The 272,591-nt window shown below is 40.2% G+C and overlaps 2 protein-coding genes, 1 long non-coding RNA gene and 3 pseudogenes across 5 annotated transcripts; 5 read left to right on the forward strand and 1 right to left on the reverse strand.

Moving 5' to 3' along the window:
* The first annotated feature begins 944 nt into the window (after nucleotides 1-944).
* Nucleotides 945-95,952, forward strand: LOC130844375 (F-box/LRR-repeat protein 20-like). Its single transcript, XM_057720652.1, has 9 exons — nucleotides 945-1,029; nucleotides 32,072-32,241; nucleotides 50,091-50,245; nucleotides 53,520-53,597; nucleotides 75,455-75,644; nucleotides 79,592-79,719; nucleotides 82,854-82,970; nucleotides 92,211-92,321; nucleotides 95,643-95,952. The coding sequence occupies exons 1-9, from the start codon at nucleotides 945-947 to the stop codon at nucleotides 95,752-95,754; spliced, it is 1,146 nt and encodes a 381-aa protein (XP_057576635.1). The 3' UTR covers nucleotides 95,755-95,952.
* A 9,094-nt stretch (nucleotides 95,953-105,046) lies between these two features.
* RASEF (RAS and EF-hand domain containing) lies at nucleotides 105,047-176,912 on the forward strand. Of its 3 annotated transcripts, none has more exons than XM_057722355.1 (17): nucleotides 105,047-105,620; nucleotides 131,614-131,760; nucleotides 133,851-133,941; nucleotides 137,851-137,946; nucleotides 140,757-140,834; nucleotides 142,914-143,029; nucleotides 145,097-145,165; nucleotides 146,716-146,800; nucleotides 147,710-147,798; nucleotides 157,039-157,273; nucleotides 157,587-157,724; nucleotides 157,841-157,988; nucleotides 159,903-159,984; nucleotides 161,196-161,310; nucleotides 164,934-165,053; nucleotides 167,453-167,529; nucleotides 173,365-176,912. In XM_057722355.1, exons 1-17 carry the CDS (start codon nucleotides 105,190-105,192, stop codon nucleotides 173,468-173,470), a joined length of 2,223 nt encoding a protein of 740 aa, XP_057578338.1. In that variant the 5' UTR covers nucleotides 105,047-105,189; the 3' UTR covers nucleotides 173,471-176,912. The 3 variants fall into 3 exon arrangements, with proteins under 3 accessions (XP_057578338.1, XP_057578339.1, XP_057578341.1); XM_057722356.1 differs by lacking the exon at nucleotides 173,365-176,912 and adding an exon at nucleotides 172,170-172,298; XM_057722358.1 differs by lacking the exon at nucleotides 167,453-167,529.
* Nucleotides 115,615-178,503, reverse strand: LOC130845323 (uncharacterized). The gene is made up of 3 exons (XR_009051385.1): nucleotides 178,375-178,503; nucleotides 116,484-116,663; nucleotides 115,615-115,929 (listed from the first exon to the last, which is right to left on the reverse strand). It is a non-coding gene; the product is annotated as an uncharacterized LOC130845323 (long non-coding RNA).
* A 22,594-nt stretch (nucleotides 178,504-201,097) lies between these two features.
* Nucleotides 201,098-251,937, forward strand: LOC130844376 (protein SPATA31F1-like; annotated as a pseudogene).
* Nucleotides 251,938-268,431: 16,494 nt separating this feature from the next.
* On the forward strand, nucleotides 268,432-269,500 carry LOC130846420 (etoposide-induced protein 2.4 homolog; annotated as a pseudogene).
* Nucleotides 269,501-272,080: 2,580 nt separating this feature from the next.
* Nucleotides 272,081-272,591, forward strand: part of LOC130846317 (craniofacial development protein 1-like) — an 889-nt pseudogene continuing 378 nt past the window's right edge.

Consider the following 272,591-nt stretch of genomic DNA (forward strand, 5'->3'; position numbering starts at 1 on the left):
AAAGCACGAAGCCCCTGACGCACAACTGTAATTCAGTAAGAAGATAATGGTGGACCAAGGGTGTGCCCCAGAGCAAGCCTCTAGAGGAGGCCCGAGCCTGTCAGTTGCAGCGTAATCTCAAAGTGCAAAACCTATGGCAAAACCCCCAGTGCACAGATCTTGCTTTCTAGTACTATTCACTCATAAAAGGAAGCCAGTCTCCTTGGAGAAGTGGCAGATTCTAGGGCTGGTACAAGGATACAGGATGAACTGAGACTACCTTGTGGTATTGGAAATTAAGGAATTGCTCAAAAAAGCAAAAGGAATGGGACATGTCAAAGGGATGCAGGAGCCACCCTGGAAGAGCTGACCAAAGCTGGAATAATTTAAGCAGTAAAATAAGTAACATGGGGGACTTCCTAGGTGGCTCAGTGGTTAAGAATCTGCCTGCCAATGTAGAGGACACGGCCTGCCCCAGGAAGATTCCACATGCCACAGAGCAACTAAGCCCATATGCCACAACTATTGAGCCTGCGCCCTGGAGCCTGTGAGCCATAACTATTGAGCCCGCTGCTGCAACTACTGAAGCCCATGCACCTAGAGCCTGTGCTCCACAACAAGAGAAACCACCACAATGAGGAGCCTGCGCACCACAATGAAGAGTAGCCCCCACTCGCTGCAGCTAGAGAAAGCCCATGTGCAGCAAAGAAGACCCAACACAGCCAATAAAAATAAAATAAAATAAAAAATAACATGGTATTGGATTATAACTGAAAGTGTAAAATATCCATGAGTCCATGCTGATATATAAGTGAACGAATGAATAAATAAGTGGGGGAGAAGATATAAATCTTTCTTACTGAAGAATTCCAAATTATTTATTATTAATTTATATAATAAGGAGGTGGCGCTTAAGCCTCCCCTGATCATTATAGTATAGGCTATACTTAGTGACTTATTAGAGTATGGAAAGGGAAAAAAGTAATCTTACAGTGAAGAGACCTGACCAGCACTATCTTGGCCAGGTGGTCAAGGTCAACATCATCAGTGGTAAGTCATGTTGCTAGTATGTGGCCCATGATGTATAAGAAGGGCACGACGCCTCTGTAGTCTTCTTTCCCCAAGCCCATGAACCTAGTCTTACCGAGAGAAAAATGTCAGACGATACCAAATCAAAGAACGTTCTACAAAATACCTGACTAATACTCCTCAAAACAATCAAGGTCATGAAAAACAAGGAAAGTCTGAGAAAGGAGACATGATTACTAAATGTAATGTGGTGTCCTGAATGGGATCCTGGAAGAGAAGAAGGATGTTAGTGGAAAAACTATTATTAAAATCTGAATAGGGACTTCCCTGGTGGTGCAGTGGTTAAGAATCTGCCTGCCAATGCAGGAGACAGGGATTCGATCCCTGGTCAGGGAAGATCCCACATGCCGCAGAGCAACTTAGCCCGTGAACCACAACTACTGAGCCTGCACTCTAGAGGCTGCGAGCCACAACTACTGAAGCCTGCGTGCCTAGAGCCCGTGCTCCACAACAAGAGAAGCCACCACAATGAGAAGTCTGCGCACCACAATGAAGAGTAGCCCCTGCTTGCCACAACTAGAGAAAGCCCACGTGCAGCAATGAAGACCCAACACAGCCAAAAATAAATTCATTAAAAAAAAAAAAGTCTTCCTGAGAGGAGGAAACATTAAAAAAAAATCTGAATAAAGTGTGGAGTTTATTTAATAGTAATTTGCCCATGTTGGTTTCTTAGTAGTGACAAATATACCAAAAATATGTGTATATGGTAATGTAAGATGTTAACTGGCAAAATGGAATGAGAGGTATACAGGAATGCTCTGTATCACTTCTGCAGCTTTTCTGTATATCTAAAACTATTCTAAAATAAAAGGTTTATTTTAAAAAGTGGTGCAGAATTAGTAAGTACTTCCACTTACCGCCCACCTGAGCCCATGCAGCCAACAGCTTCAATGGCTGACCCTTCTTGATTCTTGGAGGAGCTTTGTTGGATATGACTGAACAGGCCTTAACTATAAAATGCCTTTTATGGCATCAGGCTTCAGTATACTTATTTCATCTGTTTATGCAAATGCTGTATCCCTTCACCTACTGGTTGGTCTTCAGCCATTTATTGCCTAATTGACACTATATTTTTTTAGACATATATGATTCACCTTGTCTCAGTTGTCACATTCACTATCATAAGGAAACATGTATTTAGCTTTTTAATATATAACTCCATATGTATGAGGCCATTTAGAAGGGAGGAAGCTACCATTTATTGGGTATCTCCTGCGTACCAAGCACTGTGTTCGGTGTGGTTTCATTCAATCCAAATAACACAGAGGGTTTGAATTTCGCCTACCTCAGGAATGGATTCTCTCTCTAGAGCTCATTGAAATGCTTAGAATTACTGACATACTAATCTTGTGTATAAAATTCCATTCCTCCTAGTCAGGGTGGAGAAAAGATAGTCTACAGGGTGAGTCTCCTCGGGTCTTAAATTTTCTTTTCTCTGATCTTGCATAATTTTAGGTAGTTATACCTTAGACAGGAGAGTAAACCCCCTCTTTGTTCTCTCTCATCTTTCACAACAGGAGTGGCTTCTGTATTGCCCTCGTGCAGGTCTGGCTGTGGAGTGTGATGCTGGTTGGGGCATATTGGGGCAGGCAGGGCAGGGGGCTGGGACCAGAGCTGTCTCCCGGAGTGTGGGAGCACAGTGTGATGGACAAGCACATGGATTTGGTGGTTCTTTTCTTCCCCACTTTCTGGTGTTGTCTATGACTCCTGCTGTACTTGGATCACAGAAGCAGAGAATACCAGCAGCTCTGCATAGCAAACACATTCCTTATTCTGTACCTGAACGCTCAGAAGGGCCTAGCAAAGGGGTGGATGTATTCATTTAACTTCTGGAGCTTATAACCTGTTCCTCGCTAGAATCCTGGGCACACTGTCCAGTGTACATTCTTATGTGTTCTCCACAGTGAAGTCATCTTTATAAGAGAGAGGAATAAAACAGTTTGCATGTCAGCGTGATGCTCCCATTCTCTCCTCCTCTGTGATGAAACTGCACTCTTCATTGCTTTAGTTAACCTGGAGCCGTTCACTTTACTTGCTCCTGATCCAGTCTTTATATCACCGTTGTCATTATCTAACTAGTTTGGTTTTTTTAAAACTTTATTTTGGAATACTTTTAGATTTACCGAAAAGTTGCAAAGATAGCACAGACAGTTCACGTAGCACTCATCCAGCTTTCCTTAACGTTAGAGTCTCTAAATAATGTTTTAATCCAAGTCATTGCCAAACAAAACATTTTTTGACAAGGATGAGGGTGAGGGAGGTGGGAGGAGGGGGATAGGAGTCTGATCCTTTGAAGTCAGCAATTCCTTAGAGGAAAACAATGATCACGCTTAAGCCCTTTTTTTAAAAATTTATTTAATTGGCCACATCAGGTCCTAGTTGCAGCATGCGGGATCTCGTTCCCTGACCAGGGATCAAACCCAGGCCCCCTGCGTTGGGAGTGCAGAGTCTTCGCCACTGGACCACCAGGGAAGTGTCCAGACTTAAGGCTTTTGAGCATCATGGGCTTGTATTTTCTCCAAAGGACCATGCATGTGGGCCTGATATAATCACAGGCCACATGTATTTTTTCCCCATAGATTCCAAGTGTTTAAAAAATGATGACTAAAAATTGTGACCAAGCTGTGCCTTGCAGGTGTTCAGATGAAATGAGTGAATCACTCAAAAGTGTATCTCTGCAGTTGTGCAAAGTGTCAGAGTCTACTATCTGTGGTTTTTGCTCGCCGGACAGGTTTTAAATTTTGTTTTTTGTTTTTTTTTGGACAAGTTTATATAATTTCTTGGAGATTGTTGTGAAAGGATTGAGAAATCAGGATAGCCATTTCCTTAATATCCATTTAAAATCTGTTCATTTCGTGTTAGTGGGACCATTAACTTGTCACCAAGCAGGACTCTATATAAAACAAAATTTAAAACTTAAAAAAAAAAAAAAGAAACGAGTGAATCTACCTGGTGGCTTTCCTGTTTATATCACCTGATATCTTTTATTTTCAGTCTGTCAAGAAGTAATAAAGGAATAGCTGTGAGGTAAAAGGGACTATTTCTGCAGGGAATTATATAACTGGTGCCTGCCAGTTCGTCACTCTGTCATAGGACAATATGATCAAACTAAGGTGCGCTCTGTGTGCAAAAGGGCCATCATCTTTTCCGGAGCCATTGTTAGTGAGTTGGGTTTCCTGGTGATTGAAAGTTCAATACCCACAGACTTGGCGCAGCTTCCAGGCTAGGCTTTCCTTTCTCTGAATTCTGTGGTTACTTGCCGCCTCCTTGAGGAGGGATATGTTGCTGTTTGGTTTCCTCTGATGGGTCTCATGTGCTATATTTCTTTTCTACTTCCAGAATTTGTTGAAAAATTCTTTTGCAAGAATGTGCCTCGAGATGTGGAGAGAGGAAATGAGGTACCCAGGCCACGCACTGTGTGAATAATCAAACTGCTAGTCTCAGTGTTTTTTAAATTTTGAAAAATCCCGGTGTTCCCAAATGGGAAAGACCTTGCTTGAGTAAGAAGGTCATTTGGTGATTAGATGGGCTTGGAATTTGGTGGATGGCAGAAGCTTTTCCGAAAGCCAGGTAAGGATTTCAGAGTTTTTCCCAACAATCATTGCTTTAGCAGAGTTGTGGCAATTGGAGTGAAAATGCCTTTAAAGTGGCTCGTGGGTAATTATGTGTATTAACAAATGATTCAACGCAGCTGGGAACCTTGGCAAACAGCCATGACTTCTCCAGGTGTTCCTATTCTCTTATTTAGGCACATTTTTTTCTCTAATATGCAAAGTTGCTGTCATTAAGCACCAAGATAAAACGTGCAGCATCACAGAATAAAGATATTGAGTGTTGTGAAATCCAGAATCATAAGTAAGGTAAAAGGCTGAGAGGGGAATAATAAAGTGTACTTTTCACACTGTTTTAAAGAGCATGTTTCTCTTGGAGCTTATATTGTTCGTATAGTTCAGATGCAAATACTTCATGTAGCAGGGACAACAAACTATAAGTACAGGACTATTTATAGCCTCTCTGGCTTCTTGGATCCTAGAAATTTGTGTCGATGATTGGAAACATTGTGGGAAAAGTGCTGCAGAATTGGAGGAAGCCAAATAGGCCCCTGAGATTTTGTACCAGAAAGGAATAAAACTAGTAAAAGGAGGAGGGACGGAAGTGAACTGGATGGGGAGGACAGTTTTGGGGGAGCTTAGAGAAAGAAGTACCGCCCCAGAGGGCACTCCAGAGTGTGAGAAGTTTGAAAGAGAAATAAACAGAGAAGCAGGAGTGTAAGACATTTTATGGGAATTGGGTCTCCTTTAATATTTTTAGAAAGACCCCAGTAAATATTTGAATTGCTGCTTAAATTATTTTTGATGGTTAAATTGATGTTTATTTGAATGAGACACAGAGACAGGCTCTAGAAGAGACATGTTACATTTTTGCTACATTGACATATAGGATTCTAGATTGGAGGTGAGTGTCTCAGATTTATTCAAGAATTGAGACAAGAGTACAAACTTATATCTGCCTTATCCATGGAATATATTAGGTTACTGAGTGAGCAACAATAAGACATGAAATATGATTATTCTTAGAGTTAGGCTGAAAGCCAGAAGGGTACTGGGTTGAAATTGGGATTACAACTTTCCAGAGAAAACATGGTTTGGGAATAGATATTCCAGATGGAGACCCAGTCTTGTGGGATATTATGAGAGATCTCCAAGATGAGGAAGTCTGAAACACTTCCTAATAAAATGTCATCTGGGAGTTAGGTTTTTATCCAACCTCAACAGTAATCCAATTTCTCAAGAAACTGGAGTCATCCATGGAAGAGGATGGAAGGCTGGTGATAGAGACACTTTGGTCAGTTCAAGGCTCCTTTCCAGCACCAGCAGCTGAGGCCTCACCCCCTAATGTGGACTGGGCCATGACTGTGGGGTTGCAGTCAAACAGGGAACCACAGAACCATGGCCAGGGCTCCTCCCTGCCAGCCACCAGTGATATTTGTGGACAGCTCCATGCCAGACACCACACAGAAGACCCTGCGCTGTGGTTAGCCAATGCCAATGAGACCCTGCATGGTAGTAAACCTAGAAGGGTTAAAAAGTCTTGGAACTTCCCTTGTGGTCCAGTGGTTAAGACTCTGCACTTCCACTACAGGGGGTGCGGATTTGATCCCTGGTCAGGAAACTAAGATCCCACATGTGGCACAGCCAAAAAAAAAAAAAAATTAAAAATTAAAGTCTTCTGTTGTGTTCCTCTATTGGTGTTTTCCATTTTGGTTTCCAAACTTTGGGATCTGGGCTCTGTGTTGTACATCGATGAGCTAGGATGAGGTAGGTAGAAGGAAAGAAAAGAGAAGAGATGCTTGGTCTCCACGCAGTATATGTCCTGTGTGCAAAGGTCATGCATTTAATTTCTTTTATTTTGAAGATGTGTGACCTTTCCTCTCTCTTCTAATGTATTAGTTACCCACTCTCTCCTGTTCCATTCCAGGAGCACAAAAGAGATGCTGATTTCTCACAGTGGCTACTGCTGCCTGAGGAAATATGGATTTGTATATTTTCCCTTCTGTCACACAAGGAGCTTGCTCGGGTTGCACAAGTGTGTCGCCACTTCCACTGGCTTGCAAGTGATGAAAGCCTCTGTAAGCAGACAAAACAATATTTCAAATGAATGGGCCATAATTGGGAAGAAAATTTCCATTTGACTTCATCAGTTTTGCTTTCTAATTTTTCAGTTGTGTGAGGGAAGTCCTTTGGAAAGTTCATTACACTTTTCTGGCTGTTGTCACGTTGGCTGGTCTGTACAGTACTGTCATTTATTAATTAAATTTTCATCCAACCTATAAAATAGGTGCTGTGGTGATAAAGAGGAGAGTGAGCCATTGGCTCCACCCTAAAAGTACTTTTGTGCTAGGGAGACAGATCTATAGACAATTAACTGAGACACAACAATAATGGCAATAATAATGATAATTAGTCATTTATTGAGTACTTACTATGTGTCAGGCATGGTATTTCATGTACTTTATCTCATTGATTTCTTCCAACAATAATATGACTCAGAATTTTCTCCATCCACATCTTCCAAATGAAGGAAGTCAGTCTTGGAGAGGTTAAATAATGTGCCTACATTCTCATGGCTAGTAGATGGCAGGGCCTATAGTTGAATTCCAGTACTGCTATTACTCAGATAAAAAGCAAAATGTTGGTTAGCTGTGGAAGGAAGGAGTAATCCAGGAGGAGATAGCATTTGTTCCAAATAATGAAGAATGAGAAATAGTTTGAAAGGTGGAGAAATGGAAGGTAGAGGGAAGAAGGTCATTCCAAAGAGGGTGAATAGCAAGATTAAAGCAAAGAGTCATTGCATCAGTTAGGGATTGCCTTTGGCTACTGGTTTCAGAGACATAAAGTAATAATGGCTTAAACTAGAAAGGATTTTTTTTTTCTCACATAACATGAAACCTATAGATAAGTTGCCCAGGACTGATTTAATAGCTCAGTGATATCACTGAGCCAGGTTCCTTCTCTATTTTTGTTCTGCTATCCTTAGGTCATGGCTTCTATCTTCAAAGTTACTTGATGGCCACAAAATGGCTGCTGGAGTTCCAACCATTGCATCAGAGTTCCAGAAAGGAAAAAAAAGGTAGAGAAGGGTAGAAAGGCAACTATCATCTACATAAACCCCCATTTAAATATTTCTTAAAACCCCTTCAATGATATTTTATATCTCATTGGTCACCTCTTTTTATTAGGTAGAAAAGGAAATTCAGGGTTTTTTATGTAGGTACGTCACTTTCCCCAATGTTACAGGGCTACTGTTAGGAAGAAGAGGAACACGGATATTGGAGAGGTAATTAGCTGCATTTGCTATAGACAAAAAGAGTGAGCACATGGCTCATGGAAAGTGGAGTTGAAAATATTGTGGAGGTCAAGCTGTGGAGAGAGTCCCTTAAATGCTGTATACTAGGATTATATTTTATCCTCTAGATAACAGGGAACATTTGAGGGTTTGAGCAGGGAGTGACAGTTGCAGAAAAATCAGTCTGGAAGCAATGAGAAACATGCATTAGGCAGAGAAAACTCTATAGATAGGAAGAAAATTCAATAAACTGGAGTCTGAAATGTATCTCGGGCAGAAGAAGGTATCAGGATGCTACTAGTGGGCACAAAGAGGAGGGGATGCATGCCCAAGACCCTCTGCCACTAGAATCAACAGGGTGGCGTAGCTGGTGATTGGTGGGGGATTGGTGTCCACAGCAACTGAGGTTTCTGGCCTGACGGACAGGGAGAATGCAGTGGCTTTCCTAACTGTCTTATCGTGGCTTCATTCCGTCATTAGAGAAACAGTGCTCAATAATACATTGAGAACAAATCCCAGCAGCCAAGCTCTGTTATTTCAAAGGCAGGGCTGAGTTTTTAACAAGGCACCAGGGGTTAGTGAAGAAGGAGTTGCCTAATTTGGGTCACTTGGCTTTTTTGGATAACTTGCTCCTGGGTGTTTGTGGTAATCTTTTCCCTAGGCAGCAGAAAGATCAAAGGATTCCAAAACCAGGGGTTTTAAACTTTGGCTCGAGGGGCCACATTTGCAAGCCACCTGTTTTTATAAATAAAAAAAATTTTGGAATGCAGCCGTGCTCATTTGTTGACATGCTTATGGCTGCTTTCTTGTTACAGTGGCAGAGTTGAGTATTTCGACAAAGACCATATGGCCTACAAAGCCTACTGTATATACTAAAGTTTCTTCAAAACTTTCACAGAAAAAAGTTTGCTGGCTTCTGCCTAAAGCATTAGACTGCCTGATTCCTTTTCTTCCAGGGTAATTTCTATGGAAGGAGAATACTATGGACTGTTTTGCTCCTGTGAGCTTTAGGGGCTTAATTAGTACTTTTTATAATGTTTAAGCTTTCTTGAAAAACAAAATTTAAAAACTAAACAATATCAAATAAAACAAAAATAAAATTTTGTTCTATTCGCCTATTGTCTTGGGTGTTTATATAAATTATGTGGCCGTAGAAACATATTAGAAATTAACTGCAAGCCCCAGACAGGGCTCTTTTTATGTTTCACATTTAATACATACTTGTTTTTGCCATCTCAAGTGTATATACTGAGTCCTCAAATTTAAATTTTCCTCTAGTGAAGCAAATAAGAAAAGCAAACCTCTTGTTTTGTGTCTAGCCTTAATTAAAGGTCATTTTAAGATTATGATTTTAGGCATCATGCGTTTCAACACTGGGACAAATGTTTGGAGGAGGGTGGAAACAGAATAACTCTTGCATGGAGTGAGAGGATTCTTTCAGGAGACCTTTACTCTGCAAACGGTTGCTAGGGCAGCCCCTCTAATTTCCACTGGAGCTTCACATTCACTAAAATGAGAGGGGGAAAAGTCAGGAATAAACAAGGCAGCTCCTGAGCTTTGGGGCCACGTGGCTGTGCAGGGGCAACCCTGTGTGGCTGCCGCAGTTCAGGGCCTGTCAGGAGTCCCGTTGAGGGAAAGCGGCTGAGGCCTCCAGTTCATCTGTTCTAGGCGCCCACAGTCTCCCTGGTTTAAGTTCAGACCTTCAAAAGCTGCTAGTCTCCCTGCTTTGCAATATCCCCTTAGTGGAATCTCATCTGGCCCATGGCCATTAGCAGCTCCAATTGAGAAACAGCCCTAGAGACTCATTATGCTTTCTGGAAGCTTGCTGTTGAGAACCTCACACTACATTATACAGCCTGTCTCTGTGGCACCTGTGGGTAGGTCTCAATAGCTGAAATAGTTGTACTTCTCCTAAGTGACTCTCTTTCAGCTCATGACACAGAATTGTGTAATTGTGCTGCTTTAGTTCTCTAACATGTATAAAGGACTTTGGGGGTATTTACTGTTGACCTGAAACAAACAGACCGCCAGATATTTCTCCAGGAAAGATACGTTTGTTTGGAATCATCAGCGAATGGCAGTCCGGGGTTTGCAACCATGGCAGCCATGTGTAAGTCCCCACACAGCAAGGGAAGGAGGCTGGGGGTGGGGGTGGGGGGGTGATGTAGTAAACAAAGAGTCCATGGCTTTTCATTGGCTGAGTCCTTGCCAGGAAAGAAGAAGAGTCTTTCTTGTGCTCGGCTACGCTGGCAGGGTGTGAGTGCTCCCCCTGCTGGTCTAGTGACTCTATTTAATTCAGGTTTCTGTTGGTTAATTTTTCACGTTGTTTTGTTGACCAAGCATGTTCCTGGCTCTGGTAAGTTTTCCTGTCCTTGTTTTCTCTTTATGTCATTTTTTGTTCTTATGTAAAATATTTTTATAATTTAAAATAATATTTAAAAATATATACTGTACTGTCTACAGGCCCTTATAAACAGCCTGCATTTGTTTTGGGACGCGGGCTCTGTAAAAAACAGTGGTCTTTAAACTTGATCGTGGGTCAGACTCACGTGGAAGCCTTGTCAGAACACAGATGACTGCCCTCCTCCACAGTCTGTGATTCCTGAGACTGGGACCCCAGAGAAGAGCTTCCCCCCGAGTTGGCACCACCCTTCAACCTCATCTTCCTGCTGCTTTCCATTTGATCAGATTCCTTGTTGTCCCCTGACAGCTTTCTCTACTTTCCAAGGCCTTTTCTGATCCTTTGCCCTGATACCTCTTTCACCTGACCTACACTTTTCCCCTTTCTCTACCAGACCATACCTGGTGCAGCTCAAATGCTACCAAGAACTTCATGAAAACATTCTGGTTCCTCCCTAAACCGTCCTTGAGTGATGAGTGAGTAGCTTACAATGAGGAGGATGTCATTCCTTCCCCCATTTACTTGTGTCCAAGTTGCACCCATCATCAGTAAATTGTAGGATCCCTGTTCTTCCCCTGTGGCAGCCCTTGTTCTCAAAGTATGGTCCAGCAATATCAATCAGCCTTACCTGGGGACTTGCTGGAAATGCAGATACTCCACGGACCCCACCCAGACCTGAACAAGGAACTCTGGGGCGGCGCCCAGCAAGCTGAGGCTTCACAAGCCCTCCAGGTGATTCTGATAAATAGAGGAAAGCTAATTATTGGCAAGTGGCCCCTGAATCCCTCCCAGAGGGTTGCCTCCTTTCAGATGAAATCCCTACTCTCTAATTACTAACAGGCTATTTTAAGAGTTGAGATTTTGCATTTCTTAGAAGATGAACAGGTTTAATTTCCTCAACAGTTTGCTTTAAAAACAAAGTGAGGATGTTTTCTCCATAAGTTTAACATTTCACTGACGTTATTACGTAGTACAAATGCCCTGACTGCTTTTTTAAATGATTATAATTCAACCATAGATATTGAGTACTTTGGAGTGCTATAACAAATTGGATAATAATAATTTAAAAGAAGTCAAGCTAGCTAACAAAAGGAAGAAAAACGCTGCTGATTAAATTCACTAAAATTAAAAAAAAAGTCCATTTAAAGTAAACTATTTTCATATCTAAAATTTTCTAATGCCTTAATTTTTGTCTAGTATATGTATACTTTCTCATAGGAAGAATTGAAAAAAATAATGAATTCAGTACAAAACTACAGTGTTCAAGGATTTGCAATGTATTGCTTATTGTCAAGTGAACTGGTAACTGCTTGACCATGTATACAGAGTAAGAATGTTTTTTCTACACAAACACAAAATTGTGTACATATAGACATAATTTGATGAGTTTTATTGGTTACACTCATGAAACCACCATCACAATCAAGATGTAGAGCACTTCTGTTTCCTTCCACAATTTCTTTGTGTACGCTTGCATAATACCCCACCTTGGACCCCTGGTCTCAGGCAACATTTTGTTACTATGGATAAATTAACATTCTATAAAAATAGACCCATACAGTATGTACTCTTTTGTGTCTGGCTTCTTGAAGTCAGCATGATGATTTTGTGATTCATCCATGTTGTTGCATATAGTAGTTATTCATTCCTTTTCATTGCTGAGTCATATTCTACAATATGGAGGTACCACATTTTGTTGATCCATTCGCTTGTTGATGGACATTTTGAGTTTTTGGCTGTGGGAAAATAGTGCTGCAGTGAACATTCATGTACAAGCCTTTGTGTGGACATGTTTTCATTGGGGTAAATGCCTAGTGAATGCTGGGTCATATGCTACACAGAAACATTACCATTTTTTAAAAATCTATCAAACCATTTTCATATGAGTTGTATGATTTTTACATTTCCACCATCATGTATAAGACTTCTGGTTGTTCTACCCTTGGTGTCATCTATCTTTTTATTTTTGGTCATTCTGATGTGTGTGTAGTGGTATCTCATTGTGTGTTTAATGTGCATTTCCCTGATGACTAGTGATATTGAGCAGCTTTTTACATGATTATTGGCCTTTTGTATATCCTCTTTTGTAAATTGTTCAAATAGCTTACCCCCTTTTTCTTTGAGTTGTTTTTCTTTTTATACTGTAAGAGTTCTTTATGTATTCTGGATGTAAGTCCTCTATCAGATACATGTATTACAAGTACTTTATCCCACTTTGTGGCTTGTCTTTTTGTTTTCTTAATCCATGTCTTTCAAACAGCAAAACTTTTTTTCACTTTGATAAAGTCCATCTTAATTTTTTTCTGTAGTATGTGCTTTTCATATCCTATCAAAAAAATCATTGCCTACCACTAGGTCACAAAAATTGTCTCCTATTTTTTTTATAGAATTTTTATTGGTTTAGCTTTTACATTTAGGTTATTTATTCATTTTGAGTTAATTTTTTAGTGATGTTCATTTTATTTCCATAATGATATGCAGTTCTTCCAGCACCATTTGTTGAAAAGACTGTCCTTTTGCCAAAGAATAGCCTCATTATCTTTTTCAAAAATCAACTGATCACGTTAAGCATGGATCTATTTCTGTAATCTCTATTCTGTTTCATTAATCTATATATTTATCCTAATGCTAATACTGTGCTATCTTCCAACTCATGAAATTGATCTACTTCTCCATTTATTTTACTTTTTAAAATAATATTTCTCAGCTATGTTTAGACATTTTATTGAGGAGGTTTGCATATCTTTTGTTAAATTTATTCCTAAATATTTAATGGTTTTTGATGCTACTGTAAATGAAATTTTTTTAAATTTTATTTTTCTAACATGTGCTGCTGGTAAAAAATATATATACAATTTTTTATAGTGACTGTATCCTGTTACCTTTTTAAGTTCACTTTTATATATATACATAATATTTGTTTTTAGATTTCTGAGGATATAAATAATGATGTTAACCTGTATATAGAGACAGTTTTACATCTTCCTTTCCAATATTTTTCCCTCTTATCTTTGATGCAATGTGTAGGACCTTCAGGACAACATTGAATAGCAATGGTGAGAGCGTTCATTCTTGCCTTTTTCCTAGTCTTAGGGGGAAATAGCTTAATATTTTACCATTAAGTATGATGTTGGTTGTTAATTTTTAATAGATGACATTTATCAAATTGAGGAAGTCTTCTTCCACCCCTAGTTTTATTAAGGGTTTTATCATAAATTGATATTGCATTTTATCAAATGCTTATTATGATTCTAGTGAAATGACACACTTTCCCTCTTTATTCTGTTAATATGATGAATTACATTGATTTTAGAATATTAAACCAATTCTTCATTTGAATATTAAACTCAAGCACATCATGGTACATGATCCTATCCATTGAGTTGTTTTTTTTTTAATTTAGATATAATTGATCTACAATACTATGCTAGTTTCAGGTGTACTACATAGTGATTTGTATAGATTATGAACTGATCACCACAATAACTCTAGTAACTATCTGTCCCCATATGAAGTTATTATAATATTATTGACCATATTCCTTATGCTGTATATTACATCCCTGTGGCTTATTTGTTTTATCACTGGAGGTTTGTACTTCTCAATCCCCTCCGTTCATCCACCCCCTCAACCTGTCCATTAAGTTCTTAATATTGTTTCTTCTTATCTTTCAGTTCTAGAATTTGTTTCTTTATCAAATCTGCTATACTGCTTTTAGAGCTTCTGGATTCATTTTAAGATTTTATTTTCTGGAATATAGTGACCATACTTATTTTATAGCCTGTGTCTGATAATTTGTAGCTCTTGGAGTCTCTTTATGTTTTCTCTTGTTTGTACAGGGTTTTGTTCATGTTCTCTCCTTATAAGATTTGTTTTCTTTGATTATATGTGGAATATTGTTTTTGGAAAGCTATCTGTGGGGAAATTTGAGACCAGTTATTTTTATTTGATTCTGCTTGGCCTCTGGACTCACTACTAACACAGTATCAACTTTATCTAATTTTAGTGCTTGAGATTTTCTTGGCCACCTAGAAGAGTCCAAGTCCCAAGGCTGGTTTACTTTCAGTTCACACTTAGTCCTAGAATTCAGATGAAACCCATGTGTGGTTACCTTGGAACTTTGTCCTGTCCTGGTCCTTGCAGGGTGGGTTCTTTCTTGTGATTCCCTCTGTCCCCAAGAGACTGAGAAAATCACTGCTTGGCCTCTCAGCTGCCTTTGCTGGATAGGCATATGCCTTAGGAAGGAGGAGTTTCAAATGCTAGACTCACCACACTGGGTTACAGCTTTTCCAGAATTTTAGCAGGTAGTTTCTCACCATCTAGTTAGCTTTTTAGCACTTTCAATGACTTTTTAAAAATGCTTTTTTATGTAGCTTTTTCAGTTGTCTTCAGTGGGAGATTTGGTTTGATTTACCCAAAGCTGATGCCCTGATGTTGCCTCCTTGATCCCTTTAAAAATAAGCCCTAGGTGATAGTCACACTGTGGATTCTGTATCTGCTCCCCAGAGCATATACTTTGACCTGCTCTTTGGAGGAGAGGAGTTCTTTCCCAAACATAGTTCTCTGGTTTGCTTGTACGTTTGCTTCAGCCTGCCTCTCCCTTTTGGGCATCTTATTATTTAGGGTTGAGTTGAGTCAATACTAGTCCATCCTGTCCTACACACTCCAGGAAGTGCATACCAAGCCCCAAGTGCATACCAAGCTCCTTGAAAAGTCTTCTTAAAATCTCTCTCTCTAGGCTTGAGAGGAGGATTGAGTACATGGTTGTTACCCACAGTACATCAACAACTCTTTCCAAAGAAATTCTCTCAATTCCGGCTTCTAGCCTCTTCAGCTCCAACCCTTTGATCCTCTCAGAGTAGGTGAGTGGCTAAATGTTGCAAAATTGGTTTTCAGAAACTCCCCTTAATAAACAATTTGAACCTGGGTAATTGGCACATATTGCCTTGATTGCTGAATTTGAAATATTTCAACGTCCTATTATGTATTTTACAAATTTTTCCCAGTTATGTGCCTTTTGATTTTCTATGATGTTGATTTGGTATAACAATGTTAAATTTTAATATAATGAAATCTTTTTATGGTTTCTGACTCTGTTCTTTTTACTAAAAAAAATACACGTTTTATACTTCTGAGGTTGTTAAAATATTTACCTATATTTTCTCCTGCTACTTTTATTAATTCCTTTTCTACATATTTAATCCATCTGGCATTTAGCAAGTTAGGGAATCTAACTTTTTTTCCAAATGGTAAGTCACCCAAATACGTGTATTTTTTTCTGAGTTCTTATATTCTGTTGCATTGGTCTGTCTGATCAGTCTGCTAATGGTAATATAATTGATTAATTGAAACCACAATGTGGATGCATTTGTCTAGGTGTTTACAGTAATCTGATGATGTAATTCTTTGTTAGACAATTGCTTTTTAATTAAATAGCCTTATTGAAGATGTTGCCATGAAATTATACTTAAAAATTAAATCACAGATTCCTTTTGATTTATAGTATATTTTTGGTCATCCAGTGATGGTATGTGTGCGGGAAACTCCCAGTTTTCGTGATCCAGTCAAAGAAAGCTTTAAGGCTGTAAACAAAACACGTTTGAGGTGGTGCCAACATCTGGTGACTAGTTTGAATTTCATCTGCTAGTAGTCAGAGATTCTGGCTTCTGTGACATTCTCACGGTGAAACTCAAAGCTAAAAATTAACTAGCTGTGTTAATAAAACTGAATGGCTGGAAGCAGCAGATTTTAGTGTCGCAGACACAATGCGTTAGTGTTTTAGACATCAGGCACATTGTTGTTTATAATGAGCGGAACTCCTGAGCTAGGATCCTGAAAATGAGGCTAAACGCTTTGAGCAGTTGCATGCTCAGGGCACCCAAGGGGACTGTGTGGTCACCTTTGGGCCACACCAGAACCTCCTTCAAATGAAATGGAATTCAACTTGCCATGAATGAGAGTAGATACTCCCTTTGGGGACTGATCTGAACTGGTTATGTTTCCCTGTTTCCAGGAGTAGATAAATATACAGAAAGGAGTTTGTACAATATTACCATGAATTTTCAGTTTTGTTTACTAAATTATGTAAGAAGGTAGTTTTGTAAATACTTAAAAACATTTTTATTGTTATTGTTTATTTATTCCCTACTTTTTTCCTAAAATGATTTGAGATATTTATAAAAGTAAGAAATATAATGTTTCCTCTTGTAAGATAATGATATTAAGGCAAAAGAAAAATAAGGATCTTATAGAAAAAGGCAAGGGGGGAATAAATACGTAGAAATGTATACTCTTTTTATCCTTCCATAATCATAAAGTCACTGCACAACAGACTCTGAATTTTATTGGGCCTCGAGAAAGAGGTGAACGTGCTGTATCACAAAATTCTCACAGTTCAGAAAAGGGAAACAAGCCAGTTACTCAGAGAAATGGCTTTTCACAGAAGTATATTCTTTGTTTTGGAGACACTTCTGCAATGTTTCATTTGATTGTTTGTTTTTAGGGCAGTGATGTTACTGTCTATGTTACTTTCTGTGATGCTGTTTAGGTTTTGTGTTTTATAAACAAATTTTATCTTATATGTGATGAATATATCCATAAGTCAATTTCACAGCACTGTCTCTAACTCATATGTGTTAATCAATTATTTAATAAGTACTTCTATGTGCACAGTATTGCCTAGTGCTAAGAGATACAAGGATAAAGAACACAAGTTATCACACTGCCTTTTGAAATAAATCTAGGTAGGCAAATAGTGATATTGGTGATGACAACGACGGTGGTTGTTATGCAGAACCATGAAGGCAGTGCTCAAATGACTGAAGTTGGAGAGCATGGTTGTAGATGGTTGATAGTGGTGCTAATGAAAAGGTTTTGGTAAGGGATTAAATAATCAGATTTGTGGTTTAGAAAGATTACTTTTGTTGCCATGTAGAGAATAGATCGGCAGTGCAGAAAGATGGAAGATTGGCAAGCAATAAAGGCTTGAATTAAGGCAAAGACATGATGGAAAAAGGCCACCTCTCCAGACAATTTAATGTGAATTGAGAAGGGAGGAAGACCTGAGGAAAGCTCCCAGATTGCTGGCTTGGGTGGCTAGGTATTTGGATATAACTAAGCAGAATGTGGAGTGTAACAAGAGAGACCAAAGAGCTTTGGAGAAAAAGAGAAGTTCAGTCTTAGATGTGTTTATTATTGTTATTGAGGTGTCTGTGAGTTATAACAGAAGTGCCCAGTAGGCATTTGGATTCATGGTACTAGAGCTCAGTGGGGGTAATTGAGGCATGAGATATAGAGCACAAGATATATAGAAAACAAAAAGTGAATGGATTAAACAACCCAATAAAAAGGCAGAGAGATGTGTTAGACCAAATTTAAAAAATATGACATAAAGGGATGAAAAATGTATATCATGCAAACCACAGCCAGAAGAAGGCAGGAGTGGCTTTGCTAATATTAGACAAAAAATATATTGAAAGTAAAAAATTACTAGAGATGAAAAGGGAAGTTTAATAATGATAAAAGAGTCAACCCATCAGGAAGATATAACAATTATAAACACATACACACAACAGAGCCCCAAATACATAAAGCAAAACCCTTTAGAAGCAAAGTGAGAGATAGTCAATTTTTTTTAATTTTTTTTATTTTTTGGGGGTACACCAGGTTCAATCATCTGTTTTTATACACATATCCCCGTATACCCTCCCTTCCTTGATGCCCCCCCCTCGAGTCCCCCCCACCCTCCCCGCCCCAGTCCTCTAAGGTATCTTCCATCCTCGAGTTGGACTCCCTTTGTTATACAACAACTTCCCACTGACTATCTATTTTACAGTTGGTAGTATATATATGTCTGTGCTACTCTCTTGCTTCGTCTCAGTTTCCCCTTAGAGAAATAGTCAATTTAACAATAAAAGTTGGGGACTTAAAAACTCCACTTTCAATAATAGATAGAATTACTAGCGAGAATATCAACAAGGAAATAGAGGAATCGAACAACACTTACACAAACTAGATTTCTGTAAAGCAGTCTATGCAACAAAAGCTGGATATACATTCTTTTCAAGCATACATATTAAATTCTGCAGGATATACCAGATGCTAGACCGATAACCAAGCCTGAGTACATTTAAAAGAATTGAAATAGTACAAAGAATGTTCTTTAACCACAATGAAATTAAGTGAATATAGACACAAAGCCTGCAACAAAAACTAGAAAACCAAATCCAGTAACATATAGCAAGGATTTTATACCATGACCAAGTAGGATTTACCAGGAATGCAAAGTTGGTTAGCATCAGAAAAAAAAAAAGTTAATGCTCTATATCAATAGGCTAAACTTCTTCTGTTGGCAATGACACAGTCCTCACAGTATCTAACTGCTGACACGACCCAGACTTGCGTATTATTTTACACTCTGGCTCCTGGGCTCCTGCGTCAGTGGGCAGCCCACAGCTAGTTCCTGGACTTGTCTTTCTGGTTGGTTGTTTAGAAAAGGCTTACAGGTGTAATAGTGCGTTTCCTGTGAACTTCAGTCTCTATTAGCAACTCTGTGTGTCAAGTGTAATTGAGAATTCTTACCAAGTCACACAGGCTGCACCCGGCTATCTTGGGGGAGGCCCATACAATCTTGTGTTTGCTTTGTGGACAAGGGCCAATTCGTTTTTTTCACAACATGTTGGGACACTCAAACAGTTAAACGTGCAGCTCCAGGCTTGGCGCAGAGGAACGTGCAGTTTCCTGGTGCCAACTTGGGAGAGCAGAGCTGCATTCACCTGCACTGGGAGCTGTCACGCTTCCTGCTTAGGTAGTGATTAAATCCAGGACTGTGCTCTTTATTGTTCAGGGGACACTGTGTAGCCTCAGTGAGGATTAGGAATGGCTGTGCCTTTAAGAGAATCCTTTTAGAGGCAAGCCTTTGTTTCTTTAAAATCTGGAGTTTCTGCAACTTATCCTCCCTTTAATATACCTGAATGTATCATCTCCTTGATGTCCTATTTACTCTTTATTTTATTTTCAATACAACTTAAATCTGAACTGTGATTTTGTTTTAGGAAAAAAACGTTTATAAATGCTTCTGTACTGAAAGTTGTAGAGTAGCTTAGAAACGGTAGGATAAAAGGACTATTCAGTTTTATATTACTTCTAGTGTATTTTGGTTTCTACTTTTTAGCTATTGCAACTTCCACTACCCCCTGAACCTTTCTCTGTCTTTCATTTAGCTCTTAGCTACGAGGAGCAGTAATAAGAGATAAAGTGACAGGTAGTGGAGCCAGTTTGTAAAGGTTTTATGATGCCATTGTGAGAGCTGTAGCTTTTACTTCGGAAGGAGATGAGAAGACATTGGAGATTATTGAGCAGACATCTTAAAAAACCTAATTGCAATGCCATTATCATACCTCATAAAATTAATAGTAAGCCATTAATATCATCACACACCCAACCAATATTTATACTTCTAATTATTCCATAAATGTCATACTTTGAGTTTTTTTTTAAATCAGTATTCAAATAAGGGACACACATTGCAATTGGTTGATATGTCTGTTTGTCCTTTTTAATCTATGGGCACTCGCTCGCTCTCTTCCTCCATCCCTCCCTCCCTCCCTCCCTCTCTCTCTGTCTCTGTGTGTGTGTGTGTCTTTCTCTCTTTCATTTTATATTTTTAACCTTTAATTTATTTGTGGAAAAGATGGAGACTGCTGTTGCTGGAGCTGTAGAGAGTCCGCATCCTGGACTTATGATAGGATGCACTCTAACATGTCTCTCTGCCCCCTGTATTTCCTATCAGTTGTTGGTTAGACTTAGAGGTCTGTCAGATTCAGGTTTGATTTTTTGTTCAGATAGCTTTTTAGATGATTGTGCTCTTCCACCAGGAAGTCCCCTGCATATGAACGAGTTCCGTTCTGAGAGTGCGTTTGTAAGTCCAATTTGTTCATGAGTCCAACAACGTTAGCCTTGGTACCTAACTAACACAATTGGCTATATACTGCTGCTTTTGCACTTGCTTCCAGACATCCTGGGCTCAAAATAAAGATACTGTACTACTGTACTCTATACAGTACTGTACAGTAAAATACACAAAAGCACAACCACTTGTAGAGGATGCACACATATGGCAGATGTACGCCAGACATGTGAACTAACTTACATGATTGAACATGCAAATGCACATTCTCATCTTTGAAAGTTCGCAATTTGAAGGTTTGTATGTAGGGAACTTACTGTAATTCTTTACTTTGATGGATTAAATTTGTTAATATTTCATTACAAAATTCTTAAATCTATATTCATGAGAGAAGTTGGTCTGTGGTTTTCTTTTCTTGTAATGTCTTTGTCTGATTTTGGTATTAAGCTCATGCTGTCCTCATAGAATAAGTTAAGTGTTCCCTCTGCTTTGTTCTTCTGAAAGAGAGTATAGAAGAATGTGATAATTTCTTTCTTAAATGTTTGGAAGAATTCACTAGTGAACCCATCTGTGCCTCATGCTCTCTGTTTTAGAAGGCAATTAATTATTTTTTATTGACATATAGTTGATTTACAATGTTAGTTTCTGCTGTACAGCAAAGTGTTATACGTATGTAACTTTCTTTTTTTATATTCTTTTCCATTATGGTTTATCCCAGGATATTGAATATACTGCCCTCTGCTCTACAGTAGGGCCTTATTTATCCTGTATATAATAGTTTGCATCTGCTAACCCCAAACTCCCAATTCACTCGTCCCCCATCACCCCCCACCCCTGGCAACCACAGGTCTGTTCTCCATGTCTGCAAATCTGTTTCTGTTTTTTAGATATGTTCATTTGTGTCATATTTTAGATTCCACATATAAGTGATATCATATGGTATTTGTCTTTCTCTTTCTGACTTATTCAGTTACGTTGATAATCTCTAAGTCCATCCATGTTGCCGCAAATGGCATTATTTTATTCTTTTTTTTGCGTAGTATTCCACTGTATATATATATATTACATCTTCTTTATCCATTCGTCTGTCGATGGACATTTAGGTTGTTTCCATGTCTTGGTGATTGTGAATAGTGCTGCTATGAATATAGGGGTGCATGTATCTTTTTGAATTATAGTTTTGTATGTATATGCCCAGGAGTGGGATTTCTGGATCATATGGTAGCTCTACTTTTAGTTTTTTGAGGAACCTCCATACTGTTCTCCATAGTGGCTGCACCAACTTACCATCCCACCAATAGTTCCTTTTCTCCACAGCCTCTCTAGCATTTGTTATTTGTAGATTTTTTAGTGATGGCCACTCTGACTGGTGTGAGGTGGTACCTCATTGTAATTTTGATTTGCACTTCTCTAATAATTAATGTCACTGAGCACCTTTTCATGTGCCTGTTGGCCATCTGTATGTTAGAAAGCAATTAATTATTGATTCAATCTCTTTAATAAATATAGGCCTTTACATTCATATGGTTTATTTCCTTTTCTGTGAGATTTGGTAGATTGTGTCTTTCAAGAAATTGGTCCATTTTATCTATATTATAAAATTTGCTGGCATAGAGTTGCTCATAGTATTCCTGTATTATCCTTTTAATATCCTTGGTATCTGTAGTACTGTCTTCTCTTCCTATACTGATATTAGTAATTTGTGTACTTGTTCTTTTTTCTTAGTTAGCCTGGCTAGAGGTGCGTGCACGCACACACACACACTCAAGTATATTGTTGCTCTTATTTTGAACAAAAGTTTTTATTTCACTTTCACTTATTCCTTCTCTGATGCTCTTTGTTTCTTTATGTAGATCTAAGTTTCTGACCTGTGTCATTTTTCTTCTCACTAAAGAACTTCTTTTAACATTTCTTACAATGCAAGTCTAAGTCTATTGACAATAAATTTCCTGGGTTTTTTTTGTCTGAGAAGGTAGTTGTATTTTATGGTTACAAATTTGAAACTGACACCTTCAATTGATTTTCCTCTGTAGACCATCATATTTTTAATTGATACACTACGCTTTTTATAAGTGCCGGAAACCTAGTAAGCTCACAGTAAATCCTACTAAGTGACTGATAGTCTCATTTCCAATTTTTCTGTATTGAAATTTGTAGATATAGCAGCCATAATGTTTTCATGAATTTTGTGTCTTTTAAACAGATATTTTTTCAAGGTAAAACTCATTAAATAAGTGGTCTATGACTATTTTGAATGTTTTTCCAAATAAAAAGGGCATACATTTGTATGTTTTCTCCATTTGATTCCATTTCAATTTAAAACATATAATTATCCAATTAAAAATAGGAGCTTCATCAAAAGAGTATTTTTGTAAATCAAGATATATAAAAACACAATTAGAAAATTTCAAAGCTAAATATTGTTTACTGTGTGACTTGGATTAATTTTTTAGTTCCTCCCTTGCTTTTATAGGAATATATTTCAGTAAATTTCTGCTTTTAAGCTTTGTTTTTATAATTGGGACTTTTTAAAGCAAATTGCAAAAGCTAAAATTTTTGGTATTCCATTCATTGACTATTTGACTAAAAATTTCCAAATGATGCTGAACAAAAGGTAACCAAAATTTAGAAAATTTATTTAGAAAATGTTCAATACAGTGTAGAACATTGTTAATTTACAAAGTATTTTTAAAGGCTCAAGCTTTCCTAAAATTTGATCAATGGTGCAAAAATAATGTTATCTTTAATATTAACTTTTTAAATTAATTTACAATGACATTTGCAAAATGTCAAATGTTTCACTTTAGGCAGAATACTCCCAGAAGCTCTATTTGGATTCCATTAGTTAGATAAAAAAAATCTAAGCCTTATTGAAATTACTTTAAATGATTGTCTACTTTTGTATATGATCATATTGAGATAAAAATGGCATCATTAACTGTTATTACTTCAATTCTCTTACACGTACAAGAAAATGAAATAAAAAATGAACTAAATTAATTTTAAAGAGCAGTTATTTAATTGATATGAAATTACATTTAAATGTACCTTATATAGTTGCATTTGCTGAATCATCTCTGTGCATAGCTTTCTTTCAATCACTATTAAGGCAACTTTGAATTAAGTGCTGAAGCTTCTTCAGTAGATCTGTGTCTGGTTTTCACGTGGTCACTGATATCACTACAGCCCCATGGTGGATGCTAAGTGTCAACATTTTGTGTAAGTTACACTTTGATTATCCTTTTTTTTTCCTTAGGCAGGTAAATTCAGTGCTTAATTTTTCATTAAACATGCACTTTTATTATTTTTTTAGCTCACTGATGCTGAAAAGATTTATTGCAAAAATAAAAACTGTATTATCAAACAAAATAAGTAGTTGTAGATTTATACCCTGCAATAAATGATGAGACCTCTGTAACAAGATCTACTAATCTACTAATCTAAGACTAATTTACTCATAGACCTGTGCTCAGTCTCTATGTCCTGTATATTTTTCATGTTCACCTGACATTATTCCCATGTTTCCTACTGACCTCACTCATTGACTAGCTGCTTGTATCTTCATGAATCTTGCAGGCCGCGGTGGTGTCCACAGCAAAACCAAGTGGCCAGCTCTAGCAATGGCTTCCAGTACTTTTCCTACCACTACCCTATACCAGGAGTTAGCCATCTCCTCTATCCAACACATTTTTTTAACAAGCAAGTATCCTGCATGTTGAAATGGAGGCACTAGTTATATTTCATCTGGAAAGGGTTTGAAAGAGGGAGATGGGTTACATACTTTAAAGTGAAAACTCTGTTTACTGTCTATGCGTCTTCCACATTACTAGACAAGACCATGGCAAGAGGAGCTGGAAGTACAAAGTGGAGATCTTGCAAACCCATCCTGGCTTATTGTAATTAAAATGATAATGATAATACATCATTAAAAATTAAAAATCCAGGACACGTGCTACATCAAATGTGATACTGCTGGGACCATAGCCACAATCCAGGATTGTCCTACCCAAACCAAGAAGGTTCTAGAGAAACAGACTTTTGATTACCCCACTATTAGATACTCAAGTAGAGATAGTCATGTAGGCAGTTAGATAAAAGAGCCTGGAGTTCCTGGGAAGCATCTGTTCTGGAACACATTTGGGAATCTGTGCATTTGGGAATTATCAGTATGTAGATCATATTTAACACCATGAGACTGGATGGCGTCATCTATGGAAATAAGTGCAATCAGGGAAGAGGAGAGGCCCAAGGACTACAAGCCAGGGACACTCCATCATGGGGAGGAGGGCGAAGATGAGGAATGAACAACAGAGACTGAAAACTGAAATAATCACAGGATGTCACTTATCAGATTGCAAAGAGTACTTGAATTTGAGAGAGCCAGAATATTCACTGAGTGCTTGCTATCTGCTTAGAGCTTTCACACCCTTGCAGGGTTGCTGAAGAAGAGGTTGAACTCAAAAATACCTACAGGCCTGGGCAAGAACACAAACCCCTGATGCAGCTCAGTATAAGAGCAGAGGGAGGAATGAAGTGTGTGCCAAACAAGAGAAGGCAGGCTTCTTCTAAAGGAATATATAACACTTTTCACAATTTTGTGAACAAGGAAATTATGTCTGTGGACCAGATAGGGCCCAAGGGCCCTAAGTTTGTTATACCTACTACATGTTAAAACTTTTCAAAAGATATTCCCATGTTTCCATGAAGGGTCAATGCATCCCAGGGCCACATAAATATTAAGTGGCAGATCCTGGGTTGGAAACTCAAGTCAGTGGACTGCAAAGCTGGAGTTCTTTTCACTGTACCAAACTGCTATCCTAGAATTTCTGAAACCAAACCTTGCTGGAAATTGGCTGATAAATCTAAGCATCAAGCTGGTTCTATCTGTATGTTGAGATGAATGTAAAAAGTGGAGAAAATTGTCTTATTTGTTCCAGAATATTCTCATTGATATTTTTAAGTATTTCCACTCCTACCCCATCCAAGTACTAGCAAATGGAGAAACACTTTTGTATTTTCATTAGAAGTCCCATATCTTGGAAGTCTAAAGGAAAGTTATGGAACCCAGGGCCACAGATGTAGGAAGAGGATCACAGAAGCATCCAGGAATCTTAAGGGCCTTACAGAGTATTAATGGCTCTTAACATGACTCTGAAAAGTTGAATGACCCCAAAATACTGCCCATTATACTTAAAGTCAATGACCTTTTTGTTTATTTCCTTTCTGCTTTACCTCTGGATTGAGGCTCTTTATAATAGAAGGCATGAGTATTTCCTCTTGACTGTGCCTCTTGTTTTTTCTGTGGAACCCACAAGGGGTAGTAGTTAGCATGTTGACTTTGAGTCAGCAGGCTGGTGTATGGGGCCAGGCTTGGCCACAACTATCAATGTGGCCTTCGGGCAAGTCACCCAGTCTTTACGGGCCTTATTTTTTTCTTCTTTGAATTCTAAAATAGGGATAAAAACACCTTTCCCCTTTATTTCCTTAGATGGTTGAGAACCTACAATATAATGTTTGTGATTTTGTCTATGTGAAAACATGCCATTAACTCTCTGAGCATGAGGATTCTTATTTTAAAAGCGAGTAGGGGGAAACGAGTTTGCCAGTTGTGCAGAGAGGAGATTTGTGAGCAAGGGAAGAAAGAGAGATGGCCAGCTTAGATCAAAAACCCACAGAGAGTTAACTCCAAACTTTCTGTGCTTTAAAAGTTCTTGAATTTTTAGTGTTTCGAAGGCGATCATGTGTACCCAGGGAGTGAGAACACAGTGTCAGGGCAGGGAAAGGGAGGAGATCGGTTTTCTGCCCAGCTGTGAATTTTCTCACTGTGACTCTAAAGCAGGAGGAGATCCAGTGTTCTGGAGTTCCTGGTCCTTCTGAAATTACATGACTGAAAGTATGATTGCAGGTGGTACTTTCAGTGCTGGGGGAAAAGGATTCTAGATAGGTTTGAACTTTTAAATGAGATTTTTTTTTTTGTCTTTTTCAAGATTGAAATATAGTTGATTTAGAGTGTTGTGTTATTTTCTGCCATACAGCAAAGTGATTCAGTTATACATGTATATACATTCTTTTTTATATTCTTTTCCATTATGGTTTATCACAGGATATTGAATATAGTTCCCTCTGCTATACAGTAGAACCTTGTTGTTTATCCATTCTATGTATAATAGTTTGCATCTGCTAATCCCAAACTCCCAATCCATCCCTCCTCCTCCCCCCCACCCCTTGGCAACCACAAGTCTGTCCTCTGTCTGTGACTCTGTTTCTGTTTCGTAGATAAGTTCATTTGTGTCATATTTTAGATTCCACATAAATGAGATCTTGATAGGCAAATGGATAAGGCATGGAGGCCCAAGGAGGCTGTCTCTGAAATCAATTTGCAGAAGACTGTAGTTCATGGGACTCTCCATATCCCGTCTCTTCTTTCCTCATAACAGCAACACTGTGCATACAGGGCAGATATTATTGTCCTTGTTTTACAACTAAGTCAGCTGAGGCCATATTGACTAAGAGCTGGTAAATGGTAGAAGGTGGACAAGAATGTGGGTCTGCTGTCTTACTCAGCTCTTTACCTACCAAGCCATCCGGCATCCATATTTGTTGATGCCTAGAGAGGTTAAGTGACTTTTGAAAGGTCACACAGCAATAAATAGCAGAGCCAGGACTTTAATCCAGGCATTCAGCCTCTATATCCCAGGCACTTTCCACTATTCCACTCAGCTTCCCTAAGGGGCAGTAGAAAAGTTATCTGACAACAGCTAGGTACTCAGCAGATGCCAGGGCAACACCGCAGCCTCAGTGAGATGGCATTCTATGACAGTGGGTGATACACCTGGGTCTACCATACCTGCCTGGAAACTTGCCACACAGCCTTCACCTGGTTAGGTGCTACTTTTGAAGTTTTATCTTTTTATGTTCCTTCTTAAGGACTCTGCTACTAAGGACCAGAAGAGAATATCAGAAGAAGATAAATCAAACAGGCTCATACAGTGGCTCTGTTATGAGAACACAATGGCATGGGGTGGAATTCAAGAGTTTTTGACAAGCAGCTGAATTACTGAGGTGGAGGAGAAAGGCCTCTGTCATGCGGGGGAAAGTATAGAACACAGCTCAGGGTCTCCATGATGGAGAAACAAAGAAGGGGCCCTGCTAACTTGCAATGGGTATAGACCTTCTCTGAGGTTTTGATAGCAGAGGTGGGGACAATTTCGTAGTGCCTTGGAAATTTTAAAGTAAATAGTGTGTTCCCTTGATGTGCAGGGAACAATAAATTTCTTACATGCAATAACATATTCAAATAAACAGGAAATGTCTCTAATGAGGTAGAGATCATTTAATAAATGCTTTGCCTTGGGGAGAGCAGTAGGTCTGAAGTAGAGAGGGGGTAAGTGGTGGTAAGGGAATGTCCAGGATATGTCAGGGAAGTGGTGATATTAGTGATAATATCAATATCTCACTGCAAGAGAGAGAATTGATTGAATTCATAGCAGTTTTAGAATTGATCAAACTTGCTTTTAATTTCCACTGTATTTTATATTGCAAAACAAGTTTTCTGAAGCTGTTTTTGTTTTTGTTTGTTTGTTGTAGCAAGATTAGGCAGCACAGAGTATTTGATTAAGCCACAGTAGAAAACATTGGTCTACCCGATTCTCCAGTGGTCTGTTTTATTTTGTTCTGGATGCAGCATCACTAACTGCCATGGAAGGGGTGCATGTGACTAGCACGGTTTAGTCTTGTCAACAGTGCTGGAGTTTTCTTATCTGTCTCTTTTTTACAGTTGACACTATCAGTATTGTGCAAGAGATTGGAAAGGTTGACAGGAAATAAATAAGCATGATTTCTGAGTTAGGCTTTAGTTACAGTTTCTTTTGTGGGTGTATGTGCATAGATATTCAGAGAGTCAAGTGGCCTTCACTGATAATTTTTATTTTGTTAGAACATGAATGTGGAATTCTCAGAAATGAACCACAATGACACTTTTAAAGAGAGAATATTGGGGGGGAAAATGCTATAAAACATTTCCATTTTAGTTCTATACATGAAGAAAAACAATGAACCTACAGGATGAACAGTGGCCTGGGAGGGAGAAGATGTGGATTCGAATCCTGGTTCACCTTTACCAAACTACAGGTTCATTCTTAACCTGGGCTTCCTTAGATCGAGGGGTGTAAAGAAGAGACATGGTGTGTAAGACCCCTCCCAGCTCTGATTTTTGAATCTGTGATTCATTCTGATGAATTGAGAGCAAAATGTTAATTATTCTGGAACTGATCATCCTTTCTGTAGAATTTTAGGGCTGAAAGAAAGCTTTTGGGCCGATCTCAGGTGAGTTAAATTATTTGAATGCGGCTGCGCGTTTAGTTTTTCCTAGAGCTGGTTCTAGATCCAGGTAATTGACTCCTAGCCTAGTGTTCCTTCTAGTCCATCTGATTTCCCATCATTTTGCAATTATTGAGCACCTACCACACATGAGACCCTGTGTCTAGGCACTGGGGATATTAGAAAATCCAGTCCTGTTCTCAAGGAGATCCTGGTCTAACTGGGGAGAAAAGCCTGGGGAGGGAGCCATAAACACAGCACCAGTGGCCTCTGTCTCATCTTGATTTTAGTGATGCTTTCCTGTCTTTCTTCTCCATCTCTGGCAGTTTTCCTGGACTTCATGAAACCATGTTTAAAATTTTTTAAAAATCTGTTTCTAGAGAAAAGAAAGTCTGCATTGTTCCCTTCACACCACTCTTTAGGTTTAAATTCCAGCTGTCCCAGAGACTGACGACATCTGTCGTCAGTCCTTCCCTGGCGTGGCAGAGTGACAAGCCCTGTGTTTCTCTCCACCATCTCCAAAGGATGTTCCTAAAATGCAGTTTGACTGAGTTGCTGCGTGCACATGATAAGCCAAAAATCAACCCTGGCTCTTCTCCTAACTTGCTTTTGGAAAAGTGATGGAACCCCTCGATGCCTTGGTTTTCCAGTTGCAAATGGGAAATAATACGTGCCAATGGATCCTCTTCTAAATGTGAGAGTTCATCAGGGTTAAGAACTATTATACAGTGCTCTTTCTGCAGGCAATTGCATCCATTCTTGTGGCGTCAGTCCCCTGCCACATACCAATGAGTCCACCATCCCTCTGGGTGCCCCACCCGGGATGCTGGGAGCTGGCACAGTCTTCTTCCTGCCCCCACCTGTGTATCCAATTAGTCACCAAGTCCTAACACCTAATGCCTACATTCCTCTCAAATCCACTTTCCCTCGTTAAGCCTCTATTTTCTCTCCATGGGCTTCCCTCCTAGTGGCCTCCTCCAAATCCCTGAATTCTCCTTCAATGCATTCTCCACACCAGCAGTGTCCCGTGGGCCAGGTAGAAGGAAAGATCTGCCCAGGTGCTGTCAGTATGGGAATGCACTGACTGTAAAGAATTTAAAAGCAATAATTATACCTATTAAAAGTCAATCTGTTTTTTTATTATCACCACACACTGGAAATTCTAAATAATTTTGGCAATAAAGTACTAATCCTTGAAAAAATCTTTTGATGGTTTAAGTTCTATATGATTGCTGTGTTTGCTGCTGAATTTTAATAATGAATATACAAGTTTAAACTAGCCATTTTAATACTAAAATTAACATGGAAGTTAACTCAGATCCCAGTTATATAGTGGGCTTCTGAACATAGCAGGCACTTCAACCCAACCTGCATTGGTTTGAAAGTTAAGTTCCTGATGGTTCAGGATCAGAGGTTGTGGATTAATTCTAGTTCATGTCTCCAATCCTTATGTAACTACACGTTCAAGCATTTAACCAGTAGATCGAAACTAAACAATAGCACAGCAATTATAAAGATAAGGAAACAGAACTTGAGTTACTTCAATTCTATTATTCTATGTGACCTCATAGAGACTTCATATGTTTAACATTTAAAACAGCAAAACTTTGGTACAGGTCCTTTTTTGTTCATATATGAAATGATTTACTGCATTTAAATAATGTCTTTAAAATGGAAAGTACTTTTTAAAAGCTGTTGCCCTGGGGCAGGGGATGAATTGGGAGATTGGGATTGCCATATATACATTACTAATAAGAAAAAAATATCAAATTGTACACTTTAAATATATGCAGTTTGTTGTATGTCAATTATACCTCAATAAAAATCTTTAAAAAAATAAATAAGTAAAAGCTATTGCCCTAAAGCTAAACAAGTCCAGAAAATGACTTACCTCACCTCCACGAGGTAGCCACAGTGACCTTTTTTTTAAAATTCTAGTCTGATCCTTGCTTAAAACCATTGGGTTCAACTTTCATTGTGCCCTGCAAGGCCACACACAGTGTGACCCCTGCCCGTCTTGCTGCCTTATCCTGGGTCACTCCTCCTCACTGTCTAATTGCCAGTCACACCAGCCTTTATTCATTTCCTCTATGCCAAGCTCCTGTGACCTCAGAACCTCTCCCACCTGCCACCCCCTCCCTTTGCCATGTGAATTCCCATCCTTCTTCACATCTGAGTGTAAATGTCTCTTCCTGGGAAACCCTTCTCTAACGCTCCAATGTGATATTGTGATTTATGAGAAATATGTATTTGGTCATTCAGATGGACAAAATATATTTTTTATGTATTTTTGGTTTTCAGCCACGGTTCCTGGCTCACAGCTCCCAAAACCCTTGGAATTTCCTGGGCGATAAGAACAATGGGAGCATCTTTTGTTATATTTGGCTCTTGTCTTTGGTTCCAGAAAATGCTTCAGAGCCATAAAGGTGGAACAGGTGTCTTGTTATTCATAACTTTTACATCACAACTGGTTTATGTTAATGAGTGACTTGTGGAGAGCATCTATAGATAGGGGCTGGTTACCAGGGGAGCCAACCATAGAACTTGGAGCTTCCAACCCCTAACCTCCAGAAAGGGAAGAAGGGCTAGAGGCTGAATCAATCACCAATGGCCAATGATTTAATCAACCATACCCATGTACACGTCGCCGTACACCTGAAACTAACACAATATTGTAAATCAGCTCTACTCCAATAAAACTAAAAAAAAATCATTCCTATGTAATGAAGCCTTCATAAAAATCCAAAAGATTTTCTCAGAGAGCTTGCAGGCTGGGGAACCAGAAGTCTTCCAAGTGCCACCTGCTGGGCTCAAACTGCCTGAGGACAGAGCTTCTTTGTTCAGGACTTTGCCCTACATATCACTTCATCTGGCTGTTGATTCGTATCCGTTGATATCCTTTGCAATAAACTGATAATCAAGTGAGTAAACTGGTTTTCTGAGTTCTGCGTGCTGCTCTAGAAAATTAATTGAACCCAAGGAGGGGGTCATGGGAACGTCTGGTTTATAGCCAGCTGCTCAGAAGCAGAGGTAACCCCCTGGGCTTGCAGTTATCATCTGAAGTGGGGGTGGAGGTGCACTCTTGTGGGGCCGAGCCCTTAACCTGTGGGATCTGACGCTGTCTCCAGAGTGGAACTGTAGGACGCCCAGCTGGTGTTGGAGCATTGCTTGGTGGTTTAGGAACCCTTCCCAAACACGTTGTAATTGGGTGCAGAACCCTGACACCCCTAATATAGTGGCCCAGCGTCTTGTACTTTAGCATTTATCAGGGTTGCTAGTTTGGGTTTGCACATGACCACCTGATTAACGTCAGCCTCCCCAGCTAGCCTCTGCGTGGTCCCAGGGCCTGCACCATATCTATGTGGTTACATCCTCCCTGTTGCCTGAGTTCCTGGCACATGTTGGCACTTGGGAACCTTTGTGGCACACCAGAGAACACCCTGGAACAGCCCTTTCCTGAAGGTGTTGTTGAAGAAGAAGGCTTTAAGTTCCCTGGTTTTATTTATTATTGTTTTTTTTAACTCCTCCAGGGAAGCAGATCCAGATCGCTGACTGCTGTGTGCTGGAGGATGACTGGCTGGTGGCTCTGGGCCGCCGCCAGCCCCGCTCTCTCACTCTGCACCGCTGCCGCCTCGGTGGCCAGGCTGTGACAGACCAGGGCCTGAAGCGACTTTTCCAGCACTGTGGGGATGTTCTTCAGGTATCAGCACTGGCTCACTTGTAGAACAATTTTTGCCCTGCAGGGAATTGTATGCATTGGATCCTAATGGCTTTCTACACACTTTCCCCTTTACTCCCCATTAAAGCAGTATCACTTTTACATGGAGTTATATAAAAAATGTAATATAGTGAATGAGCCACTACATTCACTTGGCTTAAAAAATGAACATGATATAAAAAGATATCCTTTGAGAAATTTCACTCTTACTCACGTTGTGTTAGTTTGCTTAGGGCTGTCTTAACAAAGGACTGTAATCCCAGTGGCTTAAGCCGCAGAAATTTATTGTCTCACAGTTCTGGAGGCTAAAAGTCTGAAGTCAAGGTAGTCAGCAGGGTTGGTTCCTTCTGAGGCTGTGAGGGAGAATCTGTTCCAGGCCTTTCTACTAGGTTCTGGTGCTTTGCTAGCGATCTTTGGTGTTCCTTGGCTTGTAAAGCATCACCCAAATCTCTCTTCATCTTCACATGGCATTCTCCCTGAGTGCATGTCTGTGTCCAAATTTCCCTCTTTTTATAAGGAAACCAATGATATTGGGTTAGGGGCCCACCATACTCCAGTTTGACCTCATCTAAACCTAACTAATTACATCTGTAATGAACCTGTCCCCAAATAAGTTCACATTATGAGGCCCTGGGGATAGCACTTCAATATATGAAACTCTAAGAATCATACTTCAACTCATATATCCCACATGATATTTTAATTTCTGATTGGACATCCATGCAGGTAACAAAATACTTTATAAATTTTTGAGCATAGAATGTAACACTGTTTTACACATACACTCAAAGTAATGTTTGTACAGTTTTAATATGCACTAATTTTCTCAGAAATGCAAGTACAGATTTATTGAAGAATGGGTGTGCTTTTTTTGTTTGGAAATTTACCAAAGGTTGTTCATGTCTTCAGAAAATCATGTCATTAAAAGCAACACTGTGCATAGTATTTGGGTCACCAAGACAACACACCTAAAGCACTTTTTATTTAGAGAAATTATCAGGCCCCTGCAACTATGAAAACGATGCAGAATGTGCTTTTTGTTGTTGTTCTTGTTACATAGTTTTCCTTCTTTCTGAGGTGGAAAGAATGGATTGCAAAATGTTCTAAGCCAGATTTATAGATATTTCCTCCTAAAATATTATGGAAAACACACACAGACACACACACACACTCATATATGTATATTGTTGGGGAGGAAGAAATTTTTCTCTACCTTTCTAGGTTCTTCTGGCTGCTCTAAGAATTAAATTGACATGAGACAGATTAACAGGAGAAAATCACACAAAATTATGATAACATGTATACGTGGGAAAGATCCAGAAAAACTGAGTAACTCACCAAAATAACTGAAAACCTCACCTTAAATACCATCTTCAGCTAAACATAAAATAGGATGTTGGGGGTAGTGGTTTGGGACTTCAAAGCTTTGGGACTTCCATGAAGATGGAAAATCAAATATTTATAAACAAATGTTTGCTGGGCCATGCAGAGACAATGGGACACAGGATGCACTCTGACGGCCAAGAGCTCCCCCACCATACCTAGCCCATATTCATTGTAGATATCTCTGGTAATAGCTCTATTCCTGTAACAGACCAGGGCTCTTTCTTTTCTTCAGGCAATTAGAGGGGAAGGTCTCTTCCTGAGATTTTTGGGCCCTGATTGTTTTCAACTCGAAATAATCCGCAAGCCAAAGAGAAATACTGGGGTGGCAAATTTTGTTTCCCTATAATATACACACCCATACAGATATATATATAGTACACATGTGATATACAAAGTTTTATATATATAGTACACGTGATATATATACTGTACACATGTGATATATATGGTGTACATGTGATATATATGTGTGTATATATATAGTACACGTGATATATGTATAGAGTTACATAACTGTGTCATCTGGGAAGTACTGAGTATAATGACATTGTAAAATAACTTGAAGATTCTACGAGCGTGAGTCACAAATTATCCACCCTCTGGCTGTAGAATTTATTTTAATTAACTTTTAGAAAAGACAAATACATCATTTTTCGACATAATCTCCTTGCTTTTCACTACACTTTGTCCATCTGTCAACGAGGTTTTGTGTGTGCCCTCATTAAAAAATGTTTTAGGCTGTGCTGCGAGCCACGAATGCACCACTAACTTCACTTCTTCAACAGAAGTGAATCTTCATCCTCGTAGGGCTGCTTTAAACAGGTGAAAGTCCATTGGGGCAAAATCAGGACTATAGGGAGGATGTTTTAACACCTCAAAGTGAAGTAATCCACAACAGGCTTAGGTTTCGAAAATTTTGTGCGAGATGGGTACCTAAACAACTCACGAAAGAGCATAAACAGAGGCATGTGGGTATTTGCAAACAAAATTTGGACCAACACTCTAAGGAAGGTGAAAGTTTCTTAAAGAGAATCATTACTGGTGACAAGACATGGATTCATCACTATGAGCCTGAGAGTAAACGGCAGAGTATGGAATGGAAACATCCTCAATCACTGACCAAGAAAAAGTTCCAAAGTCAACCATTGGCTGGAAAATTGATGCTTACAGATTTCTGGGATTTTAAAGGGCCAGTATTGGAACATTATCAGGAAGAAGGTTCAACCATCAACAGTGCATGTTACAGTGAGATGCTTATTGAAGAGCTGAAGCCTAAACTTCGAATTAAACGCAAAGAACTGCTATCCAAGGGGGTTGTGATCTTGCACGACAAGGCAGGTCCACACAATTCTGCCCACACTGTTGACACTGCAAAAACTTCGTTTTGAGGTGTTAAAGCATCCTCCCTATAGTCTTATCTTGCTCCACTGGACTTTCACCTGTTTGGTCCCCTGAAAGCAGCCCTACAAAGACGAAGATTCACTTCTGATGAAGAAGTAAAGACAGCAGTACATTCGTGGCTCGCAGCTCAGCCTAAAACATTTTTTAATGAGGGAATACGAAAGCTTGTTGACAGATGGACAAAGTGTAGTGAAAAGCAAGGAGATTATGTCGAAAAATGATGTATTTGTCTTTTCTAAAAGTTAATTAAAATAAATTCTACAGCCAGTGTGCAGATAATTTGTGACTCACCCTCATACTATTACCTTTTAAAATTCCTCTTAAGATCATTAATTTTTTGTTAGTCTCCCTTCCTTTATTCTCATCCAGTTGCTGGGGGCTCTGTCTTTTCTGCACAATTTTGTCCCCAAGTTTTCAAAAGCCCAACACATTTTAGTTGTGTCTTCAATTAAGGGTTTTTAATAGTGGAAAATATACCCGGGAGTTTGAACACGATAACACTTTAAAACAGTGGGGTCTTAAGTGCCTTGTTTAGCATGTGCGCCCATGCACATATTCCTTTGAAAATTTGTCTGACAGAAGCTGTCAACAAAGAGTTTTGAATATTCAGTGAGAGTTTTCAACCTTCGAGTTCAGAGATGAACAATTAGAAGACAGAGGGTGTCTGCTCTCTGTTGATATTCATGGATCAGTGGGTGTGCAAATATTGGACTCTTTCTAGCTATAATAACAGGCAAACACCGGCAAATCTACTCTCCAGAATAGCAAAATTATGAAATACTCAAAGGGGCATGTGTGTCTTTGTGTGTGTGTGTGTCTATCTGTGTTTAGAATTCTTTTTATCCAGGAAACAGCACATAGAGCACATAGTAGGAGCTCAGTAAGAATGTAATCAAGAATTACAAACATTTTTTCAGAGCTAGAAAGACCTTTAGAGACTGTCTAGGTTATTCTACCTGCCTGTCATCCCCCTTTTCAAAATGATGATGCTGAGGCCCTAAGAGATTAACTGAGTTGCTGGTGATTGCTCATACACTTGACCTATTTTGAGGGATCTTATGAAAAATAGTCTTGAATTTTTATACTCATGTCTTTGAGGACTCAACTTGTGAGCCACTGTATGGCTCCCCAAGAAGTGTCACCTTCAAGAACACTTTGCTTTCTGCTTTTTTAGCACTTTATGTGTCCACTTCAAATTTCATGGATTGTTAAACTTTAAGGTAAAACATTCTTTATAGCTACGTTATAAATTGTCCTCTTTATGAGGACCTGTGAAATAAATTTCTCAAAGAACTCACACTGAGGGATATTTGTCATTCTTCGGAGTAACTTGTTTGTGTTTACTTTATAGAAAGTAAGATCATGCTTTCTTCTTCAACTTTGCTGCTAGGATATCCAGACTCAGATTTGTGGATTAAACATCGTAATAAGACATAGCATGTTATGACTTATATTTTGTAAACTAACCTAAAACTTTGTCCTTATTTTATTTTTTCTGCATTTTTCCCCTGTTTATTATTTTCTCCCTTCCTTATTTTTATCTTATTGAACTGTGGGTATTTTGAAGTTATATGAGCTCCTTTTCAATATGATGCTTAACAAGCTTCTTCCATCTATTATTTATTGCACATCAGAGTATGTGAGGCACTGTCAACAGACCCACCTTAGAATTTGTGGTGAGACAGGCTTAAAAGATAGAGAATCCAATTAAGCTGTCTTCAGTATTGAAAAAAATTGGGGGCCCTAATAGGTAGGAAGAATATGAAAAGAATAGAGGATTCGTTCAAGTTCTAAGGGGAGCTAAATGGGAAAATAAATTGTTGTATTAAACATATATTTAAAAATACGGTATATCTTAAAAATATTCAATTGACTAATGAACAATACGGGGCAGTAGGGCAAGAAGCTGAAACACGGGACTTCTCCCTGGAGTGGTTCCTTACACCCTTTCCTGTTTTCTCCCTACTTTGACTAAGCTGTGTTGTGTGCTGATTGTATGCAATAAACCAAGTGATTCAGGGAGGGAAAAAAAGCTGAAATAGTTTGGATAGAATCAGGACTCAAACCCTAGTTCTTTTGATTCCACATATTGTGATCTCTAATCAAACATAGACTCCCTGCCACATTTAGTTAATCTAAAGATCTGTAAAATGAAAATACAAGTGCAATATTTATTGAAAGAAAATCCTCGTGTAAGTAGACCCATACAGTTCAAACCTGTGTTGTTCAAGGGTCAACCGTAATCTATTGAGTGAAATTAACCCAGAATTCTCTCCAGTGGTATAGTAGCCCTGGATGGCACTTACAGGCTCAAATCTGACTTGTAAATTACACGATGGTATGACTCAACCCCAGAGATGTAGAATGGTTGATTATCTCCTTCTACAAGTTTTATAGTCCTTGTTAAAGATATAAATAGGGCTCTGGCTCACCTGCTTTTTGAACAAGAAGTCAGCCTGCATTTCACCGAGTCACGCCAGTTGTTGGAGATTTTTAGCAAACTGTGGAGGCAGCTCCAAAAATTGCTTGGAAAAGCAGCCTCACAATTTTTAGGGATGATTTAAAGTGTTTTCTTTCTGAGTTAACAGATTTTAATTCTAAAAATTGAGACTAGAAATGTTGATGAGAATCAAGCCCATGATGTTTGGTGTAAAACTCTGTACATATTTATGCTGTTACGTATTTATAAAATTTAAGAGGATTTGGCTTATTAAAATAACGGATGATTCTTATGATTCTAACCTAAAGTGTATAACTGAATACATGCTTTATTCACGTAAGCTAGGATTTACATCCTCACGACTCTGAGGTCTATGCAAATACGGTAAGAAAATGATTGATTAGTGTAACTCAATTACTCTCCAGTAGGCAGGTTAATGCTTACTTTCTGCGTGCTGTTTCCTCTTGTTACCAGCTGTCTCCTTTTCCCTAGAAGTACTGTGTACCCTCACACCTGTGTGTGTTTCTTCAGGCCGTCCCGGACACCCACTGCCCTATTTCTGCCTGGAAAAACTTAACCCACCCTTTAAGGCACCGTGGAAAAGGCCCCTTGGCTGACATCTTTCCCCTCCTCCTCTACAATTAGGGTTTCTCCATCCTCTGTGTGTTCTGCTTTCCCTGCCCTGGAATAGGCACGTATGACTGTCAGTGGTGGGATCATGCATCTATAAAGGTGCAGTGTCTGGTGCATAATAATCACGTAACACGTGTTCAGTTGAGCTAACCTAACGAGTTAGGTTGGCATAAGTTAAATACGCTGACCAGCTAGATAACAGACCATTCAGTCCTCCGCCAGCTCTTACTTAGGATCCTATAGAATCATAGGTATTTGAAAGATAATCTAGTTCTAGCTCACATTTTGTGTTCTAGGGAGAATTTACTTTGAAGGAAGTCTTCTGTGGCATAAAACGGCATGAAACCACTTATTCTGGACAACCTCTTTATTGTCTGATGAGTAAACAGAAGTTTTTAAATATAAAATCTAGATAATCTGCTTTCTTTTGAAAAATTAAAAGACCCAGCAACATGATTTCAGTTTCTCATTCTTGAAAAGTGTCAATCTTCTGGAACCCTCTCCAGGTTGCCACAGTCCTCACCACTCCCTGATGCATAAGCTAACTACCAAGAGCAGCACTAAACCCCCGAAATGATGAGTCTGGCATACCATGGAAATATACCTGGCCTTCTCCTTCATTTGTGTTACCTGACTATCACTGAAGGCAGTTGAAGTTGAGGCTTCAGATTTGCAGTAGATGTGTTTATGAAATATTGGGGGAAAAATATTGCTTACAAATTAAACTCCATCTGAAATACATATAGTTTGCTATTCAGAAGAATCAACTGTAACTGTAAACTAACTCTTTTGTACATCAAATGAGCACACTTGATTAGATTTCTATTGCCTTGACAAGAGCTACAGCTCAGTTTGGCATATACTTCCAAGAGCTCAATTTGTCCTATTAAAATTCTATAAAAATTTCTCCCTTTTATTATTATGACATTTACTTTCGCACAGGGGAAGCTTGGTTTCAGTGTGATTGTTCTTCGTTTGCAAGTAACCTGTTTGTGTGCCTTTCTTTTTCTGCATGGATAAGATCAGAGTATACAGTTTTTGGCATGAAAATAAAACTGTTGCCAAGACAAGTTGAGGACTGAACAACAATAACTTTTGCCAGGGGCATAGTGAGCACATTAGAGTTGTAAATGCAGGCTTTTTTTTTTTTCACCGTAGCAAGTTTTCCTTTTTATATATAGTTTTTAAAAGCTTTTATTGATGTATCAATTTCACATAAAATTTACACATGCTAAGTGGTAAACGGTTCAATGATTTTTGGTTTCAGAACATTTTCATCATCCCCAAAAGTCCCTTTGTCCTGATTTGCAGTTAATCCCTCGCCCCACCCCACCCCCCAGCCCTTAGCAAAGCCTGAGCCAGGAATATACTTACCCCAGTCATGACCTCAACCTTGGGAGGTATTGGCCCTCCTTATTCACTCATCACTGAGGTCATCACTCCCACCAACAATGCCATTGGACATGGGTGTTGCCATCACTCCAAGTGGAGCCAACTCCCTTCGACCAAAGCATAGCCTGTCCCCTGCCCTGGCAGAACCCCTGTGCCTACTGAGCTGCAAGGGCTCCAGGCAAGAATGTTTCAGACTCCCACTGTTCCTACTTAAAGTTCAGCTGTTTATTAAACACAAATATTTCGCAGATTATTGTTTGAAATCGTTTGGGGCAAAAGGATTTGCTGATCTCCTTACTCAGCCATTAGCCAGAAGGCTCACTTTTATATGTTTTTTTTTCCTCAATGATATCAATGGCCAACTGATTGGAACTTTCTAATCTATTGCTATCTCTTTTTATCTTGCCATCTTCATCTGTTTCCTCTGCTCTGTACCGCCTTCCAGATTGGGGGGGGGGGGGGGGCGGGCAAAGGGGAAGCTGGGACGAAGTAAGAGAGTAGTACTGACATATATGTACTACCAAATATAAAATAGATGGCTAGTGTGAAATTCTTGCATAACATAGGGAGATCAACTCGATGATGGGTGATGACTTAGAGGACCAGGATAGGAAGGGTGGGAGGGAGTCATGGGAGGGAGGGGATGTGGGGATATATGTATAAATACAGCTGGTTCACTTTGGTGTACCTCAAAAATTGGCACAACAGTGTAAAGAAATTATATTCCAATAAAAAGCTTTAAAAAAAAAAGATGGGCTTTAGTTAGCTATTGCAGTGTTAGATTTATCCAAATTTATGTTGTTTCCTTGCTATCTACCTTTTTATATCAGCCTGGTATCTCTGTTCTGTTTTTATCAGGGGTTTTTTCCCCTTAATTTTATGGAGTTACTTTCTTCTGTGTTTTTGAAGATAGAAGTGCTTTTAAAATTTTTATCTGATTTTGTACTATTAATCATTTTTCTCTGTATTTTTGGAGCAAGAATATTCTTCTTTGATTTTCAAATGCTGCATGTTATGTAAATTTCCTAATTACTCAATTTGAATAAAGAAGATAGATTCCGGGGCTTCCTAGGTGGCGCAGTGGTTAAGAATCTGCCTGCCAATGCAGGGGACACAGGTTCGATCCCTGCTCCAGGAAGATCCCACATGCCGTGGAGCAACTAAGCCTGTGTGCCTTTAAAAAAAAAAAAGAGAGGAAAAAGAAAAAGAAGATAGATTCCGGTCTGATATTTTCCCACTGATAGGACCCATATTCTATTTCAATTCTCTCACCATCCACCAATGTACTATCAGAATTCTTATTCAGGAGATAAGCGAGAGGCCAAGCACACGTACACATCCCTAGCATTTAAGTTTTTAATGTCTAGAAGACATTTATCCTGTTCAACATTACCGTACTGAGGCATGACTGCTTTTGTTCCCATTACCTGGTTTTCTAACTATGAGCTAGTGTATTTATTACTGAAAACTTTTAATTAGCATGTAGCTCTTGCTCTGTTAGAAGTAGAGCATGGGTAATCCAGTCTCCAAAGTGGATTGCTTCCTCTTTCTGCCCTCACTTACTCATGCCTTGACACCACAGGGTACAATAGGGCCCTTGAGCTCATGGCCAAGTTCAGTTACTGGGTGTTATAACACTCCAAAGTGAATCTAGCAATGAAGCACTGAAGAATCCTCAGGAAAGAATTCCTTTAGGGAGGAAGATTCCCCTCAGGAACTAGGTCTCTAATATAATGGTTAATCTTTATGTCTGTGTTGCTGTCTTTCAGAGACCCTTATATGAGCTCACCGGCCATCATTTCTCAGCATGACCCACTTACATTACAGTTAGAACTAATTCCTCCCAATGATTAAAAAGCATCCTTGATATCATTGATTTTGTTTCTACTGCTATTGTATTTTCCTACCACATTGGTCAAAGGGGGGAATTAGCAACCTGCTACCAAATACTAAAAAGTTTTAATAGTGGCTAAACTAATGAAATGTTTTCATGTTCAGAGAGAATTTTTTTTCTATGACCTTAATATTTTTGGCGTAAGTCCCTAAAAAATACATTTGCTGCTCTACTTTATATACAAAGAAATATCTTGGAGGAGTGTGTGCTAGAGCAGCGAATCTCAAATTTTAATATACAGTGCTTCTAAAACTTTAATATACACACAAATTCCCTGGGGATGCTGTTAAAATGCAGACTCTGCACGTCTCACAAGCTCCCTGGTTATATGGGTACTGCTGTTCAGAGCAGTAAGGTCCTGGAAGAGCTGGCATGATTTGGAGCCAGCTTGGGTTTGGATTACCATTCAGGAAGATACAAGCAGGGAAAACTGCAACATCTCCATTTCCAGACTCACCGAGGGCCTAGTGTTCTGTCACCCCTGCCCCCAAAGCGGCGACTGTCACCAAATGAATACTCTGTCAATAATTGTGTGCCATTTCACATTCAAATACTCATGGCCTTTTTTATCTGGGAGGACATTGTTAGAGGAAGGAGGTGGCAGCCACAGATAAGACTTAATCATTTTCATGACACCAATCATATGTATTGTATGTATTTTTTAAAAGCTTCTAAGAGTTTGAGTTTGTTGTACAGCAGGTGATTTGTAAAAATTCAGACAGTCCTTTGGGGCCATAGATATAGACGCAAGAGAATACATAGCTCCACAAAAGTACTTCTGAAAAGAATAAAATCTTCCCAGGAAAATAGCCAAGGGTGTATTTGGAGTTATGGGAAAAGAAGCTATGGTTTAGAAGTTTGGCTCTGCTCTAGAAGAACTGAGTCGTGAATGTTTCAACAATCAATAAAAATAAATACTCTTACTGATTTGGAAGATTTAACAGTCAATAAAAATAAGTGCCCCTGTTGATTTGGATGGTATGTTGTAGAAGACCCCTCAAAACAGATCCCATTATAGTCTTTTGCTTGCCAATTTGGGCATTTTCATGGTGTCAACTTAAGTCAGAGTTAATTTTCAGGGTAAGACTGCTTTGATCCCCCTGCCTGCTTGTCACCTACTATTTTCTAGACCTCTCCTCCAGCATAATTACGAGGACTTCCTTATTTTAATATTTTCTTTAGAGAATCTTCTTCATGATTGACAGTTTCAGTTTACAGCTTATGTTGTGGCTAAGAATTACAAGGCAGTTATCTGGAAATGCCTAAAAAGTGTCTAGCTTCTTTCTTTCTTCTTCTTCTTCTTCTTCTTTTTTTTTTTTTTTTTTTGTTTTAGTTGATATATTTGGTTTGCAATGTTGTGTTAGTTTCAGGTGTACAGCAAAGTGGCTTCTTTCGCTTAGCATAATGTTTTTAAGCTTCATCCATGTTGTAACATGGATCAGTGTTTCATTCCTTTTTTTATGGATGAATAATTCCCTTGTTAATTGATGACACCATTCATCAATTGATGGACACTTGGATTGTTTCCACTTTTTGTCTAATATGGACAATGTTGCTATGAGCATTTACTTCTCAGTTTTTGTGTGGATATATGTTTGTTTTCAATTCTCTTGGCTATATACCTGGGAGTTTAATTGCTGAGTCATATGAGAACTCTATATTTGACATTTCTGGGGAACTGCTAGACTCTTTTCCAAAGCAGCTACATCATTTTACAATCCCATTGCAATTGGCTTTAATTTCTTCTTTCATTTAATTATTCTCCTATAATGGGCATATATTACTTTAATAACTAGGAAAAAAGAGTCATATAAAAATCTGTGAGCCCCAATCTGTGGGCCACAGGTCTGTTGCAAAGAGGTGTGGACTAAATGTTTTTCACAGGATTTCTCTGTGTGAGTTGTTGAGTTCCTATCCTGAGTGTTCATACCTGTGAAAGTACAGTAAAACCACACCTCTGCTGGTCAGGTGACTGAGAATAGGGAAGCGGAGAAGAGGGATGGGAAAATGAGTGAGTGGAAAAAATCCATTTCAGAACACTTGGGATATGTTGCTATGTCTATACAACTAACTTCTCTATATATCTATCTCTACATGCATATCTATGATTATAACTATATCTGTTGAAGTTGGCTATCAGAGTTTTGACTCATTCAGAGTCCTGAAGTGACTTGCTTAAATAAATAATATAACCGATATGTAAAAGAATGTTTCTAAGCAGCATGGAGGAACCTAAAACAATGTCAGCATCTACTTCTTGTCTGTTGCAGTTATCGTGTGTGATAAATTGGTGGAGTTCAATTTATGTGACTTTTAGGGCTCAGTAACAGTGCTATGCTGAGGTATATTGGAACCTGAGGCAAAAGAAAAAAATCAGGAATACTAATCCTTATTTTGTTGATAGTTTTGACATTTTGTTCATCATAGATTTTGTTTGCATTAATTTTGATTTTTTTAAAATATTGCACTAAATATTATATATCTTGATAATTGAGATTTTGGTACTCACTTAAATTGTGTGCCTAAGGGGAGTGCCTCATTGGCTACACCTTAGTCTCAGCTCTGACACTGACTGTTTTAGAGTTCCTTAGGTAAAGGATCTAGAAAACTGAGTGACAGTTTATTCATGGAGAAACTTGAGACATGGATTAGATCATTTGATATAGTCATAAAGTGACTAATTGGATATCAGAAGAGTAACTCCTTATTTCTATTCTTATGTCAAATTATGGGTGATACTCCCTTGTTATATATTTACTGAGGTTTGACCCCTTCACCTTAATTCCAATTTCACATATTTGATTAGACAAATGAAATATTTCTAACCTTTTCCAATATTGTCTCTAATTTTTTAATGCTTACAAAGTAGGTAAAAATCTTCCCAATCACTAGCAATTTAATCCTCATTCCTGACCTTTCAGAGTTTTCTATACAGAAGTACTCTATTTTAAAGCCAAGAAGGAAATTAGTATTACATTGGAGTGGAATTTGGAATTTTTTGCATAATTCCTTCATTCCTCTCAAAGAGATTAGGGACAAAAATCTCTGTGTCTCTCTTTTTAGAGCTTTTCAGTTGGAAAGCAAGATATAAGAGCCAAAGGGTTATGACAATTTAGTGCATCGAAATGGTTATCAAACCCATTGGAAGAAGAGCACATCCTGGAGCTATTATTGGCACAGCAAATAATGAGTGACATTCAGAGTTTATGCTGTTTGCTCTCTGATACTGCTGGAATGAGTTTACATCACACACAGGAGTTACCAAGTGGTGACTCTTCCTGGGCTGGCCAATAACTATTTGTTTTTCAGTTTATTATCACTGAAGCAAAATCTTCATTTTCTGTAATTTCAGATCACTGAGGAAGAGAGAAACTGACCAATGGGAAAAGAGCATCATTTTAGCCCAGCATTTCCCAAAGTTATCCCTTGAGGGTAGTTATAAAAATGGTTTCTTGGAGAAATGAATTGGAAGCTACTACATACTAAATACCAGTCTTGGAGATGTACATGCTCATTAGCATAGGAAGGCTCTGAGAAATCCTGAAGGGGAAAACAAAAACCCATAGAGTTGGTTTAACCCAGTTTTGCCCAATTTTTGTTATGGAAACTTTTTTGTGAAACAGATTTTCCCCAAATTCAGAGGTTTAAAACAATAATAATTTCATTATTTTTCATAGTTTCTATGGGTTAGGAATTTTAGAAGGACTCCCTTGGGTGGTTATGGCTTAAAATCTTTCATGTAGTCCAATCAGGTGGTGGCTGGTGCTAGAAGAATAGGTAGGAGCAGCTGGGGACTGGCTGGGCATCTCTGTTCATGTCACATTAGGGCTTCTCCTTGTGGTGTCCCCATGTACGCTACATTGGTTTTCCTTGCAGCATGGTTGCCTCAGGGCAGTAGGACTGTTTCATGGAAGCTCAGAGTTCCAATGAAAGTATTTCAACTCACCAGTTGAAAGTCACAGTGACTTTTATGATAAAACCTTGGAAATTATGCAGCATTACTTTCACTGCATTCTGTTGCTTGTAAGCGAGTCACCAGACGACAAGAGCAGGGGAATTCAATTCCACATCTTGTTGAGAAAGTGGCAAAGTTCCCTAAGAGCATGTAGACAGGAGATACTATTGCTATTATCTTTGGAAAATATAGTACCCTCTTTTTCCTATGGTATCTATTCAGTGTTGGTTCCAGGAAACATACTTTGTGAATTTTGCTTTAGGCAATTATCACCAGAGCAGCTTCTAAGTAGAAAGACAGACTGGTCAAAAAAGATCTGTCTTCACAAATTCTGGAGATAGCCAGATATACAATTCACAAAGGGATTATTTGGCATGACTGTACTAAGGGGTACCATTATTTAAAATCCTAAGTGAGTGTACCCATTTAGGTGTTTAGTTTTTATGACTCAAAAAGGGTTAATACTGTAACCTTCTTCATCAGGGCCAGTGACTGAACCAGGTTGTGTGGAGTCTCTTGGCACTTATATATCTAGACTGGAGTAGGTCCAGAAGTGATTTACTATAATCGTAATGGCCCTGAAAAATATTCTGCAAGTAAGACGGGTCCTTAACAAACTGAATGGCTCCCTGGTAGTATAGCCAAATTTTTAGAGACTTACCAATAAGTGTTTCTCGAACCTCCTAACCCTCAAATTCTTGTGCCAGGGTCTACTTCCGGGGCAACCCAAACTAAGACATGCCTTTCTTAGGAGTGGAAAAGTAGTTAAATATTTGAAATATTGTGTTTGGCATTGCACCAATGCCAACAGCACAGAGAAAATCAGTTGAATTTTGCATACAGAGAGGGGAGAAAGGTTACGAGATGCATTGTTAGAGAAAAGGAAGGGCCTTGTTAGGTTGATAAGCAATAATTTACCCACATGAGGACAGTGTCACCCAGCAGGAGGTGACTCCCAAAACACTGTGTAGTAGATTTTCAACACTGAAAGCTGGGGAATTAGATGAAAGCTCTCTCATCACACTGAAACCATCCCCTCAGAAATGGAGGGCTTGGTGATGTGTCTCCCAAAACTTGGCTACCCTGCCTCATAGATTTATTTTCCCATCCCAGATGTTCTTCGTACATGCTTACTTTCAGGCTGAGCCTGGTCTAAGGAAGAGCCACACATTCTGAAAATAATGAACAAGCTTTCATTTAATATCTCACTTGTGTGAATTGTAGGCTTAAATGAGAAAAGGGCACCTCTTTTAGGAATAAACACTCCAGAATAATAATAATATTTGAACTTAAAGCTGTAACTGTTAAATATTAATTGACTTTAAGTCAAGGTACTTAAAATTCATTCCCACACTAGTGATGAATTTTTATTGATTTTTATCCAGAGCCATCTTGGCCCCAAAGGCATTATTTGAAAGTCATCTGACAAAGGTTAAGAGTATGTAGTTTGTGAAATAGACAATAACTTGATTTTTCTCTTTGTTTTTACTTAAAGGTAACTGACCTGTACAGGGGTAAAACCCATTGATTTCGCTGATATTGTGATTAACAAATTCCTAGACTATGGGTTTAAAAGAATAAGATAATATGGAATAAAAACTATTATATTGAAGCAGTCATCATTATATAACAGTTTCAGAATTAAGATGCTTCATAATGAAAGTATTTTGTCTTTAAATAAATTACAGAGCATAGAAGTAGAAGTGTTGGATATAATTCCGTTAGTTTTTGCAAAAAAAAAAAAAAAAAACCCTTTTGTAGTAGTAGGCACTCTAGTTTTTGGCCCTGTGCCTTGAGTTTTGGATCAATGAATAGGAGCAAGTAGCAACTCATCTAAGAAATGTGGGAAATACTGTCCACCACAACCAGGTTTGGTTCCGGCTGAAATGTACAAAACATTAGGGAACTCATCCCTAAATTCGTCTTTGTGAGTCAGTGGCTCCCAGAGGCTTTGGGTTATGCATCTCAGTAGACTTGCCAGATTTCCCACATCCTTGCTGTTAGTATCCTGTTTCAGGGCTGCTCGCAGACAAAGGATCACCTGTAAAAGTGGTCACACCCCCGGATCAGGACACGCTGTAACTAACCCTCCCTGGCGGTGCCTCGGAAATGAAGCTTGCTTTTTTGTTCCAATCTTTCATTTCACTTTTGTTCCTGCCTTTTCTTTCTCCACTCTTACTGCCAGCACATTCACTACACTTCTATTCACGTTGCTAAAACTGTTCTGCCTTGGCCCTCAGTCTCCCAGTCTCATTATTCTCTCTCTAAGACTTTTTCTCTCCCAACGCCACCCCCACCCCACCCCCGCCACCCCTGCTTTTCCTTTCCCAGCTTGCTCTAACAGAAGGATAAAGTCTCAGCTGGGGGCTCTTAACCTGGGGCCCCTGGATAGAACTGCAGAGGTTTTTAAACTTGAATGGGGGAAAAAAATCACATTTATTTTCATTTCTATCCTACAGTAATTTAGCATCTCCTTTTACTATGACTCTGGGCAATTAATCACGTATTAGCAATACCTGTGACTTGGTCACCAGTAGAAATCATACTTATTTTTATTTCACATTAAAGTTGTCGCAGAATCTCAAAATGTACTTTATGTCTATCACTACTTCAAAACTATGGTAGTTACTATACCAGGTGGCTAGATCATATTATATACACTATTAATAAATAGGCAAATATGTTCTATCACAAAATTTTTCAAATTTTGATAACTGTATTTCAATACAATTGGCTTCCTTTGCAGTCCTACACATTGTTATTTTATTCATTTACAAACGTTATTCTGATATAGGTTCATATACGCTTCCCCAGTCTGCCAAAGGTGTGCAAGGGCTAAACCCTTCTGTGAACAAATAGGCAGGGCTGAAAATGCATGCATGTCCCAAGATAGCCCCAGTTATCATTTAAAAATAAAAACATAATATATCAAAACAAAATTAATTTTGATGATTGTTAATTAGAATACCATTGTGCATGACACTTTTGGTTCTGATGGTGAACAGGGAATGTCTGGCAATGTTGGTTATCTGAATTCTAGAAAGGAGAGTAGGCAGCCCCTGGGAGTCCTCCCAGGAAAATTGTGGAGTTACAGGCGTAATGCCCTAACTTCCAGGCTTTAGTGCTACTGAAGCAGGAATGGGAGTGGGAAATCAAGAGCTGAGGCAACTTCAGCTACTTCAAGGTCATTATTATTTCAGATAATTCAGTTTTAACTTAGCCTCTCAAAACTTTTAAGTTCCACTGGTAGAAAATTCCTATTGTCTGAGATGATAAGCCTAGAAGAATTGATTTCTTTGTTCTTTTTTTTACATCAAACGACAGTAGCTCCTGTTATGTGTGGAAACAATAAAAACAAGTGTGGACTGGGGTATCAGTAAGGCCAACATTATGCAGAATGATGTCCAAAATGGTCTAGATTCTAAGGGTTCAATGAATCTAGTTCAGCTCAGAAAAAAAGTAATAGAGTGACATATCCAACTGGTAACATCATCTGGCTATTTATTTCAAATGAATAACCGTTTAATAAAAATAAAAGAGCACTTACATCCAAGTATCTATTTTAGAATTCTTAGTTTTCACCAGTTGGGTTTGTCAAAGGTGGGCAAGCTAGCATCTCCCACCTCCATCACTCTGTATTGCTAATGCTGTTCTAAAGTGCTCTCGGCTACAGTACAAAGCTCTGGTATGGATTGAAGGACAGACCAGACTTAGGTCTTGGCTGGATTTTCCCATCATTTGTAATGAAAAGTTTAAAATATACTTAAAAATTGAAGGCATTGTACAGTTAACACACGTATTCACCACCTTGGCTTTACAATTAGATGATACTACATTTACTTTATCACATATCTATCTGTTCCTTTACCTGACCATCAACTCATCTTCATTTTCTTTGAGTTCATTTCAAAGTTATGGGCATCTGGTATACTTTCCTCTTAAACATTTCAACATGTATATCATGACAATTCCTTTTTTTTCTTTTTAGGTAAAATTTATATAATGAAATGCACATATTGTGAGTGTACCATTTATGGAGTTTTGACAAACGCACACACCTATGTAGCCCACCCCATCCAGATACAGAACATTCCCACCACCCAGAAAGTTGCCTCATGCCCCTTCCCATTCAGTCCCCACACCACCATCCCCCAGAGCTAATCACTCTTCTGGATTTTTCCACCATCAATTGGCTTTGCCTTGCTGGCAAATAACATTTTTTAGGCAACAAATTAACACATATTTATTAAAGAGCATTTTAACACATTTAAAGAATATAATTGGAGATTATAAAATGTAAAAAACATCTTGTAGTCATTTTCATTGAAGTATTTTCTCAATTAAAAGCTCTTCATAAAAATAATTTTTAATGGCTACATAATCATTGGCTGTTTGTATGCTCTCCGTGGTAATCCTATCATGGCTCTGGAGTTACTTCTCTCCCCTAGTGTACTCCCCTGCCATCAGAAGGAGGGTGTGGCGGATTCAGTAAACAGCCCTGAAGGAAGATGGGTTGCTTGAACAGAAATGTACTGTGTAGTTTTAATTACTCTCATCATGTTTTTCCTCCTCCTTTGCTGAGCTGTTTACATCTCAGCTGTTGTCCTCAGTGTTGATTTCTCTTACTCCCTAATACTCTTAGTTACTAAAATCTCCTTCTGATCATGCCCTATTCTAAAGGGATTCGGAAGCATTTCTAACTAATGCTCACCTGGTTTTAATCCACCCAGGAGCTGAATGTGACCAGCTGCAGTGGCCCTGGGCTTGCAGGAGACAAGATCCTGCTCCATGCAGGGGCCCTCTGCAGCAGATTGACAGCAGTGGATCTAAGTTGGTCGGGGGCCACAGATGTGGGCGTGCTGGCTCTCATACAAGGAGTTTCAGGGTAATGCATTAAAAATTGCATTAATTGTTATTTATTAACTTAATAATTATTAACTTAATTGATAATTATTGATAATAAGTTTTTAAAAATAAAACTTTCTTGTTCCTATTATATGCAAGCCACTGTTCTAAATGCTCTGTCTGCATTATCTTAATCCCTAGAACAACTCTATGAGGTAGGTATTCTTATTATTTTCCTCATTTTGCCTCATTTTGCCTAGACACGGTGAGGTTCAGTAACTCGCCTAACTTCACACATGTAGTAAGCAGTAGCGTCTGTATCAGAACCCAGACAATGGGATTTCAGATTCTGATTGCCTTCTGCCTCATGTCTGTTTCCTACAGAAAGAAAACAGTGAGAATGTTTTCTTCTGGATTTAATGTTTGGCTCTAACTATGCCATGATTTCTGTAGAGTCGGTCCTGGTAGTCTCAGTTCACAACTAGGAACGCCAGGTTTCCAGATGGACCAGAGTCCAGAGCAGGGATCGAACGCTTTATCTCTAAAGTGCCAGGTAGTTTATATTTCAGGCTTTGCAGGCCATGCAGTCTGCCATAACTCATCTCTGCCTTTGTAGCAGCCATAGATGGTATGTAAATAAATGAACATAGTCATGTTCCAGTAAAACTTTGTTTACAAAGTCAGATGGCAGGCTGCATTTGGCCCATGGGCCATAGTTTGCTAACTCCTAGTCTAGAGAAGTGCTTAAAATATTATGGGTAACAACTTCTTTGAGAAACAGATGAAAGCAATGGATTCCCTACCCATAAACACATGCATAAAAGCTTTTGCATATATTGATATATGTCAGTGTTTACAAATACATATATGTACATATTGTATATGAATATTATATATCAATTGTTACACATATGCGTATATTAAATGGTATGACATTTATATATATCGATATGCTGCCTTGAAAATTTATTCTCTTCAGAAAAATCAGAATATAAAATAATCTTTACAAGTCCTATATCTTGTAAATATTTTTCATGCAAAAATTAATCCCATCCCCAACAAACTGAAATAATTCCGAATCGTATAGTTAAAGCATAAAGCAAAAATTAAATCTTCTCCAAAGCAACTCTAATATAAAGGCTGTTCCTGAATGCAGATATCATAGGTAACATCCTAATGGTTGTGACTTTTTGTTCTGATGGAAACAGAAGCTGAGAGCTGAGAGCCTTGACTTATAGAAGAAACAGAATCAGAACTCTAGTAGTTCTCTTTACTAGGTAATGGTTGACATGTATCAAGGCATTCTGGATTCCTCAGAGACTTAAATTGAGCTGATACTGTATCACTTTCTTGGTTCCTAAAGTAATGAGGTCATCCTGGCAAAGTTTTCATCACTGGTGGTATTTATGTCAAGAAAAGGATTACAGATCTACAGTTCAATTTTAAGGGTGGAGTCGAAGAAACTTGTGAAAGAGTTTTGCACTACTTCTGATTATTTACAGGGTACTATTTGCAGAAGCATTTTCTCTAGTGATAGAAGGCTGGTGTAGGCCTTGTATCAGTGAGGACAACCTAGATTATATTGTGGTAACAAATAACCTTCAAGTCTCAGTAGCTTAAAGCAGTAAAGGTTTATTTCCTGCTCACGTCCATCTTGGATGGGTTGGAGGCTCGGTCCGGGGCCCAGGCTAGGACAGCAGGCACTGGCTGGTCACAGAAGAAGGGAAAGAGGATGTGGTGAAGCATGCACTGGATCCTAAAGCAGCTGATTACATCTCACAGTCAGAGCAGCGAGCTCTGTGGAATGGGGAATTGCAATCCTACCACATTCCTGGAAGGAAAGAGAAAACCAGACATCTGTGAACAGCCATCCTGATATCACAGTTGATCTTCACTAATCTCTTAAAATAGAATTGTGACCAAAGTAGTTTTAGTTTTCCATGTGCCTCTCTAACCATCTAATTCCCAGCTCTGATGAAGTTGATGATAACTCTTCTGGCAGGAGGCAAGGCCTCTTTCAGATATTTAAATAGAATCTTTGCTGTCAGTATATATCAGATACCGAAGGCAATGAGTCCTTATGGCTTTCTAGCCAAAGCAGCAAATTCAAATGTGCTGTCAAGCATCACAAATATACTTTCTGCACACAGGGTCCATGAGAACTGTTTGGGAAATACGTTTAGTATAATTTTACAGATATCGTTGTCTTTACCAGTTTCCTAAAAGGTGAAAGTGAAGCAGGAATTCATTATTGAGGGTGTCTACATGTATATAAGCGATGAAAACGAGGAAATGGCTGGGCTGAGAGATAGCAATAACTTTTTCCAGTTACCTGTGTCATGAAAAAGGTGTAACTGGCAGCTCCCCCACGGCCTACTTCAAAATGGCATATGGCATGCCTGATGGGGCAGGAAGTCTGCATCACCCGGGCTATTGCTTTGGTTTTCTTCCTTGGTTCCAAGCCATAATATAGAATAACCATTTCTATGACATGTGACTTTAGCAAGGGTCCTCCCATCATTCTTCTCAATGTAAAAAGTTTCCTTGAAGGATGTTTTAAGATAATGACTTTATATTAAATCAGCTCCAAGGGTTAGTAAAGTTCCAACTTTTTAAAATTGAACCTTGTTTTCACAAAGAATCCATACTGCTGATGTGATTTTGTGAGTGCCAGGTAAGAAGTTTTTTCAGCTTTTCTGATTTTGTGTGTCCAGTAGGAAGAAATGTGTCTTATAAAAAACACTGTCACTTTTATGTCCCATTATATTTGGTTATAAATCTAAAAAAAAAGCTATGTAAGACTCACTATACTTCATTCTTTTTCAGTTTCTGATTGAAGCTTGGCCTGGTGGTGGGCAAACAGAATAAGTGGAATGATCATGATGTCACTGTATGTTTCCCTTCATTTATCTCTGTAGGAAACTATTCTTGGCTGAGTAACATGGTGGTAATGATGGAAACTACACTTAAAGTGACCACACCCAGGAGCATTCCATATCCCTTACACAACCATATTCTTTGGTCACAATCAAAGCCTTGATAAAATAATTTGAAATGAAAATGTTCCCTACAAAGATAAAAATCAAAGCAACAGAAAAGAAATCCAAGAAATAAAGATATATATTTGTGCCTGACTTATTGAGCCCTCCAAAGTTGACAGACCAAAATTAAGGTGTATTGTTTACCAAAACAAAATCCTCTTTAGGTATTTTTGAGGTTATTTGAATAGCTAGTGAACTTCAAGCTTCTGGTATGAAATCCTTTTTAAATAAAGACATTATTGAGATATAATTTATCTTTCGGTAAACTTTCAGCCTTCAAGGACTCTCCGTTAATGGATGCCAGGTTACAGACAAAGCCATTGAAGCTTTAGTTAAAAAGCATGGAAACAGGTAAATAATGATAAATTTCTCATTTACATATACCTTAATTTATGTATCACCTATCAGCTTACACAGTACATTCTGTTGTCATATTTGCATTGCATTATTTGATGTTTTTATCAAGCACTCGTTGAGGTAGGCATTTATCCACATTTGTCTGTCAAGTAAACTGAGGCCCAGAGATATTAAGCAACCTGCTAACTGGCACATAGTAAGTTACCTAAGTTAGACCTTCCAGTCTCAAGCATAATATTCTTTGTGTTATAGCACAACTCAAGGAAACATCTTGAAAACATTTTCCATCTCTCCTCTTATTCAAAACTTATTCAAAGCTAATCATAAAAAACTATAGATTTTCCCGTCATGATTTGATTTCCACTGTCTTAGGCTGAAAGAGTTGATACCATGCATTTACCCCACCATTCTGGAAAGATTGTCATATGACTATATTTTCAGTAGCTATCATTCCCCCACACTTTGGGGGAAGGAGTTGTCTACCCACTACAGTAAGATGACCAGTAGCTGATGGCACCTGCAGGGAGGCCCTCCAGACTTAAGGACTCCTGAGGGTCTGAGGAAGTTTGACTTTGGTACCCTGAAGGCTCACCAGGCAAGAGTGTCAGGAGTCCTCAGATACACTGGCTTTAGAGCTCAGTGTCTGGTCTTTCAAGGCAGTCATCGCTGCTCCCAAATCTGCAGACATCATTTAGAAAGAAGCTTCATGGACAGCAGTGTGGGTGTCTTCCATATTTCTGAGGGGAAATGGTTTGGAGGATGACAGATTTTATTCCTCTAATTTGAGTCTGCTTCTCCTTTGCTCCAAAGGAGTCTGGTGAGTTTTGCCCTGTGTGAAAACCACAATGTAGTGTCTGTGCATAAACAACCCCAGAAAAACAGAACTTTTCTTTTGGTCCCTCCTCTAGAGAGAGGGTGCTGCCTTCTTTTCAACTTTTTGTTTGTTTTTTAAAAAATAAATTTTCCTAATGCCATCAGCCTGGGAAGGTCTAATTGGATAGTACATTAGATGTGACGATGTGTTAAAAACATGGCGCATGATGACCAACGTAAATTACGAGTCTGATATATTCTCAAGACGCTTTGTGTAACATCCTCACTTTGATCAATTCTCTTCCTTATTATTTTATAAATCAGTTTATATTGTGCTTTTGGAAAGAGTAACTGAGAGACTCTAAATATTTGCTTAAGTCTGTGGTTATTTTGATGCCTTAGAATTTCTACTTTACAAGCAGAACAAATATTCTACTAAACTGATCTAAGTAATTGGCCAACTTATTATGAGGAGAAAGTATTGGACACGTTATAATTTGTTTGCAGATTACATATCCTTCTACCTATTAATATATCATTCATTTTCTCCTCTCCAGTTCTTACTATTCTTTGAAGCCTTCTTTGAGTAGTAAGTGAAAAAAAGTGGAAATCATATAGACCTGTTCATTACTTATGTGAATTTGAGAAAGTTTATATACTTTCTGAGCCCTAATTACCTTATTTATAAAATGTGGGTCATAATAATCATCAGGGAGAGCTCTTGTGAAAATTGAGAGATAACATACATAAAACTCTTAGTGACTAGTACTTAGTATGTGCTCAATAAATGCTACTTTATTTTATTCCAGCCAACATTGATTATCCCCCTCTCTGAATGCCTGCAGCACACACTGTTCATTCCCTACTATTTCTATAATTATAACGTTAAAAAACTTTTTTTTTTTTTGGCCACGCTGCACAGCTTGTGGGATTGAACCCAGGCCCTCAGCAGTGAGAGCACAGAGTCCTAACCACAGGACCACCAGGTGGTTAAAGCAAGAATACTTTAAAAAAAAAAAAAATTTCTCCTAAATTAATTAATTGATTATTTACTGGATGTGTTAGGTCTTTGTTGCTGCACACGGGCTTTCTTTAGTTGCAGCAAGCAGGGGCTACTCTTCATTTTGGTGTGCAGGTTCCTCATTGCAGTGGCTTCTCTTGTTGCAGAGCACGGGCTCTAGGTGCATGGGCTTCAGTAGTTGCGGCATACGGGCTCAGTAGTTGTGGCTCATGGGCTCTAGAGCACAGGCTCAGTAGTTGTGGCGCACGGGCTTAGTTGCTCTGCAGCATGTGGGATCTTCCTGGAGCAGGGATGGAACCTGTGTCCCCTGCATTGGCAGGCGGATTCTTAACCACTGAGCCACCTAGGAAGTTCCAAGAATACTTTTTATACCTGCAGGATCTGGCAGAATGCAGGAGATGATTGGGGGAAATACCATGAATCCTCCCAAGGTCAACAGCATGTGTATTGTGTAATAGCTTACTTGGTAGAAAAACACACCAAGGAGCATGGCCCCCATGATAAAAAAGGCTGGAGCTGGCCAATAAAAACCACATCAAATTGAATTCTGGCTGGCCAAGTATACAAGTAAATTAAGAAGGCCAACATTTCTTACTTTAGTTGGCAGCAGGTTGTGGTTTCTCTGAATTATCTCAAGTCTTTTGAATCCTAGTCCTTGAACAATTTTGACACAGTCAACACTAAATGGAAAGATTAAACAAGAAATAAAGTCTTGGCAGTAAATTCCAAAATGGTCTCTGTTGCCACAGTTTCAAATCTCACCGTCACTCACTTTGGAATATTAATACCAATGCTTTGGTTCAGGAAATTTCCAGTGTACTTTTTCTCATTTCTTTGTTAAAACTATTTGGATATATTTGCTTCTAATTGTTTCTAATAAATAGGCTTTTTAAAAAAATAGTTGTACCTTTGTCTTTAGCACTTTAGCAAATATTTTCCTACATTATTGAAAACATGCCATTAGCATCATTCTAACATTTTCAAAATGCCATCTCTTAAGGTTTGAGCAGTTAGAATGTTTCTAATATTTTGAAGTAAAAGCTGCCCCAGTGATACATCTTTTTGCATGGAGATTCCCATCTCCCCTTTAGTGACTATTTAGACTAGATTCTCCAAAGTAGAATTTCTGGATCTAACCACATGGGGGGAAAAAAAACCCCTTAAATCTCAATTTACATTTCCAGATGTTCTCAAGGATTGGATTAACGTGTACTCCATCAAGAGTGGAAGAGAATGCTTGTTTCATCATACCCTTGCCAGTCACTGTTCTTTGGGGCAGGGTGGGGAGTTGAGGGGTAGGAACAAAGTGAACTTCACTGATTTGATGGGGGGAAAACGTTTTTTTCTTTTGTAAGCTTGCTTTAGTACTCTTGTCTTTGATTACTTGGTTTTATCTTTATCCATTTGCTATTTGCATTTCATCAGTTGTAAATTTTCTGTTCAAGTCCTGATGAAGGCACAGTGGTTTTGTAACAAATACATTTCATTCATCACTTTTAAGATGGCACAGTACTTTTCTAACTAGGTATCAGATTGTTATTTCCATATTTTATTTTACTTATTATATATTTGTTGAAAATTGACTCTTCTCAGCATTTTATTTGACAGCATGAATTCTGGGTGTGTGAATGGGGTAGGAACTAAGTCATACAAATCCTTTTCTGATCCAGAATCTGTTTCTTTCCTTTAAAAAGCGTTTGAAATTTATTGCATTCAATGACCTGTGTCTTTTTTTGGTTGCTCTTGAAGAGTTTTAGATGTTTTCACTTTTTTCATGTTTTTCTTGTTCACTCATTGGCTATTGGGGAAAAGAGATTCAATGTTATAGATACAACCCAGAAAGTCTCTTCTCACTCTTATTTTTGTCACCAGGGTAAGGTGAGGATTTGGCATAACTTCTGTGAGATGGGCCAATTTTCCACTGCTGCCTGCTAGATAGTATTAGAAATGTTTCTAAATAGTATCCTGTTGGTTTGAAATGCTTTCTTTAACATATGGTAAATTTTCCTCCTTATCAGAAAATATTTAATGGCTATCCGTTCTATTACATTAATTCGTCTGTCAATTCTTGTGTTAATATCCCATTTTTTCTATTATATTTTATTAAATATTCTGAAATATGAAAGGAGAAGCTCCTAACTTCATTTGTAAACATTTTACTCTCCATTTGTCCCTGATTGATTTTCTAGACAACATTTAGAATTGTTTTCTCAATTTCCTTCAAAAATTCTCTTTGAAATTTTCTCATTAAATTTTTTGTAAAGCTTTAATTATTTTGGAAGAATTGTCAGCATTTGTAAACATTTGCATTCTGTATATTAGTCTTCAGATCTTTTTCTGGTTCATTAATTCTCCCACTGCATGCCATTTGCCATTTAACCCATCAGTTGATTTAAATTTTAAATATTACATTTTCATTCTTAGAAGTTTCCTTTTTTTTCAAATCTGCTTGAACAATTTTGATTGTTTCTTGTTATTTGCTCATACTTTCAATACTATCTATTACTTCTTTAGGGATATTATGCATTCTTATTTTATATTTTGCACCCCAGAATTCCAGTATCTGCAGACTTTTCATGTCTGACTTAGCTACTTGTTTCTGGAAATTCTTGCTCATAGTGCCTTGTTTCCTTATGTGGTTTATGATTTTTTTAAATATATTTATTTAATTTTTGTCTGCGTTGAGTCCCCGTTGCTGCGCATGGGCTTTCTCTAGTTGCGGTGAGCAGGGGCTACTCTTTGTTGTGGTGCTCGGGCTTCTCATTGTGGTGGCTTCTCTTGTTTCAGAGCACAGGCTCTAGGCATGCGGGCTTCAGTAGTTGCAGCACGAGGGCTCAGTAGTTGTGGCTTGGGGGCTCTAGAGCACAGGCTCAGTAGTTGTGGCACACGGGCTTAGTTGCTTTGTGGCATGTGGGATATTCCCGGTCCAGGGCTCTAATCCGTGTTCCCTGCATTGGCAGGCGGATTCTTAACCACTGCACCACCAGGGAAGTCCCTATGATTTTTTTTTTAATGTCAGCTCATGTTTCCAATTCCCCTGGCACCCCTAGAGGACTGGGTGAACATATATTTCTCCAGTACGGATTTGCTTTTTCTTCTTCCTGGTTCCTGGAACACTGCTAACCCAGAATCGCTTTAAAAGAAATTCTGGACTTCGAGCTTTTCAGACCAAACAGGTGGTATAAATTTAGGCCACAAAGCAGTGTGAGAGTCAACTTGTGATTATCATAAATACTCAAGGGAGTTGGGCGATTTCCGTGGTGTCTCCTTTTAGGGCTAGCATAATTTTTTTCACTGAAAGTGGAGACATTTAAGGTCCTGACTCTGTGAGCATATTTCTCCTCTGACTTCCCTCTTTGTAAACACCCTAGACTTTAGAACTCATCTTCTGTGGTGCCCTCAAAATATAAGGTTTGAGACAAGTACCTCTATCCTCATTCTAAATCAAGATGCTAGGCCACCCATATAGGACATGCTAAGAGAGTATAATATTAGTTTTGCAGGATGGCAAACACCTACCCTCACTGTATGGGAAGTGGAGGTTGAAGAGTTGGGGGAGGGATTTGGGGGGAATGAGTCATTGGTATACCTTTATGGGGAAGGGAAGTGCCCCTTGACCTCAAGTCAAGAGGGGATGGGTGGTGAGAACCACCAGGAGAGTTTGACCCATGTCCCCTGTGGTTTAAGAGCCACAGGGCCTAGTGTCTGCTTTGTGTTCTTTGAGGCCATTCTGGCTTCTAAATATGGTTGTTCTGAGAGTTGTCATCTGTCCACACTGAGATGACCACTTTGCACAGGCTGATGTGTGCCAATTGCTCTGAGACCTTAATAATGCTAACTACTAGAAAGGAATACAAACATTGCATTTTCTTTAAAACTATAATTAATAAAATGCTTTTCTGATAAACTTATGAGTTCAGTGTTCACACAGATCTGTGGATTCTTATCAACCTGACACAAAAAGTAGCAAATATGGACAGAATATGTTCCCTCCACTTTGGGAGTTGATTCATTGGAATTAGATTTAGCCTCTTAATGAACCCATAAAAACTTTTTATTGTTAGGGAAAAAGCATTCAATCTTATTGAAAGGAGAATATATACCATTGCATCTGGGAAGAAAATGAGATGGGCTAAAGCTGGTAAGGTGGTGGAAATGATCATTTTTTTATTAACAAATTGTCAGCATGGGGCACATTCCTTCAATTTTCAGCAATTTGAAATCCCAGCATTAATCAGCTTTTGTAAAATGCCACGCACTGTTCATATAGCAGCAAGGAAGGCCGTAATGAAAAACTGAAGAACTAGCATTAGATCAGAGATCATGTGGCTGCAGTATCTTTGTTTTGTATGAAGACTTTTTTTACTTTTCTGGAATTGGTCAAAACATGCCACATCCTCATCAAATGACCTCTGTGAGTGCTTTCTTTCAGAACAATAAATGGTGTTAATAAGTTGGCCAGCCTCCCACCAACTAGACCTTTGATATATGTTGTATGAGCACATTAATAACAAATCAGAATTAGAGAAACGTAGGGAGTGTTCCCCACTCATAATTGTCTTTTTCTGTAAGACAAAATAAATCAAACTATTACATTGCTCCCAGGAAGCCTAAACCATTTATAAAATGACTGTTTTTATAAATTGGTTTACTTTATCCATTTTTAATTGCTTATTAGGGTCCTAGAATGTGCAAGGTGCTGCAGGGACTAAATAGATGCATAAAAATGGTTCTGCTGTGAAAGAGCTCACAGTATCCACATACACTCTACTGTTTGGTCCACAAGTTTAACTTCCTCTATATTTTTGGTCTACTGAATAAACATGCCACTGTTCTTCGTGTGTGAATATGACATTGCTTACTTTTTTGTCTGTAAGCTATTGCTTTGTGTTTTTTCTGGAATTAAGGCTAGGGACTGCCAATTCATCACTTCTAGTGTTCTTGGTCTCCCTTGGTACCAAGCAACATACATTTTCAGAAAGACTTCTCAAGGCTAAGTAGTATATAGACTGTCACCTAGAGGGAAAACAAAATAGATTGATAAGTACCCAATATTGTGACCTGGACCACTTTGTTTTTGGCTATAACCATGAGTAGTTCCATGGAGCAAACAAGAATGTGAAATAGAAGTTCATCATTTGTGGTTCAAAGAAAAGAGAGCCAACCTGTGGACTGTGCTCAGTAGAGTGGTTTAGTAATTTGTGACAAAACCCTCAACAGGAAGTCTTAAGTTGGGGTTGATGGCTGCTTCAGAGAATCTATGAACTTCCTGAAACTATAAATTAACATTTTATACTTAAGAAGCTGTGTGTTTTCTTTTTCTTTTTTTTTTTTTAAGCTCTTTATTGGAATATAATTGCTTTACTGTGTGTTTTCTTGAGAGAATCCATAGCTTTCACTGGGTTCTCCAAGATAGTCACGAATCTCTAAAATAGTTATGAACTATGAGTCTAGGTCAGGGGTTGGTGAATTTTTTCTAAAAAGCAAGAGACAGTGAATATTTTAGGCTTCGAAGAACTTACAATCTCCATAAAGAAGTAAGTGTGGCTGTATTCCAGTGCAACTTTATTTTCAAAAACAAGATGGCCCAAAAGGGCCACAGTTCACCCGCCTCTGGCTTAGGCTATGATTTGGTAAGAGAGAACTTTCAAAATACTGTGCTGAGGTATATCCAAGTTTTCCCTTTTATATAAATCATATTTCACATATGGACTTTATTTGATTTTGTTTTTTCTTTCTTATCGAAGTATAATTTACATGGGGTAAAACGAACAAATCTTAAGCCAACTCGATGAATTTTTGCATATGTTTACACCCATGTAACCACCACCCACATCAAGATATAGAATATGTCCATCACCCCAGAGGGTCCCTCATGTTCCTCTTTAATCATAATCTTCTCCCTCCCCCGGAAGTAACCACTCTTCTCTTCTATCATCATAGCTTGGTTTTACCTTTTCTTGAACTTCATTTAAATGAGACTGTAGAGCAGCGTGCAGTTTTTTGTGTGTGCTTGGCTTCTTTCACTCAACATAATGTTTTCAGATTCACCTGTGTTTTTGAACACACAGACTTTTAATATAGATAGCCTGGTTGGTTTATCATACTGTTGTTCCTAAAGACCCTTCTTTATTAATTAGCAAGAATTTCCTGGTCCTTTTGGTGTTTGTAGTGCCAGACTAGAGGCCACAAGAAGATGCATAATTCCTGTTTCCACCTTCCCACCATTTGAAGTTAAACCACAAATACAGAAATTGCAATTCAAGAACTCCTAGTTACAAATAACATCAACAAATTGCAGCATGAGCTCTGAGTACTCTTTCTCATTGGAGAAAGTAAAGGTCTAAACCTTTAATGAGTTTAATGAGTAAGGACTCTTGTTTCTCTTCACCCTTAGACCAGTAGTATATATTAAAAACCAATTGAAGTTGTATAACAAGGGGAGTCCAGCTCAAGGATGGAAGATGCCTTGGAGGACTGGGGTGGGGATGGTGGGGGGGGACTCGGGGCGGGGGGAGTCAAGGAAAGGAGGGAATACGGGGATATGTGTAAAAAAACAGATGATTGAACTTGGTGTACCCCCAAAAAAATAATAAAAACAAAAACAAAAACAAAAAACCAATTGGTGTTATACTATCATTAGTCCATAGAATCCTGAGGAAGTTTCTGTTGTCCTTTAATCCAGTGCTTCTCAGACTTTTATGTGCATACAGATCCCCTGGGGGTCTGTTAAAATGCAGATTATGATTCAGTTGGTCTGGGGTGTGGCCTGAGAAGCTGCATATCTGGCCAGTTCCCACAGAGCGCTGATGTTGCTCCTTGCTTGTAAAACATGCTTTGATACAATGAAGAATCACCTCACACTGGTCAGAATGGCCATCATCAAAAAAACTACAAACAATACATGCTGGAGAGGGTGTGGAGAAAAGGGAACCATCCTACGCTGTTGATGCGAATGTAAACTGGTACAACCACTATGGACAACAGTATGGAGGTTCCTTAAAAATCTAAAAATAGACCTACCATATCACCCTGCAGTCCCACTCCTGGGCATGTATCTGGAGAAAAACATGGTTCAAAAGGATACATGCACCTAATGTTCATTGCATCACTGTTTACAATAGCCAAGATATGGAAGCAACCTAAATATTCATCGACAGATGAATGGATAAAGAAGATGTGGTACACATATACAATGGAATGTTACTTAGCCATTAAAAAGAATGAAATAATGCCATTTGCAGCAACATGGATGGACCTAGAGATTGTCATACTGAGTGAAATAACTCAGACACAGAAAGACAAATATTATATGATATTGCTTATATGTAAAATCTAGAAAAAGGGGGTACAAATGAACTTATTTACAAAATAGAAGTAGAGTCATGGACATAGAAAACAAACATGTTTACCAGGGGATAAGGGAGGGGAGGGATAAATTGGGAGATTGGGACTGACATACACACACTATTGTATATAAAATAGACAACTAATAAGAACCTGCTGCAGAGCACAGGGAACTCTACTCAATACAATGGCCTATGTGGGAACAGAATCTTAAAAAGAGTAGATATATGTATATGTATAACTGATCCACTTTGCTGTATGCCTGAAACTAACACAGCATTGTAAATCGACTATACTCCAATAAGAAATTTTAAAAATGAAATAATAAAATAGATCCATATGAACTGAGTTAGAAAACTGTCTGGGATGTATCATAAATTGAAAAAGCAAAATGCAGAACAATATGGAATGTATGATTCCATTAAAACAAAAAATAACTACAAAAACAAAAACAAAAACATGCTTTGAGTAGCAGGACTCTCATCTAGTAATCATTACTGATGTGGTTTAGACCAGAGACAATGGTATTCAAGGACGATGATGGTGCAAACTCATAGAGAAATGAGATATTTATGAATGAAAATGGATAGAAGTTGCTGAGAAACTGACATAGTACATGAGGAACAAAAGATACTAAGGATGATTCCTAGGGGTCCGCCTTATGAAATTAGATAAGTGATGGTATCTCTGGATATCTATTCAGATTATTATCCAGTTCTGGATTGCTTCTGGGCCTGAGTCTTTCACAACCATGGAAACTTAAGAATTTTGGTTCCTGCTGGAGCAACATATATTTTCCACCATTCTTATGTCTAAACCTTCAAGGTCTGAACAATCTTCGTCTTCCTCTATTGGGGTCATTGTGGATTTTTTCTCAATAAAGGCCTGCACTCTCTGTATCGTAATATTTACCTAGTTAGTTCTCATGATGTTACCTAACCACTTCTACTTTTTTTTAATTGAAGTAGAGTTGATTTACAATGTTGTGTTAGTTTCTGCTGTATAGCAGAGTGATTCAGTTATACATATATATACATATTCTTTCTCATAGTCTCTTCCATTATGGTTTATTACAGGATATTGAATATAGTTCCCAGTAGGACCTATATTTTGTATACAGTAGTTTGTATCTGCTAATCCCAAACTCCTAATTTATCCCTCTCCCAACCCCTTTCCCCTTTAATAACCATAAATTTGTTTTCCATGTCTGTGAGTCTGTTTCTGTTTCATAAATAAGTTCATTTGTGTCATATTTTAGATTCCACATATAAGTAATATCATATGGTATTTTTCTTTCTCTTTCTTACTTACTTCAGTTAGTATGATAATCTCTAGGTCCATTCACATTGCTGCAAATTGGCATTGTCATTCTTTTTATGGCTGAATAGTAGTCCCTATAACCATCTCTACTTTTATGTAATAAATATTGGCATAACATTTGCTTTTAGATTGTTAACACATTTTAGGGCTCATGACCTTCAATGGACTCATGTCCATCACATTCTCCACTGCTGTTTTGTTAAGTAGATATTACTTCATTGCAACATGATCCTTCTACAACAGGCAGATATTTTTACAAAAACATGTGATTTTGCTGGTTTTCGTCTGTTGCTTCAGCTTACCCACAATCATCTCCAAGAACTATTGTTCACAACAGCTCATGTTCATGCATGGGTTACTTCTTCACTGAGCCCAATCACACACACTATTACTTATTTAGGGACTTCATTTACACAATGATTATGCTTACTCATCCCATATTTTATAACAAGTCCAGCCTAAATTAGTAGTAGCAGCTTATACAGCACTTTTGCCTATGATAGCCTTCCTACCCCTCTCTATAATTCCAAAGCCCTGTTTTCAGATGTTTACATAAATAATATATCCAGTATAAAGTCTTTCTTAGTACTATCTTTTTTAAAAATATGTGTATTTGAAAAATTCCCTGCATATTGAATGATACTTGTAACCTACAGTCAACTTAAAAGATAATTATAAAGACTAATCGGAAATCACTCGTATATCTACCAGCTATCTCAAGAAACAGAATGTTATCCATTGCATATAAACCTTCTGTGCACATCACCCTGCCTCTGTAATAGAGACCATCAACAGCCTGACCTTTGTGAGCACCAGTATCCTGTTTTTATTTATAGTTTTACCACATTTTTAAGGATGTATGCATCCTTAAAAAATAGCTTAATTTTTCCTCTTAGAAAAATTTATAACTGGAGTCAATCTGTACATATTATTTTGTGATTTGCTTCTCTTGTTTAATATTGTTTGTAAGATGCAGTGGTGTTAAAGCATATGGTTATGGTGCATTCATTTCAATTAACATATAGTATCCCACTGCATTAATACATCATTTTGCAAATAATGCTTCTGTGAACTGGTAGAGAAAACTTGGAAGTGAACATTATTTGGGGAGGAAAAAAATATATATATATATTCTTGGCTATATTGAGTTTGAAGTGCTTTGGGATATATAACTGGAGATGCTGAGTATGTATAAGGATAGAGGACTCTGGAGCTCAGAGAGGATCTACTTGGAGATAGAAGTCAGAGAAGCTATGGCCATGGTTGACATCCAGAGAGAGGGGAGAAGAGGATCTTGCCTTTAGCCTTGAGAAGCCCCAGTAGTTAATGATCTGATCGAGGAAGCTGAGTCTACAAAAAAGAATGAGTAGGAATAGCCAAAGAGATATGAGGAAAACCAGAAGAATGTGGGTTATTTTTTAAGAAATTAAAAAAAAATTTTTTTAAGAAAAAGGCAGCAGGGGCTCCCCTGGTGGCGCAGTGGTTAAGAATCTGCCTGCCAATGCAGGGGATACGGGTTCAAGCCCTGGACGGGAAGATCCCACATGCCTCAGAGCTACTAAGCCCGTGAGCCACAACTACTGAGCCTGCGCTCTAGAGCCCACAAGCCACAACTATTGAGCCCACGTGCTGCAACTACTGAAGCCTGTGCTCCTTGAGCCTATACTCCACAACAAAAGAAGCCACCACAATGAGAAGCCCATGCACCTCAATAAAGAATAGCCCCTGCTCGCTGCAACTAGAGAAAACCCGCACACAGCAAGGAAGACCCAACACAGCCAATAAATAAATTAATTAATTAAATTTAATTTAAAAAAAAAGAAAAGAAACAGGCAGCGGGGCTTCCCTGGTAGCACAGTGGTTAAGAATCCACCTACCACGTAGAGAACAAACATATGGACACCATGGGGGGAAAGCTGGGGGGATGAATTGGGAGATTGGGATTACCATATATACGTTACTAATAAGAAAAAAAAATCATATTGTACACTTTAAATATATGCAGTTCATTGTATGTCAATTATATCTCAATAAAAGTTCTTAAAAAAAAAGAAAAGAATCTGCCTGCCAATGCAGGGGACATGAGTTCGATCCCTGGTCAGGGAAGATCCTACATGCTACGGAGCAGCTAAGCCTGTATGCCACAACTACTGAGCCTGTGCTCTAGAGCCCTCGAGCCACAACTAATGAGCCCACGCTCCACAGCTACTGTAGCCCACGCACCTAGAGCCCATGCTCTGCAACAAGAGAGGCCACTGCAATGAGAAGCCTGCGTACCACAACAAAGAGTAGCCCCCGCTCTCCGCAACTATAGAAAGCCCTCGCGCAGCAACAAAGACCCAATGCAGCCAATAAAAATTAATTAATTAATTTTTTAAAAAAGACACAGGCAGTGGTTAACAGTGTCCAGCGCTGCTTAATATATATATAAAATAGGGATTTGAGCATGTTTGTTGGATTTAGCTACTAGCAATCATTAGTGACCTTCATGAGAATTGTCTTGGGGGAGTGACAGTAAAAAATCACATTGGCATAAAATGATAAATGAGTGGAAAATAAGAAAATCGAGATAGAAAATAGAAATTTTGTCTAGGAGGGCAGGAAAGAAAGATAAAGTGATCACTGGATGGGAGCATGAGGTCAAAGGAGCCTTTTGGTTTTTCATCGATGAGACTTGAACGTGTTCAAATTCCTGTGAGAAGGATCCAGTTGAGACAGAATAATTGGATATATAAGATGGGAAAAGTACAGGTGACAGCATATGGTTCTGGAAAAGGCTGGAGTTGATGAGGTCCAAAGATGTGTAACTGGCTTTTGAAAGGAAGAGACATGCTAAACCAGTGTAGGAAGAGTGGAGAAAGACGAAAAAATACGTGAAAGGACACGGCAGAGGAGTGTTGAGCGTGAGGTAAGAGGTGAGAGCATTGGCTTTGAGGAAAAGGGAAGCTGGAGCTACAAGGTCATGTCTAGAGAAGAGTGGCATGGGTTTGAAAGCCGTTCCAGAGAGTGTAGGATGTTGGCCATACAGATGTAACAGGCTGCTGCTGATTTGTTTAAAATGTCATTGTACTGTGTGCCTTGCTCCAGGGCAGGGCCAGAGAACGTGGGTAGCAGTTTATGTGGATTCTGAATATGATAGACAAGTGAGACAGGACTTTGGGATAGTGGCTAGATTATCAGTGAAATGGCAGATCATGGGATTTAAGCAATAAGAGAATAAAGGGAGTCTTTTGTGTATATGTAGATACTTGCATGATATACTATAGTCAACACGGATTCCCCAAAAGGTCTTGCTGCTAGCAGGAGTTATGCACTACATCCATCATAACGGTGCTAAACACAGTTCATATGTCAATAAACATGGGACATCTGGCCCTTGGGTAAAAAACATGAATAAAATGAAGAAATTAGAAGACTGGTGGTAGGAGTGAAAGTAAGGCAGGTATTTGGAAGCCCTGATGAGGTGGAAGAATGGTCACGGTCAGAGTAGTTAGAAAAGTAGTTATAAGGTGGGAGGAAAAGAAGTTGCGGTCTAAATGAGGGGTGCCCTAGTCAGTAATTTCAGGGTATGACAAGGTCCAAGGCTATCCTATTGGAGTAGGTGGCTGATGGGGTGCAGAGGAGAAGATTACAAGTTATAAGGTCAAGAACCCAAGGTCAAGGTGTTAGAAGGGTCATTGACTCAACTACTGAAGTCATTCAGGATATTGGCAGGACTTAGGGTGAAGAAGAAGACTATGATTGTGTACTAAGTCTTTCATGAATGTGGTGATTGAGGGACAAGGGAAGTTAATGTGTTAACAGCAACGGTGGTAAATGACAACTAAGAGGAAGGAGAGAGGCCATCATGTGTGATGTGAAGGGAGGTGATAATTGTTGGCAAATGATGATGGGGAGCACAGAGGACAAAAAAATCTCTGTCCTGATTTTGAGCTACATGACAGTAGAACGAACAGTCTCCACTTCTGAGGGATGTGGGAAAGTATTTGCAGCAGGGATCTCCCTTAAGGCAAGGTAGAGGGATTAAGCAGAGAATATATACATTCATAGAGGATTTAGTTTTTGGAGCAGTATTTTCATAGAGCTCAGCTCGTGGGTTTAGATGGGGTAGGGCAGGGATGGGCTGAGTCCAGGGCCCAGAAGTATCAAGCACAAGGGATGAGGGTGAAGGAGAGAATAGATGGCCAGAGATGCATTCTTTGGGTATTCCTGGTGAAAATGCAAGGTGAGTTTTCAATTAATTGCTTTGAAAAGAGGGAGCAATAGGCAATGGACTAAAAGAAATCACGTCCAGATGACTTCTCTTAGATGATGTTGGTCCAGGAAGCTGCAATTTCCGTCGTCACTTGGCTTTGGGTGGTGTTCTTCTAGGCTGCAATACTGCAGCCAGCGTGGGATGGTGTAAAACCCTTACTGTTATTCAGCTTTATAACCAAAATTCCTGGCTATGATTGGTTTCAGCTTTTATATTCTACCATCCGACTTGCTCGTCATGAGTTGGCTGGGATCTATTTATATAATAATGCAGCTATACACTTCCATAGTGTTTACAGACTTTAGAACAATTTTAAGGTACTTTCAGTCAAGCACACAATCCCATATAATGCTGTCCATTTTACTTTTATAAAAACAATTTTCTCTTATGGTTTCTTCACAATTAACACTGAGAATTTTTTTTTTAGATTTTTTTTTTTTGGTGTGGACCATTTTTAAAGTCTTTATTGAATTTGTTACAATATTGCTTCTGTTTTACGTTTTGATTTTGTGGCCGCGAGGCATGTGGGACCTTAGCTCTCTGACCAGGGATTGAACCTGCAACCCCTGCATTGGAAGGCGAAGTCTTAACTACTAGACCACCAGGGAAGTCCCAACACTAAGAGAATTTTATTGTGGGTTAATAATTTCTATTAGATCAATTGGTTTAGCGAGTGGAAACAAAAAAACACATTGAGGGGGGTTAAGATGTAAAAAGTAAGCTTGAGGAGTGAGGGGCAAGGTGTACCTTTTGTCAGTTTTCAGTGATCCTGAATGGGTGAAGCTGAAACTAATTTCAGCAGGTGGGTCTTCATGCTTCCTTCTTCATTCTCTAGACTTGATGATGGCTTCCCTCCATTCTTTTTTTTTTTAATTTATTCATTTATTTTTATTGGCTGTGTTGGGTCTTCGTTGTTGTACACAGGCTTTCTCTAGTTGCAGCGAGCGAGAGCTACTCTTCACTTTGGTGCTCCCTCTTCTCACTGGAGTGTCTTCTCTTGTTGTGGAGCACGGGCTCTAGGCATGCGGGCTTCAGTAGTTGTGGCTCGTGGGCTCTAGAGCATAGGCTCAGTAGTTGTACCACAGGTACTTAGTTTCTCCACGGCATGTGGGATCTTCCCAGACCAGGGCGAATCCGTGTCCCCTGCATTGGCAGGTGAGTTCTTAACCACTGTGCCACCAGGCAAGTCATCCCTCCATTCTTTATTTCTCCAGTTTCAACATAGTGTTCCTCAGTGCAGGAGTCGATATTCTCACATTTAGCTTTGCGACTCTTCAAGATTGGGTAGAAGCGGCAGATATTGTGAACAGTTGGCTGGTAATCTGAAGCTCAATTTGGCCTTGGAAGCAGCAAAAGGAGGTAGGAATAGCATGAAGTGTTGATACTTAGCATCTTACAGATGCTCAAGCTTGAGTGAGCTATGTAACAGCTCCTGAACCCCATTTTCCTCCCTATTAGCAATTAAAGTTATAATACCCATTTACTTGGAACAAGATAGATATTCAATAAGTATGAGGCGTTCATTTCTTCCTCTTAGCTGCACTATTGTTTACACTTGGCCCTCAACTGAATTTTGAAAGTATAGGAAGGATATAAAGAGGTCTTTTGTCCCAGGCAAACTAGCTTTGGTAGTGGGCAAGTCTTAAAGAATGTGATGTGTTTTATTTTACACTTTCTGGATATCCTGATACTAGCTTAGGCAAATAAATGTTTTTAGAGAGCTGACAACATTTTAATATCATTGTAACTATATAATAGTATACAAAATTAAATAAGGTGGTTTGAAAGTTGATGCCATATACCAATAAATTAATTGCTTGGGAAACGCAGAATTGTTTGGTCAGATGAAGCACAGAATTTTTCAGGATTTGTCACTGAGGTTTTCTTTTTATGGGGAAAAAAGGAAATAATTCTATGTAGTTTTAACGAACTGATACTACCAAGTATATTTGTGTAGATGCAACCTCTCTCCTTTCCTTTAGCAGACATACTGATTATCAGGTGCTCTGTCGCTGTATATAGCATTTTGATTAAAGGATCTTTAATATTGTTCATCCCCTTTTATTGCACAGACTAGCTCAATGTTTCTTGCAATCTCTTTCAGGGACTTTACAGATGGTATGAAAAAAAGACTCTCAGAGAATTGCTTCTTTTTAAATTTCCTCTGTTGATTGTTTTATAGTTATGGAGTTATGGTTCACTGTTTTTTAAAGGATTCTTGTTTCCTTAAACAAGAATAATGAATTTGGGGAAAGGGTTTTCTCAAGCAAAAAGTTGGTCACTTTATGGAAACTTTAAGGAAATACTTACATAAATCTAATACCTACAGTGTGCCTAAAGAAAAATCCATTGATACCATTAAGATCAATACATTTCCTTTTCCTTCTGTTGATAAGTTTTATAGGAATTTTCACACCAAGATCTGAGTGCTGTGTTTGGAGGATTGTTTCATCAAATCGACAGAGAGAGAAATGTCATCTTGCCCTTATTTCTGAAGGATATTTGAACTTCACTAATTAAGCAACCTCCATCATTATTCAGTGAAGCTCTCTTGAGGGTGAAGAGGCTTTGATCAGGGAGACTCTCTAATTGGATAGGACCTCTCATCATAAAACAGTTAAAATATGTTGATTATAGTTTTACCATTAGGAATTCCATTGCTTAAAACAAATGGCTTATAACAAGAATTAGATTAACCTAAGTCAATTTTAGCCTGAAGATATTTGGAACCATTAAAAAAAAAAGATCAAGTAATCGTAGCATTCCAGGAGTCTATGAAAAGAAGGTGGGCTTTTGATTCATGATAGCAAAAATATATGTTGTACAGTAGATTTTAGGTTTCAACATAATAGCAATCCTCCAATGATTACTAATGTCTAATACTTCTTTATGTCTCTCAACTTACATTTAAAATTTTTTATTATGAAAATATGCACAAAAGAACTGTATAATGAATTCCCATGTACATCACCAAGCTTCAATAATTACCAATATTTTTAAAATCTTATGTCATCAATCTCCTCTACTTTTTTGTTTGCTTGCTGGAATAATTTAAAGCAAATCCCCCATATATCATTTCACCCATAAACACTTTAGTATTCACCTCTGTCAGTCTATTTTTATGCTGTTAAAATAACTAAATGTTAAAACTTACACAGTGCTTTATAGTTCTAGACTGCCTTATATCATTAGGTTATCACAAAAATTTGATAGGTATCATTACCACTATTTAGCAGAGTTTTTTTTCTTCAGATCTTTATTGGAGTATAATTGCTTTATACTGTTGTGCCAGTTTCCGCTGTACAACAAAGTGAATCAGCTGTATTTATACACATATCCCCATATCCCCTCCCTCCTGCCTTCCCTATCCCACCCCTCTAGGTCATCACCAAGCATCGAGTTGATTTCCCTGTGCTCTGCAGCAACTTCCCACTAGCTATCTATTTTACACTTGATAGTGTATATATGTCAATAGCAGATTTTTAAAAAGAGGTTTTGAGTGGTTAATTGACATCAGGGGCTACTAAATAGTGACAATGAGTTTCAATCCTGGGTCTCATAAATGTTTAAGTCAATTTTACACTCTGTAGCAGATATGACCATACCAAGTAAAAGTCTATTCCTTGGATATTGGACTTCAGCTTCTCTGGGCAGAGGCTCCCTTCTTTTGGTCTTGTGATACCTGCGGATCAACTAAAGAGTGAGCATAGCCAGAAGGAAGTGACCATTAGAGATGTGTATCAAGCATGTCTTTTTATTCTGATGTTTTGACATCTGGGGCTTTGCTGACCCTTGGAGACACTGCCCTTCTCAGGGCTCCAATTCCTAGAGATAGTAAAGGACTCGCTTGCAAGTGTTGCTTTCATATGCAAACTGACCAATCCAAAACCCATATTCCCCAACCATCTCCTTTACGTAACTTTTACACTCCAGACCACTATCTGCCAATCCTAATAACCCAGGGCCAGGTACCCAGCAACTAGGGATAGGCCCTGTGCCCTAGAGTCCACCAAAATTATTCAATCCACCTCATCCTAAACCTGCTTACTCTGCCACCCATTCCTTCCAGTAGAAACCACAATAAAAGCTCGTGCCCACATTTTCTCCTCATTCCTTTGCTTTCACGACCTGGTGCCAGTGTGGTGTGGTATGCCCCCTCCTCTTGGGAAATGTGAATGTAACAAAGTGTTTTCAATGGCAATCATCTGCTGATCTGCTGGCCTTGCCAAACCTGGATAATAATAAAACCTACATTTTAAAATAAGATGGTAAAGGCTGCGTAAAAACTCTGGGACTTAATATAAAGAATATCTGACAAGCTTAGTTGGAACAGGTGACAGTCCTAGGTCAGGTAATTGGGTTGGAAATCAAACTCTAAACGAATAGCAGAAGGGGACAGGCAGTGAGGTCAACAGCACATGAAAGGCATCATAATTGAATGGCAACAGCCAATCATTCAGTTATCTTGCTGGCTTCCCAAGGTGGACTGAATGTCAGGGGTGTTATATTTTTTCTTACATATGACTGTCATCTCAAATACATTCCCCTAGGACTGTAGGAAGGCAGTGTTCCCTCACACCCTGATGTTGATACCTCCCCAGTGTTTATTCCCTTAGGCCACCATTCCTGCATATCCTATCCAATATTGCAATAGTCAACAGTGAAGGGTTATATCTGAAGTGTTCAGTACCTGACTCTACCTCAAGTGTTTCCTCTTCTCTGAGGCTCTAGTTTTCAAGCCAACTCTGGGCATTTCCAGCTCAGTTTCCATCTCAGGTAGAATTTTAAGTCAGACACCACAGACCCTTATAAATCCAACATCTTTATTTTACATATGAGGAAACTGAGCTTCAGAGAGGTAAAGGACTAGTCCTGAGAGCATCGGTTGCAGAAGGTGTAGGCCTTTTGACACTAAGGTACACATTCTTTTACTACACTGATAATTTTTAGTAAAATCTGACTTTATTCAATATAGATCCTATTTCACAATAACAAGTTCTAGTGGACTATGAGTAACATGGCTGTAGCAGTATCATTATAACAAATATTTATTTAAATAACTGAGAAATTAATTACTCCCTTATGAAAAAATGTTCTTATAATGTTTTATGTCATATTTCATTATAATACTTAAACTCTATAATATGCTATGTTCTTTCTGATTTTTGCTTACATACACACAAATGTAGTCACAAACACCCATAAACACACAACATACACACACCCTACACCTAGACTCACTCTCCTATTTCCTTTAAAAAACAAACAAAACTCCTTAACCTATCTAGATGGATGGGGCAATAAATTAATAGTTCATGTGATAAAATACTTAGCAATAACTCATTCGTTTTAATATGAATTGATTTTGAAATAATGTCCTAAAAGTATGCTGTCAGTTTAAAGAGGTATTTTATTATTTTGTACTGGTTCTGGGAAATATATGACTAAAGCTTCATTATTCAGTAGTGAATTCAGTTATCCAAGATGTAATCATGGAATCAGGACCCCATGTGCCTGTGCTAATTAATAAAGTGAGCTGGGCATGATTAGGAAGATTCCGGCGGTCAGTGATTCTCAAACCAAAGAGGCATGAGAATCACCTGGGGGGCTTGTTAAACCACAGATCTCCTGGCCCCACCCTCAGAGGTTGTGAGGTGGGCCCCAGGTATTTGTATTTCTAACAAGTTATTGCTGGTTCAAGAACCACATTTGGAGAGCTGCTGCCTTAGGTAATCATTCAACTGAAAAGCATACAAACAGAGGAGCTTGTGGGAGTTTCCTGATTCCTTCAGAACCAACTCATGGGCTTGCAGTCTTATACCAAGCAGACAGTGTTATTTCTTACTATCTTCCCTGTGCTCTTATTGTGACCTGAAATTTTCTAGTTCATGGTAGTAACTCAAGTCAAATGAATATGTGTGAAAAATACACCAATAGCACCAGCTGCTAGAATAGAGACACTAATACCTGCGAGCCTTCATGCTTTAAAACAATCAGGTTTTACATGTTTACAGTTTGAGGGTGATGGGTGGTTCCATATTCTTTTGTACTATCAATTTGTAAGAAATGTGAAAATATTTGTTATAAACCTACAGGCTATCCTGTAATTTAGGTGTTACTAGCACAAACTAAGGTAGTGCTGCTTCTACTGGAAGCTGCCTTTGACCGTATATACTATTGCTGATTTTAGTGTGTTGATATTGTAGATCCTCATTATATGTGGATTCCATGTAAAATGGAATTTGAGAATATGCCAACTTGCTAAAATGTATTTGTAACCCCAAAATCAATACTGTGGTGCTTTCCTGGCATTTATGGACATTTGCAGAGTGGTGACAAATTTGAGTCGTACAAGGTGCATGTTCTCAGCTGAGATCCAATAGAGTGAGGTTCTGCCCTCTTGTTTCAGCCCTCGTGCTGTAAGGAAGCATCCTTTTCACGGTTGATTTAGTGCCACATTTTTCACATTTTTGTGCTCTTTATTACTGATCTTGCTATTTAAAATGGCCTCCAAACATACTACTAAAGTGCTGTCCAATATTGCTGAGGGTGAGAGGGCTGTGATGTGCCTTGTGAGAAAATATATGTCAAGCTAGCTTTGTTCAGGCATGAGTTATAGTCCTGTTGGCCATGAGTTCAGTGTTAATGAATCAATAATATATGCTAAGCAAGGTGTCTTTAAGCAAAAGCACACATAAAACAAGGTTATGTATTAATCAGTTGACAAAAATATTATGACCAGATGCTCGCAGGAATCTAACCCTGTATTTCCCTGGGAGCAATGATTGAGTATTTGCTAATCCAGTGTTTGCAGCAGCTTCATAGAACATAACCACCACGAATAAGGAGAATCAACATGGCTTGGATTTGCTGAGGGTACCACGTTTAGTGGATCATGTTCATCCGTTGATTAAATTTACCAATTCATTTCATGTTATTAGCACTAGTTGTTCACTTCTCAAGCATAGTATTAAAATGCAGACTTTCCACCATAAGAAATTAAAAATGTCACTCAGGTGACTTCAGGGATCTGCTCAAGTATGTGGATCAGAGAGCACAGTATGATATTTCCCTGATTTTTTTTTCTCTCCTTAGTCTCCACAAAATAGAAGTATTTGGCTGCCTTGCTCTTACCACCAGGAGTGTGGGCTCCCTGGCCCTACAATGTCCACACCTTCGGACCTTGAACATTGGAAGAGTCCCCAAGGTTTCTGAGGCCTGCCTGGTCAGGAGCCTGGAGAACTTACGAGAAGGGACTGCGCTTAATGTTGCTGGCCTCAAAATGGTGAGACTTCTTGGACTCAGACTGACTTTTTCATTGGGTTCCATGTCCCTAAGTTTTCAGAACATAGAATGAATAATGCTTCCATGTCTTTCCCACCTCATATGAAGCAGTGCTCTGAACTGTGCACTTTAGAGGGTAAAGAATCTCAGAGTACCTGTGTGATAGAAAGGGTTTGGACACTGGACCATTTCTTCTATTCAAGAGAAGAAATATTTGAAACTGTTTTCCTGAGGAAACACTGCTGTTCGGTTATGGAACAGGAATATAAAAGCTGACCCATTAACTGGATCTTTTGCCACTTTTCTAACTGAACTAGTATTTACAATAATTCAATAAAACTGTTAAACAAATAAGAGATAATGATAAGAGCTATTATTTACTGAGCCCCTTCCATGTTCCAGGAGCCATATAAGGCACTTGTTACACACATTATTTCATCAGCTTCTCATCTTCCCTGTGTAAGAAGTAGCACGGTCTCCAATTTTACAGGTAGAGTCATTGAGGTTCTGGGAGTTGAGAGAGAAATGGTACAGGACCCAGGTTTGCTGGTTCCCCCCAAGCCCACTATGTTCACTTGGCTTCTGTCTGTGTGGAAGGAGAAGGGAGTCCCTCTTCTCCCTCAGGTATGATTAGCCAAAAGGTGATGTGACAATGGGACAGGCTGATTTTCACAAATTAAATGTTGATTGCAATTCTGTGAATTCGGAGTGGACAGAACTTCTGGCCGAGAACAGACTGTTATCGTGCTTTTTGATACGGGCTGATTAGCAGCCATTGAAAAGATGTTCTGACATAAGCAGTTGAATTAAAATTTTTATGTTCTCAGTTTTCTCTTTTACTAGGTTCATCTTGGGCCCTGAAGTGTTTGCTTTAAACACTGAATGAATGAATTAATGAGAGAAGAACAATACTACCTTTCTTCTTTCTAATCAAAATGTCACATCTTTGAAAGGAATTCTTTAAAAGTTGATAATCCGCTCTTAGCTTGCTTGACGATGCGTTTAGATATGTTTGGGGAAGTCTTTCACAAACTCACAATTCTGGGAAGAATGGAAAGAATGAAATTCTTTCATTCTTTGTTTCTTTTCACTCAAAACAGAAAACTCACAAAACAACAATAGCTTAATCTTACTCAGTTTCTAGGCATTTACTTCTAATCTATGAAGAACTCCTAAATTAGTGTTATGTGTGCCATGTTGGATTACTTGGTATCCTAAATAAGATGATAGATGCCATACAAGGACAGATCTATTGCTTAAATTATTTGAGTCTAGTTTAATAAATGCCGTATTACTATCCTATTTGAGTTTCCTTAATCTAAGCACAATATGGGATAAGCACTTCCACGACTCTCTGATTTATATATTCAAATGGGGATTCTGTAGATTTTGGCACTGAAACAGACATGCAAGAGCACAGATTTGGAGCCCAGCCCCAAAAGGTCTTTGGGGCTCTAAGTGTTGATCATGAAGCAAAGCACAGTTCCTGGTATGTGGTCAGTGCTCTGTGGATTTTTGTTAACCTAATGACTGGGAGAAAGCCAGGCTATAAAGGCTATATCACAGTAAATTATGTATCAACGGAAATTGTGTGAATCAATTCTCATTTTGAATGCATAGTAAGAGCTTGTTACATTTAGGAACTTTGCCTGGAATATCTGTAAAATGAATAGCTACTTCCCAATTTGCCTACTCTGTTAAATTTTACTTTTTTAAAAAACAATTATTGACTATATTCCACACACTGTGCATTTCATACCTGTGATTCACTTAATTTGCAGTCTGGAGTTTGTATCTATTAACCTCCCTCAGCTATTTCTCTCCTCCTCCCACCCTCCCACCTCTGGCAGCTTCCCGTTTGTTCTCTGTATCTATTACTCTGTTCCTGTTCTGTTCTATTGTTCACTTGCTTTGTTTTTTAGATTTCCCGTATAAGTGAAATCATATAGTATTTGTCTTTCTCTAACTTATTTCACTTAGCATAATACCCTCTAGGTCCATCCATGTTGTCACAGATGGCAAGATTTCATTCTTTTTTATAGCTGGATAATATTCCATTGTGTATACACGCACACACACACACACATCTTTTTTTATCCATTCATCTATTGATGGGACTTAGGTTGTTCCATAGCTTGCTACTTTAAATAATGCTGCAATGAACATAGGGGTGCATATCTCTTCTAATTAGTGTTTTCAGTTTCTTTGGATAAATATTCAGGAATGAGATTTCTGGATCATATGGTAGTTCTATTTTTAATTTTTTGAGGAATCTCCATACTGTTTTCCATCGTGGCTGCACCAATTTACATTCCCACCAACAGTGCATGAGGATCCCCTTTTCTCCACACTCTCGCCAGTACTTATTTGTTGTCTTTTTGATAATAGCCATTTTCACAGGTGTGAATGATATCTCATTGTGGTTTTGATTTGCATTTCCCTGATGATTAATGGTGTTGAGCATCTTTCATGTGTCTGTTGGCCATCTGTATGTCTTCTTTGGAAAAGTGTCTATTCAGATTTTGAAAAAGTTTGACATTTTCTTCACATGCAATTTCCTTAAAGTGTGGATCACCTGAGTGAAAAAATAACTTAGTATAACATGGTATCCTAGACAGGGTCTCTCCTATGGTTTTCCATCTTTTTATGTCCTCGAAAGTCAAAGACCCTTTATTCCCTGAATGTAAGACTCACCGTGGATGAAGGGCATGCTCTCTTTGCTCCTGAGAATGTAGCCTTTGTGGTCTAGATGGAGTCCAAGGTTTGAAAAATGAGCTTTTGTACTCCCTTATATAGATAGTATAAGTGTATATGTGCACTTAAATCAGATTTTAATGGGTAAAGGGGATAAATATTACAGCTAATTATAATGCATAATATATCCATAGATGGATAGATGATGGAACATAGATATAGAAAATGTAATGACCTAGAGGTAGACAGAGATATAAGGGTGGGCGAAGGACGTAGAGGACTTGATTTTTCCTTCTTTGTGGGTGTATACATGCACGTGTATATAGAGAGAAATAGGGCTTCCAAGAACCTGCTCTATTATAAATGATGAGAGGAAATATTTGGGTCTGTGTTCAATGCCTAGCACCATCCTAATTACAATTAGGTGCTTATTAGTGATTTTTTTATATAATGATGATATTAGGGAGATAAATAAAATCTTTTTGTTAATAGAGTCCTATGTAGTTATTAACATGATGGTCAAAAATAAAAACCTAATGAGCAGTGGTTAAAATATGCAGAAAAATCATATAAAATCTTGGGGTTAACCATAGGTTAGAGTTGATTTTCCTACATTTATTAGGTTCCAGTTTGGTACATTTTGATCCTTTATAACATATCAATTTCTTAGTGTTTCATAACTCATTTCATTCTAATAATAACTTAAAACTCAGCCTATAAGGCCTAAACTTTTCATTCATTTTAGAATCTTACAGATAATTCCATTTTATATCATTAGTTTACCAAGGTCTCTTTTACTTGCTGATTTTATTAATAAAGAACCTGGGTGCTTGCATCAGATGACTAAATCTTACCAATTTATTTCTCAACTGAAAATGCTTTGGAAAAGGTATGGGTTTTTGAACCATCACCTCTAGATTTGACTGTTAGCTTTGCTTTTTACATAGGGGCAGCCTCAATAAGACATTTAATTCCCAGACCCACAATTTCCTTATTTGTAAAGTGGGCATATTAACATCTATTTTGTAGGACTACTGCAAGATTTAGAGCTAACACATATAAAATGCCTAGCTCAGAATCGTGCACACCTTAGGCAGTCCTCAAATGAAAACTATTAATATTGTGATGATGATGATTCTAACACAGCTGGGAAAAAATCAGCATTTTAATCTGTACCACTCTCAATCCACAGCCCCATCTTCTCTGTGCAGAGACCTGTGCTTGAAAATAAATTCTGTTTGCTTCCTCCTGTAGGTGAGGGATCAGATCGTCCATCTCATTGTCACACAATGTCCTAAACTGGACAGCCTGGTCCTCAGCTCTTGCTTTCAGGTAACAGACCTGAGCTTGGTGGAAATCAGCACCCATCTGCGAACCCTCAGGTACTTCCTCCTCTGTGGGATCCTAATCAGACCCCAGAGAAGTAGTTACATAACTCTTTAGGCCTGTGGCTTTGGTCTTTTGACTTTTCTTTATTTAAACCACTGGAATAACCAATACACAGTAGGCAATGGATGAATGAATTAGAAGCCAGGATTCTGCCTGATACATTTTTGTGTCTCGGCAGAGCAGCCAACATCATTCTGTTGGGTGACCTGACCCATCATCACTGACTGGAATAGAATCAAACAAAAAGGAATGGATACATGATTTGGGGATGTGTGAAATTTTGTTTCACCAAAGATTTTTTTGAAGGACCAATTTAGGATATGATTTCAACAACAGAACTGTGACCGTTCTGAATTCCTAACGGGCCTATCTCAAAATATCAATAAACGGTTCTACCACTTCTTTCTTTCACCATCAAATATAAGCAAGAGCTGGGACAGTGTGAAGAGGGAAGGGAAGGCAGAGTGGTCTCAGAGGAAATGCACTCCATGACAGGAGCCCACTTACCCATGAGCATTCACCAGAAAAAGACGTAGCATGAAAGGTGGTGTTCTAAGCCACAGCACTATTTGCTTAATTAATTCCCACTTCATGACACTTTTCCCCCAATATGGTGTTTTAGTTGCTGTTGCTGCATACAGAAACCATCCTGGAATTCAGTGGTGTGAAATAACCATTTCATTAGACAGATTCTGTGCTTTGTGAATTTGGACAGTGCATAGGAAGGATAGCTTGTCTCTGTTCCACAATGTCTGGGGCTTCAGCTGGGAAGACTCAAAGGCTGGGTCTAGAATCATCTGGAGGCTCCTTGACTCACAGGTCTGGCATCTGGACAGGGATAACTTGAGCTCTGGACTCAGCTGATAGTATCAACTGAAGAACCTGCACATGACCTTTCCTTATGGTTTGGGCTTCCTCACAACATGGAGGCCTCAGGATAATAAAACTTCTTGCGTGGCAGCTCAGGGCTCCAGCATGAGTATCCCCAGGAAACAAGGAGGAAGCTACATCATGCTGTATAAATTAGCTTCAGAATTCATGTAGTTTCATTTCCTCTGAACTGTATTGACTGAAGAAGTAACAAGTGTGCCCAGTTTCATAGGGGAGGGCACATAAATCTCAACTCTCAATGGGAAGAAGATCAAAAAGTTTTGTGGCCATTAAAAAAAAAAAGTCATTGCCCATTCTATAGTTGAGGCATCTAAAAGTCAAAAAGTATCCATAACTTACCATATAAAGTCTAAATTAATTATATACTTGGAATTTTTGAGCTGAAGAAAACCTTAAAGATGCCCTAATCCAAACACTCGTTTAAATAATGAATATGTTATCAAGAACCAGAGAGATGCTATGATGTTCCCAAGCGCACACAGCTGTGTAACGGCAGGGCTGGGATTAGATCCCAGGTCATCTGACTAACAAGTGCTCTCCCCACCACACAGAATGAGTATTAGCAACTGCGCAACACCCACTCCAAACAAGTCTCTCCTCGCTCGTGGAAGAGAACTTTGGAAAGGCAAATGACACCAGCAGTAGCATCAAAGACTGCAGACAATAGTGACCGCCACCACTCCTAAAAACATGGGGGATAGACTCAGAGCTGGGAAATCCATCAGTATTCCACCTCTCGAATAATACTGCCTTCTACTTGATTAGCACTTTCACAGAGACATGTATTTAATCACAATAATAACTCTAAATGTTAAGCAGCTGTTCCCATTTTTTTCCCAAGAGAAACGGGGGCTCAAAGGAATTCAGTAACTTGTCCAAATGTGCCTAATTAGTAAACGGTAGTGTAGACCTCCTCATCAAGTCATCTGGCTGCACATCCTATGCTATTTTTTCCTAAATAGGAAAACTGTTTTAATATTTAATTGCAACATACATAGTTAGGGGTATCCTGGTTCTATGAAAGTTTGTATTCTAAGAGGGAAGGAGGTGAAGGTCATGAAGGCATCATAGAACAAAGCCAGCACTTTTGACTCCAGCACCTCAACTCATCTAGTGAACTTTCCACTTCCCAAAACGTCCTTTTTCCTTTAGAAGAAGGGAAAAGGAGTAAAAGGCAAGCAATGCTATTCCTGCTACCAGCAGTGCACCCCTTGTTACAGGCTCCCAGCCAAGCCAAGCAGAGGCTTTCGGAGATGGGTATTTGCTTCCCTGGAGAAGCAAGACAAGTAAGGTGTGGCGGTTTCTGGAAATAAGACCTTAGAAGAGAAGACCCTGGAGGTGATGTTTGTCTCATAAGCTTGAAGGGTTGTAAACTGACTCCACAAGGTGGCTTTAGAGCTGGAAGAAGAAAGGGGATTGACAATATAAAATATAAATAATAGAAACAATAAAAAGTTAATAATATAGATATTATTTTTATTATTGGGTTGGCCAAAATTTATTTGAGTTTTCTGTAACATCTTACAGAAAAACCTGAACGAACTTTTTGGCCAACCCAATATATCTGTGTAGATGTTTATGTACAAGTTATCCTCTTTTCTGAAAGCTGAAGCTATTTTTGCTCTTGCAAAGATTTGACAATGATTTCGCAAATAGCTTTTCATTTAGAACAGTCTTTATTCTTTCTTGATTTTCATACTTAAAAATACTTAAATGAAAGCAGCAAAAACACTTGAGCTTTATCTGAACTCTGATCATAGAAATCTTGTTTATATTGGGTTGGCCAAAAAGTTCGTTCAGGTTTTTCCCTAACATTCTACGGAAAAACTGAAACAAACTTTTTGGCCAACCCAATATTATCTTTAACACCTTTTCAAAATAACTCTTATGATCAGAACATTCTATGAAAATCCAGCTAGATAAGGCTCAACTTGTTTAGATGCTTAGAGCTCATGGTACTTAACTAAGTAGATGTGGGTAGCATAGACGACAGAGCCCTTTCTCTACTTAGGAAACTGAGACTTGGGGCAATGCACAATGTGATTTGAAACATATGTCTTCTTTATAGCGGCAAATTCCATTGAAATGGCCTCTCCTCTCAGCTAGTTAAATATGAAGCTAATGTTTCTCCACACAGATGCACACCAACCCTTGTCCTGCTAGCTGAAAGAGGGGAAACTGAGTGTGCCAATTTGTGAAAAGCCCCTACTAAATCCTTTTCAATGAAACTCTACAGGTATCTTGATGTGAGTGGATGCCGACAGGTAACCAATGCAGGAATCCATGCATTGGCAAGAAGGTGCCACCAGCTCAAGTATCTGGACCTAAGCTCTACAGGGATAAGCAAAAGAGGGTAGGAATTTTGAAGATTATTCTTTTCATCCGGTTTAAGAACATGAGTCATGAGTTTATCCATTTCAGTTCATTTTAAGGGCAGCTGTGAGTCTATAATGTCTATTATGATATGTTGGGCCAAAAGGAATCTTGGGCCAAAATGAAAATATAAATGGAGATTTATCCAATCAACTGAGAGGAAAGTTGTCTGCCAAGAGGGATACATACAAATAATATATTGTATATAGTCTGGTATGAACTACTACACAAACTTGGAATTAAAATATGGTAATAATTTATTTTAAGTATACTTTATGTATTATATTATAAGTAAACTTTTCTAATTAATTGCTGTTTAAGCAATTCCTGCCTCATTTACAGGAAATCTACTTTCTTCCTCTTCGGTCTGCCTCTTCACTAAATTATACTGGAACCCTGGAAGCTTACACAGTCAAAAGAGGAGGGAAGGTGTATCTAGCTTCACCCAAGTGAGGAGACTAGAAGCTGATGGGTCCACTACTGCCCTTACTTCCTGCTGCCACAAGGGGAGATGCTGAAGACTCCTTCGTGGTTCAGTAGATTACAGGGTCCCTGCTGCAGTGATACTTAGGGAACCAGATCTCCAGTGAAGCCAACTGGGTTCTTTGAGGAAGAATGCTCTCAATATCTCAGTTCAATGCAGCATGCCCCAAGACTGGGATCTCAAGATTGTACCTATTGGTGTTTAGTTCCTTCAGTTCCCTTACACAGCTACCTCACAGGGTAAAAGCTGACAGATTACAGCTCGTTCTGACACCTGCCAACTCGTGGTTCCTGAACCATCATCTTCCTTTCCCTGCAAGTCAGCATTTCCTTCTAAACTCTCAAATCATAATCTCCCTTCCCCAGGGTAATGGAACTAATAGACCACTCTCCCGATGAAGGTTTCAGTCATTTCAAAGGTCCCTACATTTATCCATCTGAGGGAGATTCTCACTTTTGCTTGGGCACGGGGCTACCTCCACTAATGTTAAGTAAAGTCAAATGTGCAATGTAAGAAACAAGCAATTGTGAGTATCATTTTCAGGATGCATGTCATTCTTGCAAGTAATGTTTATTAGCCAAAACCCTTGTCCAAACAGCAATGTATAGTCAGGTATAATTGACCCATTTCATGTTTAGAAGTGCCAGCCCCAGATGGGAGGTATACACTAGCCAAACTCTCCTTTTTAAATACTTTCACTATGTTTTGGTCACATTTGTTACTTACCAGGAGTCTTTAAAAAGAAATCTCAGTATTAAGGAAATATAATGACTTACTATGTTTCTTTTATACTATGTCTCTTTTATACTAAGTCCATACTCAACTTTAAGAGCTAAAATAAACCTGTAACTTCCCAGAGTTAATAAACAAGGGTTTATAAACTCGTTTCAGATAATGACAGGATATTTCTAATAAGGGTCTGGACGAGTGCTTTCCAACAGATTTAGAATCCAATCCACATGTATAATTTTTAATTTTCTAGTAGCTACATTAAAAAAGTAAAAAGAAATAGGTGAAAATAATTTTAATACTAGTGTTATTTAAAGTAAATATGTTCAAAATATATATCAGCATGTAATCAATTAAAATATATTTTTTATTGTCTTCAAAATCCAGTGTGTATTTTATATTTACAGCACATCTTAATTCAGATCAGCCACATTTCAAGTGATCAGGAACCATATGTGGCTAATGCCTGTGGTATAGACGGTACAAATCTTAGAGAGCAGGAATGACATCTTAGACAATGTGTTTCAATTTGTCAGTGGTCACCTTGAAAATAACAACCCACATTCCTGGTACTAGAAGGAGCAGAGACAGGACCTCATTCCCAGAGAATTGTCATTATTTCACCTGTCCAGTGGTTCCCTGGAAAACCTCACTCAAAAGGTTTGTCTTCATTTGACCTCACTCAAACTTGGTTGCTAAAAGCGTCCCCTCAGGGAGCATTTGGTAAACATTTTAACAGTACAGCTGCTTGAGGCAGTGGAGAACAGCTGACACAAATCATACGCTAACCAAAAAGCTCAAAAGGAAAGGCTGAGGAATGAGATGTACATAGATGCTTTTAAAAGCTCCAACATATTCCTGGAAATATAAAAAGCCAAGTTCATGTGTAAAGCTATGTGCATACTTAGAAAATACCTGAGAAGACCCATAATACCCACCACTGGCTGACCTTGAGGTTCTGTGAGAATAAGAAGTAAAAGCTAAGGCGGAGTTGGAAACGGCCTGGCTGAGTGTTGAGGGCATGCTCCAACACACACAAGGGAGCCCCTTGGAGAATGTAGTGGTTCTCATATCCGAGATTAGATAATAAAAGAATGGTGGCTTCCATCTAGGGCAGCTCTTTCTGTCTAACAATGTCTAGTAATGAAATAAGAAACATAGAGGGGGTATTGGTTTGGAATGCGTGCTGTGTGAAGGGTCACATGCACATTATTAAGTACTATTTGAAGTTTTGCAGCTTCTTTTTAATGATACTTAAAATGATTTCATCTCATTAAAATTGAGATTTTATATCTGTAAATAATAATAGTTTAGAATAATTGAATATATAGACAATCAACTCCCTATAATTATAAGAAATCAATGGACTCCCCAGCTTCCAGGTATTATTACTGTTTTCAGTTTTGAGTAAAGTGGGAGGGCATGGTGGTAGCTGTAGTTTACTGGAAGCAATTTTGCTTTCCTGGAAAGTTAAATCATGTTCTTGTACCTATTTGTTGTTGTTGTTGTTGATGTTGTTGTTTTTGAGGTACACCAAGTTCAATCATCTGTATTTATACACATATTCCCGTATTCCCTCCCTCCCTCGAGTCCCCCCCACCCTCCCCGTCCCAGTCCTCTAAGGCATCTTCCATCCTCGAGTTGAACTCCCTTTATTATACAGCAACTTCCCACTGGCTATCTATTTTACAGTTGGTAGTATATATATGTCTGTGCTACTCTCTCACTTCGTCTCAGCTTCCCCTTCACCCCCCGCCCCCCCAAACCCTATTTGTTGTTATTGGTATACATCTTTTAAAAATTTCAAATAAAAGACTGTTTTGTTATTAAGTCTTTATTCCCCGGAATCACAGGGCTGAATATTCCTGGAAAAGATGTAACAGTACAGTTCCTGTCATTTAATTTATATATTTTAAATATATAATAAATTCAAAATAATTATGATGAGCTCTTTGTAGTGAGGGATAGAAAACAATGTCCAAGACAAGTTCTTCCCTCAAGGTGCTTATCTAATCTGCAAAAAAATATCATACATACATGCAGCAGCCTAAATGGCATGCACATCCTTTGAAGAAAAAAGAGATTGCTGGAGCTTTAGGAATGGGAGTGGCCTCTTGGAAAAGGGTTTAACCTCAGATAGTCCTTGAAGGACTGGCAGGATTTAGGTAGCCAGAAAAAGGAAAAGGGACTCTGGGCGAGAGCAAATTCTTCCACATTGTGATTGATATATATATATCTATGTAACTATAGTATATAGGGTTTTTTTTACAGTTTACATTTGCCAGAAGTTTGCCTACACATCAGATTCTTGGCACAACCCTGCGAGGTGCCTAGGGCAGGTATTAATATTCCCACATACTGAATAAGACATTTTAAACCAGAAAGCAGCTTGAGAACTTACAATTTAGTTAATATAGGATGGGGATTGGAAAATTGTAGTCAGCTGCCTGTTATTTTAAATGGCCCACAAGCTAAAAATGGTTTTTACAACTTTAAATGATTGTAATTTAAATGGTTATATAAAAACCTCTACTATACCTTTGATTTTTCCTCTTAGCCTGTGAACAAATACAAATTAAACTCTGTAAAGCCTAAACTATATACAGTCTGGCCCTTTAAGAAAAAGTGTGTTGACCACTGATTTAGGATCTCCATTATCAAATAAAACATTTTTAGGTTATTATAATGCAATTAAGCTATGGAACTATTACAATACACTTAAATATGGATCATCCTGTAAATATAGCTTTGTATCTGTCCCTTTTCCATCAAAACTTGAACCATGTTCTTATTATCCATCATTTTTTTCAAAAACATTGTTTTGATGCTTGCTTGCTATTCCATTCTAGAAATGTGACATGATTTATTTAAATATTATCCTATTGTTGAACATATAGGACATACAGATCGCTTCTAATTTCACTCATGAAAAATACAGCAGTAAAAAAAATCCTTGCACATATATATTTACTTTTCTATTTAATTGGTATAAAGCCCTAGAAATAGAATTAACTAGTTCAAAAGTTACAAAATGAACAGTTTAAAGGATTTCAAATGAGTACTGCTAAATCGCCCTTAGAAAGGCTGTACACTTTATTCTCCCAGTAATAATGTATGGAAGTGTCTCTTTTGCCACACCTTTGGAAACTTCAGCGCTCGCTTAAATATTTAGCCAACATTATGTAGAGGGTGTCATGTTAATTTGTTTTGCTGATGATTCTTGCCATTAATTTTTTTAATATTCTTAATGGCATTTTGCATTTCTTGATTTATTTTTTATCTTGTGTGTGTGTGTGTATGGATGGATTTTTTTGCCCCTTTTACTATTCAAACATACGCCTTATTTCATAGATTTGTACATATTCTTTAAAAATGTTAGGGTATTAATGCTTGGTCTTTAAAATATTTTGTAAGTATCTGTCCAAGTATATCATCTTATGAAAAGTTTTTCAGTTAATTCTCTTGGGTTTTCTTGATATACTGAGTATATTTTAATGTAGAATATATGATTATGTACAAAATATACATGCGTTTTATCACAGTGATAAAAACAAAGTTCTTAAATTTGAAAATCTCTAATTAAAGATAATATGTGAGACAATCATTTATCAATTCAGGAGAGTCACACACAAAGCTCTTTATGGAACCCATCTGCTCTAAGGTGGCATTTAAGTTGTGACCCACTGATATTCTGGGAGAAAGAAAATGACTGTACTAAGTTTCTCCTGTGGAACTGTGTGTTTATTAGATACAGGGTCCAGGAATGGATCTGAATGGAAAAAAAATCAGGCCATATTGAAGATGCATGAAATCAAACTACTCAGGTGTTTTTCACTCATTTACCATTGATGTATTTACTGCAGATACATAGCACTATACTTGCAGTACCTGCAGAGCACTGGGCTCACGAAATTCTATTGGGTTTACAAAATTGGCATGCTTCCTGTTTGCTGCTTCACAGATGTCATCCCTCTTTCTAATTACACTTCCATCCATGATCGCCATCATTTATGCAGCAGGTGGTAGACTGAATAAACTTCTGAATCCTACAGACTTTTATATGAGAAAAATCAAAGTAAATAGAAGGAAGACATAATAAATTTACTTCGTCATAGCCTTAAAGTCTCATTTTAATTTAGGCCCAATTTGTTATTTAAGCCCTATTACAGATGGAAAGTCTCCCTCTCTCTCCCTCTGCCTTTCTTTTTGTCTTTCATCTGTGAATATCTGGATAAAAATTGTGCTTATGGTCCTTTTGATCAGCTTGCTGTACATATTTGAATTTCACTTATAAATGTCATACTAAAATATAATGAAGAAAAAAGTGAATATGGGGTATTCTGGGGCTAATGATAAGCCACTGATAGATTTTTACTACTGATTTTGTCTCTGAGATAGAAGTAGCTTCCTTGGGTGATGCAGAACTGACAAAAGGGTGATTCAGCTAGAACCATAGTTTTCCTGGGTTGCTGATGGTGCTGGGCTTCCATGAATGATAGACAGGTCAGGTCAGTTCCCTAATTAGGAGATCATCTTCATTTTAGAAGGAGGCTGTGTCTCTAATTACACTGATATGCAAGAGAGGCTCCAGAGAGAGAGCTTCATAAGGATAGAACATTGCTAACAGGCAGAACTGAAGACCCTTTTTTTTTCATTCTGGCTTGTTTCGAAAGGCCAAGATCACACTAATTAAAGCGCAGAGGAGAGAATGACCCAACTTAAAAGTTTATTTTGCCCAATTTTGAATTTCCTTCTGAAGTTGAGATTCTAGGCTGTGTGTGTGTTTCCTGGTAACTATGGCAACATCCCCATTTGTTGTTGTTGTTGGCTCTCCTGGTACTCTCTTAGTGGATTACCTGCTTCAGGCCTCCTCGGCATCATCCATTTATATCTTACGCCCATGTCTTAAATATCAATAAAACATTCAGTCGATTCAAACGTGAATTCAATTCAGTTGCACTGCATTGTTTACTGCACCCAAGCCAGTACTTCAATAGTTTAATTTATAGAGGGGTGGTTGAGTAGGTAAATATAAGACAGATACTTTGACACACTGGTGTCTCGTTGTTTTACTACAACTCTTGGAGCAGTGGTACCTCTTGAGCAGAGCCTGGCTAATTTTAGCAGGATTTACTCAATGATGAGAGAAAAGAATGTTCTATTCTAAAGGTGATAGTGAGGAGAACTTCCAACGGTGGTTGAAAAATTTGAGAGAAACATATTACGGCATTATAAAACCTGTCCTTACATAGCATTTCTCATCAGTGAATTTGTTTTTCTAGAAGAAAACATGAAACACCTGTCTTGTGCTCATGAAAACACTCATGAGAAATCTGTCTGTATCCTGTGGGACAATCATGAAGTTTTTATTTTAATCTAGGTTCGGCCCAGAAATGAATAAGAACAATTATAGAAAAACAGAGTCATGTCTATTCATTTACTGACAGACTATCAGGAATGAGAGGCAGATTACTTTTTTGTGTGAAGCAATACATTTTTTAACTAAAATTTTTAAGAAAATACTCATTTCATTCTTGTGCAAGTAATATGAATCATTTGAGGCAGGAATGGTTTAGAGTTCAATTCCCTGGTCCAAACCCAAACTCTTTTGTTTGCTGTGTGACCTTGGGTAAATCACTTAAATCTCTCTGTGCTTTAGTTTATTGCAGCTACCTTAGGATCATTATAGAGGTTGAGTTAACACAGGAAGAGACTTAGGGTCCTGGCACAAAGGCGGCAGTCCATGTTAGACATTATTATTTGTTTATAATAGTATTAAGTTTTTCTTTACTCCAAATAATAAGTATTACTCATTGTACATAAAAGTTCATGCTACTGCTTTAAGGAAAGGTGGTTATTTCTTCTTTTAATAAGCGTTTTTTTGAAAAGAAAGAAAAAAATTAGTATTACTCAACTTGAGTAAACGCATTATGAAGAATTCTGAATTTTCATTTTTAGTACAGGGAAGACTTACGTCTTCCATAGCACCAGTTTAATCACTCACTGGAACCCAATGAGACCCCAGAATTTCAGTATTTATGGATATTACCATGAAATTTAAGGAAGTCCAATTTTTCTGTTATTAACTTGAAACTAGAGAAAATCTGCATTTTAAAGACGACAGAAATGAGAGTTTTATGTATGTATTATGTATCATAACATTGAAAGGCACAGATTTCTTGCTAGATACATGTCCTCTCACTATTACGGGAACTTGGAGAATTATTTTAGGGAACATCTGTGGAAGCTTTCCCTTGCCTTTGTGGACCTTAAGACGCACCCTCCATGGTATGCTATGGGAAATGTTCAAGAATCTCTAACCTGGGTCATCTCTGATAGTGCGCACAGGCCACACATACTGTCTGGGGAGCAAAGATAATACTTAGGATTTAAATTTGAAAGTTACTTTGCTTTTAATGTTTAATATCTGCATGGGACTATCCTCTGTTTATGCTCTCCTGAGATTGATGACTGTCCCATTTATGCAGCAGTTCTGGGGAGGTGGAAAGGTTTGCTGCAAACCTGTTTCCTCTAATTTCCTTCACTTTCTTGCTACTCTCCCCTCTCACCTGTCTTCCTACAGTCCCCCAGCTTTTGTATCGAAACCTAGTAATCAGCCTAACAGAAGAGTTTGAAATGGACAGAAGAATTACGGTAATGCTTTTGGCAGGCATATATATAATATTGAACACAGATTTTATTGTCAGAATTATTATGTTTAGGAAATCAACCAGAAGGCCAATTAAAAATGTCGCTTAATAGAGAGTCTTGACACTTCTGCCGATAGACTTATTTTCAAGAATCTGTTTCTGAGAAATATAATTTGTTTATATTGGTGGAATCATGGGGAATGATTCTCTGGCATTAGCAGTTTTTAATCATCATGTCACAGGTGAAACTAATACGTGGCCAAGCTGTGAACCATGTTTCCTGGTCAGTGGCTCTCATCAGGTTCACCCGGAAGACTTGTTCCGTTGGTGAAGCCCATCCCTGCAGCTGCTTGATTCATGGGTCGAGGGTGAAGGTCTAACAATTTCCCAGGTGATGCTGATGCTGCTGGTCTAGGAGCCATCCTTTGAGAACGAGTGATTTAGGTTATGCAGAGATCCCTTGTCCTGGAAGAGGGTCTTTGACTCCCAAGATCTAGGTAAACATTTGCTTAAAGTTGTCAAAATTCCAATTTTGACAAATTCTGGGGTGGGACTTACACTCTCGTGTTCCCTACTGTCTTCTCTTGCCTCTTGGGCTCCTGCTGCCCCTCACATGGTCAGTGTTAACTCAGCCTCCTCTTCTAGTTGGTTTGTGAGCAAAATAAACTTCAGTATGAAATGTTTTGGGGAACCCTAGGCAGGGCTTACAACACTTGCACAAGGCCTTCCACTGGCTCCCCAAGAGCCGTCACCTCGCTGGCTCCAGCCTCTCTCCGTTTTTCTGTCTCCTCTCTGTCCTCTCCACTGTCTTCCTTAACACCCCCTCTGTCAGGAGGAAGGAAAACCCATCCTTGTCTATGAAAAGTGGCAGAGCTATCACGTTATTCCACAGATTCTTTTCTCCTGCCAGGGTCTATCAAGGTATTATCCCAAACAAAGATGGTTCCCTTCTGGGGGTAATTCTGGTGCCAGATGTTAAGACAATGATTACTTTTACCTCATTATTATTAAATACACATCAAAACGATAACACTGTAACAATTATCTGGATTTTTTTTTTACCATTTCTCAAAGAATCTCAAAATGAAACTTCGGCATCTTTAGGTCTTTGCCCTGACATCTTTACTTTTTTGCTTGATTTTTATGGTCTGGAAATTTTATTCTGTGTGTTTCAGGAAGTTCCATTTGTAGCCTCAGCCTGGTTGGGAGGCAGGACCAGTAGGTGAGGAGGGGTGGGGTGGAGTTAGTGGATATGCAGGGCCAAGGTAAATCTGAAGGTTGAATTTTTGAAAACTTTATAAAAAGTACATTTTCACAACCTAGTCTAATAACTTTTTGTCCTCTTTCTCCTTTCCAGGGTTTGTTCATTGGCTAATTATTGTCATATTAGTTTGGAATGTGTGAAACTCAGTTTCTGCAAGAATGTCACTCTGGATGTGGTTAAAAAGCTTTGTAAAAACTGTAGACGGTAAGAGAATGTTGCCCACGTGTGTCTCTTTCAGTCTTAAATGCCATCATGAAGTGAAGAGGAAAGCTGATATTAGCTGTGCATTGGTTTGTGCTTCTTTATTAATCCTCATAGTTGTTTTCATTTTATTAAGAGTGTTCTAGCAATCACTCCACATTTCCCAGAAAATAGCTTCTGGTAACTTCATTTAAGACTAAACCAAGGTGGGACTTCCTAGGTGGCACAGTGGTTGGGAATCCGCCTGCCAATGCAGGGGACCCAGGTTCGAGCCCTGCTCCAGGAGGATTCCACATGCCGCGGAGCAACTAAGCCCGTGAGCCACAACTATTGAGCCCATGTGCTGCAACTACTGAAGCTCATGTGCCTGGAGCTCATGCTCTGCAACAGGAGAAGCCGCAGCAATGAGGAGCCCACGCACCACAACCAAGAGTGGCCCCCGCTCACTGCAACTAGAGAAAGTCTGTGTGCAGCAGCAAAGACCCAACACAGCCAATAAATAAATAAATTAATAAATTAAAAAAAAAAAAGACTAAACCAAGGTGACTCTCACTGACCACTGTGTCCCAGCTCCCACTCGCCTCCTTCCTGGGCTGCTCATGTTGTATGAGGCACCCAGGCCCAGCTGCTGTCCTGCAGGAACCCAGTGCCTGGAGTGGGGTTAAACTCAGTAAATTTTGTAAATAAACAAATAAATTTACCCAGGCCCTGAAAAAAAGAAAAGAAAAAAAAAAAAGAGAGAGACCTCTCAAATAGCAGAAAATATATTAGTTCCTTTGTACTTTGGAATTCATTAAAAAGTTCAGAAAAAATATTTGGAAAAACTTAAATGAAATACCTTTCAGTTATTTTGGCCGCTGTCCTTGGAACATCATTTACTAGAATTATACAAGCTAAGGAAATAAAAACATTTCAAAAACGAATAGAGTTGAAGTTACCATTTCAGGTGTTCCATATTTCAAGAATTATTTTATTAGTCCTAGTGAAATCTGAGCTCTTTGAATGAAATCTAAGATTTTTGTAATAATCTTTCATGAAATGGGGAATCCATAGAACAAATGGGGAATACAAATACTTCTCTATGGAGCCCTGGAACTTTTTAGGTTTCAAAACAAAATATTGGAATAGTCTGCAGAAATTCCTTTTGCCAATTGTAAATATCTTATAAAAATTAATAATTTGTTTATTACTGGAAGACATGAATTGAGAGCTTAAAAGAAATAATGAAATCAAAATTGTTTTTAAAAATAATCTCTAAAGGTATCGCATTGTCAACAAATGTGTTGGTGGGCAAGAATTTTCTCTCATTGTATGACCTCTTACTTTTTTTTTAAGCTGACTTTTCACTGTATTCACTCATCTTCTAGAACATTAAAAACCTGCAAATTAAGGAACACATGTAACAACATAAGAAATCCTGATTCTGTATATCCAATTACTATATGAGTAAAAAATGAGTGTCGGGAATTCCCTGGATGTCCAGTGGTTGAAACTTCCGCCTTCCAATGCAGGGGGTGCGGGTTCAATCCCTGGTGGGGGAGCTAAGATCCCACATGCTTTGCAGCCAAAAAACCAAAACATAAAACAGAAGCAATATTGTAACAAATTCAATAAAGACTTTAAAAATGGTCCACATCAAAAAAAAATGAAAAAAAAAATGAGTGTCCTAGTTCATTGCTAAGCTGAGGCTCTTGGGTATGGGTGAAAAGAGCCTTATTTGAATATCTCATCCTTTAAATTCTGAATTATATAATGCTTTCCAGAGGAATAGGAATGGTTTTAGAATTTTATAGATCTCTTTCTGACTGATCTAGTTTGTCTCATTTTGTACATCTGGGAATAGGAGCTTTAATCCTTTTTGGTCTTAAAAAAGATATTAATATTTTAATATCTCCTCATATTACAGAATTGCAACGACTTTCATGCCACACAGAGATGTACATTTCTCCATTATTTTGGATGCATATAAATGTATCTCTGATCTAACAATGCACACATTGCAATCCCTAGAGCTAAAAGTAATTTTTGAGTACTTGAGACAAAATTCATAGGCTTCCCTAGGAAAAAATCCATTGTGGTCTTAGAACATGATCTGTGTATTGTTAGAATACAGATTTGGGGGAAAGTTAAGTGTGTCCTGAGCAGCTCTAAAATAAGTAGTAAATTGATAACAAGGAAATATTGACATAATTACCATTCCAATATTACCAACATTAAAATGAACATAGCTACCTAATAGTTATTTATAATGAATTATAATTTATAAATCCTGCCTACTTTCAAAAAGGCTTTGGGACTTTTTATGGCTACACGCACACGCATGCACACACACACACACACAGCCAAGCAATTCAAAATTATACTAAAAATTTTTTTGATCAGAAACCAGCTAGAGAAAGAGCAGAAATGGAACTGAGGTCATGCTGAGTACCGCAGTTTAACACTAAATGTAAGTTGCAATCGCTGTCAGGGAAGTAAGATAGAAAACATCATGAAACCATGGTCCTTTTTGCCTTTCAAAAGAAGACCTGGCAATTTGTCATTAAAGGCAAAATTAATACATTCTTAGCAGAATTTATCATAGGATTCTTCTAAATTACTGAGGAACCAAAAAACTTAACAACCAGACAAAATTGCACAAGATTGTGGTTGGTCAGTATTTTCTTATTTTAAAAAAATGTTTAATAAGTTACCATTAATAGAGTTTCTGCATTCTTCCTTCATCCTGTCACCATTCCATGTGCTAACTTTAACTCTCCCCCTGTAAGTTGAATTATTATGTTTTCACTGGGTTTGAAGAATTTTTAGAAGCACTGAAGCTACCTTCAGGGTAGAAGAATGGTTTGAAAATAAGGAGATTCTTTGCCAATGCGTTACCTTCCTTCACTTCTTAACATAGAGCAGGGTTAGCAAACTTTTTCTGTAAAGGGCCAGAGAATAAATATTTTAGGCTTTGCAAGTCATGTGTCTACTGCAACTACTCAGCTCTGCTTCTGTAGCATGAAAGTGAATGCGCATGACTATTCCAATAAAACTTTATTTTATTTTATATGGACAGTGAGTCTCTCTCACAGCAGGGCTTAACACCCTTTCCTTTGGAACGCAGCTGGTCTTTTAACTTCAGACATTCCCACTACTCCTTTACTTATGTGACAGATTTTTTAAATATATCTATTATTCTCAAGTTTGATGGTATCTCTCTCCTTTGAAAAATATAAAGTACAAGTCAAGGTTACTTTAAAGACTTTTCATGCATTTATCATACTTAGAATCTAGGCTCAACTGAATCCATTCCACATAATCTGTGGCCTTTTCTTTCTTTAGGTTGAAGATTCTCCATCTTTACGGCTGCACCATCACTTCTGACCTGTGTAAAATAAAAGAAGCTTATGGAAGAGTCCAAGTATTTCATGATATGTCTGCCCTTACCTGCTAATGTTTTCAGGAAAATAGAACTTCTAGCAACAAAGACTTTGAAAATACACATAGTTAAATATGCCCAGAAATTTCCCCAATTAAAGTAAGATATAAATTATTTTTAATCTAGATGAAGATAAGGGGTAATTGCACATGAAATTTTGGCATCTCATACAAAAATAATGCATTTTTGTATGCCAAGCAGCTCTCCCCCCTCCATCCCCCTAAATAATGATAAAGTTAAAAAGTACAAAATTTTAAATATTTGTATTTTCTTGCTTGTTTGTACTATTTGTAAGGCATTAAAACTTTTACCTGAGTAGAAGTTTTACTAATTGGTACATGACAATCTACTTTCCTTCAGTCACTCAATGTATTATGAGAGAAGAATAAGTTGGATATCTCTGGAAGGAATATTTTCTCTTTTATAACTCACAGATATTTAATTGTATACACCATGGTTTTATATGTACCACAGCAATGTCAGCTATGTTGATTTCTGCAGGACATGTGTCATGGCATTGCAGTGGCTTCTAAGGAGCCCATGTATTCCATAGGGTCCTTTCACAAACTACAGACAATGCCCCACCCTTAGACTTGTGCCTCTGTAGAGAATATTTCATGCCAAGGAAACAGTTGTGCAGTGCCTCTGGCTGGGCTACCCAGACACTGAGATGAGGATGCATGTGGATGTGGAAGGTTAGGGGAGCAGGGGAGGCAGAACTAGGAGGGGAAAGAGGATATGCTACAGAGCAACACTGACCTCATGCAGCATCACCCAGAGGGTGACTGCCTCAGTCCCATTGCTGAAGATTGTGCAGGTCAACTCAGAGTTGTTCTACATAGAGGTCAAGAGAATCTGAACACCATTCAGTGTTCAAGGTCTGCTTCCAGAGGAGATACAAATTACAGATACCCAAGACTCTCTCGACACACAGAAAAAGCAAACTCTAGCAGCCTGAAGGCAGTTCTCCAGCAAGTGACACAGGGGCCAACTGTTGGGTGGAAATGCACAGGAGATCTGAGGGGATGGGCAGAGCAAAATAGCATTTGACACATGCACTGTGGATGGAAACATGCAGCAAACTTGAATCGGGTGAAATGACTTTGAATCCTAGTTCTACTAGCTGTGTGATTTTAGTCATATCACTCAATCTAAGATTTAGTTTCCTTGTCTCTAAAATTTGGAAACCTACCTCACGAAGAATGTTTAAAGGATTAAATATGATTGCATGGTGGCAAAATAGGGAAAGGATCCTGGGCAAAGGGAACAGCATAGAGGAAGTATGGAGTCTTAAATGTTTGAGAAACAGTATAGCTGGAGGCGGGGCACACATGCAGCAGGTATGGGGATAGAAATAGGGTTCTATGGAGACACTTAAAAGGGAGGCCTAATCTCTTTTTGGAAGGTCAAGGAAATGATATCTAAGCTGAGGTCTAAAGCAGAGAAGGAGGATATCTGGTCAATATGGCAGACTGAGCTGAAGTGACAAATGTCCCATCCCACTTCAAACATATAGAGATGTAGAAAGGAAGAAAAAAAACAACAAAACAAACACAACAACAACAACAAGGATGTGATATGAAGCCAGACTCAAAGCAAGGAAGCTGTGGTAGATTCAAGATGGCCACAAATTCTTTACAACCCTTCTTGTTGAGAGGCAGTGACTGTTTATTCTCCTGTTGAGCTGGGTTGTCTTGATGACTAGCTTGACCAATAGAAGGTGGCTGAACTAACAGTCTGTGACTTCTGAAGCTGAGTTGTAAGAAGTCTTGTAGCTTTGGCCCAAGACTCTTTGAACACTCATTCTTGGAGTCTGAGGCACCATGTAAGAAGTCCAACTATCTTGAGGGAGAGACCACATGAAGAAACTCTCAGACTCCATGGAAAGTGATAGATGGATTAAAATTTGAAAATTCATCAATATAATTTGCCACATGAACAGAATGCGGGGGGGGAGGGGAGCAATGATCATCTAAATAAATGCTGGAAGCATCTAACAAGTTGCAAAATCTACCGATGATAAAATTCTCAGCAATGTAGGAATAGAGGAGAACTTCCTTTAGGCTTCTACAAAAAAACCCTATAGTTAGCATCCCAATTAATGGAGAAAGACTGAAGGATTTCCCTCTGTGATTAGAAACAAAGCAGGCAATCTGTTCTTATCACTGTAATTCTATATTGTACTAGAAGTCCAAACCAGTACAATAAAGCAAGAAAAAGAAAAGACATATAGATTGGAGATGAAGAAGTAAAAATATCCTTTTTTCCCCACAGATGACATGACTGTGTATGGAGAAAATCCTAAGAATTACACCAGTCACTAGACCTAACAAGTGAGTTTAGCAAGGTCTCAGGATATAAGTTCATCATAAGACCAAAATTAATTGAATTCTTATATGTTGGCAACAAAAAAACAAAATATATCATGTTCACTGATAGGCAGACTTAACATTAAGATAACAATTCTGCCAAAATTGATCTATAAAATTCAACACAATCACAGTGCCAGAATATATTTTTGTATAAATTGAAAAACTGATCCTAAAATTTATATGGAAATACCTAGGACCAGGAATATCCAAAACAATTTTGAAAAAGAATAACAAAGTTGGAGGACTTATACTACAGTGCTTGATTTTGAGACATTATTAAGCAATGTAACCAAGACCCCGTGGTGTTGGTGAAAGGAGAGATATACAAAACAATAGGACAGAATAGAGAGTCCAGAAATAGACCCACACGCTTGATTTCTGACAAAGGCCGTTCAATGGGAGAGGATAGTTGTTTTTTTTTAAGTAGTGCTAGAAGAACTGGCTATCCATATAGAACAAAATAAACTTCAACTTTTAACTCACCCAATATGCAAAATTAACTCAAAATGGATTATAGATGCAACAATGATAAATCTATATTTCTAAAAAACATAAAGAATATCTTTGCAACTCTGGGTAGATGAAGACTTCCTAGATGGTCACAAAAGTATAAACCGTAAAATAAAACACTGATAAGTTGGATTTCATCAAAACTAAAGCCATCTGTTCTTCAAAAGACACCATTGAGAAAATGAAAGGGCAAAGCAGAGAATGGGAGAAAAATTTCAAAGTATATAAAGATGACAGAGGACTTGTTTCCAGAATAGATGAAGAATGCTTACAACTTAATAAGATGGCAACCCAATAAATAATGGGCACATGATTTGAATAGACATTTCCTTAAAGAAGATACAAGAATGGCTGATAAGCATATGAAAAGTTGTACATCATTAGTCATCAGAGAAATGCAAATTAAACCACAATGGGATATGAGTACATATCCATTAGAATTGCTAAAATTAAAAAGACTGATACTGGGACTTCCGTGGTGGTGCAGTGGGTAAGAACCTGCCTGCCAATGCAGGGGACACAGGTTCGATCCCTGGTCTAGGAAGATCCCATATGCTGAGGAGCAACTAGTCCTGCACGCCACATCTACAGAGGCTGCACTACAGAAGCCTGTGCACCCTAGAGCCCACGTGCCACAACTACTGAGCCCATGTGCTGCAACTACTGAAGCCCATGTGCCTAGAGCCGAGGCTCCGCAACAATATAAGGCACTGCAATGAGAAGCCCGCGCACTGCAAGGAAGAGTAGCCCCTGCTTGCCACAGCTAGAGAAAGCCCATGCGCAGCAATGAAGACCCAAGGCAGCCAAAAAGAAAAAAAAAAAGACTGATACTACCAAGGTTGGCAAGAATAGGAAGCAACTAAGTAACTATAACTCTCTTATATTGCTGAGAGAATGTAAAATCCCAATCACCTTGAAAAGCATTTAGTTGCTTGTAAAGCTAAACATCTACCTACCAGGTGATCCAACAATCTCACTACTAGGAAATTTACCCAGGAGAAATGGACATGTGTTCCTTCACACAAAGACTTGTACAAGAATAGTTATAGCAACGTTATTCACAATAGCCAAAGTCTGGAAATACCCCAAAAGCCAATCAACAAAGTAACGGATAAGCACACTGTGGTATATATATATAATGTACTCCTATTCATTACTAGAAAGGAATGAATTACTGAGATATACAACAATACGAATTAATCTAAAAATTGTCATACTGAGCAAAAGAAGCCATGCATGTTAGAGTGCGTGCTGTATGATTCTATTTATATGAAACTCTAGAAAAGACACAATCACATTAAATCTAACCCCTCAGTGCTAGCCATTGGGCCCTCTCACAATATGGCAGCAACTTCTTCAAGGCCAGCAGGAGAATCTCACTCCAGGCTGCTCAGAGTCTTATATAACACAGTGTAATCACAGGAGTGACTATCCCATCCAGGCCTGGTCACTTTGAAAAGGTAGGGATTATACAGAGCATGTACACCAAGGAGTGGGAATATGGGGGCCACTGTAGAATTCTGCTTACCACAGTTGGCCTTGTCCTACCGTCCAAAAGTTGAGATGGATATCTTTGCACTGGACTCAGTTTCTCTCTCTCTCTCTCTATTTCCTGCATATATAATATGAAATGCAAACTTCTGTCTCGAATGAGAGGCGCAAGATGTATAAGACATATGGTTTACCAATGTAGGGAAATGACATGAGCTTTGCTTGGTCATCACATGATGGGATCAGAAGTTTGAAACTCAACACTTCTCACTCAGTTCTAGTACTGGACGCCGACTCTGCTCTGGTTTGTAAAATGGTGTTTGATACTGTTTGGAGCATTACAGAGATATTTAATTTTTTACAATGAAAGATTTACCAAAGTCTGACTGCCAGCACATACATACATACAACAGTGCTATATACTGATTACAGAAACAACATGCAATCAAAGAGGAAGTTCAACTGGGTCCATAATTCTTTATTTTCTAAAAAAAAAAAGATCTGATGCAAATATGAAAAAATTTTCATATTTGTACTTTCTTTCATGGATGTTATTCTTTTCTTTTTTCATATTTAAATAAAAAGTAAATCACTATGATGTAAATTTGCTGACACATTCTTCTTTGTAAAATTTTCAAAATTTTCCTACAACTTCCTTAGGAATAGTAAGCCTTGAGTGGATACTCATGAGAAAACTAAGACACAAGCTCTTGCAGGGCTGTGTTTGTTTGAGAGAGTTCCTGAACCTACTAATTGATTCCTCAGTGGTATACCATTACTTGGATATCTAGTTCCATCTTAACAGGCTTATCAGATCTTTCTGGGGCAGAGTAACTTCAGTGTTAAGTCAGGCTCCGAGGAAGGCTCTTGTACTTGTAGGGACTCCTATAGGGTAGATTACAGTAGGCTTCCATTAAAAGCCTCTCCCATTTACTGGGTGAAGAGGAGGTTAAGGGGTGGTGCTCATTCCTGGTTATAGAAAGTTGAATCAATTTATGATGTAGTGGCAAAGGATAATTTCTCATGACTCATCATCGTAGTCGTCTATCACGAGATTTCCCAAAGTATGTTTTCAAGAGCCCTAACTCTGTGGACAAGCCCACAGAAATTGAAACGAAAACAAAACAAAACCCAACACTAAAAGCTTCCATAGTCAAATACATTTAAGAACTATTAAATAAGTATAAACAGCTCTCTTTATCTCATCCAAGAAGGGATATAGTAGGATTCTTTTCCAAATGTATTTGTGTTTTAGAAATGTTTTTGATCATAATAGTATCTTTTCACTCTTTTGAGAAACACGCTCTAACAAGATTATCTCTGATTTTTAAAATCCTTGAGCAGCCACAAAGCAAGCTGATCTTTCTAAAAAGTCATGCTGATAACTACAAGCGAGCTCTCCTTACCTACCAATTCACTGGCTCTCAAAGGCTGCTCTGTTATCTCCAGTTCCTCACTAGCTGTTTCTGAATGCTAAAACAGAAAAGAAATGCCTCCTATTTCTTCCTTCTCTCTTTCCTCTAATTCTTCATAAAATTAGAGACAGATTATATAACCTTGGCCTTCCCCCGAGTATATTCCTGAGAATATTCAAGCATTCCTTAATACCTTGTGAGGTACTTTAAACACTTAAAAATACAAAAGGTAACTCAATAGAACTCCTTTAGGAATCTTTTTATAAGCTCAAGATGTGAAAGACTGCTTGATAGAACAGACTAGACAGTCCAGAAATAAACTCCAATATGTACAAGAATTTAGTATATGCTAAAGGTGGTATTTAAATCCACGGAGAAGAGATTGTTGAATAAACGGTGTTGAGGCAGCTAGGTAGAAAGCCAGAAAAAAATAAAGTTGAATCTACAACTCACACCTGATCCAAAATAAATTCCAGATGAATCAGAGTTTTAACATAAAAAATAAAACTGTGAAAAAGACTAAGAAAGAAAAGAAAAAGCATTCCTATGGCCTGAGCTGACATAATACATGCTCAGCACTGTCCTTGTGACAGACCACAATGAAATTGTAGAAACTTTGCTGGAAAAAGCAGGATCCAACCCTTCCCCTGAGGCTGGGAAATGGTTTGATTAAGCAGAAGAGAAAAAAGCTAAGAATGTTTGATATTTACATTTTGTCATGACAATGAGGAGTTATTAAGTTAATCATGTAATCAAGTATGCTATATCTGGAGGACAGCAGGAGCCCTGATGGAGATTAAAAGAAGAGATGTTTGGCTATATAAGACGGGTCCAGACTGTAGAGGATTTGGGATGCCCAGATGAAGAGTTTAGCCTTGATTCTCTTTCTTTGGTGCACCTCTGGGGGTTGAGGAGCTAGGGTGCAGGCTTTCTCAATCTCAGGATGATTGACATTTTCAACCAGATAATTTTTTGTTATGGGCAGCTGGGCCTATGCATCATAGGATGTTTAGCAGCATCCCTACTAGATAATAGTAGCATCTCCCCCTTTACGAATTACGACAACCAAAAATGTCTCCAGATATTGCCAAATGTTTCCTGGGGAGCAAAGTTACCACTGATTCAGAACCACTGAGCTCCAGAATGACAGAATAATTGGTGTTTAAGAAGGACTGTCCATATGTGGTTGCAGAATGAACAGGAGATCAGCAGGACAGGAGCCTGAGAGAATGTGTTAGAGGCCAGGCATGGTATATTGTTATAGTCAGGGACCCCGATAAAGTACCTCTCCCTGTATCCGTGACCTTGTGTAATCCCCTCTCCCACTAACTTAGGGCTTGGCCATGTGATTTGCTTTGATCAGTGGAATATCAACAAATATGACAAGCTGAGGCTCAAAAAGCATTTGTGCATTGGGACTTACCCTCTTGGGACACTGCCACCACAATGTGACAGAGCCGGTGCTAGCCTCCTGAAGACACATGTCCAGCTAACAGCCAGCACCCAATTCAGACATATGAGTTAGGCACTCTAAGACCATGCAGCCGCAATAAAGCTATCATGACTACATGAGCCTAGGCAGGCCAGCAGAAAAACCACCTACTGGAGCCCTGCCCAAGGTGATGGCAATGAAATTATGAACAAATAAAATGGTTAACATTTTAAATCACAAGGTGTTTGTTGTGTTGTCGCATCAGTGGAAATGAGAAGACAGGTACACAAGACATTTGGAATAATCTATGTTTCTTGATGACTCTTCAATGAAGGGGCTTACAAAGCAGGTCAAAGAAAATGAGAATTTACAATTTGAGTGCAAAGGTCAGAGTGAGTTAATGAAGGAAGTTGCATGAGCAGTCTTCAAGAAATCACTTCCGCCTAAGCAGTTAAAAATATATTAACTCATCCATTTTGAAAAATACAGCTATTTATTAACTGCTAACAGAACAATGATAACAATATTTCAAAGATTCAGTTTAATAAGTATATTTGTAAAGCTTTAAAGGCATTACCAAGCTAGCCATTTTTTCTTTACATGGAAAAAGCAACTTTTAGAATAAACAGGAAAGCACATAAATTCAAAATTAATAATTTATATTGCACTAATAATAAAATTCATTTCAATGTGTTAACTACCTACTTGTATGGAACTATATTCACTTAGCAATTAGATTGCTAAGACCAGGGCTTCTAATGGAACGCCTCTCATAATTTACCAGTTAAATTTACAGACGGCAATTATCAATGGTATTTACAGCTTGACAGATGCTGTGTTTATTGTACTAATCAGGAAGAAACAGTTCCTCAGATGTTTAGCACTTAGCTTTCTGTTTAAGAACATCAGCTTGAGGAAATATGTCAGTCAAATCCCCTATTTGTATTATATTGAAAATAATCAAAGTAAGCAATAAAGAGAATCCAGAATGAGAATAAATGAAATGCAGAACCATAACTAAAAGAAATGAAAATAAATGTTTAAAAAGTGGATGGAATTGTTGTGAATAAAGTAAAAATGACCCAAATGCATTTTCATAGTCTATGAGAATCACCAAAGGGAACATATACAGAAGTCGTATGACAGAGTGAGGGTCTCTTGGAAAGAAAAGGTTTTTTTTAAAGGATTAAAATAGATGAATGTTAAAGATCTTATACCCATGAAGCAGCCAATATTAAAGAAACAACAGCAATTGCTGAAATAAATGTTTAAGATCAAAGGGTAAGAGATACCTGCATAATTTCCAGAAGCTTTGTTTAAAGAAAAAAAAACTACCTTAGTCCTTGTTTAAATATTGTTGCCTGCCAAGGATTTTGGTTATTAATTTTCTCTCTCTCAGGTTGAGGAGATAAGGCCTGAGAAAAATTAATTGGGTTTCAGGATGTGGAAGATCTATGTATTCCAACTGTGCATTAACTATTTGGATCTTAACGCTGGCCGGACATGCATTAAAGAAAGCCAGTAAAATTAGAGAATGAGGTCTTCCGGTAAATCTCATACTTTGCTTTGTGAGAAAACTTGTATACACAGAAGTTTACCAATTTTCCGGAATCAGAAAATAATAAAATACACATGACGTTAACCAATTTGGAATCCTACCCCTACCTTCCTTTTCCCTTTCTACCCAGTTAGCTCCTCATACCAGCTCTCGATTTACCCGAGCAAACACTGTTTACGCGCAAGGGCCTTGCAACACTGTTGCCTCACCCCCAGTTCCTGCCGGGCCCCCCAACTCCGGGAGCCCCAAACCGCGGCTCCAGAGCCCCGCACGGAAAGTACAGCCGGCCTCCCGAAGGCGTGGGAACCGGAGCGGGGCGCCCCTCCTCCCAGGCTGGGCGGAGCCGGGCCTTGCCCGGCAAGTGCGCGCCGGACGCTCAGTCGCGGCGGGCACCACCGCGCGGGACGCGGGGCCAGGGGCGCGCTCGCACCGCTCTGGGGCTGGCAGAGTCCGGCCGGAGGTCTGCGCGCGGAGCCACGTCGGAGCGCGCCGTTCCGACCCACTCGGGCGCTTCGCCCCGCCCCGACGTTCCCGCCAGCGGCCTAACCTGCCCGACTCGCCGAACTCGCCGCAGCTCCCGGCGGCAGCAGGTGGCCCCGGACTCCCCGCCGTCGCCGCAGCCGGGGCGGGCCGCGCGCCCCGGAGCCTCCTCGGTCGCCCCGGACAGGCAGGATGGAGGCGGACGGGGACCTGGAGGAGCTGGCCCGGCTGCGCTCCGTCTTCGCCGACTGCGACGCGAACCGCTCGGGACGCCTGGAGCGTGAGGAGTTCAGCGCGCTGTGCGCGGAGCTGCGCGTGCGGCCGGCCGACGCCGAGGCGGTGTTCCAGCGGCTGGACGCCGACCGCGACGGCGCCATCACCTTCCAGGAGTTTGCGCGCGGCTTCCGCGGGGCCCTCCGCGGGGGACGGCGCCGGGGCTGGGGGCCGCGGGAGCCCGCGTTCGCCGCTGCCCAGGCGGGGTCCGACCCTGGGGACGGCGAGGAGGACGAGGGCGACGAGGACGCGGCGGCGGCGCTGGCTGCCCCCTGGGACCCGGGGAGCCCGGGCCAGGCTTGGCAGGACTTCCAGTCGCGACTCGGGGACGAGGTCAAGTTCATCCCCAGGTGCGTGTGTGGTTTGCAGGGCGGGAGGTGGTGGTGGTGTTTCCTGTCCTCCTTGGGACGCTGCCATCTCTCCCCCTTACACTCGAAGTGTGCAGACCCAGTGGACCCTACTCTGTCTCTCTCTCTGAGTTGCTTTTCTCCATTTACCGACTCACTGTAACTTTTCCAAGAAGAGATACTCCTAGATTAAGCAAAAGGAATGCGTTCAGAGTCAGAGTTCGGGGAGAAAGTTTCACTTGCTCATTTCTGAGCCCTGCAAAGGGCAGTTTGTTAGTTACATACGCGAGCGTGAAACCCGCAGCGCCCGGAGATTCTTTCAGGACACCGGTTTAGGAGCGCTCCCCGAACCTCAGAGACTTGATTACATCACCTCCTCCTCCTGGCCTCCAGGCTGTACCCGGAGCGGCAGCCCTCCGTGACCCGGGCCGCTAGCCAATTTGGCGGTAGTTTTGTATTTGTTGTTTTCCTCCTACTAAGTAAGAAACGAGACATTGCTGCGCATTTATATTGCTGCACACAAGTATTCACCGATGCCTACTAGGTGCTAGGCATTTTACAAGTTTATTCGTTTAGTATTCAGAATAACCTTGGGGGTGGACTTTCTCATCTTTGATTGATGGAGAAATTTAGACCAGAAGACGTTAAGGGACTTGCCCAGTCATTAAAAGAGCAGCATTTGATCCCAGATGTTGTAAATTTTAAAACTCTCATTTTTTATACCACAGAAAAAAATGATAAAATCATACAATAAACTTTCTACTCTTGTGGCTCTGACAGAAATAACATAGTATCACGTTACTTAATTCTCTGGGGAAGAGGGGATGCCTGCAAGTTCAGGGCACGGTGGCAAAGATACTCAGGTTTTATTGAGATTAACTTGCACGGGTCTCTGCCTGGAGTCATGGTATGTTCTGAGCTAGTTTCACTTCTTTCTCAGGTGCTACAAACATCTTAATGCTATAAAGTGTTTTTCTGCTCTCTGGATTTTCATTGAAGTGTTATGGATTTCTGGCTGTCATTATTAGGAAGATCTGAAAGGCATCGTTTTGGTTGGCAGTTCACATAGCTGAGACACGAGACTCAGAAAAGGAAATAGCCCCGGAAGGCAGCAGTGGCCTGGCTCACCCATTCACCATTTAGCCCTGCAGGGCTGCGAGTCCTCACTTCCTCCTGCGCCCAGCTTCTCCCTCCAGTTTGGAAAGTTCAGGGAATACTGGGCATGGACGGTGACTCACTGCAGTATAAGAGGGATTGTGTAGAGAAAGTGGGTGTGATACCTACCTTTTCTATTATTTACAAATGAGTGAAAATGCAGCGTCTCCACCAGGGAAGTAGAAAAATTTAAATTTTGCTCCAAGCATTATACTTTGAATCATCTTTCATTGGTAACTTGGTTTGGGTTCAGCTAGTTTAAAAAAGTAACAATATTAAGAATAAGAAAAGGTAAGCCCACACCATATTTTATTCACACACACACAGACACACACACACTGAACTACTTTTCAGAGTTGTCAGGTCACACCAGGAAATATTTGACACTTAACCTTTAAATGGTCAAAATGACCTTCTTAGGATCAGCATACAACCAGGACTTAATATTATTGGTGACATTATTATCACGATACCTTTCAAACTCTTGAGAAGTTATTAAATTTTATGGTACCAGTATCACCTGGTAGACTTGTGTCCTAAGCCCCACCCCCGTCTTCTGCGAGATTAACAAGTACAATATTTGCCTTCCTGTACTTGTTCAAGTGGAAAAGAACTAAACTGAGTTGCTTCATCTGATTGTTACCATGGCAGCCATTAGCTGTTTTGGTAAATTGGGTTGCTTTCTATTCCACGTCCTCATTCAGATGTTCACCTTCCCTTCCTCCCATTCAAATGTGATAAAAATCTTTTATTATTGACAATGCCATTGCCATTATTTCAGCCAAATTAATTCTGCAAACATTACTGAGTGCCTGTTTCGTGCCACACACTGTCCTAGGTACTGTCCTAGGTCCCTGGAGACAAAGAGAAGGAGGAGACATGGTTCATGCCCTCAAGAAGTGCATAATGTGGGTGAAATATTTCTCAGAACTTTCCTCAGAGAACAGGTAAAAGCAGGAGAGTTATTTGCAGGAAGCTCCATGTATTGTGGACAGAGTCCGAAGGACTGCCCACAAGCAGGAACATTCTTTGAAGTCTTGCATTTTTATCTTTAAAAAAAAGAAGTCATGTCTTTGTTCACTTTACTTTATAATATATTGGAGCTTGGTTTAACATAAAGTATTGTATTTTATTCCAGTAGAGAAGTTGTCTCTCTGGGAAAGTGTGCCATTTCATCTGGTGCCTTAGTTTCCCACCTGGCACTCCGTCTTCCCCCAGGGCTCAGTCTGTCCCATGCCTGTCCTAGGGGGGATATTTGAGAACAGTTTGCAGAGAACAGATAACAGATATAGGAATGTTTGGTTCCTGTAGAGGCAAAATGTGGTAGTGATTTCCATTTCAAAGATCATTCAAGCTCTTAGATCAAAATAGTAAACAAATTTGGGTTAACCTCCTCAGTCATTGGTAATTGTGATATTAGAGAGAATAATATTGCACTGTGAAAGAATGAAAATGGTCTCTGGGATGTGTGTTGACAAATACTCAAGTTGGTTTTCTCTTAGAAATGGAGGGACTCCTTTCCTTCAAGGTTGGGGAGTAGAGTGTCCCGAGCAGCCATGGGGCCTGTTCACCTGAGCTGGGCAGGTGTAAATGGTCCAGAGGGTCGGGATGGGCCATTACCACTAGTTCCAGTAAGCTGGAGCTAGGTCGGCCAGCAGGTGAAACCAGAATGGGCAATGTAGTTATGTAAGAGAATTCCAGGAGGAGGGTTGTATCAGGCCAAGAAAAATCCATGAAGTGGGGAGAGAATATCTGGGGAGAAACAGAGCAGAGTTGTGGATACCTAGTGGATGCAGTTTCTGGTGCCAGGGGCATTATCTTGGTGAAAGGGAGGTTTGTACACAGTAGGTACTCAATAGATATACTCAATAAATATTTGCTGAATGTTCTTTGATTCCCTGCTTCATATCCTGAGAATGCAGTTCGTTCATGCTGCATGCATTCTCTTCATTTCTTTCGTTGGTTCCCCCCTAAATTTTCACGTCCCTGGTGAGAGCTGGTGTGTTCTAAGATTGGCAAGGAGAGAAGGATATAGGGTGTGCGTGTCTTTGTGTGTGCGCATTGACATTTGACTGAGGTGGGGGCATGACAGGAATTTCTCTCTCTCCTCTAGTCAGAGCAGAAGCTTTTCAGAGTGTTCTCAGTTCCATTCATAGCGATTTTGAGTGTCATTTGTGGGATGATTTACTTTGATAAATTAACTTAGAACCCCACATTCTCACAAACAGAAACACGAGGGCCCAGCTGGCACCAAAACCACAGTGGACTTGTGAATGGGCACCAGTTTTGCCACAACAGCCAGATCAGACCCAGGGTGGGTTCCTTTAGTATAACAGGGTTAGCGCAGTTGGTGACCCGCCAGACAGGGTTGGGGTGGAAAGATTTGTTCAGGAGCCAAAATCAGACCTGTGTGGTCTGCTGTTACACATGGTTTGTGCCCTTTCTACACGCACAGTGTTGAAGAAGAGTCTTCTGTTGAGTAACTCAGAAACAAATTCAATTGAGAACAAAAACTACCCACGTGTGAACTGTTACATGAATTGTCGAAACGGTTTACTTCAAGCACTTCGGTATAACTATGAAGATGGTGGCTAAAAGGGAGAGGAAGAGCAACAGTTGAACACCAATCCCATGTAACTAGGATGTTTTAGAAAACACATAGTTACAAGTAGGCAGAGGCATAGTTTTAGTTTCATGGTCAGGATTTCCTTTACATTTCTCTTTCTTGGGGTCCACCTTAGGGCTTTTCCCTCTGATCGTCTTTTGTAATAGTGCGGTTGCTTCATGCGCCCCCTTCACCTTCATGATATGGTGCTTGGCAAGGTGGGAAAGGGAGAGGAGAGATGGAGGCAGAGAGAGGTAAACACAAGAGACGGCTGGAGACACGGATTGAGAGGAGGACAGGGTGAGAGGAGGCAGAAGACCAGCAGACAGATGGACAGACACGGATTGATTCAGTAGTGCCTCAGTTTCCCCTCTCGTCCCATCAGTGAGGTTCTGGCCCTGAACCAGCTTGTGATGCGAGAGTTAAATCAGCTCTTCTCTGCTCTCAGCTCTTGAGTATCTTCCAAATGTGAACATCTGGCTGCTTTGGACTGTGTTTACAGTGTTCGAAAATAAATATATATTTTTCACTCATGTGGCCAGTAATATCTGGTGCTCATTCCAGGAGATAAAGATTTGTTGCAGCCTTGAGGCATCACAGTGGGTTGGACCTCAGTCCTGGAAGAGGTTTGAAGATGTTTTTGACTGTGTGTGATGCTTTCCTTTGGCACTGGCTTTGGGACCTATCAGTGTGCTAGCCATAGGCTTTCCAGAGATTCTCTGCCTTTTCTGCATTCAGAACTGAGGATATATGTGTGTGTGTGTATCTTTATATGTCTATATGTCTCTGTGTATATAGATGTGTGTGTGTATATATATATCTTTATTTTCTAACTGTTGCTGGTCTGTTGCTTTTTGTTTTTTTCTCTTCAGTATATCCTCTATCACAATTACGTGTGTCACTACCCTACTCCTGAGTGGGAGAAACCACAACTCTTCCTAGAACCTTCCAAACCTTGCTCCTGGGCCCAGCAGAAGTCTGTATGGCTTACTTTTTATGAGCTTTGCTTACTGGGGGTGGCCCCTTCTGGTTCTGATATTTAAGTTTCATCTCAAGGTAGTAATTTCTTTTTGGCTTCCTGGCCCCAGAAAGGTATTCTGGCCTTCCCATCCTTAGAGGACTGCCAGTTGTAGCCATATGGACAGTGGCCTGCTCTAACCCTCAGATCTCACTGATTGTTCAGAGTGCTGCTATCAGGTTTTGATGAGAGATTGTTTACTCTGCCCTAATGGTGTGGGTAGAAAGAAAAAGGCTTAAGGTGGGGTGTCATTGAAAGACTACCCTCCAAGGACCACAGACTCTTCTTTAGCTTGTCTTTTAGCCTGAAATTTTCATTTACTCTTCTCCAAAATCACTGTTCAAATATACAGTCATACTACTCCTGTTACTTCAAGCTTATAAAACCTGTTTCTTGATTTCTTCCCAGGTTACATGATTTTATTTCATTTGTAAAATAGAAGTAGCTGAATCAGGCGGATCTGCCTTAAATGGAAGCTTGGAGGCTGATGGTGGAGAAGAGAGCTTTTAAATGATGGGGGAGGTTAGAATGCCGAGGTGATTCAAATGTCTGCTTTTTTCTCCTGAGAGGACAGACATAATATACTTTCTTGCTTCATGTGTAGCTTGTTAAAGCTTAGTTGCACTTGACTGCAGTATATCGTTGGAGGGAAGAAATGGGAAGAGATTATTTATGGTGGGTATTTGGTCTGCTCCTGTCTGACTCTCTTAGTCTCGTATCACATTATAAAATGGAAAGTAAACACTCTTTCCCAGAGGAAAGTTGTAATGATGGAATGACATGTATGATGTCTTTGATATTAGTTCCTCAAAAAAACAGTTTCATTGCTTCAACAGATAAATGTTTGGGGTCTTCCAAATTATAATTGCTTTTGTCAGAGTAATTACAAAAAGAAAACAGTGAATTTTAACCCTTAAGGCCTTAGTCTATATGGCTTATAAAAACAAGACATACAGATGCAGTAGCTCAGACATGCAAGACATATAGATGCAGTAGCTCAGACATGTTTCTTTCATTCTTTATCTAATTCCTTTGGTATTCATGTGCTGCCAGTGTCCCAGGCACTAGAGAGACCCCTCCGTAGACCTGACCCTGACTTTCAAGGAGCTTATTGTCTCACCCTTTTAAATACCTAGGAGTTTCTGACATCTGAAGGACCTGAAATGCAATATAACAAATGCAGAAAAATACCTCTGGGCACATCTCCAGACTATGGACATTTCACGTCAAGAGTGTTTCTCAAATTGGGGGTCCTTTGGGTCTTTACGTGCATGCTTGGGAATCTTAGAAGACTAATAATATAAAACAAATCAATTTGAGCACATTTCGAATCACCTGGATGACTCTTACATTTCAGATTTGGCCACACCGTTTCAAAACCTGCCTCTATGTTTAGTATCCTGTGGCACCCGCAGCACTTTGTTCCTTGTTGTCGGCTGGTGAGGAAGGCACAGTGGTGGACGTGGTGTAGATGATGTGTCCACCTAAATTCAAAGTGACCAGCAACACAGAGGGTGGGGTTGTCTGTGTTCTCAATGGAAGAGTGATCAGGGAATGGGGTTTTGATAGTATAAGTGTGGCTGGAAAGCGCAGCACACAAGCTGCCAGGACCATACTGACATTGGCTGTGGGGGTGTAGTTTCCGTAGAAATGCGTCCCTTGTCAGATTAAATGAATGTTGCTAATTCTTATTCCATTGATTTTGCAAATGTGTTGGTCACAAAAGTGTTCGGGAGCTATAAGTATGAGGAGTTTATATCTGGTTTATGTTTGTTCATAGTTAAGTAACATGATATAAACAGTATTTACGTCAACTCCAGAATCCATAGGAGGTATTTTCTTTAATAAGGTCTACATGTTTATCAAGTGTGAGACATACTGTTCTAAAAGGATTTGAAATCCTCAAGAACTACGTAAGATTGAAAACATTAGTTTCTCTGTTTTTCATTACTTATCCGTCTTGTCCATCATTTAAATTGAGGGCATGATATTGTGGAAGAAGTTCATCTTAAACTGTTCCTAGTCTTAACGATCATTGTTGTCAGTTGCCCACAGAAGAAACTCTTCTTGCCTTTTTCCTATGTCATTCATTCACTCTTTCATTTAAGAAATTTTTTTATCCGTGCGTGCCTGGGACTGCACTAGGAACGGGGTGCTTTAAAATCCGGTCAGAAATCGAAGTTTCTTGTCCCGTTGCTCTCTCTTCAGAGGGGATGGCACCAGTGAGCATATTGAACAGGAAGGAATCACAAGGTGGGTAGCCTGGGCCCAGCTCTGACTAGGGGTCAGAAATCAAGCAGAGCAACTAAATCCAGGGAGTTTCTTCCTCTCTTCAGTAGAGCCGTTGTCTCCATTCATCTTGCGTGGTGGTATTACAGTTCCAACAAGAGAGACTGTAGGCCCTGGTCAGATTATCTCCATGTTCCCTTCTCTTACCATCCCGCAGGCTGTGACAGGGAACGGAGGGGGACTCACAAACTCCGAGGCCAAGCCGGTAACGTTGACCTGGTGGAGTGGCGTTGGGGCCCAGTACCAGCCTCTGCTTCATCTGCTGGGGGGCCGGACAGATGCTGCCCTGCAGGATGTAGGCCCAGTGTTGCCAGCTATGCCAGTTTATAAAGATGGTGAAAAATGCAGATGTTAAGTAGGAGTTTCCAATTTTGCATACTCCATGAAGGACAGAGCACGGATGTGGGAAGGATAATTTTTCCAGTTTGCAACCCCTGTTTCCTACCTGAGAATTCAGGTGTAAATGTGCCCTGGTAAATTCAAGTTGTCAGGTGTGATCTTGCTTTGAAGACCCTTGTTGATGTGAACATGTGGGTGCATGGCGCCCTGACTTAGAACGTCAATCACGCTGCTTCTTGCCCTTCCAAGTTTGTGGGATAGTATTTTGACCAACAGATAATCTATCTTTACTCCCTTTTTTGCTCTTGTGTGTTTGTATACTTTCCTGAGTTACCTTGTTCAGGCTCAACAGATGTTGCTGTACAGTATTTTCTACCTCCAGGTTTGCTGCCCTGATAGGTGTGTCCTTGGGAGAGGAGGGCTGAACTCTGAAAGAAAGCATTGTGATCTCCAGAACACCTTTAACCCTGATGTCTGTCTTTCTCTTCATTTGAAGCTGAAAGTATTTGTCACAGTTTTAAGATACGTAAAAAAAAATCCATTGGAATGAAATAAAAATAAGGGAATTTAGTGATGAGAGGTTATATTTTCTGATACCACAGTGGTATTTCCTTGTGTTATTGGAACATTTTTGTCCTTCAAAAAAATCTTTATGGGGATGAAAAATGCTCATCACTAATCATCAGAGAAATGCAGCTCAAAACCACAGTGGAATATTGCCTCATGCCTGTTAGGATGGCTGTTATCAAAAACACAGGAAGTAATAAGTGCTAGTTAGAATGCAGAGAAATTGGGACCCTTGTACACACTGTTGGTGGGAATGTAAATTAGTACAGCCATGGTGGAAAACAGTATGGAGGTTCCTCAAAAAATTAAAAATAAAATTATCGTATGATCCAGCAATCCCACTTCTGCATGTATATCCAAAAAAATGAAATCAGGATCTTGAAGACCTATCTGCATTCCTGTGATCACTGTAGCACTAGTCACAATAGCTAAGAGGTGGAAACAGCTCAAGTGTCCATTGAGAGATGAATGAATAAAGAAAATGTGGTATATACATACAGTGAAATATTACTCAGCTATACAAAAAGAAGGAATTTCTGCAGTATGTGACAACACAGCTGGACCTGAGGACATTTTGCTAAGTGAAATAAGCCAGTCGCAGAAGGACAAATAATGTATAATTCCACTTACATGTGATACCTAAAGTAGTCAACTCTTAGAAAGTAGAATGGTGGTTGCCAGGGGCTGGGGAATTGGGAAATGAAGAATTGCTGTTCAGCGGGTTATAGAGCTTCAGTCGTTCAATGTGAAAAAACCCTGGAGATCTGCACAATAATGTGCACACAGGCAACAATACCGTACACGTAAAGGTCTGTTATGAATATAGATTTCATGTTGTATGCTTCTTAACCATAAGAAAAGCAAACATATGGAATATGAAATTTCTCTTTTACAGAGGTAAGAACTTTGGATAGCTATGAAAGCTCTGTGTCTCATATCTTTTTGGATCATTCCCAAATACAGGCTGTTTCAAGGGTTGCCCATTAAATGTACTCACACCTGTCATTTTTAGGTGACCAGACAGAAACAGTCAAGGTAATGACACATTTTGAGAGCTCCCTCCCACCACACACACACAGAGGGCAACCACTCTCTCCAATTTCAATTTTTTGGGACATTTCCTGGGAATGTTTGGCTGTGATACCCCCTTGTAATCATTATAATTATGGAGCATGTTCAAGTGGCCATTTTGCTGTAATGGTATCTCTGACCTAGAGTGGTATTTTTGTAATGTCTGGATAGAAAACAAACAAGTGCAGAGGAGTTATTCATTCTGAAATCTGGATGCAGCGGTGGAAGTCCCACCTGCTGTGAGTCTCTTGTGGCTGCCTGGTCCAGAGGTAGAAGGGTGGTGGGAGGTTGTGGCAGCAGGTGCTGGCCTGTTGCCCGTCTCCTTAGGCAGGGTGGGTGCACAGTTTCATCCCCTGGTGTGACAAAGTCACCTCATAATTCATGCTCCTATGGAACAGAGTTACAGTCTGCTCTGGCTGAGGTAGAAGAATTCCTGAGGAGTCAATCGACATTTGCTTAGAAAATCCATGTGTTAGGATGTTAATATCTCATGTTTTCTAATGGACATGCCATAAATTAGTGTTCATGTTTGTGATGCAAATACGTTTTCTTTTCTTCTTTGGGGATCTGTTGGCATAGCATGTACTTCAGTCTGGCAGAGATGGTTAGCTTGGGGATGCATTTCTGCTCTAACACAGCATATGTAGTCCAGAAAAACCTAATGTTCCACAAACACACAAAGGACGTAAGGGGGCAAAAGGTAGGGATGGAGCCGATCTCTCCTTATCTGTACAGTTTTACAACCAGAATATTCAGAAAACCCAGTAACAATCCAAGTAAGATGTTAGCACAATTTAAAAAAAATCACATTAGATGCTTAATAGATAAAAACATACAACAGTCCAGAATACCAGTACAGAAAAACTATAAATGTTTTAAACAATGAAAGTACAGGACTTTGCAGTTTGTTTTTTTTAAGGTGAAGGTAGCTTGATGGATGGAGGTATGTGGGTTGTGGCTGCTGAGTTATGGGGACAAGGACCAAATGCACAAACACAAAGCATGTGGACAGCCTGTGCTAAGAGAAAGACCTGGAGTGTGGGCATTGTGTCCAGCACTGTGTTCAGCTTGCAGCCTGCTGCCTTCAGCTGCAGTAATGGGCTTGCATTTGGTGGCTGTTACTTGGGCGCAGAGCATCAACATGCTGGGAAATGCAGCTTCCACTTCAGCATCATTCACCTGTTGACCTAGGGGACGAGCTAATTGATGCTATGGGAACATGCCTTGTGGCAGAGCCATCCTCGTCTTGAGTACAAATTCATGGGAGGCTAAATCAAGGCATAAAGACAGAAGTAAGGGTCAGGTTGATTCTGTGTGTACAGGTCCAAAGGTTTTATATTGGTCTAAAAGGGTAATGCATTGCCTCTCTCCTAAAAGATTGCAGTGAATAAGCTGTCTTCAGGCTAATAAATATCTGTTCACAAAAGTCCGCAGTTCTACTAGATAGGCTGTTAGAATCCTAATGAACCCTGGTGAAAATTATAATGTTATGTTGTAAGTGAGCATTTGGGCCATTAAAAAGTGATCTATTCTGTTGAATAATATTTAAAATTAAAGTTCTTATTCAGCAACTGAATAAGTTGAATTCAAGTTATTCAACTAAGTAAGCCAAATAATCTTATTCAGCTGTTTTAAGCAGTGCTAGCAGATATTAACTGTGAAGCTGGTACATTTGTGTGATTAACCCCAAGGAAAGTACAGTGATGTAAACCACTGTGTTAGGGTTCTCCAGAGAAATAGAGCCAATAAGATGCTAGCGAGTGTGTGTGTGTGCAGAGGCAGGGGGCAGGGGTGCTGGAATTATTTTAAGCAATAGGCTCACCTGATTGTGGAGGCTGGCAAGCCTGTCATCTGCAGGGTAGGCCAGCAGGCTGGAGCCCCAGGGAAATGTTGATATAGCAGTTTGAGCCCAAAGGCAGTGGGCTGACAGAATTCCCTCTTCCTTGGGGGTGCTCAGTCTTCATTTAAAGGTCTTCAACTCATTGGATGAGGCCTCCACATCCTGGGGGGTAATCTGCTTTACTCAAGGTCTGATTTAAATGTTAATCTCATGTACAAAAGACCTTCATAGCAACATCCAGACATATATGACCAAATATTTGAGCACTGCAGCCTAGCCAAGTTGACACATAAAATTAACCTTCCTAGCTACTAAAAAAAGTTTTTCAGATACTCTGTTTTTGAGGTTCCATATGTTACGGGAATTGGTTCTGGAGAGATCAGAGAGCATTTTTTATTGCTTCCAGCTTATAAAATATGCACCAGAAAATTTTCAAATATTTATTTGAATCTGGAAAAAAATCCCTATACATATATTATATTCCCCTTGTACCCCTTCCAAATGCCTAAACACTTCAAAACCACATGCCAGATTTAAAATGTTATTGACATTTTTCTATCTGCCAAGAAGAGGCTTGCCCCCGCTGTGTTCGTGGCTCTGAGATGCTCCACTGGGAGAAGAGGGATTATTCACCCTGGTGTGTCTACCCCTCCATTCTCGCCTTACAGCCTCACTCCTTCAGAATATCCATAACTCCGCACTGAGCCCCTGATGGAAGAGACATCTTGGATTTAAGCAGCCTCAGCCATCTGGCAGTCTCGCCAGCACTTTACGTTGCTGCACTTTCCGAGGCAGTCTAGCTGCCTGCTTGCTTACTTCCTTTCTTCCTTTCCCTCCGCAACCCCCCCCCCCCCCAATGCTGTGGGGAAAGCATTATGCTAAGAAGTCCAAAGGTGAAGTTTTAATGAGCAACAGTACAAAACTCCCTAGAGTAGGAACAGGTTCTTACTTTACTGTCCCCAACTACTAGTTTTTATCCCTGAGTTGGCAGAGCTGACAGGGATGCAATTTGAGAGACATAGGGAAGCCCAGAATGCTCCACCAGATATGGGTCCTAAACCTCAGCCGTAAGGAAGCCAGGAGTTCCACGCTCAAGATTCCCAAGATGAGGCATTCTTCAGCTCGCAGGAACTCAGCAGACACTGGTTTTAAATCACGTCTCTTCTCAGGCTCTGCAGCTCAAGGCCTCAGACCAGCAGCACTGGCCACACCTGAGAGGTCTTCCAGCAATGCAAACTCTAGGTCCCACCACAGACCTACTGAAGCGTCTTCATTTTAACAAGATCCCTGGAGATTTCCGTGTCTTAAACTGCTGAAGAAATGAGAATTGAGGGTGTGGAATGCAGCCACGTTTGATCGGGAGTTGCTGTTAAAAAGGTAGAAAAGCCCCAGAAAGAGAATGTGGAACTGAGGTAGAAAAGATAAACATCATGTGCTTCAAATTTTGCCTTGGGTTGCCTCTGAACTTGAAATCTGAATGGCGAAGTGTTCGTGATTGAAATTCCCATGAAGACAAGAAATATATACTTCATCAAGTATATTGTGTAATACTTTGTGAATGTGTTCTTCAGAGACAAGTACATCTACAGAAAAGTGCAAGGAGCGTGGTGTACAGCTTGCTGACTCTTCACAGATGGAACGCTCTCGTATTGTGCATCCAGCTCTAGAAACAGCATGTACCTAGAAGCCCCAGTGCTCCCTTCCAATCGCTACAGCCCCTCCCTGACCCCCCAGGGATGATTTCTTGCGTATTTTTTTCCTTACGACATAGGTTTGGCTTCTTGAACTCAACATTATGCTTGTGGTCTTGTGATTGTAGATCTGTCATTTTTTCTGTCATTTCTCATTTATAGAGTATTCATTGTGTGAAGATACCACAATTTATCCATTTTACTACTCATGGCCATTTGGGTCATTTCTACTTTGTGGCTGTTACATATCGTGCTGTGATGGGCAGTCCGTCTTTTGGTAAGCATATGGATTCACACAATGCCTTGCTTTTATTTTATTTATAAATTTATTTATTTATTTTTGGCTGCACTGCATCTTTGTTGCTGCACACAGGCTTTCTCTAGTTGTGAGCAGGGGCTACTCTTTGTTGTGGTGCGCAGGCTTCTCATTGCGGTGGCTTCTCTTGTTGCAGAGCACGGGCTTGTAGGCATGTGGGCTTCAGTAGTTGCAGCACACAGGCTCAATAGTTGTGGCTCATGGGTTCTAGAGCGCAGGCTCAATAGTTGTGGCACATGGGCTTAGTTGCTCCACGGCATGTGGGATCTTCCTGGAGCAGGGATCAAACCTTCATCCCCTGCATTGGCAGGCGGATTCTTAACCACTGCGCCACCTAAGAAGCCCTGCCTTGCTTTTAATAACTGTTTTCATAGTAACTTCAGCTTTCCTTGCTAACTCATGTTCATCATTATGAAGTTGAGTTTCATCCCGGGCTGTGGTGTAACGTATCCCCAGGATTTGTGGGGATGGTAGTTCAGCTTGGCTTTTTGAGTTCTTGTGTGCACTTTCTGTTCTTGCTGTCAGGCTGCCAGGTTACAGTTTACTGTTGTCAGTTCTTCCCTCCTTCCTGGGTACCTTCGTTTGCTGAAGACGCAGAAAGCAAAATGATCAGATATACTAGAATTGCATTTTAAAATCCCCTTTTGAATGCAAGCTATTCCTGTGCCAAGGAGGGATGTTCCACAGGCTGCTCTTCGTTCTTGACCTTGTCTTTTGTATTCTTCATGGTGCCAGATACCTGAATTTCAGATGGCTGAAGTGCTGCTGTCATTTTGAAATTATTATTACTTTTTGCAGTTTTATTCCTTTTCCATTTTTATTTATATTTTAACTCCTTGCCCCCTTTTGTTCATTTTGAAAGTTCCCCAAAGTAGACACTGTAGTTCTAATTGTCTTTGTAGAAATTGTCATTTAGAAAAGTAAGCACAAAACATGGATTTATATTATTATAAACACATGTGAGAAGTACACATCTAGCCAAGAGTAGGCATGGTGTTATGCTGAGATGAATCCGCAGATGTCTGGCAAGATGTGGGCTTGCACCTGGGTCTTGGGCCCCAGACCAATAGTTGATTATTGAAATTATTTTTAATGCTCTTTTCTTTGAGTCTTGGGGAAATGCTACAAAAATTGTACGCGGAGGTAAACAGATGCTACTGCTTTGAGGGTTCTTGTCCATTCAGGCAGCTTATTGTAATAACTTATTACAGCTCTTTCTTCAATACCACTTGTATTTAAAGCAACCATTCAGCTTCTATTTCCATTTTGTTTGGTAGCTTTTAGGCCAGGTGTACTGCCCAGAAGGGATGTTATCCACATTAGGTGAGAGAGGGCAGCTCATACCTCAGGGAACCAGAACTGGATACCAAGGAAAAATAAAGGTTTGGGATGAAAAATGTAAACTGAAATAAATATAGATGCACAGCTGACTGAAATTGCTTTTTCGTTACCTGATGAACCAGTAAATTAAGATGATGACTCAAGAGAAGATGGTTTTTCTTTTCTTGGCTCTCCAGAGAGTTTGAGGTCAGATTCCTTCAGAAGATAGTTTGCAAATCTGAAGGTTGTTTGCTCTTTTAGTGATCTGTGGCTATGGGAGCACAAAAGTGGACTAGTTTTCAGGGCAACTGATCCTGGTATAATGTGAAAAAGTCAGATTTTAATAGGATTTTTGGCTACCTTCTTTTTTTAATCACATTCCAGAAAATCACCCTTTGATTCTTCAGAAAATCGAATGAAAAACTAATTAAACTTGCCTTCAGGTTGCTAGGGAAGCAATGAAGTGCAGAGTTGATGAGCAGTGGAGTGTATCTCAGGAAACTTCTACCTTGTGGAAAATACACCCCAGGCAATGAGACTAAGAACCTCTCAAAGGGTTTTAACTGTTGAAATGTCGAAATTGAAGATGTCAACATTTTATTTTAAAGTGGAAGTATGTTCAAAAAAATTTTGTAAGAAAATCTCTACAACTAGTTTTGTTTGATATATTTTGGTCCATCTCTGCATAAACAGAGACTGGAAAACCATTACTGGTTTATCTTTGTGTTTAATGGTTAGGTACCAAGGTAGGTGGGTAAAAGTCAATGATTCTTAAAAGTAGATTAAAATTTTTTTCTATGATATTTTTGTATAGTAACTAAACAAAAAACTTCTCATTTAATTACATGATTTTCAGAGAAAACTCTTGTAACCTTTAAGAAAGACTTTTAAGGAGGCCAAAGCAGGTTGTGTACAATCTCCAACAGATTTTCTTGTCAGTGTCATGTATACTCAAGCACAAGGTGGAGATTTACCTGTCAAAGAAAATGTGACTATAGGTCATGCACTTAACAGTCACTTCCAACGATATCAATTATAATTTAGAATCGAATGCCAGTCATTCAGTAGTTAGTAGTAGGTATGCAATATACATTAAATATGAGTTCAAGAAATACATTTACTGCTGAGTGAGCAGATAGAATGCACATATATCCCGGAATATGCTAATTTTAGGAGAGAAAATGAGTTCTTTATTGGTACTCATGATTCTGTAGCATGTTAAGAAGTCTTTGGGAGATTTTAGATAAGCAAATCCTTATCTTCTGTAGAAGCTGGTGACAGGTTATCTATGTAATGCAATATTTTAAGTCCATGTTGATCTTCATAAAATCATGTGATTTAATTGTGGTTTTGGAACTTATATATAAAATAATATTTATAAACTTAAACATAAATATTATTTTGTTTAAAATGCATCCTAATTTATTAGTGAAATATATTTAGGATTCACAACATTGTTTTAGCCATTCAGCTTGGATGGAGTTCTGATTTCAGCATCCTCAACCCACAAAAACACAAATGAAGGGGCCTCTGTGTATCAGAAGTATTAGTTAGAAATCCCTGCAGAGCATTTTCTCCAGCTGAGAATTTTTAAATGTCTTCAGCTTTCTTAGTGTATGTTATATAGCAAATATTGGGTGCGACCCCTGTTGGAAACAATGTGAAAGGAGAAAGGGGAAAATAAAATCAAGGCAGAAGGCAGCCAGCAGGTTGAAGAGGAGTGTAAGCTCTTGCCTGTAGATTTTAGATGCAGTCTGGTGTGCTTCTAGAACCTCTCCTTTCTCACTGTGTTCAGAAGGGGATTGACCCTTTTCAGCTTGGCAGTCAGATTTACCATAGATTTGTCTCCTTCCTGACCCCATGCCTGGAAAGGCTGATCTGCTCCCTCCTCACCACTTTCTCTACCCTCCATGAGGCAGAGTCCTTAGCGTGCCTCAGATCCAGTACAAAACTCCACCTTCTCCATTCATGCCCCACTGTGTCCTCCTTCCCCAGGCTCTGGCCTCTTTCATTCATTAATGCTGGATCTGTTGCTGGTCAGATCTCTGGGTGCTGCGAGGGATGTGGAGACTGATAGGGTAACTGGGAAGATAAAACATCCACAAAAACTCAGTACACAGAGCTTCAGATAAAATGTGGCAGGGGAAGGATTTCTTGTGGTTGTATCAGTCAAAGCAGGCTTCATGGAAGAAGCAAATTTTGAGAGAGCCTTGACTGACATGCAGGGTTTGATTTCTAGATAGGAATTACAGAAAGTTTTAGTTTTGATCAGAGAGTAAGATTAAAATATACTTTGACTAGGGAGAGATAAAGCTATTTCTCAACTCTTTTCATTCTCAAAAATTGAAAAAAAAATAGTTAAGGAATGGGATGATGTGAAGTCAACCAAGATAACATATTTGTCTCCTTTTTTGAAAATTTATGTATTATATGTTAGGTACTATGCAAAATATTTGAGGACAGTGATCACCTAAGAGTGTTTAGAAGATGGGAAGTTTGAAGGAATGAGATAGGCAAGTAGAGTGGCTGTAAAATTGATTCTCCAAACCAGAATCTTCCTATGAATAAAGTGAGATGTAATATACTTAAATCTAATATTATTGAAATCTTATTTTATTGTCTGACAAATTGCTTTTATTATATATGTGGTCCTATACAACAGTTCTATATAAAATTTTTTAATAAAAAAGTTATTTCTAAAATATATAAAAATTTTAGGCACATTAGTGCAAAGAGAATCTTTTAATAAATATGTGAACATTTAGTAATTGCATAAGCAAAATAGTTTTGGAAAATATTTAAGTATTTTAATCTGTTGCTTATGCATGTCTATCTGTAATACTTTTCTGAAGAATATACATATTTTTAATGTGGTCTTATGATTTTCCCCCATAAAATTGTTTGTAATCTTCTTTAGATTTACATTTTGTGATTATTAAATTTGAAATTGTTGACAGCAAATGACTCTTCTCTGTAGGTCATGTTTTTAATTAAGAAAATTATTCTGTGTACAGGGGTTTAAGAGCACTTCAAGAGCAAATTCTGGGATAAGCTTAGAGCAAATTCTCCTAAATGGAGGGTAGTCTCAATTCTTTAGTTTTCTGGTATTGACATGTATGAATATGGACTTTTGCAAATAATTCAGCCCTTGATTGTCACAAGTTCTGTTTTTGCCTCTCTTCAAAGTACTTTCTGAGACAAATACTTTGATGAGTTTCTTACCTTTTATAAAATAAAATAAATTGTCTCCATTTATGACTCAGATGTTCTCCCATGCTTAGATGCTTCAGAATTATAGGCCTGTAGGATTACATTTTATTTTGGTACAGTATATAAATTTAAAAGATGTAGATGATGCTTCTTTAGGAGATTTGTGTCTTCTGGTTCATGTGGGTAATTGATATCACTCTAATTCACTATGGTGGAGGATTAATGTTGAGAAACTTTTTTTTTATAAATTTTTTTAAGGCATGTTTTCAGGTTTCCAGAAAAAATTTTAAAGATAGTACAGAGAGTTCCCACATAATCTGCACCCACTTTCCCTCATTTTTAACATCTTACATTGGTGTAATACATTTGTTAAAATTAATGAAATGATATTGATACATTATTAGTAATTCTATGCTTTATTCAGATCTCCTCAGTTTTTCTCTGATGTCCTTTTTTGGTTCCATCATTCCATCCAGGACACCACATTATACTTAGTTCTGTTTCCTGAGGCTCCTCTTGACTGTGACAGTTAAATATTTCAAGCAAGTTACATGTTTCTCACCGTCATTCTTGAGGAAAGGAAATTTGGTACTGAACTTTTTGTTAAGCATGCATCTTTGTTTTGTGAGGTCATTGCTGCTAAAGGGATTTATTGCAAAATATAAAAGCACTACCATCCAATAAAATAACTGGCTCTACATTTGAACTACACTAAAAATGGCTAAATCACAGTAGCGAGAACACTTCTAGTTACTTACTTTCTATTCCTCTGTGGTGGGACTCTCCAACTTGTGTTTTCTGTACTATTTCCTGTACACTGTGCCTGTAATTTCCTAATTTACCACTGATGTGGGCAGATGGCTGCCCGACAGCACTGTGCACCTGCAGGTAGCGGCACAACTGGCTCGTTCTTCAGGTAGCCCACAGGGCAGCCCCCTCCATCTCTCTCCATCACCATCAAGACCTGTAGGAGTTATCTGTCTCCAGCTTCTCTTGTCCAAGCTTAATTTGTTTTATCAGTGAGTATTCCTGTTTCCTACTCCTGAAAGGAAAGGCTTAGTTACATTGTGTCTGGGGTGAGTCAGGAAAGGAGAGATGGGTTTATCACTGTTCCGCTTCTGATTTAGCCTCTCGTTAGTGAGAAGTCTTTTCACTGCACAAATGTCACACACACTACCAGGTAAATGCTGAAGGTAAAAAGTACACACCCATCAACTCACCCTGGCTTATTTTAATGCAGCTGTTAATAACTTTAATGCTTAAAAATAACTGTAATGCATAGTTAGTACACAGTTTAGTAACAGTTACTGTTAATGCAACTTTTTGATTACGGAAAAGGGGGAGATCTGGATAAATGCTAAAGTGGACAGAATACAGGACAACAGGCTTAAATTGGAATTGTTCCTGACAAACCCAGGAAGGTGATAGATGTCATCTAAAGGGAAAATTTAGCATAGAAATTGATATGGCGCTCTTTATTTTCTCCCAACCCCTATCTTTCTTACAAAAATAGAAATGAATATTCAGTGAAAAATAACTATAACACACCCAGTTGCACTAACATTACTAGATTATGCCTACATTTACCTTGAGTCAAGGTAAATTTATAGAAGAAACATTGGGAGAGTGAATGTGCATTTATAAGGTAAGAACTCTGAAATAGATGCATATTCCCACATATACCTGTCTACTGTCTACGTATATAAGCACGTTGATACTGTGATGTACATACATGAAAAAACTTTACATGGACCGAGAGGCAGGACATGAGCAAAGAAAGGCCTGTTTTCCTGGGGACAGAAGGGTCAGGTCTGCATTGCCCATCCCCATGCCTGTGCTCAGGGCCTTATGTTCACAGACTATAACAGGGGTCAAAGTAAGGCCCATTTGGCTCTCTGCCTGTTTGTGTAAATAAAGTTTTATTGGAGCACAACCAAGCTCATTCATTGATTGTTGTCTATGGCTGCTTTCATGCTACGGTGGCCACAGAGATGGTAAATATTTTATATCTGGTGCTTTAAAAAAAAGGTTTACGGACCTCTGGACTATATAAGCTTTGCAGGCTGACCCAACTCTCATTTTTCAGTTTCCCCTGCACTGGCCCCATAAAGACAACATTTCTGTGCAAGGGGCTTCCACACCACATGGCTTTTTTCCTTACAGCCCTTTTCCAAAACTCAACATAGAAGCAGACAGCAGATGACCACCTACTTCTCTCCAACTCATTTGGGTAGAGGAGTCAAGAGGAAATGTAACAATGGCTAATGTTTTTCAATTACCTACAGCATGGGCCGTGCTCCAGTAGAGTTAATCCTCACGTTACCTGGTGGGTTCCAGTATTATACCCACTTTATAACTGAGGAAACTGGAGCTCAAGAGGTTAAGTGTTTCACCCTGGGTCATGAAGCTGAGTGTGCCGAGGAAGCCTGTGAATTTAGCCAGGCCGTTGGCACTTACCCCGTGCACTCGTCCTTCCTGACTTCAGGAGCCCTCAGCTGTTTCGAGTGTGTGCCTTCTTAAACCTTCGGCACAGACCCTCTTGCTGGCTCTGTCTTCCTCCCTCTGTTGGCAAACTCCCATAACTAAATTTCAGTGATTTTAAATAGGAAGCAATTTGCAATTCAAAATGTTTCTATACTTTGAATAAATCTAGTTAACAAGCTCACCTTCCAGGAAGTTTCCTTTTTAAAACCTTTGGGGGAATGTTACCCAAATAAGTACTTAGGCAAGTAAAATATTTTTTCAGGGTGACGTGAATCCAGGAGGAATTTTACCTGCAGGAGAGGTACTCGGGCTGGGGGTCCTGGATGAGGCAACAGTGGTTGCATACCTGGACTAGATCATGCTCTGGCTCAGCAGCAGCAACACAGCTGAGAAAAGCCGAGGCCACTGGACCAGTTATCTTTCCCCGCCTGTGGGATAGTGGGACCAGGTTGAATAGACCATTGTTTGTTTTCTCTAGAAGGGAGAGCCAGATCACCATTCTGTAACTGAGTTAATGAAGAGCAAAACCTATTGTGAGAACACAGACTGGAATCACTTCCAGTTACAGGCGGCCGGCGCAAGGCTGTTCGTGGGCAGAGGCACGTCCTGCCTGGAAGGCAAGACTTGAACTTCCGAAAGAGGACGGATGCTGCCCTGTTCTAGCAGCACAGCTGGATTTTGGCTGTTGGCATTTATTTTCCAGTTGGTTGGGGTTTATTCTGAAAGTATGTGTACTAGGTAATAAAAGTACCTTTTGAAATCATTCCTTTTCACTTGTGTGGGAAAAAAAGGCTGAGCCTTTCCCCCTCAACTGACTAAATGACAGTATAGTTTGTTCAGGGCAGCTAAAAAGGTCAGCTGGAGTCACCTGAAGAGGAATATACTCATTATTCTTACTCCCAAATTGAAATAAACTATCAGGTTAAAAAAAGACTATATTTTTTTAGAGCAGTTTGAAGTTCACAGCAAAATTAAGAGGAAGATACAGAGATTTCCCACACACCCGTGCCCCCACACATGCACAGCCTCTCCTGTTATCAACAACTCCCCACCACAATGGTACATTTGCTACAACTGATGAACCTATACATCATTATCACCCCAATTCCGTATTTTACATTAGGGTTCACTCCTGCTGATGGACATCCTGTGAATCTGGACAAGTGTACAAGGATATGTAGCCATCATTATAGTATCAGACAAAATATTTTCACTGCCTTAAAGATCCTCTGTGCTCCGCCTTTTTATCCGCCTATCCCTCCCCTCCAACCGCTGGCAACCACTGATATTGTTACTGTCTCTGAGTGTTGCCTTTTCCAGAATGTCTTGTAGTTGGAATGGTCATGTCTGGCCTGCTCATGTTCACCTGCTCTATGCTATCAGAGCATCTTGTACTTAATCTTCATGGTGAGCCTAATGAGGGAAGGTGCTCAGTCTGTTTCTTAGCATTTTATTTCCAGGATCTAACATAGTGCCCTTTGGATTGCATGGATATTTAATTTCCCGTGCTCAGATGTTACGGTCATAGCGTCAGTTTTCTTCTCGCCATCCCTAGTGTAGAATGATGTAGACACTGGCATCGAATACTGTTTGCTTTTGTCCACAGAAAACCATTCAGTGTTTTAAATCTATATAACTTATAGTTCGAATAAATAGGTTAGCTCTCTATTTCAATGCTTAACGCAGCAAGACTTTGAATCTAAGGGCCAGTTTTTCTACCAACCTTACTGGTCACCGTGTTCTTTAGCCTGGAGTGGTGTTATCTGCACTTGACTATTTCCCAGGGATGTCCTGAGACCAGAGGTGTCCAGGCATTCTAAATACTGGCCTTACTACATTACAAATACATAAACATAGATAAATATGTGCTCTGCTAAGTAAAATGTGAATCCTATGGAAGTGTGTAAGCTTTAAAATGTTTTACCCATCTTAACTATACCTGCTTTTTTTCTCCTAAATTCAGATAATTTCCCTCTCAGCTTCAATGGGAATATTTGCGATTTACAATGCTTATTTCCCAGGGATCATTTTAAAATTTTAAGTTGTGAATTTTTCATTAGCAGTTTGCCATTATCACTGTCTTTCATACAAATCGTCTTGTAATTTATCGAACAAGAAGATGAAAAGGCTCAGATTTTAAACATCTAAAACCAGTTGGTAATCCAGGGTGTGTTTTTCTCATTTCATTTGATCTCTTTCCTTAAGATATAAATTAGATTATTTTTAGTGTGAGTGGCTCTCTCTGAACAGAAACAGAGACTGTTTTTCATCTTGGCTGTGTAACGCATATGACCTGACCCTTAATCTTTACCCAGGATTTGTCCAGTACACCTGTAAACAGGTCTGCATGGTATTTGTGAATCCAAGCATAGTTGCCTATATGAGGCCTTGGACTTAATGAATTAAAAATGCTTGGAGCCTTGTCACTACCGGGCCCCCTTCTCAGCATCCTGAGGCGCCACTCTGGGCCAGGGCCAGGAGAAAACAGAGCTGTGTGTGCAGTGTTGTGCAGTCTGCTTGTTTAACCTTTGATGTCAGGAGTGAGGACACTGGGGGAGGCCGGTGACTCCTGCACTCCCGAGAACAGAACAAAAGACTGTCTTGGCACCAAGTAATGGCACCTAGTTTGTTGAGCTGAAGATTTCATAGGTGTTTAGCTGCCTGTACACAGCACAGCATTTAAATCTTACACAGAGGGACTAGGTATTATCTTTTGTTAGGAGACAGTATTTCTTGTTTTTGTTTTGTTTTTTGCATCTCGTGTGTGAAAATCGCCAGGTGCACTGCATTGCAATCTCTCGCATAACCCAGGTGGTTCTCTAGTTTCACAGATATGGACCAAATGAACCAAGCAAAAGGAGGGGGAGATGGGAGTGTGCCTCATAGTGTACAGCAGTGCTTTCCCCAGATAGCTTTAGGTAAATAAGAATTGATAAGATTATCTCAACTTGGTCATGCCTTCATTCTTTAAAGGAGTCCCTTTGTAATGTAAATGGTTCTTGTAGTAGTAATACCTATACTCCTCTAAAATAATTTTCAAAATCTCAGCACATCAAATTCTTTTTAAATGGAGCATGCACTCAGGACCCTTGAAAAGCAGATTAGCGCTTATTTTTGGCGTGAAGAGCTAATTCCTCTCTGAGAACTAGACTCTGGAGCCAGATGGGCTGAATTGGAATCTTGGCTCCGATACCAGGACGATACTAGCTCTCTTAACCTTAGTTTCCTCTGGTAAATAGGATACTAGTGATAACTTCTTCATAGGGTTTTCATCAGGATTAAGTGAATATTACATGTAAATGCTGAGATCACTGCTGGGACTGCATATGTAAGGTGCTTAATAAATGTCTGCTTCACTATATGAATGCTTTGGAATACTCTTTTATTCCCTTGAAAGAGAGTGGATGGTGCAGACTTACCCTGGTCATAGAAGTTTTATTACTTAGTTAATATGAAGCTATCAAGGAAGGAGGTAAGAAATTAATTTAATCTGGAAGATGATTAAAAAAACAAAATAGGAAAGAATGACATCAACTTTTTAAGTTCAAGTTGACTTTTACAAAGAGCTTCCAAGTCTTAGGCTCTACAAAATACAAACTTATTTCTCTCTCTCATATTGGGAAGATTGATGTGGTCAGGCAACCTTCCCGAGCAGTTTCCCTCAGGGTGGTAATCCAAACACATTTCATCACGTGGTTTTGCCGTGTTGGAGTTTTTCACTTCAGCCATAAGGAGGAGGAAATGAGGAGGGAGGCAGAGAAGGAGAGGGGTGGGGAGAGGGAGAGAGAGAAAAAGAGAGAGACACAGATATGAGAAAGGGATAGTGAGAATGAATATGAGTGGAGGATCTTACAAAGGATTTTAGGGGCCAAGCATGGAAGTGGCAAACACATCAGTTCTGCTCCCATTCCATTGTCCACAACTAGTCACATGGCTTCAGCCTACCTGCCTAGGGTTCTGAGGAGTCGGTTCTCCCCTGTGTGCCCTATGAAAAGAAGCGGGGTAGATGAGTATCCAACTAGTCTCTGACACAGCAGTTAACCATGTAACTTATTTCCTGCTAGTGGCAGACATTTTCTGTAATTAATCTATTTGTATACCTCACTGTAAACTATTCCTAACATTCTATATGTTACCAGGACCAGCAGAGGATCCAAGAGAATTTGTAATCATTATGTTTCTTTCTCATTTTAGAAATTTTCAGAAATTAAGGGAATCTTCTGAGACCTCCACTCTGAACATTTTATTGCTGTGCAGTTAGCCAGGAAACGTGGACTCCTGTTGACAGTATCTTAATGGCCATCCTTGACAGGCAGGTCCCTATCAACGAGAGGGTTTCTGTGCTTCGTATACCACTGGTGTCAGTGTATGACGGAAGGCAAAGAAGTTAATGATCCTGTTGTGCACTGAAATTACATGGGGCAGTCTAAGAGTACAGATTTTTTTTTGCTGCTCTTTAATAAATATGGCTCACTGCTGTGGCCAGTAATTGTACTAAGCTCTGATAGGAGGGATGATGGCAGCTTTCTATGTCTTCTTCTTTTTTTTTTTTGGAGTATAGTTGCTTTACAGTGTTGCATTACTTTCTTGCTGTACAGCAAAGTGAATCAGCTATATGTACACATATATCCCCTCTTTTTTCGATTTCCTTCCCATTCAGGTCACCACAGAGCATTGAGTAGAATTGTCTGTGCTATGCAGCAGGTTCTCATTAATTGTCTATTTTATACATAGTAGTGTATATATGTCAGCCCCAATCTCCCAATTTATCCTACACCCCCCCCCCCCGCCCGCGTGTCTTATATCACCAAACAAAGTGACTTACTCTTGCAGGTTTATTAATAACACTTCACTTGACCAGTTCCTTTGAATCATGACTGGCCTCTGCACACATCAAGCAGTTTATTTTTAAAAGCACACCTGGGAGAGTTTACAGCTACTTGGACACACCTCAGGGGCATGCTTAACTAAGTTTCGGGTTAATATATACCTTACACTTTGCAATGTTTCATAGTTCTGTGGAATGATTTTGAATCCCATTTCTTCTGCCAAGGTTCAGATGTTGAACACTGGGAAGCAATATAACGTAATGGTTGACCATGTGGTCTGTAGTATCAGACTGAGTTTGAATCCTACCTCTGTCACTCTGTGACCTTGAAAACTTTCATGCTTTCCAAGGTTACCTAGTATTTCTGATAACAGATATCAGACGGGGTGGCTTAAACAACAGAGATTTATTTTCTCACAGTTCTGGAGGCTGGACATTCAGGGTGTTGGCGAGCTTGGAGGCGAGAGACCTCTCTCCCTGGCTTGTGGGTGGGCCATCTTCCTGTGTCTTCACATGGTCTTCCCTCTGTTTCACCCAGCACGTCAGCTCCCAGACTTGAGCCAAGGACACCGCTCGCCTCACTGACTCACTCCTTCACCCTCTGGCAGATCAGCTGCCCAGTCTTACCAGTGTTTCTTTTGAAATGACTCTGAAATGTTTGTCTTTTACAGACGTTAATAACAAGTATGAGGACTGTCACGTAAAAATATATGAAATAATTTTTCACGAAATAGTAGGTATACACTCTTTTACGATCCTAAGTCTGAAATATATCTTATTAGGGATTGGTGGAACATGTTATTAAGTAATTAGTTTGTTACCTTTTTTTCTCTACATCTATTTACCTTTATATGAAAGAGAAAAACCCCAGCAGTGATTAAAAAAAAAATCCTTCCCTATCAGTCCTTCCCTATGCGTGTCCACTGCCTTCACAGGCCATCATCTTCTAACATTAAATCATCACATTGTACACCTTAAAAAATCACAGTGTACAACCTAAATATATAAAAATTTTTCTCTGTCAGTCATATCTCAATAAAGCTGGGGAAAAAAGTGAAGTTGCTGTTCTTCTGTTATGATAATAATATGAAGAATAGTACAATAGCATCTCTGACTGATATCTTCCCTCCATTCCGGTCACTCTATTGTTGCACTTTTCTTCCTCGGTTCTTATGTCTCACTTTCCTAAGAGTATTCTGAAATTTTGACTTCCTATTTTTTTACCTGGTTTTATTTAATTTTTAATTTATTTTTCTTTGGCAGAAAAGAGCAAGTTAGCACCTTGTATCAAAACATCAACCTCGTGGAGCCAAGACTAATTCAGCCATATGAACATGTTATAAAGAACTTTATCCGAGAGATCAAACTTCAAAGCACAGAAATGGAAAACCTGGCCGTTGCAGTGAAGAGGTATTGAAGTCTCTCTTGTCTAAGTGGCAGAAAGCGTCCTTTAACTGGCTCTCTGACCGAGTGGCACATAGATGGAACTACATTATCACATTATGATGTGGGGGCACTGCCTGAACCTGAGGAATCTGAAGCATCCTTAACTAAGCCAGCACCGGGGAAGTTAAGTCAGGCAGTACTCTGTAGGGCCAGCCAGCAGTGCATCAGCAGGTCCCCATGATCCTATCATATAAACCCCTCAAGGCCTGTGACTCCATACAGAACAGTTTGAAGAGATTCGTCCTGTTATATCCAGCCGCTTGAAACGTACAGGAAACTTTTCATCCAGAGAGGCAGGCAGACTCCATTTGAAGCCTGGCCTTGTTACTGACAAGGAAGTGACTTTGGGCAGGTTACATAATCTCCCTGAGTCTCAGCTTATGCATCTGCAAAATGAGGCTGTAAATATTCACATCCTCGGGGTGTGGAGACTTCATAGTGAGTCATGGGTGAAGGCCTTGGCACTGGGCCTACCACAGTCTTTTCACTCTGTACTTGCACTGGAAGAAGGGGTTCTTAGTATCCTGGTAGGAGCCCTGGACTAAGGTTAAAGTGGACATTCCCAACATGGTAGACACTTTACTGGGAATTACTGGGGCAAACAATGTGTCATTATAGACTACCCTGATTTACCTCGTCCGCCACCCCCCCCCCAAAAAAAAAGAGGGAAAGAAAGAAAAAAGAGTTGTTCAGAAGTGAAAAAGGCAGAAGGAACACATTCGGGAGCAGTCCCAGATGCCCAGATGTTTGGAACTGGACCTCTAGAAGGAATGGCTAGAAAAAATGGTCAAAGGGAGAAATGGATGTTTGGCTTAGCCATTCCCAGTCCCAGAGTTGACCCCCCAAAAAACCCCGAAAGTTGCTGTGGAGGTACATAATGCCTAGACTTCAAATAGCAAATGTTGGTAAACAAAGTAGAACTAGCTGACTGTCCAAACCTGGTTAACATAACCTCGGGCAGGCTGTAAGGTAGGAGGAAGTTAACGGGAGCAGAAAATAGTGATAAGTCGCTCAGGATTACACTTCAGGGTCTTCCCTCCAGGCATCAATGCTTGTTTGGAAGCTTATATAGAAATTAAATTAGTGCATAAACAAACCGTGTTGGGAGGAAGTAAATAAGTTGAAAGCAGATCGGATGGTGATGGTGTGGTGGAAGCCATCGGACTGCAAGGCGGAGGCCTTCTACTGAAGTCCTGTTTCTGCTTTTATTAACACCATGTCATTGGGCCAAGTAAATTGACTCTAAATCTTATGATGGCTGCTTTCAAGTCACTTACAATCTAGTTGAGTAGGCAAGACATATGCATGTGAAAATTTAGATAACTGGACACAGAGCTGAGAGAGAACAGAAAATTTTTAGGGCTTAATGTGAAGCTTCAATCATTGTAAGGTGACAAGTGTCTCCATACTAGACAACTGCTAAATAAAACTGTCTGTATATCGTCTCAATGATATTTTCCCATTTCTAACTTTTTGGCAAATCAGTATGCTCTGCTGCCATAGAAATATGATTTATTGATTATATTAATAAAAGAAACAGGAATTTTCTAAAGGGCAACTATGTCTACATTCTAGAACTTCAGGGAATTGATTAGAAATAATTTTTGAGATCTCTTTTTTTCGCTTCTAACTATAGCATATAGCATTGTGTTTCATATAATACAATTTCAAAGTTATATCTAATCATCTCTTTGCCATGGAGTTATTTTTTGTCTAGGGTTGTAGCTCAGTCAAAGCAGGAAAAAAAGATTTTCAGAATTTATTGAGAGGCTCTCAGCAATTTGGTATCTTTCACTGTTCCTCACTATAATCTAGTTTAATATCATTTAATCTACTCTGTTGCATTTATTTAGTATCTAGTTTTAATGTCCCTTTACACCCAACTGGTGGAACTGCCAGTCTCATTTCATTATGTGGAAGGAATGGGGAATATTATCTTAAATGGTATGTTTCTCCTCATCTGTAAAATAGAGAGCTTGAAATAGCTGAGGTCAGAGTTTTCGTGTTACAAAGCCAAGAGTATAATGAAAAGTGTGCGTCCTCTTAAATTTCAGAGCCCAAGACAAGGCAGCCATGCAGTTGAGTGAGTTGGAAGAGGAAATGGATCAGAGGATTCAGGCTGCAGAACACAAGACACGGAAAGACGTGAGTTTGTGGAATCGGCCCGTTCATGCGACAAATCCTCAGAGCACCTTTTATGGACAGAGCACCGGGCATCCTTTGGGTGCAGCAAGTCCAGGCTGCCACAGGCGCTCTAAACAAGGGCACTGTTAGTGCTGATGGCTTTTGGGGGGCAGAGTAAGGAGAAAGGGAGAGACAGTAAGTTAGTAATCATATAAAGTGGCTAGTTTCAGATGGCAACAAGCGTAGTAAAGCAACGGCACGTGTGATAGACAGGCTGCTTCAGGTTGGGAGGTTTGGGGCCTCTTTGAAGAGGGGAAAGGAGAGCTGAGGCCTGAAGGAGAAGGTGGAGCCCGCTGTCGTAGAGGAGTGTGGCTCCACCCTTAATATCACTGTCTTGGTGCCCATGTTCACTGCTACTTTTTTTTTTTTTTTTTTTATAAATTTATTTATTTATTTATTGGTTGTGTTGGGTCTTCATTGCTGCACATGGGCTTTCTCTGATAGTGGCGAGCTGGGGTTACTCTTCTTTGTGTTGCACGGGCTTCTCATTGCTGTGGCTTCTCTTGTTGTGGAGCACGGGCTCTAGGCACATGGGCTTCAGTAGTTGCGGCACATGGGCTCAGTAGTTACGGCTCGCAGGCTCTAGAGCGCAGGCTCAGTAGTTACGGCACACAGGCTTAGTTGCTCCGCGGCATGTAGGATCTTCCTGGAGCAGGGATTGAACCTGTGTCCCCTGCATTGGCAGGCAGATTCTTAACCACTGCGCCACCTAGGAAGCCCCACTGCTACTTTAAATCTAGTTTACGACGAAGTTAAAATGCTCTCTGCAAACTTTGGTGTTTTACAGTGGAATATACTTTTCTCATCAGTATAGGAACTCTTAGAATTGAAAATTGGGTGCTACCTTCAGTGATTTCCATAGGAGAAATAATTATCTTTTTTCCTTATAAAATACATTTGGGTGATTAATGTTTACTGAAAACAGAAAACAGACATATTTCTTTGCGTAGATAACATTAGGTTGAACATTCCCTTTTTTTCTATTGATTTTCCCCATTAACTCTGAGAGGCAGAAAATTAAGTGAGAAGGGCCTGGGTGTTGGCATCCGATAGACCTTAGTTTGCCTCCTGGCTCTGCCTCATCTCGGTTAAGTGGCACTGGAAAAATAACCTAACCTCTGAGCCTTTGTTGTTCTGACTTTAGATGGGATAAGGCCACCTACATGCTTTAAGGAGGGTCACACCTGGTGATCTGTGCATGTCTAGCACAGTGCCTGAGCTGTGGTGGGGGCACCACTCTTTTCTGTTTCTCTGTGTACCTTGTGCCCTTACAGATTCTTCACCTTGAATTGCTTTACCACATATATGCCTTCGGGTCTCTCTGTCGTCTCATCTCTTAATAACATGTTTAATAACTGTTTGGATGTCATGTTCAACAGAGTGAATGGCTCAGAGTCCACAGTCCAGCTTTATTGCAATGATTATCCTACTCTTTTGTTAGTGCTTTATTTTTTCTAGTCTAGAAATACTAACATGCAATTTTTTTGCCTTTTCCCCTCTCCATCCATTGAATTTGTGTACTCATTCATTCATCACACACTTATCAAGCACAGGTTTTATTCTGTCATCACATCTCTGCCTCTTCCAGCTAAGCACGTCACAGATTGGTTGTTGGTAATGGATACCTGACCGTGGTCCCACCCCTTATAACTTCATGTGTGTTAATTATGACATCTTCCTCAGTTGCCTTGGCTCTGGCACAGGGGTGGTGAATACACAGCATCTTTCTCTGTTCCACAGCAATGGCATAAGTGGCTGGTAAGTCGCTGCACGGACGTGGTCTCTGAAACCTCAGCGCACTGCTGCCGGTGGAGCGGCTTTGGCCCTGGGATGACACCTGTCTGCCAGTCTGTCCCGGTCTCCTAGTCTCTCTGGAACACCACAGCCAAGGCTGACTGAAGACTTTCCCTAACTTACTCACACTACACGTGGCTCCCCTTGGCTCCCCACACACAGTTGTTCACCGCACAGCTCTGGCCCAGCTCACTGCTCTGCTTCCACTCCAGCTGTTTTCTTTGCCTTGATAACTCCTCTCCACTTTTCTGAAGTTTACAAAGGTCAGAGAACGTCTCCCCTTCTCCTCAGTGCTCTCCCCTAGTCCTCTAGCCACCGTTCACCTTTTCCTGACCTTGACTCCTCTTGCACATGTAGTTTTTATCTCATTGTTTCAGTTAGGGTTTTATTGAGCTATACTGGGCATGCAATAAACTGTACCTAATCAAAGTGTAGAATATGATAAGATTGGATATATGTATATATCGAGAAACCATCATCACGATCAAGATAACGGGTACATTCACATACTGTTGGTTTCCATGCCCCTGTGTCATGCTTTCCTTCTTTGCCTCTCCTGGTCAGGTAACCATTTTACATATTCTTCATTGAAGCATCTATTAAAATCTTTTGCTCATTTTTAAAACTAGGTTGTTGTTGTTTTTTCTCTTATAATTGAGGTTTGGTAGTTATTTATATATTCTGATCTATAAATATTTCCTCCCAGACTGTGACTTGACTTTTCATTCTCCTGACAGTATCTTTTGAAGCATAGAAATTTTTTATTTTTATGAAGTCCAATTTGTCATTTTTTTGTTTCATGGATCATGTTTTTCGTATTTAAGAAATTTTTGCGTAACCCAAGGTTGCAAAGATTTTCTCCTGTGTTTCTTCTATAAGTTTTATTGTTTTAGATTTCATATTTAGGATCTATTTTGCAACATATGGATCAAAGTTCATATTTTTTGCATGTGCATGTCTAATTGTTCCAGCCCATTTGTTGAAAATACTGTCTGTTCTCTGTTGAATTGCCTTTGCACTTTGTCCAAAATCTGTTTTCTGTACTTGTGTTGGGTTTACTTCTGGGCTGTCCATTCTGTTCCATGAATTGAATTATCTATCTTTATGCCGATATTACATTGTCTTGATGACTGTTGCTTTATAAGTCTTGAATTAGTTCCATAGTGGGTCTAGAATTAGTTCTTCAACTTTGTTCTTTTTTAAAGTTGTATTGGCTGTATTTTAGGTCCTCACTTTCCATAGAATCAGCTTATCAATTTCTATAACAAAAACAACAACAACAACCCAAAACCTGCCAGGGGTTTGACTGGACTTTATTGCATCTATAGATCAATTGGGGGAGATTTAGCATCTTGTTAATAATGAATAATCCACAAATGTGATATATTCTCCATTTATTTAGGTCTTATTACACTCAACTCCACTGGTTATAAACTTAAAACTTTTTTTGAGTATGGAACATAGGATATAAAATTCCATAATGTGTTAAAAGAAAAAAGAAACTAAAAGATATTTGGGCTCATGAGAGCTGAAGCCCTTGACCTTCTGGGGTGCCCTTTTGCTGTTCTCTGCACCAGGGGTGACACATTTGAGAAGTACCAGCCTTTGGGGCAGCACTTTGCATAGAAATTTGCAGGTGGTGTGATTTGAATTTAGATAAGGTGTAAGCTCTTGGAAAAACAGTAAGTCAGGCCTTCCTGAGTCCTGAGGACATGATAGGATTCAGGCAAGCACTGGGGCCCTTGATTGTGCCAGAGCTTTTAATTAAACACAGCAGTAATTAATTAACTAGCTAATTAATTACTGCAGCCCTCTGTCACAATTGAGTAGTGGTCTTAGAGGTGTCACCCCAGATGATGTGTGTATGTAGGTTGTGGGATTCTGCAGTTCTTTCAGTCTTGTCGGTTTCCATTCCTGAATTGCTGGGCATCTAAAGTTTGGTTACTTCTGTTATACGTTCTCACCATCTCCATGTAGGAGACTTGGGATCAACCTTAGTTTGACACAAAATGTTTCTCACCTACAGGATTTTGAAGAACCCATTTAAATCAACAAAATCTTTTTTTTTTCTTTCAGGAAAAACGCAAAGCTGAGGAAGCCCTCAGTGACCTCAGGCGTCAATATGAAACAGAAGTGGGAGATCTACAGGTGACAATAAAGAAACTCAAAAAGGTTGGTATGTGACAGCTGGACTTTGAGGGATAACTTCAGTATCTCAATGTGTCTACATTTTTAGCAACTAAAAACATATGGAATCATATTGAAGCAGCAGCTAGATCAGATTTCAGAATCAATTTGGACTCCTTGGCAAGACTATTTTTTAAAGGCCCCTAATTTCTTTTTCTATTTCTAAGGGCAGCCTACCTTCTGCATAGATCTAATAAATATTTCTGATCCCTTGAACAGTTGTCCATCAAACCTCAGTTTTCTTTTCTTGGTCTTTACCAAGTGCCCTCAACTCCCACGTGTCCAGTGGACTCCCTGCTCATGAGAGCAGGGACATTGTCTTTCCTGGTCATGTAGTCCTATACTCAGCTTACTGCAAGGTATCAGTACATGTATTCAGTGAATATTTATTAAATAAAATGAACCTTTCTCTTCTCTGGGGAAAGTTCCAGATCTAGAGGACCCCTGATCAGCAAGAAATGAGAGAGAACCTGTTGACATGAAAGCAAAGGTGTGATTGGTTTTGGCCTTTGCTGTATTTGGTTTCTAATGATTAGAGTCATTTCACTCAGTGGTGTGCTGGTAGAGGTTTAACAGCAGGTTCTGGAGAGGGGAGGAAGGGAGGAGACATTTGTAGCATTTGCCGATTTCCACAGTATAAATATTCCCACCATTACTGATTTCAGGCTACCAAGTTGATATCACTGAGTGCAGAGTTTGGGAAGAAATGCTTAAAATAAATAGGCTCTCACTTGCTGGTACACATTGGCTCCAGCACAGTACGGGATTCCCTTCCTGCATGTGGACAGTCTCAATGACTAATGGAAATATCTTAGCTAAAATGAAAATGGGTACTTAAAAGATAATTGTCTCAAAAACAAAATAATAATAATAATTGTCTCTTTTAAAGTAGCATTGTGAATTCAGGCACATCACTTGGCTTCTCTGGTTGTCCATATGATAACCTTTAATGCTCCTTCCATTGTTTATACTGAATGAGATAAAGTGACAATTAACTGCGTTTTGTGGGTTACCGCAATTTAAACCTCTGGAATTATTAAGAATTCTCCCCAGTATCCTTCATGGAAAAGTATCATCAACGTCAACCTTATATCTGATTTCCAGAGGTCGTTAGACGGTAATACTCTGCTTGTATTACAGAATTTGAATGGACCAATCCTTTGCTCTATGCTAGAGTCACAGATTCTCCTAGTCACTGTCCGTCATGCCTATATGATGAAACCAAATAGGCACTGAACGGTGAGCATCAGGAGTGACGAGATCTGAGTCCTTATCAAGACTATGCAATTTCTTCTGTACCACCTGGGACAATTGGCTTCACCGTTCTGATCATTAGCATCTCATCTGTAAAGTGGGATTAATAATAAACTGTCCTGTCTAACCATAATAACTGACATTTTATTGACTTTGTAGCTTATTAAGCTCTTCTTCATAATTTAAAAAAATCAAATTCTCAAACTTTTGCTGAGGAAAATGCAAATTTCCCACTTTTACAGATGAAAACACTGAGTTTCAGGTTAAATAACTTGTACAAAGTCACTCGGCTAATAAGCAACGAGTTGTCTTTCTGCCTTTACACAGCTGGTGTTTTCTCACTTATGCCAGACGTCCTGCCTGCTTGATAGGGTTGTTCTGCAAGACAGTAAGAGATGATTTATGGGAGAGCATGTTAAAGGCTCTGAAATTGGTATGATCTTAAAATCAGTGTCTCTCTTGGCTTCAGCCACTTGAAAATTTTCCATTGATGCCATCTGGCAAGATGAAGAAAGTCTAGTTCAGAGTACTTAGATATTGATGAAATATGGCATTCATTTTGATCAATGCATGCATATTCTATTAATGGACACCCACAAATCCCCACATCTCCCAGAGATGTAAGTTATGTGTAGGAAAGACATTTTTGTTGTCCATGTTAGGGATGCGTCTCAGCCAGTTTAGTCTGGTAATACTAACTAATCAACCAGGAAGTAAAGCTCATGTGTGTATTTATATAATTGTGTGTGTGTGTCTCTCTAACTTCATATCATACTTAAATTTTATTGACTTAAATCATTACATAAGCATTTTTTGACATCACCGTGAAGAAAACATAGTTGATTTTGACACTAATTCTGCTCTTAAAAATCTTGGACTCTAGTAAGAGAGGTAAAACATAAATAATTATGATATAGAATAGAAAGTGCTAAATGCAGATAAAGTTTAGGAGAATATAAAGGTCCAGACTTAAATGCAGCATAACTGAAAAAGGGAGGATTGGGCTGCTTAATAGTTGACTTTTCCCCAAAATGGCTTTTCAATTGTTTCAAAGAAAAATATACACACTGCTATATATAAAATAGATAACCAACATGGACCTATTGTATAGCACAGGGAACTACTCAATATCTTATAATAACCTATAATGGAAGAGAATGTTAAAAAAGAATATAATGTGTGTATAATTATACGTAAGTAATTGTACAAAAGTACATATGTATGATACATACTTTACACCTGAAACTAGCACAACATTGTAAATCAACTATATTTCAATAAAAAAAAAAAAAGAAATATACCTTGGCTAAAAAAAAAAAAAATTCATGAAATAATAAAACCCCCTTTTTAAATGTTTAAATTATTTAAAGCAAATTTTCAAATCCTTCTGATCATGTGCAGTTTAATGATTTATAAGTTTGTATAATGTTGAAAACTGGAGATGTCAGAATTCCTATATCTATATGCAAATGTATTCCTAAACTTAACCAAATCATTTCAAAGTGACTTTGTAAACGCACAGCTTCTATTTGCTTTTTCAGCTAGAAGAACAGTCAAAACACATAAGTCAAAAAGAAGATGTGGCTGCATTAAAAAAACAAATTTATGACTTATCTATGGTAAGAATTACCTTTCCACTTACAGTAATATATTTCCTGTTAGACTACTGTTTCTTAAATAAAATCATGCTATGATTTCAATGTTCCAGGTATAAAAACTGAAAGAGAAACTAATACTACAGTTAGAGAAAGTCTTTTGAAATATCTCTGACTAAAGGTGTTATATTTATGTAGGCTTTTTCCCTCAATGATATCTACTGTAAATGCTTTTATTTTTTTTATTCAAAGCAACAATGGCATGGCCTTTAAACTTTAAATAGTTAATTGCTGCATTCTTATAACATCAACTTTTATCTATTTCCCTGGCTTTGTAAGATGAGGTATTATTGCCCTGCCCTTCCTCCAACTTTACTGTCTGTCCCTTTCCCATCTTCTGCTGACCAAATACGAATTTCTGTTGCCAAAACTGATAACATCTACATCAGTTATATTATCGTCATTTTCTTTATTTTGTTTTCAGGTTGACTCTAAAAGTTGAAAGCCAATAACGAACATTTCCTTTATTGTGACTCTAAATCTTCTCCCTGCAAAGCCAAGAAGTGAGCTAGAATTGCATTTCTTTCTCTCCAGTCGTTATCCCTGCGCCACTCAAAAGAGACGGTCCCCCAGCTTTGTGGTCAGATAAATCCCCTTACTGCACTACCAGTTCCAGATTTTGCAACCGCTTAGTTGGTTTTGTGTTTGGATCACAACGTTCTTATAGAGTTGCTTACTTCTCTTGGATTCTCTGGTGTTTTTGGTTTCTTATGAAAAAAAAAAACTGCCATCTTCATGATATTACTGATACTTTGCAAAGTCTTATTTATTCTTTCCAGTACATGGAATTTGTTTTTTTCTCATTGAAAATATTAATTTTGGAGTCCAGGAAATTTCAATTCTTATTGGACTGGTTGCTTTTTAAACTTGCTACCCAGATGTCATCTTGGAATTCTAATCATTTTAGGTAGCCGATGTAGGATTCCTGTACAGCTAGGCAAGTAGATCTGTTTACCTCAAGGCCTCTCCCCTGAAAGACAGTCTTCCTCAGAGCTCTGCGTGTGAAGCTGGCTGTCAGAAATAGGACCCCAATTACCAGATGCATGGGGCCTTACTTTCCTTTTGGGAATCGTTCAGTTATTTTTAAAAAGACAAGCCCTGTCTTGTTGACTTTGGAATCAACTCTGGCATATCTGCTCTTCTTTCCTAGCATAAGAGGAGGTATGGGCTTGAAAGGCAGCATGCCTTAATATACAATTTTAATCTCTGTTTCCAGCCCCTCTTCTCACTCTCTGGGGTTCTGCCTGAACAGCTGTCTCTTCTTTGTTTTACACCAGAACCTTCAACATATATCTTCTAGACCTCCTTTTCCCCTACTTTCTTCCCTTGGTCAGTACACTGCCATCCAGTTTCCTTTTTACAGCAGTGTATTTTAAATCACTTGACTGCTAATGGGCCCCTCTGCCATTCTTTTATCGGTTTTTTCCTTTGATATTTCATGTGAATCGGATCTCAAAAGGGAAAGAAGACAAATTCATAGGCCCAGTCCACCATATTGAACTGGAAGCCTCCAATGATTTTTTTTTCTTCTGTTTTTGTTTGTTTGTTTGTTTTTAAGAAAAATATAGAAATTTCCTAAATCACACTGGCTTATTTTTAAGTGCAAACCTTAAAAATGTTAGGTGATAGGATTTATTGTGAAAAGTAGCTAGTCTACCTGGTAAAAGGTACTACTAATTCCACAGAATATCTATCAGTAGTTCCACAGCTCTCATTAAGTAAAAGAGATAAGTTTAAATGTTTGGTCTCTTAATTTGCCAATAACATTTTAAAGTACATCATGATAAACCCTTGACTGTTGTAGTTTCACACCAAATGTCAAGTACTAAAAAAGAAGAACTTTTAGGATTTAATTTTTGACACTTTAATATTTTATTAAAATTTCAGATTACCTTGAATTGATAATTAGTTCTTTGAACACCAAGATTTGAAGACTTGTGGAGGGGTGAGAGTGATGTGCAGGAAAGTTACACTACACTTGACTTCAGTTCTCCCAGGTAGAAGAAACTGAGTCTAATGACCTGCACTGTTCCTTTCCTCTAGGAAAATCAGAAAGTTAAGAAAGATCTTTTAGAAGCACAGACAAACATAGCCTTTCTTCAGAGTGAATTAGATTCTTTGAAAAGTGATTATGCTGATCAGAGTCTGAATTCTGAAAGGTATGAAACTTTACATTTTACTCTTTAGTTCTAGTGGAATGTTTATTTAGGTAACCATCCATGTGAATGAAGCTCAGCTATGTAGTAACAAAGGGTTATGTATTAACTTTAATAATATGTTCTTTGCTTTCTAAAGATTTTACTTTTAGTGTCAGATTTCCTAGTGATTTTTGTGTTTTTTTAATGAACTGATTAATTAGTTTAATTATTGGCTGCTCAGGACAGTGCAGGACTTAGTAATGTTTGAATTAACTGGAAGCAGAAGAATATACCTAAAGTATTGAGAGGCACTACTAACTGAAGTGTTTGAAGGTAGAAATTCTGGCCCTACAACATAAAAAAAATGGAAAACTGCCTTAGGCAAGCCATTTTATCATGCTATGTTTTAGTTTTGCAGTATGGTGTTAATAACATATGACCTAACACATACATGTACACACAAAGGCGTGTAATTATATATAAGGAAGATACACATGGATATTTATATAGGGGTATTTTAAATAGAAAATGCATCTATATGCATTAGTATATGTGTGTATCCCTTAGTACATGTACACTTGAGAAAAAGACCTTGGTTTTGTTTGTTGGTTTGCAAACTTTAATCAAAATTAAGGTCTGGTAATGGAAAGCAGTGAAACATTTATTAAGTGCTTACTATATACAGGTCCCTGAGCTAGATAAAGGAGTTATGAGTGTAGAGTATATTAAAAAAGAAAAGATGTGGTCTCTGCTCTTTGAGAACTTCAAATTTAGTTGGGAAAAATCAAAAGCTAAAAGGGTTACGGAGTTAAACAGCATAAGAACTCAACAGTGTCAGAAACAATACTACCACAGGGTCAGAGGCTGGGTTCATTGCCGTGAGACGGTAGACAGAGTGCTCTTTTAATTCAGAAAAGGTGGAGACTTTATTAAAGAAGAGACACTTGAGATAAGCTTGTCAACAAGCAACACAGGTCACACTGACAGTTGCCCAGCACTGTCTTTAGTGCTTTACTAGCTTTAACTCACCCACGGTTTCCTGTGAGATAGGGACTTTCCTTATCCCTGTTTCATAGATGGGAAAAGAGTCTCTAAGATGTTGCAGGTGGGGCAAAACCCAAAACAGGGACAAGGACATAGAGAAGGATAAGACTGGTTTGGGGAACAGTGGTCAGACCAGTGGACAGAAAAAGATATTCTGAATGGAAAGGCAGAAGTTTTAAAAAATTAAAAAGTTTAAAAGCTAGTTTATGGCTATAATGTAAGGCCCCAGAATTTCTGGCTAAGGAACTTAAATTCCTACAGACAATAGGGAAACTTTTAGCCTTATCAAGAGAGCAAATGGACAGGTTATTATGGACAAAATTGGACAGCCTGAGGGTTTTTGGAAGCTAGTGATAGCATCTGTCTGCTTAGAAATGGGGCTGGGGTGGGGTAGGGGCTGGGGGTAAGTGGCTAATGTTCCCAGTGGACATTTTAAGGAAGAGGCCAGGGCTGCTTCATAATAAAGCAACAGAGGAATCGCTGAGCATGAGTTTATAGTGAATGGAGAAAGCCTGGTCCTGTGGCTTCCTCTGTGGTTTAGGGGGAGGAGAGGAGGGCGAGCAGGACTGGGAGCACAGAGACGAGAAGGAATCACAAGAAAGGAGAATACAGCTGGGGTTGGGGTTGGATAAAGCTCGGACTGAGCAAAGAAGAGTCAGCGGTGAGAGAGTGGATTGGGCTGAAGGGACTGGTCATGTGAGTGCCCGGGGAGAGGGGACTTAGCGGAACATCAAGGGGTTCAGTCCCAGTGAGGAACAGAGCCAGGTCTGTGGGCTGAGGTGGAGGAGCTGGTGGGTGGTGTGGGGGGGGTGGGGGGGCAGAGCCTTGCACGAGGAAGCAGAGGTGTGGGTGTGCTTCTGGGTCACAGGAGGAGAGGAGGCTGCTGATGACCCAGAGGAACCGAGCAGGAACATGGAGGGATAGAAGACCATGGTCAAGGACACAGGACTTTGGAAAAGGTGGAAAGGGGTCTGGGAGGGTAGGTATAGGTAAGGCAGGAGTGAACACCTAATCCTCATTCAAACATAAAATATAATTTTACAGGGATCTGGAAATAATCCGAGAGTACACGGAAGATCGAAATAGTCTTGAGAGGCAAATTGAAATACTCCAGTAAGTTCTGATGTAAAGTGTTCATCACATTTACATTTAACTTTTATTCTGTTAGTAAAACAGGTGCCACGTATAACACGAGTTGCTGTATATCAGAGGCTGGGTTCACAGATCCACCCGTATTCCTTCTCTGTGTGGTGCGTTTGGCACATCAACTTAGCTTTCTGATGCTTCTAATCCTACATAAACTATTCAAATCCAGGGACTAGAGTATAATTCTCTAAAAGTCCTCACAAGTCAGGTGATATCTCCGGCACATTTTTATAACACCTTTATTATACTGTAAAGAATGGCCTTGACCTCATCAGCTTTCTCTGCAGCTCAGCACACTGAGAGGTTTCAGGCGTCTCACATGGTACATGTCACATCACTAGGCATACGTGATCATTCTTTGGCAATTTATTGTGCCTGGTTAGCAGTATATTTTTCTTTCTTTTTTTTACCCTCTTGGAAATATTATACCCGCTTTGTCAAATTTGCAGCTAAATTGCAGGAATTCCATCCTCTGAGAACCTTCCCCACAAAACCTCCCCCTTTCTCTCTCTTTTTTTACCCAGGCAGTATTTTCTTCTGATTTTAGTTCTCCCAAATGATGTCAGGTCAGGCTTGACAATTTTTTTTTCATCATTATGAATGCTTATTAAGTCTCATCTGTGGCAATGACAGAGTTGATATATTACAAGAATCCTCTTCATTCATTTATTCATTCATTCAGCAGGTTTTCACTTGGCACCTTTCATGGTTCAAGTATGCCAGGAGCTGAGGATAGAGTGGCAAGTAGGAGAAAGAAACCTCTCTCTGTATGGGACTAGTCTAGCAGAAGATGGAACCTGATCAATACTTATAAGATGCCAAGGAGAGAGGGGGGCTGAGGGGAGCCATGTGTCTTGTAAGGGCATCCTCCTAACCAGGCAGGTCCAAGTGTTCCTGGAGGAAGTGACAGTTGAGTTCTGAAGGATGAATAAGCCTGAAGCAGGGAAAGGGTAGCCAGTCTCTAAGGCAGAGACTTCAATTGATAGAAGAGGTTGGTCAGGCTCTGACAGCTTAAATGACTTCCATATGGAAAGTAAGTGCCTGAGCTGGGATTTGAACCCTGAGTTAACATTGGAGCCTTTAACTGATACATAACAGTGCCTGGTGATACAGCACCATGCCACAAGTAGGATGCAGGAGTAGCCAGGAGAAAGAAGTGTGACATAACACAGCACATCCATGCAAGGGTGAGGCCGGCTGGCTTCGGGCCTTTAGGGAACAGAGACCTGCACCAAACCTATCCAAACAATGGAGCTACCTGACAGAGAATTGGGTTCCACAGCATAGCTGACCCACTCCTAAAATGCCTTGAGGTCTTTAAAGAGAGGTGATACATTGTTAAGTTGCACTTCTAGTAATGAATTATGATCTCAGTTTATGAGGTTTGAAGGGAAGTGGTAGAAAGTTACAAGAGGTGGTAATTCCAAGTTCTGAACATTCACAGCCTGAAAAGAAGTGGTGACTTTCACCCCCACTAATACCTTCCTTATCTATTTCTTTATTTATTTACTCTGTAGAACAGCTAACAGGAAACTGCATGACAGTAACGATGGCCTACGGAGTGCCCTCGAAAACAGTTACAGCAAGTTCAACAGATCCTTGGTATGTGATAGAATTTTATAATGCATTTCATTCTTTCTTGTGATAGAGTATTTGATAAAAATCATGTATTTTCTTAGAGAAGAAAACTTATAATAATGAGAAACTATTTCATATAATAAAAGGAGACATTTTCCCAAATTAAAAAATATGCCACTCCTCTGCATAAATGAGTGTCTAGATGTTAGGCAGCTCTTTGTTCAGTGTTGCAGAAAACCAGAGAAAGATGTATAAGGTGTGACCTGGGAACCAGAGGAGTTTATAGTATAGTGGGAAGTTAAGATGTGCACAGATAGTAATAATAGAAGAAAAAGTGAGATGTCTCATGGAGGTACAGATAAATATTGCCCAGTTGACAGGAGAGACATAGTGCTTCTGGCTGAGGAGTTTATTTAGATCCATTCGTGGTTCTCTGTGGCAGTGAGATCATCAGAGTGGACACCTTGGGCTTTAAACCCTCCTACAGAAACAAGCTAAGGCCCCTTTGGAATTTTGAGGGCCTTCCCCAGACTACATGTGCCGGAAAGCCTCTTGCCCTGCTTTTGGAGGTCTGCTTCAAGGTTGGGGTTCCAGTGCCACAGCTTTGGGTATGGATGAGTCAGTCACTAAGCCAAATGATGGTTTGAGAAGAGACAAATCCAAAGTCAATATTGCAGGGTCCTGGCAAATCTGGGGAACCAGGATTCCCCTTTATGGCTTATATGGTAGGGTTTTGACTTCAGACATGATGAGGAAAGAGTACTATGGGCAGTCGTTGCAGTTTTCCCCTTGATTTCTGTGCTTACATTTTCTCATGGAAAATACCAAACTTATAATTACATTAGTAGACTAGTGTGCTACAGTTTTTAAAAATGTACAGAAACTTTTTACATGGAATAACAAAATATTACTTATGTATTTTATGTATTACAGCGCATAAATAATATATCACCAGGGAATACAATTTCTAGAAGCAGTCCTAAATTTAATGCTCATTCTCTTCAACCTCTGGGCTATGACAGGTATGTTAACACCTACTTGCTTTTTATTTAAATTCTGGATCAGAGTTAAAAGGAAAGAACATTTCCTTATGGATGAATTAAAATAACAGAATATATTTGGAGCACTAATTTCTGTTTTCTACTATCTTACTTTAAATTTCTGAAACATGAAACATGTAAAGACTAAAGTAAAAATGTTTGAGAGAGGGAAAAGTGATTTCCTTAAGATGTTATCATGATTTGGTTTTATGTATGCGCATCCTTTCCTCATCCCTATTATGTCTTGTTTCTTAGAAGTGCCCTTGCTAAGAGGTGTTTCAGGGAAGCCAGTACCATATGTGATGTTGTGATATACGCAGTATATGATGTTGAGACTCTTGGACAATCTGTAAATGTTTAACAGCTCAGCATAATATTATGCAAGCTATGTTCAAGGAAAGGGAAACTTTCAAAACAAACACAAATGTGGCAAGTACATGTTTGTGAGCTAATGTATTAAAGGAGTCACAGAGACTTCCTGGAAGTGAGAATTTAGCTCTATTTTTAATCAAATGAAATGAAATATTACTTCATTTGCTATAACTTGAGATCAAGCAATAAAAACTGAAAGATTACATTTGTGTACACGTGTGTACATATACATGTCCAGTGTGGCTAGTTAAAGGGCTAATTTTAGAGTATGTCAAAGTTTGATGGTAGAAGTGAATGCATAAACTGGAGGTCTCTGGCTCTCCATTTCTGATGACACTTTCATAATTTATGTTCCTTCCCTTTTCACTTGAGGACTTTTGGTCTAAAGAATAATATACTTAATATCTTGGCATAGCAAAATAGTTTCAGGAAAGTCTGTTGCCAGGGTTTACTGGTAATCACTTTTAAGAAAATTCTATCCAAGTATCAGATGTTTTTATTATTCACTGATTTGTGAAATAAAAAATTTTAATGGTTTATCTATTTGTAGGCAACTGGCTTCTCTGTTTTTGAGAAATAGATATTACTTTTTAAAATATGTGGATGTGATGCCATTTTTCTGGACTGATACTTAAGGTCAGTTCCAAGCAAATAAGGGAAAAGATAGATAACTGAAAATTACTTCAGAAAACTCACCATGATTCGTTTTTGAAAAGAGTAGACACCATGAATAAGGCTGGTAGTCCTGGACAAATAGCTCCTTGACAGTAGGACTGAGGGACAAAGTCATCACATCCCACTGCCTCAGAGTGACAGGAACGTAGCACTTGTGTGCTCATAAACTTGAACAGTCACTAGAGGGCCACCGTGGTCCAGACTGATGTTCGTTTTGGAGGGACTCACTAGTTTCATATAGGAAGTTAATATTTTCTTTTCTTTTTGATGCTAATGTAAAAACTTAATAGTCATCAGATCACAAGAGAAAAGAACAAGAGAAGAAGAAAGGAAAAAAAGACCTATAAAAACAAGCCCAAAACAATTTTTTAAAATGGCAGTAAGAACATACACATTGATAATTACCTTAAGTGGAAATGAACCAAATACTTCAATTAAGATATAGAATGGGCTTCCTAGGTGGTGCAGTGGTTAAGAATCTGACTGCCAATGCAGGAGACACGGGTTCGATCCCTGCTCCAGGAAGATCCCACATGCCATGGAACAGCTAAGCCCATGCACCACAACTATTGAGCCTGTGCTTTAGAGCCCATGAGCCACAACTACTGAGCCCATGGGCTGCAACTACTGAAGCCCATGAAGCCCATGCGCCTAGAGCCCATGCTCCACAACAAGAGAAGCCACGGCAGTGAGGAGCCTGCACACCACAACAAAGAGTAGCCCCGACTCACCACAACTAAAGAAAGCCCACACACAGCAAAAAAGATGCAACACAGCCAATAAAATAAATAATTTTTTTAAAAAAAGACATAGAATGACTGAATGGATATAAAAACAAGACCTGTATATATGTTGCCTACAAGAGTTTCACTTCAGATCTAGAGACACACAGATTGAAAGTGAGGGGATGGAAAAAGGTATTCTATGCAAATGAAAATCAAAAGAAAGCTGGAACAGCAATACTTATATCAGACAAAATGGACTTTAAAATAAAGACTGTTACAAGAGACAAAAAAAAGGACACTACATAATGATCAAGGGATGAATCCAAGGTGAAGATATAACGATTGTAAATATGTATAAACCCAACATAGGCGCACCTAAATATATAAGGCAAATATTAATGGACATAAAAGGAGAAATCAACAGTAACACAATAATAATGGGGGACTTAAAACTCACATCAATGGACAGATCATCCAGGTAGAAACTCAATAAGGAAACATAGGCCTTAAATGACACATTACACCAGATGGACTTAATTAATACAGAGACAGCATTCCATCCAAAAGTAGCAGAATACACATTCTTTTCAAGTGTACATGGAACATTCACCAAGGATAGATCATATGCTAGGCCACAAAACAAGCTTCAGTAAATTTAAGAAAACTGAAATCATATCAAGCATCTTTTCCAACCACAACACTATGAGACTAGAAATCAACTACAAGAAAAACACTGCTAAAAACACAAACTCATGGGAGACTAAACAATATGCTATGAAACAACCAACAGATCACTGAGGAAATCAAAAAATTTCTAGAGGCAAATGAAAGCTAAAAGACAACAATCCAAAATCTTTGGGACAGAGCAGAAGTGGTTCTAAGAGGGAAGTTTATAGCAATACAAGCTTGCCTCAGGAAACAAGAAAAATCGCAAATAAACAACCCAGCCTTACACCTAAAGCAACAAGAAAGAAGAACAGACAAAACCCAGTGTTAGTAGAAGGAAAGAGATCACAAAGACCAGAGCAGAAATAAATGAAATAGAGACCAAAAAAACAAACAAACGATAGAAAGGTCAGTGATAATAAAAGATGGTTCTTTGAAAAGATAAGCAAAATTGATAACTCTTTAGCCAGACTCATCAAGAAGAAAAGGGAGAGGGCCCAAATCAATAAAATCAGAAATGAAAAAGGAAAAGTTATGCCAATACCACAGAAATACAGAGGATTATAAGAGACTACTACAAACAACTATATCCAATAAAATGGACAGCCTAGAAGAAACGAACAAATTCTTAGAAAGGTATGATCTCCCAAGAGTGAACCAGGAAGAAGTAGAAACTATGAACAGACCAATTACCAGTAATGAAATTGAATCAGTAATTTTAAAACTCCCAACAAACAAGAGTCCAGGACCAGATGGCTTCACGGGTGAATTCTGCCAAGCATTTAGAGATGAGTTAACACTTATCCTTCTCAAACTAATCTAAAAAATTGCAGTGGAAGGAACACTCCTGAACTCATTCTCTGAGGCCTGCATCACTCTGATGCCAAAACCAGACAAAGATATCACAAAAAAGAAAATTACAGGTCCATATCACTTATGAACATAGATGCAGAAATCCTCAATGAAATATTAGCAAACCAAATCCAATAATATATTAAAGGGATCATATACCAAAATCAAGTGAGATTTATCCCAGGATGCAAGGATTCTTCAATATATGCAAATCAATCAGTGTGATACACCATATTAACAAACTGAAGACTAAAAAACATATGATCATCTCAATAGATGCAGAAAAAGCTTTTGACAAAATTCAACACACATTTATGATAAAAACTCTCCAGAAAGTGGGCATAGAGGGAACCTACCTCAACATAATAAAGGCCACATACAACAAACCTACAGCAAACATCATTCTCAATGGTGAAATACTGAAAGCATTTCCTCTAAGATCAGGAACAAGACAAGGGTGTCCAGTCTCGCCACTATTATTCAACATAGTTTTGGAAGTCCTAGCCACGGCAATCAGAGAAGAAAAAGAAATAAAAAGAATCCAAATTGGAAAAGAGAAGTAAAACTGTCACTGTTTGGAGATGACATGATACTAAACATAGAAAATCCTAAAGATGCCACCAGAAAACTACTAGAGCTAAACAATGTATTTGGCAAAGTTGCAGGATACAAAATTAATATACAGAATCTTGCATTTTTATACAGTGACAGAGAACTATCAGAAAGAGAAATTAAGGAAACATTCCCATTTACCATCTCATCAAAAAGAATGAAATACCTAGGAATAAACCTACCTGAGGAGATAAAAGACCTGTTCTTGGAAAACTATAAGATACTGATGAAAGAAATTGAAGATGACACAAACAGATGGAAAGATATACCATGTTCTTGGATTGGAACAATTAATTTTGTTAAAATGACCATACTACCCAAGGTAAATCTGCAGAGTCGGTGCAATCCCTAACAATGTAGTCCCTAACAAAATACCAAAGGCATTTTTCACAGAACTAGAACAAATAATTTTAAAATTTGTATGGAAACACAAAGGACCCTGAATAGCCAAAATAATCTTGAGAAAGAAGAACAGAGCTGGAGGAATCATGCTCCCTGACTTCAGACTATGTTATGAAACTATAATCATCAAAACAGTATGGTACTAGCACAAAAACAGCCACATAGATCAGTGGAATAGGATAGAGAGTCCAGAAATAAACCCACACACTTATGGTCAATAAATCTATTTCAAGGAGCCAAGAATATACAATGGAGAAAAGACATTCTCTTCAGTAGCTAGTCCTGGGAAAACTAGACAGCTACATGTAAAAGAATGAAATTAGAACATTCTCTAACACTATGTACAAAAATAAACTAAAAATGGATCAAAGACCTAAGTGTAAGATTGGATACCATCATACTCATAGAGGAAAATGTAGGCAGAACACTCTTTAATACAAATCATAAGAATCTTTTTTGGATCTATCTCCTATAACAAAGGAAATAAAAGCAAAAATAAACTTATGGGACCTAATTAAACTTATGAGGTTTTGCACAGCAAAGGAAATAATGAACAAATCAAAAAGACAACCCACTGAATGGCAGAAAATATTTGCAAATGATATGACTGACAAGGGGTTAATATCCAACATATATAAACAGCTTATATAACTCAACATCCAAAAAAACAACTGAATTAAAAAATAGGTAGAAGAACTGAACAGACATTTTTCTAAAGAGGTTGCTGATGGCCAACAGGCACATGAGAAGATGCTCAACATCGCTTATCATCAGGGAAATGCAAATCAAAACCACAATAAGGCATCACCTCACACCTGTCAGAATGGCTATCATAAAAAAAGAACACAAATCACAAATGTTGGCGAGGGTGTGGAAAAAGGAACCCTCATATACTGTTAGTGGGAATGTAAATTGGTGCAGCCACTGTGGAAAACAGTGTGGAGGTTTCTCAAAAAACTAAAAATGGAACTACCATATTATCCAGCAATTCCACTTTTGGGTATATAGCTGAACAAAACAAAAACACGAATTCAAAAGATGCATGCAGCCCAATGTTCATAGCAGCATTACAATAGCCAAGATATGGACGCAACCTAAGTGTCCATCAACAGATGAATGGATAAAGATGTTGTGTGCATGTGTGTGTATATATGTATGTACATATACTAATAAATATATATATATATATATATACACACACACACTATGAAACACAACTCAGCCATACAAAAGAATGAAATTTTGCCATTTGCAGCAACATGGATGGACCTGGAGGGCACTGTGCTAAGTGAAATAAGTCAGACAGACAAAGACAAATACTCTATGATATCTCTTACATGTGGACTCTAAAAAATATAACAAACTACTGAATATAATGAAAAAGAAGCAAACTCACAGATATAGAGAACTAGTAGTTACCAGTGGGGAGGGGAGGAAGGGGCAATATAGTGGTAAGGCAGTAAGAGGTACAAACTATTAGGTATAAAATAAGCTACAAGGATATATTGTACAATGCAGGGAATATAAACAATAGTTTATAATAACTATAAATGGAATATAAGCTTTAAAAATTGTGGATCACTATAATGTATACCTATAACTTATATAATAGTGTACATCAACTATACTTCAATTAAATTTTTTTTAATTAAAAGCATCTTGTAAATTTAATTTTATTGCTTTTGTGGCCTTATTGGATTTTTTTTACATCTTTATTGGATTATAATTGCTTTACACTCTTGTGTTAGTTTCTGCTTCACAACAAAATGAATCAGCTATATGTATATATATATCCCCACCCTCCCCATCCCACCCCTCTAGGTCATCACAAAGCACTGAGCTGATCTCCCTATGCTATAAAGCAGCTTCCCACTAGTTGTCTGTTTTACACATGCTGGTGTATATATGTCAACGCTATTCTCTCAATTTGTCCCAGCCTCCCCTCTGTGTCCACAAGTCCATTCTCTACATCTGTGTCTCTATTCCTGCCTTGCCACTAGGTTCATCAGTACCATTTTTATAGATTCCATATATATGCATTAATATATGGTATCTGTTTTTCTCTTTCTGACTTACTTCACTCTGTATGACAGACTCTAGGTCCATCCACCTCACTACAAATGACTCAGTTTTGTTCCTTTTGATGGCTGAGTAGAATTCCATTGTATATATGTACCACATCTTCTTTATCCATTCCTCTGTCGATGGACATTTAGGTTGCTTCCATGTCCTGGCCATTGTAAGTAGTGCTTCAGTGAACATTGTGGTACATGTATCTTTTTGAATTATGGTTTTCTCAGGGCATATGCCCAGTAGTTGGATTGCTGGGTCATATGGTAATTCTATTTTTAGTTTTTTACGGAACCTCCACAAACTGTTGTCCATAGTGGCTGTACCAATTTACATTCCCACCAACAGGGCAAGAGGATTCTCTTTTCTCTACACCCTTTTCTCCACACCCTCGCCAGCATTTATTGTTTCCAGATTTTTGATGATGGCCATTCTGACTGGTGTGAGGTGATACGTCATTGTGGTTTTGATTTGCATTTCTCTAATGATTACTGATGTTGAACATCTTTTCATGTGTTCATTGGCCATCTGTATGTCTTCTTTGGAGAAATGTCTGTTTAGGTCTTCCACCAATTTTTGGATTGGGTTGTTTGGTTCTTTTGGTATTGAGCTGCATGAGCTGTTTGTATATTTTAGAGATTAATCCCTCGTCAGTTGCTTCATTTGCAAATATTTTCTCCCATTCTGAGGGTTGTCTTTTCGTCTTGTTTATGGTTTCCTTTGCTGTGCAAAAGCTTTTAAATTTAATTAGGTCCCATTTATTTATTGTTGTTTTTATTTTCATTACTCTAGGAGGTGGGTCAAAAAGGATCTTGCTGTGATTTATGTCATAGAGTGTTCTGCCTCTAAGACCTTATTGGATTTTAGGTTGTATATCTGTTTTAGTTTTGTGTTTTTTCTAAGAACTCTAACAAAAATATAACTCGTTTTATATTTTTACATATCTAATTGTAATGAAAATATTCTTCAGGCAGATAAGAATAGTTTACTTTTAAAAGGGTATATATATAAGTTGAGCTTGAGAAAGTCTGATCTACATACCTATATTTTTAATTTAGATTCTGTATTTTCATGGAGGTGATTTTTCAATCAGGATTTTTTTCTCCTTCATTCCTTATCAAAAAATATGAATAGGTTAAAAAATAAAGTTCTGAGTAATCACGACATGGAGCTATATTAAAATGAGAATGGTTTCTTTAGGTTCCTTACAGATTGACCTAAAATCATTGTCAGAAGGAGAGTTTCATAAATGATGACACAAACAAAAAACTGTACACAAAAATTCACATACAGCCAGCTAGGTAGATTGAGATGTGGTATGAAATTCCTGTCCCATTTGTAGAGACATGGATGGACCTAGAGACTGTCATACAGAGTGAAGTGAGTCAGAAAGAGAAAAACAAATATCGTGTATTAACACATATATGCAGAATATAGATAAATGGTACAAATCAACTGGTTTGCAAGGCAGAAATAGAGACACAGATATAGAGAACAAACATATGGACACCAAGTGGGGAAAGTGGGGAGGGTTGAGGGGGAATGAATTGGGAGATTGAGATACCAAATAGTACACTCTAAATATATGCAGTTTATTGTATGTTAAATGTATCTCAATAAAAGTTCTTAAAAAAAAAAAAAAAAAGTCCTGTCCCATGAGAAAGACTTTATAATTGAGCAACATATTTAGAAAGAGGTGATTTAAAATTACCTTTTTAGTTAATTTTAAACATTTGCTAATGACACCAAAGTATTTTTGACTTCTCAGATTTATGTGGCTTATATTTTGACTTCTCAGATTTATGTGGCTTATATTTATGTGGCAGATTACCCTCTCATTTCTAAGAACATCTATTTCTTATTATTCTCATATCAGGAGACCTAAGTACCCTGCCCACTTCCTCTTTCTGATGACATCATGTATGCCAAGTGGCTAGGATAATGCCCAATGTGTAGTAGGGTCTAAATAAGTTGTAACCCTTGTTTTATTTCAATATAAACTTAGATACTTATGGGAATCAAATGGAAAAGCAAAAGTAAATGGGGTAATGAACATTTATGAAATGTTGGAGTTTCCTAAGTGGAAAGATCCATAGAAGTCAGTAGTTCTATCCTGTGTATGAGACATCTGCCTATGAAACCTCTCCCATAGAAGTCTTTCCAGACATATCCACATTTAGTGGCAGAAAACTCATCTCATATGCCAAACCATTCCAGGGCCACGCATTTCTAATTGCCTGTCATTTTTTACCATGTTGATTAAAGATGTGACTCCCAGAAAAGTGTATCAGTTGGCCCTTATTTTGTCTTGTGCAACCTGAGAGAATACAGTCTTCCAGTGTCAGCTCTTCAAGTATTTGAGGAGAGGAAACCATTACAACTTAAGCCGAGCACACTGAACCATTTCTCAGACCAGAGGGTTTTAAGTCTCAGGTCATAACAGAGATAGTATCCAGAAATGGACGTGCTTTTTAGAATATGGTCTGACCACATTAGAATAAAAAGGTTCACATGTTCTGTATACATTTTTCTTAACACAACTTGAGATTGCATTTATATTCTGGGCATTCTAATTCTTCTTATATCAGGAAATGAAGGTGATTCTCTAAAATAGCTTTCTTTATTAAATGTTTGATTTAAATGTCTTTATATTAATTGACTGTTGCATAGCATGAACTATTGCTCTGAGCATTTTATTTCCCTTGATGCTTAATCATGGAATATGTTGCGGCTCTTGGCAAGAACGAGAATATCCGTCTTCTTGATTCCATTGCTGTCTGATTCCATTGCTGTGTCATCTTGAGCATCACCAGCCCTCAGGTACAGCCGTCCTCTCCTTTGTCACCAGGTCATCCCGCTCTTCCTGCATGGATGAGGACTGTGACTCTCTGGCCCTCTGTGATCCCATGCAGAGGATGAATTGTGACGTTGACAGCCTGCCGGAGAGCTGCTTTGACAGCGGCTTGTCTACCCTGAGAGATTCCAACGAGTATGACTCGGAGGTGGAGTACAAGCACCAGAGGGGATTCCAGAGGTCACACGGCACGCAGGAGAGCTTTGGGGGTGATGCTTCAGACACAGACGTAAGCCCCAAAGTCACTGCTCTCCTAGGGCTGATCTTCCATAGAAATACGTATCTCACCCCATTCAACCTTTACCTGTCATGGGCATTGTTTTAAAGGTTAGACATATGAGCATAGTTGGGAGAATGTTTTTCCCTACCAAGTTAGGGGAAACTCTTACAGATTTCCTTTTGCAGCCACTCTGTTCTATAACAGCACTGACTGTTGATTCAGCAGCATATTTTTCTTCTTTTTATTTTGATGTATATGTGTAATGAAAGACTTTGTTTTTTAATGGCTGACTTTAAAAAAAACCAAAACAAAAAAAAAACAGGTTCCTGATATAAGGGATGAAGAGACGTATGGCTCAGAAGGCGTGGCTTCCGTCCTGGACTGGAAGCCCCAGGGGTCTGCTAGCGAAGGCAGCGTCATTAGCTCCTCGAGAAGGCCCATCTCAGCGCTTTCACCACAGGTAGGTGGTTTCAGAGACACTTTTATTCATGAACACTGTTCATTTTCGTGCCATATAACTGACTAAGAAGAAAGCTAGCACTACCTTTGTCACCCACTGTGGCTTACTTCCTGTAGACAGACATGGTGGATGACAGCCATAAATCTTCCAGCTCGCAGAAGGCTTACAAGATTGTGCTGGCCGGGGACGCTGCAGTGGGGAAGTCGAGTTTCCTCACGAGACTTTGCAAGAATGAATTTCGAGGAAACACAGGTGCCACCCTGGGTACGGTCCTGTTTCAGTGGATAATGGAAAAATGACCTTCTTTAGGTTCATTCCATTTTCCTTAGGGGTTGTATACATAGACACACAGATCTCTCCCTCTCTCTCCCTGTATAATACATATGTATATAGGTAGGGGCGTGTGTGTGTGTGTGTGTGCATGCACGTGCACGTATGTGTCCTTGTCTGTAGAATAGTCCTCTGTTTTGGCTAAGGCCTAAATTTGGGAAAGGAAGACAAAGGACTGAGGTATCTGCTTACCCAATGAGATCAACCAAACCAGGTTTAGAGCCAGAGACAGCAGATTCATTTATTCAGCAAGCATTTCCTGAGTCCTACTGTGAGGCACATACAGTTGTAGGCACTACAGATGCGTATCTGTAAATAAACAAGTTGACTAAATCCCAGCCCACAAGGAACTTACATCTCAAAGGAGGGAAATGGATGAAAAACACATTTTAAAAAATGAGGTTTGGGAGAGGTGCACTTTTATATAGGGTGCCCAGGGAAAGCCTTATCTGATCAGATGTCATTTGACATTGATAAAGTTATATTACTGATGGCCAGTTTGTCATTATGGTCAAAATCATAGCCAGGTATATGTTCCTTCTCCTCCTTCACAACGGAATACATGAGTAATATCTCTCAGAACAAGAAAAAAGTAGTGTTCTCATTTCCCAAATTTGCATAATAATCAGTAAAAGGAGTTGAAGATATGTAAATTATCATTTATTTTTCTTCTTTATCTAAAGAGTTCTTATTTTGATAGCCAGAAATGTTAGAACAGATTGATTACCCTCTTCACAATGGATATCTTTCTAAATTTATGGTTCTCTGTTACACCCTTCAAGATAACAAAGCTGAAAGTTTACTTCAATTTGATTCATAAAAAGCCTACAAAATTTGATTCAGTTGCCAGAGAGCCTGGCATGTATACATATCACATACGTGTCCTTATATACATATACATAAAGACATATATATACCTGCATATATATGAGGGTGAGTCAAAAATTATCCGCACTCCAGTTATATTAAAGCTTCTGTTGGCCACACTGTCTTAGCGCTTTCTGTTCAAGGCAACTGTCTCCCCAGTCACTGTTGTGCAGGTGTGAACATGTTACATCAGTTCGTTTGTAACTGCAGTGCAAGCAAAAATGGATGCCCCACTTGTGATTTGCCCAAAAGGAGAACAGTGTGCAGTGATTCGTTTTTTGTGACCTGACAGTGTGCACATCTGCACACCTCTGTCCACACTGTCAGCACTCAGCAAAAACTTCGTTTTGAGGTGTTAAAGCATTTTCCTTATAGTCCTGATCTTGCTCCATTGGACTTTCATCTGTTTGGTCCCCTGAAAGCAGCCCTACGAGGACGAAGATTCACTTCTGATGAAGAAGTGAAGACAGTAGTGCATTTTTGGCTTGCAGCTCAGGTTAAAACATTCTTTATTGAGGGAATACAAAAGCTTGTTGACAGATGGACAAAGTGTATTGAAAAGCAAGGAACTTATGTCCAAAAATGATGTATTTGTCTTTTCTAAAAGTTAATTAAATTCTACAGCCAGAGTGCAGATAATTTTTGACTCACCCTCGTACATAGGCATATTGATGTGCAGGCACACACACAGATATAACTGAGTCCATCTAATTATGTGGACAAACAAAATGAAGATTTTCCTTTTGTCCACAGACAAACTCCTTCCCCAAGCCAGGCCACCTGTGATGTGCATCCGCACACATATGTGTGGTGTGATGTATAATTAGTATATGAAGATCACTCTCCTTGAAGGCCAGGTTCATTCCTCTCTATCTCACTGAACTTTGGCTTATTGGCTTTTGTCTCATCTAAAGAGGACTTGAAAGTAAAAGTGAAATTGTTTACATCATGCTGTCCATGTTCTTTTATATTCTTTTTCAGGAGTTGATTTTCAAATGAAAACTCTCATCATAGATGGAGAGCGAACAGTATTGCAACTCTGGGATACAGCTGGCCAGGAGAGGCAAGTGCTTTCCATAATGCTTTGGATTCTGCTGAGGTCTGTACAAACAAGCCTTGTAGGATGCTCAGTGGTTTTTGTGCTCATAATTATACAATTCTGATACAAAAATGTTAGAATTTCAAGAATGCTCACTTTTTTCCTTTCCTCTTTCACTGATCTGTCGGTCATGTGAGAAGAGGATCTTTAAGCTTCCTTTGAACTGGTGACCCATTGGGGAAAAGAGTGCCCTTTCCTAGCAAGAGAATTTCAGTGAGGCAGCACTCCTGAACGTGGCTACATGTGAGGAGCCGTGTAGCTGGCAGCCTAGAAGATGAAAAGGAGGACCCGTCAGCTCCCCGGTTCAAGGGCAGAGACCAGAAACTAAATAGCAGACTCACATCTGGCAAAAGACAGTATCCTCTCTCTCTTTCATTACTGATGGCCAGAAGCATCAAGCATAGGTTTTAATCTCTCTTTGGGAATAGACTGTATCCAATTGTACAGCAAACAAGTATGGAGGTACCTGCCAACCTCTGTAACCAGGCACCATTCAGGGTGTTCAGATTCAACAGTGAAGACACAGACATAGAAACCTGCCCACATGGAGCTTTTACTCTCTAGCAGCATTTAAAAAATACTTGTGGTTGACATGGCCCTATTTAAGATCCTGTAAAATACTGCACTTGGTTTAGCGTTAGGACGTATAGGTTGAGATGTGCTCTTCCCCTGGTGAGCCCCCCACACACCATGTGTATGCCTTGTGGTGTTCCACATGGTTAGTTCTTCCACCCACCCACAGTACTCCCTGCCCACCACCCAAAATAATTTTTCTCTGATGTGCCTCTCCTTCCATCCTTCTCAGTGTCCCACACCTGGGTTCTGGTAGCTTATTGCTGAGGCTGGAATTTTTAGAAATTATGCTCTCAACCTTGTCCTGGCTATGCTCTGGGGTTTGCAGACTTTCTTGGGATTGTTTGATGGAGAAAATGATTGGCTTTTCTGAATCACTAGCCCAGATTCTTATCCTGTTACCTTTCACCAGGTCATTCTAGGTTTCGGGGATGGCTATTTCACAGTTACAGGTTGCCATTAGATTCTTCTCAATTGGGGCTGTTTTAAAAGATGATGGGAAAAACATGAGCATAAAAGAGATTGGAAAAAAGAGATGAAGAATGAGGCAGCACCAAACTGACTGATTAGAACCGTTGCTTACATGCTTTTTTCTTTTCCAGATTCAGAAGTATTGCCAAGTCTTATTTTAGAAGAGCAGATGGTGTTTTGCTGCTGTATGATGTTATGTGTGAGAAAAGTTTTCTTAATGTACGAGAATGGGTAGACATGATTGAGGTAAGAAATCAGAGAACAAAAAAAGAGGACAAAAAAATTACACAGGAGAGCTACAGGCTGTCTCAGGAAATTCTGTTTCTCTTCTTGGTCAAAGTAAACTCAGTCAGAAGCCACTGATCCCAGCTCTCAGGAAGAACTGGATGTTAGAGGCGGGGTTCCCAATGGCACTTGGCAGTACTGGTCTCTTGCTCAGTAGCTGGGCAAATTCCCACAGAGCCAAGGACACTACTAACGTGAGCTTCTGGGGTGGGGGGTGGGGAGCTCTTGGGTTTTCTTATAGATATAATCAGAACCCGATTGGCAGCAAGTGAAAATGCAGGCAACCCAAGGAGGAGAGGCAGCTCTTACAAACAAGGGGATGATGGGGCTGAGTATGTAATGTGTCTGGAGGTGTAACAGGAGCGTCCATGTGTGCTAGAAGTATAGGTGAAACACCGCCTGGGTGTGAGCTTGTGCCAGGTCCAAATCCTACAGGAAATATGTTCTCAACCTTATTCTGGTAGTGATTTGGGTCTTTACACAGCCCAAGGTACTACTAAAATACAAATTGGTATTTTAAACGTGTGGTAACTATCTATGCTTTCTTTTGGTCAAATGAGATGGTGTCTTTCACCTGAGGAGTTTTCATAACCTTTGTTTCATGGTAAATAATTTATTAAAGTAGGAAATGGTTTTGACCATAGTTAGTATGCTACCAACAGTTATTTACCACCATAAAACTACAGTTCAAGCCATGGTTCCGCATACTCTCTTGGAAAAAAAAATCTAGTGGCTAATACAATTTTTCAAGTACATCTATGATCTATAATTTTTAATAGGTATTAAGTGCAGTGGTGGTTGAACAGAACTGATTGCTGTCTGATCTCAAGTTAGATGCTTCAGTTGGGCCTATTTCATATGCTGTAAAACACCAGAATGTTCTCTTTCTAACTAAAGAAGTGATGTAAGAAATGACTGATTGAAATTAACAATGACTCAGTCAGTGATAAATAAATGTGCATTTTGTTCAACTGAAATATCATGACTTAAAATTATTATAAATACATTGAAAGTGTGCTGACATTTATGTAGTATTTTTATTTCACAAAATTTTTCATGTTATATTCACCTCTGTAACATACCCGAAAAAGGAAGTAAGAAATGTAATGTTATTCTCACTTTTTATGAGAAACCTGAGGCATAGAAAGTGTATGACACTGGCTTTTAGTTATTTGGAGGTTAGGGGTGGAGGGGGGAATTGGACCTCCTGATTCAACACTGGTTGCTCCTTTGATTAAGCTCCAGAGTGAGCAGCAGGTTAAGAAAAATCCTTTGATGTCAGGAAAGGATCTCTGAGGTAATTAGTGCATAGAGGAGAGACATATACTTAAGGGAACAGGTGAACCTGCACTGGAATAGACTAGTGAGTTCCGCGAAGAACAGATAATCCCAACTAACTCATACCCCCAGATATTTAAGATCTACAGCAAAACCTTTTATTGTTGAAACTGCTGGACTTGGTCTTCATTTTAAGACTTTGGATTACACTCAAGAAAAGGAGGCACAAAAAAGCAGAGTCAGCCATAGGGTTGAAACAGCCCATAGTGACCAGCTGTGGCCTGTGTCCGGGGCCCTACTGCCATAATTTGCTAAATAAATAAGTACCTACACGTGGTAAGTGACCTTTTTAGCTATTCGTGTTCCCTTTCATAGAGTCTAAAAAGGAGGAAAACTGTATTCAAGATGAATTCTTGAATTTGTTATTGGAGGAAAAATTAGATGCCGCTGGCATTTGACTTTCATTTATCACAGTGAATCTTCGGCATGGCTCATCTTTTCTAATTTGAGGAAATTCTTTTGGGACAGTTTATATGGCCACTATAATATGGGTCAAAACTAATGGTGAGACCGTTGGGATGGGTGAGAGGATTGAGAAGCAGTAGAGTGTCAGTGGTTAATGGACCTCTGAGTTAATAATTAATATACTTCGATTGAAGACCAGTGGGTTACAAAATCTTATAAAATTATGGTCATTTAACCACCATAAATAATTTATTGATTGAATATTTGGGTAAAAGTTGAATGGAGACACTTGAGACATGAGATCTCTTCCCGACTTATACACATTCAAAAATATTTTGGGCATCCTTGCTTTGTGCATGTACTGTGCTAGTGCTTGCAGTGTATCCATTAATAAAACAGAGCCCTACCCTATGGAGCTTGGACTCTAGTGGGGGAGACATAACATGCAACAAAAATAAATAAATAAAATGATAGGAAGTGCTAGATGTAGAAACAAAACTAGGCCAGGATAAAGGACCTTATGTGAGGCAGTGCACTACAGGTAGTGTGGTCAGGTTAGTCACACCAGAAGGTGATATTTGAGTCAAGACTTAAAGGAGGTGCCAGTATTTACCTGTTTGACTTTGAGAAGTCATTTAGACGCTCAGATTTGTGGCTTACTTAAGTGAATATTTGATAAATGGCTTCCATATAATGCCCGCTTGGATCCTGAGCAGTTCCCCACCAAACGCAATTACTTAACACATTAATGGGTGGGGCGTCTAGTTTTAGGGAGGGCATTTCATTTCCTTCTCCCCTTCGCTTTTACTTCACTCTGATTTCATTCAGTTGGAGGAAAGTGGTCTGAAGAGAAAGGAAGTCGAATATAATTTCATTGTTTTTGAGGCTCATTTCTTGATGCTGTATCAGGTGTGGTACCAAAGTGGATGAACATCTGGATGTTTTTAGGCACTGCAGAGAGTCATTTCCCCATGTCTCAGGGATGCAGCTTCACTTGTTTCGGAACCAGAAACCTGTTTTTCTACTCAGGTTGTCTTCTCTCCTCATCATAGCCTGCTCAGGGGGGATGTGCCCTTACTGACCCCTTCATTTTACAGATAGGGAAAAGGCTGCAGAAACAGGAAGAAACTTGCCAGATTTCACAGAGCGGGTGAACGGCCAGGTGGTGGGAGGGGCGGAGTCCCAAACTTAACTCTGCCTCTCACATCTTACATTCTGCCGGCCAGCTCCTCCAAGGAATGCAGGACAGTGCGGCAGAGTGCATATGCTGATTTGAGCATCATCCTGAAAATCTGTTACTTTGAATGATTGCTCATTGACTCCTCACAAGAAAAATGTTGACCTGTAGGGCCTACGTGTTTTGCTTTTGTTATAAACCAGATAGCAGCGAGTGTGGAACTTTCAGACTCCATTTTTGTCCCATTGTAGCTGAGGAAGTATCTGTGTGTTTTGTACCTGGGATAATGAAGTTGACTTATAATCACCACTGTCTGGAGTGAAAATTGCAGAAAATTATGTGGGCACCACAGCCAAATGTAATTCTGTGGTCATGCCTCTTGAATTTGTATTGCTTTGTATATACAGTGGAAAGGGTGATGGAGTCAGTTTGGACCCTGGCCCTGGCCCTTACAACATCTTATTTAACCTCTCTTAATTTCAGTGTTCTGATCTGGAAATGGGAAAAAGTTTGGCTCCTTTTAGAGGTATTTTGCAGTTTAAAGAGATTGTCTGTATATCATGTGGCATGTAAGGGGCGTTTGGAAATAGCTTTTGTCGTTACCATCCTCATAATTTGTCCAGTGTTTCATGTATGCACAATTTTTTTCTTTTCTTCATGGTAGGATGCAGCCCATGAGAGCATTCCTATCATGTTAGTAGGAAACAAGGCTGATCTCCGTGACAGTGCTGAAGCAGAGGGACAAAAGTGTGTTCCAGGGTACTTTGGAGAAAAACTGGCCATGGTAAGAGTAAGAATGGGTCCAAATTGGAAGGGGTCTTTCACTTTTGACTGCCTTTGCTGAAGAGGTTGTTTGACAAACCTCCACTCTGATGAGTCTTCTGTCCTTGTGGGCAGAACTCCCAGTGCTCCCCATCCTCCCCATGAATGTAAATAATTGCACCAAGAATTAAATCTCTTATGGAGGTAAAACAATCATGTGATCATTTTCCCGCATTGAGTATCAATGACAAAGAGGAGGCAAAATTATCCCATCTTCCTCCTCACTCTTCCCCAGTTCCTGGAATCCTTCTCTAGTCCTGGAATCCAAGTAAAGGAAAAAGAATGGGTGTCCTGTTTTGAAAAGAAGGTTTTGGTTCCAGAGCGCCGCTGTGCCAAGGGCAGCAGATGGTGTAGTGTGTCACCTGGGTAAAGGGGTGAAGAGAATTGGAAGACTCATTCTTTTCTCCAAGATTCGAACTCAGTTGGAATAGTATAAAATTATTTTTGGCTATGCATTTGTATAAAGGATGGACCTTATTTCTGTCCAGATTATTACTGTGGGCAGTGTTTATTCTCTCATTATCATTGTGTCAGAATGCTACATGGCCCTCTTATGACTTGTCTTACCCAAACAAGGAATCCGACGTTCCTTGCGTTAAAATAGGAAGTTCTTACCATAACCATCTGATTGAACATTGCTATCACTGTTGTCTGTCATCAGCATGAAAGGACTGCTCTGTAACATATACATGTGAATTTAAAGAAGTTTCAATTTCACTCTTTTAGTTGGAATTGTCTCTTGTTTTAAATTTTAGAACTGTGAGCCAAATATGATAAACATCAAAACTAGGCAATGAAACACAGAAGAGACCCATTCAACACATATTTAATTGTATCTACCATGTGAAAAGTACTTCACTGTGAGCTGAGCAAAGGGTAGAGAGCAAAAGAGACCATCCTTGCCCTCATGTAGTTTACTGTCTGGGGGAGACAGACATAAAACCTGTGTAATTCACACATCCCCCTAGAGATCTCATACTTCCTGGCTGCATGCCAGTTGTAATCCCTCCCCACAACTTCTCAGATTCTCAAGGTTTGCTTACTTACTATGCATCTCATGTCCTCCACCCTCTGGCATCTTCAAAGACCATCTCTATTCCACCCCATAGCATCCTGGCTATGAAACTCAGCAGCAGCACTATCCATTTCTACTAGAAGTACATTCATTTGGGGTATTTTTTAGATTTTCTATGGATTTGGGGGCTCATGGGTAAAGATTTCATAGTAATCTTTCCCCACTGTTTGGGTCTTCCTTCTTTCCCTGCTCTAGAGCACCCATCACATCCTCCCCGTATCCCACACAGGACTGTGTCACCCACACCCAGCCCCACAGCACACACAATTCTCCTTTCCTGAAGGAAATTGTCTCCAGCTTGTTAGACAAAGACACACAAAAATAACTTCATCAGTTATAGCTGTGCCAGGTGCTATGCTGGAAAAATACATATGTCGAGGTTTTATAGGATGACCTAATACCAACTTTTCAGAGTTAGAAAACACTTAATCTTAACTTCAAGGGAGGATTACCTAAAAATCTAGAAGGTAGGTAAAAGTCAGTGTGGTGAAGGGGGTTACTGGGGGTACGGGATAACCTAGGTAGTGGTAACAGCAGGTGCAAAGGTCCTGAAGTGGGAGGGAATTTGGAGCATTGGGGAAATAGAGCGACAGTCAGGGTAACTTGAGCATTGTGAGTGAGGGAGAGTGGTGGCAGGTGAAACTGGGAGGTTGGCTGGGGCCATGTACAAGCTAGGCCTTGTTGGCCAGGTAAGCATTTCAACATTGCTTGAAAGGGATGGGAAGCATCGAAAGGTTTGAAGCAGGAGAGTGATATGATCAGTGATTGTATGTATAACCACTGGGAAGTTAAATAATAGACTAGAAAATGTCCATTGGTTTCAGCAACACAGAGGCTACTGAATCTTGATAGGAAAAGATGACAGGGTGAAGGGAGGGATGTGTATTAGCTGCCAGCCAAAAGGAGACCCGTTTTTGATGGACACTTAATTCCTGAGTGATTACCTTAAGCTACCATTTTTCTCTCTCTCAAATTATTTGATAGAAAACATTGGGTAGTATGTGTGCCACTTGGATATAAGATCCTTAAACCATGAAATTCTGATTGTGGGGGTTTTTTTTTTTTTTTTGGATGCAAAATAAAAATCCTCTGACTAGGAACTGTTCCTGGAATAACTAGGCTCAGACCTGGTTTTTTTAAAGTCTTGAAACTTTGAATCCAATTTCTTAACTATTAGTTTTAGCATACTCAACAGGGCAATATTTTTATATTATTGATTTTAAAAGCAAACACTCCAGGAAGCCTAATCAAAACCTTCATTTAATGGTGTATATATGTTTTCACAGACCTATGGGGCATTATTTTGTGAAACAAGCGCCAAAGATGGTTCGAATATAGTGGAAGCTGTTCTACATCTTGCTCGGTAAAGTTTTGCCTTATATTTGGAAAACTGGATGTAGGTTTGAATTTTCACTCAAGTGTCGCACGTCAAATTTCTTGGCCATAAAGTGAATCTACATTGGAAAACACTGTCTTGTCTTTCAGTAGTGGTTGGAGAAACAAACATAGTTTTTATGAAAACTGGTATGCTGCTTGCTCACTGTGAACACTGGCAAAATACCTCTACTGCCAAACAAAGCAGGTGCATCTGAGGTGTCGTGACATTTCTGCAAAACGTCACCACAAAGCTAATAGTTGACGTGTGTGAATCACTTCCAGGAACCAGATTTTAAGCACAAGAGACTATTATGAATATAACTATCTATTATAGTACGACATTTTCCAAGGTAAAAAAAAACTCAACAAAGCAAGTTGTATATCATGCCAGTTGGAAGCACTTTGTTTACATTATTACACAGGTAATTATTAAACTAAGGCACTGGTGTTAATGATAAGTAACATTTTGAGATGTGGATTAGAATGAAAATTGCATCACTGAGGAGCTTGGATTTAACTATTTTAATCCTTGCAGTTTCTTAGCAAATATTCTGTCACAAATTAAAAGATGATTTCTTTGCTGGTCTAAAGGGATTAAATAATAATTTTCCCCCCAAAAAAAGAAAGAAAAAATATAAAAATGTGCATTAACAAAATGCAGCCAGTGATCTTTAATTGCTGACAAAGCAAAAACATAATTTTAGGCATGTAGTTCTTTTCCTGATCATTTGTGAGATTCTGGTTTTATAAGACTCTTAACTTCAGTACAATAAGGGGCTCGGTGCCACCGTGGCCTCAGGCAGGGGGTGCTGAATTGCTGCCCAGGCTGAGCAGGAAAGGATGCTGCAGGTCAGGGCTTCTTTGAGGCTGTTGGCTTCTGCCCAGCATGTTGGAGGAGTGTAGTGTCAGGAGGCTCAAAATCCAATTTTAAATCTACCCCAAATAGCTGTGGAGTCTTGACTAAGTCCCTACTTCCTTGAAGCATCTCTAATCTGTACAATGAGGGAGGGGGCTAAAGAAAATGATCCCTAAGGCCCCTTCTAGTTCTGACAGTCTATGATTCCATATATAACAGCCTGGACTCCAATGAATAACATAATCACTGTTTAACTCGGAATTGTCTTGCAGGGTCATGTTACAGTTAAATGACTCCAAATTGCCTCAATCACACCCAGAGTGCAGAATTGATTCTGTTTATTGTATTATAAATATAGGAGAGCTGGAGGCCTTTTCCCTTGCTTCTCCTGCTGGCGTGTTGGGTCAGCCCAGCAGGCACCCCATTTACAGTGTAGCTTCTTTACTTAAAACACCTGTGTGCAGAAGCATTTTGATAACAAGGTCACTTCTTGTGAGTCACTTATCAAAGAGCTTTTTAAATTGTTGCTATTGCATGATGGCCTGGTTTGAGGACTCTAGGTTAATTATGTTAACAATGTGTTAAAATAGGAAAATTATAAATAAAGCAAGGGACTTTAATTTGCTTTATATTGTGTCATCAGATTGCTTGTCAAAGTACCCAAGTGTTAAATGAAAATGGTATAGTTTCCACAAGTAAAATTACCACTTACAACAGTTTTATAGCCTTCAGAATGTTTTGTATAATGCAAAACATGTAAGTTCTTGATTTAGATCTCATAAAATAATTCCCCTTCATACCATGTCATGTCATAAATCTTAAACTAGAAAAAGTTTATGGATTTGCACTGTCTAAAACAGTATTCATTTTCGAAGGGAGGCCATAAATGTTTGGTTAACAACCTGAACTCCTCTGCTTTTTCTTGGAAAATCTCTCCATCCCAGGAAAAGTTTCTCCTTAGAAATGCAGTTTCCCTGTAGGGCTGATAGACATTTATTCCAACCATTGTCCATTAGTAAGTAAATCTGCCATCACTAGAGCCACAGGCTTTAAACATTTTGCAATAGATTCAAGTACAACAGGCATTAAATTGGTCAGTGGCCTGAAATTTGAGAAAAACACAAAAACTCCGGCTGATGTATCAATTCAGTGCCATTGCTGAGCCCACTGGGTGTAAATCTGTCCATAAGATTGAATCATTTAAAATACAGTTGTTAAGTATATGGCAGTTTGGGGTGAGGTAATTTAATTTTCCCAGCCTTAAACCTGTTTTAGATGTTTGGAATTATATCTCCTGATTTCCTTAAAGTGGGACATGCCTGCATTTTTTGGCAGATTAAAGAAACTGAAGACAGGTGAACAATATGGGTACCTATTTTTCTCCCTTAATATCTGCTTTCAATGTTCAGTCATGTCTGCATTATTATTATTTCTGCTCATCGTGAAAGCCCTGTAGAGATATCAGGGTATGTAAGATAGGCTGTGCAATTTAACATTAGAGGGAAAAAAAAGAAAACAAAATATATGACCAGGCAGCCATATGATATGTCACTGACAGAGGCCTGTTGGACCTTCTGGAAGGGAGAGATGTGAGTTGTCTTGTGAAGATGCTGTGTTTACTATACCCACTGCAGACAAGAAAATTGAGAATTAGAATGCTTCATCAGCTTGCTCAAAGTGACATAGCTACTAAGTAGCAAAACTGAGACTTTTCACTACTCCGAATCTCTCTGGCTTGCCTTTTTTAAATATTGGTAATCTCAGGATTCTGTTCTGCATTCTCTTCCTCTTCCTCTCTCTGCCTGTCTTCCACCCACGTGGTTTCTAGAACTATGTCTAGAAGGTGACTTCCCATTTCTGTATTTTTAACTCCCATCTTTTTTAAAAATTCCACAGCCATATTCCCACCAACAAATGGAAATTCCATAGGCATGACTGACCAACAATTCTAAATCCTAATGTGTTAATTTTTCTTTAAAATTGTTCCTCAGTCCTGTACTGCCTTTCTCAGGAAATGACTAAACTCATAATTAAAAAAAGAGTAACCTAGGATCAGTCTTGACTCCTTCCTCCTTATTCATCATCCACCTCTAGTGGGTTCTGGGGCCCTGTTGATTCAGTAACCTCTCTGCAAGCTTCCTTCAGTCCCTCCCCTCCCCTCCCCTGCCCCCTCTTCTGTTTTCTTTTCTTTCTTTCCCTCTCTTCCCCCCACCACCCTCTGCATCAGACTTCAGAATTTTCTACCCTGTTTAGTGCAGGAGGCACCTAAGTTTCTGCCTCAGAGTTTCTCCAACATCAGTTCACCCTCCACCCTGTAATCAGGCAGTCTTTGTAAATAAAAATCCAATTAAAACTTTCTTGCTTGCATCCCACACTGGTGCCCTAGCTACAGCAGAGAGTCCACACTCCTTAGCAAGCGGCTAATAGTCCCCCAGAGCCCAGCTCACCCACTTTTCTGTTTGCATCTCTTATCTTGCTTCCCAAAAGAATGATCATCTACAGACACAGCAAACTTTGCTTCCAGTCATGCCCAAGTTCTTTTATGCCCTTTTCCCTCTATGCATGCTATTCCCTGCACCTGGAATCTCCTGTCCTCATTAAATGAAAGTGAATTCCTGTCCTGCCAAGAGGTTGGCTCTTGTGTGTTAGCAGCTTTCAGGACCTGGTGACGATTTATTTAGAAGACATCTGACTCTCAAAGCTCACTAGCTTAGGGGGACTTCCCTGGTGGTCCAGTGGTTAAGACTCTGCGCTCCCAATGCAAGGGCCTGGGTTTGATCCCTGGTCAGGGAACTAGATCCCACATGCCGCAACTAAAGATCCCCCATGCTGCAACAAAGATCCCACATGTAGCAGGGAAGATCCCGCATGCCGCAACTAAGACCTGGCGCAACCAAATTAAAAAAAAAAAAAAAGTACAATTAAACAAAACAAAAGCAAAAAAACTCACTAGTTGAGGATCCAAGAGCTTGGCATAAATCGTACATCTGTCGAATGACCAAATAGTCAAGATTTTGCATTTGGAAGTTGTTTTAATTTCCTATTGTCACTGTAACAAATTCCCACTAGCCTGGTGGTTTAAGCAATAAAAATATATAACAGTTCTGGAGGTCAGAAGTCTGAACCAAGTCTTATAGGGTGTTATGGGTTGAACTGTGTATCCTCCTTTTCCTGAGTCGTTGCACATCTGTGAAGACAGCAATGCTCACTTGTCACCTGTCAGCATGTGTGTGTGTTGTGTGTATTAAATAAGAACTATGTGAAAACATGTAGCATTTATTAACTGGTCTTCAGCAAGAACTAGTTTCCCTTTTGTTTCCTACTCACAATGCAGTGGTTTTCAAAGGTTAGCACATACCAGCTCTTTCTGGGACTGCGCTGACCAGTTTAGCAGCCACTAGCTGCCTGAAGTGTGGCTAATCCAAGCTGAGGTGTGCTGGGTGTAGTCAATAAATACTGAGTTTTGAAGATAGTAAAAATATATATATAAAATACCTCATTAATATTTTTATTGATAACATGCTAAAATGATATTTTTGTAATACTGAGTTAAATAAGATATATTAGTAAAATTAATTTCACCTATTTCTCTTTACATTTTTTTTTTACTGTGGCTGCTAAAATATTTTAAACTACATATATGGATTACATTCAATTTCTGTTGAACAGCTTGCTGGGAATATGTCAATTCCCAGGATCTACTGCTCTGTAACAAACCACCCAAAATGCAATCACCTAGAACACTGCTTTTTCTTTTTTGAAATTACCAGAAGTGACTGGATCTCACTGGAGGGTCCTTGACTGCTCTCCCTCGGGTGTCTCATGCATTTGCAGTCACAGACACATGCTGATGGTTCAGTGCAATGTCTGCTGCCAGGGTTGCTCTTCCCTGTGGCATCTCAGCCCCCAGGACCTCTCTGCTGCCCTCTTTCTGGTGAGGAACACTGGGCTTCTCAATGGCAACTCAGAATGGTCAGGACTTATTAACGCCTGGCTGGGAAGTTTAAGCACACTATTTCCTCACCATTCTATTGGTCTGAGCAATCACAGAGCCAGTGCTGACCACAGGGGAGTGGCACAAGCTTCACCACTTAACGGGGGAGCACTAGACACTGACAGGGGAGGCAGAACTCTTTAGGGCCATCTTGGGGACAAGCTGTCACACTCTCCTCAGCCACAGAGACTGCCATTCAGCTTGTGTAAAGGTGGGACTTCAGGATGCATGTATTTCACAAGCATCCCCGGGGTAGGAGACTTCCCTAGGGGGCTTTTATAAGATCATGGAGATCTTTGATCCAGTGTTACCTCTAGCAGTTAATTCTAAAAGAAATTTAGGAAGAGGCAAAAGGAAGGCCTTTTTTCTGGATTTTAACCATCTGTTGTTATCACCATGATCGTGTATAATCACAGAATGGTTATAAAGTCATCACTGCTTTTGTTACTGTTAAGCATTAGCTAGGGGCTGGAGCCAGGTTCCCGAGTCCTAAGGAGTGAGCTGTGCGTGTGGCAGACTATAAGCCATGTGAAACCACAGGAGAGAGCAGGAGTAGTCTGTGTGTGTGCATATGAGTGTGTGCACATATGTGTATGCACCTGGGCATGTGTGTCTGTGTGTACATGCAGGAGTGTGTGGCCTGGTGCTCAGAATGCAAGTGCTGGAGCCCACCTGCATGGTTGGAATCCCAGCTCTGCCACTTCTCCAGCTGGGTGACCTAAGGGAAATTCCTTAACTTTTTTTTGCCTTTGTTTCCTCACATATAAAATGGGGCACAACAAAATCATATAGTTGTGAGGATTAAATAGGTCAGCACCTACAAAACATTTAGAACACTGTCTGGATGGCACACAGCAAGTGCTCAGCAGTGCTGTTTTATTTCTACAGAGTTGTTTATGGTTCAGTTTTAAACCTCAGTAATCTCCTTTTTCTCTCTGTTTGTATGACTCTCTCTCTCTCTCTCTCTCCAGAGAAGTGAAAAAAAGAACTGATGAGGATGACAGCAAATCCATTACCAATCTGAGTGGGACCAATTCTAGAAAGTCAACCCAGATGAAGAATTGTTGCAACGGTTAAATCCAGAACATCCTTGACCCACAAAGCCTTCATTCCCAGAGTACTGAATGAACGTGACTTATTTGCTTCCTACATGGAGTGGTACATCCTACGGACTTGTCATAGGGAGAGTTATTACAGTGTGGGGAATCCGAACTGTGCTCTCAGGTCCCTCCAAAACCTCGGCTCTTTTTTTGCTATGTTTCAATGAATGATTTGGGCCCTCTGGTTAAACATACCTGTCTTATCTTTACAAATCTTCAGATGACATGTAAATGTTTTTAAAGTGGTTAAAAAAAAAAGCACATGCTCAGATCAAACCTATACAAGACATTCCCTGACATAATTAGATTCATGTGGTAGATAACCTATGACATTTATTTCCAATATTCAATACTAGAAAACTGATAAAAAGGGGTTACCATCCTAGCTTTGCTGTAAACTAGCCTTGTGGTCTCAGACATGTCGCCAACCCACATTAGATCCATTTCCTCATCTGCAGCTTGGCCTTTCGGGCCTTGGTCCTCTCAGCTCTGTAGCTCTTTAAGGAGTGAGAGGGGAGCACGATGGTTCATAGTTAATAAAGACTCTCGTCGTTCGTACTTTTTAAATACTGGAGTATTGATTTTTCTCACTTCTTGTACAAGAACAGAATTTAATTGAGAAAAAGTGGTAATGTTTTAAGCTCCAGCAGAGACAGAAAAATCTATTTTTTATGTATAAAGAAAGAAAACATTTGGGGGACAAAAATACTTTGTATATAAAAGAGGGTATTTTATAATCTCAGAATACTTATAAAGTCCATGGTTTGAATTCACTGTTAAAAATTCTAATGAAAAAATATAAAGCCACATGCTAGTGAAAATACAATGCCCAGGAAAGTTGTCACACTTCACTTAAAAAAAAAAAAAAAAAACACCAGCAAGAGACTGCCAGGGGCTGGTAAAAAGGAGGAATCGAGAGTGACTACTAATGGGTCTGTGGTTTCTTTGGGGAATGATGAGAATGTTCTGGAGTTATATTGTGGTAATGTTGCACAACTTTGTGAATATACTGAAACCCACTATATTGTGTATTTTAAATGGTGAATTTTATGGTATGTGAATTATATCTCATTTTAAAAATACACTAGTATCGATTTAACATTTTACCAAATGAAAAGATGCATACTCAAGCCTCCCCATGGTTTAAGAGCATGATCTCCAGTATAACGCAAATCCCCTAACTCCCTGGTTGCCAGCATTCACTTCCTTAAATAATGAACAGTGAAAGAAACGTTATGTGTAGTTTTGGAAAATCATCTCTTTTGGAGAGGAATTGTAGTTAGGGTATAGGTAAGTCAGAGTCCTTTGTCTGAGGTGACTAGGGACTCATCCTCAGCAACAGCCTGAGGGAGTCTTGCTCTCCTAGAAGCTGTGCTGCCTCCCAAACTTCCCCACTGAAATGTCTTCCAGAGCCAAAGGAGTCAATACCTGACCCCAGGGTGGGTCAGCGAGGTATGGCTTTGGTTTTTGGTTCTAGTTTTCAGTGGCCTGAACCAACTAAGTTATTCCCAACCAAACTTGAATTTATCTTGGTTCATAGGTCCAGGCCCCAAGTAGCCTGCTGAAAAAAACATAAATAATAGCTCTTATTTATTGTACTACATAAGCTAAAAACATACCTCTTGTAGAATTAAAACAATTCTATTTATGATCTTTATGATCAGACCTTAAATTCTCCAAGCTTTTTTTTTTAACAAAAATTGGCCAGTATATTAACACACAGAGATTATAAAATAGCCACAATGTCCATTTAGCTTCTCAAATGGACAAATCTCATCTCTCTACTGATGAGATCTAGTTGGGTGTTTTTTTTCTTTTTTACTGAAAAGCTGGTTCTGTCCTCAACAACTCTAACATTCTTTCCTGTTTTCTGTTTTTTGGTCCCAGGAGAAAAAAAAAGTTTACATTTTTTTACCAAAAAGAATGCCTTGCTGGTCGGGAACTGTCAGACTGAACCAGGGAGAGATGGTTATTTTTGTGCCATGGTGCAGTGAAAGTTTTGCCACTGCTGTTTGCCTAGGTGCCTCTGTGGAGCCCAGGTTAGAACAGACCTGACACCTATGTGTTGATATATGGTATTCAAGTTTAGGTGTTTGGTGCAATTGCACAAAACTGTGTTAGTATACATGTTACTGTGTTGTCTTTATTTATTTTCCCCCAAAGTGTCTATATTTGTCTTACAATCTGTATATAATAGTATACCTTTGATACAGAAGTATTATCTTGGTCTTTGCTTCTGGATTGTACAGCCAGTTCACCCAAATCGATTAGATTACATAGGTGCCGGTGATAAACAAAGCAATCATCTTTGTGATTGATGTGAACCTGGATAAATATTTTTGCCACAAAATCCAAATTAGAGACTTATACCTCTGGTTAGCAATCTTGTTTAAAGAAGAGCTACTTGTAGCTCTTTCAGTTGCCTTGCTAGGAAACCAAGATTATTACCAACCTTTGATTTCATGAAGGTTCTCATGAACACCTGTAAATTTAGAGGATATTTTTGGTAAGAACAAAAATAGCTGATGTTTTTAACTTGAACTTAATCTGCTACACTTGCATAGTTCTATGCAAGGAACTCATCTTGTCTCAATTTTTCCTTGGAGAGCTTTTAAAATCACAATTATACTATACTCTTTTTCATGTATCCTGACACATTGGCTAATACTTTAGTTTCATCATGGGAAAGAACATTGGCTCTGGAGACATTTTTTCACTGTTAACTTTAGCCTCATGCATTTTCATAATTTATGTTTTTCCACTTGCTGCTTTATATGACATATATGACATTTGATTATTTAATACTAAATGTGATTTGCATACAGCCAAACCCACACAACCGTCCTGCTGAAGATTAAATTGAGTTTAAAGATAAAGATTTATTTTCATATTTGTACAGTGATTAGCTTCAGTCATGGTTTTTGTGAGATTTTATTGTATATGTGTGTAAGAAATTTCATATGTATATATTAAGAAAAGAAAGCCTCTGAGTACTGAATAATTATGATTTTGATTTACACAGTTTACATTTTCATAATATCAGCTATATTTTGTTTATACTGTTTATTTCTCATCAAACCATTAATAATTATCCCATAAAGTGTAATTTTTATAGCAATGCAAATGTCTAAGAAACTACAGATATTTTCTGCATCATAAATTCAGTAAAGCACGCTTGCTTTGGCTTTCTGGTGTTTCCTTCAGCTTTGCCGCAGGCATTGCTAATGTAATTTTAGTTCTAGGATGTGCCTACATGAAACCGTACCTCTAAAACACTGGCCTGGGCAGCCAGCTGGGGGAGAAAAGGATCAACACATGGTGTGTTGTACCGTGGCACATCACGTCATCTCGGCCAGCGGGGCCACAGGTCAACCAGCTTGGGGTGTGACGGCCAGGAATAGTGAGGCTTTCATAGAAGAATTTCAGGATGTGCTCTGGCCATCCTCATGACCTCAGGGGTTAGGCCCCTCCTCTGACACCTCTCCGTGCGCCACCCCCCACCCTGCCTAGCTAACTCCTGCTCATCCTTCTGCTTTAGCTTAAACATCACTTCCTTCAGGAAGTTCCCCTTCTCAACCCCAAACCAGGATGAGGCTGCCTGCTCTCACTTGTACAGCACCCTTTCTCCCTTAACTGGTCAGCATCCTTACTGCCCTCATACTTGTTTAACTAGACATATCCTCTGAGCTTTATCCCTAACGTCTGCTGCTATCTCTTCTCTGCTATACACAGTGCTTGAACGGGTGATCAAAGAATTAACTGTTAGAATGAGGCAGGCTTTGCAGAGTTCCCGCAGATACATATACACAGAGACGTACATACACGATAGACAAGGACACTATAAAGAAGAGGCAGCATATTTTAGTGGCCACAGGTCTGAGCTCTGCAGCCAGCCTGCCTGGGTTTGAATCTGGCCTCATATACCTGCTAGTCAGTAACTGGGAATAAGGGGCTTAACCTTTGTGTACCCCAGCTTCTTCATTGGTAATATAGGGGTGATAACACTACCTTCCTCATGGAGTGGTTATGAGGATTAAATGAGTGTATGTATGGAAAGGGCTCAGAACAGACCTGGCGCTCGGATCACCTTCAACTAAAAAATAAAAATTTCTGAAGCACCATTGATCACACTGGTCTTGTTCAGGGCCCTGGGTGTCACCATCAACATGTGACAGAACTCCTGAAATTTACCAGATTATTTGGGAGATGAAGCATTGTAGAGGATTCACTTTGACATAAGTTCATTGACCTCCCACTTATAGTCTTGGTATTTCAATAGACACAAAGTTGGGGTATCATATAGGATAGAATATTCTGTAGAGTGCAGTAAAAGAGAAGGAAATCATTGAGAGAAAAATGAGGGCCTGAAAGTTGTGAATGGAGTCCTTATAAGTGTAGGCTCTCCATTTATTAAGGGGTGATTGGATGAAGTTGAAAGGATGAAGAATGTAACAGAGCTCTGACTGGGATTTCAATAAATGACATTAAAAATGGTGATGGGGGCTTCCCTGGTGGCACAGTGGGTAAGAATCCACCTGCCAATGCAGGGGACACGGGTTCAAGTCCTAGTCTGGGAAGATTCCACATGCCGAGGAGCAACTAAGCCCATGCGCCACAACTACTGAGCCTGCGCTCTAGAGTCCACAAGTCACAACTACTGCGCCCACGTGCCACAACTACTGAAGCCCACGCACCCAGAGCCTGTGCTCTGGAACAAGAGAAGCCACCACAATAAGAAGCCCTCGCACCGCAATGAAGAATAGCCTCCAGTCACTGCAACTAGAGAAAGCCCGTGCACCGCAACAAAGACTCAATGCATAAATAAATAATAAATAAATAATACATAAGGGGGGTATTGGGGTTATTTAAATGGAAACTAACCTTTATGTTTATACTATGACAAGTAGCCTGTTGACAAGGATTTCCAGTGTATATATCGAAAAGTCCACAGGATGGGAATGGATCTCCAACAAAGCCTATTGTTTTGCAAGCCTTAAGGTAAAAAGTAACATCTTTTCTTTCCAGATCTAGACGTTAAGTTTTCATAGCTGAAAATGGAAAACAGGCACAAATGCTTCAACTTAAAATTACAGGGTAAGATAAATTTTCAAGTGCAAAATTCAAGTGATAATTACCCAGTTTTAAATTTTTTTCTGCATTTGTTTATCAGGTTTATTTGTGAATTTATATTTCTTAAATTTCCACAGAGTGGGAATTTAGTTGTAAGGCTCTTTAACTTGTGGCCTCTCGGGCTGGCAGTTCAGGAACTATGTTTCATGGCATTTGACATACATTTGTATAGAGTCCCTCGCTGTCCTTAAGATTTTGGCTTTCTGAAAATTTTTCTATCCCAGTTTTCAGGAACATGTTCCCATTGCTGTGCAGCAGGGTAGAACTCCAGAGCTGGATAAAGATCTCTTCAGAGGAATTTTTATGAGTTTCAGTGTAATTTTAGGAGTAAAATTAATGCTCTTTAATTCGCCACAAGTATCTTCTCTTCTTGATCAGTCATTTCAGAAACAGATATATTTACTTTTAGATAAAAATCCAAAAATTTCTTAACATGACCTCTCAGGCCCTCTGTGATCTGGCTCCTAACTGTTCCCTCTCTAATTCAGTCGTGTTTGTTGAGCCTGACTGTGTCACGGGTGCAATTCTAGACCCAGGGGATGCAGAGTGAGTAAGACAGATCTCAAGCAGATTATGTTCTGGTGGGGGCTGACAACAAACTTGTAAATAAAGAAGATCCACATTCTGCCTCCTCCCCACCTTTCTCCACCCCACAGTCCCCGGTCGGGCACAGGAAACCGTTCCTCTGTCAAGCCTTGCTCTTTCTCTTCAGCCCTTTACTCAGCTCCACTTTCTGCCTGGAACACCACTCTGTCTGCTCTCGGCATCTACCGGCCCAAATCCTGTCTGTCCTGCACGTCTCGATTCAGAGACTGCTTCCTCCCAGCCGCTCTACCCAACCCTGGGGTCTGAGCTAGAGCCTCTCCCCCATGATTTCTACCCCAGTACCCATCGTAGCACTTGGTCACACTGCATCTGATGAGCAGGTGACTTGTGTGCCTGGCGTGCCAGATGATTCCTGTCTCCTGCAGCCCTTTCGACTTGTCCTGAGTGGGGGTAAACTCTCCCCACTCTCAGTGCGCACTTCAGCAGCCTCACGACTTCAGATTCCTCTAAATCAGGGTTTCAAGGTATTTTTTATGTCACAGCCTCCTCTGAAGCTCAGGAGCCCCTTGGAATAACTTTTTAAATGAATAAAATACATAGATTAAGGAAACCAATGATATTGAAAGACTGTTCCCAAGATATTTAAAATTTTGTGGGGAATTCACTGGTGGTCCAGTGCTTAGGACCCTATGCTCTCACTGCTGAGGACCTGGGTTCAATCCCTGGTCAGGGAACTAAAATCCCACGAGCCACACAGTGCAGCCAAAAAAAGGGAAAAAAAGAAACAAGTTCAAAGAAATAAATATTTTTTAAAAAATAAAATAAAATTTTGTGATATGTGACAGTATTGTTGCTGCTTCATTGGCACATTAAACTACAAGATCTGATGGTAGGTCTGTTAACAACAATCATGACATCATGATGAAGGTAAATGGTATCGTGAGACATCTTCAGAGAATCTAATAAAAAATAAACGTAATTTTTTCCCATCCAAGGTAGAAATATGGATTTTTACCTAGACTCAATGAGTCCATGCCCCAAGTAAGAACCTGTGCCCTGCATAAGAAGCTACAAACATAGTATATTCAGAAGAGAATTCCCACATAGTAATCCAAACTCCAAGCTTGACTCAGCAGTATTAGGCCTCTCCCTCATCCAGTTTAGACCTCCTTCAGCCTGGAAGCTCACTGTGGGAAGGAAGGCTTGGTTCCCCTGCTCTGTCCTACACCCCTGACTACCACTTACTGCTGATACAGTCCCCTCCAGGCTCCAAGTAAGAGGAATGTGATGCTAATATTATAGATGCTGTTTTATACGTTAACAAGCCAGATCTCACAGAAGAAAAAGAATGCATCTGGCCAATTTCTTTTAATACATCTTTATTGGAGTATAATTGCTTGACCAATTGTTCTTGACCATCAAGTGTCCTGAAGTTTAAGGATAAAATGTGGTCCTTGCAGGAATGTGTTGTAGTCCACCTCCTACCTTTATAATTCCAGGTCTGAAACTAGTCTGATTTAATCATCCCTCTTACAGCCATAACATGGGCTGAGGAAGTAAGAAAGGTATAAAAATTGAGGATAACTGGGTTAAGAAGCAGAAGTATTGAATGTGTTCTAGGGTGAGATGGCATATCATTTTTCTCCTCTCTAAAACCCCACTGAAATTAGAATCAAATGGATTTTTCTTTTCAAGATACAGAGCCAGAAAAGCAGAAGACAATAGGAACAAAATAATGAAGTTGGAAAGTAGATAGAATAGAACCGAGTTAACAACTTAAGAAAGCTGAATCCTAAACCAGTGGGGGAAAGCTGAGAGCAAGCTAGGTTTATGTTGCAAATTTCCTAAAAGGCTCAGGAACTAGCAGAAGCAGGTACCTCTGAAACTGGGGGTATAGAGAAGGTGGGATGAAAGCAGTTTGGGAAGCAGTTTTATCCTTAAGTGTTGTTTCCTCATGCTATGCCACTACTACTCTGACCAAAGTCTGGAGATGTATTTTCTGGAATAAAACAGAGGGATGCTAGACTGGGGGCTATACAAGGCACAGCTGAGTGTGTTGGTACTATTCAAAAAGCAGGGGAGTTAAATGACAATTTAACAAAATAACAATCTGAGTGCTTGGTGCTAAAAGCTAATACTACCCACTCAGCTTTCAGGACATTGACACCTTTATCTTCCAAAGATTGAAAGACTTTTCCCTGGAGCACTGACTAGATTAAGAGGAAAGACCTTTCCTAAGAAATGCACCCTGCCCCCATCACCCTACAGTAAAGCTCAAAGTTGGTAAGTCGCTCCCATCACTCAGAGCTTTCAGTCAGGATGTCACCTCCCCTGAACAATCCAAGGATCACTGGATTTTTGTGGAAAAGGTTCTAATATGGAAAACGGAGACCACATAAAATAGAAAAATATCAACCTGGGGAAACAGAGCTTATGCAGAGAAAAAAAAATCTATCAGTATATTTAGAGAGAGACAAAACTGTTGCAGCCATGAAACAAGAACAAGGTACTATCAGTAAGGAACATTCATAGAGTAAAAACAAGATCTTAGAAATTAAAAACATGACAGCAGAAGTTTAAAAAAAAGTAAACAATATAGAGTTTGGAAGGCAGACCTGAGGAGTCTTCAAGAAAGAAAAGTGCAAAGAAAGAGAAACCAGGAGAGGAAGGAAGGAAGTCCAATATCCAAGAACAGGTGTTCCAGAGGGGAACAACAGAGAAAGCAGGATAACATAAATGCCAGAAGCAAATGACAGAATCTCCCCTCTCTGCTCCCTGATGGTTATTCGTTAGATCTTTCTGGAGAACTCACCTGGGAGGCTGCTGTAACTCTCTTGCCTATATCCCACTTCCGCTGCTTATCAGCTGCATGGAATGAATGACATCTGGAATGAAGATCACAGTAGGGCATGGAGAGGGGCTGGACCCCACCCCCAAGGGTAGGCATGGAGAGAAGCAGAGAGGAAGACCACGTAGATGGGGGTCTGACTACCCAGGACAGAAGCTGATATGTTCCTATTTAGGGCATGTAAGGGAGAAAAGCCAATCTGCTTTGCACTCAAAGGAGGTTAGAGCCAGGAGGCCAACTCAAGGTCCAAGTACTTTCGGAGGAAGGAGGTGAGTAAATCTCAGCTTCAATCTGCTTGCCCACAGTGTGATAAAGAGTAGTGAGTTTGTCACTAGGTTTATCAGTACCATTTTTTAGATTCCATATATATGAAATAGCATATCATATTTGTTTTTCTGGCTTACTTCGCTCTGTATGATAGACTCTAGGTGCATCCACCTCACTACAAATAACTCAATTTCATTCCTTTTTATGGCTGAGTAATAGAATAAAGATGCAGATGTAGAGAACACTTGAGGACACCGGGTGGGGGGGCAAAGGGGAAGCTGGGACAAAGTGAGAGAGTAGCATTGACATATATACACTACCAAATGTAAAATAGCTAGTGGGAAGCTGCTGCATAACACAGGGAGATCAACTCGATGACTGGTGATGGTTTAGATGGATGGGGTAGGGAGGGTGGGAAGGAGTCATGGGAGGGGATATGGGGATATATGTATAAAGACAGCTGATACACTTTGTTGTACAGCAAAAACTAGCACAACAGTGTAAAGCAATTATACTCCAATAAAGAGCTTTAAAAAAAAAAAAAAAAGAGCAGTGAGTTTAGCATTGAAGCTTCTGGGAAAGAACCGCAAACACCGGGGTTTTCTAAACATATCTGAGCTGGTCGAGTTACTGCCAGCAGCCTGTACTCAGCCCTGCTGCTGTGTCTCATTTCTACACCACCTACACCTGGCATCCTTCTCCATTTTCTTCCTTTCCAGCAGCCTTGCCTCCCTGAATATTCATGTATATTTTTATACATACCTATTTTTATACATGTATATTTATATGTATTTAATGTATATTATATGGTGCTAAACTCAGTCAGCTGTATCCCCTTCCAGGATTTCTCAGACGGTGACTCCTGTCCTTTCCTCAACAAAAGATGGCATCGTATCAGCTTGCCAGCTCCAGCCCTTCATTCCGTCAGCCTTCCCCGTTTCTTCCTTATGTCCCACTGCACTTCAGAAAGCACTGGAACTACTCACCTTGACTGTAAAAAGAAAACTTGAAGGCTTTTGGAAAGTGTCCTGTCCCATTAACCAGACACAGAAAGTAGCCAGGAATCTAGAATTTAATGCCACATATGGGTCTTTAACAATTAGAAAAAATGTTCAGAACTGAAGACAGTCTGTGGCCCCTTTACCTCTCTCTGAAGATGTCCAATAATTGGCTATTTCAGAGAAATATCTGTTTATCATTAATGTAAATATGTGAAATTCTCTGAAACCCTTGGATTGAAATGGAGAAAGCCAGGGCAGGCGGGGTGGGGCGGGGGGGGGAGTGTTGCTGAGAGGCAAACTGAGATCTGTAAGCAGCCGCTAAGAAATGTAAGCCGCTCCAAACTACATTTTGTCTATATGCTCCCTCACACACAGACTGAATGAAGTCCCTCCTACAGACTGTTTTAGGAGCCATTCTGAGATATTCCTAGAGCTCCTTCCTGCTTCCTGCTCAGTCAGCCTGCCTCCCACCCCCACACCCAGCACCACCACCAGATGGGTAATCCACCACCACCAGTAGCCTGGCTGCAGAATGGACCTCTTAATGGTGGCCATCATGCTCATATTCCCTTGACCTCCTGAGGAGGCATAAGTGGACCCTGTCCTAGCTTCTCCTGTTAACTGGGTTGGAGCAGGAACGGGTCTCCCTGGAAGGAAGACTGGAACCCCAGATTCTTAAGAAGGCCACAGCAGAACAGCATAGCTCAAAGCTGTGTCTGTTCCACTCAATGTAGGTTAAGTATAAGACGTGGATCACCTCTTTCCCTCTGGAAGGAAACTTTTGGCTGAAGTAGCCAGAGAACGATTTCAGAGCAAGATGATAAACAGGAACAAAGGGCAGCAAAACTACAACACAAGGAAAACATTACAAACTCTCTGAGCGTGTGTTTTTACAATTTTCAGGCCAAATGTGTGACCCTTGAAGAGGATGCAGATTTTAAGGTCAAAGTCACATGGATGGAATGTGGAAAAAATCGTCAGAGTTAGAATCCTAACTCTGACCTTTGACAAGTTACTTAACATTTCTGAGCCCCAGTTTCTCTGTCTGAGAAAGGGAAACTAACTGCACATCCATACCCAAAACATCACTCACTACTAACGTTCTAGTGATTCCCAAAGCCACTTCTGCACTAGCCTTGCCTCTGAGCTACAACTGTACAGCCAACAGCCGGGGAAGCTCCGCCTTGCTCCAAAGACAATGCAAATTAATTCAAATTTTCCAAACATCCTCCACTCCATCAAACTGTTTTCTAATGTCAGGGAATGGATGTCATTACACATCTACTCAGACCATACACCGAGTCAGTCACTGGGTTCTAATTTGGATATCAAGTTGCCACTTTTCCTCTATTTTTTACTACCTCTGCTTATACTTCAGTTTCTCACCCTTTCTTTCCTGAATAATTACAATAGTATCTCATATCCCCAGGACTTAGAATAGTGGCTGGTGCATCGCAATACCTTAATAGTACTTGAATCCAAAATCTGGACTGAGGGGGCAGATAAATTACTACATCAGTGTGATGAGTGCTATGGAATGTGGGGTCTTGCCACAGGGGGAAGTACTCAGCTGATGAGGAGGACCATAGGATCTCATAAAAGGGTCAGAATAAAAATGACCATGAGAGGCATCTTGCATTTAACAATTAAAATATTTGAGTACTTACTATGTGCCAGGAACTATGCCAGACATAGCAGTCACCAAGACACAAGACTTGGGACTTCCCTGGTGGTCCAGTGGCTAAGACTCCATGCTCACAATGCAGGGAGCCCGGGTTCAATCCCTGCCAGGGAACTAGATCCCATATGCCGCAACTAAGAGTTCCATGCAGCAACTAAAAAGATCCCACATGCTGCAAGGCAGATCCCACACGCAACAACTAAGACTAGCCACAGCCAAATAAATAAATAAGTATTTTTTAAAAAGAGAGACACAGGCCTGGCCTCCATGCAGATCATTATCTTATGCAATAGAAACTCTCTCATGCACAAATTGTCTAATCAAAATATACCCTTGGATGTCCAATGTTTATCTCAAAAGTGAACTCCTAATTCCCTGTCCCACCACCACGACCACCCAATCACACATACCAAAGATGCTTCAATCACAGTATTTCCCACATCAGTTAATGGCAACTTTCTCTTGCCAGTTTTTCAGGCCAAAAATACTGGTGTCATCCTTGACTTTTGTTTCTAACAACCTGCTTCTGATCCATCAGTAAATCCAGTTGTGCCTTGAAATCTAGAACATGAATCCAGAATATGACCCCATCTTGCCTCTTCTGCTACTATGATTACTGTAGTAGTTTCATAACTAATCACCCTGCTGCTTCCCAAGACCATACAGTCTATTCTCAACACAGAAGCCTGATAGTCCTCAGGGAAGGAACTGGCTACAGATGATAGATAGATGAATGGATAGAGAGATAGGCACAGGTATATAAAACCATGAGACCAGATGAGGTTACCAAAGGAATGAGTATAAGTGAAGGACAGATCTAAGGACTGGGCTCTAGGATAGTCCAATGTTAAAAACTGGAAGGGAGAAGAGGAACCAGTAAGCAGAGGAGACTGAGAAGCAGTAGCCAGGCAGGAAGGAGGAAACCCAGAAGAGTGTGGCATACTGGAAGCCAAGAGGGGAAAGTACAGCAAGGAGAAAGTGATCAGCTGCATGAAAAGTTGTGAACTGGACACGTCAGATGAGGACGCAGAGCTGAACACTAGGTTTAGCAACACAGAGAGCATGGCTTTGAGAACAGACCCACATGTGATGGAGGTGAAGGCATGACTGGGGTGGATTCAACAGAGAATGATGGGAAAGCAAATGGTGATAGCAAGTGTGATCAATTCAAGGAGGTCTGTTCCACAGAGGTGCAGAAAAACAAGGATACAGCTGTGAGAGGAAGTGGGACCCAGAGAGGGTTTTTTGAAGGTGAGAGACATAAAGTATTGGATGTTGACATAAAAGATGCAGTTGAGGAGTGATAAACTGATGATGCAGGAGAGCAAAGGGAGAATACTGGAGCCCTGTGCTGGTGTACAGGTGAGGCGATGGGAGTGAATGTCCAAGTCCAGGGGATGGCCCTGGGAAAAGCACAGACACTTTGCTAGTGGTTAGTAGAGAGAAGGAAGCATTAATGAGGTAAGACTTTGAATATTAGGAGAAGAAAGTTGCTTCCACATGTAAGAAGGTGTGGGCAAAGACTCAAACGGGTAAGTGAGGAGCTGGGAAGGGACCATGACTCAGGGTGGAGGAAGGGGTATGAAGAACCAAAGTGGAAAGCCAGAGACGGAGAGACCATGGCAAATTAACTACCACAGCGTAAGCAGTGGGTGTCCAAGGTGGTTGACTTGCTGATCATGTGTGTGAAGAAGGTGCTCTTGGAAGACAGGAGCAGCAGGAAACATTACAGAGAGGTTCCAGATGCATGCAGCCTGGGGCATGAAGCTAGAGACGCGGAAACAGTGCAGGTGTGGCATCCTGGTGTCCAGCCAGAGTCTGGGGATGTCTGGGGTGAGAGGAGAGGACTAGGAAGCAGAAAGACAAAGAGGCTGCCCTGAGTGGGTGGGAGGGACCTCTGTTTTGGATGCCTCATTTCTCTCAGAAGGTGGCACCTCGGCATTTCTACCCTCTGACCTACCACAGAGGAACCAAAAGCTGGAGTAAGGGCAGGAAGTGCTGTGGCTTCCTCATGATGTGGTACGGGGGACTGCGGGATGCCCCCGCCTAACTGATTCCTAAGGAAATCCAGGAGGGCTCAACATACCATCAAACCAGGAGGTGGGGCAGCACTCTTCCTCTGACAGGACATAGCACTTAGCACACTGTGTCCTGCTAGAGGATGCAGAGAAGCCAGGATGGGAAGAGGCATGAATGCGTCCATCCTCTGAATGGTGATTCTGTGTCTAATGGATGGCACAAGCCATGGCATAGGCCTGGGCTGTCACAGAATGAAGTCCCTATTGTGGCCCCCAAGGTGAGGAGGCACAGGGCCCCGGCCTGCTGAGCCACGCCCTGCAGTGTTTTCCTAAAGCATCCCCAAAGATCACAGGAGGTCTTGTGGCAGGCACATCCTCCCCGCGTGGTGAGAGTTGGGCACCGAGCCACAGAGCAAGGAGAGGAGAGGGAGGCCCAGATGAAGGGAATTGACTCAGAAGGGTCACAGCAGCGTCAGGTGGGAAGCTGAGGTTACTGTGCACACATCCTGGCTTAGGTGGAATGAGTCCTTCCTGTGGTCCCCCACAGGCTACCTGCCCCAGAAAAGCATGAACTTATAGTGCTGACCAAGGTTCACAACAAAGGGCTGGGGGCAGAGAGATGAGCTGGAACCAAGACCTTCAGAATTCTCAATTCTCGGCAAAATCAAGAGCTGAGAGAAGACAGAGTCAGAGCCTATGATTCATGCAGGATGTTGTAGAGGGATGAAGCCTTGCTCATCCCATCCTATATCCCTAGTACAAGCCCTACGTTCCAGCTCCCCCTCGGCTCAAGAAGTAAAATCAGAATGAAAACTCTCACAGCAAGGCACAAACTCAAGTATTTACTACTCCAGAATTGCTGGTAGATGCTAGGAATACAGCAATGCTTGCTTTGAAACTTTGGAGTCCGCCTCTGCCGTCTCAGATACCATATCGTCATGGTGAATGGCTCTGACCTTCTGGAGCCCTTCTCTTGGTCTCTGCAGAGAGCATTTCAGAATTCTGCAGAGAGCATTTCAGGCAACTGACTACCTGCAGTGGGGCAGAATGGCTTCTCCACAAAATCACCTCTCTTGTTAAACACTAAGAATGGCTTCTCCACAAAATCACTTCTCTTGTTAAATACCAAGCCCCAGCGAATAGGGACCATGGCTGCGTCATTTTTGTACCTTCTCACTGCAGCCCAGGCAGGAAGGGTAACAACCCAGGATGGGCACGGGAATAAGCCCCATGGAGATGCTGCTTCCTGCACCTGTGAGGCAGGCTGAGTCTGCTCTTCACCAGTCATCCAAAGCCTACGGCTCCGCCTCGGCTGTCACAGAATGAAGGACAAGAACGGTTCCTGTGTCCACTGCAGGGAGAGGAAATACAGGAGGACAGCCTTGAGTGTGGGCGGGATATGAGGAATGAGCACCATGCAGGCATGTAAGGTGTGCTGGGGGACGCAGAGGACCAGACGCCTAACGGGGCTTGTAGAGGACTGTCCATTCCCATGCACAGAGACACTGAGGCCAGGACCCCGAATACTTGATCTGGATGAGAGCATGGGGAGGAAAGAGGGGGCCTGAGAAGGGGCCAGAAGGTGATCTCTGTTTCCAGAAGGAGGGGTGCATGCTGCCAACTGCCCCCCTCTCCCGCCTTGTTCCCCTCCTCCACTGTAACTTCTCTGGGTCCACGGCCAGGCAAACAGCATATTGGGGGCTTTCCAGAGTGTATCATCCCCAAGGTCAAGCCCCACACAGAGGCCTCAGGGGCAGGACCCCGGGCAGGCAGCCGCACACACGGGAATCCAGACAGCGGGAAGGGAAAGGAAGCCAATCTCTTGCGGTAAATAGTGCTGGCAGCTGGGGTGCATCAGGGGAGAGAGGCAGGGGAAAGTGAGAGGCCAGAGCAGAGTCTCACACACAGTCAGAGACACATGGATACAGACACCTAGCCACACAGACACACACACAGAAGGACATGCATTCAACGACGCCACTCAGAAACTAACTCAGAGAACCAGAGACGTTCAGAAAACACGCCGACAGAGACTCATGAACACCCTGAGTCAGACCTGCTGCAGCAGACTCTGCCACCGCACACACGCACAGACACAGCCCATCTTGCAGGCCCACGAGTACAAATGCATTCCAAATCTACCCTTCAATGCCCTTCTCCTCCATAAAACCTCCTAGGCCACCTCAGACCAGGCCTCTTTATCCAGCCCTCAACTCTGGTTTGTAATTTCTGTCCCATTGCCTGTCCTTTAATGAGGACAGTCTTGGATCCATGTGCATACCCCTGGTCTCAACAACTTGGCTGTGTGCTTTTAAGGAAATGGCAAGGTCAGCAAATGAGTCTCCTGCCGTCTTCAGCAGCCCCATCCTTCACCGGCACACCCATCCCCATCCCCAGGAGTGTCCGCAGTTTGCTGCAGGGTCATGACCCTTAGTCTCTCTGATGAAGCAGAAACAGAATCTAAAGGAAGGGTAAACCAGAGAGGCCTACGCTGTCAAGGTAATACTGGTGGGTTTTGCCAAAAACGTCTTTACATTACCTTATGCTTACCACTGCCTACCTGCAATCATAACCACTATGTCAGTACTCTTCCAAGCACAGCCCTAACTCTGACCCTGTCCCTAGAGAGCCGCACGTTGAGTAACGTCTGCATCTACACTGCGCACACAAATATCACACCTCATGAAGGTAATGGGTCACATGCAGTCCAGGAGCCCAGCAGCTCCCTCAGTAACAGCTGCACAGTCATCAGGGCAGCTTGTCCCTGGAGGGCTCCATGCTCAGCTGGGAACCCAGGAGCACCAAGGCACCCAGGTCCTCTGACCCTTGTTAGACATACAAGCGTATAGAGGCCCAGCTCACCCCAAGCCCTGTTCCGGGACTAGCCCAGCTTCTGAGCGAAATTCCTGCCACAGCCCTCCCCGGCTCCTGCCTGCCAAGCTGGGAGCATCTGTTGCCCTGGAACCGCCATCAGGCAGGAACAAATGGGGCTGGGGCCTGAGCTGAAGGGAATGTGGCCTCTTCCCAATGTGGGGATTTCCAGACTCCTGCAACACCCACACCTACGACCTCCACCCCAGAGCCTGGCCCAGGTGCCTGTCCTAAAGAGGTCGTGACCAACACTGGGGGTGAGCTGGGGTGGATTAGCACACCTCCTCTTCCCCCGCTCCAGGGTCTCAATCTGGTGCTAGGGTGTGCTCGTGCTGCGCTCATCGGCAGAGGTAAAGCTGAAGTGAGTCACGTGCACCTTCCTCACCCCTCACCCTCGGCACCAGGACCTCCGGTGTAGCACTCCTCTGTACCTCCGCCACCACAGAGACTGTCAAGCACTACCTAGGCTCTCTCGAGCTCACACCAAGCCAAAGCCTTCGCCCAACAGGCTGGCACACTTCGGTGGATACTCACATGTCAGATGTGTAGCCTTCTGCGTCTCTGTGTCCCCTTCCTTAACATCTATATGCAGGCTGGCCTGAGGACCAAGAGGGGCTTGGTTCAGGGCTGCAAGCTCCAAGATATGCACTTGAGGTGCTTGAGAAATGAACAAAATCAGCTTTAACTTCTAGAAAAACAAGTGGTAAGGACTGTCAAGAACTTTGCAGCCTGTGCAATCTTACTCTATTTGAAAATTAACTAGCTATCCTGTTACTGTTCCATGTATTCTGGCAAAAGACAGGAGACTCTTGGGTCAGATACGAATGATTTTATTCCTCATAGCAGAGCCATAGCAAGAGCTTCAGCATGGTTTTTTGCATCCGTTTCCCATGTCTACCAAATGCCATGGGGGTGGCACAGGATCTATGATAGATGCCTGCACATACAGTGGGCTGTGTTACAAGAGAGGAACTTCTGGAACTTCTCTGGTGGTTCAGTGGTTAAGAATCTGCCTTCCCGATGGAAGATGCCTTAGAGGACTGGGGCAGGGAGGGTGGGGGGGACTCGAGGGGGGGAGTCAAGGAAGGGAGGGAATACGGGGATATGTGTATAAAAACAGATGATTGAACCTGATGTACCCCCCAAAAAAAAATAAAATAAAAAAAATATATAAAAAAAAGAATCTGCCTTCCCATGCAGGGGACTCGGATTCGATCCCAGGTGGGGAACTAAGATCCTACATGCTGCAGGGCAACTAAGCCTCAGTGCTCTAGTGCCCGCGCGCCACAACTAGAGAGGCTGCGCACAACAATAAAGATCTGGCATGCCACAACTAAAACCCAACACAGCCAAATAAATTAATTTAATTTTTATAAAAGGTTTAAAAAAAATTTTTTAAGAGGAACATCTGTAAGGCAGTAAGGCATATATGTGTGCAGCAATGAGGTTTTGTGAATCACTGCTTTTATAGTAAGAAGAGCAAGCCTGATCTTTGTCCAGGGGGAGATGTTGCCTTATCTGTTAAGGTTGCATGTTGCAAACATAATCCTGAAAAATGGCCTGGAAAACAGTCAGGGCCTTGTATTCTTGGCATACCCAGTAAGAAGAACATTCAGAAATACTAAAGGTCCATGGTGGTTTGCCTCTCTCAACAGTGACCAGCAATGGGTAGAAACAAATGGCAAAAAAACAAAACGGCTTTCCCCGTGTTGGAAGAAGTCCCAGGAGAGACATTCTGGTTAAAAAAGGAAATCAGGGACTTCCCTGGTGGCGCACTGGTTAAGAATCCGCCTGCCAATGCAAGGGACACGGGTTCAAGCCCTGGTCCGGGAAGATCCCACATGCCGCAGAGCAACTAAGCCTGTGGCCACAACTACTGAGCCCAAGTGCTGCAACTGCTGAATCCCATGTGCCTGGAGCCCGTGCTCCGCAGCAGAACAAGCCACACAATGAGAAGCCTGCGCACTGCAATGAAGACGAAACCCAACACAGCCAATAATAAATAAATAAATAAATAAATCTATGAAAAAAAAAAAAAAAAGGAAATCAGATCCACAAATCAAGATGGCAGAGTAGGAGGATGTGTGCTCACTCTCTCTTCCAAGAGCATCGGAATTAAAACTAACTGCTGAACAATCATCGACAGAAAGACACCGGAACTCACCAAAAAAAAACACTCCACATCCAGAGACAAAGGAGAAGCCGCAATCAGACAGTAGTTGGGGTGCAATCGCATTAGAATCAAATCCCATAAATGCTGGGTGGGTGACTCACAAGCTGGAGAACAGTTATACCACAGAAGTCCTAAGGGTTCTGAGCCCCACGTCAGGCTTCCTAACCTGGGGGTCCAGCAATGGGAGGAGGAATCCCCAGAGTATCAGACTTTGAAAGCCAGCAGGATTTGATTGCAGGACCTCCACAGGACTGGGGGAACTGGAGACTCCACTCTTGGAGGGCACACAAAAAAGTGTGCTCACCAGGACCCAGGCGGAAGGAGCAGTGACCCCATAGGGAACTGAACCAGACCTACCTGCTGGTGTTGGAGGGTTGCCTGCAGAGGTGGGGAGCAGCTGTGGCTCACTGAGGAGGCAGGGACACTGGCAGCAGGGGTTCTGAGAAGTGCTCATTGGCGTGAGCCCTCCCAGAGTCCACCATTAGCCCCACCAAAGAGCCTGTAAGCTCCAGTGCTGGGTCGCCTCAGGCCAAACGACCACCAGGGTGGGAACACAGCCCCACCCATCAGCAGACAAGCAGATTAAAGTGTCACTGGGCTCCACCCACCAAATCGGATTAAAGTTTCACTGAGCTCCGCCCACCCAGCCCAACCCACCATCAGTTCCTCCTATCAGGAAGCACCCACGAGCCTCCTAGACAGCTTCCTCCACAAGAGGGCAGACAGCAGTATCAAGCAGTATCAGCACTATTTCATCTCGTGGAACTGAAAATCACAGCCACAGAAAGATAGAGAAAATGAAAAGGCAAAAAACTTTGTACCAGATGAAGGGACAAGATAAAACACCAGAAAGACAGCTAAAGGAAGAGGAGATAGGCACTCTTCTGGAAAAAGAATTCAGAATAATGATGGTGAAGATGATCCAGGACTTTGAAAAAAGACTGGATGCAAAGATCAAAAAGTTGCAAGAAAAGTTTACCAGAGACCTAGAAGAATTAAAGAACAAACAAAGAGAGATATGCAACACAATAACTGAAATGAAAAATACACTAGAAGGAACCAATAGCAGATTAACTGAGGCAGAAGGGCGAATAAGTGACCTGGAAGACAGAATGGTGAAAATCACTGATGCAGCAAAGAATAAAGAAAAAAGAATGAAAAGAACTGAAGACAGCCTAAGAGACCTCTGGGACAACATTAAACGCACCAACATTCACATTATAGGGGTCCCAGAAGGAGAAGAGAGACAAAAAGGACCCGAGAAAATACTGGAAGAGATTATAGTTGAAAACTTCCCTAACGTGAAAGGAAATAGCTACCCAAGTCCAGGAAGTGCAGAGAGTCCCAGGCAGGATAAACCCAAGGAAAAACACGCCAAGACATATAGTAGTCAAATTGACAGAAATTAAAGACAGAGAAAAGTTATTAAAAGCAACAAGGGAAAAACGACAAATAACATACAAGGGAACTCCCATCAGGGTAACAGCTGATTTCTCAGCAGAAACTCTGAAAGTCAGAAGGGAGTGGCACAATATATTTCAAGTGATGAAAGGGAAGAACCTACAACCAAGAATACTCTAGTCAGCAAGGATCTCATTCAGATTCGATGGAGAAATCAAAAGCTTTACAGACAAGCAACAGCTAAGAGAATTCAGCACCACCAAACCAGCCCTACAACAAATGCTAAAGGAACTTCTCTAAGTGGGAAACAGAAGAGAAGAAAAGGACCTACAAAAACAAAAACAAGACAATTGAGAAAATGGTAATAGGAACATACATCTCAATAATTATCTTGAATGTAAATGGACTAAATGCCCTAACCGAAAGACACAAACTGGCTGAATGGATATAAAAACAAGACCCGTATATATGCTGTCTACAAGAGACCCACTTCAGACCTAGGGACACATACAGACTGAAAGTGAGGGGATGGAAAAAGATATTCCATGCAAATGGAAATCAAAAGAAAGCTGGAGTAGTGATACTCATATCAGATAAAATAGACTTTAAAATAAAGCATGTTACAAGAGACAAGAAAGGACACTACATAAAGATCGAGGGATCAATCCAAGAAGAGGAGATAACAATTATAAATATATATGCACCCAATATAGGAGCACCTCAATAAATAAGGCAAATGCTAACAACTATGAAAGAGGAAATCGACAGTAACACAATCATAGTGGGGGACTTTAACATCCCACTTACACCAATGGACAGATCATCCAGACAAAATTAATACAGAAACACAAGCTTTAAATGACACAATAAATCAGCTGGATTTAATAGATATCTATAGGACATTACATGCAAAAACAGCAGATTACACATTCTTCTCAAGTGCACATGGGACATTATCCAGGATACATCACATTTTGGGTCATAAATCAAGCCTTGGTAAATTCAAGAAAATTGAAATTGTATCAAGCATCTTTTCTGACCAGAACACTATGAGATTAGAAATCAATTACAGGAAAAAAAACTGTAAAAAACACAAACACATGGAGGCTAAACAATACGCTACTAAATAACCAAGAGATCACTGAAGAAATCAAAGAGGAAATTAAAAAATACCTAGAGACAAATGACAATGGAAACACAACGATCCAAAACCTATGGGATGCAGCAAAGGCAGCGCTAAGAGGGAAGTTTACAGCGATAAAATCCTACCTCAAGAAACAAGAAAAATCCCAAGTAAACAATCCAATCTTACATCTAAAGAAACTAGAGAAAGAAGAGCAAACAAAACCCAAAGTTAGTAGATGGAGAGAAATCATAAAGATCAGAGCAGAAATAAATGAAATAGAAACAAAGAAAACAATAGCAAAAATCAACAAAACTAAAAGCTGGTTCTTTGAGAAGATAAATAAAATTGATAAACCTCTAGCAAGACTCATCAAGAAAAAGAGGGAGAGGACTCCAATCAATAAAATTAGAAACGAAACAGGAGAGGTTACAATGGACACCGCAGAAATAAAAAGCACCATAAGAGATTACTACAAGCAACTACACGCCAATAAAATGGACAAGTTGGATGAAATGGACAGATTCTTAGAAAGGTATAAGCTTCCAAGACTGAATCAGGAAGACATAGAAAATATGAACAGACCAATCACAAGTAATGAAACTGAAACTGTGATTAAAAATCTCCCAACAAACAAAAGTCCAGGACCAGATGGATTCACAGGTGAATTTTATCAAACATTTAGAGAAGAGCTAACACCCATCCTTCTCAAACTCTTCCAAAACATTGCAGAGGAAGGAACACTCCCAAACTCATTTTATGAAGCCACCATCACCCTGATACCAAAACCAGACAAAGATACTACAACAAAAGAAAACTACAGACCAATATCACTGACGAATTTAGATGCAAAAATCCTCAACAAAATACTAGCCAACAGAGTCCAACAACACATTAAAAGGATCATCCACCATGATCAAGTGGGGTTTATCCCTGGAATGCAAGGATTCTTCAATATATGTAAATCAATCAATGTGATACACCATATTAACAAACTGAAGGATAAAAACCACATGATCATCTCAATAGATGCAGAAAAAGCTTTTGACAAAATTCAACACCCATTTATGATAAAAACTCTCCAGAAGGTGGGCACAGAGGGAACCTACCTCAACATAATAAAGGCCATATATGACAAACCCACAGCAAACATCATTCTCAATGGTGAAAAACTGGAAGCATTCCCTCTAAGATCAGGAACAAGACAAGGATGTCCACTCTCACCACTACTATTCAACATACTTTTGGAAGTCCTTGCCACAGCAATCAGAGAAGGAAAAGAAATAAAAGGAATCCAAATTGGAAAAGAAGTAAAACTGTCACTGTTCGCGGATGACATGATACTATACATAGAAAATCCTAAAGATGCCACCAGAAAACTACTCGAGCTAATCAATGAATTTGGGAAAGTTGCAGGATACAAAATTAACACAGAAATCTCTTGCATTTCTATACACCAACAATGAAAGATCAGAAATAGAAATTAAGGAAACAATCCCATTCACCGTTGCAACAAAAAGAATAAAATACCTAAGAATAAAGCTAACCAAGGAGGTAAAAGACCTGTACGCAGAAAACTATAAGACACTAAGGAAAGAAATCAAAGAAGACACAAACAGATGGAGGGACATACCATGTTCTTGGATTGGAAGAATCAACATTGTGAAAATGACTACGCTACCCAAAGCAATTTACAGATTCAATGCAATCCCCATCAAATTACCAATGGCATTTTTCACAGAACTAGAACAAGAAATTTTACGATTTGTATGGAAACGCAAAAGACCCCGAATAGCCAAAGCAATCTTGAGAAAGAAAGACAGAGTTGGTGGAATCAGGCTTCCTGACTTCAGGCTATACTACAAAGCTACAGTGATCACGATAGTATGGTACTGGCACAAAAACAGAAATATAGATCAGTGGAACAGGATAGAAAGCTCAGAGATAAACTATGGTCAACTAATCTATGACAAAGGAGGCAAGGAGATACAATGGAGAAAAGGCAGCCTCTTCAATAAGTGGTGCTAGGAAAACTGGACAGCTACATGTAAAAGAATGAAATTAGAACACTTTCTAACACCATACACAAAAATAAACTCAAAATGGATTAAAGACCTAAATCTAAGGCCAGACACTATAAAACTCCTAGAGGAAAACATAGGAAGAACACTCTTTGATGTAAATAACAGCAAGATCTTTTTTGATCCACCCCTTAGAAAAATGGAAATAAAAACAAAAATAAATAAGTGGGACCTAATGAAACTTCAAAGCTTCTGCACAGCAAAGGAAACCATAAGCAAGACGAAAAGACAACCCTCAGAATGGGAGAAAATGTTTGCAAACGAATCAACAGACAAAGGATTAATCTCCAAAACATATAAACAGTTTATCCAGCTCAATATCAAAAAAACAACCCAATCCACAAATGGGCAGAAGACCTAAATAGGCATTTCTCCAAAGAAGATATACAGATGGCCAAGAGGCACATGAAAAGCTGCTCAACATCACTAATTATCAGAGAAATGCAAATCAAAACGACAATGAGGTATCACCTCACACCGGTTAGAATGGGCATCATCAGAAAATCTACAAACAGTAAATGCTGGAGAGGGTGTGGAGAAAAGGGAACGCTCTTGCACTGCTGGTGGGAATGTAAATTGATACAGCCACTATGGAGAACAGTATGGAGGTTCCCTAAAAAACTAAAAACAGAACTACCATATGACCCAGCAATCCCACTCCTGGGCATATACCCAGAGAACACCATAATTCAAAAAGACACATGCACTCCAATGTTCACTGCAGCACTATTTACAATAGCCAGGACATGGAAGCAACCTAAATGTCCATCAGCAGATGAATGGATAAAGAAGATGTGGTACATACCCCCAAAAAAATAATAAATAAATTAAAAAAAAAAAAAAAGATGTGGTACATATACACAATGGAATATTACTCAGTTGTAAAAAGCAATGAAACTGGGACATTTTTAGAGACATGGATGGACCTAGAGACTGTCATACAGAGTGAAGTGAGTCAGAAACAGAAAAACAAATATTGTATATTAACACATGTATGTGGACTGTAGAAAAATGGTACAAATCAACCAGTTTGCAAGGCAGAAATAGAGACACAGATGTAGAGAACAAACGTATGGACACCAAGTGGGGAAAGCGGGGAGGGTTGGGGGGGGAATGAATTGGGAGATTGGGATACCAAACTGTACACTCTAAATATATACAGTTTATTGTAAAAAATTAAAAATTTTAAAAAAAGGAAATCAATTAACAAAGACCACACATATCATGCTTATTCATTACTTCTTTAGCTGATAGGTGGAACTGGGGTTTTCTTTGTCCTTACCAAGGAAGAAAATAGAGAAGACATTATCATAGGGACAATGTGAATGTTGAAAACTTTGTGGTAACTTGAGAAGCGTTTGGAAAAAACTTCAAGGATCAGGGGCAGGTGGTGGTAAAGAGCAATGGAACAAGAAAGTAGAATAGGCCCATTTGAATGAAATGGAAGAAATGATAGCAGATGACAGGCTAAACCTTTCCTTGTTTGTGGAGACAGTTTCTAAGGTGGCTTCCCCTCATGATTCCCACCTCCTGGTGTTCATGCTTTGTGTAATCCCATCCTCTGAGTGTGGGTGGACATGTGATTTGATTCTAATCAACAGAACACAGCAAAGGTGACAGGATGTCATGTGCATGATTATATTACACCATGTAAGACTGTCTTCCAGCACACTCACTCTAGAGACTACTTTCTGACTTGATGAAGCAGCCATGTTGGAAAAGCCCACGTGGCAAAGAACTACAGGTGGCCTCTAGGAACTGTGGGTGGCCTTTAGATATTGAAAGTGGCCTCCAGGGGACAGCCAGTTAGAAGCTAGGAGTCTCAGTCCCACAAACTGCAAAGAAATGAATTCTGCCAACAACCTGAATGAGCTTGGAAGACTCTTCCCCACTCAAGCCTCCAGATGAGAACACAGCCCAGCCACCACCTTGATTGCAGCCTTGTAAGACCATAAACAGAAGACCAAGCTGGACTCCTGACCCACTGAGACTATGAGATAATAAATTGTGGGTTGTTTTAAACCACATTTGTGGTAATTTATTACACAGTAATAGAAAACTAATACACTGCTGTAATCATGAGAGTAAGAGAAGCATCTGTAAGGCAGTAAGAGGTATGTGTGCATCTGGAATTTGTGAGTATATAAGGCACACCCTAATTGCACAGTATGAACTAGAGAAGAAATAGGGAAGGAGAAGGCATCTAGGCAACTCCTCTCCCTCAGCTCATTCTATAAAGACACGTAGCTATGGAGAGCTTACAGCCCTCCTAATAGGCTGTAACCATCTCATCTTGCATATTGAATGTAAATTACCCTTTTGTGTCTCCATTTGACTCTTGATATAGGACTGGCAGACATTTGTAAAAGGCTCAAAAACATAACTAACAGTGATCTTTAGAACATGTGGAGGGGTATCCCCCAGGCAGTAATAAAGCAAAAGAAATCTTTGAAAAGGAAAGTAGGGATGCAACCCAAATCAGCGAGTTTCACAGATAGAAAAAAGAGTTCCAGATTTTGAGTTCAGGAAGGAGGAACAATTGAGATAGTTACCACAGCTTTACACAGAGTAAATATTCAATAAATTTTTCTTGAAGAAATGCTGAAAAGATGATTGAGGAAAGCAAAGAGTTTATTTGAGATCACAGTGTCAGGACCCCCTCTCTCCAGTTCAGTGTTTCCCAATGACTAATGATGTTGAGCATCTTTTCATGTATGGGTTGGCCACTTATACATGTTGTTTGAACAAATGTCTATTCATGTTCTTTCCCCATTTTTGAACTGGGTTGGATTTTTTGCTATTGTTGAGTTGTAAGAGTTTTTTTTTAACTGGACATTAATCCCTTATCAGCTATATGATTTGCAAATATTTTCTCCCATTCTATGGGTTATCTTTTCACTATCAAATGACAGTGCCCTTTGATACACAAAAGTTTTAAATTTTGATGAAGTTCAATTTATCTATTTTTCCTTTTGTTGTGTGTGCTTTTGATGTCATACTTAAGAAACCATTCCCAAATCCAAGGTCATGAAGATTTTTCCCTGCTTTCTTCTAAGAGTTTTATAGTTCTAACTCCTAAACTTAGGCAAACATACATTCTTGCTTCTGTCTCTGATATTTCTTCCCAAATAAAGTCTGAAAAACAGATTTCATGATTCCAACCTTTATAACCTTTTTCAAATTGCTTAATCTAAGTCTCAGTCTAACTATCCCTCAAGGAATCATTTCACAAGGTTATTTTAAGAGTTATACGGTTTAACAGAGGTAGTATAGTGTAAAGCACACTGGTGCTCAATAATCCTAGGCATCCTTTCTTCTTTCCTTCAAATGATTTTCTTCACAGGACCTGCCAGAGTCAGCTATTCTGCCTGTTTTTACTTTTCCCTTCCTGAGAGTCAAGCCCAGGGCCTCAAATCTCCTTTCTTTGCTTCAGAGGCCTCCCTGGTCCTCCCCTCTCTTGCACCTTGTTGCCTTATATAAGTTCCTGCCTCCACTAAAATCCAGCTTGGAGCCAACTGGGCTACCGCAGAGAATAGGCATTCTAACAGGGCTGGGGCAGGATTGGACAAAGGCGCAGCCCCACAGGGCCCCCGCCTCTCAACCACGTTGGAGGGACACAACTTAGGGCACACTGAACCCTGAAGGAGGTCAAGGCCAAAGACCTCTGGGCATAAGGGAAGTTACTCCTGAACCTCTCCTTCCAGTTAGAGACTTCTTCCAGGCAGTTCTGGGGCACAGTCTCAGGTCCTCCTGTATACAGCGGTCCTCTGTGAGGTCCGACTCCACAGTGCAAGCTCCTGAGGCTCCCCTATGTTCCTAAATAGTCTTCCACTGAAACAACACCAGAGACCACCCCTCCCTGCCCCCTCCCCCCCTTAGGTACACAGGCGGTCTCTTTTTGGGGCTGGTGTCCTTCACACAAGGCCTTCCCATGGCAGGAAATGCAAAGAGAGCGCTGGGAGTCTCCACTCGCACGAGGGTTCTTCCATGGGGGCAGCTCCGCACACCGCTTCCGGGATGCTCCCAACGGGTAGAGGCAGGGACACTCTGCGTTCATCCACTTACACAAGGAAGTCCTCGGGGGCGGCTCCCATACAAAACCTCAGAGTCCGCGGGGGGTTGTCCGCTGCTCGCAGACCCACCCCTCACGGTGCCTACCGGGTCCCCGCCGCCCCCGCCCCGGCTTACCTAGACGGTCATGGTGCCGGACGCTGGTCCGGGGCTGGCGGACTCTGGCCTGCCCCAGCTGGCCGAGGGCCGGCAGCAGGCCGTGCTGATGAAGCAGCAAGCTGAGGCGGCGGCAGCGCACGCGCCCCGAGCACAGCCACCCTCCCCACCCCGCGCGGGTACGTGGCGTGCGCACGCGCGAGACGATCTCCACGGGACTGGACGTGCGCGCCCCGCCCCGCCCTCCTGCTCCTCGACGCTCGGCCCTCGCGCCTCAGCCCGCGACGGCGCGCGGGAATGAGGCGCCGAGGAACGGCTGGAGAGCTGCGGCTCGACCCGGGCTCGGCGGCCCCCCCCTCGACGAGCTGTGGGTCCGGGTGCCAGTGGGCGCTCCCCAGCAGTACCGCGGCAAGGTCAGTGCCCGCCTGGAGGAGGCGGCCCTGGAGGGGGCTCCTCGGGGTCTGCGGCCGCTCCCAGTCCCGCCCGCGCCGGGGCGAAGCGTCTGGCCGCCGGCACCTGCCTTGGAAGGTGAGAATGACTCACCCTGCGGCCTCGCGTGAGGCCAGCCTCTCCTACCGAGCCGGCTACCCACTCTGGCCTCCAAGCCCACGACCCTAGCATCTGGCAGTCACTTTAGCAGTACCCCCACGACGGAGGGTCCGAATGAGCCTTCACAAAGTACTTGGCTGGCCCAACTCTTTCTGTGCTCAGATTTCTGAGATGATTGGTCTTCTGTCTCCAGCAGCAAAGCTGTACCCTGATGTGGCCCACTCTTTGCTGCAGCAGCCTTATCTTTCAGACTATCCAATTAGCAGTTCTGAGGGCTGTAATGTGCATTTATACCGAACTAGGTCCTTTGAAGAAAATGGGGTTAACAAAAAAAGTTGTCATGAAGCCCCCAAACAGCTAATTATAAAGCAGTAACTGAAGAAATACAAACGATATGCTGAGGCTCTTTTTATTTAAATTATTTTTAACTTTTAATTTTTAATTTACATTTTAATATACCCATGTTTCCAGATGAATTCAATTTCTATGTCACAAATACAGTTCACTTCATCGTGTGGGAAACACATAGAGGAACTCATTTTGTCCTTACTGTAGTGTGCTCTGAGGACAAACAACAAGATAAAAGAGCCAACATCACCGAACAGTTACCGGACCCTTATCACTCTGTCACACAGCAACCACTGCAACATCTCTGAGCCTTCCCAAACAGCATGCTTTGCTCCTTTCCCGTCCCATATAAAGAATATTCATCCCACTAGAAACATGCGGATTCTACCCTATCAGCAGGTGACTCACAAGTCCCTTTGTTCCCTGGCTATAAAAAGAGACAAGCAACCTATGCTCATGGTCAACTCTCCCTGGCTACCAGGAAGTCAGCCTGCTGTTCTGGCAGGATCCCTTCTCTTTAAACCCTATCTTCTTTACATTCTGCCTTATGTCTGGAATTTCTTTTCCAATCCATACTCAGACCACCTCACTTAACCACTGTGAAACTTACCAGTAGGGAAGACAGTGTAAGGTAGGTACAGTGCCATATATTGCTCTCACTTTTAGTTGCAAAATGCCACACGCTAAACACTGTACATATTAAGTAATTTAAACTTCACAACATCACTATGAAGTACCATACTTTCATTGTTTACATTATACAGGTGTAGAAAGTGAGGCACACAGAGATTAAACATCCTGTCCAAGGTCACATAGCTAATAAGTGGAATCTGGGTATTGTGACTCTAGAGCCCATACTCCTGTTGGTTTTACTGTACAGCCTTCAGGACCGTGTTTAGAATATGCAGGATCCCAAGTAAATAAATGTTTTTGCAAGGACCCTGATTATGTAGACAATTTGATTAAAATATGTATTATGAAATTCATGACCCCATGTGAAGTATAATGTTTTATTAATGAAGATTTTGGAAATTGGATAAAGAAGTGGGACTTACGTATTTGCTTGCTGTCGTATCAGTGCACATAAAATCCTTGGTACTATCTAAGAGCCATCTCTTTTTGTCTTTATTTCAGATGCATCATTCCTGGCTAATTTCACATCTCACACATGAGAGCAAGGTAATGATGGTATTATTACTTACAAGGTCATGACAGGTCTTGAAACAATACAGGTCTTCCTGCCTCTCTAGTTTGCTAATATCATTTATTTAATGCCAGTTACATCATTACTTGTGGCACCACATCATCCATCTTGCCACCTGTGAATACAGGCTTCTAAAGACTCTTTCATTGGTTGCTACAGTGTTTCATTAATGATGAGCACAAATGCAAATCTTACCCAGAGTATATAGTCAAACATGAATACTAATTTGTTTTCTAGATTATTAAATTTTCCCTTTGGAATTTTATAATGTAAATGTAGAACAGTGTACCTCCAGCCATGTCTTTTCTTGAATTCTTTAGGCCATAATCACAACATTCCTAGAATAATCTCTTTTAGTGTTGACTGAACCCCTAGCTTACTCACCCTGCTACCAGCAGGGAGAATAGGTGAGAGGCCATTGGCTGATTGAGAAGAGCAATCCCATGGCACAGGATTATCCAGTTATCTTCCAGCATGGCATAAGAACAACCAGGGAACAACCCTTCATGATAAACACACTCAACAAACTAGAAGTAAAAGGGAATCTCCCCAGCCTGATAGAGGCCATCTATGGAAAAACTACCACTAATATCAATTAATGGTAAGAGACTGATACCTTCCCCTCTAAGATCTGGAGAAAGAAAAGAATGTCCATCCTCACTACGTATATTCACATTGTACTGGAGGTTCTAGCCAGGTCCATTAGGCAAGGAAAAGTAATAAAAGGCATCCAGATTGGAAAGGAAAAAGTAAAACTATACCTATTCACAGAACACATGATCTTATACATAGAAAATTCTAAGAAATACACTTTAAAACTACTAGAACTAATAAATGAGTTCAGCAAGGTTGCAGATTACAAGCTCAGTATACAAAAATCAGTTGTATTTTTATATACTTGCAATGAGTAATCTGAAAATGAAATATTTTAAAATTTCCATTCTTAATAGCATCAAAAAGAATGATACTTAGGAATAAATTTACAAAAGAAGTGTGAAATGTGTACTCTGAAAACTATGAAAAATTATTGAAAGAAATTAAAGAAGATCTAAGTAAGGATTTTTTTATGAATCTTTTGCTATACACCAAAACTAACAGCATTGTGAATCAACTGTACTTCAATTTTTTAAAGAAGAGATTTAAGGGAAAAAAAAGATTTTTAAAAAAATCTCAAGTTCATGGATTGGAAGACAACATTATCAACGTGGCAGTACTCCCTAGATTGATCTACAGATTCAACACAACACCTACCAGAATCCCAGCTGACTTCTTTGTAAAAATTGATAAGCTGATTCTAAAATGCACTTGGAATTTCAAGGGACCTTGAATAACCAAAACAATCCTAAAAAAAGAATAAAGTAGGAGGACTCACATTTCCCAATTCCAAACTACAAAGCAACAGTAATTAAGTCAGTGTGTTACTGGCATAAGGAGAGACATATACATCAGTGAAAGAATTAAGAGTCCAAGAATAAGCCCCCAAATCTATGGCCAACTGATTTTTGACAAGAGTGCCAAGACCATTCAGTGAAGAAGAAATAAATAAATGGTGCTGGGACAACTGGATATCTACATACAAAAGAATGAAATTGAACCCCACATCCATCCACTGACCCCCACCCTGCTCCTCAGCTATACATTTCCACATTTCCTTGTTATGGTTGGAGCTGAGCCAGTCTCTCTTCCCTACAAAATCCCATTGTAGTGGTGCCCAAACCTATTTGATAGTACCTCTGAATAAAGTCTACCTTATCATTCTTTAATAAGTATCAGGAATAATTTTTTTCTTTTACATCACTCCTACTGAACTTGGGTTTTGCCAAACTGGGACAGTAGGAACATGGCTACAGACAGTTTCCAGATTATGTCATCCCAGTTTACCAGCCCCAGAGGAAAGAGAAAACATCTCTCTTGGCATCTATATTTAAAACAAAACAAAACAAAAAAACTAAGAGATTTCTCACAGCAGCTATGTGAAAGATGCATTTTCAAAGAATGCTTAGGAAAATTTTATCAAGATAGTGCATACTAATGCCTTATACAATGTTATTGCTTTGGACTATATGTATTGTTCTTCCTCAGCACTAAAATATTTATCTTGTAGTACTTAAAGTCTACTACAGCACTAAAATGTATATCTTATTTTAGTACTTAAAAGGTCTACTACAAGAAGCCAATCCTTACTGACCAATGAAGAATGTAAAAGGTGCCTATTTTGGGGCTTCCCTAGTGGCGCAGTGGTTAAGAATCTGCCTGCCAATGCAGGGGACACTGGTTCGAGCCCTGGTCTGGGAAGATCCCACATGCTTTGGAGCTACTAAGCCGGTGCGCCACAACTACTGAGCCTGCACTCTAGAGCCCGTGAGCCACGACTGTTGAGCCTTTGTGCCACAACTACTGAAGCCTGCGCCTAGAGCCCTGCTCTGCAAGAGAGGCCACCGCAATAAGAAGCCTGCGCACCAAAACGAAGAGTAGCCCCTGCTCTCCGCAACTAGAGAAAGCCTGCACAGCAACGAAGACCCAACGCAGTCAATAAATAAATTAATTTTTTAAAAAGGTGCCTATTTCAACTGCGAACTGCATTCTGGCCATCTCATCATCCTAAAGCATTTTTTTGAGGAAGGCCCTTTTAATTTTAGACAATCTGATGAAATTGTTGACCTTGCTTGATAACACCCAGTAGAGTAATGGAACCATTCATGCTTCATGCTACCAAGCTGCTTAATTTCAAAAGAAACAGGTCCTGATCCCCTCTTCAACTCCTGTCTTCGCATTCCATACCTCACCCCCTTTGCTTTTATCTGACCTAACTCTGGCCTCTTAACTGAGTCAGAATATGCTGCATCCAGAATGTTAGTGGCCTGCTGGATTTTTTTTTTAATAGACTTTATTTTTTTACAGCAGTTTTAAGTGCACAGCAAAACTGAGTGGAAGGTACAGAGATTTCCCACATACCCCCTGTGACCCCCCCCACCAGTCTCACGCATAATCAACATTCCCCACCAGAGGGAGGTACATTTGTTACAACTCATGAACCTGTATCAACTCATCATCATCCAGAGGCCATAGTTTACATAAGGATTCACTCTTGGTGTTGTACATTCTGTGGGTTTGGGCAAATGTGTATATATATGTATAATGACATGTATCCACCATTGTAGTATCACACGAAGTATTTTCACTGCCCTGCAACTCCTCTGTGCTCCACCTGTTAATTGCTCCCTCCTCCCTAACCCTTGACAACCATTAATCTTTCTATTGTCTCCATAGTTTTACCTTTTATAGAATGCCATGTAGTTGGAATCATACAATATGTAGCCTTTTCAGATTGGCTTCTTTCACTTAGTAATATGCATTTAAGTTTCCATCATGTCTTTTCCTTTTAGAATTCAGTAAGATATGACTTCCCCACTAAGAAACTGCACTTTGACTCAATACTTCTTGGTATATCAAAAAGTGTTAATCTGGAACATACCAAGTTTTCTAAAAGATCTAGTCTTTACTCCAAATTCCCTAGGATATTTTTGGCAGGGAGTCTTTAATACACATCCAGATGAATTGATGCTAATATTTGTCACCACCTGGAATGTAGTTCTTGATTGGCAACCTAAACATACTCCAAGTTTCCTAGGGGCCTCTTTTATAGCCTGGTTTATAATGTTGAGAAATAATGTTTTTAGATGGCTCACTGCTAGGGAATGGGATATGCATGTCCCCTGAGATACAGTGTGAAGAAACACACTGAGAGCGTGGGATAGGTAGGTGAGAGAACAAAGTCTTGTTCACGTTTAATCAGGGATCTATTCTGATGGCAGGAAGTCTGCAGACAGGCCATTTGAGGAGAAGGATTTTTGGATGAAGGTCAAAGTGAAACAGAAAAGCTCACCCTCAAGACTAAGTTTATTTTTTGAGTCAAGGTTTGAAGTTTTATTGTAGGCAGCCAGATCAAACAGAGGGGCTACAGGGTCAACTTTCTTATCATTTAAGATACTATTACACAAAAACTTGTATGCAGAAAACTATAAGACACTGATGAAAGAAATCAAAGACAGTAGAGGGACATACCATGTTCTTGGATTGGAAGAATCAACATTGTGAAAATGACTATACTACCCAAAGCAATTTACGGATTCAGTGCAATCCCAATCAAATTGCCAATGGCATTTTTCGCAGAACTAGAACAAGAAATTTTACGATTTTTATGGAAATGCAAAAGACCCCGAATAGCCAAAGCAATCCTGAGAAGGAAAGATGAAGCTGGAGGAATCAGGCTCCCTGACTTCAAACTATACTGCAAGGCTACAGTGATCAAGACAGTATGGTACTGGCACAAAAACAAATATAGATCAATGGAACAGAATAGAGAACCCAGAGGTAAACCCAAGCACATATGGGCACCTTATCTTTGACAAAGGAGGCAAGAATATACAATGGAAAAAAGACAGCCTCTTCAGTAAGTGGTGCTGGGGAAATTGGACAGCTACATGTAAAAGAATGAAATTAGAACACTTCCTAACATCATACACAAAAATAAACTCAAAATGAATTAAAGACCTAAATCTAAGGCCAGACACTATAAAACTCCTAGAGGAAAACATAGGCAGAACACTCTATGACATCCATCAAAGCAAGATCCTTTTTGACCCAGCTCCTACAATAATGGAAACAAAATCAAGAATAAACAAATGGGACCTCATGAAACTTACAAGCTTTTGCACAGCAAAAGAAACCATAAACAAGACAAGAAGACAACCCTCAGAATGGGAGAAGATATTTGCCAACAAAGCAGCTGACAAAGGATTTATCTCCAAAATATACAAGCAGCTCATGCAGCTTAATACCAAAAAAGCAAATAACCCAATCCACAAATGGCAGAAGACCTAAATAGACATTTCTCCAAAGAAGACATACAGATGGCCAACAAACACATGAAAAGATGCTCAGCATCACTCATCATCAGAGAAATGCAAGTCAAAGCCACAATGAGGTATCACCTCACTCCGGTCAGAATGACCATCATCAAAAAATCTAGAAACAACAGATGTTGGAGAGGGTGTGGAGAAAAGGGAACCCTCCTGCACTGTTGGTGGGAATGCAAATTGGTACAGCCACTATAGAAAACAGTATGAAGGTTCCTTAAAAAACTAAAAATAGAACTACCATATGAACCAACAATCCCACTCCTGGGCATATACCCAGAGAAAGCTATAATCCAAAAAGAAACATGTACCGTCATGTTCATTACAGCACTATTTACAATAGTCAGGACATGGACGCAACCTAAATGTCCATCAACAGATGAATGGATAAAGAAGATGTGGCACATATATACAATGGAATATTACTCGGCCATGAAAAGGAATGAAATTGAGTTATATGTAGTGAGGTGGATGGACCTAGAGTCTGTCATACAGAGTGAAGTAAGCCAGAAAGAGAAAAACAAATACTGTATGCTAACTCATACATATGGAATCTAAAAAAATGGTACTGATGAACCCAGTGACAGGGCAAGAATAAAGATACAGTTGTAGAGAATAGACTTGAGGACATGGGCTGGGGGGCAAAGGGGAAGCTGGGATGAAGCGAGAGAAAAGTATTGACATATATACACTACCAAATGTGAAACAGATAGCTAGTAGGAAACTGCTGCATAAAACAGGGAGATCAACTTGATGATGGGCAATGACTTAGAGGCATGGGATAGGGAGGGTAGGAGGGAGTTGCGGGAGGGAGGAGACATGGGGATATATGTATAAATACAGATGATTCACTTTGTTGTACAGCAAAAACTGGCACAACAATGTAAAGCAATTATATTCCAGTAAAGAGCTTTAAAATGAAGAAAAAAGATACTATTACACAGTCCATTCGCATTTAATGTTGTTATTGATATGGTTAGATTTATGTCTGCCATTTTCAATTTGTTTTCTCTATATTTCATCTTTTTTGTTCTTTTCTTCCTTACTGCCTTCTTTTGCATTAAGTGAATATATTCTAGCATATCCTTTAATGATTTCTTTTGATGATCATACTAGGTGATAAAGTTTTTTATGTACACTTATTTCCTTAAGATAAATTCCTAGGACTGGAATTATTGAGTCAAGAAATTGGCACATTTATAAGCCTTTGATATCCATTGCCACATTTCTCTCCTAAGGAGTTGTTGCAGTTTACATTCCCACCAGCAGGGCCTTTGTGTGTTATTGACTGATCCTAGGTATCAGTCTCATAGAGAGTTTAACTTGTTCATTTTTACTGGCTCTTATATAAATATTGAAACTTGAGCTGAAATCTAGTAAGGCTGATTTAATGTTCAGAATTGAGGATCAGCTATGAGATGAGCTTTCTTGGTATTTAGCACCTGTTGTTATTTAATGGTGATTATCTTGATAAATTACCATAATAAAGCATAGCTTTTTATCTCAGACCCTACCCTGTCTCAGCCAATCTCAGAATGAGAATGAGGACAAGGACATATTATTGATCTATTTGACTAAGCCACAATCAGCCTTAATGTTGGAGGGATGTAACCGCCTTTAAAGTAAGTCATTCTGAGTTTGAGCCCTAGGTTCAGGCCTAAATTCCTAACATCTTTCCCTCCATAATGTACAATCAAAATTTTTCTCCCAGTTCTTTGTGATGATGGAATAGTTCTGTACCTTGATAGTAGTGGTGGTTACACAAATTTACATATGTGATAAAGTGACTTAGGACCACATACACACATTGTATCAGTGTCAGTTTACTGGTTTTCATATGTTACCATAATTGTGTAAAACATAACCATTGCAAGAAATTGAAGAAGGGTACGGGGACCTCTGTACTATCTTTGCAGTTTCCCATGAGTCTATAATAATTCCACAATAGAAAGTTTTTTAAAATATCTATTTCTAAGAGTTACCAGAGGAGCATTTTAAATTTACTTTTTTGTACAGATAATGCTTTCACATGGTTCCAAAAGTCTTTTTGTACAGATAATGCTTTCACATGGTTCCAAAAGTCTTGTCCTCTCCCCACCACCTCATTTCTATTGCTTCTCTCAACTGATTTTCTTCTATATTCTTCTAGTATATTTTTATGTATTACAAGCAAATATGGATGTATATTCTTACTTTTTCCACCTTTCCCAAACGAAGAGTATGTGTTAGTCTGGGTTCTCTGAAAAACTGTTGCCAAGACGGAATTAAATATAAGAGTTATATTTTTTGGGTCAAAGGGGAAATGTATTTGTAATTTATAATATTTCTACAATTGTTCTCCATAAGTATTGTAACAGTTTGCACTCCCACCAGCAAATTAAGAGATTGTTGGTTTCTCTTCAACTTGCCAAAAGAATGTGCTGCCAAACTTTTGGATTTTATGAATCTGGATTTTGTGATGTGATTTTAATTTGCATTTATTATGAGTAAGTTTGAGCATTTTTTCATGTTTTTAAGTCAGTGGGATTTCTTTTTTCTGTGGACTGTCTGTCCTTTGCTAATATTTCTACTGGGTTAGTAGGTACTCTTTACGTATAAAGGAGATTAGCCTTTGTCTGTAATAAGATTTGTAATTTTTTCAGGTTGTAATTTGTCTTTTGGATTTGTTTATGGTGTGTTATGCCATTCAAAAGTTATTCTATGTAGTAGAATAAATTAATCCTTTATTTTATGGTTTCATAGTCTTAATTAGACTTTTCTCTCTCCAGGGCTCTAAAAGAATTATTCCATGTATTCTTCGAGTATTTTTATGTGTGAACTTTTTATGAATGATTTTTAAAATTAAATTTTCCATTGATTTGAAGTTTATCAAGTGTATGGAACAAAGTATGAATTCACCTATTTTTTGAGGTATAGTTGATTTACAATATTAATTTTAGGTGTACAACATAGTGATTCAAAATTTTTATAGATTAAACTCCACTTAAAATTATTATAAAATATTGGCTATATTCCCTGTGCTTTACAATATATCCTTGTAGCTTATTTATTTTATATGTAGTAGTTTGTATCTCTTAATTCTATACCCCTATCTTGCCCCCCCTTGCTTCCCTCTCCCCCCTGGTAACCACTCATTTGTTCTCTATGTATGTGAGTCTGTTTCTGTTTTGTTATATACGTTCATTTGTTTTATTTTTTAAATTCCATATATAAGTGAAAGATGTTAAGTGTATGTCTTTCACTGTCTGACTTATTTTGCTAAGCAAAATACTCTCCGGGTACATCCATGTTGTTGCAGGTAGCAAAATTTCATCCTTTTTTATGACTAATATTCCATTGTACATATACATACAAATATAATGGACTATAATATATATATATATATATATATATATATATATACACACCCCACATCTTTTTTATCCATTCACCTGTTGATGAACACTTAGGTTGCTTCTACATCTTGGCTATTGTAAATAATGCTGCTATGAACATTGGGTTGCATGTATATTTTTGAAGTAGTGCTTTCATTTTCTTAAGATATATACCCAGAAGTGGAATTGCTGGATCATATGGTAGTTCTATTTTTAGTTTTTTGAGGAACCTCCATACTGTTTTCCACAGTGGCTGCACCAATTTACATTCCCACCAGTAGTGTGTGAAAGTTCCCTTTTCTCCACGTCCTTGCCAACATTTGTTATTTGTGATTTTTTTGGTGATAGCCATTCTGTTAGGTGTGATGTGATATCTCACTGTGGTTTTGATTTGCATTTCCCTGATGATTAGGGATGTTGAGCATCTTTTCATGTGCCTGTTGGCCATCTATATGTCTTATTTGGAAAAATGTCTATTCAGATCTTCTGTCCATTTTTTTGGGGGGGGGGTACACCAAGTTCAATCATCTGTTTTTATACACATATACCCGTATTCCCTCCCTTCCTTGACTCCCTCCCCCTCGAGTCCCACCCACCCTCCCCGCCCCAGTCCTCTAAGGCATCTTCCATCCTCGAGTTGGACTCCCTTTGTTATACAACAACTTCCCCCTGGCTATCTATTTTACAGTTGGTAGTATATATATGTCTGTGCTACTCTCTCGCTTGTCTCAGTTTCCCCTTCACCCCCCGCCCCCTCCCATACCTCGAGTTCTCCAGTCCATTCTCTGTATCTGCATCCTTGTTCTTGTCACTGAGTTCATCAGTACCATTTTTAGATTCCGTATATGTGAGTTAGCATACAATATTTTTCCTTCTCTTTCTGACTTACTTCACTCTGTATGACAGACTCTAGGTCTATCCACCTCATTACATATAGCTCCATCTCATCCCTTTTTATAGCTGAATAATATTCCATTGTGTATATATGCCACATCTTCTTTATCCATTCATTTACTGATGGGCATTTAGGTTGCTTCCATGTCCTGGCTATTGTAAATAGTGCTGCAATAAACATTATGGTACAAGTTTCTTTTGGGATTATGGTTTTCTTTGGGTATATGCCCAGGAGTGGGATTACTGGATCATATGGTAGTTCTATTTGTAGTTTTTTAAGGAACCTCCAAATTGTTTTCCATAGTGGCTGTACCAACTTACAGTCCCACCAACAGTGCAGGAGAGTTCCCTTTTCTCCACACCCTCTCCAACATCTGTTGTTTCTAGATTTTTTGATGATGGTCATTCTGACCGGAGTGAGGTGATACCTCATTGTGGCTTTGACTTGCATTTCTCTGATGATGAGTGATGTTGAGCATCTTTTCATGTGTTTGTTGGCCATCTGTATGTCTTCTTTGGAGAAATGTCTATTTAGGTCTTCTGCCCATTTGTGGATTGGCTTATTTGCTTTTTTTGGTATTAAGCTGCATGAGCTGCTTGTATATTTTGGAGATTAATCCTTTGTCTGTTGCTTCGTTGGCAAGTATTTTCTCCCATTCTGAGGGTTGCCTTCTTGTCTTGTTTATGGTTTCTTTTGCTGTGCAAAAGCTTGTAAGTTTCATGAGGTCCCATTTGTTTATTCTTGATTTTGTTTCCATTATTGTAGGAGCTGGGTCAAAAAGGATCTTGCTTTGATTTATGTCATAGAGTGTTCTGCCTATGTTTTCCTGCAGGAGTTTTATAGTGTCTGGCCTTACATGTAGGTCTTTAATCCATTTTGAGTTTATTTTTCTGTATGGTGTTAGGAAGTGTTCTAATTTCATTCTTTTACATGTAGCTGTCCCAATTTTCCCAGCACCACTTATTGAAGAGGCTGTCTTTTTTCCATTGTATATTCTTGCCTCCTTTGTCAAAGATAAGGTGCCCATATGTGCTTGGGCTTACCTCTGAGTTCTCTATTCTATCGATCTATATTTCTGTTTTTGTGCCAGTACCATACTGTCTTGATCACTGTGGCCTTGTAGTATAGTTTGAAGTCAGGAAGCCTAATTCCACCAGCTCCATCTTTCCTTCTCAAGATTGCTTTGGCTATTCGGGGTCTTTTGCATTTCCATACAAATCATAAGATTTCTTGTTCTAGGTAACTTCTATTCTGATTTCTAACATCTCTATTTTTGAACTTTATATAAATGGAATCATACAATATGTATCATTTTATTCAACATTGTGAGATTCATTTATATTGTTTTATGTAGGAATGCTTTATTCATTTTCATTGTGTAGTATTCCACTGTATGAATATACCACAATTTATCTATTCTACTGTTGATGGACAAAATTTTTATTGCTTTTATTTTGAGATTATTTTAAATAATGCTGCTTTGAACATTCAAATACACTTGGATATATTGGTGAACATGTATATGTATTTCTCTTGGGTATAAATCTAGGAGTGGAATTGTTGGGTCATAGGGAAATGCATATGGTAAGCTTTAATAGATGCTGCCAAACAGTTTTCCATAGCAATTGTACCAGTTTACACTCCTACCAGGTCTCTATGGGAGTTTCAGTTGCTCCAGAACCTTGTCATCTCTTGGCATTGTCAATCTTTTTAATTTATGCTTTCTGGTAGGCCTATAGTAGTATCTCGTTGTGGTTTAATTTTTTATATTTCTGTGATTTCTAATGAGACTGAGAACTTTTTCATTTGTTTACCTGCCATTTAGATATCTTTTTCTGTGACGTGCCAATTCAAGTCTCTTGCCCATTTGTCTACTGGGTTGTCTGCCTTTTTCTTATTGATTTAGATATTTTTTCTTTAGATACTCTGAATGTAATCCATATATTGACTAAATGTTTTATGCCTTTCCACTCTCTTAATGGTATCTTTTGATGAACAAAAGATCTTGATTTTAATGGAGTCTGATGCATCAACCTTCCTTTATGGTTAGTGCTTTATGTGTCCTTTTAAAGAAAATTTTCTTATCCTCAAAGTCATGAAGATATTCTTCTATGTTATATTCTAGAAGCTTTCTGATTTGTTGTGACTACCCTAAAGCAACAGTATGGGTCCCCACCCAAAATTCAACTCAAATGTCAAGACTGATGATGCCACAGGCACATGTCTCAACTTGCTTACATAGTTGAGATCTCTGGGGAGAGCAGGGCAGCCCCCAAAAGCAGGTCCTGAGCAAGCAAAGAAGAGAAACTGGCTTGGAATTTTTATTTTGGATTTGGTGTCGGGGCTGGGGTGAGGGTTCCCATGTATGAGCAGGGGCCTTGTGTGGTTCGAATCTCCCAGCAGTACCAAAGGAGAGAAACCAGGCTTTCTTACCAGTTTCACCACATATGGGGCATGAGGGGAAGAGAAAGGGCTGAGGCTTTAAAAAGCTGTCAGCAGTCAAACATCAAAAAATGAGTCAGACTCTTTATTATGTGGTTTTACTCTTATCATTTAGATATACTGTACATCTTGAGTTGAATTTTGTATATAGTTTGAGGTAGAAGTTGCTTCACTTTTTTTAATCTAAGGATATCCAAATGACCCAGCTGCATTTACTTAAAAGATTCTTCCTGTCTTCACTGTCCTGCAGTGCCACATTGTCATAAGTCAAGTGTCTATATATGTATAGGCCTGTTTCTTTATTCTCTATTCTGTTTCATTGTATCAGAATGGAACTTTGTCTATTCTTGCACCATTACTGTATCTTTATAAGTCATTGACATATAACATTGTATTAGTTTTAGATGTAAGCTTTGTAGTAAGTTTTGACACCTGGTAAATGATCTTTGTTCTTCTTCAAGATTGTCTTGGCTATTCTTGGTTCTTTATGTTTTTATATACATTTGAGACTGACTGTCAATTTTAAGACACACAAAAAAAGATTATCATTGATATTTAGATTGATATTTTGTTGAAACTATAGATCAAGTCAAGAGAAAAATGACATCTTTATAATATTGAGCCTTCTAATATATAAACATGGTGTGGTATATTTCTCATTTATTTAAGTTTAGTTTCTCTGAGTAATGTTTTATAAATTATTTATGGAGCTCTTGCACACCTTTTGTTAGATTTATTCCTGGATGGTTGATTATTTGGGGTGATTTTGTAAATTGTATTATTTTTATTTCCTAATGGTTTGTTGCTAATGTATAAAAATTCTATTGATTTTTATATATTGATCTTCTATCTAGTAAGCTTGCTAAATTCACTTATTTATTCTAATAGTTTTATCTATGGATTCTGTAGGATTTTCAACATATAAATCAAGTCATCTATGAATTATAGCTGCTTTATTTCTAACTTTCCAATCCTTATCCTTATCCCTTCCTTCTTTTTCATGCCTTATTACATGGGCTAGGACCCCCAGTATAATATTGAATATAAAGAGTAATAGCAAGCATACCTGTCTCACTCCTTATCTCAGGGAAGACTTTCAACATTTCTCCTTTAGATATGGTTGCTTAGTAGATAGTCTTTATCAGATTTCTTTTATTCCTTGTTTGAGAAAACTTTTTATCATTCATGAATGGATGTTTAATTTTATCAGATTCTTCTTCTGCATTTATTAATTTGATTGTATAATTTTTCTTTCTTATTCTCTTAGAATGAATTGTAGTGATTACTTTTTCAATTCTAAACTTACCTTGCATTCCTGAAACAAACCCAATTCAGTCATAGTGTGTTATTGTTTTTACTTATCTTTGGATTTAATTTGGTAATATTTTGTTTAGGCTTGTAAAATCTATGTTCACAGATGAGATTAGCCTGTAATTTCTCTTTCTCATACTATCCTTATCAGGCCTTGTTTGGTATCTTATGTCTGGAAGCTAAGCTAGCCACTGGTGACTCCAGATCACCATAGTTCAATCAGGGACATAGAGGATTCAGTCCCTATGAGGGCTTGTCTATTTCCAGTTATTGCTATGAGCCCTTCAGGGTCTCAACCAAAAGTCTGCGGTGTTTACCAGAGCCTCTCCTCCTTATCAGGCCCACACAGATGCACACAGATGTTTATAGTAACTTTATTCATAATTTCAATTCTTGTTTCCTCTATTCTATGAATATGTTAAATTTTATTCCCAGCTTTTCAGCCTCTTTGCTCTTGTCATTGACAGTAGCCTTAAGAGGAAAAACAGGCCCCAAGTGTCAGGCTCACCTCTGCAAACTTCCTTTCTCACCTAAGTCATAGCCCCATAATTTCTAACTGCTTTGGTCCTGCATTCAAACAGATTTTTTTAGTAGATTTTATTTTTTAGAGCAGTTTTAGGTTTCCTGCAAAATTGAGAGATTTTCCATATATGTCCATCTCCACACACACACAGGTCCCTCCACTATCAACATCCTGCACCAGACTGTACATTTGTTATAATCAGTGAACCTACACTGACATATCGTAACCACCACAGTTTACCTTAGGGTTTACTCTTGGTGTTGCACATTCAATGGGTTTGAACAAATGTATGACATGTATCCACTATTGCAGTATCATACAGAGTAGTTTCACTACCCGAAACATCCTCTGTGCTCCACCTGTTCACCCTCCTCTCTTCCCTAATCCCTGGCAACGACTGATTGTTTCACTGTCTCCATAGTTTTTGCCTTTTCCAGAATGTCATATAGTTGGATTCATACACTATACAAATACCCTTTTCAGATTGACTTCTTTCACTTAGCAATATATGCATTAAAGGGTCTTCCATGTCTGTTTATGGCTTGATGGCTCATTTCTTCTTAGTGCTGGATAATATTTCATTTTCTTGTATGTACCATAGATTATTTATCCATTAACCTATTGAAGGATATCTGGGTTACTTCCAAGTTTTGAAATTATGAATAAGGTTACTATAAACATCTGTGTGCAGGTTTTTGTATGGGCATAAGTTTTCAACTCCTTTGGGTAAATACCAAAGAGTATGATTGCTGGGTCATTTACTAAGTGTATGTTTAGTATTGTAAGAAACTGCCAAACTATCTTACAAAGTGGCTGTATCATTTTGCATTCCCACCAGCAATGTATCAGAGTTCCTGTTGCCCCACATCCTCAACCAGCATTTGGTGTTTGTCAGTGTTCCATATTTTGGTCATTCTAACAGGTGTATAGTGGTATCTTGTTGTTTTAATTTGCATTTCCCTGATGACATGTGATGTGGGGTATCTTTTCATATGCTTATTTGCCATCTTTATCTTTGGTGAGGCATTTGTTAAGGTCTTTGTCCAATTTTTAGTGGGGTTGTTTATGTTTATTGTGGAATTTTAAGAGTTTTTTTTAACATATATCAGATAAAATTTCTTTATCATATATCTTTTGCAAATATTTTCTTCCAGTCTGTGGTTTGTCTTTTCATCCTCTTTGACAGTGTCTTTCACAGAACAGAAAATTTTAATTTTAATGAAGTCCAGCTTATCAGTTCTTTCTTTCATGGATCATGCCTCAAACAGATTTGGTTGGTTGTTGTTTTTTTTTTTTTGGCCTCACTGCACAGCATGTGGGATCATAGTTCCCCGACCAGGGATCGAACCTGTGCCGCCTGCAGTAGAAGCATGGGGTCTTAACCACTGGACTGCCAGGGAAGTCCCCAAATTTTTTTTTAATTTGTCAGTCTTTCCTGGTTGTTCTTAGGATATGATCTGAGTAAACTTAATCTGTCATTGTTTTGGCAGCTCCTTAATTGTTTATTTTGAAATCCTTTTTTAAACTATGGAAATACAGTAGCATGTTCCAAAAAATGGAAAAAATGTACTCACAACTTTATCCCTCTAACAAGCACTGCCAGCAGTCTGGACTGTCTCTTTTTCTCACGGGTACATTTTTACACAGTTATACTTGTGTTGCTCAGATAATTTCACATGCTGGTTTTTTCACTTACCCCTATCTCATCAGTATTCTATCTAACTACTTCTTACTGTATATCAGTTTTTTCCAAAAGCTATTAAATTTTTAATCATTCTCTCAAGGGAAGACCCATAGCTACTTCTTACACCCAGTGAACCAACTAGCCCATGCACAGTGAAACTGAGTGATGGATAGAACATAGAGTGGCCCATACTGCTGGTCCTCTTGATCATGGCTAATCAGGTTTGGCCAGTAGAGCTGTGGAGCCAAGAAGAGCAGAAATAGGAGATCTTATCAGAATTAACAATGCCTTAGCTGAGGAGACCTGATATTCAGCCTATTTCAGGTTCCTGCCTTTTTCTCTGCTCTGAGTCATGGAAGTCTGTCAGTCTGCAACTTCCTCTAATCCCTCCTCTGCTTCAGTCTGCTCAGTACGTCCACCCTGATCCTTTAGCATCCATCCCAGCAATGGTGTTAGCTTCTGCTCAAGACTTCCAATTAAGAGATGGCCTTATCTTTTCAAACCCATGCTAAAGTATTCCTGTCAGTTTGTACTTAAACCCCTGTCGTCTTCTTCAACACCTGTCTATCTGGTGGAGCTGGTGATTAATGAGTATACTATAGGCCTGAATTTTAAAAAAAAATGTGCCAAGTCACAACAGATGATACCCCTTCCTTCATCTACTAGGAATATTCCTGTGCCAAAGACTGCCTGATTTTTGCAGGACCTGTTCTTTAGAAAAGTGGCTCTCAACCTTTTTTCTGCTCTGATACATTTGCCAAATGATATTCAAATGCTAAATATACTCCAGTGCACAATTTCCAGCATATGTGCTGTAACTCTACCCCTTTCTCTTTCAAACAGCAAAGCATATCTGAATGGAAGTGAGTAAAAATGGCATATTATAGAGATAAATTTAATCATCTTTATTTTTCACTGGGTAAAACATTCACAGAATTTGCCTTGATATTATTTACTAACAAATCATCAAGGTTGAAAACCACTGCTTTGGAGAAAAGTAGTGATTATTCTCATCAGAAAGCAGTTACTGAGCACCTTCTGATGCGCAGCACAGATCCATGTTGCAACCCAATATGTGGTTGGTTATAAGCAAACTAGTTTTGTTATAGTTTTACCCTTGATGTAAAGTAAACTTACAGCTCTATGATTTTATGCTTTATACTTTTCTCACTCTTACATACATGTAGTTTATTGGTTCTTCAAAACCCCAAGCCTGTTTATTTTCCAATGAAATCGTTGATACAATTCCTAGAATCAGAAATCCAATTGTACTTTGCTCCCCACTGACTGCCCCATGGCCCATCCTTGTCTCTAGCCCCTAATCTTGGGTACTTTTGCCATCTTAGAATTAAGATTGCTTGGGAGAAATAGGGAAAGAGTGAGGAGGGGACCAGCCATATACCTAAGGGCAACGATTTGTTAGACACCTCTATAAGACCCACACAGTAATGTAAATTCTTTGCCCAAACTCAAGCAGAGTTATAAATATAGAAGAGACACTCCTAGGATACTTGAGAGGTGTTTCCTGCAAGAGAATGGTGGCTAATGTCATGGGTCCTTCACAAAATCCCAGGCAGTTAAAACTATTTGCGGGGGAATTTCGCGGTGGTTGCCCAGTGGTTAGGACTCTGTGCTTCCACTGAAGGGAGCACGGGTTCAATCCCTGGTCGAGGACACACCACGTGGCTCAGCAAATAAATAAATAAATAAACTAAATAAATAAATAGACTGAAGTTTTTTTTTTTTTTAAGTACAGTAAGTCCCCTACATATGAATGAGTTCCATTCCAAGAGCGAGTTCATAAGTCCAATTTGTTTGTAAGTCTAACAAAGTTAGCCTAGGTACCCAACTAACACAATCGGCTATATAGTACTGTACTGTAATAGGTTTATAATACTTTTTCACACAAATTATACATAAAAAACAACTAAACACACACACACAAAATTTTTAATCTTACAGTACAGTACCTTGAAAAGTACAGTAGTTCAGTACAACAGCTGGCACGTAGGGGCTGGCCTCAAGTTAACAGGCAAGAAGAGTTACTGACTGGAGGAGGGAGGGGAGGTAGGAGGTGGTAGAGCTGAAGGATCGTCAGCAATAGGAGACCGAGGGCAAGCTGCAAATTCACGCCTGACGCTGATGGAACAGGTTCTGGTTCCTTGATAGAACCAGATGCACATTCGCATTTTTGAAAGTTCACAACTTGAAGGTTCGTATGTAGGGGACTTACTGTATTTGTGGCTTCCATATTTCCAAAGGATAGATGCAGATGAATAGAAATTGTTAAAGAGCTTAAAATACTCCTTTCTGCAGCTATCTGGAGAGGTGAGAGCAAGAAGCCAGTGTGAACATGAGGGTTTAATATGGTTGTAAATAATCCTCCAGAATGGACACTCTGGAAGGATTTTACCCCTTTCTGTGCTCAAAATTCAACCTTTCTCATTTTATATTACATTGTCCCTTCTTCAGTATAAAAACTGATGCTAACCTAACAGTGCTTTACAGAGCTTACTGTTTTGTAGAACTGCAATGCCATGTGTCAGGCTAGGATTAAAATATTTACAAAAGATTTGTAAAATTTTTTTTTCATTTGGCCATGCCGTGTGCCATGCAGGATCTTAGTTCCTCGACCAGGGATCAAACCCATGTACCCCGCATTGGGAGCACAGAGTCTTAACCACTGGACCACCAAGGAAATCCCAAAAGATTTGTAATTTTTGATAAAGGAAAAACTTTTATACAGCATTTATATCTAGAGATATAAAGTCTTTGAGTATAAGGTATACACCTGCCCAAGGACTTAAAGAAGATGTGCAATACAAGTGAGAGAATATATCGTTACTGAAACTATTTCTCACAGGCTGCCATTACCTATAATGCTGTTTGTAAGTCACATTTTTCAGATAGTAAATATTTTAGACTGATGGGTCTCTGTTGCATCTATCCAACTCTGCCCTTGTAGTGAGAAAGCAGTTATAGACAATAGGCAGCATATGGGGATGAGTGTGTTCCAATAAAACTTTATTTACAAAAACAAGCAGCTTGATACTCAAACTATACTACATTTTCATGAAGCATGCTTTTATTATAGGTAATTGTTATGTTAAAGTGTGACTTTTTAAAATACAGTGTAAATTTGTGTAAATAAAGTACATAATTTTCACCTGGCACTAAAAAGTGTGGGCCGACCATATTCACTGATGTAGTTAGTGGTTATTTTTTCCTGTGATAGTTGTGGCAACCAGAAGTTAGCTGAGGCAAAGCTCTTTGTTGGGGAGCCTACAGTAATGTTCCTGATTTGCCTAGAGGTATCTTACTCTGTGGAAATGCTGAGAGAGAACATGGTGATAGCTGCTCCAGGACTGGGCGGTGGGGCAGGGGTAAGTTCATTTGGTTCCTTCCCCCAACTATCCCATAGCCCACTCTCACCCCCAGGTCTGTTATTCTGATCTTGGATTTGTGGGAGGGTTCTGTGGGGAACTTTCATCTACTTATTTTCCAGGTAAGATTCTCTTCTATATTCATGAAATTGAAAGCTGATTAATATTCCCTTCAGTCTAGACACATTTGCACTGCTAAAACTTCACAAAATGTAAATGCCCTTCCCATACTGAAATAGATTTTCTCCTGCTTTTATATTTCCTTGGACATTTCAATAGTGATTTTGAAGAAAAAAGAATGAAATGGAAAAGGAAATCTGGTTAAATGGATTAAATGCTCATTGGCAGTTATTTTATACCATGGCTTCTCTTCTCTCAGCACTTTCAAGAGTTTTCTCAGGAGGAGAGTACACGGATGGAACACCCTGAGCCCTTGCATATCTTAAGAGCACTTTCTTTTCCCTTTCCCTCACCCCCATTTGAAAATTTTATCATGAAATATTTAAGTTATACACTTTGTGTTAGCTCCAGTTCTCTAGAAAACAGAGCCCAGGCAAAACTTAAGTACTAATTCTTTATAGGGAGAGTAGGGGAAAAAGGGAGTGAGACAGGAAAGATGGAAAGCAAATATAAGGTAGTACATTATAGAGCAAGCCCAACTGTCACTTAGCCATGCCAGGACATGTCTGGGCAGGCAAAACAGAAACATTGTGCTTCATAACAGTCTGTTAGAGATGGAGAATGGAGAGAGAATTCATCTGCCTATCTGATAGCCAGTCTCCAAGGTGCCTTAACCACCCCATCATATTTATATTTATTTATATTTTATTTGTAATATAAATGTACTACTTATAGATGTTATAATTAATATAAATATATAATATTTGTCTGTTTACCATACTTTTTTTATAAAAATAAGAGGAAACTATATATACTTGTTTCATGTATATACAAGAGCACATATACCTACCTCATCCTTTTAAATGGCTGCATAGTATTCCATTGTGTGGATATATCAATATACTAGCCCCATGTTTAACTTGTTTCCACTCTTTCACTATTATAAATAATGATGTAGTGAACACCTTTACACATAAGTCGTTGTGAGTTTATCTATTAGCTAGAATAATTCCTGGAAAGGGAAATGCTTGGTTAAAGGCTATGAGCATTTTACGTTTCCACAGGTACCCCTAAATTGCACTCCAAAAGTTTGTTCCTATTTATGTTCCAACCAGCAACATGTAAGAAAGCCTCTTTCCACATCTTTCTTAAACATATTTTATAATCGAACATTTTTATTTTTGTCAGTCTGAAAAATGAAGATGGTATCTTATTGTTTTAATTTGCACTTTCTTATTATGAATAAGGTTGATCAGTTTCAAGATGACAAAAGTTTTCCACTAGAAAATCACCTCAAAACAAGGAAAATAAGAGTTGAAAATTGTATCTTAGATAAAACTAGGAAACAGCTATAACTCAGAATTATGGTGCATGAAAAGTAGTTGGAAGTAAGTGCTCTGGCTCAGAAAATGTAGTCAAACCCAGGAGGTTCCAGAGTTCCTTTAGGGATTTATTGATGCCATCAAACATAAGGGTCACAAGATGGCTACTCTAGATGTAAGCATTAGTTCAGCTTCTTACTCAAAGGCAGAAAGCAGGGACTTTCCTGGTGGCACAGTGGTTAAGAATCCACCTGTCAATGCAGGGGGCACAGGTTTGAGCCCTGGCCCAGGAAGATCCCATGTGCCGCAGAGCAACTAAGCCCGTGCGCCACAACTATTGTGCTCATGCACCGCAACTACCGAAGCCCGAGCGCCTAGAGCCCATGCTCCACAACAAGAGAAGCTACCTCAGTAAGAAGCCTGTGCACTGTAATGAAGAGTAGCCTCCACTCTCGGCAACTACAGAAAGTCCACGTGCAGCAACGAAGACCCAACGCAGCCAATAAATAAAATAAATAAATAAACTTAAAAAAAAAAAGGCAGAAAGCAAGGGGTCATAGGTTGGGGAGCTATAACCAAGCTCTCATATCTTGTCTCTTTTATCAGACAGTGAACTCTTTCCCAGAAGCCCCCCAGCAGATTTCCTCATATATCTTGCCAGTCAGAACTGGGTCCACATGTCCATCCTTAGATGCAAAGCAGTCTGGAAAATTGGGAATCTGGCCATGGGGATCAATTGTTTTGACGTATATTATTAATAAACTCCAAAGTGAGTGGCTTAAAAGACAATTACAATATTTTATTATTACCTCTCATTGTTTGGGTATTGGCTGAGGTCAGCTAGGCAGTTTTGTTTGGGATCTCTCCACAACTGCAGACAATGCTGGTGCAGGAATCATCAGAAGACTTACTCATCTACACATCTGATACTTGCATTGAGAAGATAATCAGTTGGGGCTGGAGCAATTGGGGCTCCTTAGGCATCTCACTCTATTTCTGTGTAATGTCTCTTATTCATAATCTTCTGGACTTCATGGCTACTGAGTAATTCAAGGGTACATGTTCCAAGAAAAAGACCTTGGCAGAAGCCATATTGCCTTTTATGACATAACATCAGAAGTCACACATTACTTACTCCATCTTCTATTTGTCAAATGAGTCACAAAAACTAACCAGTTTCAAGGGGAGAGGAAACAGAATCCATCTCTTGATGATGGAGTGACAAGTTTGACAAGGAAAAGCATGTTACACCGGAAACATTAACATGGCCATTTTTTGCAATATACTGTCCCTAAATTGGCTTTTATCAATCATGATTCATCCTGAGGCATATTGCAACCCTGAATAAAAATTAGGGTTTGTCATACATTGCTGGTGGGAGTGTAAAATGGCACAGCCAATGCTGAAAACATGTTGATGGTTCCTCAGAAAGTTAAACACAGAATTACCATATGACCCATCAATTCTGCTCTTACATAGATATCCAAGAGAACTGACAACAAACCTGTATGAGAAATGTTTATAGCAGCATTACTCATAATAGCCATAAGGCAGAAACAACCCATATGTCCATCAGCTGATGAATGGATAAACAAAATGTGGTATATCCATAAAACAGAATATTATTCAGCCATAAAAATGAAATATTGGCACATTCTGCAACATGTGTGAACCTTGAAAACACTATGCTAAGTGAAAGAGCCAGACACAAAAGGCCAAATATTGTGTGACTCCATTTATATTAAATGCTCAGAATTGGAAATTACATAGATATAGAAAGCAGATTAATGATTGACAGGGACTGGGGAGATGACTGAATGGAGACTGACTGCTTAATGAGTACAGGGTTTATTTTTGAGATGATTGATTTTACCTCGAATTTGTTTTAAATCAGGGTTCTGTTAGATAAGAAGTGGGAGAATCACTAGTTGGCAGCTAATTTCCTGTTTTATGGAGAAGAGAAAGCTTATTGGTCTGAAAAAGTCTTTATTTCTCTTTAATTTTTGAAATTTATTTTTTTGCTTACTGTAGAATTCTAGGTTGACAATTTTTTTTCCTTCCAGCACTTCGAAGGTGCTGTCTTCTAGCTTGCATAGTTTTTTAATGAGAAGTCTGCTATATTTGTATCTTTGTTCCTCTTTATGTAATGTTTCTTTTTTCTCAAGCTGCCCTCAAGACCTTCTTTTTGTCTTCAGTTCTCAGCAGTTCAAATGTTATATGTCTAGCTGTGTTTTTAGCTGTTCATCCTGCTTAGTATTCTCTGATCTTCTTGGATTTGTAGTTTGATATCTGTCATTAATTTTGGAAAATTCTTGGCCATTATTTCTTCAGATATTTCTTCTGTCCCATTTCTTCCCTCTCCCTCTTCCCAGGACAGTAGAAAAGGCTGCCCACTTTTTCTACTAGATCCTTTAACATATTAATCATAGTTCCTTTAATTTCCCTGTCCTCCCCCTCCTCTCCTCCCTCCCTCCCTCTCCTGGGATGCCAACTGCACATATATTATTAGACTCTTTGATATTGCCCCACAGCTCTTGGATGCTCTGTTCTGTTGGGGTTTTTCCCACTTTTTTGTGTGTTTCAATTTGGGTAATTCTGTCTTCAGGTTCACGGATTCTTTTCTTCTCTATGTCAAGACTACTGATGAGCCAGACAAAAGAAATATTTATCTGTGTTACCATTTGACTTGATTTCCATTTGATTTGATTTCCATTTGATTCTTTCCTGCAGTTCTCATCTCTCTCCTGAAATTGACCCATCTGATCATGAAGGCTGTCCACTTTTTCCACTAGATCCTTTAACATATTAATCATAGTTCCTTTAATTTCCCTGTCTGGTAATTCCAATATCTGTATCATACATGAGTCTGGTTCTGTTAATTGCTTTGTCTCTTGATTTTTCTCTTCCTTCTTTGTATGCCTTGTAATAATATTTTGTTGAAAGCTAGACATCTGTTGCAAGGCAGTAAAAACTGAGATAAATAATTTTTAATGCCTGGAAATGGGCACACCTTTCCTTCTGCTAGGACTTTAGTGTAAGAGGTTGAATCAACCTACTCAGAAGCTGGCTTGTGTTTGGATTTTGTTTGTGCTGTGGATACTGTCGGTGCATAATAGGCTTCAAGTTTCTCTAACGTTACCTGTGTTTATGGTTGAGGGTGGTTGTCCACAGGTTTTATCAATGTCTGCCCCACTCTCAGCTTTACATCTCCGCATAGTGCCTGCTCCTCAGAAAATGTCTCCCTCTATGCTCTTGACGCTATTTTAGCAGTAGACTGCTGTTACCTGTTACTCGACGCTTGGCAGGGCAGGGGAGGAATTCTCTGTTTTTCTGATTCAGCATCAGTTTTAGATAAGCACTGTACTCCCCAGGTCTTAGGTTTTAGGGCCTTCTTTACGATCCTACCCCACCCTCTACTGGAAGGCCTCTAATGATCTGGGTCCCACAGGGGTAGGGTTTTTTTTTCCCCATTTCTCCAGCTATAGCTGGTCTTCACCAATACAAGATATGCTGTTCTACAGGGAAGATAGCGGAGAAGGATCTGGGTAGGGCTTGATGCCTTTCCCTGCTGTTCTTCCTTTCCCACAGGCCTGTACCACAAGGGAAACTTTCTCAGACTTGCATACTGCCCCAGTCTTTCTTGTGAACACATGGTAAGGTCCATGGAGAAGAGCCTGCAAGTGACTATGAATTGCCCTTGTACTTGTGGCTCCCAGAGTATCTATATTCTCACATTGGCCCACATTTGGCATTTAGCAATTCCTTTAGCTGAATTCTTACCAGCTTGATGGTGTCCAGGGATGGAGTCAGTCCCAAGTAAGCATGTGCACCTGTGCTATATCTCCTTGAAGGCTCTTGTCTTTCCTAAGATTAAGGTTAATTAGATTACACTGGAACATCAGCTCTGACAAATTCCAAAAAGTTATGAATTTTCAGATTGTCTTGTGATTTTTCTTGTTGCTGTAATAGTGGAAGCAATGCTATTTCCAGCTTCCCTTTGTCCTAAACAGAATCCAAAAGCCCCTGAGAAACTGTTTTATAGTTAAATCTGTTACGTGTACTTGAATGCAATTTGTAACTCATACAAGTACCAACTAGTGACATTACTCAGAAGTAATTTTTTTTTTTTTTTGGCACATGGGCTTGCTTAGTTGCTCCGCGGCATGTGGGATCTTCCTGGAGCTGGGATCGAACCCGTGACCTCTGCACTGGCAGGTGGATTCTTAACCACTGCGCCACCTAGGAAGCCCCAGAAGTAAATTTTATATGGAGCAAGGGTGTAAGCATAAAGGAATAAAACTGTGAGTACCTAAAGAAAAAAAAATTGAGGAGAACTCTTTTATAACTTCAGAAAGGGAAACCTTTCTAAATTTTCTTAAAACACAGAAGCCGTAAAACAAAATATTAATAATAAGGCTAATAAATTTGGCTACATAAAATGCAAAATTTTCTGCATGGCAAAAACATCATCATTAACATCAAATAACAAAAACATATTTGCAGAGGGCAGAGATCAAGATGGCAGAATAGAAAGATGTGGAGCTCATCTCCTCCCACAAATACATTAAAAAAATACATCTACATGTGGAACAATTCTCAGAGAATACCTACTGAATGTTGGGAGAAGATCTCATACAACCAAAGCTGCAAGAAAGATCACCACGTAACCAGATAGGACGAAAGAAAAAAAAAAGAATCAGTATGAGACTTGCACCTCTGGGAGGGAGCTGTAAAAGGAGAAAGGTTCCCTCACTCTGGGAACCCCTTTCACTGGCTGGGAGATCAGCCAGGACAGATAGGGAGCTTCAAAGGCTCAGAGGCGTGTGCAGCAGCTGGCTTGCAGCAGGCAGAGAGAGACCAGCACAGTCCCAGCCACCTCGCTGCACTCCCCAGCCCAAAATGCAGGTCTTCTGGTATGCGGGGGGTGGGGAGTGCTGTAACTTGGGCTTCAGGGGACAGACCTCAGAATAGGCTGCGCAGAGACAGCCTAAAGGGACTGGAGTATGGTCTGGGCCGCAACCAGGGATGTGTACAGGATGGAGCCTAGGTCCTCCATAGAAGTCTCATTGTTAACATGCTCGCAGAGGGAGGGGCAGGGCCCCCACCATAGTAGCCTCATTCTCCAAGTGTTCACAGTGAGCAAGGGTCTGCCTCTATGAGCTGTGGGAGCACACAAGCACCAGCAGGCTTCCCACACACAGAATCGGGGCTGAAATCTGAGCCAGTCCCCAGTAGCTGTGCGACTTTTGCTGGTTTTCGCCACCAGTGATTTTGTAAGTGCAGAGGCTGCAGGACATTCAAGCAGATTACTGGTGCTCCTGTGACTGGAGCAGGTCTGGCATTAGCAGTGGCAGGCTTTGTGGACCCATGCACACAGAGGCAGGGCTGGGGTCTGAGCTGATTCCTGTAGCTCCCGTGGTAGGTCCAGGTGTATGACTACAGTGGATCCAGGTGCTAGACTTCAGCAGATCTGCACTAGTGGCTTTGTGAGCACAACACCTGAGGGACATCCAGGCAGATTGCCAGCATTTGCACAGCTGAAGTAGGGCCAAGGACAGTGCCAACAACAGTGTACTTTATGAGCACACACAACAAGTGACAGGCAACACCAAAGAATGCACTTCCTAGTGGACAGCTCCCGCAGAGGAATACTCAGTGGCTCCTCTCCCAGCGGGAGCACTCCAGTCCCACCTACCTCATACTGCAGCTTAGAATCCGATCTGGGGGCTTCTACTGCAACAACTGGGGAGCAAACCCTGTCCCCAACAGGGATGTGACAACCACGGAGCAAAGAGGAGGCCCCATTCAACATCTGGTGTAGGCTGTGGCTCACCACAATACCAATCATACACCCTGCCAAGGGGGTAACAGCCAGCACACACCGAGGAAAGCCAAGCAAGGCATCCATACTAAAAATAGCCCTCATACAGGCTACACAGGGATGCTCCCACATAAAAACATCCCTTTAAGACCACAGTAGATAACTGTTTCTCCTAAATTCATAGTCAGAGAAATATATGTAAAATGAAGATGGGGAGGAAACACTCCCAATTAAAAGATCAAGATAATTTCCCTGAAAGAACAATGAAACAGACCTCTCCAGTCTATTAGACCCTGAGTTCAAAAAGGAGGTAATAAAAATATGGAAGGAATTAAGAAAGGCTATCAATACAAATGCAGATGACTGTAACAAGGAATTAGAAACTATAAAGAGGAGCCAATCAAAATTAGAAAACTCACTTGCTGAGATGAAAACCGAGCTAAAGGCAATAAGTAGCAAACGATAGTGCAGAAGAACAAATAAGTGATCTGGAAGATAGAGCAGAACAGCAAATAGACGAATTTTTTAAAAATGAAAGCAATATATGAGACCTAAGGGATGATATAAAGCGAGCCAATCTACACATGATAGGGATCCCAGAAGGAAAAGAAAGAAAAAATGGATCAAAAATAAATTTGAAGAAATTATGGCTAAAACCTTCCCAAACCTAAAGGAAACAGATATCCAGGTACAGGAAGTACAGAGGGTCCCAAACAAACTGCACCCAAATAGACCTACACCAAGACATATTATAATAAAAATGGCAAAAGTTAAAGAGAGGATTCTAAAGGTAGCAAGGGAAAAAAGCAAAGCATTAATCAAAAGGGAACCCCCATAAGTCTATCAGCTGATTTCTCTACAGAAACGTTGCAGGCAAGATATAGTCAAAGTCCTGAAAGAGAAAAACCTGCAACCTAGGATACTCTACGTTGAGTATCCAGCAAGATTTTCATTTAGAATAGAAAGAGAGATGAAGAATTTCACAGACAAGCAAAAACTAAAAATACAGCAATACTAAACCTATCCTAAGAAGAAATATTGAATGATCTTCTCTAAATAGAAAAGAAGCAAGAATCTATAGGAAAGAGAAAATCACAAGAGGAAAATAAACCATTTTAAAGAAGATGTGGTACATATATACAATGGAATACTAATCAGCCATAAAAAAAGAAAGAAATAATGCCATCTGCAGCAACATGGACCTATAGATTATCATACTAAGTGAAGTAAGACAGAGAAAGACAAATATCATATGATATCACTTATATGTGGAGTCCAGTTTTTAAATGATATACGTTAACTTATTTACAAAACAGAAACAGACTCACAGATTTCAAGAACAAACTTATGATTACCAAAAGGGAAACGTGGCGGAGGGGGTGTTAATTAGGAGACTGAGATCAACATATACACATACTATATATAAAATAGATAACCAACAAGGACCTACATTATAGCACAGGGAACTCTAGTCAATATTCCATAATAACGTATAAGGAGAAAAAATCTGAAAAAGAATGAATACCTGTATATGTATAACTGAATCACTATGCTGTGCACCTGAAACTAGCACGACATTGTAAAGCAATTATACTCCAATAAATTAATTTTTTTAAAAGGTAATAAAATTTAAATTAAAAAAATTTAAATAAACCAATACACAGATTTTTTTACATCTTTATTGGATTATAATTGCTTTATAATGTTGTGCTAGTTTCTGCTGTACAATAAAGTGAATCGGCTATATGTATGTGTATATACCCTCCCTCTTGAGCCTCCTTCCCACCTTCCCCATCCCACCCCCCTAGGTTGTCACAAAGCACTGAGCTCATTTCCCTGTGCTATGCAGCAGCTTCCTACTAGCTGTCTATTTTATACATGGTTGTGTATATGTCAATGCTACTCTCTCACTTCTTCCCAGCCTCCCCGTCCCCGCCCCCAGTTTCTCAAGTCTGTTCTCTACGTCTGCATCTCTGTTCCTGCCCTGTCACTAGGTTCATCAGTACTATTTTTCTAGATTCCATATGTATGCGTTAATATACAGTATTTGTTTTTCTCACTTACTTCATTCTGTATGACAGATTCTACGTCTATCCACCTCACTACAAATAACTCAGTTTCATTCCTTTCTATGGCTGAGTAATATTCCATTGTATAATATGTACCACATCTTCTTTATTCATTCATCTGTCGATGGACATTGAGGTTGCTTCCACGTCATAGCTATTGTAAATAGTGCTGCAGTGAGCATTGTGGTACATGTATCTTTTTGAATTATGATTTTCTCAGGGTATATATCCAGTAGTGGGATTGCTGGGTCATATGGTAGTTCTATTTTTACTTTTTTAAGGAACCTCCATACTGTTCTCCATAGTGACTGTATCAGTTTACATTCCCACCAACAGTGCATGAGGGTTCCCTTTTCTCTACACCCTCTCCACATTTATTGTTTCTAGATTTTTTGATGACAGCCATTGTGACCAGTGTGAAGTGATACCTCATGGTAGTTTTGATTTGCATTTCTCTAATGATTAGTGATGTTGAGCATCTTTTCATGTGTTTGTTGGCCATTTGTATACTTTCTTTGGATAAATGTCTATTTAGGTCTTCCACCCATTTTTGGATTGGGTTGTTTGTTTTTTTTGATATTGAGCTGCATGAGTTACTTGTATATTTTGGAGATTAATCCTTCGTCAGTTGCTTCATTTGCAAATATTTTCTCCCATTCTGAGGGTTGTCTTTTCATCTTGTTTATGGCTTCTGTTGCTGTGCAAAAGCTTTTAAGTTTAATTAGGTCCCATTTATTTTTGTTTTTATTTTCATTACTTAGGAGGTGAGTTAAAAAGGATCTTGCTGTAATTTATGTCATAGTGTTCTGCCTGTTTTCCTCTAAGAGTTTTATAAAAATCATAAAACATTTTAAAAATTTATAAAACTGAGTTTTTAAAAATCAAAAAAAATTTTTGTGACAGTGATTATAACCATAATGAACAGCAAAAGGATAAACATGAAGATGTAAATGAGAGCATCAAAATCATAAAATGTTGGGGAGGGGGTGTAAGAAAATGTATTCTTTTTAAGAATGTGTTTGAGCTTATATGACTCAGTCTAAAGCAAATAGATATGGTAATCGGTTAACATACTTGAAAAGCCGGCTAATCAAAAATCAAAAATATACAATAGATTCACAGAAACCAAAAAGAAGAAAACTCAAGCATAATACAAAAGAATGCCATCAAGCCATAAAAGGAAAAACAAAAAGAAAAAGGAAAGAACAAAGAAGAAATACAAAATCAACTGGAAAACAAGGTTTAAATGGCAATAAATACACATCTATCAATAATTACCTTAAATGCCAGTGAACTAAATGCTCCAACCAAAAAACATAGAATGGCAGACTGAAAAATAAAGAAGAGCCTATAACATGCTGCCTACAAGAGACCCACTTAGGGTGATGGACACACGTGGACTGAAGGTGAGGGGATGGAAAAAGATGTTTCATGTAAATGGAAATGACAATAAAGCAGGGGTAGCAATACTCATATCAGACAAAATAGACTTTAAAACAAAGGCCATAAAGAAAGACAGGACTTCCCTGGTGGCACAGTGGTTAAAAATCCACCTGCCAGTGCAGGGGACATGGGTTCAATCCCTGGTCTGGGAAGATCCCACATGCTCTGCAACAAAAGTAGCCACTGCAATGAGAGGCCTGCGCCACAATGAAGAGTAGCCCCCACTTGCCACAACTAGAGAAAGCCCGTGGGCAGCAGCAAAGACCCAACGCAGCCAAAATAAATAAATTAATTAATTATTTTAAAAATAAAAAGGTTATAAATGTAAAAACAAATGGATGAAAGGTACAGCATTGTTTGATAGTACATAGGTCTTAACAATTTGGATTTCCACACCATGGGCAGGCTTACATAATCCACCACTGGCTCCACTTCTTGATCTTCTCCTCTCAGTTTCCTCACGACTTTCTGGATGAAGTCTTCAAACATGGTGGCCATATAAACATGCTCATTCTGTAACTGAAGCCCTCCACATTTCTGTCTTGTCTTTTCAGCCAGCATGAAAGGAAGAACCAGCTCATGTCACATTTTTAAAAGAATTTAGAGGGACTGTGATTACATTTAAGTTGCTTTGAAGTAGGACATATGTCATATGCCTATCTGTATCCCATTCGATCTTCTATGATAATAAGCAGAGAAACTGATAAGATTGGGAGAAAAAAATTTTAAAGCTGTCTTGAAGGACAGTGGCAGTGTTTTAAATTTTTTTTTTAATTTATTTATTTATTTTTGGCCACATCGCATGGTATGTGGGATCTTAGTTCCCCAACCAGGGATCGAACCTGCACCCTCTGCATTGGGAACTCAGAGTCTTAGCCACTGGACCACCAAGGAAGTCCTGGAAATTTTTTTTATACATGACTAGAAATATAAGAAGTCAAGGCAAAGACATTTTAATTACTTGCAAGCAAGATGATAAAGGGCACATAAAATCAGTTTCTTTCCTTTCAAAAGTACTAAAGGACTAAGAAATAAAGAAAATTTCTGAACTGTAAAGATTATGAGAAACAAAAGTCATACCACAGTGGGGGGGACTCGAGGCAGGGGGAGTCAAGGAAGGGAGTGAATACGGGGATATGTGTATAAAAACAGATCATTGAACCTGGTGTACCCCCAAAAAAATTTTAAAAAATTAAAAAAAAAGTCATACCACAGAATATTTTCTCTAGATCCTGTGTAAGAATAAAACAAACATTTGTTTGTATTACATGACTAAGATAGGTACTAATCAGAACCATCAGGTAGGTTAATATAATTTGTACAGTCCTTTTCAACCCTTTGATTTTTCACTGTTAATTTTTCAAATCATAGCTCTAATTTGGCATTTCTTGAGTAGCAAGGTGCACCAGACACAGTGTAGAAAGCCTTCCACGGGGATTATTCCGCCATTTAATCTCTAAAAGAGACAAGGTGCCTTGGTAGTTCCAGATAATAATATCAGATGATTATGGTAAGTCAGACACAAACAGGAAATGGATAACTTCTGCAGGAGTATCTTGTTAGCAAAAAACTAGTACTAAAAGTACAATGTTGAAATCTTTAGTTGAGCAAATGAGAAGTTTCTGGGAACTCATGAATCATAGCTGAGAAATCTATAACTTGAGGAACCAAGACACTTGACTTGTGATAATGATATTTGCTCTTAGAGAGGATTGTTTTTGATGATTGGAATAAAAAAGATCCACGAATGTAGGGACTTTGTCTTGTTCATGACTGTGTCCCCAGTGCAAAAAACTGTTCTTGATGTGTCGTAAATGTTCAATAAATTTTGTTAAATTAAAAAAAGAAAAGAAAAAAGAATACTATGGATAATTATATGCCAACAAATTGGGCAACCTAGAAGAATTGGAGAAGTTTCTAGAAACATACAGCCCACCAAAATTGAATCAAGAAGAAATAGATAATTTGAACAGACCAATTATTAGAAATGAAACAGAGAGGGCTGGGATGGAGAGGGTGGGAGGGAGTCGCAGGAGGGAGAGCATATGGGGATACATGTATAAATACAGCTGATTCACTTTGGTATACAGCAAAAACTGGCACAACAGTGTAAGGCAATTATATTCCAATAAAGAGCTTTAAAAAAAGAGAAAGAGATCCCATGAAAAAAACAAAAAGAAATGAAATAGAATATGTAATTTATTTTTAAAAATCCCTACAAACCAAAGTCCAGGAGCAGATGACTTTGCTGGGGAATTCTACCAAATATGCAAAGAAGAACTTGTACCAATTCTTCTCAAACTCTTCCAAAAGACTGAAGAGGAGGGAACACTCCCAAAGTCATTTTATGAAGACACCATCACCCTGATACCAAAACCAAACAAAGACACTACCAAAAAAGAAAATTACAAGCCAGTATCTTTGATGAATATAGATGCAAAAATCCTCAACAAAATATTACCAAACCAAATCCAACAACACATAAAAAGGATCATATACCATAACCAACTTGGATTCATCCCAGAGTCACAAGGATGATTCCACACACAAATCAATCAATGTGATACACCACATCAGCAAAAGAAAAGACAAAAACCACATGATCATCTGATTACATGCAGAAAAAGCATTTGATAAAATTTAACATCCATTACTGATAAAAACTCTCACCAAAGTGGATACAGAAGGAACATATTTCAACATAATAAACGCTATTGATGACAAATCCACAGCCAATACAATACTCAACAGTGAATATCTGAAAGCCTTCCTGCTAAAATCTGGAACAAGATGAGGATGCACACTCTCACCACTTCTGTTCAACATAGTATTGGAAGTCCTAGCCACAGCAATCAGGTAAGAAAAAGAAATAAAAGTTATCCAAATTGGAAGGGAAGAGGTAAAACTGTCCTTATATGCAGGTGACACAATATAGAAAACGCTAAAGACTCCACACAAAAACTACTAGAACTGATAAATTCAGCAAGGTAGCAGGATACAAGATTAACATACAGAAATCTGTTGCATTTCTTTACACTAACAATGAAATATCAGAAAGGGAAAATAAAAAAACAATCCTTTTTAAAATCACAGGAGTTCCCTGGTTGCCTAGTGGTTGGATTTTGGGCTTTCACTCCCATGGCCCAGGTTTAACCCTTGGTCAGGGAACTGAGATCCTGCAAGCCATAAAATAGAATAGATAAAATAAAATATAATAAAATAAAATAAAACTTAGGAATAAACTTGACTAAGGAGTGACAGACTTATATCCTGAGAACTATAAAACATTGATAAAGGAAACTGATGATGATACAAAGAAATGGAAAGATATCCCATGCTCTTGGATTGGAAGAATTAATATTGTTAAAATGGTCATTCTTGAGGAAAAAGAACAAAGCTGGAGGCATAAACCTCCTAGACTTCAGACAATGCTATAAAGCTACAGTAATCAAAACAGCTTGGTATTGGCACAAAAACAAATATATGGATCAACGGAACAGAACAGAGAGCCCAGAAATAAACCCACACACCTACAGTCAATTAATCTTCAACAAAGGAGGCAAGAATATACATAGAGAAAAGACAGTCTCTTCAGCAAGTGGTATTGGGAGAGCTGGACAGCTATGTGTAAATCAATGAAGTTAGAACACTCCCTCACACCATACACAAAAATAAACTTAAAATGGCTTAAAGACTTAAATATAAGACATGACACCATAAAACTTCTAGAAGAGAACATAAGCAAAACATTCTCTGACATAAATCATAGCAATGTTTTCTTAGGTCAGTCTCCCAAGGCAAAAGAAATAAAAGCAAAAATAAACAAATGGGACCTAAATCAAACTTATAAGCTTTTGCACAGCAAGGAAACCATAAACAAGACAAAAAGACAACCTATGGACTGGGAAAATATGTTTGCAAACAATGCCACAACCAAAGGCTTAATCTCCAAAATATACAAAGAGCCCATAGAGCCCAATGTCAAAAAACCAACCTCATCAAAAAATGGGCAGAAGACCTAAATAGACATTTCTCCAAAGCAGACATACAGATGGCCAACACGCACATGAAAACATGCTCAACTAGCTAATTGTCAGAAAAATGCAAATGAAAACTACAGTATGATATCACCTCACACCAGTCATTATCGCCATCATCAAAAAGTCTACAAATAATAAATGCTGAAGAGGATGTGGAAGAAGGAACCCTTCCACACTGTTGGTGGGAATGTAAATTGGTGCAGCCACTATAAACAATAGTATGGAAGTACCTTAAAAAACTAAAAATAGAGACCATATAATCCAGCAATCCTACTCCTGGGCATATATCAGAAAAACTCTCATTCAAAAAGATGCATGCACCCCAGTGTTCATAGAAGTACTATTTACAGCAGCCAGGACATGGAAGCAACCTAAATGTCCACCAACAGATGAACAGATAAAAATGTGGTGTACATATACATACAATGGGATATTACTCAGCCATAAAAAAGAATAAAATAATGCCATTTGTAGCAACATGGTTGGACCTAGACATTATCATACTAAGTAAGTATGTCCAAAAGAGAATTACAAATATCACATGGTGTCACTTGTATGTGGAGTCTAAAAAAAAAAAAAGTGATATAAATGAACTAACTTATGAAACAGAAACAAACTCACAGACATAGAAAACAAACTTGTGGTTACCACAGGGGAAAAGGGAGGTAGGAATAAACTAGGAGTTTGGGATTAGCAGGTACAAACTACTATATATAAAATAAATAAACTACTATATATAAAATAAAATACAGGTCCTACTGTATAGCACGGGGAACTATATTCAGTATCTTGTAATAAACTATAATAGAAAAGAATCTGAAATATATATATGTGTGTAAAATTGAATCACTTTGCTGTACACTAGAAACTAACACAACATTGTAAATCAACTATACTTCAATTTAAAAAATATTTAAAAAATAATATACAAAGGGCTAATTTTCTTAATGTTAAAAAGTACTTGTAAACAAGTAAAGATCAATAATCTATGGGCAAAAAAATAGGAACAGATAATTAACAAAAAAGGAAATAAACATACAAAAAGGTGTTTAGCCTACCTTAAAACAAATTTGTAAACATACCAGATACATTTATCACTTCTCTGGTTGACAGAGATTAAAAAATATGATAATATTGAATCAACAAGTATGGGAAGAGAGGCACCCTTACGCAATTTTGGTGAGGGTACAGATCCATGCAATTTGTGAGATTTGGTGGGGCAAATTATGTGGGGCAATATGGTGGGGCAATTAGGCAATATCAACATTTAAAATACTCAGACAATGGGAAAAAAGATGGCAGAGGACTAGGACATGGAGATCACCTTCCTCCCCACAAATACATCAAAAATACATCTACTTCTGGAGTGGCTCCTACAGAACACCTTCCGAATGCTGGCAGAAGACCTCAGACCAGCAAAAAGGCAAGAGAATTTCCACATAATTGGGTAGCACAAAGGAAAGAAGGGAAAAAAAGAGACAACGAAATCCTGAGGAGACTGGCCCATCTGGGAGGGAGCTGTGAGGGGGGGGATGGCTCCCACACCCTGGGGAGCCCCCTCACTGGTGAGGAAGGACAGGGGGAGCCTTGGCACCCCCAGAAAGGAGAGCAACGGCAGGTGGGCAGAGGGCAGAGCGGAGAGATCCCCGCATGGAGGGTTCAGGGAGCACCCCCCAACCAGAGAAGCTAATCTGCTCACCCTCAGTGGCAGTGGGGGCTGGGCGCCGAGGCTTGGGCTTCAGACAGCAGACACCAGGGAGAGAGCTGGGGCTGGCTGCATGAGAACAACCTGGGGGGCAGGTGTGCCAGCAAGCTAGGAGGGAGTTTGGGGAAAATCCTGGGCCAAATGGAGAGGCAGGGGACCTTTGTTTCAGAGTGCTTGGGAGGAACTTCCCTCTCCATGAACTCACAGGCTGCAAAGCAGCACAACCACAGCTGCTGGATCAAAAAGCCCACCCGCCACCCTAGCCCCTGCCCTGCCTTATGCCATCAGGCCCCACCAACCACCCTGCCATGCTCTGCCAGGCCCCACTGACCACCCACCCCATGCACCACCAGGCCCTGCCAAGAGCCTGCCTGCTGCCACCAAGGGTCCTGTGTGTAAGGCAAGTCATTGGCCACACCCTCCCAGCAGCTGGTGAAGCCCACCAACACCAAGGGCCCCACAGTCAGGACCAACTTCCCTGGGAGAATGCTCAGCACACCTCAGGCTCATGCTGACCTCTGCTGCTACAAGCACTCCCGGGACTTCAATTAGACTGCCATATCCCTCCCTCCCCCGACCTGAAGTTGCAAGTGAGCCCCAATCACCCTCTTTCACCCACTCTTGCCTGGGCAGGGAACTGACTCCTGAGAGCAACCCACACGCAAAGAAGGGACCAAAACCAAAACTGATCCCTGAGGACTGCAGGGCCAAAGAAGAGAAAGGGAAACAGCCACAGGAGGAGCAGATTTAATACAATTAGGATATTGATAGACCCTGCATCTGTGGATCACCTGAATAGACGAGTGTTTCTACAATAGAGACTGTAGACCTAGGGGGCAACTGGGGACTGTGGAGACAAATACACACAAGACTAATACCAGATCACAGTCTGAGCTCTCCACAGTCCTCTTCACAGCAGGGGCACAGCCCTACCTAGAAGTATTGGAGGACTTCTTGGTATGTTTATCTTGTTTCTGGTCTTAGGTATTTGTTAGTTTAATCTTTACTATATATATGTGTATGTGGATTTGCTTGTAATTGATATGAGTACTCCCTTCTTTCTTTTCTTTGCTCTTTTTCTTTTCTCTTTGGTTTCTGTTCCTCTTCTCTTTTTGCAAGTGCAAGAGTGCACATCTCCTTATGTGATTTTGACTGATTAGAGTTGCTTTTACCACCAGTCTTGGGGATCTGTCTGTCCTTTCCCCTTCTTCCCTTTTTTCTTCCTTTTTTTTTTTTCTTTGCTCTCCTTCTACCTCCTTTTTCTCTGTGCTGTGCAGCTTCCAGGGTCTTGGTGCTCCAGCTGGGGGTCAAACCTGGACCTCTAAGATAGCAGAGCAGAGTCCAGGATGCTGGACCAACAGAGAACTCCCGACCTCATGGAATGTTAATCAGCAAGTGCTCCCCCAGAGTTCTCATTCTCAACACCAAGCTCCAAATCTAACCAAAGGCCAGCAAGCTCCAGTGCTTGATACCTCAAGCCAAACAGAACAGAGACAAGAGGAATTACTACTAGGCAGCATAGGGAAAGGAGACAGCAAATACTATAAATTAGACACAATGAGAAAACAAAGAAACATCTTGCAGGCAAAGGAGAAAGATAAAAACCCACAAGACCAGATAAATGAAGAAGAAATTGGCAAATTGCCTGAAAAAGAATTCAGAGTTATGATAGTAAAGATGATCCAAAATCTTGAAAACAAAATAGAGAAAATACAAGAAACATTTAATAAGGACCTAGAAGAACTAAAGAGCAAACAAACTAATGAACAACACAATCACTGAAATTAAAAATACTCTAGATGGTATAAACAGCAGAATAACTGAGGCAGAAGAATGAGTAAGTGACTTGGAAGATAGAATGGGGGAACTAACTGCCACAGAGCAAGAAAAAGTAAAAAGAATAAAAAGAATGGAAGATAGTCTCAGAGACCTCGGGGATAACTTTAAGCATACCAACATTCAAATCATAGGCATCCCAGAAGAAGAAGAAAAAAAGAAAGGGTCTGAGAAAATATTTAAGGAAATTATGGTGGAAAACTTCCCCCACATGGGAAAGTAAATAGTAAACCAAGTCCAAGAAGTGCAGAGAGTCCCATACAGAATAAACCCAAGGAGAAACACACTGAGGCACATATTAATCAAACTAATGAAAATTAAACACAAAGCAAAAATATTAAAAGCAGCAAGAGAAAAGCAACAAATAACATAAAAGGAAAAACCCATAAGAATAACAGCTGATCTCTCTGCAGAAACTCTGCAGGCCAGAAGGGAGTGGCAGGATATACTGAAAGTCTTGAAAGAGAAAAACCTATAGCCAGGAATACTCTACCCAGCAAGAATCTCATTCAGGTTTGACAGAGAAATCAAAAGCTTTACAAACAAGCAAAAGTTAAGAGAATTCAGCACCACCAAACCAGCCTTACAACAATTGCTAAAGGAATTCCTCTAGGCAGTAAACACAAGAAAAGGAAAAGAACTGCAAAAACACAGCCAAAACAATTAAGAAAATGGTAATGGGAACATACATGTCAATAATTACCTTAAATGTAAATGTATTAAACACTCCAACCAAAAGACACAGACTGCCTGAATGGATACAAAAACAAGACCCATATATATGTTGTCTACAAGAGACCCACTTCAGACCTAGGGACACATAGAGACTGAAAGTGAGGGGATGGAAAAAGATATTCCATGCAAATGGAAGACAAAAGAAAGCTGGAGTAGCAATACTCATATCAGACAAATTAGACCTTAAAGTAAAGACTGTTACAAGAGACTAGGAAGGACACTACATAATGATCAAGGGATCCATCCAAGAAGAACATATCACAATGGTAAATATCTATGCACCCAACATAGGAGCACCTCAATAGATGCTAACAGCCATAAAAGGGGAAATTGACAGGAACATAATAATAGTAGGAGACTTTAATACCCCACTTACACCAATGCACAGATCATCCAAACAGAAAATAAATAAGGAAACACAAGCTTTAAATGAGACATGAGATCATCTTGATTTAATTGATATTTATAGGACATTCCATCCAAAAACTACAGAATACACTTTCTTCTCAAGTGCACATGGAACATTCTCCAGGATAGATCACATCTTGGGGCACAAATCAAGCCTCAATAAATTCAAGAAAGTTGAAATCATATTAAGCATCTTCTCTGACCACAATGCCATGAGATTAGATATCAATTACAGGAAAAAAACTATAAAAAATACAAACACATGGAGGCTAAACAATACACTATTAAACAACCAAGAAGTCATTGCAGAAATCAAAGAGGAAATCAAAAAATACTTAGAAACAAATGACAATGAAAACACAATGACCCAAAACCTATGGGACACAGCAAAAGCAGTTCTAAGGGGGAAGTTTATAGCAATACAATCCTACCTCAAGAAACAAGAAAAATTTCGAATAAACAACCTAACTTTACACTGAAAACAATTAGAGAAAGACCAAAAAAACCCAAAGTGAACAGAAGGAAAGAAATCATAAAAATCAGATCAGAAATAAATGAAAAAGAAATGAAGGAAACAATACCAAAGATCAATAAAACTAAAAGCTGGTTCTTTGAGAAGATAAATAAAATTGGTAAATGATTAGCCAGATTCATCAGGAAAAAAAAGGGAGAAGATGCAAATCAACAGAATTAGAAAGAAAACAGGAAAAAAAGAAGTAAAATTGTCACTGTGAAGATGACATGGTATTATACATAGAAAACTCTAAGGAAGCTTCCAGAAAACTACTAGCACTAATCAATGAATTTAGTAAAGTAGCAGGATATAAAATTATTATACATAAATCTCTAGCATTCCTGTACACTAACAATAAAAGATCAGAAAGAGAAATTAAGGAAACAATTCCATTTACCACTGCAACAAAAAGAATAAAATACCTAGGAATAAACCTGCCTAAGGAGGCAAAAGACCTGTATGCAGAAAACTATAAGACACTGATGAAAGAAATCAGTGACGATACAAACAGGTAGAGGGACATACCATGTTCTTGGATTGGAAGAATCAACATTGTGAAAATGACTATACTACCCAAAGCAATTTACGGATTCAGTGCAATCCCAATCAAATTGCCAATGGCATTTTTCGCAGAACTAGAACAAGAAATTTTACGATTTTTATGGAAACGCAAAAGACCCTGAATAGCCAAAGCAATCTTGAGAAGGAAAGATGAAGCTGGAGGAATCAGGCTCCCTGACTTCAAACTATACTGCAAGGCTACAGTGATCAAGACAGTATGGTACTGGCACAAAAACAAATATAGATCAATGGAACAGAATAGAGAACCCAGAGGTAAACCCAAGCACATATGGGCACCTTATCTTTGACAAAGGAGGCAAGAATATACAATGGAAAAAAGACAGCCTCTTCAGTAAGTGGTGCTGGGGAAATTGGACAGCTACATGTAAAAGAATGAAATTAGAACACTTCCTAACACCATACACAAAAATAAACTCAAAATGAATTAAAGACCTAAATCTAAGGCCAGACACTATAAAACTCCTAGAGGAAAACATAGGCAGAACACTCTATGACATCCATCAAAGCAAGATCCTTTTTGACCCAGCTCCTACAATAATGGAAACAAAATCAAGAATAAACAAATGGGACCTCATGAAACTTACAAGCTTTTGCACAGCAAAAGAAACCATAAACAAGACAAGAAGACAACCCTCAGAATGGGAGAAGATATTTGCCAACAAAGCAGCTGACAAAGGATTTATCTCCAAAATATACAAGCAGCTCATGCAGCTTAATACCAAAAAAGCAAATAACCCAATCCACAAATGGCAGAAGACCTAAATAGACATTTCTCCAAAGAAGACATACAGATGGCTAACAAACACATGAAAAGATGCTCAACATCACTAATCATTAGAGAAATGCAAGTCAAAGCTACAGTGAGTTATCACCTCACTCCGGTCAGAATGGCCATCATCAAAAAATCTAGAAACAGTAAATGCTGAAGAGGGTGTGGAGAAAAGGGAACCCTCTTGCACTGTTGGTGGGAATGCAAATTGGTACAGCCACTATGGAAAACAGTTTGGAGGTTCCTTAAAAAACTAAAAATAGAACTACCATATGAACCAACAATCCCACTCCTGGGCATATACCCAGAGAAAACCATAATCCAAAAAGAAACATGTACCGTCATGTTCATTGCAGCACTATTTACAATAGTCAGGACATGGAAGCAACCTAAATGCCCATCAACAGATGAATGGATAAAGAAGATGTGGCACATATATACAATGGAATATTACTCGGCCATGAAAAGGAATGAAATTGAGTTATATGTAGTGAGGTGGATGGACCTAGAGTCTGTCATACAGAGTGAAGTAAGCCAGAAAGAGAAAAACAAATACTGTATGCTAACTCATACATATGGAATCTAAAAAAATGGTACTGATGAACCCAGTGACAGGGCAAGAATAAAGACACAGTTGTAGAGAACAGACTTGAGGACACGGGGTGGGGGGCGAAGGGGAAGCTGGGATGAAGCAGGAGAAAAGTATTGACATATATACACTACCAAATGTAAAACAGATAGGTAGCAGGAAATTGCTGCATGAAACAGGGAGATCAACTAGGTGATGGGCAATGACTTAGAGGGATGGGACAGGGAGGGTGGGAGGGAGTCATGGGAGGGAGGGGATATGGGGATATATGTATAAATACAGATGATTCACTTTGTTGTACAGCAAAAACTGGCACAACAATGTAAAGCAATTATATTCCAACAAAGAGCTTTAAAAATTAAATAAATAAATAAATAAAATACTCAAACCTCTTTATCCATCATTTCAACTCAGGAATTTCTCCTACATATATATTCAAACCTGTGTACAATGACTTATATACATGAGGTTCGTGTCAGTATTATTATTCAGAGCAAAAAAAACTGTAATTTAAATTTACATATAACGAAACAACTGAAGTTGTGTTTTAGCTCTATCAAAGAAGACTGTACAGCCATCAAAGAAAATTATATACACAAGATATATTAATATTATTAAATAAAAAAGGATAAAAAGTGTCTATAATATATTTCCATTTGCGAAGAAAAATATATCACTTTATGCTTCCTATGCCAAATCAATTCTGAAAGGTATACAGGGAAGGAAAAGGGGAGACGAATAAGAAAGAAACATACTACATATCTTCTTCTCACTTTGGAATTTTGTGCCATGCATATGTGTGCCTACCTTTTAAAAAATTTTTAGTTATTGAAATAAAATAAATGCCTCCATCAAGAGACCTCCTCCCTGCTCCTCCAATCTTTCCCAAGTCCAATCCAGTCCATCCACCTGCATCTGTGCTAGAGATAGACGGCATTTCTTACTGCCAAATGAACCCCATGGCCCATGCATCTGCTGGTAAGTTTCTCTCCTACCTGGAACACACTCCTTTCACCCACAGCCTGCACTTAAACATTCAACTCTAATGTCACTCTACCCAGAAGCCTTCTCTGACCATCCATCCTGATCCTCACTATGCTTTTTCCCATCAGGAATGGGATGTTTGTGACCTGGGCCTCACAAATGAATAAATGATTCCATTTGTTCTACGTTACTGGCTCTGACTTTGTGTGGATTAGTCTTCTCTTGGAAACCAGATAGTGAAGTGTCTTAAAAGCAAGAAGGCAACATGACTGAAATATCTTTGTACTCTTGACACTGCCCAGTTTAGGACTGAGCACAGATTGACAGCTCACCATGCCAGATGGGTAGAAGACTGGATGCTGAAGGAGGGACCAGGTAGTACCTTCAGAGATATTGAGGCCAAGAATTTTTTGTCTGTGAGACCACTGTTACCAGGGAAAGACTCTCTTAAGGAACTTCAGAAATTTTGAGATATTGGAGTCATATTATGATATCCACAGACAGCCAAGCAGGTAACATAATGTCTAAATCAATAGTTAAGGTATAGGAGTGATGAGTCCTGGGGCTGATTGGAAAATACCTGTCATGCCTAAAAGTTACCAAAATCCAGGTTAAAAAAACAAACAAACAAAAAAACTCCTCAAGTAAGCAGCATACATCCACAGTAGATACATAGGTCCATAAGTAGCAATTAGTTTAAGACCCTTTGTTGGAAGTGGCCATCTTCCTTAGCAAGCAGAATGCTGTCATGTGAGTAAAGGTGCTTTGGAACACAAAACTTTGGATCGTGCTCCAGAAATGAACCAAATTCACGTGCCTCCATAGAAGGCAGTGTTTACAATCTCTTCCCACCACACAGAATGGAGGCTTCCCTTTAAAAGATACTGCCACCTTGGCCTTTCCGTGCCACATCAGGGATGGTCCCCTCCATGCACCTCTGGTTTCCCATCACTCACTGCCTGTAACATCAAAGCTCTCCATTCCCAAGCCATAACCAGACTCTGCCATCCCTAAACTCATGTGCTTCTCAAATATATTTCCAGTACAGGTAGAGGAGTTTATAGAGGTTCCTCTGTCCCAGCCACTCTTACTCAAAAGGTGCCTTGTGTCCCTGAACACGTGCTGTTGCGAAGGAAGAGCTGAGTTGTCAGGCTGATGGAGGACGTGGAGAGTGAAGACAAAGTGGGAGCAGAGACACTGCCTGTGAGCGGCACTTTCAGTCCTACAACCAGACACCCTCATCTGCAGACTGAATCACCACATCACTAAACAGGTAAAGGTCTTTGACACCACACCTGTCTTGTGAAACAGGAGGGCTTTGTGATGCAGTCTGGTAGCCTGGTTCCATCATCTGTGAGGTGGAGACCACAAGGCATAGCATTGGGAGTCATTAGGCACCAGGACCCTGAATGCCTGCATATAGGGATGGTTGGTCTCCTCATGCTTATGAGGTTTAGACCGTGCTGAGCCCGACTTTTGTTCTGTGGGGTCTGGGGTATCACCTATATACCTGTGGCTCCATCTTCATTATTATCCTAATTATCTGGCAAGTGAAAAAGAGTTACCATGGATTAACACTGGAATCTAAAGGGAGCTGCTGCCTGGTAGGGAAACACTATGACTGTGGCTAAACTAATTAAGCCTCAGATAAGATACATTCAGTTACTCTTTATAGTACTTCTCTTTCTCAGAGCCTAGAAATAATTCCTTGCCAGGCCATCCCTGCAGTGTATTCTAATTGAAAAATCAAGAATCTCTCTATCTAGCTTGGGTTGAGTCCTAGAAAAAATGGAATCTACGTCACTGGCTCTCTTCTGACCTCCCCAAGAGGGGGATTTTTATGATTAGTGGACTTAATAAGCAAAAATCCTTGGCTGAGAACCACTAACCATTTAATCAGTTCCACTGTTCCTCCTTTATCACACTAAGCCCCCTGAAAAAATTGTCCTGGGAAAGGGGACAGGAGATATGGAATGTGGAGAGCCCTGAATTGAACGCAAAGTATGTAGAAAAATGGAATGTTCGGGTGAAAGGATGGAGTACAGGAAGGAAATATAGGAGAGTGTATTAAATACAGACAGATATATAGAAAGGGACTGGGGAATGTATATTTCCTTTGTTTCATTTTGAACGTGAAAAAGAAAATGGTGTCCCAGCTTCACACTCTAACTCTTCTATCTTTAAGCTTCACTGAAAAGTCAGACAAAGGGCTAGAGATGCAGCATCAAGAGGTAAAGTCCCAGTCTCTGCTCTGACTCCCCTCTGCTGTCGGCAGGGTTCCCATGAACCGGGTCCCTTGATGACCTCTGGTGCCAGGAGCCAGGTGCTCTAACCACTGAAGGTTCCAGTTCTCCAAGTTGACAAATTCTGCCAGAAAACTTTTTTGGGTGGGAAATCAGAGTCTGGGAATGTTCCAAAATTCTCCACCTTATCCTAGTTTTATGACCATGTGGAAGTCACTTCATCTTCCAGTCTTGTTACCATGAAACGGGCATCTGATGATCCTGTCTCACTCACAGTGTAGTTTTAAAGATCAAATAAGAACAGGTCCAGGAGAGCACATCATACCTGGTTAAGCTGTACACAGACGTGCCTTACAGCACTAACTGTTGAAGTTTGCAGTCCCCTCTCATTCAAAGGCCTTCAGCTTCCTATAGGATGTCCCTGAATCTTCTCCTGCTCCACGTAACACTGTCTCCTGGTTTCTCAGCTAGGAGACTTTCCCAGGAAGAAGCTGAGAAGCCGTGGGAGCTGCTCTGTGTCTTGAGAAGGTGATCTCTTGCTCTTTGCAGTCTCCCAACTCTCAGCCTGGCCTGGGATCATTTCTCTGGTTGGCCTGGGGCGGGGTTGGGGAGAAGGATAATAGCTGGGAGGGAGCCAGACACGGTGGAGCCTGGAGCCACTGGTTGAGAGGGTTGCCAGGGCAGAAGGGGATCAGATATTTCTAGTTCTGCTCTGTGCTAGGCCCACAGTGGCCCTGGAATTCAGGATTTCACTAGTGCATAGTTCATAAAAGACTCTACATGGGTTTGCACTCAGCCACAAGAAAACTTATACAGTCAAGGAAATGGATAATTAAATGAAGGGTGAAGGCATCATTATCACATTCTCTTTACAGCTACATCCATTCGAGAGCAGACCCCTGGACTCTGCTAACATTACCTCCTCTAGTTCTGTCTCCAGGGAGGCCAGCTCCTGGGACAGCCCTCAGACAGGAGCTTGTCATGTTATACCCTTCCGCTCTAGACCTCTAGAGAATGGGGATGAACTCTCAAGAGATGTTGTATACAGTCTTTAATCCGCAGAACACAGAGTTCCCAAGAGGATTTCCTTTTCCACAGTTTGGAAATATTGAATACCAGGCTGCGACCTCAGCCCCAGAAAGAGAATGACTCCAGGTTCTACCTGGTGATGTTCCTGGTGCTCCCCCATCTACCTGGTTCCTTCTCCTAGTTCAGCTTCTCAACACAGGTCAGCAGAGAACTCACCCACCTCCCAGTCTCTCAAGGCCCTGCGCTCCCATCTGTTATCTGAGACCTCACTCTATAAGCCCCAGGCCCTCAGCCCAACCCACCATAACTTGCCAAATGGCATTTCCCTAGTGGGAAAAAAAAAAAGGAGATGAGTAAACACCCAGCAGATGCAGGCCTCAGGGCTTACAGGACTAGGGGAAAGCAGGCCCAATCTCCAAGCCACACACTTGCAAAGAGGCAGATATCACTCCATCAGTAACACACAGTTGCCATGTTTCCCTTCCCAGCCAGGGCTGGCTTCCTCAGTAGGTGAGTGCGCGGCAGCGCCTGTGTGCAGATCCCTGCTGCCAAACCTGTAATGCCATGGCTCTGGAGGTTCAGCAGTTGGTGGTGGGTGAGAACACCCTGAACTCCCCCACTTCACAGGGGCCATCGCAGGGCTCCTCTTGCCTAGAGGTTTTGTCCACATCTAAAGTGTCTTTTGAGCAGAATCTGGAGCATCGTTCCCCACACTCCAAAGACCTTTTCACTTCCACCTGCAACCCTCACAGTGTCACAGAAATCCTTAACCCAGTCAGCTGCCCAGTCAGCCGGTGCAGCCAGTGTCGCAATTACAGGGCTGAACACCTCAAGCTAAGGCAGGGATTTCAAGTGCCAGAGGTGCCCAGGGGCCCAGAGACTATGTTTTCTTCAAGGTTTGAGGAGCCTGTGGTTTCAGTGAACCTGTAGGAGATGATGCAGAGCAACCCCAACCTTGCCTATGGGAACCAAGGCCAGCAGCCCTTGAATTCCCAGGTCTCTCTGCTAACCCTGAATCGAGAAATCACAGCCCTAACACATCCTATGGCTATACATATGGTCACTGTCCTCCCTGCCCACCTGCCATCCCTCAGTCCTGAAGTCCTGAGGCTTCTTGAGGTACATGTAAAAAGACCGATGCACTTCCAGAGGTCGGGGCTCCCCAGACATGTGGAAGAGTCCCTGAGGCAGCTTATGCCAATCCCACCATTATTTTGCCACCCTGTACATAACCAACCAGTTTCTTTCATCCAGAATACTTCTCAGTTCTCTGTTGAGAAATTTGGGACCATTTCATATCAGAACTGGGGTTCATGTATGGCTGGCTAGCCCACTCAGGCCTTCTGGGTTTCTGAATGGCCCATTATGGACCCAGAACAAAGACACTACTACCAGCAAATCCCAAACCATATGGCTCTAGCCTTGCCCTCACCAGCCCTTAAAGAATTAAGTGGCCTTTATCTAATGCCTGGGCAACAGGCTAATGACTCAGTGGGCCATGTGCAGCCAAAATACAGCCAGCTATTCTGTGGCCTCCCTTCTCTGCACAGTGAATCCCTGGTTGACACCTTCTTGGGTTCTCAAGGCCTCTCCATGAATGGGAGCATGTCCAAGCACCTCTAGAAGGATCCTTTTCTCTTCGAGGAGCTCTTCCTCCCTCTGATGCCTAAAACTGCACCCCAGTCAGCTCTACCCTCTTCTCCATCTTCCCCAAATTGGATTGCTCCACCTGAGCACCAACAAGCTCAAATCAATATCCCATTTCTGACTCTGGATGAGTGTGAAGCCTTGGAGTGGCACCTGCTGCAGAGGCAGCTCCAGCTTCGGTGGGGCTTGCCAGATGTTTTCCAGAAAGATCAGCACACCCAGAGCCCCATGCATTATAAGCCCTGTGACAAAGCCCAGTCTTCTGAGACTGTGAAAACTTCCTGGCCAAGGCAGCCCATCTCAGTCCTCACAAGGGAACTACTCTTCTTCCCAGAGCATGCCAGGAGGCTGCTGGAATTCCACCTCCAGAGACAGTTGATTCACCAACGCTGGGGAGCCAGCTGTCCATCCAGTTGTTCCTGTCCCCTACTGACCAGAAGACTCTGTCCTGGAGCAGCACAGCCCTAGAAAATGTGAATGTCCCCCAACCTACAGCTCTAGAGGGCACTGAGGTTGGCGACCCATCCCCAGCCATCAAGGACCCAGTGTTTGTCCCTGTGCCGCACTCATTTGACCAGGCCAAGGCAATACTACAGAGCCACATTGACTCCAAATGTGGGCAGAGTCACCAGGGCAAGGTTCCTGTCTGCATATGTGGCTCCTGGGAGTGCAGAATTCCTGGGGTCCTGGAAGTGGCTCCCTTCACCTGCATCCCAGAAAGCAAGCCCCTGGAACTACAGGCAGCAAATGACCTGGAGAAACAACAGAAAGTTACACCCTGGATGCCAACAGCCCTTGACCAGCAGCAGCAAGCCTCACCAGATGCTATCATTGAACATCCTAAGCTGCCCTGAGCCGTGTGCAAGGGAGCCATTGAGAAACTGGAGACAACTTTACGGCACAAGTATCTGGCCTTCTTGGCAGGGCTGCCTGCTCTTTATTATGTGGCCTTCCCCAAGGCCATGGCCCCAGCAATCACTTCCCAAGCTATGATCACAGAGGTGGTGTCTGGGCCTGTCAAATTCCCAACAGAACCTCTGACTCAGATGACCTCACCTGAAGAGCAGGGTCTGAGTCCTGGGCCAGGCTTTCAAGATGCCAACAAGACTTGTGCAGACATTGCAGGTGAATTCCAGGCTGAAGTACAGATGGAAGGAATCATCAAGATGGTGCCTCTAGAAAGCCAGACAGAGCCTGTGAGGCCCTACTCACTCGGGGAACCCATCTTGGCCAAACTAAATTTCCATCTGAGAAAGAAGATCCTAGAAATAGAATTGGGAATTCCCCTAAAGGCAAGGGAGTCCAGGGAACAAACTGTAGCAATGCCAGAGAACATATGCATGCAGGAGTCTCTTGGGAGTCTAAACAACCAAGGAAAAACACTGCTCCAGGAACTGCCCATCCCACCAGATACACCATGTGCCCCAGATCCAGAATGGCTCCACCTCAAACAACAGCTGACCACTGAGTTAAAGACAGTGCATCAGAAACAGAAGCAACCCAGTTTCAGTGCCGTACCCCATGATTCTGTCCACTGGGCCTCCAAGATCTCACAATCCAGTGGGGACATGATAGAGGCCCAGGTGCTTTGTGTTCAGCTGGTGGCCAGTGTGAACAACCCCAGCTTAGAGGAGCCCTGGAGCCCTGAGCCCCAAAACCCTTACAAGAGCAAGGACTCAGCCCAAGTCCCCACACTGGCAGAAAAGAGAAGAGGCACACAAACCCAAGTCAGCAGGGGACCACGGAGAAGGGGATGCCGAGTTTGCCCTCTCCTCCACAAGAGAAAAAAGCCACTCTGCTGAAGTCCAGATGCCAGAAGGGATGCTTCTGAACAGGACACCCCTCAGCCCCTGGCAATGGAAACACTGCTATCACCCTGATGCTCCCTGTCAACACAGTCCCCAGCATCGCCCTCAGCTTAAACTCCCAGAGCTACCTCCTGGAGTCCCTGAGGGGAAAGACTCTGAGAAGAATGACCTGCAAGACAGTCAAGCCAAGCTCAGTGTCATCCTCAAACCAGCAAGCGTTCCTGATAATGTCCAGCCTGTGGGGCCCCATGCATCACGGGTCCAGCCTTTCCTGGGCCAGCTCATTCCAGGCAAGCCACTGCAGGGCCAACCTGTACAAGGTCAGGTTTTGCAGGGGCAGGTGATGCCAGGCTATGCTCACAAGAGGCCCAGCCTTCCAGAATCTGGCTTGAGAAATAAGATGAGATCTTTTCTACACTGTATTAACCCCAAAACAAAAGGCAAAGGGCATGAGGAATCCATGTCCTCCACATGTGAGAAAGTGGCCAACACGAGAAAAGAAAATGTAGCAAAGAGCCTGGCTCTAGCCAAAAGTCCCAAGGGACGAAACAGGGCAGAGAAGACCAGAGGGGATCCAAAGGCCCAGTTTCCGCCCACTGAGAAGCAGGTGGGCCTGGCCTTCTTGGATGTTCCCCATCTCCTAGACAGTAAACTCTGGCACCACTCCCGCTCCCATCAGTTCCACTCTGCCTCAGTGCTAGGCACCCCCCCGCCACTGCCCTCAGCACTACCCTCAAGTGGCTTGTGCCACCCAACCAGGGAACCCACCCTAACTCTCAGCTCTCACCTCAGACAAACACTGGTCTGCTCAAGAAGACCCAGCACAGTCGAAAGACTCTAGTCTCCTCAACGTCTGCATCCCTTAAAGAGGACTGCTAACTGTCATTTTCATTAATGTACAGGTGGGCAGAGCGCCACCCAAAATACACTCTATCTCGCTAAGCAGAGAGTTGTCTGTCTGCTCCTTCTCTCTACTGTGGTGTGTTCAGGGAAGGCATGAGAGAGGTAAATGTCCTTCTTATCTAGGGAAGGAGTTTTAACCCACACTTAAGCTGGGTCAGCCATTCCACACACCACCACCTCCCTCACTGGACTGTGGATAAAGGGACTTGAGCAGAGAAGGAAGGCCCTTGTCTAAGGTACGTTGAAGGTAAAGGTCAGGCTTGACTTCTGTTATGGCATCCTTAGGCCCAGAGGAGCAATGTGGACATGAGGATTGTCCTGTCAAGAAGGTGTGGCCAGGAATCCCACAGGCAAAACTCACTGATGACTTCTATACATGCCAACAATGTGGAGGGGGTGCTGGTGTTCTAGCCTTAAGGACGTGCTCTGTGTTTATCAACAGCATACAGCTAATATGACTAATGTCAAAAGCAAATGATAGAATCTCCCCTTTCTGCTCTCTGTTGGTTACTGGTTAGATCTTTCTGGAGAACTCACCTGAGAGGCTGTTGTAAGCACTTGTCTATATCCCCCTTCCACCGCCTAACCTAGAATGAAAATCACTGTGGGATATAGAAAGGGGCTTGTTGCCCACCCCCAAGGGTAGGCAGGGAGAGAAGCAGAGAGGAAGACCATGTAGATGGGGTCTGAGTACCTGAGATAGAAGCTGACATGCTCCTGAAGAGGGCATGATAAGAGCAAAGGCTGGCTGTCTATGTACTCAAAAGAACCTTCAGCCAGGAAGCCAACCCAGTACGCAAGTGCTTTTAGGGGACAGAGAGGAATAAACTGAGTTTCAGTCTGTTGTGAATAGTGTGATGAAGAGCAGTGAGTTAAGCCTTACCATCCAAAGGCAATGCAAATTAATTCAAAATTTCTGAACATTCACTCTCCACACCACAGAACTGTTTCCCAGTGTCAGGGATTAGTATAACTATAAATCCATGTTTTTGCTCAGCCCAAACATGAAGTCAATCACTGTGTTCTAATCTTGATATATCTCAACTTTGCCCCCTTTTTTCTATGTTTACTGCCTCTGCTTGTTAGCTTTCCCATCCATAGGTATCTAATTCTTGCCTGAATAATAAATACAGTAGTGTGTTATATCCCCAGGGCTTAGGATAGTGGCTGGTGCATAATAATACCTTAATAATACGTGAATCCAAAGCCTGTGCTGGGGAGACAGACAAATCATTACATTAGTATGATGAGTGCTATGAAATAGGGAATCCTGCCACAGGATTACTGGGGTACTCAGCTGATAAGGACTCCAGAAGGCTCACAAAAAAAAATAACCTTGATTATGCTGAATACTTTAAACATACACAGTACTGTATGTCAATTATATCTCAAAACTGGATGAAAGGGGAATTCCTGGCAGTCCAGTGGTTAGGTCTGCATGCTTCCACTGCAGGGGGCACAGGTTTGATCCCTGGTCAGGAAACTAAGATCCCACAAGCCACTTGGCGAGTCCAAAAAAAAAAGGAAGAAAAAAATCTTTAAAAAAAAACAAAAAACAAAAAAAACCTTGAGAAGTATCTTATATTCAATTAAAATATTTGCTTACTTACTATAAGGTAATATAGCAAACACAACAAAGACACAGGACTTACACAGTGAAGTTCCTGATTTCATGGGATAGACAGTCTCACCTGCCCAAAATGTCTAGTCAACATAAATACCTGAATATCCAATATTCACCTCAAACTACAGAACAGTGCACTCCTGATTCCCTGCCCCCAGCCATCATCTAATTACACATACAAAACATGCTCCAATCACAGTATTCACAACATCAGACAATAGCAACCCCATCTTGGGACTTGCCTGGTGATCCAGTGGTTAAGCATCTGCCTTCCAATGCAGGGGATGTGGGTTTGATCCCTAATCAGGAATCTAACATCCCACTTGGCACAGGGCAACTAAGCCCACACACCACAACCAATGAGCCCATGCACTCTGGAGTCCGCTCACCATAACTAGAGAGCTGGTGTGGCACAACTACTGAGCCCAGGCACTCTAGAGCCTGTGCACCAAAACTACAGAGAAGCCCATGTGTGGCAAAGAAGAGTCTGCACGCCACAATGAAAGATCCCACACGTGGCAACGAAGATCCCAAGTGCAAGAACTAAGACCCAGCACAGCCAAATAAATATTAAAAAAAAAAAAAAAAAAAGACAGGCTTTGCCTCCATGGAGATCATTATCTTATGCAATAGAAACTCTCTCATGCACAAATTGTCTAATCAAAATATACCCTTGGATGTCCAATGTTTATCTCAAAAATGAACTCCTAATTCCCTGTCCCACCACCACGACCACCCAATCACACATACCAAAGATGCTTCAATCACAGTATTTCCCACATCAGTTAATGGCAACTTTCTCTTGCCAGTTTTTCAGGCCAAAAATACTGGTGTCATCCTTGACTTTTGTTTTTAACAACCTGCTTCTGATCCATCAGTAAATCCAGTTGTGCCTTGAAATCTAGAACATGAATCCAGAATATGACCCCATCTTGCCTCTTCTGCTACTATGGTTACTGTAGTAGTTTCATAACTAATCACCCTGCTGCTTCCTAAGACCATACAGTCTATTCTCAACACAGAAGCCTGATAGTCCTCAGGGAAGGAACTGGCTACAGATGATAGATAGATGAATGGATAGAGAGATAGGCACAGGTATATAAAACCATGAGACCAGATGAGGTTACCAAAGGAATGAGTATAAGTGAAGGACAGATCTAAGGACTGGGCTCTAGGATAGTCCAATGTTAAAAACTGGAAGGGAGAAGAGGAACCAGTAAGCAGAGGAGACTGAGAAGCAGTAGCCAGGCAGGAAGGAGGAAACCCAGAAGAGTGTGGCATACTGGAAGCCAAGAGGGGAAAGTACAGCAAGGAGAAAGTGATCAGCTGCATGAAAAGTTGTGAACTGGACACGTCAGATGAGGACGCAGAGCTGAACACTAGGTTTAGCAACACAGAGAGCATGGCTTTGAGAACAGACCCACATGTGATGGAGGTGAAGGCATGACTGGGGTGGATTCAACAGAGAATGATGGGAAAGCAAATGGTGACAGCAAGTGTGATCAATTCAAGGAGGTCTGTTCCACAGAGGTGAGAAAAACAAGGATACAGCTGTGAGAGGAAGTGGGACCCAGAGAGGGTGTTTTGAAGGTGAGAGACATAAAGTATTGGATGTTGACATAAAAGATGCAGTTGAGGAGTGATAAACTGATGATGCAGGAGAGCAAAGGGAGAATACTGGAGCCCTGTGCTGGTGTACAGGTAAGGCGATGGGAGTGAATGTCCAAGTCCAGGGGATGGCCCTGGGAAAAGCACAGACACTTTGCTAGTGGTTAGTAGAGAGAAGGAAGCATTAATGAGGTAAGACTTTGAATATTAGGAGAAGAAAGTTGCTTCCGCATGTAAGAAGGTGTGGGCAAAGACTCAAACGGGTAAGTGAGGAGCTGGGAAGGGACCATGACCCAGGGTGGAGGAAGGGGTATGAAGAACCAAAGAGGAAAGCCAGAGACGGAGAGACCATGGCAAATTAACTACCACAGCGTAAGCAGTGGGTGTCCAAGGTGGTTGACTTGCTGATCATGTGTGTGAAGAAGGTGCTCTTGGAAGACAGGAGCAGCAGGAAACATTACAGAGAGGTTCCAGATGCATGCAGCCTGGGGCATGAAGCTAGAGACGCGGAAACAGTGCAGGTGTGGCATCCTGGTGTCCAGCCAGAGTCTGGGGATGTCTGGGGTGAGAGGAGAGGACTAGGAAGCAGAAAGACAAAGAGGCTGCCCTGAGTGGGTGGGAGGGACCTCTGTTTTGGATGCCTCATTTCTCTCAGAAGGTGGCACCTCGGCATTTCTACCCTCTGACCTACCACAGAGGAACCAAAAGCTGGAGTAAGGGCAGGAAGTGCTGTGGCTTCCTCATGATGTGGTACGGGGGACTGCGGGATGCCCCCGCCTAACTGATTCCTAAGGAAATCCAGGAGGGCTCAACATACCATCAAACCAGGAGGTGGGGCAGCACTCTTCCTCTGACAGGACATAGCACTTAGCACACTGTGTCCTGCTAGAGGATGCAGAGAAGCCAGGATGGGAAGAGGCATGAATGCGTCCATCCTCTGAATGGTGATTCTGTGTCTAATGGATGGCACAAGCCATGGCATAGGCCTGGGCTGTCACAGAATGAGGTCCCTATTGTGGCCCCCAAGGTGAGGAGGCACAGGGCCCCGGCCTGCTGAGCCACGCCCTGCAGTGTTTTCCTAAAGCATCCCCAAAGATCACAGGAGGTCTTGTGGCAGGCACATCCTCCCCACGTGGTGAGAGTTGGGCACTGAGCCACAGAGCAAGGAGAGGAGAGGGAGGCCCAGATGAAGGGAATTGACTCAGAAGGGTCACAGCAGCGTCAGGTGGGAAGCTGAGGTTACTGTGCACACATCCTGGCTTAGGTGGAATGAGTCCTTCCTGTGGTCCCCCACAGGCTACCTGCCCCAGAAAAGCATGAACTTATAGTGCTGACCAAGGTTCACAACAAAGGGCTGGGGGCAGAGAGATGAGCTGGAACCAAGACCTTCAGAATTCTCAATTCTCGGCAAAATCAAGAGCTGAGAGAAGACAGAGTCAGAGCCTATGATTCATGCAGGATGTTGTAGAGGGATGAAGCCTTGCTCATCCCATCCTATATCCCTAGTACAAGCCCTACGTTCCAGCTCCCCCTCGGCTCAAGAAGTAAAATCAGAATGAAAACTCTCACAGCAAGGCACAAACTCAAGTATTTACTACTCCAGAATTGCTGGTAGATGCTAGGAATACAGCAATGCTTGCTTTGAAACTTTGGAGTCCGCCTCTGCCGTCTCAGATACCATATCGTCATGGTGAATGGCTCTGACCTTCTGGAGCCCTTCTCTTGGTCTCTGCAGAGAGCATTTCAGAATTCTGCAGAGAGCATTTCAGGCAACTGACTACCTGCAGTGGGGCAGAATGGCTTCTCCACAAAATCACCTCTCTTGTTAAACACTAAGAATGGCTTCTCCACAAAATCACTTCTCTTGTTAAATACCAAGCCCCAGCGAATAGGGACCATGGCTGCGTCATTTTTGTACCTTCTCACTGCAGCCCAGGCAGGAAGGGTAACAACCCAGGATGGGCACGGGAATAAGCCCCATGGAGATGCTGCTTCCTGCACCTGTGAGGCAGGCTGAGTCTGCTCTTCACCAGTCATCCAAAGCCTACGGCTCCGCCTCGGCTGTCACAGAATGAAGGACAAGAACGGTTCCTGTGTCCACTGCAGGGAGAGGAAATACGGGAGGACAGCCTTGAGTGTGGGCGGGATATGAGGAATGAGCACCATGCAGGCATGTAAGGTGTGCTGGGGGACGCAGAGGACCAGACGCCTAACGGGGCTTGTAGAGGACTGTCCATTCCCATGCACAGAGACACTGAGGCCAGGACCCCGAATACTTGATCTGGATGAGAGCATGGGGAGGAAAGAGGGGCCCTGAGAAGGGGCCAGAAGGTGATCTCTGTTTCCAGAAGGAGGGGTGCATGCTGCCAACTGCCCCCCTCTCCCGCCTTGTTCCCCTCCTCCACTGTAACTTCTCTGGGTCCACGGCCAGGCAAACAGCATATTGGGGGCTTTCCAGAGTGTATCATCCCCAAGGTCAAGCCCCACACAGAGGCCTCAGGGGCAGGACCCCGGGCAGGCAGCCGCACACACGGGAATCCAGACAGCGGGAAGGGAAAGGAAGCCAATCTCTTGCGGTAAATAGTGCTGGCAGCTGGGGTGCATCAGGGGAGAGAGGCAGGGGAAAGTGAGAGGCCAGAGCAGAGTCTCACACACAGTCAGAGACACATGGATACAGACACCTAGCCACACAGACACACACACAGAAGGACATGCATTCAACGACGCCACTCAGAAACTAACTCAGAGAACCAGAGACGTTCAGAAAACACGCCGACAGAGACTCATGAACACCCTGAGTCAGACCTGCTGCAGCAGACTCTGCCACCGCACACACGCACAGACACAGCCCATCTTGCAGGCCCACGAGTACAAATGCATTCCAAATCTACCCTTCAATGCCCTTCTCCTCCATAAAACCTCCTAGGCCACCTCAGACCAGGCCTCTTTATCCAGCCCTCAACTCTGGTTTGTAATTTCTGTCCCATTGCCTGTCCTTTAATGAGGACAGTCTTGGATCCACGTGCATACCCCTGGTCTCAACAACTTGGCTGTGTGCTTTTAAAGAAATGGCAAGGTCAGCAAGTGAGTCTCCTGCCGTCTTCAGCAGCCCCATCCTTCACCTGCACACCCATCCCCATCCCCAGGAGTGTCCGCAGTTTGCTGCAGGGTCATGACCCTTAGTCTCTCTGATGAAGCAGAAACAGAATCTAAAGGAAGGGTAAACCAGAGAGGCCTACGCTGTCAAGGTAATACTGGTGGGTTTTGCCAAAAACGTCTTTACATTACCTTATGCTTACCACTGCCTACCTGCAATCATAACCACTATGTCAGTACTCTTCCAAGCACAGCCCTAACTCTGACCCTGTCCCTAGAGAGCCGCACGTTGAGTAACGTCTGCATCTACACTGCGCACACAAATATCACACCTCATGAAGGTAATGGGTCACATGCAGTCCAGGAGCCCAGCAGCTCCCTCAGTAACAGCTGCACAGTCATCAGGGCAGCTTGTCCCTGGAGGGCTCCATGCTCAGCTGGGAACCCAGGAGCACCAAGGCACCCAGGCCCTCTGACCCTTGTTAGACATACAAGCGTATAGAGGCCCAGCTCACCCCAAGCCCTGTTCCGGGACTAGCCCAGCTTCTGAGCGAAATTCCTGCCACAGCCCTCCCTGGCTCCTGCCTGCCAAGCTGGGAGCATCTGTTGCCCTGGAACCGCCATCAGGCAGGAACAAATGGGGCTGGGGCCTGAGCTGAAGGGAATGTGGCCTCTTCCCAATGTGGGGATTTCCAGACTCCTGCAACACCCACACCTACGACCTCCACCCCAGAGCCTGGCCCAGGTGCCTGTCCTAAAGAGGTCGTGACCAACACTGGGGGTGAGCTGGGGTGGATTAGCACACCTCCTCTTCCCCCGCTCCAGGGTCTCAATCTGGTGCTAGGGTGTGCTCGTGCTGCGCTCATCGGCAGAGGTAAAGCTGAAGTGAGTCACGTGCACCTTCCTCACCCCTCACCCTCGGCACCAGGACCTCCGGTGTAGCACTCCTCTGTACCTCCGCCACCACAGAGACTGTCAAGCACTACCTAGGCTCTCTCTCGAGCTCACACCAAGCCAAAGCCTTCACCCAACAGGCTGGCACACTTCGGTGGATACTCACATGTCAGATGTGTAGCCTTCTGCGTCTCTGTGTCCCTTTCTTTAATATCTACATCCAAACTTGGTTCAGGGCTGCAAGCTCCGGATCCCGACACCAAGCTTAGGCTTTGGGTGGAACTGTGAGGTGAGATGACCCCAGGCCAGCAGCTGAAGGCAGAGGAATGGCTGAGTGATGGACGTGAGGCCCCAGAGAAGGAGAAGGATAAAGACTCCTCCCACCCTCTCAGGTCCTTTCCTGGCAACTGCATCTATATCTGAGATCCACATCCTTCCAGGCTCTCTCGGTGCCTTCCTCTCATGCCCCCACCTCCACCCCATAGGCTCAGACACCCGTATGCCAGTGTATGGCGGGGAGTTCCTATCATCTTCCTGCTCTGAGAGTAGCTCTTTCCAGCCCTGGCTTTATGTTCAGCCAGGTATCTACCTCCAGCAAAGTCCCCACTCTTTCATTCCCTTCCTTTGGGCCACTAACTTAGGTTCTAAGCCCCAGGAGCAAGTAAGGAGGTCCCAATACCTCCAGAATGGAGCATCTCCCTGAGACTGCTCTACTACCACAGGCTCAAGTTCAGAGGTAGGGACTTAGGGTAGATCCTAGAAAGAGCTCCCCAAATTGAGGAAAGGCAGTTGAGGATAGGACATAAAGGGGCTGTGGACACCATGTAACAAACAAGAGGCCCCCATGATGGCATAAACAAGGGGAATGGGGCAGGATGTCCTGGGAGAGAGATGGAACCTAGGATTTTAGGAGAGGAAACTGCACAGTCCCCAACTCTTCCCTGTCGTGCTCTCTCTCTTTCTACAAGCTATGCCAGGGCAGAAAGTCCACTGCCTCAGGAAGCTTCCTCCTCCCCTAGACCACCTTTGTTCCCTTCCACTGGCTGTGCGTCCATCTGGTGTTTGGGATGGGGAGCAAAATAGGCCCAGGTGGCTCTCCCAGACCCATCCCACCAAATTCTTGGAAGTACCTGGACAGCTTGGTAAAAATACAGATCCTTTGGCTCTATTCTGAGATTCTGTTTAAGATGGTCTAGGGTGGTGCCTCTGATTCTGTATTCTTAATAAGCTCCTCACGTGATTCTGAAGTGTAGCCAAGTTTGGAAACAGTGTAAACAATCTAATATGATATGACTCTGGAGTCATCTACACGTGCCCCCAGGCCCACGTTATCCCACCTCTCTGGAAACTCTTCAGAGGTAGGCTGCTCACTACTTACTTCGTCAGTTCCACAAAACGTAGGGCAGGTGTGGAAGGGGAGATTTTATAGTTGGGAATTAAAAGCTTTCTCATGCCAGGATTTGCCATAAGACCAAGTAAAAGACAAGAAATCTTATCTGCTTGCTTTTTCCCGGTCCTATTCCAGGAATGCCGGCCTCTTGCCAGCTGGGGCACTCCCTGCCCTACTTAAGGTCTCAGCCTATTGTAAAACCTCAGACTCAAGATCTCAATTATTTCTCTTCTAATTCACTCAGATTCCAGCCGCTCTCTTCTGTGCACCTTGGGATAGAATACCACATCCTCATCCCCATCCCAACAATATCCCCATCTCCAATCCCCATGCCCTCTGCATCCCATCCTTCCCCAACAGCAACATCCCTTTTATGAGCACAGTCTATCACTATTTTGTATCTGGCCCACGCTGTCCTGACTGCATCCCTCCCAATCCTGTCCTCTCTACATCTCCCTGTGGTCTCCCATTTCCATAAAGCTGAGGTAAGCCTGGGGGTAAGGGGCATGCTGAGTTTACCAGATGGAAAACCAGATGCATTTTCCAGTCTTAACCTGGTGATCACAACTCTGAGGTTCTACACTGTTGTTTTTTTGTTTGTTTGTTTTCTGTTTGTTTGTTTATTTATGGCTGCATTGGGTCTTTGTTGCTGTGTGCGGGCTTCCTCTAGTTGCCTCCAGCAGGGGCTACTCTTTGTTGTAGTGCTCGGGCTTCTCACTGTGGTGGCTTCTCTTGTTGCGGAGCACAGGCTCTAGGTGCATGGGCTTCAGTAGTTGTGGCTCACAGGCTCTAGAGTGCAGCCTCAGTAGTTGTGTGCATGGACTTAGTTGCTCCGTGGCATATGGGATCTTGCCAGAACCGGAATCAAATCCATGTCCCCTGCATTGACAGGCGGATTCTTAACCACTGTGACACCCAGGAAGTCCCTCTACTCTGGTTTTAAACATAGATTCTAAGTCATGACCTGATAATCCTCACACACTGTACCCCAGCATAAATTCCAAATGGATAAAAGATTTAAAATGTTAGAAATTAAACTACAGGGATGACAGCATGAAAAATGTCAGAGTAGAAAGCCAGTCCCTCCACCAAAGCAACCATTGAGCTGAAAAGACCAATTAGAATCACCTATTGCAGAATTCTAGAACATAAATGGATACATAAAATCAGGAGAGTGCTTGATGAAGGCAGAGGATGTTGAACTTTCATAAGAGAACACCATGAACGAACTAGCTACTAGTCAATGTGGTGGGGATGGCAGCCCACATTCCTGGAGCAGCTCGTTGGTGGCAGAGAACCCTGTCCTCCAAAAATTGGGGGTTTTACACTTTGGTTGGTCTAGGGGTTCCCTGAGAGATAGGTGCAGGTGCTTGCCTTGGTTTCAGCCCTCTTGGGCTGCAGTAGCTTCCACAGTGGCATATGTCAGAATATTTAAGGGGACATAATTCGTTTGTGGGAGAGAGGGAAAGAAATCTTTGTCAGGTCTTTGGCTGACCACAGAAGTAAGAGAACAGAAACTCCAGGGACCACACAAAACAAAGAATGCAATTGGCAAAAATTATTTGGAAAAGTCAAAATAGACGGCTACAATTCTTAACAAGTAAATATCTGCAACCCCTGGGACTTCCCTGGTGGTCCAATGGTAAAGAATCCACCTTCCAAAGCAGGGAACATGGGTTTGATCCCTGGTCAGAGAACTAAGATCCCACATGCCACAGGGCAACTAAGCCCATGTACCACAACTACTGAACTCACGCACCTCAACGAGAGAGCCCGCATGCCGCAAACTACAGAGCCCATGCACTGGAGCCCACACATCACAACTACAGAGGCCATGCACCCTGGAACCCACACACCACAACTAGAGAAGAGGAAAAAAAAAAAAAAAAAAAAACATGCCACAACTAGAGAGAAGCCTGTGCACCACAACTAAAGAGAAGCCTGTGCACTGCAACTAAGACCCAATGCAGCCAAATAAATAAATAAATATATATATTTTTAAATCTGCAACCCCTAAGGAGTGGAGAATCAGATTTCCAAAGATACCACAATACTCAGAATGTGTATTTCTCAACAAAAAATTACAAAGCATACAAAGAAACAGGGAAGTATGACCCATTCACAGGAAAAAAAAAAAGAATTTGACAAAAACCATCCCTAAGGAGGCCACACATTGGACATATTAGATGAAGACTTTAAATTAACTGTCTCAAATATGCTCAAAGAGCTGAAGGAAATCATGAGCAAAGAACTAAATTCTAGAGCCAAAAATACAATAACCAAAGGGAAAAAATTCACTGAAGGAGTTCAACAACAAATTTGAGAAGGCAGAAGAAAGAATCAGCATACTTGAAGATAAGGCAATTAAAGTTATTGAGTCTGAGGAGCAGCATAAAAAGATAAAGAAAAACAAATGAAGTCTGAGAGACATATGGGGTATCATCAAACATACCTCACCATAGGAGTCCCATAAGAGAGAGAGAACAGAGCAGAAAAATGTTTTTGAAGAAACAATGGCTGAAAACACCCCAAATTTGATGAAGGCATGGATATACATATCCAAGAAGATCAAAAAATTCTAAGCAGAATAAACTGAAAGAGATACACACCAAAACACATTACAGTCAATTCACTGAAACCCAAAGATAATTTTGAAATTTTGAAAGCAGCAAGAGAGAAGTGACTCATTATGTACAAGGTACTCTCAATAATATTAACAGTTGATTTCTTCTCTGAAACTATGGAGGCCAGAAAGCAGTGGGATGGTGTTTAAAATCCTGAAAGAAAAAACTGTCAAACAAGAATTCTGTATCTGGAAAAACTATCTTTTAAGAATAAAGGAAACCAAATCAAAACCACACTGAGGTATCACCTCACACTGGTCAGAATGGCCATCATCAAAAAATCTACAAACAATAAGTGCTGGAGAGGGTGTGGAGAAAAGGGAACCCACCTGCACTGTTGATGGGAATGTAAACTGATACAGCCACCATGGAGAACAGTATGGAAGTTCCTTATAAAACTAAAAATAGAACTACCTTATGACCCAGGAATCCCACTACTGGGCATACACCCTGAGAAAACCATAATTCAAAAAGATAGATACACCACAATGTTCATTGCAGCTCTGTTTATAATAGCCAGGACATGGAAGCAATCTAAATGTCCACTGACAAATGAATAGATAAAGATGTGGCACATATATACAATAGAATATTACTCAACCATAAAAGGGAACAAAATTGAGTTATTTGTGGTGAGGTGGATGGACCTAGAGTCTGTCCTACAGAGTGAAGTAAGTCAGAAAGAGAAAAAATACCATATGCTAACACATATATATGGAATCTAGAAAAATGGTACTGATGAACCTAGTGGCAGGGCAGGAATAAAGGTGTGGACATAGAGAACAGACTTGAAGACATGGCAGGTAAGGGGAGGCTGGGACGTAGTGAGAAAGTAGCAATGACATATATATGCTACCACGTGTAAAACAGATAGCTAGTGGGAAGCTGCTGCATAGCACAGGAAGATCAGCTCAGTGCTTTGTGATGACCTAGAGGGATGGGATAGGGAGGGAAGGAAGGAGGCTCAAGAGGGAGGGGATATGGGGATATATGTACACATATAGCTGATTCACTTTGTCGTACAGCAGAAACTAACATATCATGGTAAAGCAATTATACTCCAATAAAGATGTATTAGAGAAAAAAAGAATTAAGGAAAAAAGGGACTTCCCTGGTGGTGTGGCGGTTAAGACTCCACACTCCCAATGCAGGGGGCCCAGGTTCGATCCCTGGTCAGGGAACTAGATTCCACATGCATGCTGCAACTAAGGATCTGCATGCCACAACTTAGAAGCCCCCATGCTGCAACTAAGGAGCCAGTGAGCTGCAACTAAGGATCCTTTGAGCCACAACTAAGGAGCCTGCCTGCTGCAACTAAGGAACCCATGTGCCACAATTAAGGAGCCCATGAGCTGCAACTAAGACCCAGCACAACCAAATAAACAAATTAGTATTAAAAACAAAGAATTAAGGAAAATATAAGACATTTCCAGATAAACAAAAGTAGAGAAAGTTCATTACCAGTAGACTTGCCTATGAGAAATGCTAAAAGGAGTCCTTCAGGCTGAAAGGACAGGACAATAAATGGTAACTTGAAGCCATAAAAAAAAAATAAATAAATAAAGATCTCAGGACTTCCCTGGTGGCCCAGCAGTAAAGAATCCACCTTGCGATGTAGTGGACATGGGTTCAATCCCTGGTCAGAAAACTAAGATCCCACATGCCATGGAGCAACTAAGCCTGCACACCACAACTATTGAGCTCGTGCACCTCAACTAGAGAGCCTGAGTGCTGCAAACTACAGAGCCCAAATGCTCTGGAACCCACACACCACAACTAGAGAAGAGAAAACCCACATACCACAACTAGAGAAAAGCCCACGTTCCACAACAAAAGATCCCACATGCCTCAACGAAGATCCCACATGCTGCAACTAAGACCCAACACAGCCATAATTAATTAATTAATTAATTAATTAATTATTTAAAAAGAAACAATACAGAGACATTTCTCTTTTGAAAAAATAAATAAAGATCTCTGGCAAAGATAACATATTTATCTCTGGCAAAGATAAATATAAAAGCTATTTTTATATTTACATATAAAAGATAGCATATTATATTTTTGGTTTATAAAACCTCTTTGTTTCCATGTGATTTAAAAGGCATAAAATAATAATTATAAATTTATGTTAATGGGCACACAACATATAAAGATGTAATCTGTGACAATAACAATATAAAGGAGGTAGAATGAAGATGTATAGGAGCAGAGTACTATTTGTACTATTGAAACAAAGTTGGTAATATTCAAACTAGATTATTGTAAGTTTAAGATTTTAATTGTAATCGCCAAGGTAACTATCCCTGGTTGGGAAACAAAGAGCCCACATGCTTCGAGGCAACTAAGCCTGCATGCCACAACTACTGAGCTCGTGTGCTCCACTAGAGAGCCCAACTACTGCAAACTACAGAGCCCATGTGCTCTGGAGCCCATGCGCCACAACTATAGAGCCCACACACCCTGGAGCCTGTGTGCCACAACTAGAGAGAGAAAACCTGCATACCACAATTAGAGAGAAGCCCACGAGCCACAAGAAAAAAATCCCTCATGCTGCAACTAAGACCCAATGAAGCCAAAAAGAAGAAGGAGAAGGAGAAGAAAACAACAACAAGAAGAATACACAGAAAAAAGAAGAAGAAGGGAATCAAAATGGTACACTAAAAAAATCAACCAAATACAAAGAAAGGCAGTAATGGAGGAAATGAGGAACAAAATCATATAAGACCTACAGAAAACAAATATAGAAACAAATCCTTCCCTATAAGTGATTTAAATAAATGAGCCACAGGTATGAAATGTACAGGGTAAATATAGCCAATAATTATGTAATATTTTGTATGGTGACAGATGGTAACTAGACTTATTGTGGTGATCATTTTGAAATGTATAGAAATGTATAGAAATAGTTCCTGCACCAAGAACTAACATAGTGTTGTAGGTCAGTTATACTTCAAAAACAAACAAACAAACTCAAAGAAAAAGAGATTAGATTTGTGGTTATCAAAGCTGGGGGTAAGGGAAGGGGGGATTAGACGAGGGTAGTCAAAAGGTACAAAATTCCAGTTATAAGTACTAGGGATGTGATGTACAACATAATTAATACAATTAACACTACTATATGTTGTATATGAAAGTCATTAAGACAGTAAATCCTAAGAGTTATCACAAAGAAAAAATATTTTTTTCTGTTTCTTTAATTTTGTATCTATATGAGATGATTGGTATCCACTAAACTATTGTGGTAATCATTTCATGATGTATGTAAGTCAAATCATTATGCTGTACACCTGAAACTTATATAGTGCTATATGTCAATTATATCTCAATAAAACTGGAAGAAAAAAATAAACAGCATGAAAAAATAAAGTAAATGAGTTCAACTCTTTAATTAAAAGGCAGAGATTACAAGAATGGATTTAAAAAAAAAACATGATCCATCTATATGCTATCTACTAGAGACTAACTTGAGATACAAATACAGAGCTTTAAAGTAAAAGGATGGAAAAAAATATCCCACATAACTAGTGACCAAAAGAGAGCTGCGGTAGCTATACTGTCAGACAAAATAGACTTTTTGTCCAAAAACGTTATAAGAGACCAAAATATATGAGACATTACATATTGATCAAATATTTGATAGAGCAAGATACAATTATAAACAACTAACAGCCACACCTCATAATATATAAAGCAAAAACTAATAGAATTAAAGAGGAGAGTTGACACTTCCATAATAATTGTTTTAGAATTTAATATCTCACTTTCAATAATGGATAGAATGACCAGACAGACGATCAATAAGGAAACAGAGAACTTGAACAACACTATAAATGAATTAGACCTAACAGATATACACACCAAAAACATTCTTCCCAACAACAGGAGAATACATATTCTTCTGAAGTTCACATGGAACATTCTCTAGGATTGATCATATGACAGGCCACAAAACAAGTCTAAATAAAATTTTAAGACTGAAATCATAGAGTGTCTTTTCTAATCACAATAGAATAAAACTAGAAATCAGTAACAAAAGGAAAAATTCACAAATATGTGGAAATTGAACAACACACTCAAATGATGCATCAAAGAAGAAATCACAAGGCAAATCAGAAAATATGTTAAGACAAATGAAAAGAAAACCATAATATACCAAAACTTTTGAGATTCAGTGAAAGCAGTGGGGGCATTACTACCAACTTCATAGACATAAAAAGGGTTATTAGAGGATACTATGAACAATTGTACAGCAACAAATTGGGTAACCTAGATGAAATGGATAAATTCTAGAAACACATAAACTATCTATAACAAGTAAGGAGATTCAATCAGTAATGAAAACATCCCAACAAAGAAAAACCTAGGACCAGATGACTTCACTAGCAAATTCTACCAAATATTTTTTCTACCAAACATTTAATGAAGAATTAGCATCAGTCCTTCTCAAACTCTTCCAAAAAACTGAAGAGAAGGGAATATTCCCTAACTCATTTTACGAGGCCAGCATTACCCTGATACCAAAGCCAGACAACGACACTACAAGAAAATAAAAGTACAGGTCAATATCCCTGATGAATTTAGATGTAAAAATTCTCAACAAAATACTATCAAACCAAAGTCAACAGCAGATTAAAAGAGTCATACATCACAATCAAGTGGGATTTATACCAGGGATATGAGAATTAATCAATATCCATGAATCAATCAATGTGATACACCACATTAACAAACTGAAGAACAAAAATCATATGATCATCTCAATAGATGAAGAAAGAGCATTTGACAAGATTCAACACCCATTTATGATAAAAAAAAAAACTCTCAATAAAGTGAGTATAGAAGGAATATACAAGGGAGAACCAAAAATTATCTGCACTCTGGCTATAGAATTTCCAGGGTACAGATAATTTTTGACTCACCCTTATACTTCAACATAATAAAAGTCATATATGGTGGCCCCACTCCCCCCACACCAGCAGCTGGACTCGGCGCCTGCCCTACTTCCCAGCAGCCACCTGTGGCCAGGGCATGCCCAGTGTAGGCGCAGCGGCCCCGGCCCTGGGAGCACCCAGGTGGGAGATGGCCCTGCGCGTGGAGGGGTGTCCAGGAGCAGGAGCCCAGTGAGCCAGCAGTGGGCAAGGGGCCACAGTCACAGCAGTGAAGCTGCTGCATCCTTCACGATGAAAGATTTGGGGACACTTCTCTCTCCTTTGTGTGGTTGATAGTTGGGGCAGTGAAGAGATGGCTAACAGTGTCAAAATCTTTGTGCAGGACCTTGTCAGGGGAATCAAAGACTCCATCTGGAGAATTTGTACCATCTCAAAGCTAGATGCTTGAACTCAACAAAAGACAGAGGAGCAATGTCAAAGGGCAAGCAGTGTCCTGGCTCAGAGGAGAGCCCAGAGTACAGAAAGGAAGCAAGAGAGTGAACCACGTATTGTTAGGAGAATTTTTCAGGGCTGCACTTGGAATGGTGGAGTATTCTGGTTCAGTCTCTTCTTGTTTTATTGAGTGTTTATTCCTGTGCTTCAGTCAGTAACAGCCCTAATTATTGGTGATCCATCACTACATGGGATGTTTGGTCACGGCTGGAATTCTTCCTCATGTCAGTTTTTAGTGCTCTTTGGGTGCTCCCTCTGTGTGTGCTTAGCAAACTTGTGAATGCAGTTTGGTTTCAGGATATAGCTGATCTTGTCATTCGAAGTATCACGGACGAAGCCTCACCCATACCCTCGTGTCAGCAAAATCACTGCTGACATGCTCTTCAACCTTTTGCTACAGGTTCTTTCCCTCCTCCCGGAGATGTCTATGAGTCTCTTTCCCATCCATCTTATTGGTCAGCTGGTTAGTCTCCTGTGTATGTCTCTTCTCTACTCACTATACTGCTTCGAATATCATTGGTTCGATAAAGGAATTGAAATGCACCAGTGGTTGTCAAACACAGAAAGGACTGGCCTTACTGCTGCGGATTTGGTTTCCCCTCGGCTTTCCCCACCGCAACGCAGCCCTCCTCCTCCGCTGTCAGTGGCTGACCCTTTTCCATCCTCTCTCCTTTACTCATTATCTGCACCAAGGAAGCAAGGACCCCTGGCAAAGCATACCTCTCCCAGTTGCGCCCTTCTCCTTGGTGGTTTTCTTAAACAACAGACTCTTCCGCAAGACGGTCTACCTGCAGCCTGCCTTGAGTAGCTCAATTTCTGCGGAGAAGTTCCCCTCACTGCACCCATCTCCTGCCAAACTGAAGGCTGCTGCGGGCCACTGAGTCTCCTGCCATCCAGAGGGGATGGGTGGGATTGAAAGGATGCTATGGCAGCTCTTTTCCTTGTTTACCTCCTTGACCAGGGAAGGCAGGACCCACTCTGCCAAGAGCCATGTGCATATTCCCTTTTCTGTAAGAAACTGGAATTTTTGTCTCTGATGCACGTTAAGGCAGAATCTTCCTGAAACCAGTTTGGATTTTAAACACTGGTGAGCCTGAAAGGACCATAGGTTTTTCTGCAGCTCTTTGCAAGCATTTGCCAGCCCTGTGCCTAAAGTGATTTGCATACTTTTTCTCCCTGTGCCATTTACCTTCCCACTTCTCCTTCCTGCCTTCCACCACCCTTGGATGAATGGATTTTTGTTCTGTTGTATTTTGTGGACCTGTTATTTTTGTTCTTCTGAGAAGCACATATATTAGATGTGGGAGGTAAAGAAGAATCTGCTGCTCCTGGTCACTGTCTTGCTTCTTGTAACTCAGGTTAGATTTTGGTCTCTTGTTCCACTGCAAAAAAAAACAGGCCTGAAGAGATGGGACAGGAGGAAAGACCTCACAGCCAGATCTGCTGGGTTTTGAGGACTGATTTTCTTTCTTCAGCAGGGGAAAAAGCTTTTTTCACTGCTACATTTAAAGCTCCCCCAACTATAGGGAGGTACCAATTTTGGACAAGTGCCATTGCAACACAGTTTTCTCAGAGAACCTGAACTTTTAAACTCTGGAGGTCTAAACTTTACTGTTGGCCACTGCCAGGTCGGTCTGGTATTTCAAAGGAATGCTGGGTGCTGCAAATAGGAATTCAAGGGGTAAACTTTTTTAAACCCATTAAACCTGTGATTGGTTAGTGAAAAATAAATAAAATAAAAGCCATGTATGACAAGTCTTCAGCTAGCACCATACTCAAATGTGAAAAGTTGAAAGATTAAGAACAAAAGACAGGTGTTTATTATCACCACTTCTATTCAACTTAGTACTGGAAGTCTTAGCCAGAGCAATTAAGCAAGAAAACTTATATGTATATAAAATCCCAAAGACTCCACCAGAAAACTCTTAGAACTAATAAACAAATTTAGTAAAGCTGCGGAATACAACATCAACCCACAAAAATCAGTTGCATTGGGGAAACCGGGGAGGGTTGGGGGGGAATGAATTGGGTGATTGGGATACCAAATTGTACACTCTAAATATATGCTGTTTATTGTCTGTTAACTGTATCTCAATAAAAGTTCTTAAAAAAAAAAAATCAGTTGCATTTCTATACACTAATAGCAAACTACCTAGAAAAAAATTAAAAAATAATCCCACTTACAACAGCCTCAAAAACAATAAAATACTTAGCAATAAATTTAACCAAGGAGCTGAAAGACCTATACACTGAAAACTATAAGACACTGATGAAAGAAATTGAAGATGACACAAATAAATAGAAAGATATCTCATATTCTTAGATTGGCATATTAATATTGCTAAAATGTCCATAAATACCCAAAGTGATCTGCAAATTCAATGCAATCACTGTCAAAATTCCAATTGCATTTTTTCACAGAAATAGAAAAAAATCCTAAAATTCATGTAAAACCACAAAAGACCTCAAATAGCCAGAGTAATTTTGAGAAAGAAAAACAAAGCTGGAGGCATCATGCTTCCTGATTTCAAACTATATTACTAAGCTATAGTAATCAAAACAGTATGGAACTGGCATGAAAATAGACACATAGACCAATGGAATAGATTATAGAGCCCAGAAATAAACCCATGCATACATGGTTAACTAATCTTTGAAAGGGGACCAAGAGCACAAAATGGGGAAAGGATAGTCTTTTCAAAAAGTGATGTTGAGGACTTCCTAGGTGGCGCAGTGGTAAAGAATCCGCCTGCCAAGGCAGGAGACATGGGTTCGAGCCCTGCTCTGGGAAGATTCCACATGCCACGGAGCAACTAAGCCCGTGCGCCATAAAAAAAAAAAGTGATGTTGAAAAAACTGGATAGCCACATGTACAAGAATGATACTGGGTGGCTTCCCAGGTGGCGCAGTGGTTAAGAATCTGCCTGCCAATGTAGGGGACACGGGTTCAAGCCCTGCTCCAAGCAGATCCCACATGCCATGGAGCAACTAAGCCCGTGTGTCACAACTACTGAGCCTGCTCTCTAGAGCCTGTGAGCCACAACTATTGAGCCCATGTGCCACAACTACTGAAGCCCAAGAGCCTAGAGCCTGACAAGAGAAGTGCAACAAGAGAAGCCACTGCAATGAGGAGCCCACGCACCACAATGAAGAGTAGCTCCCGCTTGCCACAACTAGAGAAAGCCTGTGTGCAGCAATGGAGACCCAATGCAGCCAATTAATTAATTAATTAATTATTTTTAAAAAAGAATGATACTGGACCCCTATTGCATACCACTCACAAAAATTCAAATTAAAAACTTAAATATGGGGCTTCCCTAGTGGCACAGTGGTTAAGAATCTGCCTACCGGTGGAGGCCACCCCAGCTGCAGCCACCCCTGCCACAGCTCTATGGGCTCTCCCTAGAGCTTCGCCGTTGGGGGCAACTACTGTGGCCCTGTCTGCCCCGCGAGGCAGCAACATGGAGGAATTCAACTCTGAAGACTTTTCCACCTCAGAGGAGGATGAGGACTACGTGCCACCAGGTGGAGAGTATAGTGAAGATGATGTAAAGTGAAGGAAGATGAAGTGGATGGTGAAGAGCAGACACAGAAAACCAAAGGGAAAAAAGGAAAGGCTCAGAGCATTCTGGCCAGGAAGAGAAAACAAGGTGGCCTCTCATTAGAAGAGGATGAGGAGGATGCCAACAAGGAATCTGGAGGAAGTAGCAGTGAGGAGGAAGATGCAGCTGCAGAAAAGGAAAAAGGCACTGAGTCAGAGGATGCAAGGAAAAAGAAGGAAGATGAACTATGGGCCAGCTTTGTCAATGACGTAGGACCAAAATCAAAAGTGCCTCTGAGTACACAAGTTAAAAGAGGAGAGGAGACTGAAGAGACAAGTTCAAGTAAATTGTTGGTCAAAACAGAAGAGCTAGAAAAACCTAAAAAAACAGAAAAAGTTAAAATCACCAAGGTGTTTGATTTTGCTGGTGA

Source organism: Hippopotamus amphibius, chromosome 2 (genome assembly GCF_030028045.1).
Source record: "Hippopotamus amphibius kiboko isolate mHipAmp2 chromosome 2, mHipAmp2.hap2, whole genome shotgun sequence".
Taxonomy (NCBI): Eukaryota; Metazoa; Chordata; class Mammalia; order Artiodactyla; family Hippopotamidae; genus Hippopotamus; species Hippopotamus amphibius.

What these genes read in the sequence shown, in the direction of transcription:
- RASEF (XM_057722355.1), top strand. Translation starts at nt 105,190, where the DNA reads ATGGAGGCGGACGGGGACCTGGAGGAGCTGGCCCGGCTGCGCTCCGTC. An exon ending in GAGGTCAAGTTCATCCCCAG is followed by an intron (nt 105,621 to 131,613) that starts GTGCGTGTGTGG and finishes TTTCTTTGGCAG; the next exon opens with AAAAGAGCAAGTTAGCACCT. An exon ending in CAACCTCTGGGCTATGACAG is followed by an intron (nt 147,799 to 157,038) that starts GTATGTTAACAC and finishes CTTTGTCACCAG; the next exon opens with GTCATCCCGCTCTTCCTGCA.
- LOC130844375 (XM_057720652.1), top strand. Translation starts at nt 945, where the DNA reads ATGGAAAGGGAAAAAAGTAATCTTACAGTGAAGAGACCTGACCAGCAC. An exon ending in CTCATACAAGGAGTTTCAGG is followed by an intron (nt 50,246 to 53,519) that starts GTAATGCATTAA and finishes GTAAACTTTCAG; the next exon opens with CCTTCAAGGACTCTCCGTTA. An exon ending in CTTTGTAAAAACTGTAGACG is followed by an intron (nt 92,322 to 95,642) that starts GTAAGAGAATGT and finishes TTCTTTCTTTAG; the next exon opens with GTTGAAGATTCTCCATCTTT.